Genomic DNA, 288,358 nt, shown 5'->3' with positions numbered 1-288,358 from the left:
GATTTTTTTTTTAATGAACATTATTAAAAGTATAAGAAAAGTGAAGCAATTTTCCTTTCCTCGTTTGGAATTTCTGTTTACTACACTGGAAGCTACCGTCAAGTAGGATAGTTTTAGAGACTGCCCTAACCACTGTTGAATCACTAGTTCTGATGTGATGCACAGAATAAACTATGTTCTCAGTTTACCTTGGGGGTGTAAATTAACCAACCATGAGGTGTGGTATGAAAGGAGTGGAAGGAATCATTGAATGAATCTCTTTAAACAGGGACCTAAGGCTGTCATTGAGGCACTCATGTCCATGTAACAAATAATAATAATATGTCTCCTAAAATAGATTGGAGGAAAAAAATCAGAGCAAATTAACAAAACTTGAGAAACAGAAGAAAGAGGGAAGGGATAAAAGTGTCTGTTTATTCCTATTTCACAGTGGGTATTCACTAGATATTACCTCATTTCCGAGGATGATAGATTAAGAAATATGTTTTAACATTATTATTTGTTATAAAAGGTGCCACTACTAGAATTAAAAACAGAATTATACCTTTTCCCAATTACTCAAAACAACTAAGCATATATAATAAATTAGAGAAACTCTTAGGAGTATGATGCATAATGAAAATATCAAGAAATTGTATGCAATGAATTGCACATTATTTCAATTGCTTAAGATATAAGTAAAAAGTAAAGTCTTCTTTGCCTGTTTAACTTGTCTGATACAAGTTTTCTTTGACAGTTCTCTCCTTGATTTCATATCCTGGGGACCAATTCTGTATTGAAATATTTGGTATTTATTTTTGTCAGTAATGAATTGACAACTTCTGCTGTCCATCAAATCATTTTATACCTAGTGTATTAGTAACAACACAGATTCTAATAAAGTTGTACTTATATGATGCCCAAAGGAGGGATATGGAACAGATAACATTCACCCAGGTGCTAAAATGTGGTAGTAAAATGTTATGGACGAAAGAATTATAATAGAAGAAAATTTGGGCACCCTTAGGTCCAGGGAAGCTGTTTTTGCATATCGTTTTTTGGGGCTGGAAAGCATGTTTCCAATCTTGAAAGCATTGGCATCAGGCTGACTGTTGAACTCAAGATTGAATTTAAGATTTAGTTCTAGGTAGACTGTGGAAAATTTTGCCGTTGGATTGTAGAATAGAAACAAATGTGGTGTTTCCATTCAGGAGGCTTCTAAAGGCTTCCATATGAAGTGGAATACAACTTAGTGATAGACAACATAGGGTTTTGGGTCAAACTAAATGGGATTTGTATGCCAGCATTGCTACTTACAGCAGAATGATTCTGAGGCAATTATTTAATTTTTTGTGTCAGTTTCCTTATAAAAATGGGATAATAATAATTACCTCAGAAAGTTGTTTCAAGGACTAAGTGGGAAAATGCAAGTGCCTGGCTTATAAGTCCTCAATAAATGGTCTATTTAAATATTTACTCAGTGAATTTGATGCTCTATGGATCGGTAGGATATAGGATTTAATTTCTTCTCTCAAAGGTCTTCAAGGATTCCTGGGAGATAAATTAAATATAAATATCAGGAATTCATTTATCAATTCAACAAATTTTTATTGAGCGCCTAATACTTGCCAGGTATTCGCCTAAGCTTTGGAGATATGGCAGTGATCTCCACAGACAAGAACCCTGCCTGCGTGAACCTTATAGTCTATTGGGTTGTGGGGAGACAGACAATATAAAAGTGTAAAGTAAATGTTTACTTTCTGGTAATTATAAATAAAAATTTTTAGAAAAAGGAGACAGAGACTGGTAATTAGGGATAAGGAAGGGAAACACTATTTAAATGTGGTCAAAGAGTGACTCTCTAAAGGACATTTGAGATCTGAACAAAGTGAGAGACCAAACTATATATAGGTCTATGAAGGAAGATAATTCCATTCAGAAAGAATATTTAAGGCAAAGTTCCCCAAATAAGAACAAGCTGGGTATATTGACAGAACAGCAAGAAGCCCATGGACAGCAAGTGCATGCTTTCTAATTATTGAGAAAGAAACTCTAAATTGCATGAAATAATATTTGTGAAATCATAATCTAAAACTTGCTGCACACAACATTTATTAGTTCAACATAAGCTTTTATGAATGATTTCTATGCTGGATCTTGAAATATTTTAAAGATATCTGGCATTGCCTTTGTTTTCATGAAGCCTATAGCCTAGTTTTATGTTTTCCTCGTCATTAGTCTCTACAGTTCATTTGTACTCGATTTAGATCTAACCAAATCTATTAGCATAACATGGAATGAAGCTTCATGGTATCTCATAGGAAAGAAAGCAAGCTGCAGACCGGAGTGCAATGCCCTTCTGAGGTCAAATCATTATACTGAGAGGTCCATCAAGAGGTCTAAGAAATAATCATTTTTTTTCAAGTTTTTAATACAAGTCTCCAAGTCAGTTTTGAATATTTTACAGTAAAGAAAAATATTATCAGGTAAATATGATTTAGTAGGCAATATAAAAATCATGGCTGAACGAGAACTTAAATAAATGATAGTCTTCTCTGGTTGCTATACCTTTATGTTTAGTTTTATAAAGTATTTAAAATATTTTTATGTTCTTTGTGTATAGTTGAGAACTGAATGAAAAAGATTTAGAGAAAAAGAGAAATCAAGATATTTGCAAAGGCATACCCAAAAAGAAAAATTTCGTATTATTGCTAGCATAATTTAATAATAATTATATGATACCCATTTTATATGATAATTTAATACCTTTTCTACTTAAGATAAAGCTGGTGCAACCAAAAATACAGGAGGGTGGTAAACACATACTTAAGGCCAGAAATCTTGGTAGTTATAAAGGCTTAAAGAAACAATCTTGTAGAGAGTGACAGATCTAAAATGGAAGATCCAAGAATCCTTAATAGAGGTGATCATTCATTCAACAAACATTTACTGAGTAAACCAGACAGTAGATGAAAACCTAATATATGTATAGCCCTCTATAGAACACATCTAAATATATCATTTTGCCTAATACTTCTTACAGTCCTGTGAAGTGTGTATTCTTAAGAGGAATACAGAATTCAAAGGGGTTAATGTAAATGAGCTAGCTCATAGTAGAAATGCTGGACTGGAAACCCAGGTTTTTTGATAGCATATTTGTTGATCTTTCCAGTATACCATGGTAACCTTCTTACTCATCTGTACAAGGTTGATATAAGAGCATTCTTCTTCCTATAACTTTAATTTTCTTTAGGAGTTTTTTTTATCACAAAGGAAATGAAAATGCTGAGTATCTTATAAAATGCCATTAGAACCAAGTGAGAAGTTGTATGCATGTGGGGAGGGAGAGAATGAGATTGAAGAGAAAAGAGGAGAGGGAGAACTATCTTGAATGAAGAAGTTGCACAGTAATAGTAAGTAAGAGTGAAAGAGAGGATGAGAAATCTGGTAACAAGGCAGCAAAAGATGAGGGCACACTCCAGGGAAACTTCCTTTGTTGCATATTTTTCAAGTAGCTTTGGTTCTTACTATATTAGTTTCTAAAGAAAAGCAGGATGATCACAAACATTTCTTAATGTATACGTAATATCCATTTCTCCTAAATTTTGTAATGTTATCTTCAATCCATTCTCATAGCTTCAGTTAATACATCTAAGTTGCTAACTCCCTAATTTTTATCTACAGACCCAACTGCTCTCAACAGAATACTATATTTCCAGATGACCACTGAAAAAAATCAACTTGGATGATGCCACAAATACCTTAAATTCAACCTGTCTGGAACCAAATTTATAATCTCTGGGAAAACATCTTATTGTTTTTCTCTCTGCCTCCTTCTATATCCTTCATCTTTCTAAGACTACGAGAGCTATCTTTCTATCCAAGAATAGCAAATTCAGCCTGTGCAACTCATCGTCTCCCTCATCTCTATACCCAGTCATTAATACCTGCCCTTATTCTTCATTCATAGTCCATGAATCTAACCTCATTGCCTTGGTAATTTCATCATTCATTCCTGAATTACCAGAAGAGCTTCCTGCTTTTTCCTTTTGTGTTTTGCCTTTCCATTCCAGTCTGTATACTATCAGTAGAGGCCATTGTCTAAAACACAAATTTAATCATGTAGTTTTCCAGAAAAAAGAATCATATGGGATGCCCCACTACCTGCAAGATCAAGCCCCAAATCTTTAGCATAGCTTTCCTCTCAGTGAATTACATTCAACCTTTCCTGCCATCCTCACTCCCTTACACTCTTAGCCAAACCAAATTTACTTTTTTTGCTCAGTTTTTTTCTTTTCAAAGCATTTATCAAGGCCTGGAATTGTCTTATGTTTATGTTTGTTGGACTCCTCCCCACTAGAAGGTAAACTTTCTAAGGTCAAGAACTCTGTTTACTTTGTTTACTGCAGAGTCTTCCATGCCTAGAACAGTGTCTGATGCATAATAGGTGCCCAGTAGATATCTGTTGATTGATTGACTCACCCAGAAGTTTCCAGACAATTGCCTTTGAAGCCCAAATCCATGTTCTCTATTATATATTAATTACTATGCATAATAAATTGACAATCACTTCCTTACTTTCCATCTCAACTTTCACTCTAAGTAGTAAAGTTTAAAAACGGATATAATGGGGAAATGTACAGGTCTGGGTATCAAGGAGACTCGAGTTTGAATTCTAGCTCTATGCTAACTCATTTACCTTATTTAGAAAGTGAGGATATATTTCCTTCTTTACATAGTTATTTTAGATCACGTGTGATACATGATTTATACTGTAAAAACCCCCTCCCTTTTTTCTTCCCTCCCTCCCACCCTTTCTTCCTTCTACCTCCTCTTATCTTTTTGGTATAGAACCTGTTTTTCAAGATAAACCTCGGGTGTGAAGAAGAGGAAGAAAGGGGGACATTTCCACATCTTATTTTTAAACTATCTCCTTACAGCTGAAAAATCAAATGTCTGGTTTGGAAAGGGATCTTAGGGTTCATCTGGTCTCCTCTAAGATGTCAATTTTCTCTATAATTTCCAAGCCAAATGGCAGTCCAGCCGATGTTTAAACAGCTCTAGCAAGAAAAATTCTACTTTCTGTTACTATCTAGCCACCAAAAACATTATAAAGTACATATCACAACCATATAAAATTGTAGCATCAGCCAATATTAAAGATAGTTTGCATAGTACAATAAGTTAATTAAATCATCTTGGTGAGTCTATTTGAATGGAAACTTCAATATCAAGTTTCCTGAAATTTCTTTATCAAGACCTCTAAAGTTGTACTTTTATTGATATTTTAAAAATAAATTTCTATAACATCAAACCTATAAAAGTTCATCACAGACCAAATACCTCTCTAACCTTTTAAGCTCTCACAGTAAAAACTGTCCTTTTTATTTATCTAAGTTTGAGAAATATACAAATGTAATCATAACCCCCAAGGCAAAATTTTATGGCAGTTTTCAGAACTCTTCACTATAAAAACTACTCAAAGCTACAAACATAAATGTTTCCAATAAAATTTGTTTTAGATACTGGCAATAAAACATTCTTTGCTTGTCTCTTAGCTCCAAATTTTGGAACCACAGCTGTCCAAATGCCAAAGATGTATTCCACATCCCCTAGCCACATATTCCCCAAACTTTTAATCTCCTCCAATTGAAAAACAATAACTATTATTATTTATTAAGTATCATTAATATTTCATATTTAAGGAATGTGTGTTGAGAATTTAAAAAATAGGTCATACTAAAGAAATCACAAAGAGCATTACATAAATTACTAAGGCACCTTAAGTAAATACATTTTACTTTAAAAATAATGTCCTCATGTTTTCACCTAAAAATCTTTCTGATTTTTAACCTGGAATTTGTTTCATAATGAAAATTTAATTAATAAGGGAGAAACATGTGCCTATAAGCACAGAAGTGATTCATATTGGAAAGTCTTCGGAGAGCACGTGTATGTTCTACTAAGGGCATTTGGAAAGCTGATTTCCATTCCACTTCTGGTCCTCCCAGTGCCACAGGGAGATGCTACCAATGGCTTCAGTGCTCAGGAAGCATATGGAAACATTCTACCTCTGGACTCTAACAATTTTACCAAAGTGTTCCTTTCAGGCCTCAGACCTGGAAATGAGTTCATTCCATCCATTGCTCTGATCTCTGTTGCTCTGAGGCACCACACAAAATACAAACCAGGCTCCTTCCTTTGACATAAGCATATTGTTCACTGTGTGGATGGCAGTCAGTGGTCTATTGTCAAGGCCCTGTGCTCAGCCAGTCCCTTACGTGCTCCTTTCTCTGCCTTAGGGAGGGAGTGTAGGTGGAAACATATGCAAAGGCTCAGGCACTAGACCGACCTATGTTTGAACCTCAGCAATGCCACTTTTTATCTCTATTAGCCCGGCAAGTTAAGAAACTTCCTCATCCGTAAAACTGGGCCAAATTTCCCTCCTTTGGCTCCTTCCTGACTCATGGTCCCTGCAAACTCTTTCAATTTTATACTCAGTTTCTCTCAAAGTAAATTCCTCATTCTAATTCAGATCCTGGAGAAATAAACCCTGAGACAAGAATTGTGTACAAGGTACCCACTGTGGTACCGGGAGAGACCTGTCAGAGATTCCGGGAAGCAGGGCAGGGAGAGGGAAGAAGTCAGGAAAGGGTCTCTTTTCTTTTCAGGCATAGATTTGGCCTCACCTCGTCCCTCAGAGGAGCTCTGCAGCTTAAATTACACCTGCAAGTTTGGTCCCCTCGGAGGGTTGACAGATAAAAGATGACACCCAATTAAATTTGAATTTCAAATAAACAACGAATTCTTTTTAGTATGTCTCAAATATTACATGGAACAAACTTATACTAAAAAAAAAATTTTTTTGTTTACCTGAAGTTCAAATTTAATTGGCCATCCTGGATTTTTATTAGTTAATCTGGAAACTCTATGAAGGTCATTTTGCAGGGCTTTCATCCTAAGGGCTGTGGGGATGGCGGCATGGGGATGGGGATGTAGGCAGCGGGTCCCACAGAACCCATAGAAGGGATCAAAGGGGATCTGGGTGGGATCCCAGCACAGTGTCTGCTAGCATCCTGTACTGTCTCATGTTGTTCACACGATGCTCCTTCACTTCCATTATGGAAACTTGGCCCATGGGTAAAGAACCCACACTTACAGGTCTCACAACAGAGCCTGCTTTTTCTCTGTCTACAACAAAACTAGCTTTCTACAGTTCTTCACTGTGGCTTCTAGATCATACATCCATTGCTCTGACACCCCAGGGATAAGTCCCTCTTTGAGCTCTGGCTCTCCTGCTATTGCCTTACCCCCTGCGATTTTGCCTACCTCCAAGTGACTCTTAACAAATTCCCTGATAACCGTGGCATCTCGGTCACAGGTTTCCTCCAGCCCCAAATGCTACTGCTATTTTGGTCATTGCTTTTTCAATCAAGTAGTCTCAAAGTTCTGTTATCCCTTCTCTATTTTCACAGTACATTTTCTTGATGCTTCCTGGCCTAATCGTTACTGGGATTTCCTTCACCTCTGAAAACTTAATTATCCCACTTTGAAAATACTCTCATTCATCCAGTTTTCAGTCCATTACTCCTATTTCATTAGGCCTTAGACTTAATGAAGACAACTTTCCTCATTCATTAACCCCACCTGAATTTACTTTCTTCTCTCATCAGCTACACACTTCAGCCTTTTATCAGTATTTATAAACATTCTCGACAGCCTCATCCTCTTTTTATTCTGCTGTACTCACTCTAAGATCCCTCAACCCATATCACTGCATAAACCTCCCTTCTCCATTCTTCTGAAATTTTATTAAAAAGATTACCATGATGTCATATATATTGGGATAGCAAAACTTTCACTTATAATTATAAGAGCAAAGTTAAATCATACTGAAATTAGCTACATTATATATTGCTGCATTCCCAGTGGAGAGTGTTGTTAAGTGCAAAAACTCTCTGGTACATTGCAGTTTTCCTTTAAGGATCATTAGGTATTTAATATGAAGAATATTAGCTTGAGTAGGATAGATGCTTGAATCTATGTATTTAGTAATTTCTCACACTACCGTATAAATTGGAAGCACTATTCTTTTAAGTGCTGAATCCATGTTAATATTTATACATTGAAAATAGACACAAGGAAAAGACATCATTAATTATTTTCCTTTAAAAGGTTTAAGATTAATGCTTATTTCCAATAATCTTTTATTAAGGTTACTTATTTTGTAATCAAAAAGAACAAAAGAGGCTGAAAGAAGATGAAACAAAATAGCAATTATCATATGCACAGACATATACTTAACATAAACACAAAAGTGAAGATGAAACAAAGAACAATTATCATACACACATATACATAAAAACAGAAAAGAAATATTTGCAAAGTTGAGGGCTTTTTCTTGGAATGAAATAAAAGTAACTTCAGGAACAATTTAAAAACCCTAAACCATTTTTTATACAAGCAGCTCATGCAGCTCAATAACAAAAAAACAAACAACCCAATCCAAAAATGGGCAGAAGACCTAAATAGACATTTCTCCACAGAAGACATAGAGATGACCAACAAACACATGAAAAGATGCTCAATATCATTAATTATCAGAGAAGTGCAAATCAAAACTCCAACGAGGTATCACCTCACACTGGTCAGAATGGCCATCATCAAAAAATCTAGAAACAATAAATGCTGGAGAGGGTGTGGAGAAAAGGGAACCCACACACACTGTTGGTGGGAGTGTAAATTGATACAGCCACTATGGAGAACAGTATGGAGGTTCCTTAAAAAGCTAAAAATAGAACTACCATAAGGTCTAACAATCCCACTACTGGGCACATACCCTGAGAAAATCATAATTCAAAAAGAGTCATGCACCACAATGTTCATTGCAGCTCTATTTACAATAGCCAGGACATGGAAGCAACCTAAATGTCCATCAACAGAGGAATGGATAAAGAAGGTGTGGTACATATATACAATGGAATATTACTCAAGAATGAAAGTGGTACATATATACAATGGAATATTACTCAAGAATGAAATTGGGTCATTTGTAGAGACGTGGATGGACCTAGAGAGTGTCATACAGAGTGAAGTAAGTCAGAAAAAGAAAAACACAAATGTATATTAACGCATATATGTGGAATCTAGAAAAATGGCATAGATGATCTTACATGCAAAGCAGAAAGAGAGACACAAACGTAGAGAACAAATGTATGGATACCAAGGTGGAAAGGGGGGATGGGAGGAAATGGGAGATGGGGATTGACGTATGTACACTATTGATGCTATGCATAAAATAGACAACTAAGAGAACATACTGTCATAGCACAGGGAACTCTACTTAATGCACTGTGGTGACCTAAATGGGAAGGGAATCCAAAAAAGAGGAGATATATGTATATGTATGGCTGATTCATTTTGCTGTACCATAGAAACTAACACAAAAATGTAAAGCCACAATGCTCCAATAAAAATAATTTTTAAAAGAAAACAGTAATCAGATCTGATGATTAGTAAAAGATTGCCATATAATAGCTTTCTAAAACATTTTGTTAATACAAAAATTATAAATATAACTATCAAAAAAACCCCAAACCATTTTCAAGTTCAACAACGTACAATTAAATATGAGTGGATGCTCATTTCAAAACAAGTTGTTTACAGCAGCTTCTTAATTCATTGTGCTGTCACCATCTTTCAAAGCCAACACAACTAAAAGCTGGAACCTACACCAAGAATTCCTCTTCCACCAAAGAATGAAATAGAAGCAATTGTGAATGATATTTTACACCTTTCTTTCCTTCCTTGTCTTATTTCACCATCTAAGCCATTTAGTATTCATGAAGGTGTGTGAACATTAATTTTCATTTTTATATACTTGTTTCAGACATACTTAAACTGAAAGAGCTTGATTACTACACAAAGTATAAGGTGATAAATCATAATGCTTCTCCATTTAGCAGAACTGGATTTTACCAATCTCTTGCCTTAAATTTTATTTGCTGGACTAAATTATCCTCAAATAGTTTCCACATACAGCGAGATTCTTTCAGCATGGGTCCCTAGACCTAGTGTAAGTTGTTGTGCGCAGGGAAATACTCTGATATGATTAGGAAGTTTATTATTTCAAAGAGCTGGAAGAAGAGGGCCTAAGGAATGAGTTCTAAATGAATAATAACTAGTTGGATTCTCTTCCGATTTAAAACTGAAACTAAAATTCCAGGTGGATGTGGAGGACCTTCAAGATGATGGAGGAGTAAGACATGGAGATCACCTTCCTCCCCGCAAATACATCAAAAATACATCTACAGGGCTTCCCTGGTGGTGCAGTGGTTGAAAGTCCGCCTGCTGATGCAGAGAGCGCGGGTTCGTGCCCCGGTCTGGGAAGATCCCACATGCCACAGTGTGGCTGGGCCCGTGAGCCATGGCCGCTGAGCCTGTGTGTCCGGAGCCTGTGCTCCGCAGCGGGAGAGGCCACAACAGTGAGAGACCTGTGTACCGCAAAGAAAACCCAAAAACAAACAAACAAACAAAATCTACATGTGGAACAACTCCTACAGAACACCTACTAAACGCTGGCAGGAGACCTCAGACTTCCCAAAAGGCAAGAAACTCCCCACGTACCTGTGTAGGGGAAAAGAAAAAAGAACAAAAAGAGCCAAAAGAATAGGGACAGGACCTGCACCAGTGGGACGGAGCTGTGAAGGAGGAAAGGTTTCCACACACTAGGAAGCCCCTTCACTGGTGGAGACTGCGGGTGGCAGAGGGGGGAAGCTTCAGAGCCACGGAGGAGAGTGCAGCAACAGGGGTGCAGAGGGCAAAGCGGAGAGATTCCCACACAGAGCATCGGTGCCGACCAGCACTCACCAGCCTGAGACGCTTGTCTGCTCACCTGCTGGGATGGGTGGGGGCTGAGAGCTGAGGCTCTGGCTTCGGAGGTCGGGTCCCAGGGAGAGGACTGGGGTTGGCTGCATGAACACAGCCTGAAGGGGGATAGTGCATCATAGCTAGCCGATAGGGAGTCTGGGAAAAAGTCTGGAGCTGCTGAAGAGGCAAGAGACCATTGTTTCGGGGTGTGCGAGGAGAGGGAATTCGGAGCACCACCTAAACAAATCCACAGGGAGGCGAGAGCCGCGGCTATCAGCGCAGACCCCAGAGACAGGCATGAGATGCTAAGACTGCTGCTGCAGCCACCAAGAAGCCTGTGTGCAAGCACAGGTCACTATCCACACCTCCCCTCCCGGGGGCCGGTGCAACCAGCCACTGCCAGGGTCCCAGGATCCAGGGACAACTTCCCCGGGAGAACGCACGACGCACCTCAGGCTGGTGCAATGTCACGCCGGCTTCTGCCACCGCAAGCTCGCCCCGCAACCGTACCCCTCCCTCTCCCCAGCCTCAGTGAGCCAGAGCCCCCGAATCAGCCTCTCCTTTAACCCTCTCCTGTCTGGGGGAAGAACAGACACCAGAGGGCAACCTACACACAGAGGTGGGGCCAAATCCAAAGCTGAACCCCGGGAGCTGTGCGAACAAAGAAAAGAAAGGGAAATCTCTCCCAGCAGCCTCAAGAGCAGCAGATTAAATCTCCACAATCAACTTGATGTATCCTGCATCTGTGGAATACCTGAATAGACAACAAATTATCCCAAAATTGAGGCGGTGGACTTTGGGAGCAACAGTAGACTTGGGGTTTGCTTTCTGCATCTAATTTGTTCCTGGTTTTATGTTTATCTTAGTTTAGTATTTAGTACTTATTATCATTGGTAGATTTGTTTATTTGGTTGATCTCTTCTTTTTTTCTTAATATATATATATTTTTTTTCCTTTTTCTCTTTTTGTGAGTGTATATGTGTATGCTTTTTTGTGGGATTTTGTCTGTATAGCTTTGCTTTTACCATTTGTACTAGGGTTCTGTCTGCCCTTTTTTTTAAGTATAGTTTTAACACTTATTATCATTGGTGGATTTGTTTAATAGTTTGGTTGCTTTCTTCTTTTTTATTACTTTTTAATTTTTATATTAATAACTTTTTAATTTTTATTTTAATAACTTTTTAATTTAATTTAATTTTTTTCTTTCTTTTTTTTCTGCCTTTTCTTCTGAGCTGTGTGGCTGACAGGGTCTTGGTGCTCAGTCTGAGTGGCAGGCCTGAGCTTCTGAGGTGGGAGAGCCGAATTCAGGACATTGGTCTACAACAGAGCTCCCAGACCCACGTAAAATCAAATGGTGAGAGCTCTCCCAGAGATCTCTGTCTCAATACTAAGACCCAGTTACACTCAACAACCGGCAAGTTCCAGTGCTGGACACCCCATGCCAAACAACTAGGAAGACAAAGACACAACCCCACCCACTAGCAGAGAAGCTGCCTAAAATCATACTAAGTTCAAAGACAGCCCAAAGCACACCTCCAGATGTGGCCCTGCCTACCAAAAAGACAAAATCCAGCCTCATCCAGCAGAACACAGTCACCTCCAGCAGGAAGCCTACACAACCCACTGAACCAAACTTACCCACTGGGAGCAGGCGCAAAAAAAAACGGGAACTACAAACCTGTAGCCTGCAAAAAAGGAGACCTCAAACACAGTAAGTTAAGCAAAATGAGAAGATAGAGAAGTACACAGAAGATGAAGGAGCAAGGTAAAAACTCAACAGACCAAACAACTAAAGAGGAAATAGGTAGTGTACCTGAAAAGAATTCAGAGTAATGATAGTAAAGATGATCCCAAATCTTGGAAATAGAATGGAGAAAATACAAGAAACGTTTAACAAGGACATAGAAGAACTAAAGAGCAAACAAACAAAGATGAACAACACAATAAATGAAATTAAAAATTCTTTAGAAGGAATCAATAGCAGAATAACTGAGGCAGAAGAATGGATAAGTGACCTGGAAGATAAAAGATTGGAAATAACTACCACAGAGCAGAATAAAGAAAAAAGAATGAAAAGAATTGAGGACAGTCCCAGAGACCTCTGTGACAACATTAAAAACACCAACAATCGAATTATAGGGGTCCCAGAAAAAGAAGAGAAAAAGAAAGGGTTTGAGAAAATATTTGAAGAGATTATAGTTGAAAACTTCCCTAACATGGGAAAGGAAATAGTCAATCAAGTCCAGGAGGTGCAGAGAGTCCCATACAGGGTAGATCCAAGGAGAAACACGCCAAGACACATATTAATCAAACTTTCAAAAATTAAATACAAAGAAAAAATATTAAAAGCAGCAAGGGAAAAACAAAAATAACATACAAGGGAACCCCTATAAGGTTAACATCTGATCTTTCAGTAGAAACTCTGCAAGCCAGAAGGGTGTGGCAGGACATATTTAAAGTGACGAAAGGGAAATACCTACAACCAAGATTACTCTACCAAGCAAGGATCTCATTCAGATTTGACGGAGAAATTAAAACCTTTACAGAAAAGCAAAAGCTTAGAGAATTCAGCACCACTAAACCAGCTTTACAACAAATGCTAAAGGAACTTCTCTAGGCAGGATACACAAGAGAAGGAAAAGATCTACAATAACAAACTCAAAACAATTAAGAAAATGGTAATAGGAACATACATATCGATAATTACCTTAAATGTAAATGGATTAACTGCTCCAACCAAAAGACATAGACTGGCTGAATGGATACAAAAATAAGACCTATATATATGCAATCTACAAGAGACCCACTTCAAACCTAGGGACACATATAGACTGAAAGTGAGGGAATGGAAAAAGATATTCCATGCAAATGGAAATCAAAAGAAACCTGGAGTAGAAATTTTCATATCAGACAAAATAGACTTTAAAACATAGACTATTACAAGAGACAAAGAAGAACACTACATAACGATCAAGGGATCAATCCAAGAAGAAGATATAACAATTGTAAATATTTATGCACCCAACATAGGAGCACCACAATACATAAGGCAAATACTAACAGCCATAAAAGGGGAAATTGACAGGAACACAATCATAGTAGGGGACTTTAACACCCCATTTTCACCAATGGACATATCATCCAAAATGAAAATAAGTAAGGAAACACAAGCTTTAAATGATACATTAAACAAGATAGACTTCATTGATATTTATAGGACATTCCATCTTATAACAGAATAAAACAACAGAATACACTTTTTTCTCAAGTGTTCATAGAACATTCACCAGGATAGATCATATCTTGGGTCACAAGTCAAGCTTTGGTAAATTTAAGAAAATTGTAATCGTATCAAGTAACTTTTTTGACCACAACACTATGAGACTAGATATCAATTACAGGACAAAAACTGTAAAAAATACACATGGAGGCTAAACAATACACTACCATATAACCAAGAGATCACTGAAGAAATCAAAGAGGAAATCAAAAAATACCTAGAAACAAATGACAATGAAAACACAATGACTCAAATCCTATGGGATGCAGCAAAAGCAGTTCTAAGTGGGAAGTTATAGCAATACAATCCTACCTTAAGAAACAAGAAAAATCTCAAATAAACAACCTATTCTTACACCTAAAGCAATTAGAGAAAGAATAACAAAAAAGACCCCCAAAGTTAGCAGAAGGAAAAAAATCATAAAGATCAGATCAGAAATAAATGAAAAAGAAATGAAGGAAATGATAACTAAGATCAGTAAAACTAAAAGCTGCTTCTTTTAGAAGATAAACAAAATTGATAAACCATTAGCCAGACTCATCAGGAAAACAAGGGAGAAGACACAAATAAATAGAATTAGAAATGAAAAAGGAGAAGTAACAACTGACACTGCAGAAATACAAAGGATCATGAGAGATTACTACAAGCAACTATGTGCCAATAAAATGAACAACCTGGAAGAAATGGACAAATTCTTAGAAAAACATAACCTTCTGAGACTGAACCAGGAAGAAATAGAAAATATAAATAGACCAACCACAAGCACTGAAATTGAAACTGTGATTAAATATCTTCCAACAAACAAAAGCTCAGGACCAGATGGCTTCACAGGTGAATTCTATCAAACATTTTGAGAAGGGCTAAGATCTATCCTTCTCAAACTCTTCCAAAATATAGCAGAAGAAGGAACATTCCCAAACTCATTCTACAATGCCACCCTTGTGGCCTTGGCATTACCATGATACCAAAACCAGACAAAGATGTCACAAAAATAGAAAACTACAGGCCAATATCACTGATGAACATAGATGCAAAAATCCTCAACAAAATACTAGCAAAGAGAATCCAACAGCACATGGAAAGAATCATACACCATGATCAAGTGGGGTTTATCCCAGGGATGCAAGGAATCTTCAATATACGCAAATCAATCAATCTGATAACAAACTGAAGGATAAAAACCATATGATCATCTCAATAGATGCAGAAAAAGCTTTCAACAAAATTCAACACCCATTTATGATAAAACCCCCCCAGAAAGTAGGCATAGAGGGAACCTATCTCAACATAATAAAGGTCATATATGACAAACCCACAGCCAACATCATTCTCAATGGTGGAAAACTGAAAGCATTTCCACTAAGATCAGGAACAAGACAAGGTTGCCCACTCTCACCACTCTTATTCAACATAGTTTTGGAAGTTTTAGCCACAGCAATCAGAGAAGAAAAAGAAATAAAAGGAATCCAAATCGGAAAAGAAGAAATAAAACTGTCACTGTTTGCAGATGGCATGCTACCATACATAGAGAATGCTGAAGATTCTACCAGAAAGCTACTAGAGCTAATCAATGAATTTGGTAAAGTAGCAGAATAGAAAATTAATGCACAGAGATCTCTTGCATTCCTATACAATAATGATGAAAATTCTGAAAGGGAAATTAAGAAACACTCCCATTTACCATTGCAATAAAAAAAATGAAATACCTAGGAATAAACCTACCTAAGGAGATAAAAGAACTGTATGCAGGAAACTATAAGACACTGATGAAAGAAATTAATGATGATACAAACAGATGGAGAGCTATACCATGTTCTTGGATTGGAAGAATCAACATTGTGAAAATAACTCTACTACCCAAAGCAATCTGCAGATTCAATGCAATCCCTATCAAAATACCACTGGCATTTTTCACAGAACTAGGACAAAAAATTTCACAATTTGTATGGAAACAAAAGAACCGGAATAGCCAAAGCAATTTGCGAAAGAGAAATGGAGCTGGAGGAATCAGCCTCCCTGATTTCAGACTATCCTACAAAGCTACAGTCATCAAGACATTATGGTACTGGCATAAAAACAGAAATATAGATCAATGGAACAGGATAGCAAGCCCAGAGATAAACCCACACACATATGGTCACCTTATCTTTGACAAAGGAAGCAAGAATATACAATAGAGAAAAGACAGCCTTTCAATAAATGGTGCTGGGAAAACTGGACAGCTACAAGTAAAAGAATGAAATTAGAACACTCCCTAATACCATACACAAAAATAAACTCAAAATGGATTAAAGACCTCAATGTAAGGCCAGACACTATAAAACTCTTCAAGGAAAACATAGGCAGAACACTCTATGACATAAATCTCAGCAAGATCCTTTTTGACCCACCTCTTAGAGAAATGGAAATAAAACCAAAAATAAACAAATGGGACTTAATGAAACTTAAAAGCTTTTGCCCAGCAAAGGAAACCATAAAGAAGATGAAAGAACAACCCACAGAATGGGAGAAAATATTTGCAAATGAAGCAACTGACAAGGAATTAATCTCCAAAATATACAAGCAGCTCATGCAGCTCAATATCAAACAAACAAACAACCCAGTCCAAAAATGGGCAGAAGATCTAAATAGACATTTCTCCAAAGAAGACATACAGATTGTCAACAAACACACAAAAAGATACTCAACATCACTAATCATTAGAGAAATGCAAATCTAGAATACAAACTATGATGAGGTATCACCTCACACAGGTCAGAATGGCCATCATCAAACCATCTACAAACAATAAATGCTGGAGAGGGTGTGGAGAAAAAGGAACTCTCTTGCACTCTTGGTGGGAATGTAAATTGATACAGCCACTATGGAGAACAGTATGGAGGTTCCTTAAAAAACTAAAAATAGAACTACCATATGACCCAGCAATCCCACTACTGGGCATATACCCTGAGAAAACCATAATTCAAAAAGGGTCATGTACCAGAATGTTCATTGCAGCACTATTTACAATAGCCAGGGCATGGAAGCAACCTAAGTGTCCATCGACAGAAGAATGGATAAAGAAGATGTGGCACATATATACAATGGAATATTACTCAGCCATAAAAGAAACGAAATTGAGTTACTTGTAGTGAGGTGGATGGACCTAGAGTCTGTCATACAGAGTGAAGGAAGTCAGAAAGAGAAAAACAAATAATGTATGCTAAGAGATATATATGGAATCTTAAAAAGAAATTTCGGAAGAACATAGGTGCAGGACAGAAATAAAGACACAGATGTAGAGCGTGGACATGAGGATGCGGCGTGGGAGGGGTGGGCTGGGAGGAGATGAAAGAGTGGCATGGACATATATACACTACCACATGTAGAATGGATGGCTGGTGGGAAGCAGCCACATAGCAAAGATAGATCAGCTTGGTGTTTGTGATCACCTAGAGGGGTGGGTTGGACGGGGTGGGAGGGAGACGCAAGAGGGAGGGGATATGTGGTTATATGTATAGGTATGGCTGATTCACTTTATTATACAGCAGAAGCTAACACACCATTGTAGAAAATAATACTCCAATAAAGATGCTGAAAAACCAAAAAAAAATTTCAGGTGATCCAAGAAGTCACTGAGAACTGGCACTTACAATGACTCAGAGAAAGATTATCTTCCACAAATGATCTTTTAGGAATTTAAGTAGTGTCTTAATGCCAGAGGCTATAGAGAGATCTAACTGCCCTCTCTGCTTTATGTATATCAGGCCTAATAAGCATAAAGTTCTGCTGATTAAAAAGTGTTTTTAAATGTATCTTTTCAGTTAATACTAATAAAATATCTAAAAATCTCTACTTGGTTTAGGGTGTTGCTGGGACAGTTGAACCTTTACCATTTAAGTGTTTCATTCATCCACTTGTTCATTCATTTCATTTAACAAATAGAGATTGGATATCTACCATGTGCCAGGCACTCTACTGAGTACTAAAAAGAATGGAACTAAAAAGAATGGAACAAACTCTCATATGATGAGTATGATGATCTAGCCAACATGTACTCTATATAAGCGGGGATCTTTTTATATCTAAGAGTCAGGGAAGACTTCTTTGACCAAGTGAACTTTGACCCAGTTTGTGTGTTCAGGAGGGAGTGAGGAAGGGCAGAGGGAATACGAAAGACAGGGCAGCACCTTTTTCTTGAAAGGATTAGCTCTGTATTTATCTTTCATTTTTACCATTTCAAATAACTACTTTCATAATGGTTCAAAATAAACTGAGATATTTTTAAAAATCACGAGGGCAAGGTAAGATTTGGCATTCTCTATGCTCTTTTTTGCTATTCGAAAGTCTCCTTCATAGGGGCTTGACTTGGATACAGATGGCGTGTAGTAGTGACTTAATGAGATAAATGCTCCTCTCCATTAGGATCTGTGATTGTGTCTTTCTAATAGTAAAGTATCTACCAAATAAAATCAATTCCTTATCTATTAGTGTTCCTTAAGCTAACAACACTTTATATTCCTGATATCCAATGTTAGAATTTATGATCTGGGATATGGTAATGCTCTCAGTCTAGTCGGTACTTTTACTTTTTATGGTTTATCTTAAAGAGGACTACTGTATAATTACTTTTGTGCTTTCCCATTTGTTTTCTCTTGTAAAAGAAAAAAGACTGAGAATATTAACAAGCCAGCTGTTACCACTTCTTTGATATTTCCCTGTGGTCTGCTCCATTAGAGGGGGCTAAGTTCTTAATATCAGTTGGATTTGTTAATCATTGACAAACAGTGCTCTATGAGTATTAGATAATGGGTTCATTTTGTGTATTTATTTTACCATGGCAATTTGGATGTTCTCTTGTCATAAATAAGTTTATTTAAAAAATACCTAAAAGCATAATCCAGATTTCCAAGCCTTCCACCAAATTAAACAAAGCAATACTTTATTTACATGACTAAAGCAAATATGATTTCCAGTTTTTATTCAAGAATTTCTTTCAGATGGTCTTAGATTCATTCTCTATACCTAACACCATGTGGAAAAGAATAAAAAAGGCCACTGCATCCATGACATGAACTAACACTTTATTCAATTATTCATTTACTCAGGGTCTACTTTATACCAGGTTTTGTGTTAGGCTTTGTGGAAATGAAAACAATGATATCGATGGGGAAAATTTCACCCTAGAGACTCCTAAATAGTTGATCCTTTCAAATAAAGTTCAAGGCTATTTGGTATGGCATTTGCTATTTTATAGGAGACAAAGACAAGCTCTAGCAAATTATGCCATAGACAGCCAACAAATGCCTAATTCCAGTCTCCTTAGTGGTAGCCCAACTCTGGGATAGATCAATTTACGTCTTTACACCCCCATCACAAGAGATATACACGGGGAAACCAAGAGACATAGATGTAGATGTTTAGCCCTAAGGCAGAGACATGATTAGAATAATTTACTTGGCCAAGAGTATTTTAAAAAGAAAAAAGATCTCTGCTCTGTGAACTCATCTAGAGATTATTTCTCAGATGAACCCTCTACTGTCAGGTGTGATGACACCTGTTGTGTGGGCTTAAGATCAAACATTTAGGGGAGCGCCCCCTCTCACATGAGGCAATCTTCATGAAGTATGTGACAGCTGGACACACAGACAGAGCTAAAGATACTGAGGGAATTTAAGCCTAGTGCACTTTAATCTACCTAATTTATCTGGGACAGGGTCGAATTTTATTCATACTTCTCACTGAGGCAGAAGCATAAATGACATGTGAACTGCTTCACAATTTGCTTAGCTGATGATTGTTTCCCAGAACTGACTCCTAAAAGCCCAGTCAGTCCCAAGAACATCCTAAAGAAGTTGACCACTTCCTTGATTGGAAGATTTACAAGGCAGTAGATTTCCCTCCATCTCCCTATACATATAGGTCCATGGAATACAACAAACTGAAATGATCCTCCTTCCCTGGAACCAATATAGAGGCAACGTGAAGTACAGGTAAATCCCTTGAGTCCTAAATGGCCTTCAACAGACATGTCCTAATGAAGCAAAGTTTAAAATCAGTAATAAATTAATGAGAATGTGCCTCTTAGTGGCAATCATCCATCCATTCCCTCTTAGAGCACCTTTTAATTATTTTTACTAATGACAGAGTTTGGGGGTCACTGATTTCAGAAAAGAAGAAAACTTTTCTGCTTTCAAGGCAGTAATGTGCGGTCTCTATGTTCTGCATATTTGGAATAATCACTATTTATTACTTGTGGTTGTTTCTCTTTTAAATGCTGGGTGATGACATTGCTTCAGTGGGCTGAAAAGACACTTTCTAAATTTGTCTTTTTTCCTTCAGACAGAGACTGTCATTTGGGGCTGTTCATCACTTATAGATAGTAATGACTAGAGTAATATGCCCTGCACACCTTCTCGGTCTTCACAGGGCACCTCAGTAATCTCTAAGGAATCATAGAAGTATGGAAAAAAAATGCCTGCTTTCCCCACTCCCCATCTTTCTGTTCATTGGGCTTATGCCCAGTTTATGCAGAGGATCATTCAGTCTCACTGGTGATCTTCACAGCTGCTGGCTAATGCAGGCACCTTAAACATCTCTCCGAACCTCTAAAATTTGCTTAGGAATTTGTCAGAGTGACACCTGTTGGTAGCAATTTCATTTCTCGAAGAATCATGGAGTGAATGCACTACCCACTTTTCCTCCCTCCCTTTCCTTCCTTCCCATGGTACATTCCAAATAGGGTGACTTTCTGGGGTTACCTCTCATAGAATATAACTTACAAGTTGGGAAAGTATACTTTAAAATGTGTCTCAAAACAAATGAAGGACAATCAACATGAGTCAATTATTAGTCATCATTTTTATAGCAACCAAGCTGTAATTGGGAAATAGAGGGTGTGGTCATCCCGCTGGACAGCCACAGAGCATAGAGCAGAAGCAACTGGTCCAGAGGTCTCGGTGTGGCCACCCATGGCAAGCGCGTGTCTGCTGCTGTCCTGTGCCTTCACATCAGCCACCAAATCCATCTGATCTCTCTGCTGGCCTCAAACTTCCAGATTCAGAAACAGTGGAGAGTGCAGGAAAGCAATCAAAGAAAAATAGGTGTGTGTGTTTATTTATCTATTTATTTCTTTTTGGCTGCGTTGGGTTTTCGTTGCTGCACGTGGGCTTTCTCTTGTTGCGGCGAGCGGAAGCTACTCTTCATTGCGGTGTGCGGGCTTCTCATTGCAGGGGCTTCTCTTATTATGGAGCACGGGCTCTAGGCACGCAAGCTTCAGTAGTTGTGGCACACGGGCTCAGTAGTTGTGGCTCACGGGCTCTAGAGCACGGGCTCAGTAGTTGTGGTACATGGGCTTAGTTGCTCCACGGATTGTGGGATCTTGCTGGACCAGGGTTTGAACCCGTGTCCCCTGCATTGGCAGGTGGATTCTTAACCACTGTACCACCAGGGAAGTCTCAATAGGTGTATTTTGATAGCAACTTATGAGAAACGTTGGCTTCATCACTTTGCTAATTACTGTTCTAACTGGCATGCTCCCTCCTGCTTAATAAAGTAAGAAGACATCACAGGCAATGCTAGAAAATTTAGGATTAGTGAAATAAGAATAACAATAGATTTATGTTTTTAAGGATTTTGTTGAGCTTTACATTTTCAAAACTTCTCCCAATAGCGCTTTTTCCCCCCGTTCAAGACTGCTGATATCGATCTATCACTCAAGAGAAAATAATATTGTCAGGGTTTGTAAAAACAATCTTGAGTGAAGGAGACTGTAGGATTAATATTTTTAAATGAATTACAGTGGTTTGTATGCACCACTTTCTTTAACGATTATTCTTGGCAGAGTGAAATATCAAACCCAGTCCAATGTGAAAATTCCGCAACAGAATGGAAGTTAGAATTCAATACAAGCAGCAAACTTGTGACAGTACGTTATTTGTTCAGAGATTTTCATAACTAAAATGCATCAGTTGTCAGCAGATTTAGTGAACACTTCTTAGTCCTTATTATTATAAGACTAGCAAGGCTCAGCCCCATCTTCTTATTTCACGAATTCTCTTCTTCAGTCTAAAACTGAAAACCTAACCATCTGAGTTCCCCAGAGGGCTTTGCAAGAAACGAACTCTTACTTGAATTAGCATCACTTTTGCAATGTTTCTAAATAAGCTAATGCAGCCCCCTTTGAGGAGAAACCCTTCTAGGGGTAAAAGAGAATGCAGTCAAGCACATCCAATCTCACCGGTGTCACTGACTGTGAAGGAAGTTCAGCAAAATTTCTTTCAACTGGTTAAACTCTGAAAGGTCATCCACACAGACAGCAAGACCAAGTTCCTCTCCCCCAGGGCTAGAACATCTTATTGACACAAGTTACCAGGCTCTGAGACCATGCGGCTGGTGAAAGATGCCTTCATTTATTTATGTATCCATATGTTTTAAAGAAGACTTTTTTCCCATTAAAAAAAAATATTATTTAATTTTCCAGAAACCCTAGAGGTCTTGAGAAGAAAGACACAAATTTAAGGCTCTGTGGTTTGGATGTTAAATTGGTAACAACCATTAGAAGGGCTGCCTGAGTTAATGATGTAGGAGTTACCTGCCCTGTAGATTTGTGAGTTAGATTTTGTTGCCGTTTCATCATTTTTTGTGTTACTCAGAGAAACAAATAACTCCCCCATTTTTACTTTATGTTTTGTTTTAATGCAACGTTTATCTCTTGGCATAGGTAGAAAATAATACTTTTATTGGTGTGACCCACAATGAAGGGGCAAAAAGATGAGAAGATATAGCTCATACATGACTTTGCTGATTCAAGTTTCTGTGATTAAGGTATAGTTGAGAACATACTTTCATCCCATTCCTTGTATGATGTCTCTATGCCCTCAGAAGAGAACTGGCATTGCTTCCCCTAATTTAAATCCCACTGATCTATTGCTCTTTTATATTAACCGTCATTGCTAATCTGCCTCTTCCAGCACAAGCAGCTTCAGCTCCAAATCTCAAGGTCTAAAGACCATAGTCATTTATCTATTGAGCCCCAGGAGGACTTAGGGTAGCTCAGCCCATTAAGCAAGCTAAGTCTTAAGCAAGGGCTGCTGAAAGTTGACCTGAGACTGCCAAAATCCTCTTTGTGGTGTTTTGTTATGAGTCATAAAACTCACTTCTTCCATGGCAAATCCAACAGTATTTGTTAATTGTGTCTCTGCTCCGTGCCATAAGCTTTACCTCATCAGAGCATCTGCTTGGGCTTCATCCCATTGCTAATGATCATTTTCTACTTTCCAGTCACTAATTTTTAAGAAGCACCAGTGTGATATAGTGAAAAAATGCCCTTAAAAAGGTATCATGAGACTTGATTTCTATTCCCATTTCTGTCAATAACTATCCAAGTAATATTGAGAAAGTCCTTTGACCTCTCTGAACTTCAGTTTCCTCATCTGCAAAACAGAATTGGGGGTTCTGGGTGGGGAGGATGTACTAAATGACACGAAGGTCCCCCTGGCTGTAAAATCCCAGTTACATTTACATATAAAGAAAGGACTTTATTTCTACTATTTTAATATAACTTTTGGTGAAATGACAATTTTGCACGACTTTTAAAAAAATTATTATATATTCAGTTACCAAATCTTGGGATGACTCTTTAAAATTGGAGGAAACATAAAACAATGTAAACAAAACAAAACAAAAAAACCTCTGAGTTTCACAGCATACTTTATGATTCACAGCATACTCATCATACTCTATGATTCTCTAAGGGTGCAAAAAATAATTTAAATCTTTATTAGTTACTTTTTTTTTTTTTTTTTCAGTACACAGGCCTCTCACTGTTGTGGCCTCTCCCGTCGCGGAGCACAGGCTCTGGACGCGCAGGCTCAGCGGCCATGGCTCACGGGCCCAGCCACTCCGCGGCATGTGGGATCTTCCCAGACCGGGGCACAAACCCGTGTCCCCTGCATCGGCAGGCAGACCCCTAACCACTGCGCCACCAGGGAAGCCCCTATTAGTTACTTTTGAAAAATCTGGATTTCTTAGAACTTAGTGTTTAGTTTTGTGTGGTTTCATTTTGTTTGTTTTGCAACACCATACTTGAAAAATGGTCTTTATTTTCTAAATATGGAAATTAAAACACAAGTTTGGAACCTGTGGTCTCTTCTCAGTCATCTTTCTTGTGATCTCTTTGCAGGATTTGACATTGTCCACTTCCCTCTTAAACTCACTCTTCTCATTGTGCTTCTATGACCCTGTATTTCTGGGTTTTCTCTCCCTCTATGACTCTTCCTTGACTTTTCACTGGATCCTCTTCCTCTGCTCAACTTATACAGGAGAGTTTTCCCCAGGTTCCATTCTCAGTCCTCCCACTTTAATCTCTCTGTATGTGTTCCATTAGTAATCTCCTTTACTACAACATGCACATAATTTTCAAGGTTATTTCTCTGTTAAAAAATCTTAAGTGACTCTCCATTACATGTATCGTTCAAGTTCACATTACTTAACAAGGCACAGGTGGCCCCAGCCTACCTTGGCAGAATCAGTTCCAACTTTCTCTGCCACAAACACCTTCTTCTCTAGGCTTGCTTGACTAAGCACCATGCCATGAGCCCTGAGGGACATTCACATTTCTCTTCCTTTGGCTACATTATTTACCCCTCTTGGGATGTCTTTATCTTCCTCCCCCCTTTTGTATCTTAGAATGTTCTATTCATTTTTAAAGGCCCAGCTCAAAGCCACTTTTCCTTCTGTAGCCTTACTGACCCAACAGGCAACATGAATTGTTCCAAGCTCTCCCCTCCCACCACTTCTGTGTATTCCTATAGGTCATTTCCATGCTTTTCTTTGGTAGGTATTGCATTATTTTAATTGTATATCTGGTTAATTCAATAATCTGTATTTTGCAGAGAAAAACAGAGAGCAACTTTATCACTATCCATTTAAGCTGATTTTGTTTAATAGTTCTTCCTTGACTCTGGATCAAATCTTAGGTGGATCTTATTATTTTTCTCATATTTTTTCATGTGTGGAAAAGCTTGAAGTTATTTAATTAAAAAAAAAACTTTAATCTGTTATCCAATTTAAAGATTCTCTTTTCCTCTAGTTTAGGCATGACTCAGACTCAGAAAATCCCCTTGAAGTAGCAGGGGATTTTGGTCAGATTCTTCCTCTTCCATGTACTGTCTCCTCCCCAACTCACTAGGTGCCATTTCAAGCCCAGCCAGATCAAGCAAAGGAGGTAGGATTACATGAAAAGAGTAAAATCTTAGCTGCCTTTCAAGCTTTAGGATGGCATTATCTCTTTGAGTCTGGCAAATGATAAATAATGTGTTCTTTCACTTATAGAAAATTTTTATCTTTAAATGAAAACCATTTAACTGTGGTTGCCATAACAAAATTTCATAGTTTGCTGGCAAAGAACTGAAATTTGTTTTCTCACATTTACAGAGGTTAGAATTCTAAGACCAAGGTGCCAGCATGGTTGGTTTCTGGTGAGAGCTTGTTTCCTAGCTTGTAAGTGGTTTCCTTCTTTTTGTGTCTTCACATTGCAGAGAGATAGAGAGAGAGAGAGACCACTTTCTAGTGTCTCTCTTATAATGTCTCTATTATAAGGGCACTAATCTTGTCATGAGGGCCCCACCTTCAGGACCCCATCTGAACCTACCTCATCTACCAAAGCCTCACCTCCAGGTAGAGTTAGAGCTGCAATAGATGAATTTTAGGGGGACACAATTCAGTCCATAGCACTACTGTTGCTGTTAACCTTTCACTAAGGATTTCCTGGTATGGGAAATGTTCTTTCCAGCTGAATGCTCATGATAGCCCTTCAACCCCTGGCTTTCAGCAGTCCATTCCACACAGACAGTCTGTTGAGGATACCTTGCCCCTCCAGACAGGGTTCAATTTCAAATCCTATCCTTCAAGGGCTGACTAACCCCACTGGGAAATTCACACTATCCTTCCATCAGTGGAAGCCCAACTTCCTTTTTCTGTAATATTCTCTACTCCACTCTCAGGTTATTAGCCTTCAGACATCTTCATATGAAAGTCAGGCAGCAGCTTCTGTATTCTTCATCCCCTCCCACCCCACACCGAGTACTCTGAGGAGGTTTCTGAAACTACTTGACTTGGAGGCTGGGGAAGGAACCCCCGTTTCAAGAGTACCTTGGTGACTTTGTTTTTTTTTAACTCCCAATCTTTAGTAACATAGTCTTGAGGCAAAGCACCAAGGTAAAGCATGCTTGGCTTTTTCAAGCAACTGAAACCAAAATTTTGTGGTTGGAACATAATTAGTAGAGCGGGAAGTGGCAGACAATGAAATCAGACATGTAAGCGAGACTGAGATCCTATAGATTATGGGAGCTGATAGTGAAGAGCTCGTTTTTATTCTAAGTGCAATGGATAACCATTGGAGGTCTTTAAGCAGGGAAGTGACATGAGCAACATACTGAGATTTACATTTTAAAGATGTACCTCTAGCTGGTATATAGAGAATTTATTATAAGGGGGAAAGAGTGGAAGCTAGGACATCAAATATCAGGCTCCCAAGTAATCCAGGTGAGAGATGTAAGTGATTTGGCTTAGAATGATAGCAGAAAGAAGAAATAAAGACAATAGAAAGGAAATATGGTTTGGAAGAATAATTGAGAGCATGTGCTAAAGGTCTGAATGTGGAAGATGAGGGGACAGAGATTAAGAATGACTTCTAATTTGGGGGATGGATAAGGGTGATATTAACTGACATGGAAAATATTGAACTAAGAATAAGTTTTGGTTTTGCTTTTGTTCTCTGATTTGTGTTTAAGAACAGAAGGGATTACAGAATTCTATTTAGGTTATATTAAATCTAAGATATTTATTAATTCAAGTGGAGATGTCAAATGGCACATCAACAAATATTTAAATTTGGAACTCAGTGGTCATGGCTAGAGATAGAAGTTTAGTTGCCATGGACATATACATGGATTTAAAGCCCAGTGACTGAATGGAAACACCTAGTGAGAGAATGTAGGAGAAGAGGGACTCAGGACCTAGCTCTGGGTAATTGACATTGAGAGGAGGAAGAGTCAGCAAAGAGACCCAGAAGAATCAGAATATATCTTATTCAATAATTTCTCAATATTTAAATATATGAGTAGTGAAATAGAACCCTGTTCTTCAATCATTTCTCACCTCAGCACTAGTGAGAATCTAAAGCAGCAAGACCTAAGAGGATATTGTCTAATTTGTAGTTCAATAGGTAATTATTTGAAAATCTCGTTAAAAGTTTGGAGGAATTTCTCATAATGCTGATATTATGGAATTGGACTCATATGTATACTTAACCACAGTAGGTCATTATTATATATAGACGTTCGTATGCAGAGGTTAGGAGCATAGGCTTTTAGCATGGACCTTCACTTTTTTTTTTTTTTTTGAGTAGGTTGCTTCTGTGAGCCCCAATGTTTTCATCTGTGAAATGGAGATAATAATAATAGGACCTATCTCACAGGACTAATCTAAGGGTTAAATTATTTAGTAGATGTAAATACTTAGAAAAAAGCCTAGACCGTAATAGCACTGAAATAAATATCAACTATGAGCATCACACGTAGTTGTTATCTTCTGGGAGCTTGAGCTGTCTATAGTATCTCCAGATTAACATAAAAATGAGTGAGAGTTTTCTAGATTCAGGAACGAATTAAGAGTTAATTTTTTTATGTTCTGGAGAGAACTAGTTGTGAACCAGGTAGAAAACAGGTTTGTCCTACAATTCTGGCACTTACCAGAATTATAGTTTTGGAAAAGTCATTTAAATCATGGGGCCCCAGTTGTCCAATTTAGAGAGTGGAGAAATGGAAGGACTGAAAATTCTTAATGATTTTCTCTAAATTTTATAAATTTTAAGATTTCTTTCTCATTTCACATGATTTTCCTTCTTTTGAGTATACACATGGATGGAATTCACTGTAAAATGGGTTAAAATCTTCCCTTAAAGTCTGTGCATAATTAGTTTTTAAGGAGCTTGAGATCATAGGGAATAACAGTGGGGTTTTTGGGGTTTTTTTTTTTTTTTTGGTTATTTTTGTAGATTACAGATACCAAAGCTCCAACATAGCTGTGACTGTAAATCTGTCCAAATGTCATGCTGAGAAGCTAATGCAAGCTATTTAGGAAAATTCTTACTTCTGTTGAGTCTGAGATAATTTATTTTGTCTATCACTCATTTGTAACGTGTCTTTTAAGAAAATATATAGTGATTTCAATACATTTAGTTTAAAATTGATAAGTTTAAAACTATCTATTTGAAACTGCACATTCAGGGAGTATTTTTTTTTTGGATCTTAAGTTTGAATATAAATTTTTATTAGGTTGAAGACATACACAAAGTGTAATTTAATGTGCAAATATCATGAGAACAGAACATTGTAACTATTACTACTCTTTTTTCCTTTTCAAATATGTCAAAGATAAACTTCATATAGGAAAATAGATTTGGGAGATTTGACAATGCTGCTTGGTTATGATCAGATATTGGGCACTCAGTCACCCAGCCTTCTGAAGACCTTGCTTCTGACTAACTACTGGCGGCAAAACTGTCTCCCTCTTTCTTATTAGCGATGGGATCTTCTACCTAGAGATTTCAGAACAAAAGGTAAGAAAGACAGTTAATTATAGCCCAGGCCTCACATGAAGAGTTAATGTATTTTAATGCACATCAATTAATAATTAATTGGGTTTTTACCTGACTATAGCTAGAAGTATTGGGTGATGAGAAGAAAAGAGGCCCCGTTTTAATTGAAATACAACAGTCATTCTGCTATGGCTTTGTGTCCCTGGTTCTCCTTGTCTTTAAGTCAAAATCAGAAATAAAAAATCTGAAGCTTCTAAAGAGGTACACGTGACCTTTCACATAACGCAAATACAAAATCCTTTATAACTCTATATGGAGCAATGCTGTTTCAAAGCATTTTTACATGATGTGTAGGCAAGGTAGATATTATATTTTAGTATGTAAAATAAAAAGGAAAAAAGAAAGTCAATAAAGAAAAGAGGGTGGGAGAGAAGGTAGAAGAGCTCAGAAGATTTAAAAGTCTTGGTTTCATTTCACGGCTAATGAAATTGAAACAGACACAAGACTCTGAGTCTTATGAATCTAACTCCAGTTCCCTCTCACCACAATATAAAACACCATCCAACTTCAGTACACCCTCAAAGAAGAACAATCAAGCTAGAGTAATCACACTTGTATGGTATCAGCTTAAGGATAGACAAGTATATTAATGGTAAGAATATGGAATACAGCAATAGGCACGCATATATGTGGCCAACTGTTTCTCAACAAAGGTATCAACATAATTCAAGAGAAAAGGAACACTTTTCAACCAATGCTTTTAGAAACAAGTACATAAATATTTAGGGAAAAGAAAATTGAACCTTCACTCCTACATTGTACCACACACAAAAATTAATTTGAAATGGATCATAGACTTAAACATCTAAAATCATGAAGCTCCTACAAGAAAATAATAAGAGAATGTTTTTGTTATTGGAATAGGCTATATTTTTTTCAAAAGGACACAAGAAACAAGAACCATAAAAACTGATAAATTGAATTTCATATAAATGAAAATCTTCTCTTCGTCAATAATTAAAAAATAAAAAGGCAAGCCATAGCCAGGGAGAAAATATTTGCAATACATCTATATGACAAAGGCTTGTATCCAAAATATGTAATGAGCACTTATAAATCAATAATAGACCAAAAAACCAATTAACCAATTAAGTTTTAAACCAAGTAAAAAAACTTGCACATAAAGTTCTTTCAACTACACTACAGATATACAGATGGCTGATAACCATATAAAAAGCTGCTCAATATCATTAGCCATCAAAAATTCAACTAAAATACACAATGAGATACCACTTCACCCCCATTAAAATAGATATACTAAAAACATAGATAAACTTCATTTCATCTCAGAGATATAGAGAGCAGTAAAGAACATTGATCTCACCATTACCAAAAAAAAAAAAAAAAAATCTCAAACTTCAAATTAATGACTTTTTCTTGAATCTATCAGAAAGCTTTAACTTCAGGGCAGAAATTTCATGGATAAAAAAGAGCCCAGAATTTGTATAGTTGAGTCAAATGCCACCAGATGCCATATAAGGCTGTAAAAAGAGTCAGTTAATATGTTTAAATGAACTACTAAAGGCCAAATATCTATTGATAGGAAAGTATAAAGTCATTTGTGGCTGCAATTATAGGGTAGTCTGTGCCCTCTAACGTAATTTTTTCTCCATGAACCACACCAGATGCTCAGAGAAAATTGTGTAGATTCCTGAGAATAGTTACCTCATGACACTTGTCGGTGGGGGGGGGGGGGGGGCGGGGAATTGCAGCCACTGTCAAAACTCCACCCAAACCCATCTCCCCTACCTCCCCTAGAGGGAGATGGTCTGCAGGGAGAATAGTCACAAAACTCTTGCTTAGGGCACTGTTGGGAACCCATTAAAGCTAGAGAAAAGAAACAGAGAAAAAGTTAAGTTCTACCTCTGTGGAAGGGGCAGGAATGTGTGCTAAGCAAAATTATATGTACTCTAACTGGAGCAAGAGCAAAAAACACTTGTGAAAGCTACCCCACACTGAGATGCAGGTTCACCCTGCCTAAGAATGAGGCTTAATCAGAACAGCAGAGAGCATTTCCCCCTCCTCCACCTTCCATCACCTTGCCAGCAAGCATTGGTAATTTTAACAAAGGGATGTAGCTAGAGAGCTGTTTTCTCTCTGGGGAGAATGTACTGAGTAAAAATGTTCTGGAAAGCTCATCCACACCCTATAACTAGGGGATTTGAAGCCTGTGCAACAAACTGCAAACCCAGCCCAAATCCTGAGTATATTAACACAATCCTCCACACTAAAAGCCTAGCATAAGACTAGGCACACACATATCCAAGTATAAAAGAGTATTTATCTCATTATCTACTCTTATATACAATATGTCCAGCTTCTAACAAAAATTTACAAAGCATGTGGAAAGGCAAAAAAAAAAGAAAAGAAAAAAGTTTGAAAAGACTTTTTTCATCAGAACCAGGGTCAAATATGACATTAATGTTGGAAATATCAGACAAAGAATTTAAAATAACTATAATTAACATGTTAATGGCTCTTAATGAAAAGGTATACCACATGTAAGATCAGATAGATATTTTCATGGGAGAAATAAAAACTACAAAAATCAAATGGAAATGCTAGAAATATAAAACAAAAACAGAGATGAAGACTGCCTTCAATGGACTCATCAGTACACTTTATTCAAACAAGGAAAAGATCAGTGAACTCACAGATAAGTCAATAAAAATTACCCAATCTGAAACACAAAGAGAAAAAAGTGAAAACCGAGGGAGTGTCCATGAGTTGTGGGACTATATCAAACAGTCTAACATACATGTATAATTAGAATTCTAGAAGAAGAGAGCAAACAGTGTCAAAGTATTACTTGAAAAAATAGTGGCTGAGAATTCTCCAAAGTTAGTGACAAGACACTAAACCACAGATTTAAGAATCTCAGAAAAGCATTTGGTTTAGGAGGGGGAAGGGAACACCTATACATATCATATTCAAATTGCTAAAAATCAAAGATGAAAAGAAAATCTTGCAGAGAAAGAAGACATATTACCTACAGAGAAATAATGTTAAGAATTACAGTAGACTCCTCATCAGAAATCATGCAAGAAAAGATACAATAGAGTGACATCTTTCAAGTACTGGAAGAAACAGAAAGACTATCAATTTAGAATTCCATACCAGTAAAATATAATCCAAAAATTAAGGAGAAATAAATATTTTCTCAAACAAGCAAAAAGTTAGTGAATTTTTAAAAATTAGTGAATTTATTGCCAACAGGCCATCTTGAAAATAAATACTCAAGAAAGTTATTCAGGCAGAAATAATGTAAGAAATTTAGATTTACACAAAATATGAAGAGCATTGAAACAGGAATAAATTAAGTAAATTAAATTTATGTTTTTCTTAACTTTTACTGCTCTAGAGATAACTGGAGCAAAAGATAACAGTGCTGTTCATAGCACATGTAAAAGCTAAAATATATGACACAGTACAACAAAGGATGAGGGGAAGGAATTAGGAATACACTGTTATAAGGTCCTTATTACATGTGAGGGGGTATAATATTGTTGGAACATAAACTCAGTCTTCATCAAGATAGGCAATACTCTGTGTTATTAAACAAACTTTACCATATGTAAAAGAAAATAATTCACACAAAACATGTTCTAAGACCATAACGGATTTCAACTAGAAGTCAGTAACTGGAAGATATCTAGAAAATTCTCCAATATTTGAAAAGTAAGCAACACACTTCTGAAAAGACTGAAAACACAAAATATTGACAAGGTTGTGGAGCAAATGAATCCCTTTTATATAATGATGGTGAGTGTATAAACTGACCCAAACTTGGAGAACCATTTGTCAGTTTGTTAAACATATGCTTTTCATATGACCTGGCCTTTCAACTCCTAATATTTACCTAAAGGAAATCAAAACATAGGTCCACATAAAACTTGTAAAAGTATTTTTATTGCAGCTTCATTAATAATTGTTCCAAACTGGAATCAACCCAAAAGTGTGCCAGAAGGAAGGAAGATAAATAAATTGCTGCATATAATGCAATGTAGTACTATTAGGTAATAAAAAAAGAATGACCTACTGATACATGCAACTAGAGAGATAAATCTCAAAAATCTCTCAAAAAAATAGCATAAGTAAACACATACTGGGTAGTTCCATTTATCTGAAGTTCAAGAACGTACTAAACTCTTGTTGATAGAAACAAAAGAGTGTCTGTGGGTGAGAGAGATTGATGCAATGGAGGATGAGGAAACTTTCTGGGTTATAGCAGTGTTCTTTGATTGGGGTGTTAGTTATATATTTGTGTGAATTTGTCAAACTCATTAAAGTACTGGCTGTGAATCTAACTCTATGTAAACTTTACCTAAAATAATAAAAGAATGTTTAAAATTTCTTTAGCAGATAGTATTACAGTATTAGTCAAATTTTAAAAACAAGAGACAATAAATTAATAATATGTACAAAAACACCTTAAAAGAAACTAAAATTAATCATCAGCTTATTTTACCCTTAAATAAATAAAATTTCCAAAGCAATAGAATTTAAAGTTTCCTAATACTCTAATTAGTTTAAAATCATAATGGAGACCTGGTAAAAGTTTAGATTTTAGAATGTTTAAACAATGGACAAAAATATAAGTTAGCATCTTGTATATTTCAATTATCCATCTTCTTCCTTCAATGCTATAATTACCATCTTTTAACATAATTAATCAAGATTTACTTAAGTGTAAATAACAGATACCCAAAAGTATGGCTTACACAAACTTACTTTTCAATTTCTATTAATTTTCAAAGAATATTCTTGGAGGAAGATATATATATCTTCAGAATCTGTTAAAAAATCGAATGTTTATTTATGGCTGACAAAATTTATTCTTATAGCAGATTTTGTCCCTTCATAGCATTGTTTTTTAATGGGGCACTGTGTGATGGATATTAATTGTCATTTAAAAATTTGTTTTACTTTTGGTTTTTCATTTGATTACAAGAAATTTGTTAACTTTCTTTTTGTGATACTTGATAGGGCACTGTCTCGTGTATTAAAAATGGATGACTTCCCAAAGTGCAGTATGTCTTTACTTCTTGGCTAGCTTCCCATGTGGAAAAATAAGTGTTCATAATTATCTGAAGAAGAGTGTTTGCATATTACTCCTTAAGCATATAATTATCTCATATTTTGGGAAGCATTTTATGTGTAGGCCTACAGCATACTGTATGTTTTCTTTAAAAGGCAAAGTAGCTAAAAATGAACGTGTGGAAAATGTGACAGTCATACCATGCTAGCTGTATTTGTTACTGTGCCACTATATGATTTAAAAGCCACTAATGCAAAAGGAAAGTGCATGGTACTTGCTGTGTGTTTCTAATTGGCACAATTTGCTAATACAGTCCTTGACGCCAGAATTCTGTTGTTCACATATCTGATTTAATATAATTAAATGGCAGGCACTTTTTCCTTGCAATTTTGGAACATCAGAACAAACAGAAAGAAAGGCCATGCACGTGAATACTAATTAATACCAGTTCTTGCTAAATATAAATTGCCTTCCTCAAAGGCAACTATGATAAAGACACTTACAAACAAATGCACGAAAAATCTATTTTCTAGAATAGAATTTTATCAAGATTTTCTCTGATTCTCTCCTTCAGCCTCCAAATATACAGCAGCTTGAGCTTTGGAACTGTGATTAAGTAAAACCTTTTCTCATCCCTCACCTAATTCCACTCACAAGAATCAATATCCATGCTGGCTTTTAATGAATGGGAAGCTACTAGAAAGTAGGTGAAATTTGAGCTCTAAGCTGAGATAAGCCCACCCCTCTCCATACACAGTGCTGTCTTTCCCCCTCTTTTCCTTCTCCCCACCCAACTGCCTGGCCCCAAACCCTTGACGACAAGGATTTTTCTTGATGACAAGACTCCTCAGTGCAACCCTAAATTCACTCATTCATCCATTCCTCCATCCACCAAAGATTTATTGAGCATCTACTAGGTGTCAAAGACATGTTAAGTACTAGGAATAAAATATTAACCAAGATATTCCATACCTTCAGGAAGTTTATAGTTTAGTGAGGAGAAGTGAATCAACTATAACAATATAGAATGAAAAGTACCATACTGGGGTGCTATGAGATAGCTTCAGGATGTCTAGAGAAACATTCCTTTAAGAGATGAAGTTTGTGATGAGCCTTAAAGGGTGAGAAGTTACTGAAATGTAGTGGGAAAGGAGAGCATTTCAGGCAGAGAACTAACTACAAATGAGAAAGGTGCTGCTCACCCCAATGTATAGAACATTGTTATATAATACATTAGTAAATGGATGTAAAAAATTAGCTGGATATAAAAAATTAACAGTCATGGGAAGCAATAATATTCTCTCCTTCTCCTGAAACAGCTAGGAAATTTCTATTTAAATACTTGCATAAGTCCATCTATAACCTGTGCCTTGAGAATTGGCCTCTTCCTTGCAGAATTATTTACCACATTGTTTGCATCTTTCTTGTCAGAAGATTTGGTATGTTTTCTTTTGTCATACATTGAGAAATATACTCTTATTTGACTTGGCAATCTGCAAGCCCAGAGCTATATTTAAATATAAATCATTGGGCCTGTTGTAATTTTTTTCGTCAACCACATTTTGTTGAAGAATATGTTTTTTGACCTCTCTAACTTTATTTCCAACCATCCTGTTATGCTGTGTGTCACCACAGATCATTTTTTTACAAGTATATATACATTGAAAATACTTATTTCTATAGTAAATTCTTACAAGATAGTCTCACTTGGGCCTTGATACAATGTTGCTGAGAATTAAATTACTTAATGTGCTTGAAATAGAATGCACATTCTCCTAATCACTCATTCTTCATTTTCAAAAATCACAGAGATGGCTTGTAAGAAACAATGTAACATTCATAAAACACATAAAGTCATTGTTCTTTACTTATCAAAAAAGCCAGCAATACTTTCACTGATAGCCTTTATTTTAAAATCAGCATTACTGCATTCATGACAAAGCTTGCATAAGGAAAGGTTTAAAAAACATAGTTTGCTAAAAAATACTCTGTATTTCTACAACAAAATTTGTTTCCATCCACATATTTATATTAATAATGCATGTCATGAATGAGTTGTCTATAAGTGTTAGGCTACATTCCATGATATATTTGCATTTCCAAAATAAAAAGAAATATTCAATATGAATTTTAAAATGTGTCCCAGTCCTGATAATTCTTTTCTCCCCCACTTTTTATTATTCAAAATATAATTTTAACTAGTTTAAAACCTGGAGAAGTTAAAGAAGCATCCTTAAAATGAAGAATCAGTCTGTGCCATATCTTTTTGAGAATAAAATGTTCTAGGAGATCATAATGGAACAAAATGCTCACTGGAAGACAGCAATTATAGGACAAACAGTACATTCATCAGAGTGCTTGCTGCCACAAATAAATTGAAGGTCCAAATGGCATACATAATCCAAAATTAAAGTTTTTTTCAAAATCATAGTCTAAGAGAAGGAAGAATGATATTTATCTTGAAAGAATAGATGTGATATTTCATTATAAAACTGAGAAAAAATACAGCTAGAATTGTGTTAAATAAGCAGCATAGGACTTAAAGCCCTTTTATATTTGATTCAGTTCTCATCACATACCACTCGTCATTCACCTTCCTCCTTCTTCCCTTCTTCATTTTTTCCATCCTTTTCTTTCTTTTCTTTCTTTCTTCCTGCCCTTATTCCTATATATGTTGGACTTACAAATGCATAGATAATACAAGAATAATAATTCAATAGTCAAAGTCATTATGACTTCATATTTTGTACTGATTCTCAGTGTGCCTGCTTTCTATTTTTTCCTCATTAGATAAGGGTCAGACCCTTTCAGGTTTCATAAATTTCTAACCACCAGAACCTTTTAAGTTCTAAGACTTAAAAGGCAGATGCAAATCAATTCTACTTGATACCAGAAATAAATACAGACATAAGACTTTCAAAAAAGAAGTTAGAACAGTGTAATTTCTTCCTTATTCATTTTATTCTCATTAATTCTAACAAGAAGACATTATTTGCAATGATTTGCAAATATTTTATCAGATCCTCATTAGTAGTGAAGTGAGAAATATTTAACTTTATTCCATAGCATTTGTCTTATTTACATATTTTCTGATTAATTTTCAAAGTTGCAGTTTGAAATAGATTTATTTTATTTTGTTATGTTGATATGTAATTTTCTTTATCCCGATATCATAAAAAAAAACACTGGAAAATATGTTCAGTTGAAATAGGTGCCTATGATCTTTCCAGTGGTTGAAGAAAAAACTTATATGCAGACTTTCCTGTGCAACCTCTAAAATATATTTATCAGCAGTTTTACTGATCAACAGCCAAAGGTTTATAAACACACATGTTATTAGTTTTTAAGCACCAGAGGATAGAACAGTGATAATATGAAAAAGAAAGAACTCATTAGTTTTTAATAGAGCATTGGACGGCACAGATTTTGCATCCAACTATTTACCCAGGGTTTCTCACCATGCTCTACGAAACTGCTGCTCAATAAATAATAAAAGATTAGGGCTTCCCTGGTGGCGCAGTGGTTGAGAGTCCGCCTGCCGATGCAGGGGACATGGGTTCGTGCCCCGGTCCGGGAAGATCCCACATGCCACGGAGCGGCTGGGCCCGTGAGCCATGGCCGCTGGGCCTGCGCGTCTGCAGCCTGTAAAAAAACGTTAAAACCTTAAACCTGGAAAACTTAGAAAAAAATATTAGAAAAATTTTTTTGAGATTATAAAAATCCTCAAATGATTTACTTGAAGAGACACCTTCATTGCTTCCATGTGCAAGGACTAATGATGGCCAGGGGCCTGGGATAGGTGAGGAGCGCTTCTTGGGAAACATAGTCAGAGGTATGTGATAAAGCAGGCCCTCCGCATGACTCTCTCACTGTCACCCGCATATCTTTTTACCATTTGCTACAAGAAAATGATAGTCTATATACGTATTTATCTACTGGGACTGTTACGACCGTGATTTTCTTTTTCCAGGACAGGCCTTTTTGTTCTAAGCAACTCAGCTTCTAGGCAGGGTGACTGCAATGAGTTTTCATGTCTAGAGCGTAGACAAAATAAAAGAAGATTCTAATTAAAGGATCTGCTCTTAGGCTATTGACATCTGCAGAGACAAGATTTCACAGTCACTTTGGCTCTGTCTATACCCGCTCTGGCGTTCTACACAGACTCTTTTAATTAGGATGTCATGTCTTTAATAATCTGACATTCATTTCTTCCCTCTCCTTCTAAAGGTAATGGATCTTTGATAGTTGCTCAGATGCTTATTGAAATGAGATTGGATGTGCCTTTCCTACTGAATCAAACCTGAAGGTATATTTACCTTTGTCCCAACCAGGAGATGAAGATGAGGGCTGAGTTTCAATTTGGTCCCTTTTATCCACTGAAACAGCAAAAAGTAAATACATCTGAAGAATGATTGTCTGGAAAATCTATGAAACCAGCAGGCTGCACGTCTTCTTTATAAAGCCAAGTTGTTCACTAAATATTTCATCCATTTGCATTTGATCTTACAAACAAGTATAAAGAAATGAGAAGCAGTAGGCAGAGAGATGGAAAACCCTCTCTCTCCCAGGACTTGGCACAGTTCCTCACTTATCATTGGACTGCACAGTGGAATGTTATTTCTCAATGCCTTGAATTGTTTGAAACTATTAATGAATATGGTGTCCCCACAAGAGTTAAAAGTCTTGTTTCCAGGACTTATCTCGCAGTGGTACAGTAGGGTGTAAGTACTACTCTAGACTCAGACATCTCTGCCTTTACGAACTGCATCTCTAGCTGTGACTAGCCCTGTAATCTTAATCTCTCTGAGCCTCAGTTTTCTCCTTTGCAAGTAGGGTAATTTCAAGATTTAGCTCATAAACTGTGATAAAAATTAAAAAAATAAAGCCCTTAATGCCTGGCACACAGTGAGCATGCAAAAATTTCTATAAGATTTTCACTGGTTATTGATCTTATAAAATTTATTCTCTAATCACCAATAATGTTAATCACATATCTGTTATGGCAAAGATACCGAAGAATGTAATACAGTAGGAAATAAAAACTAGTAAATAAGTTTTTAGGATATTCCTAAGGACAGCAAAAGATAGCAGCAGTAGAAAATTAGGGAAAAGAAAACAAATTTCTATCAACTGCTATTGGGAAGAAAAGATAAAATTAGGGAGGGGAGAGAAGAAGGAGTTAGGGAGAGAAGAAATAAGCATTTATCAACAGAAATTATTTTCAAAATAATGTTTTTCTAAAGTAGAAAAAATTTGTACATCTTTCAATTCAATATTTTGAGAGGAATGATTGGGTTAGAAGGTTAGTGTTGTGTAAAAATATTTATTCTTTTTAACAACAAGGTCATTGACATATTCAAACTCTTAAAATGATACATGGTTTACTGCCTGTGGGGAATTCATAGAAATATTTTGACAAAAAATATGGAAGAAAGTTAAATTCTAATTTTTGGTGCTATTAAAATTGTCTATGATGAGTGTTCACCGCTCAGGCTTTTCCATCCATAGATCTGGCTAATAACAGCCATGTGCTCCAGAGGTTTAGTTACTTCATTAGAGAGAATCTGAAAACCTTCCCTTTTCCCTGTGGTTTATGTTGTATTTCAAGGGGAACTGTGTCACCATCTTTTTGCCTTCATCTTTGGAGAGCTATACAATGTATTGCCCACTTTAGAGAATTTTTCCAAAACTCTCAAATCTGTTCTTCGGGCAATATGATGCAATGTTTTTGTTGTTGTTCTTTATTTATTTTACTTTTTTGAACATTCACTCTGCTTCTTCTCAAGATTAAATATTCTACGTTTATCTGCATTGATTTCTGGCGTTTGCCGTCTTTTAGCCCAGGTACATAAGTGATCCAACTTCTGCTTCTGACTGCATAGTTCTTTTTTACTGTTCTTCTGACTTTATTGCAATATCAGGTATCACTGCTGTGGCATTTTTCCTTTGGGCCACAGTATAAAGTCAATCCAATGTATATAGCACAAATCTCTCTGGGTTTGGGTCTTCTCTGATAATTGCTGCATGTTTTTAAAAGATAAGCTTGAGTACTTTATGTTGAGTATTTACATCTCTGAAGATAAGGAATAACCTCTTTAGAAGATAATTATCCCCGAATTTTAATTCTAATATTAAAAGTAGCCCTTTCCAGAATCTTGTAAAACCAATCAGTAGAAGCCTTCTGTCTCCTCAAACTATAAAACAGGATCAAACAGTTGTGTCTTTTACTTGTGCAAATGCAGATCCCTTAAAAGGCATAAGCCTTCTTTTACCTTAGTGTGTATTTTGAAAAATCAATACCTAGCTGATATTAGTAGCTCTAATCAACTGGGGATTTTAATCAGAAGGTCTAGAAATTTTGGAGAAGAAAGAATTTTAGGGAAGAGCCAATTTTATAGAGTACTGAATTCTCTGGTCATAGGGTAAGAGGAGAACGTAAAGGAAAATTGTGAGGAATAGAGGTGGCAGAATTCTGACTAATTTTTGACAGAGGTTCTAATTGTGTCTTAATGAATAAGAGATATTGTTGCAGAGATAACATTCCATATAGATTTTGATGTGCCTATTTATTTCCTTTATACATTTTACAATTGAGCTGCTTGATTTATTTCTTATTAATTAGTAAAATCTCTTTGTGTACTAGGAGTAGCCCATTATCGTATGTGTTGGAGACATTTTAAATTATATTATCTATCTTTTGATTCTGCTGCTGATGTATTTTCTCTAAAAACATTGAAAATATTCTCTGTAATCAAACCTCTCAGTCTTTTCCAATACATCTGTGTTACCTTGTGTTCTTCCCTGCTCCATATCTATGCATAGATATAAATATATTAGATAAGTAGATATAGATAGATAGATAGATAGATAGATAGATAGATGGAGATAGACATGGATAGATAGTTAAGAAGAGAGAGGGAGAGTTCTGGTCCTGGTAGGATAAAGAGATAGAGATATGAGTGGGGTAGGAATAGGAGTAATGATAGCATTAGGGTTAGGAGTAGATATAGAAATAGAGATAGGTAGAGGTAAGTAGTCCTTAGGAAATTTATTCATGTAATTTTAGTTTATGGCCAGAACCATTCATTTATCCACTTATTCCTGCTCCACTGTCATATTGCTCTGTTTGCAGCTTTATAATGTCTTATTAACTGATAGGGGAAGTTCTTCCCTTATATTCTTTTACAAAATTTCTTGGCAATTCTTACACTCTTATTGTTCCATATATATTTCGTAATAATGTTTTTAAATTTCATTCTTTTTTTATCTTTATTGGAGTATAACTGCTTTACAATGTTGCATTAGTTTCTGCTGTACAGAAAAGTAAATCAGCTATATGTATACATATATCCCCATATGCCCTCCCTCTTGAGCCTCCCTCCCACTCTCCCTATCCCACCCCTCTAGGTAATCAGAAAGCATCGAGCTGATCTCCCTGTGCTATGCAACAGCTTCCCACTAGCCATCCATTTTACATTTGGCATTGTATATATATCAATGCTACTCTCTCACTTTGTTTTATTTTGCAGCACTATTTGCAATAGCCAGGACATGTAAGCAACCTACATGTCCATCAACAGATAAATGGATGAAGAAGATGTGGCACATATATACAAAGGAATATTACTCAGCCATAAAAAGGAAAAAAATGAGTTATTTGTAATGAGGTGACTGGACCTAGGTTTTGTCATACAGAGTGAAATAAGTCAGAAAGAGAAAAACAAATACCGTATGCTAATGCACATATATGGAATCTAAAAAAAGGTACTGATAGGTGGTAGGGCAGGAATAAAGACACAGACATAGAGAACAGACTTGAAATTATTTTGATCAGCTAAAATGAGCTGCTTTGGAATTCTGATGCAGTTTTATTGTGTGTATATAGATTGGGATTGTTTTACATCCTTGTAATATTGTCTTTCCAACCAGAAACATGGTATGTCTTTCTGAATTTTAAACATTCTTAGTTTCAAATTCCATCTCTTACTTGTTATTTAATATTAGGCTTGTTAGTTTTGTTCCCTTAACATCAATTTTTTCAGCTAAATTTGGCCTAAAAATAACTTCTTACAGGATTATTAAGAACTCTACAAAGAAAACATCTGATTTCATTTTAGAAGATAAATTTAACGCTTAGCACAACAGGCCTGTACATTCCATTCAATCTTAGCCCCACTTCTAGCAAAAGAAGGGAAGTGAAGGAATGGATATAGAAAGAGCATAATTTTAGATATTTATGAGCCACTTTCTACCCCAATAATAGTATTCATTAATACTCTATTAATATGGTATTCACAAATTTTACTACTTGCATCAACCTTTAAAATATGTCACTATATTTTTTCACTGCTTCTTACAAAGAACCTCTAACCTCTGTAGAAAATGAAGCAGTGACTGTGATGTTGAAAAATGTTCAGTTAGTCTCAATACACAATATAACTTGAAGGAATGGGGCCTCCAAGTTCTTAAAACAAAACATACAAATGACCACAGCAACAAAACCCTCTTCTTGGCCCTTTAATGCAATAGGCTGGATCATGTGTTCGTTCCAGGGTTTGGATTTCCTCTTAACTCATACTTAAAAGTTCTTTACTTCCTTTATCCTCCCCCTTAAGGTGAGCTTGTGGTCTTCAGTTTCTCCTTTGGGTCTGGCCACAGTAACTTACACACTTCAAGCATCCAGCCTATGCCAGCCTGGAGAGCACCTTGTAACCAGACTTGTCCTGTCCTCCAGAGACTAATCTACTGTCTCATCCTGTGAGCTAAACTCCCTCAACCAGAACTCCTCACTACAGTCCCATTGTCAGGAGAGCTTTGTTACGGGGGAAATTGTCATCATCACTATGAGTTAGTAAATAATATCAGCAAAGAAGACTTATTTCATGCTCATTAAATATCCAGCACTGTACCAGATATTACACATATTTAATGAAACATTTAAAGAAAGAGTTTACTAAATTATTCCCATTGAGAGCAAAAAATGTTAAGGTTAAATCTGGCCTAAGCTCATTAAACTAGTTAAGTATTAAACTCAAGAGTGTTAGTTTGTGTTGCTGCATTTCAATTATTAGGAATCTACTCATTAATTTAGGTAAGAATAGTTAATAAGACTTTAGCATACTGTAAACTGAGAGGAGAGGGTGTAATCAAATGTCCACTTCTCGAATTTAGTTTTGTCTCTGCTGTTTCTTTGTGCTATACCTCCTTCTCAAGAAATACCACACATATTAACAAGGTCACTGTCTCCATTATTTGTAAGTTAATTGATAGGCGGGGTAAAGATTTAAAGTTACAAAAATGGATTTGTTTATGATCTTTGAAGAGCATGTATTTTGTGGAGTAGAGTTACTTTATAAAACTTTCACTTGGGATACTTTAATAATTGCTGGAATTTATCTTCATTTGCTATTTAAGCAGCTCACTATTGCATTTTTGCTATGTTTCTCATATATTTAATCTCTAGTTTATACACGTAGATCTGATACTGCCTCTTTAAATATATGGCTACACTTCATTTAGAAGTGTTTATCTGTTTATGGGGGTGTTTATCTGCCAGTGAGTCAGCTAACGTTTATTGAGGACCCATAGAGTATGTGCGTGTTTGTGAAGACAAAGCTTGTAGATTATTTCATTTTGAAAAGTGGCACTTGTAAATCCTGGCCAACTAACTCTACAATGAGGATAATACTGTTTCCCAAGACCTAGTCTGTGTAAACACTATTGTAACCGAGTCTTTTGGCCTGCAATACATTAATCACATGCACTTGGTATGACGCCTGTGAGAGTGACCTAATGCATGGTTTAATTTTTGTTGTTAATACTCCTAATGTTTAGGCTGTAACAGGATCACTCCCCAGGCTAGATTTGGGTTGTGAGCTCATGAATTTCTCGCTGTAGACATTCTTACACTCTGGATATCAGAATGAGAATGAGATCTAGCCTAGAAACATCTATCTGTGATTCTTTATAGCTGTGTCATTGGAATAATTATTTTGCCTCATCAGACTTCAGTCTCCTTCTGACAGAAATGTTAATAGTAATCATTACATTCATATTAACAATGAACAGCAGATATTTGTTAAATATTTACTATGTTCCATTCTTTTTTATTTTTCCTAAATTTTAGCCACACTGTGTGGCATGTGGCATCTTAGTTCCCCAACCAGGGATTGAACCCATTCCCCCTGCAGTGGAAGAACGGTGTCTTAACTACTGGACCACCAGAGAAGTCCCCTGTGTTCCATTCTTTGCTAAGAGTTTTTTTTTTTTTTTTTTTTTTTTGTGGTACGCGGGCCTCTCACTGTTGTGGCCTCTCCCGTTGTGGAGCACAGGCTCCAGACGCACAGGCTCAGCGGCCACGGCTCACGGGCCTAGCTGCTCCGTGGCATGTGGGATCTTCCCGGACCGGGGCATGAACCCACATCCCCTGTATCGGCAGGCGGACTCTCAACCACTGTACCACCAGGGAAGCCCTGCTAAAAGTTTTAGATAAACTATTTTTAAAGATATTTTATAATAAACCTCATTTACACCACCACCATCATCTCCATACTTCATCTTACCCACACTGAACTTAAAACATTTCAGTGGCTTCTCATTGCTTTAGGATAAAAACTAAAATCCTTTACACAGCCTACATGTTTCTATACTTGTCACAGTTTTCCACTCCTGCTTCCTTTCACTCTCTGTGCATCAGCCACAGCAAGCTTGCTTGCTTGATTGTTTGTTTGCTTTTTTCATCAATTTCTTGAGTACACCCATGTTTACCTTCCTCCCATTGAAGATACACTGAGGAATATTTTCAACATATACAACAAAAGCTCCATGTAGGGCTTCCCTGGTGGCGCAGTGGTTGAGAGTCCGCCTGCCGATGCCAGGTTCGTGCCCTGGTCCGGGAAGATCCCACATGCCGCGGAGCGGCTGGGCCTGTGAGCCGTGGCGGCTGAGCCTGCGCATCCGGATCCTGTTTTCCGCGATGGGAGAGGCCACAACAGTGAGAGGCCCGCGTACCGCAAAAAAAAAAAAAAAAAAGCTCCATATAATTAACCAGAGCAGCTCCTTAAATCACTTGGGAAAACAATATTATCTAAGTAGAAAAAAATAGGCAAAAGAGGCAATTCATAAACTAGGAAACACAAATGGAAATAAATATTATTTCTCAGTTTCACTAGTTTTTAAGGAACTGCAAATTGAAACAATGAGATAGTATATTTGCTTTTGGGGTTCCTAGTATTGACAGAGGTAGGCAAGGAAAGAGATTTCTAATATCTTTCTCATCTACTTTTATACATATATACTAAGATCCTAGCAGTGTTTGTGCAGCATTATATATGTATTATGAGGAAGATCTACACCATTCATGTAAGTGTAATCTATATATAAACACAAGAAAGAATCAGTGAATTACAGAATATGGATGTATTGTTTCAAAGTATACTTGACATCACAGAGATACCAATAAAATCAGTACAACTACAGTATTTCACATTTATTATACTGGTGAAATATATAAAACCATATTTGCAATAAAGGTAGAAACCAGCAAGTGTCACAACAGTGTTTGGACCCAAACACTTGAGATATTCTGCCATCTAAAGAAAAGTATCAGATTGAATGTCATGCATTTATCACTTAGCAACAAGAGTCCATGAGGCAGCTGATGAGTTGATATGCCACCTGCAACTTCTTGTCAAAAGTCCAAGTATGTACAGCTTGTAAATAGCATCACTCAAACTAGAATTGTAGAAAACTTTTACCTGTAAACGGTAAGGAAAAGAAACATACAACTATTATACTAAGCCAAGATTAACTCTGACCAATCATTTTTATACTTTTACTTTGAAATAATTATAGATTCACAAGAAGTAAGAAAATTAGTGGAGAGGTCCTGTGTATCATTTACCCAGGTCCCCCCAATGATTACATCTTATGTAACAATAGAAAAATATCAAGACCAGAAAATTGATATTGATACAATGTATCTGTGCCATTTTATTACACATGCCATTTAAAGCATGTGGATTATGTGTATAGATTCTTACAACTACCACCACGTTCATGATACAGAACTATTCCATCACCACAACAATCTCCTTCAGGCTACCCTCTATAGTCACACCCTCTCCCTCTTCTCACTCATATCTAACCCCTCCTAACCTCTAATCTTTTCTCCATCTCTACAACTTTGTCATTTTGATTTATTCAATCACTTTTATCTTCAGTTTCTTGAACATTTGTAAATGTGAATTTTTTTAAGTAATAACACTTTCCAAAATATTTCAGAAATAAGCATCACAGCTCTCAAACCTTGACAAAGTGACAATGTTAGATGAATTTGCATGCAGTTTAACTAATTTTGGTAATTCTAAACCAATGAGCTCACTCAAAATATCAGATGAAAATGCTGACAGTGGCAACTACAGTACTAACTAGATGTACATCTTATTCAGTAAGCAAACCTTTTTATCAACTGATAAAACTTTTATCATGAATGGATTCTATTATACCTCATCTACTCATCTATTTCCTCCAAAGACTAACCATTCGTACAAACAAATAAAACATGAATTTAGCAACTACTATGTACCTAGTGCTGCATTAATACTGCATGAAGAAACATAGAGCCTTGAGGAAGCTGAAACACAGATGAAGGTATTTTTAAATATTCCATTGTTATATCTTATTTTTCTAAACTCATTTACTGAGCACAAAGTGACTACTGCATAATTGTTGTTATATAACTCTTTGTTGTAAATATTACAATGCCATAGTTTTTGAATGACTGATACAATAAAAGGATGCCATGAATACAGCAGAAATCTCCATTTGCCTCTGTTCATTAACTAAAGCTTAGATTATTGGTGTCCTGTTTTGGACCAGAGTTCTATTCCAATTATCATTGGATTTGTAGTTCAATTAAACCTTGATAGGCTGATCCAAGGATTCAATCAATCATCCAGCACAGAGCGCTAAACTCATTTTTGCACATTCAGTACCAGATAATCCAGATTTTCTCCATGTTAATAGATATTTGGGCATGGAGAGAAAACTGCATCAATCTGTGTTGGCTATATTAGTACAAAGTAACCAGAGCCAGGGTTCATTTCCCGTGTAGATTTTGTGTATAAGGAAGTAAATAACTATGAAACAGATAGGCTACTCAGAGTAGAGACAATGTGTTGCTTTTGTAAGTGAAAAATTACACATAATAGTGACCATGACATATATGTGTTTGTTTTATTCTATGAGTACATTTATGAGTTAACATATATTGTAGGGAAGTTATTGGAAATAGAATACTCAGCAAAGAAAATGGTATTATAAGATATTGAGGGGTGTTTTGTTGTTGTTTCTTTTGTATTTATTTCTTTGTTTTTGTTTCTTTTAAGATAATCTCTACAAGATCATGGTTGAAAATATGTTATTTAGTTTGATAGACAAGCATTTGATATCCAGCTCTAATATTTATCATACTTGTGACCTTGAACAAGTATTCCCATTTGTAAAATGTAACACTATTATCTCTGTCTTAGAGTGGTCATAAGAGTTCATTAGATTTTCATTATGAATACTTAGCACAATACTGGGCATAGTGTAAGAGTTCAATAAACGTTGGTGGCTCTTATTTTAATTATTATTATGTTTATCACAAACAAATATTTTGAGGAAAGCTTTAAAATTCATCAGTATGTAATCTCCATTAATATTCACAGTTCTCTCTTTAGAATTTCCATAATATTAATAATATCAAATGACTAACTTAGTTTATCCATAATTAATGATAATGGCCAAATAAAGGCATTTCACACCGCTCTTCTCAAAGCCAACTAAAAACAATAAAGAGAATGAAAAACAGAGGGGAAAACTCCATCTGCAGTAGAATTGGGAAAGCACAGAGAAGCCATGTACTATGATGGAAGGCTGCCAAACCTGGTAGAATTTGTAGCAAACTAACAAAAGTTTCTGAGAGGACATCAACACCTACCAATCTTTTCATTATGCAGTCTCCTTATAATCAATCATCCAGGCCTGAAGTGCTCAAACAATGACTCTGCAATAAGAATGCAAAGAGTGAAAAAATGTGAGAGCTTCATCATAGCCCTTTTCATCCTAGAGAATCGGAGAGAAAAGGTAGAATGAGGAATCAAGGAAACAAGGCAGCCTGAACAGAAGCAGATTGTCAGAGTAGAAGGAGAGGCTAAGGGGCAGCAGCCAGCTTTGACTGCTAAACACTTGAAGATAAATAAATGCAGTTACATATTGAATTCATACCTTGAAGTTCTAATTCCCAACTGACTACATTTGGAGATAGGATCTTTAAGGAGGTAATTAAAGTTAAGTGAGAATATAAGGGTGGGGCCCTAGGACTGGTGTCCTTATAAAAAGAGAGACACAAATGATGTGCCTCACAGACAAAAGGCACATAGTGAGAAGACAAACATCTCTCAGCCTAGGAGAGAGGTCTTGGAGAAATCAAACCTGCCTACACTTTGATGGATTTCCAGCCTCCAGAATTGTGAGATATGTACCACTACCCACTCTGTGGTATTTTGTTACACTCCCAATAGCCAAATTTGGAGCAATATGAACAAAAGATAATGATAGTATTTAACTATAACCTATAGAATAAAATAAATGTACTTGAGTCTATATCGGTATAAATAAGTAATTGAGTAAATAAATAAAGGAAGTAGCAGCTCTTTTTACAGAGGAGTTCCAATTAATAAATGTAGAAAGACAGGGAAATACAGAATTATCATTAGGTAAACACCCTAGTTACAATGGTTGCCAGCAAGATCCACCAGTGGATGAAAAAGGAAGTGGATGAAAGTTTGAGGAGAAATAGAATATTTGCAGAGCCTCAAATAACTCTCCCAAGATATTTATCAATTGCCAAAGGAAAATAGTAAATTTACACTGGAAAAACCTAACAAACACCATGTTAGCCTTGTGATTGAGGTTTACACTACTAGTTATAATGCATAAAAAAATCATTTTCCCCTTGATATAATGCAGTGAAAAGGGCACATCACTTCTGTAGTTTTCTTGCCAAAATGCATAACCTCATTCTAATCATGAGAAAACATCAGATGTTACAAAATAACTGACCATGAGTATGAAAATTATCAAGTATCAAAAGATATGGAAAGACTCGGGAACTGTCACAGCTTGGAGAAGACAAAGGACACAACAACTATATGTAATGTGGGATCTTAACTGGTTTGTGGAACTGAAAAGGGATATAAGGGGGAAACTGAAATTTGAATAAGTCTTTAGTTCAGCTAATAGGAGCATATTAATGTTAATTTCCTGGTTTGACCATTGTACTATGGTTTTGAAAATTATAAACATTATGGGAATCTGAGTGAAGGGTATGTGTGAACTCTCTGTTCTATATATTTGCAACTTTTCTATAAGTTTAAAGTTATTTCAAAATAAAATGGTTTTATTATAGAAGAATAAGTTGATACATTTCTAGACATTTATCTTTGAAGGCCAATAAAGAAAACAGTCACTTCCTTAACAACTAATTTCTCACAATTTTTCTGTAAAAACATGCTATTATTTCCAATGTGTATATATATATATATATATATATATATATATATATATATATATATATATATGCTCTAGGTTTAAAGGTACTAACCAAAAGCAATGTTAAAAATTTCATCTCATTTTTCTAAAAATCAAAGAAGGTTGAATCTCAGGCACAATATACTTATTTCATGCTTTTTCCTATCAAAGAGAAGACTTGCTATGAAAATTGAAAAAAAAAGTAATTGTGTTATGTCACTTTAGAACAAAGTAGTAATTAATTATCTTTAAAAAGAGCAAAATTCTTGCTCAGAAATAAAAGAAAAATTAATCTAACAAAACTTTTTGGAAAATTTATCCTACACGTAGACTCATAAATGCATGTAAACTTATATCAATCAGGATTTTTCCAATGGAATACTCTGTACCTAATGAAAGGAATGAAGTAGGTCTGTACATTTTCATAGGGAAATATGAATCCACTGTACAATAAAAAATAAGGCAGCATAGTGTGTATGTTACATTCCAATCTGTACTTAAAAATATGGATAATTTATATCTGTATAAGTAGGTATATATGTTTTTAGATGAGAATTTTCTCAAAGACTTCCCAAGAAAATTTTGATAGTGGCTACTTCTGGAGACTAAGGCTAGGAGATGGAGTGAGGAAGAGATACTTTTAATTTTATATACTTTTATATTATTTGAGTAAGTCCTTGTTATTTCACAATTGGAATATCAAATGAAAAATTATTTTCGTAAATGGAAATAAAGTTGTTCAGTGTGTACCATGGAGTATAAATGGAACCAATTGAAGTACACCTCAGAAAAATATTTAGCATAAGGGGAAAATTTTCTGTAAACCATCAAAATTGTCCAAAGATAGGATTTACTGTCTCAAGTCATTATGTCAATCCTGTTAAGAGAGGTGTTTAAACACAGACTCACAAGACAATCACTTGGAAGAAATCTTATGCAGAGAATCCAGAAACTGGAAGAGTAGTTGGACTGGATAATTTTGAGATCCCTTACATGCCTCAACTTTTATCAATTAGTATTTCTTAAAGTACACAAAATGGTGCCATGCTCCGATAGTAAAGTACATTTACAAAGTGATGAGACTTCACTATCCTCTCAGGATTGTTATAGATTACTTAATGATAGAAAAACTTATTATTATTACTTGAATATTTAAATGATTAAATATTCTAAATAGGGATATTCAGATGTCATGAACATTTTGTTTCCCACAGGAGGGAGACAGAACTACTTTAAAGTGAACAGCGAGTCACATTTATCTGACCCAGTGATTTCAATTGTCTTTTCCTAACAAATGAGTAAAATTTAGATGCATCCCTCAAATTCAGATACAGGACTTAGTGGAAGGACAAGTAGGAGATTCAGGCTTTTGAAATGAAAGAAACCACCTTCTATTTCCCTGAAAAGCAGAGAGCACATGAAATAAGTGTGGTCACGATGGCTTAATGTGATTAGCTTGAGGTCCTAGTTTAAAACAAAAGGTGTTGGAATCAAATTTCAGTGAAGCTTAGAAGAAAGCTGAAATCTGGTTGGCAAATATTATTCATTCATTCATCTATTCAATAACTATTTATTGAGCACCTACTATATTACAAGCCTTTTCTACACACAGGGAAATAGTGAAAAACACAAATACCTGCTGTCATGTAGTTTACATTCTAGTGGAGGGAGAATGTTTTTGTAGGGAAAAAACAAATAAAATAACTTTATATAGGGCTTCCCTCGTGGGGCAGTGGTTGAGAGTCCGCCTGCCAATGCAGGGGACACGGGTTCGTGCCCTGGTCCGGGAGGATCCCACATTGTTGCGGAGCGGCTGGGCCCGTGAGCCATGGCCGCTGAGCCTGCGCATCCGGAGCCTGTGCTCCACAATGGGAGAGGCCACAACAGTGAGAGGCCCACGTACCGCAAAAAAAAAAAAAAAAAAACTTTATATAATTTTAAGTGCTCTGAAGCAAATAAAACAGGGCATTGGGTTAAACAGTGATGGTCGGGAAAGGCCTCTTGAAGGGGTGACTTTTGAATTGAGAGTCATATTAAAATATGGAGAATGAGTATTCCAAGGAGAGGAATCAGCTAATGATAAAGGTCCTAAAAACTAGTCAAAAGGATCTAACTTAGCATGCTCTAAAAAATAAGAAGCCACTGTAACTAGAATTTAGGTAGAAGAAAGCAAGGTAAGAAAAAGAAGAAATTAAAATCCCTGTGTCCAATTCACATCTGTGACTTGATTTCAATTAGATTTGAATAAAAATATTGTATTGTTACTTAATCTTTCCTATGAATCTTTATGCTCTTTGAAAAGTATAAAGCTGAAGTTACTATGGGTATTCTATTATGCTGTGGGGATTTTTTTTATCTGTTAGTCACTGAGAAAGATGGTTTTGAATAATTGCAACACGTCTCCATTCAGGTATGAAGAAAGCTATATGTATGATTGGAAAGTCATTAAAAAAACCTGTTATAGGATCTGGGAAACTTTGATGGAACTGAGAGATCTATTGGCAAGATGAACTGCCAAGAGAGTAGAGTGGGTTCTGCTTTGACTACAGTTCTCTTCTTGAAGGAGTGTTTTCTTATAAGTTGAAATTTATAAGAAATGTATGTGCCAACAACGCTCTGGATGCATCCATCTGAAAGCTGAATACTTGAAAGATAGCCTAGGAGTAGTATAAATGGGACTGTAGCATTTGCCAACTTAGATCTCACCATTGAATAAACGGAGAGAAAAATTATTGAACGGTATAAATGCCACGTTCACTTTTTAGATACAAGCAAAGAAATGCGTGCCTGCTTGCTTAGAAGAGTTTTGCTGGACAGATGTATGCTCAGATCCAGCCTATTTATTAGAGAACAGTCTCAGCTCTCATTTTCAGTTTTAATCACTGGGTCAATTTTAAAAGGGCAGTTCTCATTATATAAACATTTGGAAGTTATAAAGCTGAAAGGTCAGGGTGTAGACAAGACAAAGATAACATACCACCAGCTGGCATACACTTCCATGAGAAAAACTTTTCTCCCAGTAAGCTCAACTCTCATATACGAATGTCCTAGGACATAGGAATTATTGTTTACCAGTTTTCTGTTTCTCCAGCAAAATGATTTTACTTGTATGTGGAGAGTTACATATATCTCTCTACCCAAGGATTATGAAAGGTGGAATTCTGCAATAAAACTTTATAACAATTTCACAATTTGATTCAATCAGACATCTTTATGTAGAATAATAATCATAATTCCACTGTTTATTTAGCAACAATTATGTAGCAATTGTTCTTTCTGAGTTATCTCATTTAATTCCTACCACATCTCTGTGAGGTGGGTATTTTCATCACCAACATACAGAAAGAGAAATTGGGAGTTACGGAAATTAAGCAATTTTCTCATAACTGTACAACAGGTCTGTGTTAGATCTCACACTTTAACCCAGGCCTGTGTAACTTCAAAACAATATTAACCTCTGTACTACACTATCTCCTTTAGTAAATACTGCTTGAGCTGAGGGTTTTATTCAAGATGCAGTAAAATTTGTACTCCAGGATTCAAGAAATCCTAAAACACCTGTGATGCTCAAAGGAAGCATCTCAAATCTTTGACATCACTTTATCTTTATTACTTTTTTTTTTTTTCACTTTTTTTTTTTTTTTTTTTGCGGTATGCGGGCCTCTCACTGTTGTGGCCTCTCCCGTTGCGGAGCACAGGCTCCGGACACACAGACTCAGCAGCCATGGCTCACGGGCCCAGCCGCTCCACGGCATGTGGGATCTTCCCGGACCGGGGCACGAACCCGTGTCCCCTGCATCGGCAGGCGGACTCTCAACCACTGCGCCACCAGGGAAGCCCCTATCTTTATTACTTTTATCTGAAGGGTGCAATATAAACTGAAAACTTCAAAAAGTACTGGCTGGACTCAGTTAAATATAGCAGAATAAAGCTTTTTTTTAATTTCTTTTTTTTTCTTAAAATTCATGAAAAATAATAAATAGTTAAAATATAGAAAATGTGAAACTCAAAGCACACTTGCAAAATCCTTCAGAATCTGGACCAAAATGCAGAAGAAAAATGAATTTGACCAATTTTTTAAATACTTTTCCTAAATTAAGAAGCATTATCTCAAGTGATCTATACAAATATCTCTTGTTGAGAGAGAAGAGAACTAGGGGCATGTGTGTATCACATGAAAAAATGGATAAGACCCTGTTAGAGATGTTGTGTGTGACCAGGGAATGTGAAGGGAGGTGTAGCAAAAGGAGAAAATGTGCTGATCACGTATTTGTACGAACATCATGGTAGCCCAGGGAGCCACTAGAAGGTAAAATAGGATCAAGGAGAAAAAGTACAAACTGTTTGTCTGGTAGCAACACAGAGAGCTGTGACCCAAAGACTTCCTCAATAAGCCTCTTAAACAATAACAACAACAATAACAGCAAAAGGAAAGTTGTCCCTAGGGCAAGGAAATGACAATTCTATTGAGTATATTTGCGACAGTAATCCTATGAGGAAGCTGACTGGCTTATTTCACTACCTCCATTTCTCCCCACATGATTCTTAAACAGATAATTAGCTTCATTCAAAATAATAATAAAAGAAGCTATCAAGTTTAATTAAGTCCCATTTGTTTGTTTTTGCTTATGTTTCCTTTGCCTAGGAGACAGATCCAAGAACATATTGCTACGATTTATATCGAAGAGTATTCTGCACAGCAAAGGAAATCATCATCAAAATGAAAAGACAACCTACTGGGGCTTCTCTGGTGGCGCAGTGGTTGAGAGTCCACCTGCCGATGCAGGGGACACGGGTTTGTGCCCTGGTCCGGGAAGATCCCACATGCCACGGAGTGGCTGGGCCCGTGAGCCATGGCCGCTGAGCCTGCGCGTCCGGAGCCTGTGCTCCGGACGCGCAGTGGGAGAGGCCGTGATGGTGAGAGGCCCGCGTACAGCAAAAAAAATACATAAATAAAAAATAAAAGACAACCTACTGAAGGGGAAAAATATTTGCAAATGATACGACTGATAAGGGGTTAATAATCAAAGTATATAAATGGCTCATACAACTCAATATCAAAAAAACAAACAACCTGATTTTAAAAATGGGCAGACTGAACAGACATTCTTCCAAAGAAGGCATACAGATGACCAACAGGCACAAGAAAAGTTGCTCATCATTGCTAATCATCAGAGAAATGCAAATCAAATCCACAGTGAGATATCAACCCACACCAGTCAGAATGGCTATCATCAAAAAGTCTACAAATAACAGAAGTTGACAAGAATGTGGAGAAAAGGGAACTCTACTACACCATTGGTGGGAATGTAAATTGGTGCAGGCACTATGGAAAACAGTATGGAGGGTCCTCATAAAACTAAAATTGGAACTACTATGTGATCCAGCAATTCCACTCCTGAAGAAAATGAGAACACTAATTCAAAAAGATAACTGCACCCTGATGTTCATAGCAGCATTATTTACAACAGCCTAGATATGGAAGCAACCTGAGTCCACCAACAGATGAATGGGTAAAGAATACGTGGTGAATATATTAGGTTGACCAAAAGGTTCGTTTTTTTCCATAAGATGGCTCTAGCAGCACTTAGTTGTCTTTAACTTCATTCGAAACAGTTTTGTTAGATTGTGACAGCTGTCATATCAGTGTGCATTTAAAAAAAGACATTAAAATTGGTGAATTTTTGTGTAGCCATTTTAATGTTGAAGATGGAAGAAAAAAGCAACATTTTTAGCATATTATGTTTTATTATTTTAAGAAAGGTAAAAATGCAACTGAAACGCCAAAAAAGGTATGTGCAGTGTATGGAGAAGGTGCTGTGACTGATCAAACTCATCAAAAGTAATTTGCAAAGTTTCATGCTGGAGATTTCTTGCTGGACGATGCTCCATGGTCAGGTAGACCAGTTGAAGTTGATAGCGAACAAATCAAGATATTAATTGAGAACAATCAACATTATACCTTGTGGGAGATAGCCGACATATTCAAAATATCCAAATCAAGTGTTGAAAATCATTTGCACCAGCTTGGTTATGTTAATTGCTTTGATGTTTGGGTTCCACATAAATTAAGTGAAAAAAACCTTCTTGACCATATTTCCTCATTCGATTCTCTAGTTAAACGTAATGAAAATGTTCCGTTTTAAAAAAAGTTGTGATGGGTGATGAAAAGTGGATTCTGTACAATAACATGGAATGGAAGAAAGAGATCATGGGGCAAGCAAAATGAACCACCAACAACCACACCAAAGGCCAGTCTTCATCCAAAGAAGGCGATGTATATATGGTGGGATTGGAAGGGAGTCCTCTATTGTGAGCTCCTTCCGGAAAACGAAACGATTAATTCCAACAAGTATTGCTCCCAATTAGACTGACTGAAAGCAGCACTTGACAAAAAGCATCCAGTATTAGTTGACAGAAAATGCATAATCTTCCATCAGGATAATGCAAGACCTCATGTTTCTTTGATGACCAGGCAAAAACTATTAGAGCTTGGTTGGGAAGTTCTGATTCATCTTCCATATTCACCAGACATTGCATCTTCAGATTTCATTTATTTCTGTCTACAAAATTCTTTTCATGGAAAAAATTTCAATTCCCTGGAAGACTGTAAAAGGCACCTGGAACAGTTCTTTGCTCAAAAAGATAAAAAATTTTGGGAAGATGGAATTATGAAGTTGCCTGAAAAATGGCAGAAGGTAGTGGAACAAAAGGGTGAATATGTTGTTCAATAAAGTTCTTGGTGAAAATGAAAAATGTGTCTTTTATTTTTACTCAAATTTTTTGGCCAACCCAATATATATATACAATGTAATACTACTCAGCCATTAAAAAGAATGAAATTTTGCCATTTGCAGCAACATGGATGGACCTGGAGGGTATTATGCTTAGTGAAATAAGTCAGAGAAAGACAAATACTCTATATTATTACTTACATGTGCAATCTAAAAAATAAAACAAATGAATGAATATAAGAAAACAGAAACAGACTCACACATATAGAGAACAAACTAATGATTACAAGTGGGGAAAGGGAAGGAGGGAAGGGAACCATAAAGGTAGGGGATTAAAAAGTGGGAAATACTATGCATAAAATAAATGGCTACAAAGATATATTTTACAGCACAGGGACTATAGCCAGTATTTTATAATAACTTTAAATGGAGTATAATCTATAAAAATATTGAATCACCGTACTGTACACCTGAAACTAATATAATATTGTAAATCAACTATACATCAATAAAAAATAATAATAGTGATAACAAATGAAATCAGCATGAAACTGTTAGGTAGGGAAGGGGATAAATAAAGAACTGGAACATTGGGTGAATGCAAATGAAAGACACATATCACAAAAGTAAATACCTACGGAAACAGAAAAGAAAATCATAAAAATAGTTCTTCATAGGCATTGTTGTATATGAAAAAAAACCCAACAAATACTACAAAACTTTCAAAGATGAAATTACACAAAATCAAGAGATGAGATTGGACCAGCAAGCTTTTAAAAAAACAAATTGTAAGAGAAAAACAGATACATTTAGAGAAAAAAGCCACACTGAAAGCAACAACAACAAAAAATTACAACCTATGTGATTAAAAACTTTTCAGTTAGAATAGAGAAAATCACATAAAATGACATTCAGAGTAATCATATAGCAAAATGGTAGATATAAATCCAATGAAATGAAATAATTGAACTCTATAAAAAATGATCAAAGATTCCATTTAAAATCAGAGATTGTCAGGGGGAGGGGCAATATAGGGGTAGGGGGAAAAGTGTTATTATGAGATTATATGAAATCATATGTGTAAAAATTTTTGAAATTTGTAAAACACTATAGAATTTAAAGAATCTTGCATTTAATAAAAAAGAAAAAAAATCAGAGATTGTCAGACTATAAAAAAGTAAGATTCAACTAGTATATGCTTTCTATAAATTATTCATTTTAAGACAGAAACTGGAATAAATATGAAAACATATACCATAAAAACCATAAACACAAGAAAATTATGCTATATCACATGCTATTGTCATGACTATATTAACATTAAAAAAATAGATTTTGAAGAGTATTACCAGAGATAAAGGGAACATGTCATGGTAGAAGAAACAAACCATTGAAAAGACATAAAAATCACAATGTACATGCACCTAATAACAGAACTTCAAACTACATGGAGGAAGAACAGATAGAACTAAAGGAAGAAATAGAAAAACACAGCTTCATAGCTGGAAGCTCTAATACCATTCTGTCAGTAATTGATAGACCAAGTAGTCAAAAAAATCAAACAGGTTAGAGAATATTTGAATAATACTATCAACCACCTTACTTTACTTGATGTTAATAAACATTTAACCTAACAAGTGGCACAAATATTGTCTTTTCCAGTACACAAAGGATGTTCATCAGACTAAAACATATGCTGGGCCAAGAAAAAAATTCTCAATAAATATCAAGAAAACAAATATTTCAGAGTAAGTTTTCTTAACACCACAGAATTAAATAGAAATGGCTAAAACTAATATTCCTAGAAAAGCTGCAAATACCTGTAAACAACATACTCCTAAAGAACTCATACATTAAAAAAGAAATAAGAAAATAGATAATTAGAAAAGATTCGAATTAGAAAATATCAGAATTTCTAGGAAATAGCTAAAGTCATGAAAATTTATAACTCTAAATGCTTATATTAGAAAAGAAGAAAAGTGTAAGTCAATGACCTACTATTTCACCTTAAGAAGCTAGGAGAGTAGTAAATCAAACCCAAATGAGGTAGAAGGAAAAATAAAATAAAATTAGAAAGGCAGAAATCAATGAAATAGAGAAAATAACTACAGTAGAGAAATATCAACAAAGCCATGAGTCAGTTCTTAGAAAAAATTAATTAAATTGATAAACTCCTAGAAAGATGTCCTCCCCCAAAAGGGAAAGAACACAAATTGCCAATAATAGTGATGAAAGAATAAACAAGAGTCAGATTCTAGATATAAAAAAAAATTAGGGATAAACTACAATGAAACAACTTTACACCAAAAAATTTGACTCTGTAGTTAAGATAAATTCCTTAGAAAAACAAATTACCAATGTTGACACCAATGTTTAATGATCCTAAATCTATCAAAGAAATTGAAATCACAAAGAAAGCACCAGATCCAGATGGTTTCTCCAGTGAATTTTTCCACAATTTTAAGAAAAATAATTTATCAAAATTATTACAGAAATTATAGAAAAGGAACACTCATGTATGAGTCCAAGGTCATCTTTATACAAAAGCTGTCAAGGATACCGAAGGAAAAATATCACAGACCATTCTTTTTCATAATAATAGATGCAGAAATTCTAAACAAGTTATTAGAAAACTGAATACAACAATATAGGAAAAGGAGCTTACTCCAGAATATAAATTTGGCTTAATAGAAAATAAATGAACAAAAGGAGAACATTCATGGTATAATCTCAATAGATGCAAAAAAGCATTTACAAAATTCAACATTTATATAATAATAAAAAATTCTTTTTATCTTTGAAAGATTATCTACAAAAAAATCTACCAAATATTCTACCTAATAATAAATTACTGAAACTTTTTCTCCTAAGGTTGAGAATGAGATATGGATGCCTGTTATCATCATTTTAGTACTGCTAGACATTGCACTGGTAGCCTTAAGTGTTGATAAAAAGGACAAAAAAAAAAGAAGAGAAATACAAGTTGCAAATATTGGAATGGAAGAAATAAAACTGTAATTATTCAGAGTCAATTTGATTGGCTATATAGAAAGTCTGAAAAAATCTACAGAAAAATTATTTTAACTAATAAATATCTAGAAATAGATATAGTAAAATATGTACAAGACTGACACACCAAAAAAAGAAATCACAATAATAGTAAGAGTAATTAAAGAAGATTTAATATACACAAGTCTATACCATGTTCACAGTTTGGAAGATTTAGTATTGTAAAAATATCAATTGTCATTCAGTTGATCCATAGATTTAATTTATAGAACTGAGTGAAAATTGACAAGTTGATGATAAAATTTATATGGAAATGTAAAGGCCCAAGAATAGCCAAAGCATTCTTGGAGAAGAACAAAGCTGGAAGTTACAATGTTAGATATCAAGATATATTATAAATCTGTAATAATTAGGAAAATAGGGTAATAAGGCAAAGAAGTAGAAATAGACCAATAAAACAAAATTGAGGGTAAAGAAAGCATCATTTCTTTTATGATCTGGATGTCTATTTAATGCATCGCTAAAAAGATGGTTTTTCAATAAATGGTGCTGGGGAAATTGAATATTCATATTAAAAAGTGAATCATGATCACTACCTCACTTAATACACAAAAAATATACTCAAAAGGTAAACGTTAAAACAATAAAGCTTTGGGGCTTCCCTGGTGGCACAGTGGTTGAGGATCCGCCTGCCGATGCAGAGGACACGGGTTCGTGCCCGGTCTGGGAGGATCCCACATGCCGCGGAGTGGCTGGGCCCGTGAGCCATCGCCGCTGAGCCTGTGCGCCCGGAGCCTGCGCTCTGCAATGGGAGAGACCACAACAGTGAGAGGCCCGCATACCGCAAAACAAAGAAACAAACAAACAAAAAACAATAAAGCTTTTTAGAAGAAATCATAGGAGAATATCTTCATGACTCTGGAAAATATCTTCATGACATTATCTCCTACGGTAGGCAAATAAATAAAAAAAAAACATTAACCATAGAGAAAAAATAATAAATTAGACTACATTATAATTAAGAACGTCTTTTCATGAAAAGACATCATTAGAAGAGTAAAAAAGAGTAGAATATATTTGAACTATATATATATTCAACAAATGATTACTATCCAGAATATATATAAATAACAGCTTTGTTCTTCTCCAGAACATCAAAAAATCAATATGAAAAACGCATACAAATGAATACAATAGAAGGAAAAGTGTGCAAAATGCCTGGAGACACTTTACAAAAGAGAACATCCAAATGGCCACTAAACATATAAACTGCATTCATTTTTCAATAAAGCTCAAATTATAACTATAATGTGATATATATTTACACCCACCAGAACGGCTAAAAAAAAAAAAAAATTAATGGAGCAACTGGAGCTATCATACATTGCTGATGGGAGTGTAAATTCATAATAGAACTTTGGAAATTTGTTTGACAAAATTGACTAAAACTGAGCATATACATATAGTATACCTACCTAGCAATTGCACCCCTAGGTATAAACCCAAGCAAAAGGTATGAATCAAATGTTCACCAAAAGACACATAACAACAATGTTTACGGCAACTCTCTATATAATAACCTCAACCTTGAAACAACCTGATGTCCATCTATCATAGGATGGATAACTAAATATTGGTATATTCATACAATAGAAAACTAATGAAAAAGAATGAACAATCTACAACTATAAGAATAAGAAAGATGAATCTCACAAACAAAATATTGAATAAAATAAGCCAGTTACAAACTACTACATAGTGTATGATTCAATTGATACTCTGTTTAATCCAGGAAACTACGTAGGGAGTTAAAAGTGAGGGTAGTGGTTATGCTTGATACGATGGAGGAGAGGATGGAAGGGGACAGGTGTCAGTCTGAGCCCTCCAGGAAGCAGATGCTGAGACGGATTAGGATGGCAATAGGTTTCTGAGAGGTAACACTTGAAAAATATAAGTAGGTGGTAGTGTAGTTGAGAAGTGAAAGTCTCTATACCCTGTGCGGCTCTGACACCTGTGCGAGAAAACAGAATTGAGATAAGCTTCAGAGCATAACGCAGATTTGAGAAAGTCTCAGCCAATGCAATGAGAAGCTCCACAAAAAGACTGCCAAATAGAAGAGTTCTACATTGGCCAGAAATAGTCAGGCTCTAATAACCCCACTATGTTCAGCTATTGGCTGGGGTTGCCCCAGAAGAACTGAGCCTCAGGGGCCACAGATGCTGAAAAAGCTGCAGCTCAGGGCAGTCAACTCTTTGCACTCCAGGCAGCTGAAGCAAGTCTTTTCTTGAAGATAGATGGGGGCAACACCTCCATGGCTGCCACAGGCAGAAGGGTAGCTTCAGAGCTGCTAAAAATGTACCTTTTCTTTACTCCAGTTCAGTTTATTCCTCAAGTGAGTTCACTTCATGAAAATGTTTTGAGCTATGTGCTCATGATTTGTGTATTTTCTTAGTATATTTTGCTTTAATAAAAGAATTTGCCTAAAAATTAATCTTTGAATATTTGTCATAATATTTTATTCTTACTTGGGCCAGTTCTGGCTTATGGCCTGTTTTTGTTCAGCCCTGGATCTAAGAGTGGTTTTTAAATTTGTAAAGTGTTGTAAAATACATGTCCCTTCCCCTAAACACACACAAGGATACGTGAGAGAGAACGTGTGTGGCCCACAGCCTAAAATATTTGCTATCTGGCTCTCTACAGAAAAAGTTTTCCCACTTCTGCTTCAGAGGTTCTTCTAGAACTAACATGTCATGGGGTAAGGAAGTTAATTATCTAAAGTTCAGCATAGCTTTAATTTCTTTTCTTCCAAGTAAAATTCTATTTTGTTTATTTCAAAATGTTATTATAGTATATTAATTTTTGTTCTATCATTTTATCTGCAAATAAATATTCTATGTCTAGAATAAAGCTAATTTTTAAAAACCAGTAAATTTCTATGTATTGGGATTATGAGTAACTTGAAAAATAATCTTCTTAGGATTTTTCTTAGTTACATGATTTATATAAAATATGACCATCACATGCCATAGTTTTAGAAGTCAGAATGATATCACACACTCACACACACACACCCTCTATCTCTCCCTCTCTCTCTCTCTCACACACACACACAGACACACAAACACACACACACACACGCAAAACATTTAATGTAATAAGATATGGATTTTTCTTGGCGATCTTGCTATATGCTGCTTTTCTTAGTCCTGGAGATCCACAGGAAACACAACAACATGTGATGAAATAGTATAATGTGATTTATAAGGAAAATAGTTCATCACATGTTGGGTTTGGTGTGCTGTTTTCTCAGCAAGAAAGGAAGAAATAAGGAGAAATCACATGAACTCTGGGAAGTTGCCACAAACCGCAAATTCATCTCTCACTTTAGAAAGATATTTAAGCTCATCTGACACCATGTGATTCTTTCTTGCCAAACACTTTTGATCATACTCAAATTGAGTTCACAGAGGCTCTTTGTGGTCCTGATTAAAACACACAGAAATGTAAAAGGTCTAGTGGAGCCACAAGTAAGGGATCTTCCCTATGACTTTTTTAAAAAAATAAATAAATTTATTTATTTATTTGGCTGCTTTGGGTCTTTGTGTGGGCTTTCTCTAGTTGCAGCGAGCAGGGGCTACTCTTCGCTGTGGTGCGTGTGCTTCCCATTGTGGTGGCTTCTCTTGTTGAGGAGCGTGGGCTTTAGGTGTGAGGGCTTCAGAAGTTGTGGCACATGGGCTCAGTAGTTGTGGCTCATGGGCTCTAGAGAGCAGGTTCAGTAATTGTGGCGCATGGACTTAGTTGTTCTGCGGCATGTGGGATCTTCCAGAACTAGGACTTGAACCCGTGTCACCTGCATTGGCAGGCGGATTCTTAACCACTGCGCCACAGGGAAGTCCCCCTATGACTTTTTTGTGACCTCTCATCTACAGAGAATTTACCATTGACTTGACAGAACTTTACTTCTCACTTCTTCCAAACCTCTTTTCTTTACAAAGGGCATATTAGAAAAACAAATATTAACCACATAGTCAAAAATCTTTGTGTTAAAATATTTTCTGTTTGTCTCTGAGAAAATTAGGCATTACTACTAGGTCTCCATTCCTCTTTTATAAAATGAAATGAAAGGGCTTAAAGGATCTGTATTCGTTTTCTACTGCTGTGTAACCAGTTACCTACTACAAACTTAGGAACTTAAACACAACATAAAGTTAATATCTCTTCCTTTCTATAGCTCACACATGACTGGGTTCTCCGTTCAGGGTCTCACCCAGTAAAACCCAGGTGTCAGCTATATCTATGGGTTTTCATCTGTGGTTCAGGCTCCTCTTCAAAGCACATGGGCTGTTGGCAGAATTTATGTCCTTGCTGTTGTTGAACTGAGTCTTTTGTTTTCCTATTACTGTAGGTGTAGGACCACACTTAATACCTAGAAGCTGCCACATTCCCTGCCACATGTTCCCTTCATCTGCAAAGCCAGCAACAGAAGAATCTCCCTCACATCAAATCCCTCTCTTGCTTCAAATCCTCTGTGTCTGATCTCTAGACTCATGCTATTTAAGGGGTTCATGTGATTAGGTCTGGCTCACCCAGATAATCTCTCTTTCTTAAAGTCAGTGGTGCTACTTAACATATGTAATTATGTAAGTAAAATCTACAAGATTCACAGTCCCAGAGATAATGTACAAAAATGTACACCGGGGTAGGGATCTCAGAGGCTGTTTTAGAATTCTGCCTACTTGGGTTGTTTTAAGGGTTAAATAAGGTAACATGGAAAAACATTTATCTGAATATCTGGACCTTAATAGGGGCCTAATAAACTGATTTATTCTGAATAAGATATTTTGGGGAGAGGAAAGACAAGTGAACTGCTAACTAGTCATCTACTCAGATACCATAAGAAATCACCACTTGTGTCGATCAGTAATAATAATATATAGACAATTTCACATGGTTCTATTTACCATATCTGCTCAACATCACATTTCACAAAACATTGAAGAAGCACCTCTACACTGATTTTTAGTCAACAATTCATTCATTCTCTTCTTTCATTCATTCATTGGGGCAATTTAGAGCATACAGAAAGGAACAAGATAACCATACCTAATTCTTTTAAAACTTTAGGATCTAGTGGGATTTGAGTCCTCATAGACTTTAGCAGTGCAGTTGATATTAAACAAAGCTGCTTCTGACAGAGCTAAAAGAAGCAACACATATAGCAATTTCATGTGTCTAACCTCACGTTGTTTATAATTCTATGACAAAAACGAATGGAAACGATAAATTTAGAAGCAGCTCTGTTCTACACAGGCTCTGTGACAAATGGGGTTTGCAGTCTTGGCAAGCAGCTCCAGGGGTTTCCAGAGTTAGCTGTCATCTTACTTTGGAAATACCTTTCTTAGTTTCTCAGCAACAGTTAATATATGACAAACGCTCCTAGTGTCTCCTTCCTTGGCTTCAAATAAAATATCATAAGCATATTTAAACATCTATCTTCTTCTGGCTTCAAAAAGTCCTCTTTCACATGAGCACCTAATGCATGGCTCGGTGTCCCTTAAAAGAGTATCCCAAGGAGAGTTTTCCAAACTTCCCTGGAAACCTAAAAGCTTCCTTGGTAACATGATGCAGAATTCTGTCCTTTCCCAGTTTGTTTTCCATGACTTCATTGGTCAGAATGTGGGCAATTTTGGCTGCAGATACGGTCTCCTTTCTGCTTTGCTGATGGCAACTTGAGTTATCCTGTAAAGTAAAGACAGCTCCCAAATCATTATTAACTTCATTGTGTTGCTATCATTACAATAATAAAACATATGATAGAAGATATCTCAGACACAATCTTATGTAACCCCCATCGTACTTTGAATTCTTTTTCATTGTTATAATTAACATACAATATTATATTAGTTTGAAGTGTCAAACTTTGAATTCTTATTACATTATCCTCCAGCAGTTGCTACTCAATCTCTTTTAGAACACTGAGATAGAAAGAGAATTTGCTTGCAAAGGAGTATTGCTCACACTTTTTATTCTTTATGTCCAAGCTGAAAAAAATACTGCATTACAATCATCATTGCTGAACTTACAGTCTTTTGTGTTAGTTGCGGATTAGCAAGAATAGACGCCCCTACCCTCCCCAGATACACACAGATTAAACTCCATACTTAATTATCCAAGAACACAAATAATTAACAGAAGCAAGATGGACCAAACAAGTTAGAAACAGACGTAATTTATCTTGATGTGACTTTTCCTGGGCCTCCAGTTCCCCCAAAAAAGGCAGAAACTGATAACACTTTGAACAGAGTAGAATAATGCCTGATCTGAGAAAACAGTCTGATTTTTCTCACCACAAGCCTTTTTTATACTCGGGTTTAACAACTGTATAGGTGGAATAATGAAGCCCCCCACATCCAGAACCTGAGACTGTGCTAAGTTTCCTGGAAAAATGGGAATGAAGATCACAAATGTAATTAAGTTAGCTAATCAGCTGAAGTTAACATGAGATTATGGTGGGTCATCCAAGTGAGCCCAGCATAATCCCAAGTGTCCTTTAAAGCAGAAGAGGGAGCAGAAGAGGAAGTTGGAGTGACGTGAGAAGAAATCGATTAGCCTTTGCTGGCTTTAAAGATGGAGAGAGGGGGTCATCAGCCAAAGAATATAGGTGGCCTTTCAAACCTGGAAAAGGCAAGGGAACACATTCCCCCCTTAAACCTTGAAAAAGGAATGCAGCCCTGCAACACTTTGGTTTTAGTCCAGGCATTAGTTTTAACAGTGACTTGGCTTTAACTCCTGTTGGACCTCTAACCTACAGAACCATAGGATAATAAATTCGTGTTATCGTAAGCCACCAAATTTGTGGTCATTTATTACAGCAGCAAATGGAAAACGAATACACCTCAGTTAAGTTGGTTTTAGACTCCGAAATGAGGACTTATGTAAAATGTTTTATTAGGAAGTGTTCCCAGGAAAAATTGTTTCCGGGAGTAGGAAAGAGGAATCAGGAAGGAAAGGAGGCCACGCAAGGAAACCATAGCAAGCTAAGTCCCAGGAAAGACTTTGGCTCAATTCTACAAGGGAGCTCTGGAGACAGTGTGGGTCATTTCTCAACATCATCCTAGATCAGATGGCAACAGGACTGAGTTATTAGTTCCTCTCTGACCAGACATTGCTTACACATTGCCCATGGTGGTGAGGCAAGAGGAGTAGCGCCCAGGCATTGGAGATCTCTGTGCAGGTAAGAAAGGGGAATCTGAAGGTCTGAGAGCATCCGTCTACCAAGAGACACAGGTGCTGGCTGTTAGAAATAAAAGCTGACTGCAGCCTTGTGTATATGAAATGGTAGAGAGCCGAGGAGATGTGGGTAGAGTGCTAGCCGTGGCAGCTATAGAGGGTTTTTTAAAAAAAATCAATACATTTCCACTTAAGTGAATGCTGACATAAATTAGACTTTTCCTTGTTTTTGTATCAAATCCAGCATCTGCAAGGCTACATACCACCCAGAGGAAGAAAGCAGAATCAGCGTTCAAATGACCCTGAAACGTATCTTTGCCTCTTCAGAGATCTGCATAATTCTAATAATCTAATCATCATCAGACAGTATGAGTACCTACTGTGTTCCAGGAACAATCTCTGAGAATCTAAGATATATAACACAGTTCTCAGACTTCAGTGGCTATAAAATTTTAAAAATGTCTATGAATTATCATGTTGGATCAGAACAATCCCATTTTATACTCTGCCTGTCATGGCCTTAAAAGCATGGTACTACAAAACTCCAAATTTCTATGAACATACCCTGACCATCCCCACACTGCAATTCTCTTTATTAATTATTTATAAATGATTCTCTCACATCAGGAGAATTAGGTGCATCGCTTTTCTAATGGACATCATCTTTAAGATTATGTGATCAAAACTGATTGTCTCCCTCTAAATTTGATTCTTTTCCCAACATCTCTTTCTTTATTAACGACATCACTATTATTCTGGCCTCCATCTTAAATTTATCAACTTTGACTTCTTCTTAAATCCTGAATCAAGTTTGTCATTGTCTTTTTTTTTTAACATCTTTATTGGTGTATAAGTGCTTTACAATGGTGTGTTAGTTTCTACTGTATAACAAAGTGAATCAGCTATATGTATACATGTATCCCCATATCCCCTCCCTCTTGCGTCTCCCTCCCACCCACCCTATCCCACCCCTCTAGGTGGTCACAAAGCACCGAGCTGATCTCCCTGTGCCATTCAGCTGCTTCCCACTAGCTATCTATTTTACATTTGGTAGTGTATATATGTCAATGCTACCCTCTTACTTCGTCCCAGCTTACACTTCCCCCACCCTGTGTCCTCGAGTCCATTCTCTAAGTCTGTGTCTTAATTCTTGTCCTACCCTTAGGTTCATAAGAACCATTTTTTTTTTTTTTTTAGATTCCATACATATGTGTTAGCATACGGTATTTATTTTTCTCTTTCTGACTTACTTCACTGTGTATGACAGACTCTAGGTCCATCCACCTCACTACAAATAATTCAATTTCGTTTCGTTTTATGGCTGAGAAATATTTCATTGCATATATGTGCCACATCTTCTTTATCCATTCATCTGTCAATAGACACTTAGGTTGCTTCCATGTCCTGGCTATTGGAAATAGTGTTGCAATGGTCCTGGCTATTGGAAATAGTGTTGCAATGAACATTGTGGTACATGTCTCTTTTTGAATTATGGTTTTCTCAGGATATATGCCCAGTAGTGGGATTTCTGGGTCGTATGGTAGCTCTATTTTTAGTTTTTTAAGGAACCTCCATATTGTTCTCCGTAGTGGCTGTATCAACTTACATTCCCACCAACAGTGCAAGAAGGTTCCCTTTTCTCCACACCCTCTCCAGCATTTATTGTTGGTAGATTTTTTGATGATGGCCATTCTGACTGGTGTGAGGTGATACCTCATTGTAGTTTTGATTTGCATTTCTCTAATGATTAGTGATGTTGAGCATCCTCTCATGTGTTTGTTGGCAATCTGTATGTCTGCTTTGGAGAAATGTCTATTTAGATCTTCTGCCAATTTTTGGATTGGGTTGTTTGTTTTTTTGATATTGACCTGCTTGTATATTTTGGAGATTAATCCTTTGTCCATTGCTTTGTTTGCAAATATTTTCTCCCATTCTGAGAGTTGTCTTTTCGTCTTATTAATGTTTTCTGTTGCTGTGCAAAAGGTTTTAAGTTTCATTAGGTCCCATTTGTTTATTTTTGTTTTTATTTCCATTTCTCTAGGAGGTGGGTCAAAAAGGGTCTTGCTGTGATTTATGTCAAAGAGTGTTCTTCCTATGTTTTCCTCTAAGAGTTATAGTGTCTGGTCTTACATTTAGGTCTTTAATCCATTTTGAGTTTATTTTTGTGTATGGTATTAGGAAGTGTTCTAATTTCATTCTTTTACATGTAGCTGTCCAGTTTTCCCAGCACCACTTATTGAAGAGGCTGTCTTTTCTCCATTGTATATTCTTGTCTCCTTTGTCAAAGATAAGGTGACCATATGTGCCTGGGTTTATCTCTGGGCTTTCTATCCTGTTCCATTGATCTATATTTCTGTTTTTGTGCCAGTACCATACTGTCTTGATTATTGTAGCTTTGTAGGATAGTCTGAAGTCAGGGAGCCTGATTCCTCCAACTCCATTTTTCTTTCTCAAGTTTGCTTTGGTTATTTGGGGCCTTTTGTGTTTCCATACAAATTGTGAAATTTTTTGTTCTAATTCTGTGAAAAATTCCATTGGCAGTTTGATAGGGATTGCATTGAATCTTTAGATTACTTTGGGTAGTATAGCACTCTCACTACTATTATTCAACATAGTTTTGGAAGTTTTAGCCACAGCTATCAGAGACAAAAAAGAAATAAAAGGAATCCAAATTGGAAAAGAAGTAAAACTGTCACTGTTTGCAGGTGACGTGGTACTATATGCAGAGGATCCTAAAGATGCTACCAGAAAACTACTAGAGCTAATCAATGAATTTGGTAAAGTAGCAGGATACAAAATTAATGCACAGAAATCTCTTGCATTCCTATACACTTATGATGAAAAATCTGAAAGAGAAATTAAGGAAACACTCCCATTTACCATTGCAACAAAAAGAATAAAATATCTAGGTATAAACCTACCTAAGAAGACAAAAGACCTGTGTCCAGAAAACTTAAGACACTGATGAAAGAAATTAAAGATGATACAAACAGATGGAGAGATATACCATGTTCTTGGATTGGAAGAATCAACATTGTGAAAATGACTATACTACCCAAACTGCTTCTTATTTGTCTAGGAAATGTTAATAATTAATGTTAATGATTAATATTATTTATAAAATAATGAAATGATTATTAATTAACATTATTGATGTAAAAAATACAAACTATCACTCAAGCCAAGTGGCAAAATGTCTAAGATATAAGATGAAAAAAATCACTAATGAAACACTTGAAGCAGAAGCTAGTAGAGAATGTAGTGGGTACTATTTTCCTAAGACCTAGTGTAGTTTGGAGAGCTTTCTATCAAAAGAGCAGATGAGCAAATAAAAGTTAATTTCAAAATAGGTTCCCTTTTTTTTACACAAATTGATTGAACATCCTGATGGGATTCCACAACTATCCTTCTTTAAGTCCTCTTTCCTCACATACTTCTCCTAACTCCCCATCTTCAGCTCCCCTGAGAAATGCGGCGAGGGGCCCCTTGTTGATCCTTGGCTCCTGCCTCTTGATCTTGTCTCTTTTTCCTTTCCCTCTTGCATCGCAAAAGCACACCAGTGCAGCAACTACTTGAGATTTCAGGAAAGGGTAAGAAACAGAGCATGTAAAGTCAGTATCACATTCAGCAAAGAGGAATTATGGGAAACGCCAAGAATATTCATCATTTACCATTTCTGGATGTATTGATTTGTTTCTGTGGATTCAAGTTAGCATCTGGATTCGTTTCCTTAGCCCAGCTAAGCTGTGTTCCCACCTACCTCCTTTGTGCTGTTAATGGAAAGTATATTACTTTTCTATGAGTCATAGGCTCAGCAATCCACTATATACATATTGTTTTGTCTTATATAATTGATTTTTAAATTAGTTAAGAGAAGAAAAGATAAGAAATATACATTTATCTTCTCTTTCACAATTACATAATTTCCTTTACAGTGTTCTTTGTTTTCTTGTGTGGATTTGAAAAAATGAGATCATTTGCTTTTAGCCTGAAAAACTACCTGCAGTATTTTTCAAAGATGGGTCTGTGAATAATACCTTCTTTCACTTTTGGTTTACCTTTTAATGTCTTTTTTCTACTTTCATTTTTGGACAATAGCTTTGCTGCATGTAGGATTCTTGGTTGACAGTTTTGACTTTGAGCACATTGGAAATGTTATCCCACTGCTGTCTGACCTCCATTATTTCTGATGAGAATTTACTGTTTATTTTCTTGGGATTCCCTATAAGCAATGAGTCATTTTCCTCTTTCTGCTTTCAAGATTTACTCCATGCCTTTGGCTTTCACCATTTTTACTATGACTTGTCTATTTGTGGATCTCTTTGCATTTATCCTATGAGTTTGTTGAGCTTCCTTGATGTGTAATGTCTTCCAATATATTTGGCAAGTTATTTCTTCAAACACATTTTTTTGCTCTTGTCTCTGTCTCCTTTCTTGGTATTCATATTGCGTGTGTGTTGGTGTACTTATACTGTCTCATATTTCTCTGAGTGTTTGTTTATTTTTCTTCATTCTTTTTTTCTCTCTGCTCTTCAGATTGTACAATCTCTATCAATCTATTTTAAATTTTGCTAATTATTTTTTCTGCTTGTTCAAGTCTACTGCTGATCCCCTCCAATGAATTTTTCATTTCAGTTATTGAAACTTTCAACTCCAGAATTTCCACTTAGTTCCTTTTATCATTTATACCTCCTTATTGATTCTCTCCACTTGTTGCAACATTGTCATTATACCTTCCACTATGTCTTTAATCATAGTTTCCTTTTAGTTTCTTAAACATATTTATAATGCTACTTTGAAGTATTTATCTATTAAATCTGACATCTGGTCACTTACAGTCTGTTTTTTTCCCAATGTATGGATCCTATGTTCTTGCTGCTTTGCATAATTTTTTTGCTGGAAATGACATTATAGATAATACATTGAAGCAATTCTAGTACTGTTCCCTCCCCTCCAGGGCTTGTTATTGTTATTGACTGTACTATTTTTGTGAAGTATATCACCCATCTCACTGCCACCCACAACTCCATGAAGTCTCTGATGCTGTTCATCAAAACACACAGCCTTGGATAGCCCACATCACCCTCAGATGACAGTGATCTGGCAGGACATTCTTTGTCTCTTTCCCTGCCTACACCTACCTGTTAAACTGCAATAATTTCCAGCTAATTGCTTTATTGTTTTCAACAATGTCCTGGGCATGAATTGTTTAACAGACCAATCCAGTGAAATTTAGGCTGCTTTGAAGGGGCAGCTCCTAAGATCAGTGTTTGAGATTTGCTCTGACCCAAGGAGTACTCTTCCCAACTGTCTCTTTCCCTGGCAAAGAGCTAGCTCTCCCTGGCAAAGAGCTAGCCAACACTTCTGCGTATATTCCCAATGAATCTACCAATCTCTTATCAAATGTTTGTTCCCACAACCCCTGCTGGTTTTGAGCACTCCCCAAGGTTCAAATTTTTCCACACTCTGTTGCAAATGAAGTCATTCTTTTGGGAAAAGATTCAGAGCTTTCTAACATAGAGCCTGATTCTCCTTTCAGGCAAAATATATTAGCCAGGGTTCTGGTGCTAGGTGTGAGGACAATGGTAAGACATACAGCTTTGGAGCACAGTGCTGAGTGCAAACTGTAGCCTCAGGTTTTCTCAGCTTGCCTCTCTCATCGTGGAACCTCCACCTTACATGCAAGGAAAAGGACAGGCTTCTGTATTCTCAGTGGTGCTGTACCTGAGGTAGTCTCTGTCCCATGAGTGGGGGCTGAGTAGAAGAAAGGAGCTCCCACCTGTCAGTCACACTTGCTCAGAACTTAGGTTCAGCAAGAGACAACCAGGAGCAGGGTGGGAAATGCTGTTGTTCTGCCCCTTCTAGGAAAATAACCCTCTGACTTGGAGCTAGAATGAGAGGGAGTCTTGCGTTCTTGGTTATATAAGTCTGGAGTGGAATTTCTATCTTGCTAAGATTCGAGAGAAAAGAAGGGAGTGGATCTTGGTTCAGATACCATTGACTCTTGCTGCTCTTGCCAAGTTTTAGTAGATTTTCTTGAATGAATACTTTTGCATTTACTGTATCCCCTTAGATCCATTTCCAGAGGCTTTAAATGGCTGGGGTTTTTTTTTTTTTTAACATTTTTTATTGGTTTCGCTGGGAAGCAGGTTCGCGGAGCTCTCCACACTGTCATACTGGAGGTAGAGCCCTCCACATTGCCTTATTTTATTTTTGAAAACTTTGAAATACTTTGAAAATAAAACCTCTGTGAATTAAATATTATTGTCCTTATTTTATAGATAAAGAAATTATTCTTATTCCACATCACAGTTCATTGATGAGAGAGGATTTGAATCGAGTCCTTACAAATGCAGACTTCAAAGCTCCTTCTCTTAATATATTACATTAACTAATTTAATAGCAAAGAAGGGATATAGAAGAGAAATGATTACTTCAGGAAAACAGATTTTGAAGTACAGAGACCTATTATATTAAACATCTTAGTGAGCAGTTGCTTTGTGTTATTTTATATTCTGAGTACTGAGGGACTATCTGGTAAAAGAGATTACTTAATAGGTTTGTTGCTGAATTAATACAAAAATGAATTGTGGTGAGGGAAATTTTACTGGCTTTGCCCTTTCCATTTTTAATTTCACTTGATGATCATTTTAAGATAAGATATGACAAGTTTGTAGATTATGAGGAGAAATTTTAGGTAGAAACACTGGAGGTAAATAATCTGAAAGACAAGAGTATACAGGTAAAAAATCAATTCTAGGGCTTCCCTGGTGGTGCAGTGGTTGAGAGTCCGCCTGCCGATGCAGGGGAAACGGGTTCGTGCCCTGGTCCGGGAAGATCCCACATGCCACGGAGCGGCTGCGCCCGTGAGCCATGCCGCTGAGCCTGCGCGTCCGGAGCCCAATTCTAAGAGCAATTAAGTCATTAAGAGCATTCATAGGTTTTATAGCAACCTCTGATATTTCAAAACAATAGTAAGCACGTGAATAAATAAGCAACAAGCTTGCGAGCACTACGTAACTGCTTAAACCTTGACTACCTTTTATTATTTGCAAACTGTCATGAATTAAACAATAAAACAATAATCATTAAACAATGATTATTTTAATTAATGTATAATTATAACTGTTATGTTTTCTAGATAATTATGACATATAATATATATATTATCTATTATCTATTTTATGTAATAAAACATATAATAATATATAATTATGATCAGTATTATAAAGCACACATTCTGTGCTAAGGTTATTGCATACTGTAAATTTTGCTAAAATTGTATTTTAATTAATAATTCAAATAACTATAATAAATATATTTGGTTTTACTTTCAGCATTTATTTATTCTGAGGAATGTTTTTAAAGTATGAAAGGTTTTTTTAAAGATTTTTATTTTTAAGAAACTTTATACCTTTATATGGATGAGGTCTACACGCTTAGTAACTTATAGTAAATGGCATCATGCAATCTGATAGCAGTTACTGAAATTACTGGCATTATAGTTAGACAGTTTATCCAAATATGATACTCAGACAATCTGCAAGAGAAAGTCCTAAAATCCTCCTTACAAATATAAATCTCTAAGCCCCACCCTGCACCCTTCAGATCAGAATCTCTGGCAATATGGCCCAGGAATCTACAGTTTTAATCATGCACTCCCCAGGTGATTCTTACACGTATGAATACTCAAGAACCATGGAGCAAACAAACCAAATCCTAATAAATGTACCCTAAACTTCCAACCTATTCCCCAAATGTTAAATATCATACAGGGATAACGTAAAAAGCCTCAGAAGGAGATAAAAGAGCAATCAGAGAGGTAAAGGGGTAATTACTGATAAAAAGTTTCTTTGCCAGTGTTCAGAGTTAATATGTAAAAGACTACATAAGTGAAGTAGAATATAGAAATGGAAAAGAGCTTTTATTTGGTATAAATACACTACAAACCACATACATAATCAGAACAAATAAAAAATACATTTAATGTGTGAACAAGGATAATTATAGTCCCTCAATCAGTCTTGGCATATGATACGGTAGTTTAAGTTTGATATTTCTGTTTTGACAGTAGATGTATAAAGGAGATGAAAGGCAAAAAAACACAACTGATTTCTCCTTTTTTATGTTAGGTTAAGTGGGTAATGGCATATGGAAGAACCAGAATTTAATCAAAAGTCATTTAAAGGAAAGCGCTGGAATTATTCACTTTTTACAGGTACTAATTATATTTTCACTCATGCTTCTCAGTATTTCAAAATAAAATTGCTCTTCATTTTTATGCCAAAACATCTTTACAAAAATTGTTACAGATTATTTCCAATACCTTTTGCTCAGCCATTTGGCATCATCACTATTCAGGCAACAGTGTTCATATGGTAATAGTTAAATTTGTTTTTCACTAGGGCCCTCTCATCCAAAGTTTTCATTTCCAGCCTGCACATGCTGAACTCTAGAAAGTGTTTTAATTATTTTATTTAAATATGGTTACTTCTAATTCAATCAATATCAGATATGTTGCCTGCTTAAGGAGTGGACCTTACTCTACAAATATAAGATTCTTTAGATCCTATTTTTCAGGTTATAGTTAGCAAGACTTGGGTTTGAGTTTCAACTCTGCCTCTTTTTAGCTGCATGCCATTAGGAGAGTGTTAACCTCTTTGAAACTCACTTTCATCATCTTGGTTTGTGACCCCCGGAGTTTCCCAGATGAAATTTGAAACTGGCCCCCATCCATGGAGGGCAAGGAGAGACTGAAGAAAGAGGCAGACCACTCTATATTGGTAGGTGGTAGGTTTAAGAAGAAAGGGAACTTACATGAAGACTTGTCTTGCACGGCCACAAGAAGAGTAAATTTCCACACCCACCTGCTAGAATCTTAAAAACATATAGAGGTCTTAATAGGGTTCAGTCACATACTGTCCAGATGGTCTTAACAACACATTGATCTCTCAAGGGTCCATCCTTGAAACTGGCTCCTGCTGTGGGAATGATGGGCAGAACATACATTCTGAGGACAGGGGAGGGGTTGGGGAATGTCTGATTGCCCAGGTGCAGCTCGGGGGTCAACCGGCAGTCACATCTTCTCGATGACCACTTTCATCACCTCATCTCTAAAATGAAATAACACTTACACTGCATAAACTATAGAAACAAACATTTCAAAACTATAGAAACAAACATTTCACTTTGCTTCTCATGTTACAGATTTAAATTTGAGGAATGCTTGGCTGGGCCATTCGCCCTAAGGGTCTCTGATAAGGCTGCACTCAGATGTTGGTTGGGACACAGTCAGACGAAAGTCTGAATGGGTAGACTGTCAAAGACGGCTCTCAAATGCTACACTTGGAGTTGATTACAGGCTGGAGGCTTAGCTGTTGACCAGAGTGTCTACTTTTGTAGCATTGTGGTATCAGTATAATCAGACTTACTACATGGTTTCTGACTTCTCTCAGAGTGAGCTTTCCAAGAGAGCCAGGTAGCCAGCTTCATGGTCTTTTCTGACTGGCCCTGAAGTTAGAGAGCTCACATCTACTAAACTCTGTTAATTATAAGAGAGTCACTAAAGCTGGCCCAGGTTCAAAGGGAGGGAACTTTAGACTCCAAATCTTGATGGGGCAAAGTTCAAATAATTGCTCTTAAAATCACCATATAATACTGCAGATCTGAGATATGCATAGGCCATGAAATTTAGGTTAATTTTCTCTCAAGTTTTCCTATTTATATACCAGGAGTATAAAATATTGGAGGTATATATGTATGTATTTATATACTTTACTTATTATATACCTTTATAAATAATTTATACATAAATTCTCCTAATATCTACATCTATTGGTCAGGTATAGATATTAGAAGTATTCACTTACAGGTATCAAGTATTAAAATAGATTATTAAAAGATTGGTATATCTTCCAGAGGATTGATTTTTTAAACATAGGCATTTAATTATAGACAAAGGCACTAACTAGAAGATGTTAAGATCTCTGGATGTTAAGATGCTAAGATCTGTAGTAATCTAAGCGTTCTATGAAACTACATTCTGAGAAGAAAACATTATAAAAAAAGAAACTTCAACTGTGACTTTCAGATATTGCTTTCCAAAAGAGCAAGCTGAAGATACCTTGTAAGGATTCCTACCTTATATCATGTATGTTCTTTTTTGTTCCACCGTATGTTAATTTTCAACTTGATTTGTACCCTAGTGTTCTAACACCCTAATTCTCCATGGAATTGCTAGAGTCATCAATAAACCACAGAGATTGAAAGCGGAGCTACATGTTTCCTTCACGAATGTGATAAATTTCTAGATGGTAATCTAGCTTACTTGTCTCCCATAAATTCAAAATATGAGTATTCAGATCTGGAGCCTTACCTGCGATACCAGATGACTATGGGGCCAGAGCTGCCCATCGTGAGCTGGGTATTATAAAATCAGCCAGGCCATAAAGTCCAGTGGGCACAGCAACAATCCTCTGTATGAAAGGGAACAAAGTTTTATTTGGTTTCAGACTTGAGCAGGTTCAGAAAGAACAAGCAAATTACGTGAAGAGACTCCCCTGAAAACCATCTCTGCTGTACCAATGCCTTTCACTCAGATCATACCTTCTAGATGTTGACTGCTCTGGCGTATGCTGAGATTCATCACCCAGATCTCCCTTCAGGAACAAAGGACTCATTATCCCACACACTGTAATGTCCAGCTCTCAGCTGTCAGCCCTTTTGGGGATTGCCTTAGCTGGACAAAGCTTCCTTTCCTAAGATCACTCCCCTCCTTCAGCAGCCGACATTCAGTGACCACTGGCAGAGGCATATAAATATCTGGTTCTCTTGTCCCAGCTCAGGACAGCTCTCAGGAGTCTCCTGGTCTTCAGTCTTCTCTGCAGGGCTGGCAGAGGCACTCCAGAGATACTGCATCACAACTCCCTTCTCTGCCCAGTTGTGCCTCACCCCTTCTCCTTCCACAGATACTGTCCTCAAGAGCACACTCTAATAACCCCCCTGCATGTTAAATGCCTTTAACAGAGTGTGCATCCTGGGAGACCCAACCTGAAACAATTATGATCAACTGACAGAGGAGGAAAAACTCAGGTCTGGTCCATGGATGGGAAGATGTAATACATCAGGACTAGCAGGAAATGTACTGCTGCCACACTGCAGCCTTCCACAGAGGTGTCCTCAAAAGACTGAGGTGAATGAGATTGTCTGTGTTCAAAATTGTGAGCAGTACAGTTTAGTGTTTACCACGTGTGGTGGGGATAGTGGTTTGAGTTATGAATACACACTGACGCCTGTGCCTGAAGGAAAAACGATCAATGATCAGAAGCAAGGAAGTCTGGCGAAGAAGCAGGTAGACGGAACTCTGGAAGTGGCCATAGAGTATGCAAATACTTATGTCTCGCATGAATGCCCCCTGACATGCATTCATCACAAAAGATGCACTCAACAACCAACTGGACAAGATGATCCATCCTACTGGTGTCAATCACCTTATTTACTCAGCCCAGTGTGGTTGATGCAGTGAGTTGTGAATGATGTGGCCATCGTGTTAGGGACAGAGGCTATACACGGACTACCTAGCATGAGTTTTCTTTCATCAAGAATGGTCTAGCTACTGCCACTACGGAGTGCCCTCCACCAGAAGCAACCACCCCTGAGGAGACTAGCCAACCATCTGATGCCAACGTCCTTACTTTGGGCCTCTTCCACCTTGTACAGTCTTTACCAGACTTGACACCTGGGTTTTCCTTTTATAGCTACAGAGTCTCCTCCAGCATGACTGTTAGAGGATTTACCTAATGCCTGCTTATCGACATGGTATCACATACCGCATTGCCTCACGCTAACAGACTGGTTCTTGTTTTTTACATTTTAAGATGTGCCCTATTACAACTCAGATAGGACAAAACACTGAGCATGTGCCCCTTGGCATCGAGATCTGGTTCTGAGAAGAGAGTGGGTGCAGCGCTGGGAGCGGTCCTTCCTCCTCCCTAGGGCCACTGATGAGGTAGCCCCGTCTTCTGAGGAGTCTCCAGAAGAAAATTCTCTTTGGTCCGGGAGCTGGGTGGCATGTTTTCTCTTCTAGCTCTAATGCCATATTTTCCTCATTTTCACTTTCAGTGATGTCATTGAAACATTCAGATTTCATCATCTCATTCTGCAGGGGAATGTGTCCACACCCTGTAATAAATTGAGTGTAGAAAGTGTCATCTGTAGGGTCCAGGGAGACTCTTTTCACCATGGAGAACTGCTCAAAATCCAAGACACCCTTACAATAAACTCCACGAGGATCGGACAGAAAGGGCGAGCTAATACACCTGCTTTCAGCCTCCTGAAGCTACTGTCTTTAAACACAGGTTCTCACTTTATTCCAGCTACTTCATGGCCCTTGTAGCCCAGTTGGTGCTTTGGATTCTTGGTGAGTAACGACAGTGCTCACTGTCTGAGCTCCAGCGGCAGCACAGACCCACTTCATTTGCCTCCTAGACTTGCTGTGAGGTGCCTGCCCCGAGGCCTCTCTCTCTCTCTGTGTCTTGTGCTCTGTCTAAATTCAAGCAGTCTTTATTCAAAGTTGAAAAATGTACCATACTGCACTATTGCAATTTTTTTCTGGTACAAAACACTTTGAAGCTGGTGAGAAGGCAATAAAAATTTGGTTTTTGAACCCATGACTATAAATTATTCTTGGACTTTGCAAATGCAGAATTTCAAACTGCATTTTCTTTTTCTAAATTACCTAGACTACTTGAGGTTCCTGAAGCTAAGGAACAGCTAAGAACAACTAAGGAAGCTAAGAACAGCTGTTCTACAGGAAGAAGAAAGGGGAGGAATCGGTAGCAAACATCAAGGGATTTCCACATACTTCGGGGCATCAGTCTAGCTCTTTCTGTAACCAAAAAAATAGCTCCTCACCAGTGTGGATGGCTCTCTTACCAAAAATCCCTATCCTGTGATAACTATTAACCATCATAACATTTGCATAGCCGTTTGAATTTACAGAATGATTTGCAAAAGGAATCTTGTTACCCTTGTGGGTTTCATCCCTCCCAAAATCATTATTTAGATTACAAAGAAAGCTGCACGTGCATTTATCATATACTTGCCCTCTTCTGTCTGCTTCATCTTGAAAAGAAGAATTCTTTACAGACCAGTTTTACAGCAAAAGAGACATAAGAATGGGTACCTATTCACAGAATGCACCTCATCACTCAGAAGCACTTTGCCTGAGTAGAATAGATAACGATAGAATAGAATAGGACTGCCTGGCAAAGGCACCAGTCAGATACGGCATCTTGTGAGGATGGCACGTAGACCTCCAAAATATGTTTTTTATTCTGAACCCTGAGGATAAGGATCTAGGGTCACTCCACCGGGCACACAACTAGACTGTCTTGCCACATTTAAGGGAAATTCAGAATGGACCGTGGAGAACAGGAGATACTGATTATGGCTTTAGGATTAGTTACAGCAGTGAGGGCTACAGCTCATTCAACTAACCCTCTTTTCTTAAGTCCTTGCAAGTTTGGCCACTACCTTGAAAGGGACACTGTAAAGGGAATGAAAGAAACCGAGGGGTGGAAGGGATGAAGAGTAGCAGATACCTCTTGGGCTCTACCTCAAATCCTCTCTACATCTTACTCCAGAACTACGGTGGTGACCAGTTCTTCGAAGGCTTCAACCAGCTTCCCACAGGTGCAACCTGACAACACTTGACTCAGGCCTGTGTTAATATCTCTCAATTCCTGTCTGGGTTTTTTGCTTTATGTTTGGTTTTGGGTTTGATGCACCTGCATGGGAAGTCTTTAAATACTTATACATCTTTCAAAACTGCAAGGGAGGATCAGTGAAGTTTCCCTTGACAAATGAGGGGCAGAAGCTAAGGATAGATATTCCTTTTGATACCCAGTTGATCAATTCTGAAACACATACGAGAAAGCTCTTCAGAAGGAACCACAGAACTGAGTGTGGCCAACTCAGTCCCTGCATTGGCTTTTCCTTCTTCCTGTTCAACCCTCCACCATTTCTTCTTGCTTTCTGCAATCACTTGCTTCTCATTTTACATCCATACATGAATTAACTACCTATACAGAAACCTTTGTCTTAGAATCTGCCTTCAGAGAATGTCTAAGAAACATTACTATTAGGGAAGCCAAGGCCATGGTAAGCCAGAATGAAAAGTTTCTGAAACATGAAAGTGTGAACCACTTTGAGGCATTATATTTCTACACAGGGGCCTAGGAAAGTTTATGTCAGGACTTACCCTGATTAAATTAGATTTGAAGCTTTTAGAAAACTATTTCATTCTCATTACATCTGATTCTAAGCCTGGAAACTATTCTCACATCAAGGTCTAAAAAATCCAGAATATGAGGTCTCCAAGTCTGGAAGGATTTCAACCTGACACTCCCATTTATGTCACTGGGATGCGTACATGAAGATCCAAAGACAATACTTGGCTGGCCTTTAAACAAAGGAGGTCTCCTTGCTGTGGCAGATAAGCACTGACACACATCTTCTTTTTCTGATTTCAAAACACTTTCTACTCATCTCTGAACATTTCTCAATAAGGCTTGAGAATCTGCTGCCCTAAAATAGAGCCAACAAGATGGGTTTGAGGTCAAACATTGTTCCCAACTTCCTCTGAGTGGCACATTTTTTAAAGCATTCCACTTTGGTATACAAATGTTTCCATGTTTTCTCTGAATAAACAAATTTTAAAACATCAAAGACTCTATGTTGGTATATTAGATTTAAAGATTAGATTAAATGTTTAATGCAAATATGATTATCAACAAATTTTAATCATTGAGATTTTTAGATTGGTCCCAAATATGAAACATTATCATGCCTGAAAATTAAACCTGGATATTTAAAAAATTTTAAATAATTAAAAAAAGCACCTCTCCCTCTGTACATATGACTCCCTTACCAAGCAAATTTGGAGGCTGCTGAAATTTGTGTACATTTTCAAATTAGACAGTATTGTTAATTGCATTAAGTTAATAATCAGAAGTTATAAGCTATCTTCAAATGTAAAATTTATCATTTTAAAATTAATGTATCCTCTGACTAACCTGAATTTAGATGAATAATGATGGTGATGATAAAGATTATTATTGCCAGCCCTTACGGAGCACTTTCTATGTCCCAACATTTTGCTAAGCACTACATATATTATCCCACTTAATTCTCAAACAACTGTATCAGGTAGATTCTGATGGCATCTCCATCTTGTAGCTGCAATTACACAGGCTCAGAGAGAATTAAAAGTTCCACCGTAATACCCAGCTTGTAAATCATGAAACAGCAATGAAATGTATTCAAATAACCAAATTAGAGGGGGAAAATGGCATCATATCTCTCCAAGATATGCTTGAGTAACAGTGGCTTTCAATTTAGAGCAATGAGATAAGATTAAATGATACCAACTGATACTCAAAATAATTTCAGTTCATGTTATGGATCTACTGAAAACCCACTAAAAAGTCACTTTAGAAACTGAGATTCTTTTTTAAATGAGTCATAATGTGTGCAGTGACATTGAACAATTGAAAGTGTCTTTAAACTGTATATTTCAATTATGAAAATACAGTGGGACTTTTTGTATTTGCTGTGGGACTTTATGCCCTACTGTTGAATCAAGAGCATCTGTTCCTAGGCTTTAGTGAACATGTCTGTGGTCATATTACCAAATGCTAAGAAATATATAAAACTTTTAGCTTCATTACAAATGTCTTTTGCCCTGCACTGTGGTCACACCAATCAACTTGCATTTTGTGTCTCTCCTCACACTGCCATTGTGTTTGATGAAAGTGCCCTCGGGCTCCTTAAGTTCACTTAGTGAAGGGGATTTCTGGACCCTCTGTAGAATCGTAGGGGCTTTTTACAATCATCCTTTCCCAGCTGTTCCCTCTCCACCTGGCCTGGTTCCAAGGAGATGATGCAAGGCTGTGAAACGGGACTGTGCTTGGGATCCAGCTGAGGGGAAATGCTGCCGGAAAGGTCACAGAAACTTTCACATAAACAGAGCTGTGACCTGACTGGCTCTGGGTTAATGGGGTTAGAGGTTGTTCTTCAACTGGGGACAGACAAACAGTGCTCAACACTTTCTGTTCCAGATCTGCTTCCCTGTCACTTATGCAACACTGGGAGGTGCCTTTGACATTTTCTTTCCCTTTCTTATGACTATGATCCAATGTCTCATTATAAATTATTTCACTAAGCGATAGATCTTCTCGTACTGCATTCAGAGCAGGCCCTCAGCATAACTTATGAAGCAAGACAGATGAATCTACTGAAGCCTCCTCCCTTTGACATCTTCAATCACTTTTCTTTTTCTGTTGGATTTTAGACATCCCAAAACTGCCCTCATATGATGTCAGAGTACCACTCTTAAGTCTGGTCTCCCTGAATCTTATCACAGCCAAGATGGACTTGGGTGCTGTCACTTCCTTCTTATTCTATCACCTCAGAACCTGTAGTCTTTAATTGGCATGTAAATGTCAATATGAGTTCATTTGTTAACTGTGTTTAAATTTTGTAAAGACCTTGTAGAAATAATCTATTATGTCAAAAAACAAAGCTAACAGGATTCAAGCCACATTTGGTCATGAGAGAGGACTCTCTGTGTGAATGAATATGTGGACTTTCTCCTGGCCTTTGGCCATCATTGCCCTCTCTGCTTTGTGGTTATGTCATTATAAGTTTTCGCTACCCCTGAAGAAGGCTAAAAACATGTATTAGAAACTTCTTAACGTGTAATTCTCTTTATGATGTTGAGTCATTTTGTCTACTGCTTGGCATTTGTGTTTTGGAGGAATTCCCAGGGCTTTGTAATCCAGGTGTTAGCCCTTCCAAGCCTTCACCAGTCTGTCCTACTTGTTCAGTTCAATCCCAGCTATAAGCCTTCCTCCAGCTTCCTCTTTACCAAAATAAAAACCAGAGTCAGGGTAGGTAAGAGTGAAAGATCACAGAAAACTAGAAATAAGTCCTATTCCCTCCAAAATTCTTGGCCCAAACTAAATTGCTATGTAAAATACTAAATTAAAAGTATGGTTTTCATTAATATCCTGACTTACTCTAGGGAGTATTCTACATTAGCCAGAAATGATCAGTTATCCTGCAATACAAAATTTACTTGGAGCAGTGTCTTAAGCCCGGAGGAAAGAGAATAGAACCTAGGGTCAGAAAAAAAGGGTGTCCTGTTACCAGCTCTGCCATGTTTAGCTGTGTGGGCTTGATCACATTCGTTACCTCTCTGGATCTCAGTTTTCTTAGAGGTGATATAAAATTTACCTAGCGAGATTGCTATGAAGTTTGATTAAATTCTATGTTATAGTATGTATAAAGATCCTTGTTTTGTAGCATAAATTGATACTTTAATTTTTTTAAAAAAGAAAGCAAGCAAAAAAAAATCAAGAAAATCAGCAATAAACGACCAGCCAAAGGCAAACAAATATGTGTCCTTAAGTGTTATGTGATAAACAGTATGTCTCATAGTGTGTGTCCCCCTGAGGGACATACAGTTCTTCAGGAAAAGTGACAAGTCTACCCATACAATATACAAAACCTAGGAATGTGTCAGACCAAACTGCCTTGACTTTCTGGATTCCCCTTCTGTATCATGTCTCATTACTTTTGCATAAACCATTCCTCCCACCTAGAAAATATTATATTTTCCCATCTTAATCTCCTGAAGAAAATAAGGCACTTGCACATGCACACAAACACACACACACACCCCAGCTCACTTCTTCATTTGTGCCCATGCTACATACCTCAAGGACTCTAAAAACGGGGTAAACTCCCATATGGGCTTTCATAAATTACCTTCAGTAAATAAAACATCTGTTGAAATTGTATGTAAAATTATGTTTATATGTGCCTTGGCACATTTTTTTTTTCTAAAAATAGGATTTGTATGTTTGATCACAATCTCATAAGGGTCTATGATCCAAAACAACTTAAGAACAATAGTTGCAGTTCTGGGTGCAAATCGCCACTGTACTGCAATATTGTTGGTGGCAATCAGGGCTTATTAATCTCTGTTTTCCCAGCCTCTACTGTGTACTAAGTGCTCAAAAGGCATTTGATGGGTGATTAATTGCCTTTGCAGTAGAGCATTCTCAGGGTACTGGAAATTATGCTCACAGTACTGTACAAGGAAGAGTGACAGTCATGAAACAGAAAAGTCCATCCTTGCACAGCTGCCATGAGATAAAATTCGGTTGGTGCAGGTTACAATTTGCTAATAATTAGTGATTTTCTACATACAAAATTAATTATAGCATCATAAAGTCCAATAGAATTTCTTCCTAATTCTCCTCTGATCTGCCTTCTGTTGTTTATTCTCATTTGTTCTGATAAGGTCCATTGTCTCTAATGTTGCCTCATAAAGGGTAAGAAATAAATCAATGGTATTTAGCTTTTCTAAACATCTGGTCTGGCAAACATCCCAAAATTAATGTTTAAATCTGGGTGCAGTATGTGTGTTTTGTCTTGTCTTAGGGAACATCTCTGGAGATAGGAAATGAGGGGTAGTGATGGCCCTTTAATATCACTGAGGAATTTGATCTTTGGGTAGATACTGCTCTATAAGTACTGTAGGTTTCCATTACATGTTATGAGGGTCAGTATACAACAAAGGTCAAGGCTGCTCAGTTTGAAAGCTTCCACTTAGGACACTCCTTTGTGTTTCAGATTAGAGGTTAGCAAACTTTTCCTCATAAAGGGCCAGATAGTAACTATTTTAGGCTTTGCAGGCCATGCAGTTTCTGCTGCAATCATTCAACACTGCTGTTGAAGTGCCAAAACAACCATAGACAACATGTAAAGAAATGGATGTGGCTGCGTTCCAATGAAAGTCATTTACGAAAACAGATTACTCTTTAATTCAGATTTCTAAGGTTAGGTCAGAAAGAACCGTGCAACTTCTTCCTGGTTCTCCTGGGATGGAGAATTTAATTAAGCGTAGTATCCTTTAACTCAGATTTCTAGACCCTCCATTTTCTGACACTAGACTGCTGTGTCCCCCTCACCCTGTTCTCTCTGTTCCATGCATCAGCAGCTCCTACACTTGCCTTCTGTGACAGTGACCCTGGTGAGGGTGGGAATGATGTGACAGCTGCTGCTTGTTGATTAGGTATATTTGGAGAGTGAGAGGAAAGAAGACACAACAATGATTCTGGGATTCCAAAGTTGGATGAATAAGAGGTGATACCCTTAGTAGAAAGGCTAAAGTCAGATGAGGGAATTTACTCGAAAGAAAACATGAAGATGCAGTATATAACCATTGCTATTGTGAAATTCCTTCCTTGTGTACACGCTCAGTCCCCTGCTCTCTCTCATTTTACCGTATTAAACTGGCAAAACCCCAATCTTGGTTAAATTCGACTCTGATGACTCTGCTCCTCCCCGCAGCTGAACATGGCTGAGAAAAGCACACAACTTTAAATGCATGTGCCCCACTGTCAAACAGGTCCCTAATGTAGCTCAGCGACAATGTATGTTTCCCTAATCCATTAGCTCTCCCACACTTCCAGAGGACCATTTCAGACCTCCTCTGTCCTCATGCACCCAACACCTCCTCCCAATCATCACTTCATCCGTTGACCTTGCTTCCTGTTTAACAGGGAAATAGCAACCATGAAAAAACAACTCTCAAAAGCTTGAAAGCTTGAATCACCACATCTATCCTCCTCTCAGCATCTGTGCCCATGTATCCTTCCTAGCTTGCTTCCTGTTATCCTGTCATTTTGTACAACCTGTGCTCCTATTAAAGGTCCTTTGTATATGAAGTCACATGGCCTCTTGCTTACTCAAGGCCATAGCTCCACAATTGTTTCTTTTCTTTTGCATCACAAATTTTCCCTGTCTACCAATAGCTTCTACGCGTGCTATTATCTCTCCAAAATTAACCAAAGAATCCTTCTCTTGCCCTCACAGATCCCCTTCAGCCATAATTTCATTCTGGTCTTCCCTTTAGAAGTTGTTTGCTACCTATACCTCAATGTCCACTCCTTCTCTGGTCCTTTGCAGGCTTCTCCTTAGCTCACCAACCTCTACACATTGGAGTGACCCACAGCTCAGTCCACATACCTCTTTTCTCCCTGCACACACTACCTCAGCGATTCATCCAGTTTTGTGACTCTAAATACCATCTAGATGATGATGACTCCCCAATTTACAACTCATTCCAGGCACTCTTCTGAATTCCAGACACATACACATAACAAATTAAGCATACTGCTTAATTTATATTTCCATTCTGATGTCTAATTGGTATCTCAATCTTATTGTATCCAAAACTTAATCCCAAACACAACAACCAAGTCAAAGTCTTCCCAGTTTCAGTTAATAGCAATTTCTTCCTCCTGTATCTCAATTAAAACCTTGAAATTATTTTTCACTCCTCTCCTCAGGTTTCACATCTTCCTGTTATCAAATTCTACAAGTTCTACCTTCTAAATAATCCAGAATCTCACCTCACCTTCCTGCATTTATTGCTCCCAACTTTTGCAACGCTGTTATGATCTCTCTACCAAATGATTGCAATAGTTTCCTAACAGATGTCTCTGCTTCCACACTTGGACCCATGCTCTCCAGTCTAATCTCAACACCAGTCATGACATGTTCGTTCCTCTCTCAAAACCGTCCATTGAGTTCCCATCCCATCAGAGTCCAAGACGTCATCTTTAGAGAGGCCTATGAGGCTCTTGATATCCTGGCACCATCACCTCCTCCCTCAGATCCTGCTTCTCTGCCTCTATGGCTCACTCTGTTCCAGGAATACTGGTTTCCTGGGTTCCTTGTGAACCTTCCAGCCATGCTGCAGCCTCAGAGCTGCTGCACTCTGTTTCCTGTGTCCACAGGGCCCTTGTCCCAGAGTGTCTCACTCTCTCACTCCCTTCAGGTCTTTGTTGTGATATTACCTTCCCAGTGAGGCCTTCACTGACCACCTTACTAAAAATTGCAACCCGCCCCGTGCCATATGCTGACACCCTTTTCTGCTATCGTGTTCTACTTTTCCCCATAGCAGGTGGCACCAGTGGGCATCATTTCTGCCTCATCCTACTCCATGGAGACGCAGATATGGCTGTGAAGCTGAGGCCAAGTCCTGTCCTGTTAGGGCTGCACACCACTGTTTGCTGCAGCAATGGCTGGAGTAAAAAGTGGCCCAAGAAGGTGTGAGGCAGTGCATGTGATGCACCCAATACAGATGCCAAATGGCATAATTATACCCAAAAGTCAGCCTGAATTTTCCAATCTGTCTGTTTAAAACACTGCCTCTCTCTTCTTCTTGAAGTGATTGTGTGGAAACAGATTTGAAACAGATTTCCATTTCTTTATCTGCTTAACGCTTTCGTCCAGCTCATTGATCTTCCATTCCCCATTTTTCTCTTTTTAAAACTTTTTAAAATTTATGCTCACTTTCCTGTTCGTTCAGTACACATGTGAAAAATGTACTTGCCTTTACTGATGTTTCTCTAACTTCCAATGCACCAGTTTGTTATGCCTTGGTAAAGGTGACCTTTGCTGTGAAGGAGCCAGGCCATGCATAATTTTGGTGGTATATTTAGTTATGTCTTTGTTGGGATGTCTTAACAAATGGATTTTTTAACTCCTATTTTGACAACTTGGTATAACTAAGTAAATGTGAAAAATATATCCCTCAATATGTATGTTTGCATATATACATGTTTTCAAAAATAAAGGAAAATATATAATATTTGGGAATAAGACAGGAAAATCATTTTCACAAGTTACAGATGTCCTGATAACTCATCAGTGGTGAAACTATATAAGGTCATCTCTAATGAGTGAAAACATTTTTGATTTCACACTTCCCACATCTTGTACTCTGTTTATAAGAATTGCTTAAGATGTTTGAAGATTTTAAGAGTTTTTAATGGTTATTTAACTATCAAAACTAAATAAATACATCTTTATACAGTTTGGTATTGCTAAGCTTTCATTGGACAAAATGGGACTTTGAAATCCTTTTAAGTTAATAACTTAAAGACATTTCTCATAACTCAGAGCCCTAATTATAAATTCTGTTGTTTTGTTTTCTAATCACTGTAAAGAAATCCACCTTATATCTTTTCTTCATGGCAGATGTTTTGTGTGTGTTTGATGATATAATTAATCTTAGAACAAAAACAAAACTATTTTCAGAAATGTATTCACTTTTTCTTTTTTTTTCCCGCGTTTCGCAGGCCTCTCACTGTTGTGGCCTCTCCCGTTGCGGAGCACAGGCTCCGGATGTGCAGGCTCAGCGGCCATGGCTCACGGGCCCAGCCGCTCCGCGGCATCTGGGATCTTCCCGGACTGGGGCACGAACCCGTGTCCCCTACATCGGCAGGTGGACTCTCAACCACTGCGTCACCAGGGAAGCCCTGTATTCACTTTTTTAGGCTATTTCATGGATGGAGTTCAGTAGAGTAAAATCATAGTAATTAAAAAAAATATTTTTCAGCTTTCAAAATACCAAAAATCACTAGGAATTTCAAGTCCTAAGTTCATGGTGTTCACATTAAACCACACCACCTTGCCTTCCATATCAATATAGAAAGGAGATGGAGAGACCAGGTAAGAATGCAGGTACTGGAACCTGGGTATAAAGTGGGGCATGTGACTCTGGCCTGACCAATCATGATGTCAATCCAGTGGTCATGGTCACCAGTTCAGCTGTATATATGTTGCCCCAGCAACCCTAGAATTTTTGATGCAGAGGCTTACAAGAACTTTTTCATTCCTATAAGGCCCACTGAATTGGGATGTTATGAATTCAAGGCTATGTAAACATGTGACCTGCCATATGGAGAACACCTATCTAGAGTAGGACAGAATGAGACCTACAAAAACAAGTGGAAAACAAGGGGAATCTATAGTTCTCTTCTAGACACTTTGCTTCCCTCTCTATACTATAGCCTGTGCTATAGCTGGAGAAAATGGGACAATAACAGATCAAGTGATAATCTGGAAGAGTGAGAAACCTGAATTCCCTCCAACCCATACAAACTGAATTACAGCCCAAGTTGGACATGCTGGGGATCCAGGGACCAACCTGCACATAGATATGTGACAACCAGAGAGGATCAGGTTCAAGAGGGCAATGTATAAGGATCCTGCACTCACCTCCTTCCATGGACATACCAACTCTACAGCCACCTAAGAGAGAAACCCCAAAACTAGCTAAGCAACTCCCACACATTGGATGAACAAGAAAAACCCACATCAAAATGGGTAGGAGAGGCTGAGACACTATCTCATCATAAACCTCACCCCCAGCACAGCAACCCACACAATCAGGTAGTAACTTACAACCCCAAACTTCTCCTGAGGAGCGAATGGTTTCAACCTCAAATATGGCAGCTACACTTTTAAGACCAGGCACCTGAGAGATGACACCCAAAACATCTAGCTTTGAAAGTCCATGGGGCTTGTGTCCACAAGACCCACAAGGCTATAGTGAACTGAGAACCAGTTCTTAAATGGCTAGTGAGGACTCACCACAGCTACACCCCCGAGCCAAGTGCAGAAGAAGCCGACTGAAACACCCAGTCTTCCTGTGAAAGAGGTCTGTTTGCTTATCTTCACAGCTGCAGCCCAAGGGGCAGGCTTCTGATTAAACACACATCTAAATGCTCACTGTACAGAGACTTTGGAAGGCAGGTGCCATCTTCACGCTCTCCGTCTGTGTGAAGATACATATTTTGGTCTCTGCCTCTTGTTCCTGCTAATATATGGTCTTTGACCTTGGTTCCTCGCACAGAACTCCTAAAACCCCTGTAATTTCCTGAGTCATAAGAGCATCTCTTGTTTTAATGAGGTGACTCTTGGTGGGCTTCTGGTTGCAGGATGGTCACCAGAAAGACCAAGCCATAATTAGAAGTTTGGAAATTTCAGCCCCATCCCCCCATTCTCCAGAGAAGGAGGGGGCTGGAAAATCAGTTAATAATTAATCATGTGTACATGGTAAAACCGCTGTAGAATTTTCTAAAGTATGATTGGTGAACACATCCACGTTCCAGGAGGGCAGTTCATCCCAGCTCCGTGGGGATAGAAGTTTCTGTGCTTGGGGCCCTTCTGGCCCTCACCCTCTGTATCTCTTCATCTGGCTGTTCATCTTTATCCTTTCGATCATATCCTTTATTATATAGTAAGCCTGTAACTGTAAATAAATGACCCTTTGAGTTCTGTGAGTTTTGTAGCAAATTATCCAACCCAAGGAGATGGTTGTGGAAAGGCTGTTTGATAGCTGGTTAGTCAGACAACCTGGGGCTTGTGATTGGCACCTGAAGTGGGGACAGTCTTATGGCACTGAACCCTTAACTTGTGTGATCTGATGCTAATTCCAGGTAAGTAGTGTCAGAACTGAGCTGAATTGTAAGACACCCAGCTGGTGTTGGAGAAGTGATCATTGAGGAAATAAACCTACACATGTGGTGTCAGAAATGTTTTTAGTGTGAGGGTCACGTGAGAGTGAAGAAAAACAGTGCATTTTCCCCCACATGTCAAGAGATCAAGAGAAAGGAAGTCTTGGTTACATTGCAATCTTTTACCTGAATCTTGCTTGTGCAATAATAACAATAATGTTTAGTAATAATCCCTTTGCTTCTAATGGGAGTTGGAGTTATGTTTGTATCACTGTCAACTAAAAGAAACTTGATTAAGAGACAATGTAAGAAGTTCATGAATTAATTTATTAATAAATTTACATGTGATTAAGAAAGAACTCCCCACCACAGGGAATAAGAAAGGGATCTGATTGCTTTTTAGTATGATTCATGATCTTCTAATTAAGCTGTACTTTAATGTTACACAAAAAAAGAAAGTAAGGAGGATTCCCAGGAGAGCATGATCCCTTTCTGACTGCCAAGAAAAGACACTCAGTCAATATGTGTGTGATTCATTTTGAACACATATATTGGTATTGGCTGATTGTAACATTGGATAATGCTGTTGGAACATTGTTCCCTGTATATAGGAAGTGAGATTGCTAGTGAAAGGCAAATGCTTTTACAAAGTTTGCCATTGTGACTGTCACATTCCTGAGGATAGAGTTGTGTCTCTCAGACAAGTATGTGAAGGGTGGTCATGGAGAAAAACAAAATTAAAGTTATTCTGCTGAGCTCTAAAAGGCAGAACTATAAATAATAGCTATAGGGTGTAAGATTCAAATTCAATAAAAAGAATGATTCTCTTGCATTCTTCATCATTAGGAGTGTTCAAATAATATTTTTCAGGGATATTTAGAGAAGACTCTTGAATTGAGTAGAACAAAATGCAGATCATTCCTGCGTTGGTTTGGATGAGTTCTACAGTGCTTCCAACTCTAAACTTTAAGTATCCTACCCTCTAAAATCCACACATGACTGTTCAGTATGCAAATTATTTAATAGTAACACAGATATCTGAATAACTAGCATTTTCCTACTGTTTTATATTTGTATAAAGCACTCTTAGTTGTATGAATAACTAGTATACTTCAAATCAATATACTTTATTGCTTTATCTTTAGAGACACCATGTCAGATGTTTAAAACAAGTGGCTGCTATCAAGAAAACAGATCTCAAAATACAAGAGATAAATCACAATGACCTCCTTATTTGAAGCAAATTTCACTTGCAATAGAAAAGAAAAATGGAAGTGTGGGAAAGTGTCTTTCAGAAAATTAAATTTTCCCAAAGGTCATTTTAAATTTTAATAATTTAATCAACTACCTGATTCTGATTTCAAGTCAAGAGTCATAGAGGTCCATTTTATTACAAATAGAAAAACTTGTAGTCATTCAAACGTTGATGGCAGAGAATAACATCATTAACTGTGCTAGACAGGACACAGGAGCCAAGTAAAGGAGAAAGATGCAATTTATGTCCCTCATCAATTTTAGAGTGTTTTTCCCCCCAGGATCATCCTAAAGCCAAAATTGGGGAAATATTTCGTACTTTTGCACATAACGATCTCTATTTCATCCCTTGCATGCTCTGTGTTTATCTGAAACTTGGTTTCTGTCTAAGTGTCTAAAGAAAGACCTTATTAGGGTGAAATACATTTTTGCAGGCACTGATGTGACCCTTGGGTTTTGAGTTACTAATGACCTAAGGGCAGAGACTATAGGTAATGGACAGAGAAGGAAAGACAGGAGAGCATGGATCTGGCCTACTGTCGTTGCTCTATTCACAGTGAGGACTGAGCCATTCTAATCCCCTTGGATTTTTTTATCTACCAAAGCAGCTTGGGCCCATCAGCAAATTGCAGTGGCATATGGTCCAGGTTTACGAGTAATCTGGCACATGATTAAGGCAAGGGGGATGTTATCCTTCAGCAAATACTGAAAATATTGTAGGAGAGTTTTGTGGGGTTTTAAAACTGATAAAATTATAATTATTAAAGATTTCCAGGAATCAACAATTTGGATTTTGTCAAATTAAAATTTTCTTAAGATATAGGAAGTTACTTCAAAAAAGAAAAATCAGTGACCCAAGCGTTAAGAAGTAGTAGCTCTGTTTATTTGCTGTTGAATCAGTAGCTTGGATACTGTTCGTCAGGATCTAAAGGGGGCTACACACAAGGCCTGGGTTTCCATGAGGACCAGGTTTCCACTTCCCTACAATCAGTTCCCCATTGTAGTTACAGCTGTCCTAAGGTTCCAGGGATGAAGGAAACAATTTCAAAGAGAGGTGTGACGTGGAGACAGGTAGATGGTGTCTAATATAACCTTATCCATGTTTTGCAAACTGGCTAAGTCTTTAGGTAGAGAGGTGGCTCTTGTCCCTGGGTACACACTAGATTCATCTGGGGAGAGTAGAAAAATCTTTCCCAGAGATTCAGATTTAACTAGACTTCAGTGAGGCCCAGGCAATGGCATTTTCAAAAAGGTACCCTAGTGTTTCTACAACAATTGAATTAGAGCAACAAGCATTGAATTGGGCAACACTACAAGGTGCCCAGTGGTACACAAAAGTGTAGGATAAAGACTCAACACATCTTTCTGAAAAATCCATCTTACTCAAAGATTTCACTATTTTTGTTCCTCTTTAAAAGTTATTACGAGATGTTACACTTATAATTCTAAGACAGATATGAATACATAGTAAAATACAAATTCACATGAGGTTTTCAGGTAAAACGGTGCCCCAATACCCTAAGAGGAGTATGCTTTTTCATTCATCTTTTCCTTCATTCATCAGACAGTTTTGAAGAGGTAATATACATAAGATATTATGCTTCCATTGAGCCTACTTCAGTGCCACAAATTTCTCCATTTATTTGCTCATACACAACAACCTAATAACTACATACTAATACTTATCTAATGATCAATTTATGAACATATGTATGTGTGTGTATGAGTTTATCTTTTAATCAGTAAAGCACATTTTTTAAGAATCCTTCAGGCTAGATTGCATCTATCTCCAAATAAGTTTAGCAGTTACAAACACAGTTATATAAGCCTGATTTAGATTCTAATTCCCTCACAGATTATTTTGCACTTACAACTGTCAGGATGCTAAGTAACAAATTGAGCAGCAGAAAGAAAATAAGTAAAATGTTTGTCTCATTCCGCTTAATATTGTAATGCTCTTTAGAGCCACAGCATAGCATGAAAAAATTGTCAGGTCCTCTGGTTGTTCTGGGCATTATATGCTTATTCTATCAAGTTATTTCTCATTGGATTAAAGCTAATTAGTCCTACAGAAATTCATGACCACATAATTCAATCTCTGTATAAAGGGGGTTCAACTTCCCTGAACCTCTGTTCTCAGCACGTATCACAGGAGAAACAAGTCAAGTTAAACTCCAGTCTTCTAGACTTTGACCTTAAAAACAATATCAGCACTTGCTTCAGTAGAGTTCCAGCAACTTCTTTTACCAAAGGCCTTCTGAACTTCTCTCCCATTTTCTCTTCAGGGTTAATTAAGGAAAATATATTTATTGATTCATCTTTACTATAGCCTCCAAGGGAGACAAAAATAGGAGTTTTATTTTACTCTCATCAAAGTTATTTTTGCAAAAACTCCTGCTGGGTAAACCAACCTGTGACCCCTTAGCCAGCTACAGAATCACCATAGCAACAGAGTCACCTCATCATTTCAAGACCCCTGAACTGTCAGGGCTTTTAGGAGGGCTTTGTAGCCAGCAGCACAAACTAGATAGAAGAGCAGACATGAGCGATTCATGGCTTTGGCTCTGTTGAAAAACAAAATCTCAAGTTTCATTTTAAAATATTCATGTCCAATACTTACATTATTTGAAAAACACCACAACCGTAAATCAAGGAAGTGTCACAGGAAGGTTGGACTCCATCCTTAGCATTGGATCAAAATCTTGAGAAGGCTCCTAAGTTCACTGATGGATTGGAGGGGGAATGAGAGATCTAGTGACACCAAAGTGGTTTCAACATTTAAAGGAATCAAATTACCTCCACTATTTGGGAAAATCAGGGTGAATTTTGATGACTTGCATGGAAAGTTGCTTAGATGGGTAAGGGCTATTTTGCAGTCTGTGGATTTTTAAAGCAAGAAAGCAAAAGGATCCCAGCATGAAGAAACGGTAGGCTGCACCAGAATCAGTGTAAAAGGGTTGGAAGTGATCTTCATAGCTTCCCCATGAGTCATGTGCATTCTAAGGTTATTAGAGTGAGTTTTGGAGAAGGAAGGAGTTACTTATCCCCAGCAAAGATGTTTCCAGGGCTGATAGAGAATGAATTAGAGCCAAGTACAGAGTCAAGAAGGCCAAGATGCAACTAAGGTACAAGATCTCAAGGCGAACCCAGGAAAAGAATAAAATGTCATACTTGCTTAAGATAAATGGGTTTGCTGATAGAGATCACAGCCAAATTCTCCACATGCCCATTTGATACAGTATAATATTCCTATGAATTAAATGACTTAAATTATTTTGTGTGAAGATTTCTTATTCATGACTCAGGATTTCTGGGAAAAATGAATACTTTAGACAGTGATTATCACTGGAACACAAGAGTTTACAAAATCAAAGAAAATCCAGGAAAGGCACAGACTAACTAGAAACCACAGTCACACCCTCCTTCAAAGGTAAGTGTAGATTTGAAACAGGAGAAATAACTGCACTATTCACTGAATTAAAAAAGCATCCTTGTCATTCTGCCCAGAGGATCCAAGTTTTACCCAGGAAGTTGGTATCCCCAAAACCACTTGTTCAGAGTAACTGAGTAGAAATTTTGTAGTGGTTATTAAAGCACAAGGAAGGCATTCTCTCTTTCTAACAGTTTAACTAATCTTGAACCTGGCACACCCCTTCTAGGATTTCTTACCAATATTCTGCTTAGAAACCTAATTTTTAATCAGAGCGCTAGCTTCAAACTATTGTCACACTATATTTCTTCCCACCAAATAAAGCAGTTAAAAACAATAGTGGTGGCAATAGTTGCCATTTATTGAGTGCTAACTAGGTGCCAGGTGCTTCTGGAAACTCTGAAGCATAGTTACTAATATAACTTATAATTTATAGATGAGGAAGTTGAAACCTAAAGAAAATAAACAACTTACCCAAGATGGCCCAGCTGGGATCCTAACTCAGGGCTCTCTGATTTGAGAGCTCAGGGTCTTAATTATTCTTTTATATTGTCCACCTCTCAGGAATCATTTATTCCTCTCTCCCACAAATACTTGTGACACACTGACCGTGTGCTATGGAGTGCTTTGGATACAGCAGCAAACAGAATACTACAAGTTCCTGCTTTCTTGGAGCTTAGGTCTCACGTTCTGCACATATATATCAGGTGCTATTAAGTTCACCAGGAATGAAGAAGAGAACATGGTAGAAAGTTAGACAAACTCCTCATCATCTCTGCCCACCTCCCAAAATGCAGACAGACCTCTCAGTTACACTTTTTTCTTCCATATGCTTATGTCCAAGCTGGTCTTCTTTTCTTTTCTCTTAACCAGTCCTCTTACCCTTGTCAACCCTTCCACTCTCCTCATCACAGAATGGTCCCTTGATTTCAATGTCTTTGTGAAAATGTGACTCTGATGATATCATACCTCTTGGAGCCTTCTTGGGAGTTAGGCTGAAAGGCAGCATTTGTAGCTTCAACTCCACTTGGCGACACCAAATCTTTGTTTCTCTAAATACTTGTAAAAATATGTCTGGCTATATCACTCCCATCTTCTCCATATTTTTGTCCACTTCGGTTATCTAATTTTGTATTTGGTTTAAAGTTCTCCTCTTTGCTCTAAGTTTTATCATAATAATTAGGGATTCGCACATGCATGTGGAAACACCAATCAGACAGCACCTCCTCTTTGCTGCAGACACTCACCATAAGCACCAGACCCCACCAGAGCTGATGCACCTCTGAAATCTTGAAGTTCTATGTCCACTCTTGAAGCACAGTTTCCTATTCTTCTAGCTTTCTTATTTGTACTATTAACATCTTCGTTTCTAATCCTTAACTAGACTTGAAATTTATTGACTGTTCCATTCTTGCCCATCTATCAGCCTCCTCCTGTCCCCATTTCCCATGTGGGCCATAATCCAGCATTTGAGGCACTTCTTTGTGTCTCGATTCTTTGCTCCCTTCTGCTGCATCTGCCTGCCATAACCTCAATCTGGTCAAGGCCACAATCCCCACTACTTAAAATGGATTGGGATGTGGGAATAAACCATAAAACTGTGTAGCTCTGTGTCACTGTAAGTTAATGGTGTCCAGTTGGCCCTTAATATTGCCTGAAAATTCTGTAGTATGTTTCTAATCAGCTGGTCTCTCGCTATCCAGGATAACCATTCCAAGCTTACCTACTTTTCACAAGCTCCTTATCCCATAATTTCATCCTTAACTCTCAGCACAAGACCTCCTCTCCAATTTTACAGAGAAAACACAATCAGGTGAAAACTTATCCAACTTCATATTCACCCACCTTCACATATGTTACATTTGTCCTCTATTTTTTTCTCCTGTTTCTCTAGACAAAATATTCTATCCTCTTTTCTGAAGCTAATCCTGCCATCCCCTCCAGCTTCCATACAGAAGTTGTTCAGTCATTTATTCTCTTTTATCGTAAGTCCTCTGACTTCTCTCTCTCCATTGACATTTTCTCTCTTGCATACAAAATTGCTCAAGCCTCTACCATGCAAAACACTCTCCTTTAACCCTGTATCTCCTACTAACTCCCATCTAGTCTCTCCCCTTTAAATACAAGCTATTGCAAAAAAAAAAAAAGTCTGTACACAAGTACTTTAATTCTTATCATTCACCTCACTCCTTAACTCTCGCCATCCACAGGCTTCACTTTTACCACATCATTGAAATAATTCTTCCAAATGTAGGATGACCATGCATCCTGGCTGTCCTGCAAAACATCTATTTTACACTTGTTGTCCTGTCATAATTGTTAATAACAATCTTTGTATTAGTCAGGTTTTCCCAAAAGAACAGAACCAACAGATTATTTAGATAGATGATAGATAGAGAGAGAGAGGTAGAGAGATAGATGATATAATTAGAGATATAGAAAGAGATTTATTATAAGGATTTTGCTCTTATGATTATAGAGGCTGAGAAGAACTCTGTAAGTTGAAAACCCAGGGAAAGTGGTGGTGTAGTTTCAGTCCAAGTCCAAAGGCCTGAGAACCAGCAGAACTGACAGTGTAAATTTCAATCCAAGTCTGAAGGCCTGAGACCCAGGAATGCCAATGGTGTATAAATCCCAGTCTGAGAGCCAGAGAAACCAATGTTGCAGCTCAAGTAGTCAGGCAGAGAAAGAGCAAATTCTCCCTTCCTCTGCATTTTTGTTGTATTCAGGCCTTCAGCTGACTGGATGATGTCCACTCCCACTGGTGAGAGCAATCTCCCTTACTCAGTTTACTGAGTCAAATGCTAATTTCATCTAGAAATACCCTCATGGACATATCCAGGATGTTTAACCAAAACACTGGGCACCAGTCATATAATCAACCATCACAATCCCTTTAATTCTCAATTATATTCTATATTGAATGATAATTTATACCATCACTCTTTCCACTTTGTAACCCTAACTCACGTGATTGTGCTGAAGTAGTTGCCTCTGGAACCCAGGGTTTTTCTTTGAAGCCCTTTGACTCCAGGAGACAACTCTCACATGGTTACACTTGGACTTCATCAGTTATTGCTTTTCAGTCTCTTTTATAATCTCCTCTTTCTCTATCTGCTCCTTAAGAATCAGTATTTCTCTAGGTTTACCCCTTGGCCAATCCTCCTGGATAATATATTCATAATAATGGCATCAACCATTCTTATTATACAATAACTCCCAATATACATCTTTAAGCCCATATCTCCTTCCTGAACTCTAGGCTTTCATAAACAACCACCTATGGGAATTTCCACTTGGATGCCTAAAAAGACACTGTAAACAGAACACAACCCAAACTGAACCCATCAGTTTCCCTCCATATCAGCTTCTTTTCCCAGACTACCCTATCTAGGTGAATGGTCAGACCCATACCCATGGTTCAGATCAGAGACCTGAACATCATCTTTGACCCAACACCTTCTTTTATTCCTTTATCTCATATCAAATTTCTCATGATTTTCAGGTGATTCTACTTTTTAAATTATTCCTTAGATCTTGACATCTGCATATATCAACTGCCGTTACCTTGGTTTAGAACCTTATTAGTTCTCACTCTGTTTACTATAATAGCCTTTTGTCTTTCCACCTTCACTTGTAATCCCTTTAACCTACAAGCCACACTGCCACCAGTTTGATCTTTCTAAATCCTACAATGGCACTTATCTAAGTTTACCTGCCCAGTCCTTGCACCCTGTATACCAGTGTACTCAATTCCAAATGACTGATTTGACCCAAGTCTCTCATGCTTCTGTACCTGCTTCTTCCTCTCCCTAGAAGGACCCTCCTAACCATTCTTCTACGTTAGTCTCACTTGGCTCAATATCAGCTCCCTCTGAGAGTCTTCTAGGCAGGGTTAGGTGGCCCTCCTTACACAGCATCCTTTGCTTCCTTCATCACAGAACTCATCATCCTGTAGTGTAATTGTACAGTTGCTATTCATCTCTACTGCTAGACTATGAACTGTGAGATGTCTTTGCCTCTATTGTGCCTCACATGAGGTCTGGTACAGAATAGGCACTCAGTTAAGGTTTGTTAAGTAAATGACTGAATGAATGAGTATCAGCCAATTAGAAATAATTTCTACCATAATAGACAGAGTACATATGAATAAAACATTTTTTATAAAGACATAATATTTATTTTCTTAAAAGGATTTTAGTTCAATCCAGAGATCTTTAAATCCTGCAGAAGTGCTAAAATTACTTGGTTGAGTTCTGCCCCATGGTTCAGGGTTTCCATTTCATGCTTCACCATGTAACACCTGTAGATTAATTTTTTTTCTTTGCTATTTATTATTTGATCATTAAGTCACACTATTCTGTCTGTTATGGTTATATTAAGGCTGTGCTTGTACAGTATTTCAAGGTTCCAGAAATGCAGACAAGTCATTATAGAGATCCTTTTTTTGTACAGCCACCTGCTTGCTGAGACATATGTTTCTCTCTCTTCTAACACTTGTGTTTCTGAAATACTTTAAAGCTAGACACTATTGTAAAGACATTCAGTATCAGATTATTACTCTTCTTTTACACTCAAAGAATGAGGAATAATTTCTCTTTTTCTTAGCCTGTTTGTGAAATAAACTATATTAAATTTTGTTTAAAACCAAAACAGTAAAAGAGAAATTTAGTAGGGATCTATGATTCAAATGGGAAAAAGAAAAGCTTCCTGATTTAGCTGTGTCACCCCAATTGGAAAGTATGAAATGGTCAGTTACTAAGAATGGTCTGAACAAGCATCAAAGAAAGAGATTTGATAGAACATTGGATAGAACATTTGATAACTAGATATCTATTTTACATTTGGTGGCATATATATGTCCATGCCACTCTCTCACTTTGTCACAGCTTACCCTTCCCCCTCCCCATGCCCTCAAGTCCATTCTCTACGTCTGTGTCTTTATTCCTATCCTGCCCCTAGGTTCTTCAGAACCTTTTTTTTTTTTTTTAGATTCCATATATATGTGTTAGCATATGGTAATTGTTTTTCTCTTTCTGACTTACTTCACTCTGTCTGACAGACTCTAGGTCCATCCACCTCACTACCAATAACTCAATTTTGCTTCATTTTATGGCTAATATTCCATTGTATATGCATGCCACATCTTCTTTATCCATTTATCTGTTGATGGACACTTAGGTTGCTTCCATGTCCTGGCTATTGTAAATAGAGCTCCAATGAATATTGTGGTACATGACTCTTTTTTCATTATGGTTTTCTTAGGGTATATGCCCAGTAGTGGGATTGCTGGGTCATATGGTAGTTCTATTTGTAGTTTTTTAAGGAACTTCCACACTGGCTGTATCAATTTACATTCCCACCAACAGGGCGAGAGGGTTCCCTTTACTCCACACCCTCTCCAGCATTTATTGTTGGTAGATTTTTTGATGATGGCCATTCTGACTGGTGTGAAGTGATACCTCATTGTAGTTTTGATTTGCATTTCTCTAATGATTAGCGATATTGAGCATCCTTTTATGTGTTTGTTGGAAATCTGTATATCTTCTTTGGAGAGATGTCTATTTAGGTCTTCTGCCCATTTTTGGATTGGGTTGTTTGGTTTTTTTTTTGATATTGAGCTTCATGAGCTGCTTGTAAATTTTGGAGGTTAACCCTTTGTCAATTGCTTCATTTGCAAATATTTTCTCCCATTCTGAGGGTTGTCTTTTCGTATTATTTATTTTTTCCTTTGCTGTGCAAAAGGTTTTAAGTTTCATTAGGTCCCATTTGTTTATTTTTGCTTTTATTTCCATTTCTCTAGAAGGGGGGGGTGGTCAAGCTTCAGACTATACTACAAAGCTACAGTAATGAAGACAGTATGGTACTGGAGCAAAACCAGAAATATAGATCAATGGAGCAGGATAGAAAGCCCAGAGATAAACCCATGCACATATGGTCACCTTATTTTTGATAAAGGAGGCAGGAATATACAATGGAGCAAAGACAGCCTCTTCAATAAGTGGTGCTGGGAAAACTGGACAGCTACATGTAAAAGAATGAAATTAGAACACTCCCTAACACCATACACAAAAATAAACTCAAAATGGATTAAAGACCTAAATGTAAGGCCAGACACTGTAAAACTCTTAGAGGAAAACATAGGCAGAACTCTCTATGACATAAATCACAGCACGATCCTTTTTGACCCACCTCCTGCTGGTTCTTAATCTCAGGTTTGACTCCTAAAAAAAATAAAAACAAGTCATTTGTTTATACAGTGACACACTCCATTGCCTTGGTCACTAATTTGACCAGCACAGGCAGTCCTCTTGATGTACATTTTCTGTTTGCAGTTCCAAATATTCACTCTGCCTCCTACCCCTGTTCACTTGAGGCTTCGTTAGCTCAGAGTCACTGAATTAAGCCTAGGTGCTGTAGTCTGCAAACACTGCCTTACACTGGCCAGAGGAAGCACAGGTCTGTAGGAATTTACTCTCATCAGGAGAATCTTTGGAGTTTATCCCCTCACTAATAAGGAGGGCTTCCAGCTAACAAGCTGTAAAATTCATCAGTATACTTTTTAATCCCTTCCAATAGTCATCCAGTTATCATTATCCCCACAGCATTCAACTGTGGTCAAGAAGAATAAAGCCCACAAGTCAAAAACCACTACCACACAAAAATACTGTGATTACAAGATCAGTTTGATAATCCTTTGAAATGATCATGCCATAGTACTCACAAGAAAGTGTGACAAAAATACATTTCACAATATTGCAATGAACTGTGTTTAATTTTATCTAACTCAGTGAGCTCTTGAGAGGGTTTTGCACCTGCAGTAATTTGCCTTTTTGTGAACATGTCTAGATGGCAGTGTGTCTTGGCATCTACTTAGATAATTTAGATAATTTTAGTTGAGACCCAACTAGAACTAAATATGCCCTAAAAAATCTCTCGACGAAGTTTGTTTTCAGGAAGTTTCAAAGTGAATTACAACTGTATAAGCAGCTTTTAAGAACCTCAGTGAAAGCAAGATGAAAACCTTTCCAAATGTGACCCCAAATGTAATTCCAGTAATGGGTCTAGGACCCCAAACTCATTAAGTAACCCTATTAGTCCTTGCAGAGTCAACACATAAGCCATATAGCACATTCTTCTCTAATTACAAACATCAGCTAACCATTCGTGAGGGTATGGTTTATGTCGGCCAACACAGAAGTACAAGGAGGTAAAAGTCACCTTGTTTTCTGAAGTCTGTTACCATCTGGTGAATTTCCAGGATCATTCTGTCTCTACTCAAGGAGGCTAGACCACAGTAACCATTCATAGGGTCTTAAAAAGGAAAGAAAATCTATGTCCAAGCGGGGAAAATGCCAGAACTCAAATAGCCTACTTCTCCCAAGGCAAGCTTTTCTTATGCCTGAGAAGAGGTTCCAAGTTCATTATCTTTTTAAAAGATTCCAACAATTTAGCTCGATATAAAAGTGAATTGAAAAAAAAAAGTGAATTGTTACCCAATTAACTGTCACAAAGGGTTGCTTTCCTTGTCAAAGAAGCTCTCAGTGTTGCTGATATGAATGACATTATAACCACATCGTAGCTAAGAAAACACGCAGACCTGTTGAGAGATGGCTCATCTCATCAACCAGAAAGTGGGTAAAAGGAGACAGCAAAAAGAAAACCAAAGAAGTAGAGTCCAATCAAATTAATCATGTTTTGCAAAGGGATTTTCATATGAATCAGTGACCAGAAGAAAATTCTCAAACTGACTATAACTTTCCACTACCCATGGCCAAAGAAACTGGGAACACAGCTAGCCAAGTTGAAATTTTCCCCACAAGATATCAGAAATAACCATGACTGATCACTTGACTTTTAACCACATTTTTGTAATATTTACACTTTTTGAGTTTAAGACATGGCAAGGTAATTTGCTCAAAATAAATTATTCTCAGAAAATATTACAAAGATGATATCATGTCATGTCACATTTTGATGTTTGAAGCCCCCATGTAACGATGACAAGAAAGGGCCATTTGGTGTCTAATGAATCATGTTATAATGAAGCTGAACTCATGAGTTTCTCTAGTTATTTCTGAATCTTCAGCCTAGTGTCTAGCAATGATTTTTAAATGAATGAGTGAATAGTTAAGTCTATTATGATGTTAATACATTAGCAATGAGTAACAACATCAAGAGTCTCCTGTCTTAATCTCAACATTTTAGCACTAGTTGGTTAGATTTAGGATAAAGTTGGCAGATAACAATCTTAGCAATGCTAGACCAGGGGTAACTCTAAGCATGTTCTTACTTCGCTCACCTCTGAAGAAGAGTGAAACTAAGGTCAAAGGAAACTTGGAGCGATGACTAATTTTCTGAAATCTGTAAGAGATTTCTCATCCTGATTTATAAATCACTGGCACCTGTGGCTAACAGTTTGCTATAAAGCAAAATTCAGCATAAGGCAGGTCCATCTTGAACTCTATCCAAAGGGGCTTAATTACTGAATCACACACACACAAATCTTGTTATAAAATGGATTTACCCAAAAGGCAGCCAGATGGCCTAGTTCCAATGCATTAGTGAGGATAAAAAGAACGACAAACACGTTGTTCCTCCACTCCCAAGATGTTCATCATGTCACTGAGAGGAGTCAAAACCCGAGGTAATAAGAAGTTGACACCTGGGAAAGGAAATGAAATTGGCTTTATGACATCCTCACAGCAACTGACTAGACTCCCTTGACTGGGGTCTCAGCAAGGACTGGGGGAAGATAGTTCCTCCAGACCAAGACCATTGTTTCCAAAAAAATGTGGGTGCTGCTTGCCTCCATAAGCAACTGTATCTTAGGAACAGAAATTTTAATTGACTGAAACCCACTGTGTGAAACTTAGAATGGAAATTGGGTTCTCCACCTCCGCAGCACCTTTATTTTGAGCTATGAAGCTTTGGAAGGACAGCAGGGAGTATAAACTGGCTATTAGTTGTCTCTTGTATTATTCATTTATGTACCAAAAAAAAGCAAAAAAGAAAAAACTTCTGGTTCTGAGGAAGTTGCACAGAAGGTAGGACTGTGGCTAGAATGGCTTGTGCCTGCTGGCTTATGAAGTAAATGGACCTTTTGTATGTTTTTGTGATGAAAAGAAAAGCAGTTGTCTTCTGTCATCTCTGGCAAGTTTGTCACTCGTGAGAATTTCATTAGCCGTCTGTATAGTTTTATCCTATTCTTTGCAGAGATCTCTTTGAGGGCAGGGGCTATGTCTTATTTATCTGTATTGCACCCCAGTCAACACAGTGCCTGGCACTTAGTAGGCTCTCAATAAATTTGGGGAGATGACAAAAAGATGAATATATGAAATAGTGATGAATACATGAAATAGTGATGAATACATGAAATGATAACATATATATTTTAAAAAGTAAAAATATATGAGTACAGCTAATTATAGTATAGAAAAGATAAATGTTTTTTAGGAAAAGATCTTAAAACGCTACAGGTTCAATGTCTTGCCTTTAAAGATAAGGAAAATAAGACCTAGGGAAATTTAACATATCAGTTGACTAGAACAGTACCGAGGTTTCAAGATTCTGAAAAGTACATATACAATTTGTGTGGATGCCACACTATTTCGATTACATTCATACTGCCTGGTTCTCTCTTGACCTCCATCTCACTTCTGGGTTCCTTTCATATATATTTTCCCAAAGAATGCAAACTATTTTAAAATTAGCTTAAGTAAAACCTAATTAGGTAAATCATATACGGAAATGGATTCCAAAGATCCATTAAAAATCCCTTCTCTACAGCACTTGCTGAAGCCTGATCACAACGAGCCACCTTGTTTGAACTGTCCAGGTTAGATGGAAAGAAGAGCCAAATTTAGAAGATTCCAAACGGATGGAGTGGTAATGTTATCCAGTGGCCAAACAAATGTCAAATGACAAGTTTAGATAGCAATCCCTGTATGCCAAGCAGACCTTGACTACCTGGCAGTGCACGTGGGTGAAGACAGAAGTGGCCCACAAGTCTCCATTGCATATGCTCCACACCGCAGCTCAGCACCAGCCTTACAAGAAGGGGAACAAGTGACCTCTAGGAAGTGTCACTTAAGGAGCCTTCATCCTACGCCGTCTTCCCAAATAACTTCCTCAGATGCCTGAATCGTCACAGTTTGTGGACTAGCAATTTATCTAAACACAAATAGGCCTGGGAAGAAATTCTGTTTTTAAAATTTTGTCTCTAAGGTAGAAAGACTCACAAGTCTGGAGGTAGCTAGATACGGGTTCAAATTCAGGTGTCAGCAACACCTTCTAGCCCTGCAAACTTGGGCAAGTTAATCAACCTTTTGAACTTTAATGTTTTGGGTTTTTTTTGTTTTTTTAATCTGTGAAGATTTTAAGTCCTACCTTTCAAAGTCATTTTCAAAGATTAAATTAGATAGTAGATATTAGATATGTAAAGGCACAACGTTATACTTGAGGAAGAGGGAGCAAAGAGCAAGGAAGAGATGACAATAGCTTAGCTGGATGGTTAAGCATCCCTTCTCTATCAGGTTGTCTGAGTTAAAATCTTGACTCTTAGAGGCTGTGTAATTTGGGGCAAGGCACTTACCTTCTCTGTGTCTTTGTCTTTTCATCTGTAAATAAGGACTATTAATAGTACATACATCATAAGTTATTATATAGATTTAATGTTATCATAGAGGTAATATGCTAGTATTGGGGCTCAATAAATTGAGCTTTTAGCAGGAGAAATACAGCAAGTGTATTTCCAGAGGTGGTAGGTGAAGCGGAAAGATGTCAGGGAAACTGGAAGACGTAAAAGGGCCTTTAAAAGGAATGTAAATGGGTATCAAGAAGAAAGTGCTGATTCAAATATTTATCCAGGTCTGTGCAGTTAATCTTTATTTTCCTGCATCTCTCTAGAAAAACCATAAATCTTTTAGTCTGATGTCTTGAACTTGTTAATTTTCACTTGTCTCATTTTGATTTTGGTCTTAAAGCTAGTATTCAACCACTGGCTTTCTGCATGTACTTAAAATTAACAAGTAAGAGCATAAACCATTTACATCCCCACCCTTCCCAGAGAGACTAAAGCTGAAACGCCCTTCCCTTAATAATGAGGCTAAACAGATGAGGCTTGCCCTGTGCCCTGGAAGTTAGCATCCTTCAGGCTGCAACAGAAAAACAACAGAAACAAGCTCCAGAATGGAAGATTCTCCAGCCTTCCAGCAGAGTTCAAACTCAGGATCTGACAAAGCTGATGGATTCTACTAATGGGAGGATTCATATCTCATCATAAATCTCAATCTACCTTCTTCTTTAGGTCAGAATCTCCTGGTAGTTATTAGACTGTTTGTAAACTTATTCTACAGCATAAAAATTTTATTGCTACAATGGTTTTGCTATCATATTGCATTGTATTTGTACAAAATAATATCAGTGCTGGTATTGTTTTTAGTGCTTTGAATTGTATTATCCAACATTCTTCTAAATGTCTTTATTACCTACAGACTCATTTTAATTTTATTGTAAGCAAAATGCAGCTCAGGTACAGATGGTTTAAAAAGAACTTAATAAGCAGTGAACAAATCTTTCAGCAATCTGGTTCTATATTAGATTGTAGCATTAAAAATGGTCTTTATCATACAGATAAAGCTGAGAGAATCCATGGCTTTAAAAGCTGCCAGTTAGTGGCAGAAATGAGATTAAAACTTTAGTCTTTTGTACAAAAAGCTGGGGAAAATTATTACCATTTTATATTTTTTAAAAAGTCAATTCAATTGACCTTCCTATTTCCAGACTCAGTATAATTGGCAAATCAATATTATCAACAGTAATTAAAACTGCCAGCAATATGAAAGAAATCAGTCTGATAAATTGTATACAATTAAACTCTTATTTAAGTGGTTTTCTAAAATTATCACAAATGATGGAACAAAGGACAGGAGCAACATTTTCTTAAAGTGTGACACGTGTTCCACACGGGTAAGAAAAAAAAATGTTGAGAACTCTTCTGTTTCTCCCCAATAAAATGCCATCATATTTGCCTTAAGAATTAAAACTAAGTGTTCCCTACATACTTTGTACTTCATGGAAGATTTTTTTTTTTCCTTTTTTAAGAGACTACTGTAAAGGAAAGAAAGAAATGTTCTATGGACTAGCCAGTAGTGTCAGGGAGAATAGTGTTCAACAAAATGTATCTTACTTTTTAAAATAATTGACTACGTGATTATAAATTACTTTACAAATAAAAGAAATTCAGTCTCCCATAAGAGTTACCTAATAACAGTTACAAGAGGGCAAATGAAAAATCAGTTTGTAAAAGGGCATGTAATGCATTTAGTTTTATTTATTCTTTAGTAAAAAACATAAAGTGACACTTCCTTCTGTTTATCCACTAAAACAATGGGAAGAAATGGTATGATTACAGTATGTGATACCTAAAACAATCTCATTTATTTCATCTCATTCATACTAGCCGAATTTTGGGGGGGTTTTGTTCTCTAATATAATATCGTGTCAAATAACATAATTTCCTGTGTATTAGTCACAGGCCTCCTCTTCTCCACTTAAAATATTGGTGGCCAGATGCATAATCTATTGGAACCATTGTTTGTATCTCTGCCCTGGAACATTTCAGAGACAGATGCGTTGGCTGGTTTCCGGTTAAGTTTAATATTTCCTGAAGGAGAAAATTAAATAAAAATCATTTTTTCTCAGATGCATTTTCAACTTTGACTGACTGTAGACATGGAGGATTAAATTTTTCCATAGGCAAGTGCATCTAGTATCCTTTTAATTGTATCTCCATCTTTAGAAATTGTAGCTTACAAAAGAAATATTTTTCTCATGGGTATATAAGTCTTTGTAAATATTTTGCTCATTTTACATTGCCTAAGAAGCAGGACAAGATAGATTAGAGCTTGGAAACCTATAGAGAGGAGTGAGTACTGAAACCGCTGGGGAGAAAGGGCAACATTAAAGGCTTCTGTTAAGATGTCCTTTCTGATGAAACCGTGAGACAGAACACTCTTGAACTGCTACTTCCTCTTGAGCAAGTGATTAATGTTGTTGGTATAAAGACGTGATCACAACATACAGCTCAGCAACTCAGTCTACTGTACCAGATTTATGAAGCCTGGATCAATATAAATTGTCTTAGGAGAGCTCGCAACCTTGTAATTCACTAGGGAACAATGATCGAAATGAAAACATGGCCTTGAGGTTGTCTTTGCTCACTATTTTCATTGGCAGATGTATAATTGAGTAAAAAACTATCTTGGCGTTTAATGAGCAGGTAAAATATGAAGAATAGCCCTCTTTGAATCCTGTCTTTAATCTTCAGTGTTGGCTCAGGCATTAGAGACAAAGGTGAGTTTTAAAGGGGCAGAATTGACTCGTTACTCCCTTAGAGGACTCAACCAATTTCCCTGGTTAAATTAAGGTATTTATTTTTGTGTTTTTACATTTCAAGTAAAAGAATTCTTTTAAAATAGGCACATGTTGGGAAGATATTTTGCATATGAAATATGCATATGAAAACCATGCCTTTCAAAAGTACATAATTTGACAGCCCAACATAATACAGAAAGTTCTCTGACTTTGAAGTTTATTTTAAAGCCAAATGGAAACAACCATGTACGCTATTGTCTCCGCATGATATATATCCATTCACCTAGATGATTTTTAAAGGACCTTTGGGGCCATTAGACTAAAATAACATAATAACTCATAAGCACAGCATCAAGTTCGTATTATCACCCCATTGTCATCTAAAGGTCTCATTCCTTTTATTACATCTAATTCTTACTTTATCCTCTTTTAAAAAAGGTTTCAGGCTTTAGCATAATTGTTCTCATCAGTAAAAGCCTTGTCTGAATTACATGTTTCTTCGAATGTGGTACTCACTCTTGGTAGTTACTTTATGGAATGAACTCAGAAAGGACAGACATTTATTTGTTTTTCTAAGAGGCACGTAGTGGATCCTGAATGAGATGAACAGTATTCATTTCAATTGCAGTTATTGAGGGGAAAGGAGTAAATGAATGAGTCTTAGATAAAATATCCATCCCTGGTGGCGCAGTGGTTGAGAGTCCGCCTGCTGATGCAGGGGACACGGGTTCGTGCCCCGGTTTGGGAAGATCCCACATGCCGCGGAGCGGCTGGGCCCGTGAGCCATGGCCGCTGAGCCTGCACGTCCGGAGCCTGTGCTCCACAACGGGAGAGGCCACAACAGTGAGAGGCCCGCGTACCGCAAAAAAACAAAAAACAAACTGGAAATCTGGTAGATGATTGTGGTCATATCAACTTAGCTTGATTTACAACATATCCCATGATTTTTCAAGTGCTGCTCTGTTTACCAAATGGTCTCTTGAAATTTGTTTTAACTTTTAATAAGACTGTGTCTGTACAACCTAAAAGTAACGTAAAATAATGCAAAATCAATATTTCCAATAGTTTTATCTATTCGATGAAAAAGCTAGATGTCTGAAAACAGATGACATGGTGAATTTATATTTCACTTGCCATCTGAACTCAGTAGCAAGAGTATGTAAATATGCCATAATTTGAGTAGCATCAAAAGAATCCCTGTTTAATTGTAATTCCAACAGAGGTATTTCTGGAATTCATGCAACCACTTTTTCAGAGGAAAGTATCAACAGTCCTTATTAAGGAAAGAAAGTAATACATTGAGCTACTAATGCCTCACGACAAATTAGTTTATGAGATTAACTAAATAGTAATCTGACAGTAATAATATTAGCTAACACCTATGATAGTTGAGGACATAGGGCATAGAAGATCTGGGGCACAAGGAGGCCATCACAGGGTCAGCAGGGTTACAAGATGGAGTGGCTTATTCCTGTATACACACCCACAAAGATTAAATGCAATGCTTCACAGATTTGCCAAGGGTCTGTTGTATATAGACTGAGATGGAAAAAAATGTGTTTATGCATGTACAAATATATAAATATATGTGTATATATGTAGGGATATGTATATATACATATATATATATGCACACATGCATAATATGGGTTTGTATAAATGATGTGAATACAGCTGAGACATTGATGGCACTATGAACTAAAAGAACAAGAGTGTCGTAAAATCTAAGACATAAATATCTATATCAAATTCATAGGACTCAAGTTCTAAGTACATCTTCCGCAAAAATTACATTTAGTTAGATTTAAACAGTTTTAGTTCATTTATAACATTTTATTCAAGTTTTGCCATTCTTTTCAGTCATTCTGTCATTAATTATTATTTATTGAGTAAATGCATGCTTATTTATTAATGGATTAATTATTACTGAATTAATTATTATTTATTGAGTACTCACAATACGCCAGGGAGGGCTGGCTGAGCATCAAGGGACACTGTCCTGCCCTTGAAGAATTCATCAGGTAAAGAGAAAAGACAAATGCACTTGGCCTTAGCCTTTAAATGAGGTTATTGGTGTTTATGTTACACCAAGAGGATGCTCGTGTGTGTGAATATGCGTGTGCATGTGTGTGTCCAGCCAAAGAATATGTCTGACTTGACTTTTTCACTCGTTCACCAATTCAAAGAGGTTTGACCCTCAGATAGTTGAGATTGAAGTCACGTGTTATGTTGGAAATTAGTATTATTGGCCTTGTATAATTAGGAAAGGGTCCCTGATGGTGCTGGGGTTTTTTCATCATTTAGTATGGCAGTTTTCAAACATACAACAAACAAAGAGGCAATATAACAGACGCCTGCATGTACACCAGTAAGAATAAACATATGTTAACATGTTTTATTATGATATTAGCTAGCACCTATAGTGTTTACTATGTGTCAAGCACAAGGCTTAACTTATTTGCCTCACAGAGCCTCCCATTCCTTCACATTTCATCAGCTACCAGAGGTAACCAAGTTAATTTGCATAATTCCCAGGAATGTTCTCATACTTTTACTCTCTATATTTATCCACAACATAAAATACATTATTGTTCTGTTTTTTAAATTGAAAAATTTTATCGTATCGTAGATAAATTTGGCTGCTTTTTTCTTTCACTCAATGTTAAATTCTTGCAATTGATTTATATCGATACACTTATTTTAACTATATGAATGATCTACAGCTTATTCACCCAGTGGCCTGCAAAAAATCATTCGATGATTTCCAGTCCTTCATAGGTAGTGATCCTCAATAAACATTCACATCCCAAGCTCCATCTCACCATCTGCTTCTGAGAAACCAGCCTGTGTAACTCACGCAGTTACTCCCAGGCACTAGGAACAGTTTGGTGACAAGTCAGTTTCTGATTCCTGAAACAGTTACCAGACTTTCATCACTCTCATCAAGCTATCCATTCTCATCTGTCTCTGTCTCAGTGGCTCCCTCACTTTCCTACTGTGACAGGAACCACTATTTTTACCCACTCACTTTTCTTTTCCCCACCACACACAAAAAAGAGAAAGACCCACGTCCTTTTATGGCAAGGCTCCTGTCTGCATTCTGGATCTTGTTCTGCTCTTTAGGGGTTTTGGTCTGGTGTTACAAGTCTTCCCTCTTTGCTTTTTCCCCTTAGTCTCTACATAAATTTGTTACCTTGCTTTAAAAGGGAGCAGTAACAAAAGTATAATAACTTCTATAATTTTGATCCTGCAAAGATGTATTTCTGACCTTTTGAGCCAACCTCTCTATATTAACTTCTTATCCCACTGGAATCTGGCTTCTACCACCACTAGTTCACTGAAATTATTTTTATCAAGGACCCTATTAACTACATTATTACTAAATCCTATTAACCACTTTATTACTAAATCCAATGGGCATTTTCCAGTGCTTGCCCTTCTTGACCTTCTGCAGGATTTGGCAAAGTTAATCGGTTCTTTTGAATTTTATTAATATAAGTATTTCAAATATACAAGTGTTTCAATTGTAAAAGTACATATAACAATATGAGACATTCATTGCTTACCATTCAAATTAAACAGATGTAGACATTTTGCCATGTTTTCTTGAACTCTGTCTTATTGAAAATATAAATAAAATATAAGAGATAACTAAAAATCACCATCCTTTCCCTGAATCTTCGTCTCCCAGAGTAGCATATAACCTAAAGTGATGTGCATCATAGCCAACCCTTCCTTTTCAAAATACTATCACTCTTTCTTCATTCTCCTCACACAGTTTGACTGTTAGTTTTTAGAATCATTTTTGGGCTCCACTTCCATCAGTATCTTCCTACTGTAGGTATTCCCTACAAAAGATTCTCTAGAAGAGGTTCTGTCTTTGGCCCTCTTCTGTTTATACTCTCCAAACTTTCTTTGAGTTATTTTCATCCATTCCCATGGCTTCAATCAATCTCTCTCCTCAGATATAAAACCATACATCTGAAACTCTACTGAAAATTGTCATGTATATATTTCACAAAGGTAAACTTGTGAGACCAGAACTAAACTCATTGTTTCCCTATTTAGAGCAAAGTTAACTATTATAATAGATAAGCTCATATTTCCCCTTATAGTAGTGTAGGTAGTTTTAAAATATGTCCACAAATTCTTTGACATCCTTCCTTCTAAAGGTGCAGCCAAATACCCTCATATTGAGCATGAGCTGGACTTAGTGGCTCCCTTCTAACAAGTAGGATATGGTGGAAGTGATAGTGTACAACTTCCAAGACTGGGTCATAGAAAGCATTCTCTCTCTCTCTCTCTCTCATTGCTAGGGAGGGTGGGAGGGAGGGAGACGCAAGAGGGAAGAGATATGGGAACATATGTATATGTATAACTCACTTTGTTATAAAGCAGAAACTAACACACCATTGTAAAGCAATTATACTCCAATAAAGATGTTAAAAAAAAAAGAAAAACCTTCTATGCCACGGAGACACTCAAGGAGCTCTAACAAGAGGTTCCTCTGTCAAAGAACTGAGGTCTTCTGCCAACAATGTGAGTTATCTTAGAAATGACTTTTAGCCCAGGTCAAAGCTTCCTACATTAATGAATGACATCACCAGTCTCTTGTGAGCCAACTTTGCCAGAGTCAGAGTATAGGATGTCTTGATTCCCTATCTTCGCATCATACAGGTAATCAATCACCAAATTTTGTTGATTCTAAATCTGCAATATATTTTTTCCAGTACATTTTACTTTCTCTGTCTACTGCCATTACAGGCTAAGATCATGGCAACAATCTCCCAGCTGACATCCCTACAAATTTTGCACCCTCCAATCCATTCTCCGTCTTGCATTTTATAACCTTTTTAACATGCATATCTAATTATATCTCTCTTTTGCTTAAAAATAAACAAATAAAAAGCAAAATAACCTCAATTAGTCCATTACATAATAAATATGTTCTAAGAACCTTAAAATAGAAAAAAAAAAAAAGGTTAGACATGACATTTGGGCCTTTGATTAACTTTCTAATCTCATCTCATGACATTTTCCTTACTTCAGGTTTCATCGACTCTGAACTTCTATAATTTCCCCCCAAATGGACCATACTCTCTTTTACCTCATTAACATTTTACATGCCTCTCTATCTGCTCTTCCTTCCTCTGTATTCGTTACGCATTAAATCTCATTTCAAGCACCACCTTCCTCAAGAAGCCTTTTCTCAGCAACTAGTTGGCATTTGTCCATTCTCTCACAGCACCCGGTGCACATACCTCTATCATTTTCTTTTCTTTGCCATTAGACCCTTTGGGAATTTGAATTTTCACTATGCCTGGGTACACAGGAGGTTTTCCCTAAAAGGTATTTTTAAATGACTAAATGTGTGTATGGATGAGGTGAGTTTATGAAGCCTTCAATCTGTTTTATCCAATACAGTAGACACTAGTCATAGCATGTAGATAAATTAGATTTACATTAAATTAAAATAAATAAAATTGAAAATTTATTTTCTCACTCTTTCTAGCTATCTTTCAAGTGCTCAATAGCCACGCGTGGCTAGTGGCTACCACATTGGACAGTGCAGATTCATAGACGTTTTTCATTATCACAGAGAGTTCTGTTGAACAGTACTGCCTAAGATTTAATTGGCAGGACTAGGAGTAGCAAAGACGAGAAAGGAAAAACTAGTACTAGTAAGAAATAGGAGAATAAGGAGAGGAGGAAATTGATTATGATTTCTAGATGTCATGATTGATTGATGAATTGATGGATGTAGGAAATGCCAAGCTATGTAGGCGTCAAGATGAGAGATTATTAATTGTTTTTGTTGTTGCTGACTGTGAGATGACAGTGGTACATCCTAGTGGATATTTCCTAAGTCACTGCCCACAGTTAATATCAAAAACTCTGTTCCATACCTTGCTTTTATACCAGGAGATATGTCTCCATAAATTTCCCTGTTTCTACAACTATTTAGTTTAGAGAACCACTCCAAATAATGTTGGATTCTTATTTTCTTTATGCTACCCTATATTTAGAATAAATGAGTTTTGTGAAAATCCATTGGTTTCCATTGATTTTTTTTTACCCCGTTCAAAAGTGAGTTTTTCCCACCTGTGGATTAAATTTACCATTAAGAAAAAAATCAGAATGATAGTGATACAGGGAGATGTATAAAAATTTACCAAGGATTTGAATTTTTAAAACATTGCCCATAGGGCTTCCCTGGTGGCGCAGTGGTTGAGAGTCCGCCTGCCGATTCAGCACGGGTTCGTGCCCCGGTCTGGGGAGAGCCCACATGCCTCACAGCGGCTAGGCCCGTGAGCCATGGCTACTGAGCCTGCGCGTCCGGAGCCTCTGCTCCATGGCGGGAGAGGCCACAGCAGTGAGAGGCCCGCGCACCGCAAAAAAAAAAACAAAACATTGCCCATAAAGACTTCAAAGGATTTTAAAATTTCCTCCTAGAATGGTATGACACTGACCTCCACTTTAACAACACTGTTCCTTAAATGTTTCAATACATTCAGGACTACTGCACTTTATCCTGCAAATAGGCATTCAGGGACTTGTACAAATATATATTAAGTATGATGGATTACATTAGAGTTCATATTTTGTCTATAATGCAGTACAGCTGTTAGCACTTGTCCAGTAATTGACTAGTTAGATTATCTGAATATAAAGATGTTCCCTGTTCCATACAACTAATCCTGGCTTTAAAGCTAAAGCCTTGAGCAGGATATTGAAGAAACCTCTGTTTTAAGAGGTCTTTGATATCTCATTCTCTCAAGAGCATTAAATATTATACAGAATTCTGTCCAATTAATTAGAACTGACTTGCATTTTTTCTTTTATATATTAACCTCATATCACAGACTAACCAATAAATATTTCCAAAATATTTAACCATTTAACTTTTCTTCAAGTTTGAGTATTTAAACCAGTCATAGTGCATCACATTATTTTAACTTCAGGTGCTTCCTGGAAATCTACTCTTCTGTTATGACTTGTGATTTCCTTGCAAAACTTTATATATTCTTTGGTAATTTTTATGTTCTTGTGGCATTTATATTGATTGGTGGGTTTTATTTTTGTTATTTTTATTTTCATGCCCAAATTTAAGTAATTGTATTTGGGGGGAGTGACAGTGAATCTTTTGGCTTTTTTTTAAAAAAATGAGTATAAGTTAATAAAATAAAAGTTTCTAAACATTAGTTTTATTGATAATTTATTGTACCTGTGTAACTACCACCCAAAACAAGGTACTGATTCTCAAATTCTGCATATATCCAAAATCTCTGGGAGGGCTTGTTAAAATACAGATTGCTGGGTCCCACCTTCAGAATTTCTATTTCTGTTTCAGGTCAGGAGCGGGACCCAAGAATTTGCATGTTGAACTCAACCTTTTTGTGTACATCTATTTCAATGTCTAAATTTTATATTTCTAAGTTTTTATCTGCATTTATTTCTATTTTGTGATTTTAATTGTTTTTATGATGAAAATCATAGTGTACCTACATTTTATAACCTAGTGTTTTTCAACAAGTATATATATATATATATATATATTTGTTGGCATGTACATTTCCCATTTGATCAAGTATTCTTCAATATATCATATGTACCAGAATTTATTTTACCAATACCCTATTATTGTTATTTAGTCAGGTTCCAATATTTTATTATTATTGGTAGTTCTATGGTATTCAATCATATGGCTATATATTTGTTCATACCTCTGACTGGTTTTTTTTTTTTTAGGAAACATAAAGCAAACCTATTTGAGTCTAGAGAGTGCTCATGTTAAGGATTTTATGTCAGATATCAAAATTGCCTTCTTGAAGAGTCATTTATTCTCAATTGCAGTAGAGCTATATATGATACTGGAAACTTGTGCATAGATATGTGCATATATATATATATATATCCTCCATCAGTGTCCTTTAGACTTGCAATGGGAAAATTGAAAGCTATAATTTAGAACTAGGAATTAGTATGGTAGGTGTGGCCAGTTGACTATAGACAAAGAATCTGAGAATGTTGAGCTTTTCAAAATTTTTAGAAAAGATGGGACTTCCCTGGTGGTTCAGTGGGTAAGACTCCACACTCCCAATGCAGGGGGCCCAGGTTTGATCCTTGGTGGGGGAACTAGATCCCACATGCATGCCACAACTAAGAAGCCCGCATGCCATAACTAAGAGTCCACATGCTGCAGCTAAAGATCCTGCATGCCCCAACTAAACATGCTGCAACTAAGGTCCCACATGCCACAATTAAGACCCAGTGCAGCCAAAATAAATAAATATTCAAAATTGTTAGAAAAGAGATCTCAGTTGGGATGAGGAAAAACAGATTTTTTCCACATGGATTTCAATAAATTGGATTTGTCTGAAATTAAAACTAACAGAAATTTTTAAATGGCATTATGAGAATTAGTGTAATTTTTAATTTAGTTCCATTCTCAAAGCATATGATATGAATTTAAACTGTTAGTCGAAATAAAATTATTTCAAGAAGATATTTTCACAGGCCTAATTCTTAAATTCATTCTCCACATTACGGAGGGAGGCAGAATAATGCTCTCCTCACCCACAGATATCTGGGACCTGTGAATATGGTGCCTTGTCAAAAATTTTTTGCAGATATTATTTAAGGTTTAGGCCCTTGAAATGAGATTATTTTGGATTATCTAGGTGGCCCAGCCTAATCATTCATTGAAAGTGGAAGAGAGGGGCTTCCCTCGTGGCTCAGTGGTTATGAATCCGCCTGCCAATGCAGGGGACACGGGTTTGATCCCTGGTCTGGGAACATCCTACATGCCACGGAGCAACTAAGCCCCTGTGCCACAACTACTGATCCCACGTGCCACAACTAGTGAAGCCCATGCACCTAGAGCCCGTGTTTCGCAGCAAGAGAAGCCACAGCAATGAGAAGCCCGCGCACGGAAACGGGGAGTAGCCCCCCTCCCTCCGCAACTAGAGAAAACACGTGCGCAGTAACGAAGCCCCAACGCAGACAAAAATAAATAATAAATAAATTTTTTTAAAAAGTGGAAGAGAAAGGCAAAAAGTAGGTTAAGAGATGCAAAGTGAGAAAAATCTGACTTGCCGTTGCTAGCTTTGAAGATGGAGGAAAGGAGCCACGAGCCAAGGATGGGCGCCGGTAGTAACTGGGAATGCCAGTCAGCTGACAGCCAGCAATAAACAGACACTTCAGTCCTATAACCTCAAAGAAACAGATTCTCTAGCCTCCATAAAGAATGCAGTCAGACCTCTGACTCCCCAAAACATTAAGAGAATAAATTTGTGTTGCTTTAAGACAAGAGAGTTATGATAATTTGTTACAGCAGCAATAGAAAACTATTAAAATTGGAGATTAGAAGCTTCATGAAAGGTGAGGATCATGTCTCTGCCTTTTTCACTGCTGTGAATAAGTGGCCAACAAAGTGCCTGGTGTGTAGCCAGTAATCAGTAAATATCTATACATTAATTAATTAAGCCGCATACCTTGTTCTCATATATTTTGGCATTACTCAGTAGGGGAAATCGTCTCACTAGATTTTAGGAGAGGAATAAAGTATACTGATTAAATTCTGACTTCTAACTAGCTTAAAAAAATGCAAACAAAACCTTAGGAAAAAAGTAATTTCTTATGTAACTAGCTAAATATAACTGTATGAATGGGGAGTTTGGACCCTTCCAATGTAATGCTTGATCTCATTTTATTTGATTAGGCAAATTATGGAACAACAGCATGAAATGCATTACTATACTAATGTAGCCTCCAAAATGGGAATCTCATTGTAACTGTGGCCTTGAGGACTTTTAATGTTGAACCTGAATGAACAAGTTGAAGTAGTTCAAAAGAATGCTCACGCACACACACCCAAATATGTTAATTATACTTTTTTGCAGAGGAAAGCTTAAAGCTTATGCTACAATCAGAAAAAAAGAAGGAAATGGCACATCAGTCAATTTGTAAAAATGATGAAAGTAGCCAAACCGCTTGAATATTGCAGCAAGTCCAAAAATGCTTAATTGTGTGATTTAGGAGATGGATGGTGGTGATGGCAGCACAACACTATGAATGTATTTAACACCAGTGAATAATACACTTAAAAATGCTTAAGGTGGTAAATTTTATCTTACGTGTATTTTACCACAATAAAAAAGTTGAAAATAGCTGTGGAGCAGAGTACCTGTTACCAGTCCCACAGGAGGACTCTAAACACTTCTTTCTGCCCATTGCATTTTGGTATTGGAGATGCCAAGGAAAATACAATGCAGTCAAGCACTGGATGGAACAACTCTTAGAGAAGAGAGAGAGAAAGATCAACCTCAATTGGGGTGTCAGTTCCCCATGACCGGTGGGTCTCTCCCTGAAGTACCCTCTTTGGGGTAAGGCAATACAGGCAGCCAGGGACTCACCTGCAGGTTTTTCCTCAAGTTCTAAGCAGTCTGCCTTCTCCTTTCCACTTTGCAGAGACTTCCTATGTTTTTTGCCATTTGTTAGGTACAGGGATTTTTAGTTGTAATAAGGAGGACATGGGAGAAATGGGATTACTGTCTTGGAGGAGCTAGAAGTCCGAATAATCATTTTTTTAACTCATTAACAAATAATCACTGAGGGCCTATTATGTGCCAGAAACTCTGCCATTTTATGTTCTACTTATGTTGCTAAGTGATTAGGACTGAAGGAGGAAGGAAGGAAGGAAGGAAGGAAGGAAGGAAGGAAGGGAGGGAGGGAGGGAGGGAGGAAACACTACTCATCCTCCCAGTCTCAGCAAAAACTTCACTGCTTTCCCTAATGATTCAGCCTAGGTTAGTCCCTTCCCATTACAAGCTCTTATAGCACTTTGTGTTTCTCCTTTACACGACTCCTCGTCTCGCATCTTCTTGTTCAGGGTCTGGCTCCACTTGCCAGTAAGATTGCTGAGACCAACTTGTCCTTCCTGCTGCAGTATCCTATTGCCCAGTACAGAGAACGGCACAAGGTAGGCACCTGCCAATCTTCATTAATTAAGCTAATGAATGTGCAATTTCCTTTCTCTGGCTTTGTTCTTACCATTGTTTTTCATCCCTGGTACAACTGCTGCAGGAGTTCTGACTTTCTTGGTCGGTTCTTGGCTCCTTTCTCTTGGCAACAGAACGAACTCTCTAAGCTTAGGCATGGTTTGCACTCATCTGGCAAGGGTTTGGGAGGGGGGAGTCTTTACATTTCTGACTACTGAGCACAACTAACTTCCTCCACCCCCAGGACTCCACCCCAGACATGTCATTTCTGCTGTCCTCCAGGGGCTTTCAGAAAATCTGGGTACTGGGTGTGGTTGAAGGTTTGCGGGGCCTGCCTTTACCCTAAACAGTACCGTTCTTCACCTGCTTTGTGTAGGTCAGTGGGTAAAATGGGGAGGAAACACAGATGTCAAAATAGAATAAACACCTGGAACAGTTTCATTATCACAAAGTAGAAAAGCAAAATATAAACCTAGTCGTTCAGTTGTCCACTGTTAAGGGTCACTTTATCCTTGGAAATTAAAACTAAGACTGAATTAATTATCCTTTCACTATCTTGGGTTTTCTTTCCTTTCTTGTTTAACATTAACTGCCTCTGAAATTATGTTAAAGCAATGATCTCTATCATAATGTCCTTCAGCTGGCCCTGAAAACAATTTCCTACAGAAACCTCCTTTTTTTTTCCTAGGAAACATCTCAATCTTAACCTCATCATTTTTGTTATTTTGTTTTGTTTTGTTTACACTTAGAGGATATTACATTTTTATGTGGCTTAACTTATCTGTGATTAGACTAAAGTAGTGTTTTGCAACAAATAGAATGATTTAAAAGTATTCTGTTCCCTCAAGAAGGCCGTTAAACATACACGGGAAATAGTGTGGTAGCAAAATGAGATACTCTCGGTGGTACAGAGTTTATCTAGGGTTGCCCATATGAAACAGGCCTCATTTAGCATTAAATCTCATTTTATGTGATCAGGGTTTATTTTCCAATGGGCCACTCAGGATTCATGCTGTAAGACTTTTTTTTTACTGAGCATCCTGAGAAGGCCATCTCTTCTGTCTTCCATCCATTCCCTTACACCTCAATTTCACACTTAAATTTGCCTAGGTTTTGGCCAAATTAGAGCTGAATATATAGCATGCAGCCAGTATCTGTTTATTAAATAAAAACAATGAATAACACGTGTTGAAGTACTTTGGAAAATTATAAAATGATATATAAGTGCAAGTTATTAATATTTTCAGGTAATTTGCCTGGTTATCTATAAACATGCTGAGAACTCATTTTCAGATGTCATATTGTGTCACATGAATAATCAAGGATATCTTTAGGATTGTGAAGCACATAAAAGTCCACATTGGTGTCTCGTTCAAGGTTACTACTTGAACAATATTTGAAGTAGATGTTAGTTTTTTTTGTTGTTCTTTTTTTGTTTGTTTTTGTTTTTTTTCGGTACGCAGGCCTCTCACTGTTGTGGCCTCTCCCGTTGAGGAGCACAGGCTCTGGATGTGCAGGCTCAGTGGCCATGGCTCGCAGGCCCAGCCGCTCCGCGGCATGTGGGATCTTCCCGGACCGGGGCACGAACCCATGTGCCCTGCATCGGCAGGCAGACTCTCAACCACTGCGCCACCAGGGAAGCCCTAGATGTTAGTTTTATTGATGTTAAAATCACTCTCTTTTCTTTCAAAATATTTTTTATTCTGTGAAAAAAACAGTGAACAGATGAGGAAAGCTTGCTCTTTAAGATCTATATACTATTACCTCGAATCCATTCATCAGTTTTGGAACAACCAATCTTCAATATCTGCAAATTTTCAGAGGGTTATTTTTTATATTAATTTGAGGGATCATCTTGCTCTTTTTGAATTCAGCCAACTTCCTTAACTCACAGAAAATGTGAGTTAGCAGGCAACTGAAGTTGTGAGATGGAAGGGTGTACATTGCAGGAATGCAATGCCATTTAAAATGGAATAGCAGGCATCTCCATTCTTAAAGACACAGAACTTCCTCTGTCATTTTCTAAATTGATGCTCTTACCTCCTATAATGTTGCTCAGCCCTCCTCTCTCTGGTCTTTTTTCTCCATTTTATTTGCCTTCAATTTCGGGTGGGTGGGGTGAGTGGAGAATCCCTCCAAGATTTGTTTTATGCAGAGAAATTCAGTTTTGTCCAGCCTCTACGGCAAAACTCAGATCTGAGATTCACTTCCCTGGAGGAACTCAGCTGAAGCTTTGAATGTATGACTTGCAAGACCCTTCCTGGTCGAGTTACATTCTTAGACAAAGGCTGTCATGCTCTGTAGTTCACTACAAAGAGTAGGAGTAGAAAGGCAGTTTATTTTTCCAGTTACTCAAGTACCTAAGCAAATAGAGTACAAGCTACTTTTAATTTCCTGGTGTTTCTTTTAATAATCAAGCTAGCTGTGGCTAGGTCTAGGTCTAGTCCCTCCATCATCTGATTCTTCAGCCAAGAGAATTGGTAGCACATTACTCTGAGTCAATCTCCATGTCTCTCTCAATCTCTCCATGTCTCTCTCTTTCTCTTTCTCACACTCTCACACACACACACACACATACACACACACACACACACACACACACACACACACACACACACACACACTTTACCTTAATATAGTTCCTGCAAAGCAATCTGAACAAGCACATTTTAATATAAATTTGCATGGTGTACTTATCAGCATTTTCTTTTGGCAGAAGAGCCCAAAATTAAAGTGCATAAAAGATCCAGCACAGGGATTGCTACATTATGAGAAAGAAAACAAGTTTTTCTTTCTTTTATCAAATTGACTGAATTAGATACAAATAAGTGTAGAAATATACCCAAATTGAAGTGTTCTCAGAAATAAGCCATAGAAATTCACTAAGTGAAATATTAATTTAACTCTGAGACTAGAGTACATGGCTGCACCCACTTCATCACCTGCAGATAGACAACATTCTTCAGCCTCACCTGCTTGTTTCTTCCCTTAAACATACAACAGATGTACCAGAGTTATTTTCTGCTTCTAGAATATATATTTCCTTTCATATTAAAATAATGTATATATTTCTCTCCTGTGCACATATACCCACCGAAATTTTCCAGTAGCAATAAAATACTAATGAACTTCCTAAAGTGTGATACTGTACAAAATCTAGTAACCACAAGGCTTTGTGATAGAAGAGGAAGTTACAATGTTTACAATATTCATAAATGTTACCCGTTTATATTTTGCCCTCTTAAGATTGAAAAACAATATATGTAAGCAGATCAATCAAAAAAATATTTTAGACACCTTCTTGGTCATAATATAGGCTGTTTTAATTTTTAAAATAACCTAATAAATTGCCTCTGAGCAGTAAACAACGGTCAGTGATATTTATATAATAAAGTTAAGTTCACAGAGACACCCAGATCTTGTATCCAGTAAGGATTTATTAGAAAAACAAATACTGAATAACTTATGATTTAAAGTGGTTAGAATAAAATTCAGGAAAAATATAAGCAAATCATTTTTTTCTAACAATTTAAAATGTAGGAGGTTTAAACCTTATATATTTTTGCCAAAAGAGTAATTATCCATGGATGACAGATGCTGCTCCCTACTTAATGGAGGGTCTCAAATTTTACTCTGCATCTCATTGGGAAGGAAATATAAAAATTTAAAATAGAATTAACTTGGGGAAAGGCATCAGTGCTGCAACTCTTAGCACCAAATGTTTTTTCTTGGAGCACCAAATGCTTTAAGGAAAACATTCCAAGTATCAAAGTTTTCAGATAGATAAATATTTATGATCAAATCCATAAAGAACAGACATTGTTATGAAATATATATAGATGCCTTCAAAACTTTCTTTCCAGGCAGAGTAGACACATAAGTTAGGAGTCATTTCCCACTTAATTGTTTTTGCAACCTTATGCAACACAAATGGATTATGGATAAAGACTTAACTAATTTACTCACAGAAAGTAGATCTTGACTGACATTATGTCCAAAAAATTAAACAGGAACTGTTTCTCTATATAAAATATAAAATGTTACTAAACTTATAGAAATGGCTTTATTTTAACCTTTCATTTTCCTGGTTGAAAAGTGTAGGGGTGTTCAATTTAGTCCTTTGGTGAGAATACAGTACTCTTTAAAGCAAATTCTTCTCAATTTGCTAGTTAGCATAATCAGAGAAAATCATAACCTAGATCTTGTTCATATATTTAAGTGCAATAAAATTCCATCTGTCTTTGAACTTTATGAATGATATTTTTTAGTCTCTACATAGACCATTGCCTGTCCCTCTTCACTGAGAGTTCTTCATAGTGGTATTAGAACTGGAAATCCATTTTCATTACAATCTACTGAAAGCTATTTTGCCATTTAAGGGCAACGGTCTACTTACACTGCTCATGTACAAAATAAAAGTATCATACAATTGCCATGATACTAGACAAATTCAAAGGAACTACCAAAGAAGCAGCCTTAGCTTCTGTAGTACCCTTGAGGCTCTTAAATTCGGGGTGTGCACTGGTTAGAAATGAAGTGCCAATTTAAGAAAATCTTAGTAGGCCCTGCCCCAGATGCAAATGTAGAACAATGGCCTACAAGAACTCAATGGGTATATATCTGGTTTCCAAGTCACACTTGCAAACGTGGATAATTAGTACCAACACTACCATTTGTGAACATAATGGACATTTTGGAACTGGATACAATTCTGTCCCTGAAACTAATCAAGACAATTAAATATTCAACCAAACAAGGCTTGAGTTCATGTGGGCTTAAAGAAAAATGGTAGCTGAGGCACAGGCAAAATTTTATTTATGAATATGTAGACACATGACTTTGGATCCAGCCAGCCAGTGACATAAATAAACTTGAGCAAAAGATTCAAGCTAGAGGATATATATGTATACACATATCTATGTATAAAAATTTGTGTGTGTGAGCAAGGCTTATTGGAGCAGTGCAACAAATCTGGACACCAACCATCAGAATCACTCCCATCCTTTGAAATTTCCATTAAGCGCGCAATGGGGGTAATTATACTGGGATGCTCCGAATCACTGTTTCCATCTTGTGCACTCACATGCCCACCAAACATGAAATGTTCGCCTTCTCCCTTCCAATGTGATGGTTGTTGAACTTATTTTTAGTGTCATTTGATAAGCCTTTGTGCTCGCAGAGAGACATCCCACTGACCCAGCCACTGGTCATTGTCTATACCAGTTCACATCAAAGCAGGCGCGCTTTGTCAGGTTTCCAGTCGAATATCCATTTCGCATCTGAAGTACAGTATCGAAAGTGACTAGATCATTTGAGCTTTTTTCATCAGCTGCTGCCTTCTTCCTCCCCCACAGTGCTTCCACTCACGCTAACATAATTTGGCATCGTTGACGTGACACCGTGGTTTTTCTAAAAAAATTATAATACATACATTTTCGATGTTTTGTGGTGGTAGACCCTCCTGAAATTTAATTTATAACTTGATGAGAGGAGGCCTTTTTTTTCTCTCTACTGAATCACAACCAAGGTAGAGTGCCCCTCAAAATCCAAGTAATGCGCATACAGTAATAGGTCATTCAATGTCAAAAGGCATAAAAAGGATGAGCAAAATCTTCACAGGCTGCTGCTTGCTGTTGCCTTTAATTATATTAATTAAATTTTGAAATTTTTATGCAAAGAGAGTTGCTGGCTTGTGACGCTGAAGAGCCCTTGGAGACTTGGAGGAAGAAAATACCCTGAGCGGAAGCTTTGTGGTTACTGCTTCCTTTAAATTAAAAGCAAAACAAACTCCTAGGTATGTTTACAGATATTACTGCTTTATGTACTACTAAGCCCTAAACATAGAAAGAGGGGTAAATCTACCAATCCCAGGGACAAGTTCTCAAATCATGAGTCCATTAAGCTCCACTGAAGATCTCTAGTTAGAGGCCATCTTCCTGTGGAATAATGCTCTATTAATTTTCTTCTTTTCCCAAGTGCATAATGAAAGAAAGGTGCCTTCAAAAACTAAAGGGCAAAATCTTGCTTGCTACTGATACCTTGAGGCATCCTGTCTACATTTTGTCATACGTGTGCACTTTTCAGTGTTAGAATGACAAGATTTTCCAGTCAGAAGCTTCCCGGAAGGCACATCGTGGTAGTGGACTTGGAAGGATTTTGTGATCTGACACAGCTATAAGGCAATAGACTCCTTTATTTGCTTAGCCTGGTGGGAGATTTCATACTCTGCCTTTGGCTAAGAATCTTGCCATGTAAACACACAAGTGCCATGTTTCCATGTAAAATGCTCCTTTCTCCATTAAAGATTCACCAGGGCCAATTGTTTTGTGCTCCCTATTTTGATATCATCTTCATGCTTTTGTTTCTTCCTCTTTTACACATTCAAAACAACTTTCTTGTATAAACCACAGCATGTACATTAAAGATCCTTTTTATTTTTAATGTCCTGAATCATGTGTTACCATTGAGTTTCATCAATTCCCATGTAGATGGCAGAACAAGGGTTTGAAAATGTTTGATGCAAGCAAAGCAGAAGGCAGAGAAAACATTTCCTGACTGAGAGGAATAAAGCTGCTCTTCCAAAAACTTCTGAAATGCACTTTGTTTTCTTTTGGTTGGAAATCTGCATCGTGAAGATGTACCATCTTCATACCTCTTGGTCTTCCTGCTTTCCTTTTACTGAGAGGGAACTCGAGAGAAGTTTATGCACCGACCCTAGGAAAGAAACAAATCCTTATTGAAATACAGAGGTAATTATTTTAAAAAAGCATGAGAACACCTAGTTTTTCTACTATGATATAACAAACGATTACCCAAGGTAAGGTCAATGTTAGGATGAAACATGAAGTCATAATTTTTTTCTTTGGGTCAAAGCATGATGGTTCATTCAGATCTTTTCCACAGCAAGTTCACCTACACGATGGTATGGTAAAATTAGAGTGAAAAAAACACTACGGAAAACAGAACTTTGTTATTGCTATTTAAAGAATAGCATTACTATCCGAGCAATAAAAATATCAAAGCCACAACCCTGTATGTTTCTACAATGTATTAAAATGGAAGTGTCCCATTTATACAATCTGGTGCTTTTAAAACTGATATAAAACTGGTGCTTCTAAAATGTATGCATGAGAAGTGTATTTAAGAAGTCGGAAGAGATTGAGGATAAGAAGTCAGGGAGAAAAGGAAGAGATGCCATCTCTTTGTGATTCCATTTTATAATAGGATTTTGCAAGAGATTTACTAGCAATCTTGTCCACTGTTGATCATTTCTCACAACAGCACACCACCATTATGTGGTCTCTATATATGGTGACTTTATTTGCATTCCACATTTCCAAAGAGAGTTTGCCATTCCAATTCCTTAGCAGTTCAATGAAGCGTGTGGAAACACATTGTTTCATATGTAATTATAAATAATCCAAGAATTAGTTGAAAATAAAGTTTCCAATTAGTAATAAAAGATCCCCTTCTTCCCTCTCCTTGGTGTGACATTGCTGATGTCTTGTACTATATAAATCATGTCTAGATTCCTTAATAAGCCAAAAGGTAGCATATTGCTTTCTAATTTAGGGTCCAGATCATCACCCTATTGAGATTTTCCTATTTCTCATAATATCTGCTCTCTAACTTCATATTTTAGAACTTCTCTTTATTTCCCTCTAAATGTGAACAATACATTTGTTTCAAATATCTGGTACACCCAGTGTACATGGTACATTCAAAAGGAACAACAAATATTGTTGGAGAAGAAAGCCTGGAATGTAAAAACAAGATTTTGGTCTATTTTCCTCTCAAAAGCAACTGTTCAACAAATTTGGAAATTTCAGAAATTAATGAAAAAACAGAAAAGCATAAAAGCAAACTAGTTTACATTTACTCTTGCCTAAAAGGCAAATATTCATCAAATTATCTGTCTTCTAATAATTTTGGAGGTAACATTATTACTATAATTGTCAAATTTATTACTTACTTTGTGCCTAATGTCTACAAATAATATCTGTGCAAAAGGAAGTGGGAGAAAAGCATGGAGAAGACTACCTTAGAATGAGCTAAAAATTCCTTGGTAATGCAATGGTCATAGGTCATGTACTCAGACTGTATTTTTGTATTACCTAGAACCTTCAAAGAAGATTTTTAGAATGAATATTAAGTGAAAAGATGCTCTTCCCCAGATTAGCTACATTTGGCATCATGTGCCAAGGAAACATTAAAAAATGTTATTCTCATGATATATCCCTTTTCTAAACATTTTTTTCAGAGGGGAGGAAAATGACATAATTAATAAATATTTGGGCAAATCAGTCCTTCTAAGCCATGACAGTGTGATAGTACAACTATACATACAATGAGAAATAGATTTTAACTATGAATATTAAAACAGTGATGAATATTAAAAATATTATCTCCTGGCAATTTTCCAGAATCAAACAAATATATGAGGAGTGACATTTTGACAACAAAGATATGCATTAATGACATCTTTTCTTGTGTATTTATTATGGACCAAAAAAGTAAAAGTTTTTTCTCTTCTGCATAATTTTGAAAAGAAGTTACCATGAATTTCTACTTTTATTTGCATTTTATCACTAATTAACTAGATTTAGATATAAGGCTCTTTTTCGGACCATTTCTGTTCCACACACCAGATTAATCTGGTGACTCTGATTCATTTATTTTATGCAATTGGAGGGTTTAAAAAGTGAAATCCATAGTTCACCTGAATTCTCAAAATCATTTCAACACCTAAATTATTCCAGACTTAAATTATTTTCTATTTCATTTGGTGTAGTTTAATTAAAGATCTAGCAACTCAAATGAAGAAAGCCCTATTGATTTTGACCCTGAGGTCCTTACTTCAGCTCTTCCAAAGCTTGGGATTAAGTATTAATCATCAGCTGCCGCATGTCTGTTGATTCAAGTACCCAAAAACCCTGGTACATGCAATATACACCCCCGTGTTTTAGCACACACATTGACAAAAACAACCAAATATCTCCTCACCCTCAATCATGGACTCAGTGTTTTTCATTTTTATCAAGACCTGATAATGTTTTATTTTACAGGAATTTAGAAGTTGGTAACTTAGAGGAGTTCTATTCAAAAGTTACTTCCTCTGTTAAGCCTTTCCCAGCCCTCCCAGTCATGGGGCTCCTTCCCCTAAATTGCATCTCTACCACAGCCAAACTACATTACACCATAATTGCTGGCTTCAAGATCAAAAGGAAAAGTAACAGTAGTTAAATCTGAGAGCTCCAAAGCCTGAATATGTATCCCAGCTCTGTTATCTATTAACTGTGTGACCATGAACAACTTATGGTTTCTTCATCAATAAAATGGGGATTAAGAACTGGACCTATTCATGACTTCCCAGGTGGCGCAGTGGTTAGGAATCTGCCTGCCACTTCAGGGGACATAGGTTGGAGCCCTGGTCCAGGAAGATCCTACATGCCGCAGAGCAACTAAGCCCAAGTTGTAGTTGCACCACAACTACTGAGCCTGCTCTCTAGAGCCTGTGTGCCACAACTACTGAGCCCACGTGCCACAACTACTGAAGCCCGCATGCCTAGAGCCCATGCTCTGCAGCAAGAGAAGCCACCGCAATGAGAAACCCGTGCACCACAACAAAGAGTAGCCCCTGCTCGCCACAACTAGAGAAAGCCCACGTGCAGCAATGAAAACCCAATGCAACCCAAAACAAACAAACAAACAAACAAATAAATAAGAAATAAGTGACTAATCACAATTTAAAAAAATTGGACCTATTCTTAGGACTGTTATTAAGTCTGTTAATATAGATTTATAAAGCACTTAGAACAGTACCTGGCACATAGTAAACTTGCATTTAAAAAGCAAATAGTTATTATCCATCTTCCCTCTACGATGTCATTGCACAGTGTCTAACATAGAGCAGACTTGTTATAAATCCTCACTTACAAACAAGTGGATGGATGGATGATGTATAAAAGAATGAATATGTGATGACTAGACCTCTACTGGGGGAGGAGCCAGACCTTAAAATGGGAAGATAGAAAAAGTATGAATTTGAGAGAGGAAAAAAGAGATTACAAAGGAGAAAAATACAACAGTGGAAAAGGAGAGAAGATAATATGGAGAAAATAGAAAAGAGTAGTTCTAAAGAGAAAAGATAGATAAAGAATAATCAAGAAAAAAAGAAACTATTGGCCAAAGGAAATTTTTATTTAGTATTCCATCAGGTACCTTACTCCCAGGGGATTATTTCATGCTAGCTGCTACCATCCACTTACCAGAATATTCTAAAATCAAGGCACCATACCCTGGTTGCAAGTGGCTGTGATTAGGAGTCTGTGGCCCTTTGAATACTGCTCAATACTATCTTACAAAACCCATCAATATAATGCCAATTATGTTTAAGGTCAAGAATGTTAGGCTGCCATTGATATCATGGCAAGCAGTCTAGGCCAGAACACAGCAGAACAATTTTTATTCATAGGAAATGGGATATGACAGGGTTTACAGGTCTGCCATATCCTCGTGCTTACAATGCCTATACAATAAAGGTATGTTATCAAGGTAACAAGTAAAGCAATGTAAAATAACTTGAGCATACAACTCATCATTGGCTGGTACAGAATGGAAAATATTAGTAGTAATAGTGTTTATTTTTCTGAGACTATTTCACTTGAATTACAAATAATACAAGCTCTGAACATTTTTAAAAATTAATTGAGTAGGTTAATAATAAACCATTCAATGCAACCTAAATGTACAGAAATATACATAGAGACATAATTTTAATACTTTATTCCCTATATAGAGGTTAATACTGGTATCAGGTAACAGGACTATATAGTCTCTAAAATAAACCACTAAACTTGTAATATGCTAAAACAAATGAATACAAGATTTCTGCTAGCAAGAGTTAAAACAAATGTGTAACATTATGTTTGCTTTATATTTTACAAAATAATTCAAAAAACTTGAATTCAGGTGGCATAAGTGTTTAAGGAATAATAAAGCATGTAATATAAAGCATAATTATTAATGTGGAGAAATAACATTAATTTTCTCTATATTTTTGAATTTTTAATTAAATATTTTAAAAAATAATTTTCTTGACTTAAAATCATGCTCTAATCATGCATCTAAATTATGGGTAAAATCAAAGTATACTGTTGTCGTGATGCTTTAGGTAATGCCCATATTATTTATTCAATTAGGCAATCACTTCAACCAACTTGAATTTGGTATCATGCCGCATAAGTCACTAGGTCATAAATTTCAACAATAAGAACATATAGTCAATGTAAAATTGAATTAAATGAGTGTCCTTAGGACTGCATTAGTTTAAAAATGAACTATGTATGTATTCCATTCTTTTGCCTTGGGAATATAGAATTCCTTGGATGCAATGAAATAATTGTAAAATTTATTCATTTTGTATGACATAGAGATTAGGAGTAAAATTCCTTAAATATTAAAAAAGCTAGGTAGAACAAATAGAATTTAAGTACTGACTTTAGATTATAGCCAAGTACATTTAAAGTACATTAATTTAAAAATTGTGATAATTCAGATAATGACTGACCAGGTTATAATTTACCTTCTCAACATATTAAACAACCAGGCAAATTACTATTACTATTACTATTACAAGATTACTCTTGGCATATTTACTTACTTAAATAAGTTGTAGAATATTAGAATTATTTATATATTAATAATTGACATCATTGTATTGTAATCTGGATATGACATTTTATTTGCCTAATAAAAATTATGGTTTAAAAGGAATAAAACTGCCTCCCATTGAATGTAAGCCATCTTATGCAACCTTATATTGAGCAACATTACCTAATTAGTGAGCTTCTGTGGCAAGAAAAGAATTCTCATGCATTGCTAGGGAAAATATAAATTGGCAAAAACTATATATAAGCAACGTATGTAATAATAGTCTTTAAAAGCTTATATTCTTTGACTCAGTAATTTCATGTTGGGAATTCAGCAAAGTATCTGTAAAGTAAAGTATCTAGACAAAGATTTCAAAATGTTTACCATGCGATTTTTATAATGTGAAAAATATAATCAGTACATTTATATTTATTTCTGTCTCACAATCAGAGAAATTAAATTATGATTAATCTAATGGTTATGTAGCCATTAAAATAGAACTTAAAAAAATTTTAAAGATGTAGGGAAATAAGTGAAAAAATGCCAACTTGTATGTATACGTAATTATAATTATGCAATGTATATCGAAAGAGTAAAAGACAAGACTAAGAGACTACACCAAACATGCTATGAGTAGTGGAATTGCATATTATTTCTTACATTCTACTTATATCTTTTCTGTATATTTATATATTTGATAGCTTAAAAATAAGTTTCCAAAGACCAAATTCAATCAGCAAAAATGCAGCCTTTTCTAAACATCTATATTTATGTTTTTAAAAGTCATTACAGGAACCAATTGACTACTCTCAGGAATCACCACCATCTACCAACTATACCAAAGTTCTTCAGCATTCATTGTTCCCATAGGTAAACTCATTTACTTGTCTCTAGGTTGTCTTTTACAATTAATATCCTGATGAACCCACGTGTATGCAGTTCTACTCAAGAGTGTGTGAGTATGGCAGAAGCCACTGATTAATAAATTTTATAATCCACAGTCAGCATTTTCATTTTTATGGTACACAATTCTAAGAGTTTTCAATAAAATGCCTGTTCAAGCATTTGTCCAGGCTGCAATCAGCAATCTTATTTTAAAAAGTGTATGTGTGTGTGCATGCATGCACGCATGTGTGTGTACATGTGCACACATGGCCTACCTCAAGCCCTGTGCATACTGGAGTTGACTATATTTAAATAAAAATATAAGGTAAATCTTTAATTTTCATACAACATCAAACTTTCTAATGACATGCACAGTATCTAGGGTATATATATATATATATATATATATATATATATATACACACACACACACACACACACACACACACACACACACACACATATCTGCACTCAATCAACAACATAGAATATTTATACCTCAGGCACTTATCAATAATAATTTTTGAACCCTTTCTCTCCAGATCAGTTGGCAAAACTATCTTTGAAAGTGAGGTTCTAAGTGAAATGCTAGCCATCGATTTCTCCAGGTCAGTGTTTTTTTTGTTTTTCATATTATAGTCCATGAAGTCCTGGGGGTTCTACAAGGTGCATCGGGGACCACTATGGCTGGAATGGTGCACAAGAATGGAGCAAGCAGGCACATGCAAGCCTCCCCTAATCCAAACCAAGAAGATGCACTCTCATCCACCCTTTAAAATTGCAGTTCAGTATAATATTTTGTTTTTGTTGACCCTAAAAATGTGGTTTGATACCTATTATTCAAGCTATTCATACTTATGTGAAGCCAGATCACCAGTAAACTGTCAATATAACTGGACTTGGTTTCTTTACTTTCCTTTAGAAATACCTTCCTAAATAAATCTATGACAACATTACAGCATTATCCCTTCAACTTTTGGTCATATCTAGAACTCACATGAATTTTGGTTACATACAGAGAATTTTGTATTTTGGAAAATTGCTATTGAGGATGTTGATATTAAGGGATCAATTCTGAGAGTTCAGAGCTAGCTAGGAAAAAGCATGTCACTTCTGGTAAGCTCATGTGCTTCCCTTTTATTATATAATGCCAATTATGTAACTCAGCCTTTCTCTTTGTGCCTTAACTTTCAAAAAACTCAGACTTACATCATGTTCTAAAAGCATTGCTACTCTTAGTGTACATTTTCTGGTATAGCTATCTTAACTTTGGCCCATGATTATTTCTCTATTTTTATCCTTAAGTTTTATTGTATTTTTTTCTCAATATTTCTCTACAGGTAGATTAGGTATAAGTAAATGGAAACTAATATATATTTCTTAATTCTCAACTTTCTTAATCACAAAGACTCCACACTCATCTAAACCTTTAAAACCCTCCAACAAATGTTTTACCTCAACTTCTACCTTATACAAAAGATCATATGTCTAATTCCCTTCTTTGTTGTCTTTTCTTATTCTGGTAGGACTTACTGAGGTACTGTTCAGATAGCTGATGTCAAATGATAATTAATTTGAATTTAATCTTAACTAAGTTAACACAGATAATTAATATGAATTTGAAGCTTATACATGAAAGCAGGCTGAAACTATACTATTCCATAAAATCCCAAAAATTATTCTGCAAGAATAAAACCCCTAGGTCTAAAGACTGAGAGCTTAACCTCATTTTCTTTGACTGCTAGGAAAAATAAGCACAATATGATTCTTTATAAACTATAAATTTATTGTTATCCCAATCCATCTCTTAGAGCAGTGGTCTGTGCAGAGGCTTTACTCCATTACTCACCTTCCATCAGTATAAGAAGGAACAGAATATACCAAGGATATATCACAAACAGAACTCTGGTCATAACAAAGGCTAAACTCACAATTAGAACCTGTCAGTTTTAACTCCACTTAAGTGATTTTCAGGCAACACCAAGTATCTATTAGAGTAAGAAGTTAATTGACGTTTCATTGTTGGAAATACCTTCTCTTAGGTCTCATAATAAGTAGGAGCGGAAAGTTGGTGCCCAAAATAAAAATGTCCAATGCTGTTACTGTTCTTCAGTTAACTAAACCAAGAGATAAAAACTAGACAACAGTAGGAACCAATATATTTGCTGTTGGTTAAGTATATAGACCCCAACTCTGTTGCAATATTTGAAAACTGATTTTGCCAATTCATTTTCACTGTGACCAGAGTAGTATTAGCCAGAGCAAGTGCCACATTTCCCATCTCTTGAGCATTAAAATTCTGCAGGCATTAACATTTGCAAGCTCCTTTACTAGCTATCTGCACAGGATATATTTCACTGCTATAACTGTAATAGTATTATGCTCACCTCATAAATATCCATTGACAAGCTAAAGCATACAACTACACTTTGGTTTAGACTTTTCAAACACAGATAGCTGATTTATTTATATCTCCACTTTAAAAAAGAGTTTACTAAATCTTCATGCTTTGTGCAACAGTGAACAGTGATTCAAATTTAAAATTGTATACAAAGCACAGATACACAAGGAAACAAACACAAGACAATTCAAGAGGTCCAGGAAATCACAAATATCAGGAAAGAATGTTGACTTAACACAATAGGCTCTTTGAGTGAAGATTTCCTGCAGCAACTGGAGGTACAGAGTGAAGAGAAGGCACCTACTATTCTCTCTCTCTCTCTGAATGTCAGAAATTCTTGAAAGGTTTACCTCATTTTTTTAAGTAAAAGGACAAGTTAGTAGTCCTTACGTATTTAATACTAACAGTATAATAGGACTATGTGCAACTATCAGCAATATATATACAAACATATACATATATACATACATATACACACACAAAGAGAAAGATATATATACATATATATATATATATACACATATATAATATATAAAAGAATCTGTGTTATCCTCTGCTTTTAAAAAAAAACTGAAATATTTTGAGCTGAAATATAAGTTCCATATACTTTTTTCTAACGGAAGCTCAACCTATAAATGTTCCACCTTACAGTGGAGACAACACACCATATGGATATTCAGTTAATGTCATGAAGGGAAGTACTGAGTTTGCCTGATAAATTCACCTTCAAATTTTTTTTCCTCTTCATTCTCTTATGGCATCTGCAAAATGTTAGTGACTATATACATACTGTTAATATTTATTTTGCAAATAGTCATGTACCTTTATTTTTTTGAGATTCAGGCATATAGTTGGCATTTAATGAAACATCTAACTCATACTTCATAATAGTAAGATATGAAGGCTAAAATTGCCTTCACTAAGTGCAAGGTAGAACCCTCCCAAAAGTTGGAGACATAGCAGGAAAGCTAAGAGAGACCCCTACATAGAAGAAGTAGTCAACTGAAGGCTAGGGAGAGAAGCAGGAGGGCAGTGAAATAATTACCTTTTCAAAGACACATGGGCCTTCCCTAAGGGAAAGGAAGCAGCTTATTGAAGATTTGGGGAATGGCAAGAGGAATGAGAAAAATAGCCCTGAGAGACACAGGGCCTTCTTGAACCACATGTCAGTAGCCTGTTGAAACCTGGGAGGAAGAGAACTGAGAAAGAGCTCTCCAAGACTCATGGGGCCTTCTGAGAGTGCAAGGAACAGGGCCAGTCAAAGACTATAGGCAGGAAATCAATATGGAAACAGGTCTCTCAAAGTACAGAAAGTGGTGGTTGGTGGGCATAGGGAAGGTATGGTCCTCATAGCTGAATAGCAAAGAGAACTCCCCTGCAACCAAGAAGCTCATAGGTGGGTTGTAAAGGAGAGAGAGACAGAGACAGAGACAGGAAAAGGAAAAGAAAGAGAGCTCTGCTAAAGGAAAATCCCTGATCTTACTCTCAAAATTTTGGAAACCAGTAGTGAACTAAAAATAACTAAGATGGCAACAAACCAAGACCCAGGTCAACCACAGATTAGCAACATGACAGAGGAAGGGTATACATCTTTCTAGAAGTAAATATTATCTAGATTAGTCTCTATTTTTTATGACAGCGTCCAGCATAAAATCACAAATTATGGTATACACAAAGAAGCAGGAGAATATGATCCATAATCAATGGAAAATACAGTTAATATAGGCAAATCTACAATTAATAAACAAGGACTTTAAAATAACTATGATAAAAATGTTAAAAGTTCTAATGAGAAAGGTGGACAGCATGCATAAAAATATAGTGAATTTCCACAGAAATATGGAAACTTTGAATAAGAACAAAATGGAAAAACTAGAGACAAAAATGCAATACCAGATATAAAGAATGTTTTTGATTCATGTAAAAATATACTGAACATAGCAGAAGAAAAACTCACTGAACTTGAAGGTAGGAGAATAGAAATTGTTCAAATTGAAAAACAACAAATAACTAAAGAGAATCTGAGACCAGTGGGATAATATCTAATGGTCTGTCACATGAGTAATTGGTGTCCCAGAAGAGAGAAGAAAGAATAGGGAAGAAAATTTTGAAAAAAATAATGGCTAAGAATTTCCTAGAATTGATGAAAGGCATAAACATACAGATCAAAGAAACGTAATGACCTTAAGCAGAATAAATACACAGAAAACCTTATCAGGGAACATATAATAAAACTTATGAAAGCCAAAGAAAATCCTAAGAGTATACCTCTCTGTCCCTCATCATCCCCCAGCTGAAGATATTCTGTACAGAGAAGACAACAGTAAGCATGACAGCCAACTTTTTATCAGAAACAGTGGAAAACACAAGACAGTGGAACTCTCTCAAATGCTAAATGGGGAGGGAAAAAGTCAACCTAAACTTCCATATCCAGAGAAAATACCACTCAAGAAGGTAAGCAAAATAAAGACATTTTAAGACAAGCAAAACCTGACATAATTTATCTACAACAGGCTTCAACAACCACAAGTGCTAAATGAAGATCTTGAAACTGAAGGAAAAGACAATAGATGGAAGCCTAGATGTGCAGGAAGAAATACAGAGAAACAGAAGTAAATATGTGCATAAACATGAAATACAACTATATAAAAGAAAATTTCCTTATGAAACTATTGATTACAAAAACAATAATATCAAAATTTGGAAAAATATATTATTGAATTTATATCTTATGTAGACTACAACATATGATAATAAGAGCACATAGAAATAGAGGGGTAAATGGAAGTTAGGCCATGGTAATATTTATATATTATTTTAAACTAGTATACTATTGTAGACTGTGAAAAGTTAAAGAAGCATATTGTTATCTCTAGAGCAACCACTGAAAAACAGCACAGAGGTATAGCTTAAAAAGATAATAGAGAGGATGGAATAGATTACAAAAAAAAATACTATATTAATCCAAAAGAGAGCAGAAAAGGAGAAACAGAAGAACAAAGAATGGGTAGGACAGATAGAAATAAAATACAGTAGACAAAAGAACTGGAAATAAATTGAAACAAATGAACTGGATACATAACCACATTGACAAAAGAACTACTTCAAGTGACTTAACACAGTATTGTGTTTGTATACCAACTACAGAATATAATTTAAGGATAAATAGACCAGCAAAAAATGTTTTATTTCATTCATTAGTCTTAATTTTACTAAGACTGTTTTATTATTAATTTGTACCTATATATATTATAGGATAGAGCAAATAAGTATTTTAATATTGGTAAGGACAAGATTTTTCATGTAAGAGAAAAGGGGTACAAGTATAAATTCAAAAACATTCAGCATTAAGATCCTTTAATGCTAAATCAGAATTAAAAGTATACCATAGGGCTTCCCTGGTGGCGCAGTGGTTGAGAGTCTGCCTGCCGATGCAGAGGACATGGGTTCTTGCCCCTGTCCGGGAAGATCCCACATGTCGCGGAGCGGCAAGGCCCATAAGCCATGGCCGCTGAGCCTGCACGTCCAGAGCCTGTGCTCCGCAAGGGGAGAGGCCACAACAGTGCGAGGCCCACGTACCACAAAAAAAAAAAAAAAAAAAAAAAAAAAAGTATACCATAAACTCATGATTTTTTCAAAAGTATTGAATTTCCTAGTTCTACCTGCTGAAAATGCTTAGAAGCAATGAAAACCCAATAACAATTAGCAACCCTAGTATCCAAATGTGTTCTCTAAATTCCATTATCTACTAAAAATATCTAATGCTCCTTGGAGTTGAATGGTTTATTCTACTTTTGAAACAGAAAATGTAAAAGATGAGTCTCAGACATATTATGCCAAAACTAAAGAAATTTATCAAAGACTAATGTGCACCATGTCAAAAATATATAATAATCAATATGATGAATCAGGCTTTTACAATATGGTTTCTCTGATCAAACTTGGCATCACAAATAGTAGAACAATTGGTGTGATGTGTTACCCAGTGCACAGCACCACTTATGAATAATCCATTCCAAAAGAAAAAGGTGATTCTGAATCATAGCAAGGGGGTAGAGTCAGTATATATGATGTCAGTATATATGATCATGTGTGTGGCAGACCAGTGCTGGAGGTGCTGTAATTTTATAAAGATGTTCAGGTGACATAGAGCAGAGATTATAAGGAGGTCAATGAAACTATGACTATCTGGGGAAGAATAATTCTGGTAGAGAAATCAACAAGTGCAAAGGCCCTGGGGTGAAAGCGTCTTTGGCATATCTGTAGACAAGTAATCCAGATAGTGTGGCAGGAGCAGACTGAGCAATGAAGAAAGTGGAAGATAAAGTCACACAGGAAGCAGAGAGCCTATGATGCAAAGCCTTGTAGCAGTAGCTGTTATAAATTCGTTTTTAAAAGCCAAGTTACTAAAAGTAAACATCTGGATCCCTTCTCATCTCTTTCACAGAAGACTGAGATAAGATGTTAAGTGATTTACTCTTCGAAGTTCTTAAGGCCAACACACACACACACACACACACACACACACACACACATACACACACACACACACACACACACACACACACACACACAAACTTTCTCTCAAGCTCTCTCTCCCCCACACACTCAACAGACAATCAGAATAAAAACCCAAACTCCAAATATTATGTCAAATAATGGCTGACTTAGATAATAATTAATCCATATTAATTATTTAGTTATTAATTAATCCACATTTTAATTATGTATTTAGATGAATGTGAGACAAATCCAAATGAAAGGTTTATTATATCACTACTGTTCAATCAGGTGGGACATACATAGAATAAATTAATTGACTCAGTGTGGAAGAATGATGCATGAAAATATTAATTTTCACTTGAGTATTTCTAGACTTAAAATTTTAACCTCAGTTGTTAACATCAGAGAGCAAAACTTTTACATGCAATTCATTTGTCTTTTTCCTAGGAAATTAGGCATTGAGATATTTATTTGTCTTATCAAACTGCTTTAGGCACATTTAAAGAGAAACCCTGAATGCTTATACATCACTATCACTGAAAAACATTTATAGAGACATTTTGCTAATGTATACGATCCTAGGAATGCAATGATTTCTCTATAGCTAAGTTTAGTTTCTAAGAATTAAATCCTCACTTTTGGGACTCTAAAACAGTGTTTGTTGTCCCAGTTAAAAAAATAATTAATACCTAAAAACATGTTGATGAATTCAGCCTGCACATGATTTCATTAGCTATCTCTACTTAAAAGTATTCACAGCTCTTTGGGTCATTTGTCAGAGAGCTAAATTCCCAGCTAATTTGAGACTAAGTCCAATCATTTACAGCCTCTTTCAAAGAAAAACAAATATTAAAAACTTCACTTTAAGTTTTAAAATTAATACTGGATGGATAATACCAATTAAAAATACCTTAAAGAAATGTACAGTTTTTAAAGCTTCATTTTGAAGGATAATTATAGATAACTTTCTAGATTATAAATGAAAAAATTTTATTAAAAATCTACCTAATGCTTTATCTGGAAAATTAGTTACTGTGATGCTGTTTTCTTTCAGCACAGCAAGTATTTAGTGAACTCATTCCAGGCATTCAGTCCTAATGGAAGACGCACGTATGTATTCAACTTTTGCACAACAAATTTATGCTTTAGGTATTTTTATTGCATTTGGTAAAACCAATTTTAAACAATTGCTGAACTCATTTTTATATTTAATAATGACATACAAATCCCCAAAGTCAGGATTTCATTTTGAGTATTTATTACAGACTAATATTTAGATGTATGATATCAGATGATATATGCTTTTCTATAACACATAAGTAATGTGGATTAAAATTCTTCACATTACACTTCTACATTCTAAACTGCTAGAGCAGCAGGCAAATGATTACATTTACTGCTAAATTTATACCAAGGAGAACAAAACTTCAAGTAGCACCTTAAATCGTTTATACTAAAATTAGGCCAATAACAGCATGAAGACTATCCCTGCTTTTATGTGCACATGCAAGTCTGAACGTGCCTTTCACATATAGCCACAGGGATTTATATTGCAAAGATAGATGCCACTGTGACCCAGATGTCACTTCACTTATCAATGAGTATACGATGGCACTTAACGGGAATCCCTTGCTTTTCACACTCTGAAAAGAAACTAAACATGAATTTTGTCCCTTGACCAATACAGACATTCCTAGCCTAAATAACATCTCAACTAACAAGACTGACTCTTAAAATAATTGAGGTAATATTAAGCCATCTCTAGAGAAATAATCTCCCTCAAATGGAAAGAATAAACTTTCAAAGTTTAAACATTTATACACAGATAAGCATATAGATACATTCAAATAAGTAGAGAAACATGATTGTGATAGTGTTTCAGAATACTAATTACTTATTCATGTGTAATAAGTTACCTCTATATACAAATGACAGTTTGCTTCTTTGGCCATAGAACTCAAAAATGCTGAAGACATGTACATTTAAGAGTCAAACAATTAAAAATGATTGGATTTGATTATTTAATTTCCATTTGATTGTCTACATGTAATTATTCAACATAAATCCCAGATCCAGAAACTGGAGTTTAGGTCTATCTACAAGTCAGGTACTGGGTCTTGTGTTAGGGCAAATAGATGATTTACGGTTGGATGGATATGTAGATAGGTAGACAGATATTGATAGACAAATAGATAAATAGATAGGAAGATATATAGATAGACAGATGTAAATATAGAAATAAATTTTCAGTTAGCTCAGAAAAACAAATTTTGATATTCAAAGACAAAATGATTTTCTAAATTAAAAATATAATTAGCCTTATATCCTACTACAAAATATAATTAGATTCAGATGATAGCAAAATTTGTTCAGCAGTATAACAAATCTTTTAATTTTTTTAACAAAAAAAAATCTTAAGTATTTGTTTAAACTTTATCTTCTTTCCCAGACTATTAGTTCCATGATCGTTTTTTTAATTACCATTTTGTAAATGCTTAGGACAGTGTTCACCCTACAGTTTGTGTTTAAACATATTTTCTGAATTAATGATAACTACCGGGTTTGAAATACTAAATTTGATCTATGCAGCTAACATCTCTCTAAAACATGTAATTGATATTGATAATAGATATTCATATGAATATTGAGATTGTTCAATCTAACTACATGATGATTAGTAAGCTATAAAATAAAAGACAGTGGTTCACTTGCCTACACATAGAAACACAAAACTATAAAACCACACTTCAGTTTTTGCTAACTGACTTGTAATTAAGCAATAGTGGCAATTGTTCCAGGGCAAAAGTCTTCCTGGCTTATTTTGTGACATGGATATTCTAGCAGTCCTAGAGGTCTCCTTTCCTATATGTCAGCCCAATGCTAGGCATAATAGGGAAATGGCTGAACTGGAGGATAGAAGTGTTCTAAGCTGGAAAACAAGTAGGCATCAGGGAGGAACTGAACGTGATATCAATTTTAAATAGAGAGCAGATGGTAGGAAGTGAGGTCTGCTTCAGGCTTGAAACCTCCAACAGGCAGAGAAGATAAAAGTATGTATTCTGAGTCCATTATTATTCTTAGATCTAAATACAACATGTTTGACAAGCAAGAAGTGGTCATTACGAGTAACCTAACCACATGTAAACATGTCATGAAGTACTGAAATATTAAATCGTGCCCAATTAATTAATTGATTTTGTGGGTGTTTATTTTCCTTTATGACTCTGTTATTCCCTGTCAAAGAAATCAGTATTTGAAGAAACATGGTGTTTCTTCACACAAGTGGCATACCACTTACTATCTCTACGTATGTCAATAAAAATTCCAGAGACCAAGTTATGTATCAGGAGGAATTATTCTATATTTTCTGATTACTAACATTATTAGATTTGAAAACAATACAGCACAATTCATGCAGATTTCCCAAAACACATATTTTTAAAACCCTCTTAAAATTGATGACACTTGCTGACAAATGTGAAAGATTAATATTTAGTGGATACTGAACTCTTTATCAACAAGTAGAGATTTGGGCTTGAAAAGAATGAAAACATTCTTTAAAAGAATAAAATATGACTTGATAAATCAATTTCAGTTACTACTTATTTAAAATTAATGAGAAAGTCTTTAATCTACAATGCATTATTGGAGTTGTTCTTCTGTTGGTAAGAGATTATTAGAAAAGTATTCATTCTATGGCAGGACGGGTAAACAGAACATTCTTCAGAGTCAGGAACGTGAAAGGAAAAGGCAAGAAACTGCTTTTTGCAACTGCAAAAAATCTAGTGTTCATAAAGCTTGCTTTCTTTAAGTTCAGTCTCTGTCACACTTTTAAAATATGACAATGAAAATTCAATGCCAAAACCTTGCCACTGGAAAATGTCTCTTTAACTGAAACAAAAGAGAGGCGCTGGTAGTCATGCATCCTTACAACAGCACAATGAAAGCTGTGCTGAGCTGTCATACTCTAACCTACCATCCCACCGTCACAGATAGAAAGCCTATGTGAGATGACAATGTAATGTGTGGTTTGAATGGCATCCCTGAGAAAAATCCAACTGCAGCAGCACATTTTTAGATTTAAATGAGGAAGATGGGTCATTCTAAATATATATCATTGTATTTTTTCTTCAAAGTCAACACCTATCTTTAGAACTTAGAGAAGACGGACTGAATGAAATATGCTTGTATTGGCAAACCCCAAACCTGGACAATCATATCAGCATTTTTATTCAGTCTCTACTGACAACATCAATGTACCTTGCAAAAAGAAAGCCAGATGTTCCTCCTATATGGTGCTATTAAAAGTCTGTTTTACAGACTTAAATTATATTCACTGTTTCTCTTTTTTTCTAAATGATGATGGCATTGAAGCCTTTGATAATGAAGAAAACATATTTTTATGTGGGTTTTTGGTACTTCTAGCTTTAAATATACAACTTAACATATGTTTAAGACAGAGCATATGGAAATAAGAAAAAAGCAAATCCGAAATCCAGGCACAAATTTTACTTTATAGTAATTTCAAATCATACCAGTTATTGAGACTCAGAATCAACAAAAATATAATCTCTCTGCTATAATCATACTAACCTTCAAGACTTAGAATTTCCACAGTTGATAGCTCATTGTTCAGGTTCTACAAAATTCATCCCAGATTTTAAAAGGATTAGATCAAGAGAATCCTTCCCTTTGTGTGACTTGGGGTCATTTTCTTATTGAGCAATATTAAAAATAACATCTTTACAAATCAGCCACTGAATAAATTAATTAGCAGCAATCAGTGAGTACTACCAGTGTTAACAACTTCCATCTATCCACTTAACTGCATTATTACGGAGGTGATGTCCATGAACAAGTCAGTACTGAGCAAAGAAAAATTTAACATCCTTTAGCTGTTATCTAGACAAGAAATTTTAAAGCATTTTTCTTTGGTTGCTTTTCACTTTTATGAGAAAAAGACAAATTTTACCTAACAAAATGATCTTACAATTTACCACCAATCAGTGTGTTCTTAAACAATCACTTCAATGTCCTATGTTCTTTACCTTGGGAGAACTGCAGACTTAAAATTGATTCAAAATTATGGTTTTGGAAAACTTTCAAGATGGACAAAGGTCTGCTGAATTAACAATGATTGATATGTGTTGAATAAATCAACCAATATTTTGAAATGAGAATTTGGATACAATTTATTTAAGAATTAATAACTATTTATCATTCATATTTTCTTGTGCATGTTTTTGAGGGGATTTAGTTAACCAGAATATTTGTTACCAAAACATAGCAATCCCAATCATGTCTATTAAAAAAAAGTTTATTAAACCATGCCATCAATGAGCTAGGAGTGTGTCTAACTTGATGTCCGAAGGTTGTAGTTACAACCTTACCATTTTACAAACCACATGTCAACTTCCATCTAGAAGTTTTAGCTTATGTGGCTGCAAAGATGAGTGAGACTGTTGCCATACTAAAGCAAAAAGAGATTTGATTTTAAGCTTAGAAAGGAAAATGAGAATTTTTAAAGATCTGTAAAGACTTGCATGTGAAAGTAACAATTTTATTTTTAAAATATTTCAATTTCAGCAAATGTGGAGACAGCTAAACATAACATGTCTGTAGATATTTTTAAATGAACTAAGAAGTCCAACTGTGTTTCTTATATGGAAAAGCTGCTATGAGGTTACCATAACTTATAAGTCTTTTGTCTTTGTATTCTTATGCTAAGCAAAATGCCTGAGTTGGAAGTACATACCACCTGTTTACAAACAGGAAAAAAATAAGTGGAAAAGTAGAAGCTAAAAAACAAAACTGTCATTATCCCACTTCACACCTCTTAGGATAGCTATTATCAAACAAACAGAAAATAGCAAGTGTTGGCAAGGAGGTAGAGAAATTGGAATCCTCATGCATTGCTGAGGGATATGTAAAATGGTGCACTGTGGAAGATAGTATGGCAGTTCCTTTAAAAATTAAAGATAGAATTATCATATGGATCCACTGCATATATACACAAAAGAATTGATGGTAGAGAGTCAAAGAGATATTTGTACACCCATGTTGACAGCAGCACTATTCACAATAGCCAAAAGGTAGAAACAACCCAAATGTCCATCCACAGACAAATGAATAAACAAATATGGTATATACATACAGTGGAATATTACTCAGGCTGAAAAAGAATGATATTTTGATACAAGCTACAATATGCATGAACCTTAAAAAACACTTTGCTAAGTGAAATAAGACTGACAAAAAAGGACAAGTATTGTATGATTCCACTTTTATGTGGTACCTAAAATAGTCAAATTCATAGAGACAGAAGAAGAAGTAATGGTTACCAGAGGCTAGAGGGAAGGGAGAATGGGGAATTATTGTTTAATAGGTACACAGTTTCAGTTTGGAGTGTTGAATAAGTTCTGGAGATGAAAAGTGGTGATGGCTACACAACAGTGTCAATGTACTTCATGGTACTGAATTTTACACCTAAAAATGGTTAAAACTGTAAATCTTATGTTATACATATTTACCACAATAAATAATTATTATTTACAAGATTTAAAAATCAACTGAATTATTACCATAATTTATAGATTATAGTGATAGATGAATTCAAGATATAAAAAAAATCAAAAAGTTCTCATAGACCAGTAATAATTGTTAGGAATATTATGGAAGATATGTTTAAATAAAAATATTTATTAATTTACTTTAAGATATAACAGACTTTTATTATACATTACTAATATGTGGTTATCTATGTATATATTTATCATAATTATTTTATCTGTCATGATAGTCAATTCATTTTAATGATAGCATGAAAAAAATAATTATTGCTTAGTATTTTTGCAAGACATATAGCCAAGAAAATAGCTGACATTTCAAAAGTTAACTCAGGGCTTCCCTGGTGGCGCAGCGGTTGAGAGTCCGCCTGCCAATGCAGCGGGCACTGGTTCGTGTCCCGGTCCAGGAAGATCCCACATGCCGCGGAGCCATGCCGCTGAGCCTGCGCGTCCAGAGCCTGCGCTCCGCAACGGGAGAGGCCACAACAGTGAGAGGCCCGCGTACCACAAAAAAAAAAAAAAAAGCTAACTCAAATTGAATTTTATATATATTACTATCTGAATCCCTGTAGAATTGCATATAGTCTTGACTATATGCAATAGTTGGGAATAAGTAATTCAGAGTGGAACAATTATCCTGGTAATTGAGACTGGGAGAAAAAGGTGCTGCTGGTTTTCCCCCAGCCTCTGTTCTGTTCCCTCAGCCATTCAAGTTGGCCCTTCTCCCCTATTTGCCTACCATCTGGTGGACATAGGTGACAACCATTGGGCTCACAGACTCAGCCATCAAAGACAAAAATGTAAAGATTCTAACTGTTAATGAAAGAATAAAAGTTTTCGGTAGTTGTCCTTCACGTTGCTGCCACCACTAGTTTCTCCAAATGAAACAGGACCCAGTGCCTAGGACCGGAGCAACTACTATGGTATTTCTTTCTCCTAGTGCTAACTTGGCAATACCACTGTGATTCTGAAGACCTTTCCAAACTGATACATGGTTCAATATACATAAAATAGTAAAGCAGAGAAACCAGTTACAGTCACTTTTAAAAGTATAATTTGAACCATAACCAACTATATTCCACATGAATATAACCAATAGTTTTCTGACAACAACAGCAATGAGAATTATGACCAACCATTATACAATTTAGTCCTTATTTACCAAGTGCTTTTCTAAGGACTTTGTAAGCACTGGGGTTATTTAATCATCTCTCCGATGCGGCAGGTATTAATATCCTGAATTTATAGATGAGGAAACTGATGCTTGGAGAAGGCAAATCCTTTACTTTAAAGTTCATTGCAAGTAAACAGCAGCTCCAGACCCAGGAGAGTCAACCTCTAACACCCATAATCATCACCACTAAAGCACTAATAAAATTCTGTATTTTGTATATATGTATAGATCTTTTAAGATTACATTAGAGATGATGAAATATTACTGGATGGGAATATAGGGAAAATGCCTACATTTATGAAACTTAAATCCAGTGAGAATTCAGAAATTAAATACCTTATAAATTAAATCTGAAGAACGTTATGAAAAGAATTATAAAATTTTCAAAAGGAACTTATATGAGAGAGACCTTACATATTTATGACCATAGAAAATGAACTCAGATCTTTAGCACCTGCACAATACAAACTAGTATGTAAGGATAGGTGTGGATCAACTACATTAAATCCTAAAGCTTTACCTACTTTCCGTTTAGGATGGAACTCTTTTCAATAACATACTCACATTTCTATCTTCCTACACTGAGTTATCTGCCCATGTTCTCATATCCAAGACAAAGCTTCGTAATGATGAATATCGATGATTATACCAGAAGGTAGTCCAGCAATGTCCTTAGGGCATTTTGGGGAATGTGAAGCTGCTTTTTCTTACATTAAACAACTCCGATTGCAGTGTTTGTGTCTTGTGTCCATCAGTTTTCTCATTCTCTTCCTTGCAACTCCTTCCTCTCATTACTGTGATATATCCACCTTTCGCAGCCCCTGCCCCCAATTCTACTGTACTGCTTCTAATTTGCCACAAGTATGGAAACCAGATAACCAAGTCCACTGAAAGTAGGTATAAGGTAAAAACAGATAATAGTGTAAATGAGCTGGGACTCTTCCACATCTATTTTTACTAATCAGAGAATTATTTTTATCTATTTATTTCCATTTACAGCTCTAAAGTGTGTTTTAGGCATGAAAGTTGCTGATCTATTTTGCAGTACCATATAGTTTAAAATGATATACTCTCAGAAAGATTCTACAGAATAAATTCAGTACACTGATTATATGTTCCATACTTTTCCTACATATTACTGTAATATTCTTAAGTCTCGATTTCAACACATTTACCAAAATAGAGTTCAATTCAAGCAGTCTACCAAATCTAATCAACAAAACCAAACTTACATTATGTATATTCTCTGTCATAGAAGAAGTGCTCATATATTCAAATTGTACATAATTTTTCTCAACTTGAAAATTTTGCAAATGTGCTTTTTTGTATTTTCTTATTTAAATACTTGGTTTTAACCTTGTTTGCATATCACAGGCTGAAAGTAAATAGCTTTTATATATATATATATATATATATATATATATATATATATATATATATATATATATATATTTAAGAGAAAGCAAATGAGTAGACTTAACTTTATAAGGGTTGAAGTCAGGGACACCAGCTGCGAATATTTTATCCTTTCCTAAATTGCACTTGTGCCAACAGTGAGTAGAATAAATCCTCTAGGATCTCTCTCATTCTCCCTCTCTTTCTTTCACTTTTACTCGCTCTCTCTCTCTCTCTCTCTCTCTCCACTTTCAGATAAATGCCAGTCATTTGGCCAGGGCTCACTCACAGAAGGTACAGCAGGCGCAGATGGTACTAATGCATAAATGTAATCTAGCAAAAGAATGCCAACGCCAACCCAGAAAAGGTTCCAAATAACTGCAGTGCACTTACAGGAAGTCTGTGATTGGCAAGGTTAAAGCTGCAACTGTAAGAGCTTACTATTTGTTCCCAGATCAACATTAGATATTCTTGAACAAACGAGCATATTTAATTTGTTTTATTTGCCACAAATGTATTAATTTAGATGGTATTTAGATAAGTGATATATCTTTAGAAATAACACTAAATGAGGATAATCTAATTCCTGCAACTGTCTGAATGCATTCACAATTCACGTGCATCTGAGTATCTGTAGCCTCTTTCCAGCCATTCTCTATTTCCTTACATCATTTTGTCTTCTTTATAGCTCTTGCTACCTGAAATTATCGTGTGCCTATTAACATACAAAAATATGCCTCCCCTATTTACTCTCATTCATACCACTCTTCAAAGGACTTCACATTTCATAGTTATTTTAAATATTTGTTTTCTGTCTCCTGAGCTAAACTCCACCAGAAGAGAGACTTGACCTATCTCGTTCACTTGTCTCAGTGCAAAGTAGTAAACTGTTGACCGAATGAATATCAAAGAAGAAAGGAGTGAATAAAGGCACTCATGTGTAACGTGTGGTTACACATTAAATAACAGTATTCCGATATCCATTCAAACTTTTTGTAAACTGCTGGTATAATGTTACTTTGACCATAGTTTATCTCTCTTTTTTTTTTTTAAGACCAAATCATATCACCATACTGTAAATTTAAAATGCTCACAAAATATCCATTATTTGGTAATTAACTAAGGCCTTCAATATTCATACTTGGGTAAATTCTAAATATGAGCAAAACATTAATAAAATTAACTGTGTTTAGTAATCACACCTATGCCTTACCCTAGAGTTAAGTGATTTTTTTGTTTTTGTTTTTGCGGTACGCGGGCCTCTCACTGTTGTGGCCTCTCCCGTGGCGGAGCACAGGCTCCAGACGCGCAGGCTCGGCGGCCATGGCTCACCGGCCCAGCCGTTCCGCAGCATGTGGGATCTTCCCGGACCGGGGCACGAGCCCGTGTCCCCTGCATCGGCAGGCGGACTCTCAACCACTGCGCCACCAGGGAAGCCCCTAGAGTTAAGTTTGTTTCATGAAAAGTGCCACCAAGAAGAGAAGAAGGTCTTCAGCCTAGAGGAAGCAGGAAGATTAGTGAAGGAGGCATTCCAGGAGGGTCGCAACAGCAGTACAGAAAGAATTTCTTCGTATAATTATTTAATGGCTCACAACAATTCTTAATAAAAGAGTGGTGCATTTTCCTTGGCAAAAGATATTCCTTCCTAGTTCTTCATTATAAACCTATTTATTTTCTCCTCAAAAATACCCAGCTTGGAATAAAAGTAATCATTGCTGCATTAGTTATAATGCTACCCTTCCCACCACGAAAAATTATTAAATATCCAAACACAGGGATTCCTACACTGACCACAGTAAAATGCTTAGTAAAATGTTTAGTAAAATGTTATGTGAATGTTAGCATATAAACTATGTAACAATATAAAAAACAATAATGATACAATTTTAAAGCAGGGCAGAAATTAGTATTTATATAGTGTGAGTTCATCTATATTTGAAAAAACAAGTTCAGAAAAATTTGAGGTAATATTGGGTTGGCCAAAAAGTTCGTTTGGGTTTTTTCCACACTATCTTGTGAAAACCCAGATGAACTTTTTGGCCAACCCAATACTTTCTTCAATAGCTTTGGTTTGTGTGATACATATAAGAAGATACTTTTTTCTTCTCTGTCCTGAAACTTTTACAATTTTTGTTTAATAAGTATGTTTGTTTTATAACAAAGAGTTAAAAGAAAACTTTACCGCCTTAGTTATTTACATATTTTATCCCACCGTATTCCACACACACACACACACACACACACACACACACACATCCACAAATTAAAGTTAACTTTTTCTAAATTGTAATCTTACCATTGAATCAAATTACCTAAAGAAACTAAATAGCTGTTAATATTGAGTTTTCTCTCAGATATGAACTGTGGCACATGAAAAGTGTGTTATGAAAAAACAGTAAAACAGAATTTCTGTGACAAATAGTATCAGTAAATGACTGTCAATGCTTTTGAATAAGATGAAAGGAGCATGTAGTCTCTTTCCAACTTTGAAAACCAAATCTACCATTTGAGTCATTTGACTTGGAGCAATGTATCTTTTCCACTTTATTTTCCCATTTATAAATTGTGGACAACGTCACAGCTTCACGGAGTCAGTGGGAGGACCATGAACATGCCCAGGAAGTCCAATGCCTCACACATGATGGACACTAATAAGTGCCATGTGTTCCTACCACTGTTTCTGTCTAACACACATGAACTGGCAAATAGTCTGGTGTATAGGATTGTTTTAAATAAAACTTCAGAGCAGATATTGGAGTCAAAAAAAAAAAAAAAAAGCCTCCATTAGTCAAGTTCCAAACCAAAGAAATATCTATCTATTCAGTGGTTCTTTCATGAAAGAGACATAGTCATCAGAGTGAGATCTTGTGTGCTTTCAGAGGATTGACCCCGGACATTCTATTTAGAAAACAACGAAATAGTGCTGGCCATTGCTAAGAATGACAGGTTTGTAACATGCTCCTAAAATTAAAATGCATGCCCTCCACCAACGTGGAGAGATTAAAAACTGTATGTCCTTTTTTTTTTTAAAAAAAAAAAAAAAGGCACTGCATTTGTCAATCAAAACAAGCACCCTTTCCTCAAGACTCAGCTTGGCAGCACAAAGTGGGCTGGATTTCAGGGACTGCCCCCATTAGTCCCTCGGTTTCCACCTTTATGCAGAACATAATTTACTCAACTAGGAACAGCAGTCCTGAAATTATACATAACCTGTGGTGGCACATCACGGACCACAAATGTAAAAATGAAGTAGTGACAAGGAGTTGGGGGGCACATTGTCTAGGGAGAAATACTGAACACGAAAGGAGAAGCTCAAAGGCCAGCTGGACTGGAAAAAAGGGAACCTAAAACTGGGGGAAATGCCAGAAGGAGCAGCAACTTGGGTGAAAGCTGGGTCAAACACGAATATGAGGAAGCAAAGTAGAAACCAAAGAGCAAGACAGCACATTGACATGTATGCTTAGGTGCCTAAGGTATGTGACATCAAGTGGGAAGAAAGTCTTATTTCTCCTGGCTGCAAAATGTAATGTGATGTGAAGAAAGTTTAAGATGTTTACAATTCAATCAAAGGACAGGAATCTAAGGTGACTTAGAATGAGAATGCTGTGCCCAACTGTGTGTACACTGGCTACTTGTTTTTGGAAGGAGCATTTACTATTTCACATTCACTGCATTAATATGTAGTGCATTTCTATTGCTGTCTAGCTATTGTAGAGCCATGTTGAAGAGTGACATTTGAGTTAATGTACTCTCAGGAGATGACTTAGCTTCCAGTAGGATCTATCTTCTTAAATGATAAATTCCTGTTCTGAGAAATAAGCACCAAAAACTCTGATCCCATTCTAAAGTTGTAAGAAAACAGGATTTATCAGGATTTGACATATGTACAACCTGATTACAGGTCACACATTCTAATATTAAGATGCTATTCATAGTCCTAAATGTAGGGAGTGACCACATCATTGCCAGTATCACTATGATGCTTCTGTTTAAAGGAGTTCAGTTGTCTTTCTTTCTTTCTTTCTTTCTTTCTTTCTTTCTTTCTTTCTTTCTTTCTTTCTTTCTTTCTTCTTTCCTTCCTTCCTTCCTTTTTTTCTTTTTTTCTTTCTTTCTTTCTTTCTTTTTTTGGCTGAGTCCTGCTACATGCGGGATCTTAGTTCCCCAACCAAGGATCGAACCCGTGCCCCCTGCATTGGGAGCATGGAGTCTTAACCACTGGACCGCCAGGGAAGTCCCAGGAGTTCAGTTGTTTCAATCATAGCTCTTAAAAAAGTACTACAGGGCTTCCCTGGTGGCGCAGTGGTTGAGAGTCCGCCTGCCAATGCAGGGGACACGGGTTCGTGCCCTGGTACGGGAAGATCCCATATGCCGCGGAGCGGCTGGGCCCGTGAGCCATGGCCGCTGAGCCTGCGCGTCCGGAGCCTGTGCTCCGCAACGGGAGAGGCCACAACAGTGAGAGGCCCGCGTACCGCAAAAAAAAAAAAAGTACTACAAATGACCTAGTTATTTAGTCGTAGGTGCATTCTTTTTCACTGGATTTTTAATCAATCTCTATTCAGATACATTTTTAAATGACACAATGCTATTTAACTGCTATTTTCAGATCTTCTGTCATCAAACCTTGGCTATTCTCTTTCAAAACTCTTACCATTCTCTTTCCTAAATCAGCACTGTAATTGGAAGCATTGCATTCAACCCTCCCTATCCACAATTCCGTATCTGTGGGTTCTGCATTGGCAAATTCAACCAACCTCAGATTGAAAATACTCGGAAAAAATTCCAGGAAGTTCCAGAAAGCACATTTACATTGTATTAGGTATAATAAGGAATCTAAAGATGATTTAAAATATGCAGGAAGATGTGTGTAGGCTATATGCAAATACTACTACCATTTTACATAAGGGACTTGAGCATCTGCAGATTTTGGTATCTGCAGGCAGGGTGCGGGTGTGTTCTGGAACCAGTCCTCTGTGGATAACAGATACCAAGGGATAAATGTACTTTAAAATCCTGCTTAGAGGATTCCCACACAAGAAGTTTTCCCCTTAATCACACATCTAAAACCTAAACGAACAGCCAAAATGTTCTCACATTTTTTTAATTCTATCAAAGTTTCTTTTCCTTTTAAGATAATTTATTTCCTCATAAAAGTTCAGGCATAATTGCTGATGGAAGGAAATAGTGAAATATTTCAACAGTATTCAAGTTGGTCTCAGGGATTGGAGAATGATGCAAAAGAAATAAAAATCTCTTATTAAACCTAAAAGATATTGAAGGAGAAAAAAACTAACACATGAAACAATCAGAAAGCAATTAATTTAAAAATTATTGCACAATATTTAAAATAATTCACTTTAAGCTCCGGCCATTTATTACACTCTGGATTATAATGACTTTTGCACTTATAATCATTCCTACCTAGTACTACACAAGAATAAGAACTATTTTTATATTTTCTATTTTTCTATTTCTTGCACAACTCTAGACACAAAGTCAGCAAGTAAGGAATAATTTCACTTTGCATTCATTCAGTCACTTGGAGGCATTTCTCATTTTAATCTTTGTTAGAAAGAAGGAAAAATGTATTAGTGATAATTATTTCTGCTTTATTCTTAAGAGATTAATAAATGAATGAGCCCTAATTTTATACAGCTTAAAAACACCCATACATTTAATTAATCTTTTAATTCAGTTATAAAGAATGGGAATCACTCACTATAGCCTCAACAGTAGCATTAAGAAAACTAAGTGCCCATTTCAGTTTCTTAATGAGGCAATCACCAGTAACAGGAAAACCTCAAAAGATTCAGATTTGGCTCAAAAATTCCTTGAAAACCAATCTCATATAACCATCTAAAATAGCACAAAACAAGGCAGAAGGGCCTCCCCGGTGGCGCAGTGGTTGAGAGTCCGCCTGCCGATGCAGGGGACACGGGTTCGTGCCCCGGTCTGGGAGGATCCCACATACTGCGGAGCCGCGGGGCCTGTGAGCCATGGTCGCTGAGCCTGCGCGTCCGGAGCCTGTGCTCCACAACGGGAGGGGCCACAACAGTGAGAGGCCCGCGTACCGCAAAAAAAAAAAAAAAAACAAGGCAGAAGAAGAAATTCTCTGGAAGATTGTTTGCAATATCCATAAAAGTTTAGGCTAGGGCAGCCAGTTTCTGATTATATGCCTTTGGATGTATGTTTATTGAAATTCTTACTATAGTATATTTGCAGAAAATTGTCTATCTGCAAGTGACTTTTCTGCCACTCACTTGGGCCACTGTTTTGCAACTCTAATTTGCAACTAATATCTACCCTGATAGAGATACTGCCTGGATTGTGCCATTCTCAAACAACAGATTTCTGTTTCATTATCTAAACCACAAATAAAGAGATCATCAAATGCTGTGTCACTGACAAAGTACAACTTGAGCAATTAAGTGGAGCAATTAAGCAATTAATATGGAGCCAAATATTTGTACTGAACATCAACCATGCTACCTAGCACTGTGCTGGTGTCTTTAAAGCACCCTAATATTTTTGTTTTTGTTTTTGTTTTTGTTTTTGCGGTACGCGGGCCTCTCACTGTTGTGGCCTCTCCCATGGCGGAGCACAGGCTCTGGACGCGCAGGCTCAGCAGCCTGTCGCTGCTGAGGGCCCAGCCGCTCTACAGCATATGGGATCTTCCCAGACAGGGGCACGAACCCGCGTCCCCTGCATCGGCAGGCGGACTCTCAACCACTGCGCCACCAGGGAAGCCCTGAAGCACCCTAATATTTTTGAATACTTCATTGCTTTTCAATGAAAACAAGAAATGATATTTTGACATCTGGTTACTATTTTATTCTAGTTTTTACTAATAAATGACTACCTTATCCATTCCTTCTTTTTTAGGAATTTGCTATTTCAACTCTTTGCAAAGCTTTCATGAGGTTGGTTATAAACATTACTACCGCCCATTTAGACAGAGATGGTCAGAAGGAAAGAACACTGAACGAAATGGCAAGTTCTCTTGCTAAGTCTGAAGGCAGAGTGTCATTCACTTCTGAGTTTGAATCAAGTTAATTAAAACCTGCTAGAGGCTGGGAAAGCCTAACCTCACCAGTAGTGCTACTCATACAAATTACAGAATATTTTACTCCGGAGGATATCTTTGTGAGCTGCAGAACAGCAACGTAAAAGCAGGAAAGAGAAGAGAGCTCTACGATTCAAGCCCATTAAGTGTATCCAAAATGCTTCTGCAGTTTCATGCCAAGCTCTCTATACGCAATTCAGTCCCTATAGAAAAATTTGAATAATGCTGAAAAAGAAGTGCATTACCTTAAGTATTGCTACTTTGTTATCCATGGTGGTTAATATATTGTATTATATATAGGAATCATTACTACTCTTATACTCATTAAAACCACTAAATCACACGACCATTTTAAACTGCTGCAGTAGGAAAAAAAGGTTCAAATTTTTACAGTATTGTATTCTGGCACCACGCCAAAAAAATGATGTACTGTACTACTTAGGAGGAAAAAAAACGTGAATATGAGTTCTTGTACTTAAGTGTATATTTCTAATTTGTGTGACAAATAAAAGGTATTTCTTTCAGACTTCAGAATTTTAAAAAAGCCCTACGCTATGTCTGTCACAATATAAAAGCTAGCCATTGGCCTAAGCTGTAGCCTGCACGGTTGTTACACATATATTCCTGAGTTTAGTACAACATGCTTTGTGTTGGCAATTTTAATTTCAATAGTCTATTAATCTTTTAAATACATTAAGCATGTCCACCCCTGCTGCCAGAGTCTCCTGCCCCTTTGATTCTCCTTCCTTCTTAGCCGAGTGTTTTCTCCCTAGGGCTTGAGGTTGCGGTAGAGTGATTCCTGCCAATAGGAAGGTAAAGAAGTTTAGTTAAAATTACAGAGTTGTTTTGTAATTGCCTAGTAACACCACTATTTTCTATTCTTAAACTTGGTAAAATCAAGCATAAGTGCTTTTCAAACAGATCATTGTTGTTTTTTCAAACATTACCCGAATTATTTAACTCACGAATCTGGGCTTAGTTTCAAGTGGCTTTGGTGGAGACAGACTTGTCCACACTAGGGCTACTTCAATGATGAGTGTGAGGTTCCCTCAGCCCTCCGCCACATTTCTCCTACAGAGAATCACCCACGGAAGGTAAAGGTGAGAAGGCAAATAGGTGGAGATTGAGAAGACAACTTAGTACATTAAGTAATATGTACAAAAGTCCAATCTGGAAATTCCTTTTTTAGGAATATACCCCAAAGTTTCTTTATATAGTAGTAGTTAACCTCAAGATGGAATAATCATATTCCTCAAAATTTCCATTACAATTCCAGCTTCCAGATTTTTAAATCAATCATCATCCATCTTACATCATTTCTTTGGAATTAATGCACTGATTTCCCATGTACTGTTATTAATGGCTCAAATATTTGTTAACATTTATCGAGCATTTGCTCATGTATTAACTCATACAATCTTCACAAAAATGAAGCAGGGTATTTATATGACATAAAATAATGCCACAGAGGCAATTTTATGTTTTGTCTTAATAAACCTACCCTCCACAGATTTGAGATCCTCAATACAAGTTGAAACCAACATATTCAGTTTTCATTAGATCCATTTGCATTATGGCCATTCAGATGGGCTTTGTGGTGCTCACTTGGCAGATGGGCTTTGTGGTGCTCACTTGGCACTTCTCCAAAAGGTTTAGCCATCATACTTCTGATAGAAGGAGAATGGATGAAGGAGCCCCATGCAGTCATAAAAGATCTGAATTACACAAACTAGAGCCTAATTTAAATTTATTCTCTCCTAGAGCAGAATATATAAAGTGGTAAAATGTAGAGTGAGGAGGAAACTGAGAAGAAAAGATTGCTAACTTTGGAAATATAATAAGTATATGATAGCAAATATTTATTAAAAACTTTCTGGGTTTCAATTACTGGGCTATGTGCTTTACTATCTCATTTAATCTTCAGTTACACTGTGTGGTAAGTGGTATTATAAAATAATTTTCTTTTTTAATATTAAAAAATGGGGGTTTCACTGGTGGCGAAGTGGTTGAGAGTCTGCCTGCCGATGCAGGGGACACGGGTTCGTGCCCCGGTCCTGGAAGATCCCACATGCCGCGGAGCGGCTGGGCCCGTGAGCCATGGCCGCTGAGCCTGCGCGTCCGAAGCCTGTGCTCCGCAACGGGAGAGGCCACAACAGTGAGAGGTCCGCGTACCGCAAAAGAAAAAAAAAAAAGGAAAATGAGTTTTAGAGAGCCTAAGAATGTGCTTAAGGGCACAGAGTAAAGAGTACAATCAGGAATGGAACCCAGGTATCATAAGTCAGTTAGGTCATGTGCCCCTGTGAACAGACTAAGATGAATATTTGTGTGCAAAATGTTTATTGAGGAGTGCTTTCAGAAACAACCCCTATTTCTGTGAAGAGAGTAGGACTGGGCAAAGTGTGAATTTGTTTTGTGTTGCAGTTTCAACAGAGGCCTCAACCAACTCCATGGGGATTTCTGGAGCTTCAAGTTGTCAAGCCCACATTCAGTCAGTCATCGAATGTGGGTTGCCCTATTCTGTTCCCATGGAAACTTCAGAGGAAATACAGCTTTCCTACAGTTCTCACGAACTGTCCAAAATTTAAAAAAGAAGAATGACAATAGGTAGTAAGCACAAAACCCTCCCTGTTTTTGTTTTTTAATTAATTGAAGGCATGTACTTTTTTAGGATGATTAATGCTACCTGAAGATCTATACCAGATAGTTTATGTCCTATCAACTAAAGTCCTATCCTAACACCTTAGGATTTAGATATCATATACAATAAAAAGGGCACAATGCTTTATCTCTTTTCTCAGTAAAGTGAAAATTTATATACTCACATAGATAATATTCCAAATTGCTATGAGCCTCTTCTATATGTAAGATGCCTACTTCTTCTGCCAGAAACAAATGGGAACCAACTATAACAACTGAATTGTAATCCCTACTTCTCAGCCCGATGGGGCTGTCTTAAGACCACTAAGAACAGCTACCCTAGGGTTAAGCAGTTCTTCCAATTAGAATTGTTCTCCTCTCTCCAAATTTCAGGCTAAGTGGATTATTCACATTTGTCTTATTTTTCTTAATTTTATTTTAAAAATTTTATTGAAGTATAGTCCACGTATAATATTATATAAGTTACAGGTGTGCACAATACAGTGATTCACAGTTTTTAAAGGTTATACTCCCTTTACAGTTATTATAAAATGTTGGCTCTATTCCCCATGTTGTACAATATATCCTTGTACCTTATTTATTTTATACATAGTAGTTTGTACCTCTTAATCCCCTACCCCTATATTGCCCCTTCCATCTCCCCACTGTAACCACTAGTTTGTTCTTTATATCTGTGAGTCTGCTTCTTTTTTGTTATATTAGCTAATTTGCTGTATTTTTTAGATTCCACATATAGGTGATATCATACAGGATTTGTCTTTCTCTGTCCGACTTATTTCACTTAGCATAATACCCCTCCAAGTCCATCCATGTTGCTGCAAAGGGCAAAATTTCATTCTTTTTTATGGCTGTGTAGTATTCCATTGTATATATATATACCACATCTTCTTTATTCATTCATCTGTTGATGGACACTTAGGTTGCTTCCACGCCTTGGCAATTGTAAACAATGCTTTTATGAACACAGGGGTGCATGTATCTTTTTTGAATTAGTTTTTGGTTTTTTTCAGATATATACCCAGGAGTGGAATTGCTGGGTCACATGGTAGTTCCATTTTCAGTTTTTTGAGAAACATCCATACTGTTCTTCACAGTGGCTGCACTAATTTACATCCCACCAACAGTGTACAAGGGTTCCCTTTTCTCTACATTCTCACCAACATTTGTTATTTGTGTACTTTTTGATGATAGCCATTCTGACAGGTGTGAAGTGATATCTCATTGTGGTTTTGATTTGCATTTCCCTGATGATTAGCAATGTTGAGTATCTTTTCATGTGCCTGTTGGCCATCTGCATTTCCTCTTTGGAAAAATGTCTATTCAGTTCTTCTGCCCATTTTTAAATTGGAATGTCTGGTTTTTTTTTTTGATGTTGAGTTGTATGAGTTGCTTATATATGTTGGATATTAACCCCTTATTTGTCATATCATTTGCAAATATTTTCTCCCATTCAGTAGGCTTTTTCATTTTGTCGATGGTTCCCTTTGCTGTGCAAAAACTTTTAAATATAATTAGGCCCATTTGTTTATTTTGCTTTTATTTACTTTGCTTTAGGAGACAGATCCAAAAATATACTGCTATGGTTTATGTCAAAGAGTGTTCTATGTTTTCCTCTAGGAGTTCTATAGTTTCTGGTCTTACATTTAGGTCTTTAATCCATTTTGAGTTTATTTTCTTGCACATGGCGTTAGAGAATCTTCTAATTTCCTTCTTTTACATGTGGCTGTCCACATTTGTCTTATTTTAAACTAGCATATGTAAATAGGGAAGAGAGTGCTCATAAGCAAAATATGAAATTGGAAGAAGAAATAATAATTATGTTGCTCTGCATTGCTACCTCTTCTCATAACCAAATCTGCTCTTGCATATTGGTTCAATTAGGTAAATCTGATTATGTGGGTAGCAAGGTCCTATTTACAACAGGGATTTGTTTGGCATGACCATCATTCATGTTTTAAGTGCTACAGGGACTAAATAGCAAGACAAGCTCAAAATACAAACAACAACATAAAAATGTTTATTATTTTGCTCCAGCAGAACATTTTCTAACCTACAGCTTCCAATCACCTTTTACTGTGGGCGATGTCAAAAATACTTATTGCACAAGCAGAGGTCTGTGTTTCCTTTGCCACCGACAATAAATCTTTAGTGTCTTCTCCTGATACGCATCACTCCACTTGCTCTCAAGAGGCACTGTATGTCTCTTGCTCTCCCCCTCACCTAACAAGGTCACTTTTGAGTGATGATACAACTTATGGCAAATATGTATAGGCACACACAATAATTACTATCTACTGTTAAGTATCTTGTCAGTCAACATTACAAAACTCTAAAAAAGTTTGCTTTCCAAACTTAATATAATGTATACATAAACTTAATATCACAAGTATATATGTGAATAAGCCCATCTAAAAACAGATTTCTGTCCTGTCCTCTCTGTTCATTATTGCTATAAAGTTATAATTTATCCAGAAGGTACATAATTGATAAATTAATTTTAGCTTCAGAGAAATCTCCTCTTCATTGAGAGATAATCTGGGAACTAAAGAAAATAAATTGCTAGTTGATGGCATTCACCTCTAGCTTACAAAACCAAAGTTTTTCTCAGTTAATGAGAAAAATAGTGGCAAAAATATGTATAGTGGAATTTTATTAATCCTCATTAGCCTTTCTCAACAGGGGTTCTATGAGTGCCTTAAGACCTTTGGAGGCATCCACTGTATATGATAAGCTAACTTCTCACCCAAGCTTCATGCTAGTTGTGTAGCATCCTTGGGAGAATGAGAAAATAATTCCTTAAATTACCTTTCCTGTTCTCTGGTTCAGATAAAAAGCCTCAGCTGAAAAATCCTGTTTAAAAAAAAGATTCAGAGAGGTTATACAATTTGCTTGAGGCCAATCAGTAAATTCAAAAGCTGATAAGTGAACCTGGTCTTTTGACAATAAAGCTGGGATAAATTACATAATGAATACAAGGCATGTGTTATTCCAAATTTCAGGCATGACATTTTGTTTTCTTGAAGTGTCAAATTAAGATACACAAAAAAATTCAGAAGCACATTTTAGATTAACTCTCCTAAGTAAGATAAACCAAAACAGATGCCTATGAGTTTTAAGCAAAACAAAGATAATACAAGTTTTAAAAAGAAAGTCACAGTCTTCAATCTCTGTAACAAAGGAATTTCTAAACCCATTCAAATAAATATGTAATAATATTATGATGACTTAAAATCATGATGGAGGTCCTTTCCATTTCAGTAATTTAGTGAATCCCCTGTGTCTCTCTTAAACTTAAATGTAAAAACGAAAGGAAGGAGAGAGGGAGAGAGGGAGGGAGGAAGGAAGGAAGAGAGGAAATTGTCCTTGGAAGTAACTCAGATCTTTAAATTAAAAAATGTTTTTAATAAAGGCATTATAATACCTTCTGTATATGATTTATACCCTTTGGATTTGGTCATCCCTTTCTTTGAGTCAGCACTACTATCCTTTTCTCTGATTTCTATTCTAGCTCTCTGGTATTTTTAGCAGGACGAATAGAGACTCTAAATCTGTTGGCCATGCTTTATGTTCAGAAGATATTATCCCTTAATAAATGTCTGGCTAGTATTTAAAAACTAAGGAGATGAATCCTTTCCATATGAGTGACAGAATGAAAATGTTTCAATTTAGATATAAAATATTTTTGAATATCATGAGAAAAAAGGAAAGACAGAGGACACAGGTATCCAGAAACAGGATGAGAACACAGGAGCTAAGAAGGGTTTGGTATATTATCACATGACACTTACATGTCTGAGATGACTAAGAGCTGCCTGTGAAATAGAGGATGACAGGTAGTAATTATTCTAATGCAATACATTGTACACTAAACAAGGATGGCTGGGATAAAGTGTCAAATGCAGGTCATTAATGATGACAAGGGCTGGATTCAGCTGCAGCAGCTGTCACCGTCCCAGGTGGGTGACCATCCTGCCATAATCCCTATCTCTAAGGAGGTCCTTCCTGGGAAAGCACAAGCCAATACTGCAGGTTAAAATATATAAATAATATACACACAAAAACATGCACATAAACTCTCAGTGCCCTCAATGCCCCAAGAATTTACTTCTTGGTAGATTATATCTTTACAAGTCACTAACTCCAGTGTAATGTAAATGAAAACTTTGGTATCATCAAACTGAGTTTAAACTTTACTGCTTGCCAGCTGTTTAACCTTTTTTAACATCCTATGTGCATAATGGAGAATTTACTTTTTATGAGGACTATAGTGAAAAATGAATGCAACATAGCTGATACATTGAAGGTACGGGATAAGTTTTGGTTATTTCCTAAGCCACTGAACGAGTTGGTCGAATCTAAATGCTTTCTGTTAGTGAATGTGTATCATTCCTACAAAGATTTGCTGAAAATACATCAATTTACAAATAGTAAAATTTATGAATTATGGTCTGATATTTAAAAAATAAGGCACATAACTGATGACTATATTCAAAATTTTAGGATTAGGAAAGGACTAGAACAGCTATCATACCACCGCTGTCCTCTTTGAATATGCATGATTCCAACTACTAGAAAACTTCTACTCTTAAAAAGATTACTCAATATTCATTATTTTATTCAGTACCTGTTCACATTCTTCTAAACTAAACAGTCATCCTAAGACTCTGTTGGATCATCAATCTTAGTAACAGCTGTAGAAAATAGCCAAAAATTCCTGTATCATATCTTTACTTATACTCTTTCCCTAGTTTATTTAAGACTTAAGTAGTTACTATTTGAACCATTCCTTTCAAAACATCCAATATCATCATTCACATTATTCTTTAACACTTTATTTCCAGATACAATGGTTCACAAGAGACCACAGACCCTCATCTCTCAGTTATTCCCTGTCGACTTGTGAAAATCCTACTACCTTAGGAGAAAAAAAAAACTACATCTCTTGAGAGAATTAAGCTGATGAAAATAGCTGGAGCAAGTTAATAGCTTCAGAATTTTACAAACCAAAGCTAATATTTCTTCTTCTCCATTTTTTCTCATTCCCTCTGCTGACCCACCCTCCATCGTAGATTATTCCAACAGTCCTTCAGTTTCTGCATATTTCATATTATCAAAAATGACAAAGAATTGGAAAATAAGAATATATGCCAATGAGAGGTTGGGATGCTAATTCTAATTTTAAAATTAGATGTTAATTTTGATCCACAAGAAAAAATACCCAGTACTAAAGTAGGAGAAAACTTATCCTCAGTCTCTTAAACACAGTTTCAATTATCTAAGGAGCCTCTCCAGTCTTCATGTCCAGGTGTGATTTTTTTTTTCCCCAAAACCCAATATTTCTTACTTTCTCCTGAGCATTTCCAACTTTTTCTTCAAGCTCAATTCCAGGGCACCATCCCCAGGTGCTCTCTCTTCTACTTATTCTCCCTGCCACACATCTAGCTCCCCTTAGTAATCAAGTCCGGTTAGAGGCCCTTTTTCAACTGTTTCCCATTCCGATGGAAACTCATTGTTCCTTGCCCTGATTGGTGCCCTCACTCAGTGGTTCCTGCATTAGCTCAGCCTTCTGTTCTTTCCTTCAATCTATCCGTGTATACTGCCTGCCATGAAGCTAATACTCTTTAAAAAAATGTTTTCATGAGGTCCTAATACAGGACTAGAAAACAAAATTCAATAAAATGATTTGTCTGGTAGGGCAAAAGCCTAAAAGCTTGAGAAACAGTACAGTGAAATATTTGCTGGATATTGATTGCTAAATGTGAGTCCAATATACTAGATCCCTCAGAAATGGATATGATGTAGATTTATTCCCCATTATTTTCCCACTTGTAGCTTGGAAGTGATTAAAACAAATAGTTGAGCCACTGTCCTGGAACAAATGTGAACTTTTCTGCCTTCTCTACCTATACAAATCCTTCAAGGTTAATTCAAATCTTTCTTCCTCTGTAAACTGTCATCTTACCCCCTTGTCTGAAGTGCTCTTCCCTGATAACTCAAATAGCAATTAATGTCTAGACTGTTCATTTGGAAGTTAATTAGGCAACACATTTGCTCCATCTCTTGTTACTGCCTTGAGTTGATACTTAAATATTTCATTATTTTATTTTCTATATATGTATTCTGGGTCCTTTGAATAGATTAAAAATTTATGGAAGACTATGTACTAACTATTTTGGGGTCTCAAAGACTGCTTAAAAATACAGGGTTCTCAAGAAAAAAATATTAATTTTATTTTTATGCCTCACCTCATTTTTTCAAACTACCATTTGTTTGAAGTGGAATTATAATTGTGGATATATATATATGTACATATGCAATTATATATATTTATACCATTCTTTGATGTATTCATATATAGTATATATTATCTGTAATACCTTTGTGTATGCATTACTAAGAATTAACATAAAGCAAAAATATTCATTCTTCAAATACGGTATTTATCAAAAGCAGCACTACCTTAGATTTCAAGGCCTTACAATGGTAGGGAATTGGATTAGAAATTAGAATCCATCCAGATTGTACAATTGGCTTTACTTTTTCTTTTTAGCTGAAATTTGCTTGCTCTGCTTTGAATTATAATGTTTGAAGCTTTACTTTATCCTCTGCCCCAAATAGATCATAAATTTCTAGAAGGTTAGGGACTATCTAGTCATCATTAAATTTTTTAAAATGTTTCTCTTAATTCAGATAAAAAGAGACTATTAACAAGATTATATTTCATTTTCCTTTCAGTCTAATTTTACTAAAAACATTTCAACCAAAAATTCAGAAAAGACAAAAGTCAGAAATGTGTTTAAATGCATGTTTTCCAACACACCAAAAAGAAAAATTCTAGCATTAATAATTTTTAAATTCAAAGAGATATTCACCTGCAATCTTATAGGCCATATATTACAATTTCATTAATGCCATTCATTATTCCAGTGTTTTCCCCATTTCCTATTCCTAAAAAGATTTCAAAAACAAATCAGTAAATGTTTGTAAAGAATTAGAAGAACTGTTTACTAAAAATATAGTAACTTAAGCTTTGAAACATAGTTTATGTGGATATTATTCTTATGCCTTCAGTTACATAAATTTGTCTTATCATTACTATTAATTTTGATATTAGTATTTTTATATGAGAGGGAGTACAGAGAATGATACCTTGGAAATAAGAGAAATATTATTTCTTGCAATTTGGTAAAAAGGTATTTTCTCGGCAAAATAACAACAGCAACAGTAATAATGACAATGTCAGCATGTCATGACAATGAAAGTCTTTCAGGATGCCTGATCAAAGCAGCTTTATGATAAGGAAACCCTGGCCTCCCCATGTGAAGTGAAAGGAACATAAGGACCACTTACACTGTGGGCCATCAACCTACAGAAGTTCAACCTTCAGTTCCCTCTACTTACACGCTAGTGATTTGTCTTAAAAGTAACGGCTGGAAGCCTGTTTGCTTCAATTTTCACTAATGTACCTGAGAAGACACTTTAAAAACCATTTCAGTGGGCTTTTTTGGGATGATTTGGGGCACGCTATTTGCAGCTAGATCAAGGGCTAAATTTGACAAGTGGAATCAGTTGCTTCGTAGATCAAAACGAGAGCTTGAGCAAGAGAGAATGATCGAGGAAATAAACAGTAAATTCAATATAAATTTAATTGAAGTCGCAAATGATGATGAAATAGTCTGAAAACTAGATATTAAGAGGAATTCTAAACAATAAATTATTTGACTGTGCCAACAGTATCCTAATCTAAAAATTATGACCTTTCTATAGTGAATATGAGTTTTGATATGAAGCACATTTGGAAAACATAACTTGGAATTGTGTCATAATCTTAGCCTCTGGATGGAACTTTTCTTTTTAGTTTGATTTTATAGATTAGAAATAAAAATCAAATTTTTAAAGTTTTATATTAAGAATAACCTGTCAATATATTTTCTACCACTAATTATATTTTATTCCTTTTTTTAAAAGAAACTATATGTTTTATAATTGTTCCTAAACCTTGGCCCCTGCATAATGTCTGTAGGTGCCCCCAAATAAATCTACAGATAATTTTCTGACCCCAATATTTACAAAAACGTGAGTAAAATACTTAACATTTATGTTCTGGATATTTTGTATTTAAATAGTCATTAATGATTCCTATGTTATTTAAATAGTTGACTATTAATTCCTATTTCTATGTTTGACTTTGCAATTTAATTTCATTCTTATAACTTTCTCAGTTCAGTGCAAGGGTCTATAAACTACAACTAAAGCACAATTCTGAACTGCGGTGCATTATCTGTATAATTGGCAAATTAGTTTTAAGACATAAAGCATAATTAAATAGTGCACTAATTTTCCTATAACCTATTTAAAGTTCAAAGTTAATAACACTCACTCACCACCTCTCTGTGTGATGCTGGCAACTTACTTGTCCTTTCTGATCCTCAGTTTCCTTATCTATAAAATGGAGATAAGGAAAGTGAGTTGTTTTGAGAATTACAGTAACACATGTAAGGTCATTAGTACAGTGCCTGGCACATAGCTGCTGCTTTAGTGATTATGCTGGTTTTTCATTACTGATGATGATATTATCAATGACGACAGTGTACACTGACTTCCATGGAACTATATTTTTAATTTTTAAGTTAAGTATATTCTTCAAGTTTTGACTTTCTACACTGGTCATCACAGTTCTGGATCCTGACACTGTCACATGAATGCAGTTATCTAAGGTATATGTTACACTGGGGTCTTTCCTGATTTTTATCTTTTCTAGTTGTAAAAATGAAGTTAAAGATAACTGTGTTTCCATGTCTTGCTAGATTCTTGTATTTCCCAATAACATATTGCTATTTCTATTTACATTGTATTCGTAATGAAATATTTCTGATATAGATTTGAAATATTAAAGGTCTAACAATTTATTGTTTAAATAATATTAATACAGAATTTTTCTATTTATAAATAATATCTAAAAATACTTTTATCTAACTAATCAAGAGTAAGATAATTCTAATATAAGAATAAAACTATGGGGCTTCCCTGGTGCAGTGGTTGAGAGTCCGCTGGCCAATGCAGGGAACATAGGTTCAAGCCCTGGTCCGGGAGGATCCCACATGCCGTGGAGCAACTAAGCCCGTGTGCCACAACTATTGAGCCTGTGCTCTAGAGCCCGAGAGCCACAACTACTGAGCCCACATGCCACAACTACTGAAGCCCGCACGCCTAGAGCCCGTGCTCCGCAACAAGAGAAACCACAGCAATGAGAAGCCTGCGTACCACAAGAGTAGCCCCTGCTCACCGCAACTAGAGAAAGCCTGCATGCAGCAGCGAAAATCCAACGCAGCCAAAAATAAATAAATAAAAATAAATTTATTTTTAAAAAAGAATAAAACTATATACAATCAAACCATTGTCCTTAGAGGTTTAAGTTAAAAGCATTCAAAGGCTAGAGGTTACCACAAATGTAATTTGTCATCTAGTTAGCTGTAGGGAAAAAGATCACTTAATAAAAGGAGTATATTTAGTTGATTTAAATCAAAGTGATTGATTTTCATTTAACATTTGTCCACTATTGTTAGCCCAAGTTAGAAAATCAATTTCCGAATGACCCACGGGGAGAGCAGTTCCATGTAGCTATATATATTTAATGACAAGAACACATTAGTACTTCAATGCTTATAATAGTATTAAATAAAAGAAACTTTGTGTTTAAATTATTTTGCAGTTGTGACACAAGGCAGCATATCAAACAAGGCAACATATCAAAATGACAATGGAGCTAATCCAAAATCACATATTAATATCTTCTCTTTTCTGAAAGAAGCAGCAAGAAATAGACAAGTCTTATATATAGACAGAAAACTGGCATAAAATTTAATTATGCTACTCTCTTAAATACGTATCCCCTTTACTTTCTTCCAAATGCAGTTATTTTCAATTTATTTAAAGCATAATAGTAGTAATATATCCATTATGGATCTAGAATCATAGTGTTGTTATAGTTATTCAAGCGTATTTCAGAATATTGAGGGATATATGCCATTTTTAATTCTTACAGTAACTTGTAAAATGTTTATATGTATTTATTAATTATTGATGGCCTCATGAAATGTCTAATTACTAAAAAAGTATGAATTAATTTAAACAGATTTGTAAACAATGGACCAAAACATTCAACCTACATAAAATTGTTTCATTCCTCAAAGATTATTATAGCCTACTGTCTGAGAGCCAGTGCACAAGGTCCTGGGGTTATCCTAGTGAGCATGACAGGAAAAGTCCCATCTTCATGGAGCTGCCTTGATTGGAATTACATAAAAAGACAAGAATTCAAAGGTATCTTTGTGATCACTTATTTCTCTAAATACAAATGAGAAAACTGAGGACCAGAGAGATGAGGAAATTTGTGCCAGGTTTCAAGCTAATCAATGACAGTATAGAGATCACACATCTGACTCTTAATGTAGTGATCTTTCTAATATGCCAGCAAGGGCTTTAGGAACTGCTGTAATTCTGCCTTCATCCCATAACTTACCTCCTAGAAAACTACTTGCAATTCATGGAACATACAAACTATTTCATCCATCTGTGCCTTTGACCATGCTCTTCCTTTCGGAGCCCAGAATTGAGGTGGCGGTGTAAGTTGCAGTATAAGAAGGCATTACATTACATAACTTCTGAGGTCCTTTATGATGCAGAAGTTCCTTATTCCACACAGCTCATGAATTTTCTGTGGAATTTACTGCCACTTCTAAATATTATCTTTTATTTATAGATGCATACGAAGTTAAATTATTTTTAAAAGTATGTGTATATATATATATATAAATAATAGGGTAATATGCATGCATTCTGAATACAGTTGTCCCTCTGCCCTCAGTATCCACAGGGGATTGGTTCCAAGATCCATGAGGACACCACAATCCACTGATGTTCAAGTCCTTTATATGAAATGGCAAAGCAGTTGGTCCTCCCTACCCACGATTTCTATATCTGCAGATTCAACCAGCTGTGGAATGAATTTCAACTGTACATGCTAAAACAATTTATGGATACAGACAGAGATAAAAATTGATCATTTGGGCCCCAAGAGAATCAGATTCAAAGCTGGAAATTTAGAAAGCACTTCTCTACTTGTATAAAAGCCCTAATGCACTCAGTTACTGACTGAACAGGGAGAAGAATAAAGTGCCGCACTGGACAATGATGACATAGCACGATGGGGCACTCACTGGACTGGAAATAAATAAAACCTGGGTTTGAATCTAGGCTCTGTTATTTTTCAGCAGTGTAACCTTGGCAAATGCACTAAATTTCTCTGAGTCTCGTATTCTTCACCTATAAAATGGGAATAAAATGACACCTAACTCTTAGCACTAAGAGTTGACCACACCTAACTGAACATACCTAAGACATAGTAGGTGCTCAATGACTGTTAGCTGGATTTGAGTCCTAAGTCTTTCCCATGAGGAGAAAGTGTCCCCTCTTTCCTGAAATTATGAGTGCTCTCAACAAGCACAATGCCGTGCTTTCACCCCATCAGACACATAAACAACCCTGACACATGCATGCACATGTGAATAAATACATGCATTCACGTACCTCTGTACTGCCAGTCTGAGCTTCAGTTACCTATCTAAATGTTCCTAAGAAGCAAGGAAGATCCTTAGGCCCCTGACAAATCAGGAAAAAAACATGAAGCCATGAATCTCTATTTTTTTTAGCTAATAAACCTAAGTTGGTGTTCAAAAAAAATGGGATTTCTAATAGCAAAATGTGTTATTTTATCCAAGAAACCACTTAACCACTTGACAATCCATCAGGCTTACTATATCATCATTTTCATATGATTCTTTTTGCAACTCATGATGAAAGACTAGATATAAATATAAAAGCATTGATACCAGGTAAAATTGTACAGAAAAACACATATTATCTCCATTCCTATCCCAAATTTCATTTGGTCATGTTACTACCCAGCTCCAAAACTTTACTGGTTCTCCACTGCCTATAAATGAAAATTTAAACTCTTGATACATGCAGATTTTTGCATTGTCTCTCCAATAATTCCAGTGTGCAAAAATAAATAGGTGGATAAAGAAATGCTATTTCATTTTCATGTTTTATCTTATTTATATTTAAAGCTAATCATAAAAGGAAGAAAGCACTGCTGTAAAGAGTAAACATAGTCCCGGAGGTGGCAAGAAGAAGCCCCTGAAGCAGCCCAAGAAGCAAGCCAAGGAGATGGACGAGATAAGGCATTCAAGCAGAAACAGAAGGAGGAGCAAAAGAAACTCGAGCTGTTCCTTGTGCCTGAGGCAATGATAATCCTTAGTTCCATTCCTGTTTAAACATCTGGATTAAACATCTGGATTCCCTGCCATAACATCTGTTGCCACCTATAGCTAGAATGAAGTGTTGTCTTGGAACCTATTGTACATTTAAGAATAAACTTTTGTAAAAAAAAAAAAAAGAGTAAACATAATATATCTCAAAACCAAATTTGTGATTTTAAATTTGTAGACAATAATATTTAAGTCACTGGCTATAACTTGCTACTGAAATTTAGTTCACAGTCATCAGAAGTAAGATATACTTGTAAAAATTAATTTAGTGTGTTGTATAGTTTCATTACAGATATTTTCATTTTGCCCAAATACATGGAGAATTTGAAATATAATTCCGAAATCATAATTCTGAAGCTTTAAGCCTTATCTGCTTTTGGAAGATTTCCCCTGGAAGAACTGCAAGCCATTTTTTCACAGCCTCCCTAGCCAAAATACTCACAATTAATACAGTTAGTTGTAGTTTCACACTGAAAAGTATCACGGAATAATAACATAGATTTAATAGTAAAGGGAGATAAACCTGACAAACATGAGTGGAATAGCCACAGTGGGGAGAAAATAAGAATTTTAAGGAAAGGCTGCTTAGTCATTTCAAGGTTCAATCTGTTTAATTCCCAATGATTAGGTTTGCAACAGTGGAATATGGAACCATACAAACATACAATTTGTAGTTTATTACTTAAATAAACATTTAATTCTCCTATTGCCTGCAAGTTTTTCAGAAGAATAATGTCTTCCCCATTCTTTTTTTTTTTTTTTTTTTTTTTGTGGTACACGGGCCTCTCACTGTTGTGGCCTCTCCCATTGCAGAGCACAGGCTCTGGACATGCAGGCTCAGTGACCATGGCTCACGGGCCCAGCCGCTCCCCAGCATGTGGGATCTTCCTGGACCGGGGCACGAACCCATGTCCCCTGCATCGCCAGGCGGATTCTCAACCACTGAGCCACCAGGGAAGCCCTCTTCCCCATTCTTCATTCCTTTTTCCTTTTTTATTTGCTTCTTTTCCCCTTTCTGCTCCTAATCTTCCCTTCTTCTATTTCATAATCTGACATTTCCTCTTCAGTGAAGTATTTTGTATGCTGGTAAACATGAAAGTAACATTATTCACATTTACGGCTGTTGCTATGCCTAGGAATTTTATTTGGATTTATTGTTACTTGTCTATAATTCCTAACTGCCCTATAGTAACTGTCAAAAGGTGAAGGCCTGAATATTAACCCAGGGAAATCTTTGAAAGATGTAAATGAAAATATTTATGTAAGATACACACACACACACACGCACACACACACACACACACACACACACACACACACACACTCCTCTCTCTCTCCTAAACCTCTCATCTTATAAAAGAGCATCTGATGCCAAAGCATGAACAGTGTATTAAGGGCTTAACTTCAGTATTAATAACTCAGATTTAAAACTCATGGCAATTAATTAAGATTAATGACAGAAGTCAGCCCCTTTTCCCCAATGTAACACTTCCTCCCATCTCTTCAATTCCCCACTCCACTGACCCTTCCATGCTTATTTCAGCATGAAAACCTGAGGTCCTGAAACTTTGATCCTGTTATCTGCTGCCTATTGTATCTGAGATTAACGAAGTAGACATTAGCAAATTTACACACAACAACTCAGCTGCCCTACTTTAAGCAGTTAATGGAAAAGAAACTAATCTAGTTAAGAGCATAGGACTAGTTCATAAATCTGGATTCAGAGGACAAATAAAGCCATCACACTTCTTCTGGAGAGTAGGGACTGAGTTCAGTCACCAGCCTTCTTGTCACTGTTGAGAAGCCAGTGTTTCTATAAACTGGACTAATGAGACGCTCAGAGCTGGCATAAGCCACATGTAGGCCTGGACAGAAGATGATAATGCGAGAGACTGACATTGCAATGTACGGTTTCACCTGGATAAATATATATCTTACAAGAATTTCAATCACTGAAAACTTCTCTTGGACCAAATATGAAACAAAGATTAAATCTGTTTTTAAAAAAATGAGAAAAAGGCAACTGCAAGCAAGAAAATAATAACATATCCTGATAAAGAGAACTAATAAAAATTATAAGCCTTCATCTATTCAGAATTCAACCTAAGAGAAAATAATTGTGTCATGCTCTTATAACTCAGAAAATGTTCAATAGATTTAATTATAAATTAAAAATTAATCATCATCCCAAAGTGATAAATCTTAGCTCCACAGAAATTGCATTTTTATGTATCAGCATCCTCAGCCATATCTTTATAAGAGATAATTTAAGTTTGTCTAATTTAAGAATTGCTCTGATGTCTTAGCTTAGTTTCAGGGTGGAGTCATGAAGATACAATAATAAGTCCTGATAACAAAAAACATTTATGTTCTACAAAGTCAAAATGATGTATCGCTTAAGAATCAGTAGAGTTTACGCATAAATTCATTCATAGCTCATTTTTACTTTTAATCAATTATAATAAAACTAAAAGGGACATTAGTACACACAATTCTGTTCACTGAATCAACATCTTGTGCACATTATAGGGAAATACTGAGAATTTTTGGCATAGGACATCATACCCAGATTTAGAAGGTTAAGGTCTTAACGCTGCTCACTGCATTGTGGAAACCATGGGGTCTGCAGGCCTCAGCTTAGATGCATGAGGTGAAGGGTAATTAGAATAACTGGCAGTAAAGTTAAAATGTGAAAGCCATACATAAGGAATACAGTAATCCAGTTAAACACAGAGAATATGGTGACAATAAGACATCCAAGATGAAAATTCATATAAGCTTTCAAAGACATGCAAGTAGAATGGAGGAGGGAGGATAGAATTGTCTAAAAATGGTGTGTATAGTGATGATAGCAAAGCAGTGAAACTCTATATGGTCTCTAGAGAAAGTAGGATGAGAGAAAACATAAGGTCAAGGGTTAAACTGTAGGAATCAACTGATGTTAGAAGATAGAAGAAAGGAGAGAAATGAAAGTGTTAAAGATAATTGGAGAGTAATTGCTCTTTATTCTCGACCTCTTATCTGTATGCTATGTATATAAATGTGCTATTTTAATTTTTTATTGAAGTATGTTTTACAGATTTACTGACTCTGTCAGTTAAGATAGGATATGATATAATATGATATGTGTGTGATTGCAAACCAAAATGTGCTTGATACTGGACAGGATTATGAAAAAATATTCAATATATAATATGTATTATTTTCAGTACACTAACCTGCTTTTGAAGAAGAATCATGGGACTCTGAAGTTTAGGAAATTAGAACCATCTTTTTTTCACATATTTTCTAAGTGAAAAGAGCTCTCTAGAGTGAGTGATATGAGGTATAATCAGTGAATAAAATTATTTTGAAATGGGAGTTTGTCAAACTATCCCAATTTCATTAACTGAAAAAAAAAAGCATTAGGAGAAAAAAAAAGAAATTTCTTATAACCCTTTGAAATAAAAAAACAGTTAATTTTTAATCCAAAGTCAGATAAATAAAATGGTAAACAAGTGAATGTCCACTGCACTCAAACATAATTTGTTGCAAAGTTTGAACAGTAAATCATTTTTTTATACCTCAAAGTTTACAACAGTTTCAAATTTCTCAAATGTTAGAGGCTGTGATTTGATTTAGAGCAGAATTAGTGGAGAATATATGTTTATGTGAAGCAATTTTAAAGATGATTTACTTAGATTTTAAGTGTATATTATAAAAATTATAGTATTTTATTTGGAAAAAGAAAAGGAAATGAAAGCTATTTAGCCAAAATGTCATTTATTTCTCCTTAAAAGTATATATTTATGTAATGTATTAATATAAATTCATTTTTAAAAGGGGGCAATAAAAGCTTTCTACTCAGGCCGATTTTCTTAACTGCATTATGCAGGTTGCCTTAAACTAAACTTATAAATGGGGGTCTGGTAGACATAAAGACACCATCATTATTCACTCTGTTAAAGTAATAAACTGTCTACAAAATAATGTACTTTTCCCCCTCCTTGGACTAGATCCTTTGAGCTCTAAATTTAAAACTGAATATTTAAAATATACAAAATAATATAGATTTTTGTAAATTATTAGAAATTTTAAAATGATTTATTTAAATAATTACAAATCTAATCTTCTGTAATTAAAATTAAATAAAGGCTACACAAAAAGTACTCAGTCACAGGAAAAGAAAGGTTAAAAATTCTATCTTGGGCTTCCCTGGTGGCGCAGTGGTTGAGAGTCCGCCTGCCAATGCAGGGGACGCGGGTTCGTGCCCCGGTCCGGGAAGATCCCACATGCCGTGGAGTGGCTGGGCCCTTGAGCCATTGGCCGCTGAGCCTGCGTGTCCGGAGCCTGTGCTCCGCGACGGGAGAGGCCACACAGTGAGAGGCCTGCTTACCGCAAAAAAAAAAAAAAAAATTCTATCTTTGCTGACATTTCTGCTCCCAACTGGATGATTTAACTGATGTCCTCAAGGGGCTCAACATCAAAGCTGTATATTGACCCTAAGAAAATAATATACTTAGCCCTGGACAACCAATGCTAACTCTTGATATTTTCAAAGTATTCTTTTAGTGTGCTCACTGTTGACAAAAAAGGTTTATTTCTAAACTCAGTGCATTAATTTGAGGATATTTAAACTAATTTAATAATTTTTGTCTCGATTATCAAAGCGTTGTTGATCAATATTAACCAAGAAATATCTCTACCTAAACTTATAAGTTAATACATAACATGTATATGATGCCACTAAATACAAGTTATTTTGGATCAGAGGGGTAAAAAGCCAATTAAATATCTAAGTTCTATTTATACTTTCTCTGAAAAAAATAAAGCTTTTTTGGTAATTTAAATGATTAAAATTTGCATATTCTGTATTTCACTTTAGGGAACCAAACTGAGTCAACACTTTTGCCAGCTTATATGCATAATTAAGAGATGATTTTGGTTAAATTATGAAATGGCATCAAAAAGCACTCTATTTCATGAATTTGTTATTTTCCACCGAAACAGACATTAGTTGATGACATACACACTGAGAAAATATGTTCTATAGGAATATATATACACATATATTTATATTAAACATTTTACACACACATACAAATATACACACATACACACACACTCATAAATCAGACAGTGGAATTGTAACAATGGCGTGTTCATGACGTGAGTTATTCTAGTAAAAATTTGCCTTTCAAATATGTATAAACTAAAGTTAATTCCTTCTACTAATTTAAACGGGATAGTTAAGGTATTTTAAGGATGCCCTGAAATATAATGACAAGAGAAAATAAGAATGAAAGATACTGGTAGTAACATAAGGGATAGAAAAGTCTAGCGGTACTTTTTCCCAGTGATGTTGCGACGTAATTGGCCTACAGGACCATACAAAATTTCAGAACTTATAGAAATAAAATGTAAGCAATCACTTTACAATTTTTTAAATTTTTGATATTTTTCTTTCATTTAAGTATAAAAAAGGAAAAGTATGAAAGCACTGTGGCATTTTGTGTTCAATAGGACGGAGTCAATAAGGCTAAAATAAAGGGCTATCTTACAGCGCCTAAAATCTATTACAAAGTTTGGCTATAGGACACAAAATATTTTCATAGAATCGAAAAACTAAGTTTAAGAATTCAGTCATTATTGATACGATGTATAAAATAGACAACTACGGGGCTTCCCTGGTGGCGCAGTGGTTGAGAGTCCGCCTGCCGATGCAGGGGACATGGGTTCGTGCCCTGGTCCGGGAAGATCCTACATGCCGCAGAGCGGCTGGGCCCGTGAACTATGGCCGCTGAACCTGCGCGCCTTGCAACAGGAGAGGCCACAACAGTGAGAGGCCTGCATACCGTGAAAAAAAAAAAAAAAAAAAAAAAAAGACAACTATGAGAACCTACTGGGAACTCTACTCAATGCTCTGTGTTGCCTAAATGGGAAGGAAATCCAAAAAAGAAGGGATATATGTATACGCATAGCTGATTCACTTTGCTGTACAGTAGAAACTAACACAACATTGTAAAGCAACTATACTCGAATAAAAATTTAAAAAAAAGAATGCAGTCATTAGCATCATAATTCCAAGCACTGAAAACATCTGACATATCAAATCATCTGAGTGAAGGTTTCAAACTGCTCAGAAACACACACAACTGGTTTACGTTTTGCAAATGTGATGGGGAACTTAAAGGCAGTGTGGCACAAAATCTCTGCCTTCCAGATGCTTCTTCAATCTGAAGATGAAGTGGTTTGATAGCACAGAGCACTGGGTGATTTGTAAGCATGACAGAGTTCAGAGTGATCCTTGGGAGGGTAAGAATCCTTGACGAAGCCGCCATTGAAGAGGGTGAGGCCATTTGTTTTGAGCATGAGAATTCAGAAGCAGGACTGACAGAGGAGTGAACATAAATCTAGAACTGGAAAGGTAAGCCAGAGGTCCAGCCTGAATCATCTGCCACTGCGGTTATCAGGCTTCTGTGGTGCCTTTTAAATGAACCTGTGCTACCTATGGTCTCAGGTTGGGTTTTTGTGGTTTTTTTTTTTTTTTTTTTTTTCCTGCAGATTGTTTAAAAATCAGAGGACTGGCATTGAGTTCTGTTATAATGAACATTTTTCTTTATAAAAGCAGCTACCATCAACCATTTAAAAAAATGAAAATATCTGCACAATTAACATAAGTCCTCTCCACGTAATAAATTTAGGTTAACTGGAAACTCACTATGCATTTATGTTGCTTATTTCACCACTGACTGATGAAAACTTTGCCACATGCCCGCGTTTCTCCCCAGGCCATGGCTCCCCAGCTGCACCCACTCCAAAGGCTACCTTCAAGTCAGCACCTTTCCTTTATCTCAGTGGTGGCACAGCTATTTCCTCAGGTGAGGCAGCCTAAATATTATTAATGATAAAAGTTTACATGACCATGGAATCTTTATTACCTTACCATACCCTGGAGCTTTACTTGCCAGACTAATATTTTAACCAAATCTGTTATGCCATAGATGTGTGTGTGCACAATTATGAGTTTTTGCAATATTCCCAGCAAAAATTATACAAATCCTTAAATTTTTTCCAGCTGGATCTAGGTGGTAGAGGGGGAACTTCCTCAAAAGAGAAAAATGCTTCTGTTAACGTGTGATTCTTACTTTTGAGTTTTAATATCCAACTATCAGTACGAAACCTTTATAAATGGGGAAAAAGTCAATGCAATTTTCTAAATTCTGTCTTACTAAAAAATGAAATACATTGGAAAAAATCGAATTCTATTTCATCTCCATGTAATAAAAAGCCCTAAGTTTAAAAACAGACATAGTGGGCGTACTTCACAGATGTTACTATCACTAGGATTCTTTTATTGCCGTATTTAAATTTGTCTGCTTACTGGTGAACGAGGGACTGCGGTCTGAAGGTTAACATAACCTCGATTACAGACAGGAAGCTCCTTGGAGATTTAATTGGTTTGTGGAACAACTCCCAAACTAGTGCTGCGCTTTCTTCTTTCTTCGCTTTGCTGCTTCTCTGGCTCTCTCTTTTCAGATAAAAAAGGAGAACGCATGGTAATGCATCATTTATAAATTACCTTGTTATTGCAAAAACAAAACACCGCTTTGAAAACCAAACAAAACTCCTGCTGCGGACTCCAGCATGTTTGATGGAGGCCCTTCAAAAGAGTCCACGGCTTAATGGAGGTTATGTGGAGACTTCGATCTGTACCTGCTGTCCCCCGTCACTCCCTGGAAACTTGGCGGCAGATGTTGCAGCGTTAAGTTGTCTCTGAAGTGGCTTTCTGTCCTCGTCTCCCCGCCGCCACGGAGTCAAACTGCATTAGATCTCTTTATTTGTGCCTAAGGCAAGTTAGGGAGCGCAGCTGTGTCCACCCCCGCTCCTACCTTTGGTGTTTCAAGCCTCCAGGCAGCGAGCGTGAGACCAAAACGTTCCTGCCGCTCTCAACTACCTCCGCTGACAATCCGGCCGCTCGCTGCGGGCCGGGGCGGCCGCTGCCGCCGCTGCAAACAGATGTCGGTGACAACCTGCTCGCTCACACCTGGAAGCGCGCGGCGCGCTGCAACATTCATGACTGCGAGGAATTGCAGCCACAATCAAAGCCCAGGCCCGGCTGCCGGACCCCGCCACCTCGGCAGGGGCTGGCGGCGTCCATAGGTAGCGGGAGTGAGGGGCAGAGCGAAAGATCTCTCGCGCCACTTGGATTCTTGATGCCTGAACTTCAATTACTTGATCAAGGACTTCAATTCAGCGGTGAATCTTGCAAATGAGCCCGGTGCGGCCTCTGAGCCATAAAAGGAGAGTATTTGGCTTGAAATTCAGCGTGACGGGACTTGCACAGTAAGTGTGCGTAACTCCCGGTTTAGTCCTACGGACGCTGATTTGTTTATTAAACTAAACTCTCAAGAGGCAGAATCTGCAGTAAACAATTTATAAATAAATGACAAGATTGGTTTCCAAGGTAGAAAACACGCCGTTGACTAGGCAGAGGTTGTGTTATTTTGGAACCATCAGCCACAACCTGAAAACAATTGTGTTTTACTGTCTTTCCAGCAGTGTAGTTTGTTGTGTCTTTTTTTTTTTTTCAAGAAAAGCGTGACTATATCTTTAAAATTCAGAAATGAGAAAGCATTCTCATTTGTTTCTTGATATATGAAGCAAACTGCATCCATGTCTAATGATATGAAAATGTTTCCAAAAGTCCTCCTAATCTCTACAATGTACAAATTGCTTTAAACACACACACACACACCACACCCCTCCTATACCATACACACATTTCATAAGAAGCATAATCAAAAGTAAACATACACAAGCCTTTACAAGCACAGGAAAATAACAAAATTATTTGCAAAATTTTTTCACCAATTGATATGTTGATAAGAAAGTTTCTCTTAAAAAGAACTGGACTTGAATAGCTAATAACATTTGTTCCAATGAACTATTTGATATGCAGAGACAAACCTTTTTAGTGGAATCAATATCAATACATATATATACCTACATATACCGTATATATAGTACACATACCGTATATATAGTATTTATGAAATCTTTCATGAGTAGTCTGAGTAATTTGAGATCAATATTTTAACTTAGTTTAATCAAGTACTGATTGCTTTCAGGGGAGTAACTTTGAAGACAGAATTTTACCCTTCCTTATGTTGATGGAACCTAATCATAGGGAAGTCTAGTTATCTAAAGCTATCAGAAAAAACTCCAAGACACTTTCTCATTCAACGATTATGCCCTGGCTTGCCCAGAAAATCCAAAGCAAAGAATGGCCAGAAAACTAGAGGACACTGCTACTTGGACATCTTAGTCACCTAAATTTAAATTTTTCTCTACCCCATGTAATCCTATGAGACAAACCATGTCTATATAAACTAAATTGATAAAAACCATAGAGTTCAGGCAGTTTAATTTTTGAGAGCTTAACTAACTAGCCACGGTGACTTCTACCACCAACAGAAGGTAACAGTGAGCCATGGTCTTTTTCTCATGCATAGATAAAACAAATCACCCCAGCTTTATATCATACATCAAAATTAGCTGGGCCAAATATCCTCTAAATCCCTTATTCTCTTTCTGCCTCTGGTCCTCAATTTCTTACTAGGTAAATAAAGTTTCTCAAATGAAAGCTACTTTAAAGCAAAAAAAGTACTAGAATTTTAAAAATATTATATGTCCTTTTTTTAAAATAAAATTTGTGGGATGCTGGAGTGTCTACTATAATACAGATTATGCCATGCACCATGCAAACATGATTTTATTTAGACAAATAATTAAATATTACTTTTTGGATAATAATATTTGATTATTCCAGTTATTATAAAGTCTTTTAAATAAAACCCACCAAATATTTACTATGAGTAAGTGTCCTATGATTGGTTCAGATTCTTTGGGGCACAAGTACACAGAGTCACATGGGTTGGCCTTACCAATAACAATACTTACTGTGTTCATAAGGAAAAGAATAGAGCAATTGAAATACTTCATTCAGAAGAAGAAGCCAAAAAGAAAATCAGCACAGTGTATAAGAAATGCATAAACTGGTATAAGAAATTAGCAACTGTGTTAAGTGAAAGCATAGTGAAGATAAATGTGTTTGAGAAGAAACAGATTAGATGGATGAATGAAAGGAAGGGAGGGAGGGAGGGAGGGAAAGCAGGGAGGGAGGGAGGGTGGGAGGTAAGGAGGGAGGGAGGAAGGAAGGAAGGAGTGGGGGAAGGAAAGCATTCTAGAGATCATACAACCGAAACAGTGTGCTGACTTCCTAAAACATAATGTAAATATATAACAAATGTAGGGACTCTTCAGTTGTACAAATAAAATACAGAACACTAATTCTGCCACAGTATTAGAATGATTCTTGCTGTGTAATTCTATAATTTAGTCTCTGAAAAAATACAGGTTATAGTCATGTATGTATGGGGGATGGGAATTTTACATTGGCATTAATTCCATCAAATAAAGAGGATCTGACAGATGATGTGGAGTTGAAAGAAACTCAGATATTCTTAATAATCTTTGTGAAACATGAAAAATGGGGAGATGAGAAAAAGAAAGGGGATGGCAAAGATCTCTCAGGTTGTCTAAAGGAAAAAAGTTATATGCTGGTAACTATAGAGTTGACATCAAACCCCAGTTTAAAAAAATAATAAATATTATAAAGGATCATAGCAAGAATCAGAAGCAAAAGAGCTAATCACGTCACACTTACCTAATTTCCATGATCAAATAATTTTGGATCACTGGTTTGGTTGGATGGGGGAATACATAAATATACGTTCAGCAAACTATTAAACAAATTAAATTCAGCAAACTATTTAACAAAATTTATTAAATATCCTTGGAGTAAGATGGTAAACTGAGTTTATAGTATTGGTGGGCTCCTAGCTTTACCGTATTCATGTCAATTAACTGTGTAGAGTGTCAACCTAGACAACCAAGGCTCTCATGGAGTACTCCACTGAGGTCTGAACAGTGGCTTGAACTAAGTGACAAAAATTCTGGAAGCAGCAAAGCCATCAAGAATAGGTACTATGATAAATGATTAAGTAAGACTGTGTCAGGCACATATAGAATCATATATTTGATGGAAAAGCAAATCAATTGATTGCACTAACAATTGATATTTACTAAGCTTAAAGTCCTGCATTTAAATAAAAACAAACTAAAAAACCATAAATCATGTCTATAGGTGAAGAGTGAAAATATTGGAATTTTAGTTAATAACACAATAAAAGTTTACTATCTTTTGTCTATATTTTTGAAATACAAAATCTTTGACAACTGAAAGTTTTATGTTAAGTTTGTCACCAAAACCTGACCTGAACTAACTTGAGAGTATTTATGGTCTTTATTTATCCACTTGTAACAATTAATATTTCTGTAGCAGAATGTCTCAGTAATGAGCTGAGGAGATGATGCTTTACATGAAATATGATATATGGACTGTATCAGATTCCTAAAATCTGAAAAATTCTGAATTTTGAAACAATTTAACCCCAAGAGTTAGAATAAAGGCTTTAGGATTATATAAGACAGAAGTGTGACCAAATTACTAAAAAACAAAGGAAACTTTGGTCAAAATAAAGGAAGCAACATTCTTCAATTATGGAAAAATGAATGATGACTTAACCTGCTGGGGCAACATGTAAAATATTCTAGCACTATAATCTAAGAAGAATGTTAGATTTACTTGGTATCTAACAAAGTGCTTGGTACACGTTCGACACTAGATAAATATTTGTTGAATGAATGAAAGAATGAGTACAATGCATCATTCAAAAGCACAAATATATCAATTTACCCAAACTCAAAAGACTTCTTATCGTCTATTCCCAACCTTCCATTCTGGTTTTAATCCCCAACTTCCAGACTATCTTTTTTTTTTTTTTTCCTTTAAAAAGAACCTTTAATAAATGGTCCTGGGATATAGACTCATCCACCAGAGGGCAGACAGCAGAAGCAAGGAAAACTACAATCCTGCACCCTGTGGAACAAAAAACACATTCACAGAAAGATAGACAAGATGGAAAGGCAGAGGGCTATGTGCCAGATGAAGGAACAAGATAAAACCCCAGAAAAACAACTAAATGAAATGGAGATAGGCAACCTTCCATGAAAGAGAATTCAGAATAATGATAGTGAAGATGATCCAGGACCTCGGAAAAATAATGGAGGCAAAGAACGAGAAGATGCAAGAAATGTTTAACAAAGATCTGGAAGACTTAAAGAACAAACAAACAGAGATGAACAATACAATAACTGAAATGAAAAATACACTAGAAGGAATCGATAGCAGAATAACTGAGGCAGAAGAACGTATAAGTGACCTGGAAGACAGAATGGTGGAATTCACTGCTGTGAAACAGAATAAAGAAAAAAGAATGAAAAGAAATGAAGACAGCCTAAGAGCCCTCTGGGACAACATTAAATGCAACAATATTCACATTATAGGGGTCCCAGAAGGAGAAGAGAGAGAAAGGACCTGAGAAAATATTTGAACAGATTATAGTCAAAAACTTCCCTAACATGGGAAAGGAAATAGCCACCCAAGTCCAGGAAGTGCAGAGAGTCCCATACAGGATAAACCCAAGGAGAAATACACCAAGACACATAGTAATCAAATTGGCAAAAATTAAAGACAAAGAAAAATTATTGAAAGCAGCAAGGGAAAAATGACAAATAACATACAAAGGAACTCCCATAAGGTTAACAGCTGATTTCTCAGCAGAAACTCTACAAGCCAGAAGGGAGTGGCATGATATATTTAAAGTGATGAAAGGGAAGAACCTACAACCAAGATTACTCTACCCAGCAAGGATCTCATTCAGATTCGAAGGAGAAATCAAAAGCTTTACAGACAAGCAAAAGCTAAGAGAATTCAGCACCACCAAACCAGCTCTACAACAAATGCTAAAGGAACATCTCTAAGTGGGAAACACAAGAGACAAAAGGACCTACAAAAGCAAACTCCAATGTGAATGGATTAAATGTTCCAACCAAAAGGCACAGGCTTGCTGAATGGATCAAAAACAAGACCCACATATATGCTGTCTACAAGAGACCCACTTCAGACCTAGGGACACATACAGACTGAAAGTGAGGGGATGGAAAAAGATATTCCATGCAAATGGAAATCAAAAGAAAGCTGGAGTAGCAATATTCATATCAGATAAAATAGACTTTAAAATAGAGTGTTACAAAAGACAAGGAAGGACACTACGTAATGATAAAGGGATCAATCCAAGAAGAAGATATAACAATTATAAATATATATGCACCCAACGTAGGAGCACCTCAATACAGAAGGCAACTGGTAACAGCTCTAAAAGAGGAAATCGACAGTAACACAATAATAGTGGGGGACTTTAACACCTCACTTACACCAATGGACAGATCATCCAAACAGAAAATTAATAAGGAAACACAGCTTTAAATAGAGACAATACATAATAGACCAGATCGATTTAATTGATATTTATAGGACATTCCATCCAAAAACAGCAGATTACACTTTCTTCTCAAGTGTGCATGGAACATTCTTCAGGATAGATCACATCTTGGGTCACAAATCAAGCCTCAGTAAATTTAAGAAAATTGAAATCATATCAAGAATCTTTTCTGACCACAACACTATGAGATTAGAAATCAATTACAGGGAAAACAAAAACGTAAAAAACACAAACACATGGAAAAATAAATAAATAAAAATAATAAATGGTCCTGGGACAGCTTACTTTTAACACACACAAGAAAATAATAAAATTAGTTCCTTGCTTTACCTTATTTACAGACATAAATTCCAGATGGACTAAAGGTAAAATTTTTTAAAACTTTCTGAAGACAATACAAAAGAACATCTTTATGACATCAGAGTAGGGAAAGATTAATTAAATAGGACACAAAGTATAAACCACAACATCAAGATTGATCAAATGGACACCAAAAGACACTTATCACAGAGTATTGTCAAAAATTTCTCTTCCCCTGGACTTTGAAGGTCATATTTGCCCCAGACTATCCACAAACCACTATTCTTGGCTGCCTCAGAGATTTTATTCATGATGCTTCATCTGTGGAAATACCCATTCCACCTAACTTCACCTGATGAATCCCTACTCATTTTCAAAAATAGAAGGCCTGTATTTTTGAAGAAGCATTCCCAAATTCCTCTAGGAAGAGTTAATCTCTCTTCCTCTATACACTCAAGAGTACTTGACACCTACCTATAAATGGCCCAGAGCACATTCTGGAATAAATTTTATTTTTGTATGTATCTTGTTTCCCAAACAAATTTTAGTTTCTTAAGGGCAAAGGTTATAGTTTGTACCCACTCCCCAGTATCACCTAATGCCATTACTTGTGCATATTTATAATTCAGAAATTATTGAATTAAGTCAAAATTAGTACAAGTGAAAAAAGGCCAAAAAACTAAATTTTAATCATGAGAGTTAAAAGAATACAGAAAGTACTGACAAGAGTGCTGGAACCACTCTCTGTTTTTGCTAATACATCTTTAGTGCTAGCACAATACCCAACACTCAAAAAGATGAAAATTATTGAACAAATGAACTAATGTCTAACTTGGGGGACAGAAAACTAAGATAATACATGAAAACAATTTAAAAACCTGTAAAGTAAAAGTCTAGAATATTGAAGAATAGTATTGTTATATGTTGTTCCAGAAGCAGAACTCCAGATCATGCATTAATTTAAACAGAGGCACAAATTTCATTAAATATAGAATTTTCTATTAACCACAGTGGTTTGGTAATGAAAGAGGCTGCTTCATAAACCACCTGGTTCTCTCTACTTATGGTCCAAGCAAAGGGTAAATGATCTGTTGGGAATATTCCAGGAATATTTTCTTAAATTGCTTCTCCAAATGGCTGAACTCAGATGTTTATAAAACTACCTCCATCTCATAGAAGTGAGATCTAAAAATTTAGATGTTTTGCTATTTTAAACACCTAGCTAGAATCATATAACACTAAATATAGCTTGGCACTGAAAAATAAATATTAATCTCATCAGTTATTTCATCCTTAAAAAAAAAAAGCCCATCAGACCTGAATAACCTAATGTCCTCTGAAGCTGAAATCAATGAAGTTCATGCACTTGTTAAAACAGAATGATGATCACGTTGACACACAATGAAAAGATTCTGTTATTATTACTAACAGTATTGTGTCTCTGAACCAAACCTGCTCATTGTTGCATATGAAAAGGTTTTAAACTATTTTTCTTATATCGATACAACAGGAAATAGTGCTTATATATTAAAGAAATTATAAAGCTGGAGTAATTCTAGCCAAATTTCCAATAATAAAAAAGCCTCAAAAAGGCTTCCTTGGGACATCCCTGGTAGCACAGTGGTTAAGACTCTGTGCTCTCAGTACAGGTGTCCCAGGTTCAACCCTGGTCAGGGAACTAGATCCCACATGCATGCTGCAACTATGAGTTCACATACCACAACTAAGGAGCCCATGTGCCTCAACTAAGGAGCCTGCGAGCCGCCCCCAAGACCTGGCACAACTAACTAAATAAACATTTTTTTAAAAAAGGCTTCCTTGATAGGGAAAATGCATACACATATATGTGTGTATGTATTTATGTATGTATTTTTATACATAAGTGTGTGTGTGTATCTCACCATTGCAGATGTCCATAACGCTTTATAACTTTCAAAGCACTTTCACATTTTCAAGAAATTAGATTAAATCAACTTTGAAGGCAGGAAAATACTTATTTATACCTAAAGCAACAGAGGATCTGAGGCATGTACCCCAGGCCTCAATGCTAGTAAATGTTAGCAAGACTTACTAATCCCCACTCTGTCCTCCCCGCTGGGTAAAAAACCTCAGAACAGAATGTGACGCCGTCCAAGTCAAAGGCTGAAGCACTGAGTGTGCTTATTAAAGTATGTGTACAGTGGACCTTAATTTTTATGTTACTTGAAAAGGGCCTCGTGTTAAACTGTGGCTTGAAGACATATTCTAACAATAGATAATCATTTATTAAGCACCCTACGTAATAGGAATTTGCGTGAGACAATAATAATTCCTTCTTCAGCTGTAATGAGGACTTTAGGTTCTTTTTGATTATTATTTCCCTCCCTTCCTTATACACACCTGAGCGGTCACTATTTTCCTAACACATCCCCACATACAAACCTCATCTCCTTCCTGAGGTCGCATCAAGGACACCCGGTCATACTGCCTCCGCAACAAAGCCCAGAGCGCATCCAGCCGACCCTAAAGGGAAACGTGATCTGTAAATACCTGGGGAATGTACTCGGCCTCTGCTTGTTAAATAAATGAGCTAAAATGAAGAAGGTAAAGCCTTATTTTCTCCTCTCATTTCTTTCATAAATTTAACGAATAAATAAATAACAAAAATGGAGTTTCTTGTTACTGAGAAATATTCAGTTGTTATAAGGTAAATTGAATGTCTGTTATTTGATATACCTTGGTCCTCCTGCAGATGGTTGCGGGGGCAGGCAGGGAGACTAAAAGGATTACACTTTCTCTAGGAAGTTGCCGTTAAATCCCACAAAGTTTGAACAGTCACCTTAATTGGTGTGTACCACTTTGTCTGAGGAGGCTGGAGTGTAGGTTTGGGTCGAGGTGGTCTGGGCCTAAGGGGCTCCTCTGGTTCTTCAGGAATGGTCACCACAGCATTTTTGGCTTTCTCTAGCCTTGCACCTTCCTCCGTAGATCCTTTATCGCCCCAACGAACCTTTAAAACAAAGAGAAATACTGATATCAGACATATAGTGGCCTAGAGGCACAGGCTCTTGTTTAGTTGGTTCTTTGATTCACCACCTCAGAGTCCAAAGATGAGTAGGTATCCTAGCTCCAAATTCCTACTCTTCTGAGATTTAATAGGTTTCTCATGTATTTAATATTAAGATTCTAGAAATAAAGATCCTTTATAAAAATCTGGCATCTATTAAATTTGATGCAGCCATTTCTCCATTGTTTCAAATAAGGAGTTAATTTGTGTTTTACATACGAAATGCATGACAGTGTGTAATTCTATTCTCTAATTAGGTATGTTCTCCTTCTAGCTAAAGACATACCTGTATATACTGATGGCACTGGGTGAAATAGATGATAATGATGATGATAATTAGCATTTATTGAATGATTATTATGTGCCAAGCTGCATTTAATCCATACAAAAATGCAATGAGATAGATACTATGTTTTTGCTTCCAGATGAGGAAACCGAGACACAGAGAGGTTAAGTGATGAGCCCAAAGCCACACAGCTAGTAAGCAGCAGGACAGGGATTTGAACATATGTAGTCTGAAGGGTGCAGTAAGTTTCAAATAGGTTTGAATTTTACAAATATATTTTATACAAAGGAGTTAATTTTTCCTTCCAAACTTTCCATCAAGTTTGACTAAGGCAAAAAGTATGATTTAAATTTTAGCCTTTGGAAATAAAATAATTATATATATTTTTCTCAACTTCTTGTAAAGTAGCTCTCAGTCTTTATTTCTTCTATTCATATGGGTATGGTTATTTGACATATCAGTTTTTCATTGAGGAAGACAAATCTGAAAAGACTCTGCTTTGAAGAGAAAAATTCAGGGACACCAGGGAGTTCCACAAATTTGGGAGGATTCCTTTCTCTGAAAAACCTAGACATTGAAAACAAAAAGGTCAAATGATGTTTTCTTTACTTTTCAATGAAAATTGGCTACATTTTAGCCAAATTTTTTCATGTGTGGGCATGTGAAGAAGTTGTGGCCCCTGGAGAAAGGCTTTGTCCAACGAGGAACAGTAGAGAAGTCTAAAAACCAAGAATGTTACCAAAGAAGACAAAGATAAGTGAAGCTCTAAAAAGAATCAGGAAGGCCTGTCCAGGGCACACAGTGGCTCACCAGAGTTGAATAATTTCTACAAAGAAAAAATGATTAAATGCTTTTTAAAAGCATTTTAATGACCTGAATTAGTGGGTAGGAATACAGATGATTACTGTTCATAGAAAGATCTATTCATAGCTTTTTGATAAGGCTTACTTAGATGTTTTTACCTTTTTTTTTACTACAATTTTAGAGTAGGTTTTCAATTTCAAGTGGACTCTGTTGAGTCATTAAAATGTATCTGTATATTTCAGTGTTATCAGTGGTACTAGAATGTTCTTTATAAGGTCGTTAAAATTGTTTTAAATATCATTAAACCTTTAGAACTAGATAGTTGGCTTTTTTTCCAGAGAAATGACCTTCTCTTTCAAATCACAGTGTCTTCACCTAGATAAGGTAAAACTTTAAAAATCTTTAGATATATCTAAATTGAACTAAGAAACTCTAGAACCAGGACACATCTCCTGCAGTTGTAAAGTCTCAATTTTAAGGGAAAAAATAAAAAACAAATGAAGATACATAGTCAAATAAACATATGAGTATCGTAACAGAGAGAAGTAATTCAGAGTAGAAACATAAGTAGGTAAAATTTAGATCCATTCAGAAATGATGGATTTTTAACTTAGATTTTAACTAACCCAGCCTTCACAGTTGATATTCTAGAGGTAATGGTACTCATATTCTTCCTCCAAGTATCATTGTACCATTCTCAGATAAAGAACACGAAGACAGTTGAACTAGAGTTCTGACCCAACATTGCATTTCTAAACATATGATACATAGTTGCTGAGGTATAAAGGAAATGCATTAAATAAATCCATTGTGTTAGTTCATGAAGTAGCTGTTTTATCATTATTATCACCATCACCACAGATAATACAACAATCAATTCTCACTCGATCTCACTCAAACTAGGAAACACTTTATATAGAGTTTTCCTAAAACTCTTAAAAGCAAATAAATATATATATACACTTATATGTATAAATTTTAATATTTTAGTTTGACCACATTGAGATAGTCAAAAAGGATAAAGAATAACAAGAATGGATTGCTAAAGGCAGCCTTAACAGAATTAATATATCTGACTTTTTACTATTTAAAAAAAAGTGCAAGCTTGATAGCTAAATTCTTCCTATTCTACTTGGCTTTCATGATAAACAATGAAATTCCATAATTTCCACAGCATATTTGGAGGTTGTATCATAAAGGAGCAATTTCAGAATTGAGAAAAGAAACAAAAACAGTTTCACGCGGAACTGGCAGAAACACACATTTGAAGCCATTAGGTATTGTGGATCAGTTGTGCTAACAGCTGTTATTAACATCAGCTCAGTTCCAGCTTTCTGCAAACTGCGATTATAATAGTGTTTAAATATTTAGGAGGAAGAAAAAATTTCTAGGTAAAATCCCTATACTGGCTTAAAATAACATTGAGTTATGAAGATTTATTCTTTAATTCAGATGTGCTCATAATTTCTATAATTCCTTTCATTTTCCCCAGTTTAAACTGGGGAATTTTTTTAAGGAAAATACTTTTCAGGTTTGAATAGGCATTGTTTTAAAACAAGTTATGTTTTCTATTTTTCCTTTCCAAGTTTAAATTAGTTTAATTTATGTTTAATTTATGTTTAATTAAACATCAGTTTAATTGATGTTTGAAAAAGTCTAAAGGCACTAAATTCTTAGTTTATTTTTTCTTTGTTGTTTTTGGCCTCACTGTGTGGCATATGGGATCCTAGTTCCCCAACCAGGGATTGAACCTGTGCCCCTTGTGGTGGAAACATGAAGTCTTAATCACTGTACTGCCAGGGAAGTCCCTCAGTTTATTTTTTATTGTGTATGTTTACATACTGTGTTTCCCCTTTGTGAAGCCCACATTTACTTCCTCATTTTTTTCTTCATTCTCATTTCCATTTCGTTGATGGAGTACTACATAAAACATAGCCAAAATTATCCATGGCTAAAATGAACTCTGATTTATTAAAAGTGAGTGAGTCCTTCTCATAAATTTTCTTCAGCTAAAAAGCTAGGGCAATATAACTTCACATTAATTAACAGTCAATAAGTAAAACACAAATAAATAAATTTCAATTAAATTTGAATTAAATTAAATTAAATTTTACATTTTAAGTAAAAGAGTCAATAACTCTTAAAACATGAAATGTGAGTTACTCAAGAATGTCCATGGGCCCTTGGCTTTCTTGACCATATTCCAATAATATGCCTTTTAACTCAGAACCCATTCAGTAGCTCATGCATAAACTTTTCTTTTCTGTAGAAAGAGATCTTAATCTTTGGAACATGGAATATTAGAGTAACAAAAACCTGCCACAATTCCTCGTGTTTTTAGCAAGAACTAATATATCTGAATCTCATTGTCATGTGGTATTTTATATGTGTGGATTTCAAAATGGAATTAAGTTTATTATTCTGAATATAAATTAGTACATGCTCACTGTCAAATAAGTTGGGAACAAACAGGGAAATATATAACACAAATTGAAAATCACTCCATTCAGAGAAAGCTACTAACATGTTGTGCTATTTCCTGTCAAACCCTTTTCCCCCTGCATACATCTTTTTATACACACATTTTGGAACGAGACTAAATAAACTAAAAATAAGCTATGACAGATCATATTTGGATATTCATATGTAATGATTTTATTTACAATTGTATTTTTTAATACGTAGGGACATCCAGTCCACACTCTCCCCAACCTCTCCAATCCTAGAATGACACAACAAAGGCAAATGAAAGGAAAATGACCTTCCTTCCATGTCAAGAGCTAGCCTCACCATGTTCTCTTGTACTGCTTGATATTCCCAATTACCCACCTGCAAACACAGAAGCAATATTTTCTCCAAAAGACAAATGTAGTAAGTTCTAGCACCTGCCTTTTTCATGGCTTATTGGCAATGAGGTACCTGTCTCAGAAGATATCAGCAATAAAGTGGCAAGCTCTTAGGAAAATGTGCATTATTTTAAGATCTAATGTGGTCAAGAAAATGAGAATCACTATCAGATAACCACTTTAGTAATGACAGTCATTTAAGTAAGTCTGGGCTTCTTTTGAAGAGTACTGAAATTTATGTTGAAAATGGGAAATTCTCCTTGGGAATCTGAATTTTATTTAAATGTATAAAAAGAGAAAATTGTGGGACTTCCCTGGTGGTCCAGAGGTTAAGACTCCACGCTTCCACTGCAGGGGGCACGGGTTTGATCCCTGGCCGGGGAACTAAGATCCTGCATGCCACGTGGCACAACAAAAAAATTAAAAAAAAAAAAAAGAAAGAAAAGAAAATTGCAACAGTTGTGAGGTTGTTAATTAGCTTATTGATTTTTGCTGGCAGTAATGGGACAAAGCAGATATGACAGTAGGAGACGTGCAATGATTGCAAAACACTTAAAAGTTCTTTCTTATTGAGAAATAAAATTAAAGAATAACTAATAAGAAAGAAATGCCAGGATCTGTGTTTAATAATAATGTCACCATATCAATGAGAAAATTCTTCCAATTTCTCCTTCGGGTGGGATGTTGGCCTATCTATACTGTTGTTAAGGGCTCAGTGCTGACAGTGCCTGCTTATTATTAATTAATCCATCACTTTGAAAAATACTTCTGTGGTGATAAGAAGACCTCATTTCATCTTCAAGATATAATATTTAAGTTCAATTTTAGTCCACATGTTTTGCCAGTCTAAAAATTTAATAGTCTATAAATGATATTTAATATTAATTATGATTATTCATAAGTGGTAACTAAAACCTGTAAAAAAAAAAAGCCTTAAATGTACTTCCTCTGCATTTGTGATAGGGTCTTATCCATGATATTGAATATTTTAATATTTTTCTCCTCAAATAGTACTTAACTATTGGATCTTTTCAAAGACAAGCATTGTTGCAACTTTAAGTATCTGGCTTCTTCAAAGTTCATGTTCTCCGTAGGAATTTTTTCCAAAATAGTAAAAAAAAAAACCCTAATTTTGTTTTGCCCTTTAGAATTCAGAAATCTTATCAATGTAGTTCTTTGACTAATGAAGTCAGTTCTTCTTGAATAGTTTTGAAATGGCTAGGATTATTCCATAGAAAAAAAATTTGTCCAAAAAAGACCTAGTGTTAAGTAAAAATGGATGATATTAGGATACTGAGTTGTGAAAAGTACAGTTTCCACAGCTTGATAGTTCTAAAACTACATATTCCACATTAGCAGCTTCTAATTTTTTTTCAAGATACCAACCTCCATTCTTTTAATTCCTCCAACCCCTCGACCACCATAATAAGAAGCATCCACGGTTGGCCATTTCTTGGTAGGCAGAGGTTCTTCTTCCTCCTATGTGGATACAAGTTTTTAAAACTGAGTTTAATTAATTTCTTAAAATATTGCTTAGTCAGAACCAACTCACATTTAAATATTTTTCTGAATAATGACACTGATGTGGACAAAATATAGTAAAAATTACATATAGCACATGTGGATGTACTTATGCTTATGTGCATAAATTTCAAGTGAGGCTCTACAGAATATGAGGACTCCTTCCATTCCACAATTTGAGGAATCTACCTTATTTCACTAGGCTACCAGAAGTTGCTCCTTAACTATGAGCATCATTTGGTTTTTCCAGATTTATTCATCACTTCATAGTTAAGAAGATAAAACATTAAAATTAGGACCGCATTTCAATGATAATTTAAAGCCTCAATGTATGTGTAAATTTAAACTCTGCGAAATTTGTACTGAAAAGATAGGTAGTTAAGAAGCTTTGAAAATGCACACTATATTTTCTGTTGCTAACACAATTTTGGCTAACAGAGTAATGTAAAAGTAATAATCATTTTGAAGAAAGTAATACTATCTTTAAGCTGCCAGCTTGGATCTTCCAACTTTTTGTAAATAAGACAAGTGACAGCAGAACTATTGATATATTGCTATAAAAAGTAAATTAAATCTCTATGTACTATTTATCCTGATGGCTAGTCTACGTTTATCAATGTGTGAAAGCCCCGTTCCTCTAGCACATGAAAGAAATCATGAGAAGACAAAATATAATTGATTTTCATAATTTCAAAGGTCAATACATAGGTATCACAGTTATCTAATAACAATGTAATTGATCAAATTAGGGATAATATCTAAATACACCCACATCACTTATTAGGCACTCATTTACCTCTTTTGGTGCAGAGGGTGGTGGTGGAGGAGGATCCTTGATAACCTGTACCAAAAAAAATAAAACCAAAAAAAACAATCAAATGCAGAAACTTCAGTGGCACAAGGAGGAGACAGAAAGGATGTATAAAAATAATTAGATTAGTAAAATACTGTGGTGGCACCAAAGATGTCCCAGATGAAGCTAGCCTCCCAAAACATATGCCTCCCTTTTGAACCTGGGCTTGTTTGTAACTAGCTTTGGACTAACTAGCAACTACTAGGTTTTCTTTGACTAACTAGCTAGCTAACTAGCACATTCATTCATTTTATCTTTATGATACAGATATAGCTTCAGTTTTCAGGTAAATAACAAGAGCAAAAATTGTCAAATACCTTGCACTAAGTGGCTCTTCTAATGCAAACATTTTTCACTAGATTACAGTATGTCCACTCAAATGGAGTAGGAATTTACAGTCTTCCTGCTATGATTCACTGACTTTTTCACAAATTGACAATACAAAGTTAGCTTGCTTTGGATGAGATAATAGAGAAATTAACATACTCTCTTTCCCCACCTTTTAACCTAGAAACAAATCAACCTCTTAGCCAAGAGTCCTTTCCTGTGAATCGTTACTCAATATATTATTTCATGAAATTTGATGTGGTTAATTCTTTATGTGAGAGGAATACAGACTGAGATCAAATTTAAATGACCTTTACTGGTACTGGGGTATCTGGACTTTCATACCATCATGATAGAAAATTACTGACCAAGGGCCAGTAGTGTCTGATAATTCGAGTACACATCCAAGTCTCTATACTAAGAAGAAAAACTGTTTGAAAATATAACTGCCTCACTTCATCTAAAGTCAAATGTTTCAATTATCTCATTAAAGTTTTAAAATTTTAAAACAATAGTAGCTCTGAAAATGAATATCATCAAAGAATTATTACTACTGTTCAGGTATATTCCTATTATCATGAATATGTTTTTTAAAGACTGCATATATTTTAAAGATATATACTGAAACATTTCCAGATTAAATGATATAATTCTGATATTTTCATCAAAATAATTTGGGGTGGGGAAGCAAAGAGGTTATATATGAAATAAATTTAGCCATAAATTGAGAATCATTGAAACTAAGTAGACATGGGAGATTCATTATTTCACTCTTTCTTTTTTTATATGTTTGAAATTTTTCATAATGAAAGTTTTTTGTTGTTGTTACTGATAATGTTTAGTGAATTGACTCATAATTTTCTTCATATATATTACTTTCATCCTCAAATTTTAGTTTAGATCTAAATCTCAGGAAAAAATGCAAACAGTAACTACAATTACATAGATATAACTGGACAGTAATTTAATCTGAATGAATCTTGAACTAGCTCATTGTAGCATTCAAACTTTTGAATGCTACAAGAAATGCTGTTATTTCTATTTAACCCTTCTGTTTAATTCAATTTTGTCTTATCAATAAACATAAAATCCCAGTTCTTTTTACTAATATTGAAGGATAGAAATCTGTGAAGTTTTACATTTAGCCCAGAAACAAATGCCAGGAGAGGATAAAGATTTAAAATAATACTGTGGGAAAATAAAATAAAGGTTATCAAGCTACAGGTGCATTTCCTTTATAAAAAGGAAGCACTCATATTATCAACCTGCACGTCCAATATCAATCAATGAAAACCAGATCTATCAATATTTCACAGTCAACAGGGTCAAAACCAACCTAATAAGCTTCATTTAAGAGCCAACTCTTCTTCCTATTTTCCTTGTTTCTTTCAAGTAAATCACTCTTTCCTTAAAGTTGCAGCCTTAAAATTTTCTCATAATCTATAATTTATTCTCACTTCTAAATGACTTCACCAAATCATTTACCATGTTCAAAAGATTCTTTGAAATATTCTTCTCTCTCTCTCCCTCTTCCTGTTCTATCTTTTCCTCTTTTCTTCCTCCCCACCACGAATTCCCCCAATCCTCCCAAAGCAGATCAGGTTACCTTAATATGTACAGATGCCTATTTGTTCTCCCCTAGCACTGGTCACAATTGATAATTTTCTCTAACTCCAAAACACTGTAACTTCTAAGAGGGTGGATTTTATGTCTGCTTTGTTCCTCACTGTATTCCCAGTACTTAGTAGAGTGTCTAGCACAAAGGAAGTTAGGAAGAGAGAAAAGGGAAGAAAGTGGAAAAGAGAAAAAAAAGGTAGAGGAACGGTTAAAGGGAAAGGAGGAGGAAGGAAGGAAGATCACGGGAAGAAGGAAGGATTCTTTGCATTCCATTCCTACTATCACTACCTAAAATCATGAACTCAAGATCTCTGGACCTTAAAAATATCTAGTACAATATTTTTCAACTTCTCCAATACACATCCAACCAAAACTTCATTTTTCTGAAAAATTCCCACCTAGCTGTAGTCCAACTATGTTTGAATTCCTGCAATAAAGAGAAATTCACAACTTCACAAAGCAATTTATTCCATTGGCAAGGAACTCACATCTTTTGAAAAATTTTCCCCCCAAAGAAGCCAAAGTCTCCTTCTCCGTAGTTTCCACACTTTAGTCCTGATCCTAGAGTGTGGAAACACATGCATACACACAACTATTTTTAATTCCAGAAAAGAGCAGTTCCTATTTTTGAATACTTGGATAATAACCATATATCTATTGAACTTACACATCTGGAAGCGAAACATCACAACCGTTTTTTGCGTAACGGTCTGAGTTATTGGGTCATTTTGGTCAGTTTCTTTAGTATATATTCACTTGAACAATATCTCAAAATGTGGTTTCCAGAACCGATAAATAACATTTTAAGTGTGGCCGATCCATTATAATTAAATGCATGGTGCTCAGGCAAAACAGATGCACCCGAGCAATCCTCACTTTGATTCTATGCATTTTAACTAATAACATATTGATAACATTGATTGATAGTCTATAATTGCCATAGCTTTATTTTGACATCAATGTCTACATGCTTTATTTGTAGCTAAATTAGACCTCTAGCTTGTTCCTCTATCTCTAACTCATCCTTCATTCTAACCTATGTAGCCAGGTCACTATTTTTCTAATAGAAGCTCAATTGGTGGTTTCTCTAGTCAAAATGGATCAAAGGTTCCAGTGGCCACAACTGAACTTGAGGAATTACTGAATTTTGGGAAGAAGCTTACCACTCAGTTTTACAAACTAACATAAAGTGCTCTCCAGAGTTCTCTCACTAGAAAAAGCCCAAGGTACATCCTTCATTCCACTAAGTCTGAGTATAATGTACTCGAACTCATTTTGATTTCCTTGTGAGAATTTCAAATTTACTCTACTTATTACGTGTACATCTTGTACTGATATATAAATTTCTGAGGACTTAAATAGTATTCCTAACCCTGTTATATGTTATATCTCCTAAGAATTACAGAAATCCCCCTCCATAACACTTCCTTTTTCATGTCATATTTATCATGCTGATTATCCTGCACAGCATCAATTTTTAGCATTAATATGGGTAAACTGAGTCTCAATTTAAAATCCTCATATGACCACTGGTGACAAACTCACAGCAGGATGATGAGAGGCATCTTTGCCTTCTTTATCAGAGACTCTTTATCTGTTATCATAAGCCACAACCTGGAAAATGCAAACTCCTTTTTCAGTACATCGACATGAGCCACCTCTTGAATTGTCATTGGTCAAATGCCTCAGCACGGTATAGTTCGACCCTAACACCCTATGTACAAACATCCCTGCATGTGTACCTCTAACTCCAGGCTGACTGAAGATCCCTTTGCTACCCCCCAAAAAATGACCATTTCCATATTAAGTCCCATCCAGCCATTACAGAGTAGTCTATCAACTTTCTATCGCTTTATCTAGAAGCTTTAAAACTTCAAACAAGACACATGCTGCACAGTTGAACAATTCATGCTTCATCAGTTTGGGTTTGTATGTTTATTTTGGAATTTTTCAATTACCCCTCAAAATTGTAGATTTCTTAGGGGCAATATCATTTCTCCCTCTTTGAAAATATCACAGCACCTAATAAAGTGCTCTGCAAACAACAGATACTAAAAATATGATTGAAAGTGAGCTGAAGAAACTAGCTGAGAATGTTCGCAAAGGCTCATAGCCAACCTCTAAATTTATAAGAAAAATACAGAGGGAAAAAAAAGATATAAATGATAACCAATAGAGAAAGATTTCCATGAAACTAAAATATTGCTAGTTCCAAAGAAAATGAAGTATCAAATTTCTCTTTCAACCAGTAAAGTCAGAGAGCTAATGAACTCAAAGACAGATGGGAAAATGTAAGACCATGCTAAGTTTCTTCATCTGGGAAATAAATTTGATTCACTGTAGGTCCTTTCCAAAATGAAAACTCTAATAGAATGATAAAACAAAATACATATCACAATATTTCCACCAAGTCTTTTTTTCTATGCCTTTACATAATTAAGTAGGCCATATGTCTACATACATTTGTATTCACCTTATTCCAGAAAAGAACTTTAGGGTTTGTTTTTCCAATAATGTGTAATTAATCTTATGTATGACTAAATGCATTGCTTATTATAAATTTAAATTGATTTTGAAATCCTGGCAAGTATATTTTCTACATTGTTAACAATGAAAACAAAACCCTTAATACTCTACATAAATCAAATTTTGACCTAGTAAATTAAGAGATACCACCACCACCACAACAAATAATAGCACTTTCAGAAACTGAAGCAGAGCAAAGGCTCATCTGTGTGCCGTTAATACTATCAACAATAACGACATTTATTAGTGCTGCCATATGCCACGCACTCTATATTTCTCTCATTTTCATAATAATCCTATGCAGTTACTATGCTTATTTTAAATACAAGGAGAGGGAGGCCTGAATTCAGTAACTTGTCCAAGGATACACAGAGGGAAAACATTAGAATTAGTATTTAAACTGGTCCATCTTCCTCGAAACTCTGGGTTCAACTTCCTCTGCCACATGACATCCTTTTAAAATAAGGTTTGGATTGCAAAGGGAAAGGGTGCAGGAGAAAAGGCTTAAGATGTGTTGAGAGTTTATTACTTGCTGGGATGCATGCATGGATGGTTGGTTAAATAGATGGATGGATAGACAGATAGATAGATGGATAGATGGATACAGATAGACAGATATAGATCAATATTTATGGTAACTGTGTGAGATAGATGTTATCATCTCCATTTTATAGGAACATAACATATTCATTCATATGCCCACCATCATTGCCCTAGAAATGTTGGAAAAGGAAATAAGTTTTGTGTGTGTGTGTGATGTTTCAAAATGCTCCCTCTCTCCATTCTACCACACAGCTTCATAAGTAACAAAGGAGAGTGAAAATAATTTGAAACAATTCAGCCCCAAAGCCAAAAATGGCAAAAGTCTGTGTCCACTGATATTTCTACATTTCAGTAAAATTAGTGCAGGAGAAAAGGAAACCTGACTGTTGGTCCAAATACATTAAAAATAACAGTCATGAGAATCCCATTCTTGTATTAAATAGTGCAAGAACACATTCATCTTTGAAAAGGATGTATTCATAAGCACCATATTTTATGAGAATTTGCAGATTTTAAAAGGCATAATATTGCCTAGTTGCCAGGATTTTTTCCACTTAGCATCCTTCAGCTCGGTATTGAAGATTCTGGAAAACACTTTCACCACTTTGTGAACCATATGCAGACTTTGATTCTTCTCCAAGTTTTTTTTTCGTTTGTTATTATCATCATCAGGGAGGATTACATCTCATCTACTTAGCTGTTAGAATGAAGATTTCAGTTTGGAGGAGAGCCGATTTCTTAAATAAAAAAAAAAGTTAGCTGCTTCAGGCAACAGTCCTTTTGATCTGCTCATTAACACTTTTCAAATGTTCGAGTGATGTGGGCATTCTTTGAGCTAGAAAATGTCAGTACAGGAGCCTGCAGCCAGCTTGATGCAATCATATGTTCCAATATTCAGAAAAGAGTGAAAAGAACTGTCAACAGTGAACTGCCTTGGATTAAAAAAAAAAAAAGATACTGTATAACGACTGTAGATCAAGTAGTATTTCAGAACCAGTTCTTGCCAGTGACAGAAACAAATGCCCAATTTATCAGCAATGTCATCTAAGCGCCTAAGAGCCCACAGACTTAGACAAATCATTCTTAGTGTTTACAAAAACTTGTTTAAAATATATGTAGGATTTCCTTTCATCCTTCCCTTTCTTTTTGATAAAATCAGAGAGCAAGTGTAGTGCTTTTCCTCTCATGAATACAAAATTCTCTGACATAAATATTTGGGAAGCCCTTTTCTGAATCCCACAAAGTTAGGTGCTTTCAACATCCAGACCAAGATATAGTCGAGGTTATCTCACCTCCCTTTCCTTTCCTCCTTGACAGACTCATCAATGTTCAAAGAGTCTGCTTTGAACAAATAAATAGCTACTTGGAAGTCTGGACAATAAATATAATTTTAAAGGTCAAATGAGGACTAGGGAGAACAGTGTGAGTTAAGTAAAGTGCTGCTGTCAAAGCAAATAAACTAAGACCAGCAAGGGTTTGATACCTTGTTTTGTAAATGATGCTCTGTTGGAAAACATCACCATGGAAGCAATAAGTACTAACAACACACTCTATTTCAAGGAGGCAACCAAACATAAATCATTTTAATTAATGGTGTAAGGAAGGCATATTAAAAATTTAAATTACTTCTGTTTTATTGTGCATTCTAAAAAAAAATCAGGCTGCTCTCAAAGTAACTCAATAAAGGCACCAACAGCCCTCCTCAACAATAAAAAACAAGTGCAATGTAGAAGCATTATTACTATTTGGAAGGAACAGCACAGCTGTTGCTGGCTAAGAAAATGATTCCATAGAGCTCCAGTCAGATATATCCTCATCACGAAAGCTCAACTTACTTATAAGAAAACTGGGCTTTAAAAAGATAACTTTTTAAATGTTTTTTTAAAATTAAGATTTATGAGATCTTTCTGTAATGTCTTAAATGCACTAAGGAAAAATGAGCTTGCAATTTTCCCTTGCAGATGGAGAACTTTGGCCAAGGACACTAGCTCAAAGTGAACATTTATCATTTCCAGCATATTTAGACATTTATTTGCAGCTGGATAACATACTCTAATTGACAACACTCCAGAAAGCCTTTGTTTCCCACGTCATTAACCTTACATCTGTAATTCTGGAGAATGTCTGGTTACTCCAAATGATGCAACTATAGGACTGTCAGTTCTGCCATCCTGATAGTAAAACAGATCTGCCATAAACTCAACATACATTCTAAGCTAACAATGATGAAAAGAGCTGTATTTTCTGATATCTCACTCATGATTCAGTACATGATTTTTTTAACCGTTCTTACCCCCTTTTTTAATTTAAGAGAAAAGGAAGGATGCTGCTGATGTTTGTTATAGAGAAGCGGTTAAAGGATGGATGTGAGGATACTCAATGAGCAGGATACAGACTCGTAAACAGACGGTGAGAAATAACTTCACACAAAAATGAAAACTTTCCCCCTTATGGAATAGTTTGCAAACTCAACATACTCTGTAATTCACTAATGGTAGCACCTAAAATTCCAGCTTTGCATAAGGGTTCTATTATTATTATCATCAGATAAAGTTCTCCAAATATCACTGGTTTAGATCCTATTTGTCATGGAAAACCTAGGTACACAGAGGACACAATTCTGCAACATTTAAAATGATATCATCTCTCTCCTTTATCCTTGAAATTACTCATTAAAATGAACTGAAAGATTGAAAAATTTAAAATAGTCTCATATTAAAAGCATCATTGGTGGCCAGATATTCTATTGCAGGGGGGTTTCTCTAACCTTTTTTATTCTATGTCCCTCTTTGGCAATCTGGTGAACCTATGAACCCCTTCCCAGAATAAATAAGCTAAATTAAAATACACAGGATTAAAAGGAATCCAACTGTATTGAAATATAACTGTAAAAATCTATTTTTAAAAGCAAGAAACCAAATCTGTGATACAGAAATACTATGTGCTTCTTTATTAATTCATTAAATTATGAAATATAATAGTAGGTCTAGGAACTATCATAATTTTTTGAAGTATAATTGACTTAAAATAGTATATTAGTTTCAGGTGTACAGCACAGTGATTCAATATTTTTATACCATACACACTTATAACAATATTATAGACTATTTTATCTGTGCTGTATATTACATCCCCATGACTAATTTATTTTATAACTTGTAGTTTGAACCTCTTAATCCCCTTCTCCTATTTCACCCATCACCCCTGCTCTCTCCTCTGGCAACCACTAGTTTGTTCTCTGTATCTGTGTCCGTTTCTGTTTTGCTATATTTGTTCCTTTGTTTTTAGGTTGCACATATAAGTGAAAACATATGGTATTTGTCTTCGTCTGTCATAATCTTGAAGTAGTGATATGTATCTGAATATGAATGGGATTGTTCTGGCCTCTTACATCAAATAACAAGCACCCTGAGAAAGCTGACCATGGAGCTTTGCTGTCAATAGGTTCTAATAACATATATAAGTTGGATACTTCTGAAAATTAGAAACCTGTTTCTTCGACAAATCCCTGGTCACTCTGAAACAGTGAGTAAATTCTACTCAGTATGTAAAGCATTGCATATTTACTTTACAGTTACTGAAAACAAAACAGAATGGTAATTCTAATTTTAAACAATGCATATTGGTTTTAATTGTCGTGGAAACATCTACCATCTTAAAACCTCTTGTACTTCATAAACAGTTTTTGTAATGAGTTGAACTAGAAACATATTACATGTGAATTCCCCAAATCAAGAGCCCTGAGCAGTGATTCTCAACTCTGGCAATTATCAGAATCATTTAGGAAATCTATTAGTTTCTTAAAGCAGCTACAACAAATTACCACCAACTTTGTGGTTTAAAACAACAGAAATTTATTTTCTTACAGTTCTGGATGCCAGGAGTCCAAACAGAGTCTTACAAAGCTAAAATCAGGTGTTAGAAGAGCTGATTGTTTCTTCAAGAGCCAGGGGAGTATCTGCTCCTTGCCCCTCCCAGCTTCTGGTGACTTTCAGCATTCCCTGCCTAGAAGCTGCATCACTTGAATCTCTGCCTCCATGGTCACACTGCCTGTTCCCCTTCTGTGGTCTTATCTCCTCTGCCTCCCTCTTATAACGGCACTTGTGATGGCATTTAGAGCCATCTAGGTCATCCTAGATAATCTCCCTATTTCAAGATCCTTAATTTAATCATAACTGCAAAGTCCCTTTTGCCATGTAAGATAACATTCACGGTTTCCAGGAATTAAGACCTGGATATATTTAGGGATCATTATTGAGCCTAATGGAGGGGCTTTCCTAAACCATACTGATCCCTGGAGATGTCTCACCCAACCACCCTTTCCCCTCAGAGAGAGGCACTACCAATGGAAATCTGACAGCTCCTACTCTGAGAGCCTTCCAGTTATTAGGAACAGAAAAACACCTGAGAACCACTGCTTAAGCTATAAGTAACACTGTCATCTCTGAGTCGTTAATTAAATATCTGTGAACTTTTAATCGCTGAACAATGAATGGTTAAATTATTTCATAAGATATTTTTTAAAAATATGAAATGATTGAATGAAGAATGTGTGACAGATATTGGTGCCTCCGTTCAGGGTTTTTTTTTCCAGTATTTCTATCTTGATAAGAGCTCCTGAGCATATGATTCCCAAAGAGGTGATTGCTGACATAATCTAAATGTACCTGAAAACAGACATTATAAGCTGTTTAATCATGTTTTAGTTGAAAGGTTAAATATTTGGCCCTAGTACTTAAAAGACAATCAAACCAAAGAAATTTGTAAAACACCAAGCTGAAATAAATACATTTCATTTCCCATGAAAAAGTAATATGACTGATAATGATAAAGTGCAAAATGATCCCTAATAATTTAATGCTGCTTAAAGATTGTTAAGCTACAGAAATATAGATCAATGGAACAGGATAGAAAGCCCAGAGATAAACCCAAGCACCTATGGTCAACTAATCTATGACAAAGGAGGAAAGAATATACAATGAAGAAAAGACAGTCTCTTCAATAAGTGGTGCTGGGAAAACTGGACAGCTACATGTAAAAGAATATAATTAGAACACTCCCTAACACCATACACAAAAATAAACTCAAAATGGATTAAAGACCTAAATGTAAGGCCAGACACTATAAAACTCTTAGAGGAAAACATAGGAAGAACACTCTTGGGCAAAAATCACAGCAAGATCTTTTTTGACCCACATCCTAGAGTAATGGAAATAAAAACAAAAATAAACAAATGGGACCTAATGAAAAAAGCTTCTGCACAGCAAAGGAAACTGTACACAAGATGAAAGACAACCCTCAACACTTTCTCCTCAAAATGGGAGAAAATAATGGCAAATGACTCAATTTACAAAGGATTAATCTCCGAAATATAGAAACAGCTCATACAGCTCAATATTAAAAAAAGCAAACAACCCAGTCCAAAAATGGGTGGAAGACCTAAATAGACATTTCTCCAAAGAAGACATACAGATGGCCAAGTAGCACATGAAAAGCTGCTTGACATCACTATTGTTAGAGAAATGCAAATCAAAACTACAATGAGGTATCACCTCACATTGGTCAGTATGGCCATCATAAAAAAATCTACCAAAAAAAAGAAAAAAAAAAAAAGAAATGAAAGAGGAGACATCAATACAGATTCCACAGATATTAACATTATAATAAAAGAATATTATAAACAATTTTATGCCTACAAATTTGATAACAGATTAAATGGATCAATTCTTTGACAGATGCAATGTGCCAAAACTCACACAGGAAGAAGTAGGTGATCTGAATAGGCTGATATGAAAAAAAAAAAAAATCTACAACAACAAATGCTGGAGCGGGTGTGGAGAAAAGGGAACCCTCTTGCACTGCTGGTGGGAATGTAAATTGATACAGCCGCTATGGAGAACAGTATGGAGGTTCCTTAGAAAACTAAAAATAGAATTACCATATGACCCAGCAATCCCACTATTGGGCATATATCCAGAGAAAACCATAATTCAAAAAGACACATGCACCCCAATGTTCATTGCAGCACTATTTACAATAGTCAGGTCACGGAAGCAATCTGGATGTCCATAGACAGACGAATGGATGAAGAAGATGTGGTACATATATACAATGGAATATTACTCAAGCATAAAAAGGAACAAAACTGGGTTGTTTGTAAAGACGTGGATGGACTTAGAGACTGTCATACAGAGTGAAGTAAGTCAGAAAGAGAAAAACAAATATCATATATTAATGTGTTTACGTGAAATCTAGAAAAATGGTACAGATGAACCTGTTTGCAAGGCATAAATAGAGACACAGACATAGAGAACAAACATATGGACACCAAAGTGGGAAAGGTGGGGTGGGATGAATTGGGAGATTGGGATTAACAGATATACACTAACTAATATGTATAAAATAGATAACTAATGAGAACCTGCTGTATAGCACAGGGACCTCCACTTTGCTGTACAGTAGAAACTAACACAACATTGTAAAACAACTATACCCCAACTAAAAACAAAATTTTTTAACTAACCACATGCTAATACCGACACTGCAGAAATATATTCTCTAACATAATCAGATAAATAACCTGCAACTGTACCATAACACCTTCTGGTACACTCAAGAGATTTGTTTTCACAAGGTTATAGTCTCCTTTTCCCCTTCTTTTCACATCACCTCCTCATTTTTCTCTAGTTCACTTAGCTTCCTTTTTATACTCCAACATTCTACATTTTGTTAGAGATACTTGCTCAGGCCATATTTCTTTTTTCATACAAATTTTAAAGGCTACACTCCATTTAAAGTTATTACAAAATAATGGTTATAATCCTTGTGTTGTATAATACATCCTTGTATCCTATCTTACACCCAGTAGTTTGTACCTGCCTCTCCCCAGCCCCTATATTGCTCCTCTCCCCTCCCGACTGCCATATCTAAGGTGCACTACCTGTAACGGGCTTTGCATTTCAATTGCTGATGGAACTCAGATGGATAAGACTTTATCCCCACCAGGACCAGACCTCAGCAACACATACAGGAAGCAAAGCTTCTTTCAGGGGATTACAGTGATCAAATCTTTCCAGTGGTTTCTCCTCATCCCTAGGGTGAGTTCAAATTCCCTCAAAGACATAGGAGGCCCTCCTTAATGGCATTCACGCCTGGATCCTAAACCATCTTTCACCACTCCCTTTCCCTGGCTCACTTGGCCTCAGCCTAGGACTTCCCAAAGCATGCCGAAATAACTTGTAATTCCACACACACTTCATGGGAAAAGTCCCTCATCAACTGCCAACATCTTATTCATTATTTAAAACTCAGTTTGGAGTCAGTAGCTCCATCCAGTTTCCGTGAAACAATCCCTCAACTCTGGCAAATCCCTCCTCCTTTGTGTTCTTTACACATGTTGCTATTGGGGTGCCCATAACCCTCCATTCACACTTTGCCCACTCTTCTGTGTTTCATATTAAAATGTGAGTTTCCATATCATATGATAGTCATTTCTGGACCCCAGTTCCAAGCCAGTACTGGCACATACTAGATTGCAAAGGGCTGAATGCAGAATTTACCTCTACCTTCTCCTTGCTTTCTTTTTTTTGAATTTTATTTTAATTATTTTTTATACCGCAGGTTCTTATTAGTTATGTATCTTATAAATATTAGTGTATATATGTCAGTCTCAATCTCCCAATTCATCACACCACCACCACCGCACCTCTCCCCACCTTTCCACCCTTGGTGTCCATACGTTTGTTCTCTACATCTGTGTCTCTATTTCCGCTTGCAAACTGGTTCATCTGTACTATTGTTCTAGATTCCACACATATGCATTAATATACAATATCTGTTTTCCTCTTTCTGACTTACTTCACTCTGTATGACAGTCTCTACAAATGACCCAATTTTGTTCCTTTTTATGGCGGAGTAATATTCCATTGTATATATGTACCACATCTTCTTCCTATCCATTTATCTGTTGATGGGCATTTAGGCTGCTTCCATGACCTGGCTATTGTAAATAGTGCTGCAATGAACATTGGGGTGCATGTGTCTTTTTGAATTATGGTTTTCTCTGGGTATATGCCCAGTAATGGGACTGCTGGATCATATGGTAATTCTATTTTTTGTTTTTTAAGGAACATCCATACTGTTCTCCATAGTGGCTGTATCAATTTACATTCCCACCAACAGTGCAAGAGGGTTGCCTTTTCTCCACACCCTCTCCAGCATTTGTTGTTTGTAGACTTTCTGATGATGACAATTCTAACTGGTGTGAGGTGATACCTCATTGTAGTTTTGATTTTCACTTCTCTAATAATTAGTGATGTTCAGCAGCTTTTCATGTGCCTCTTGGTCATCTGTATGTATTCTTTGGAGAAATGTCTATTTAGGTCTTCTACCCATTTTTTTATTGGTTTGTTTGGTTTTTTTAATATTGAGCTGTATGAGCTGTTTGTATATTTCAGAGATTAATCCTTTGTAAATTGAGTCATTTGCAAATATTTCCTCCCCTTCTGAGGGTTCATCCTGGTTATAGTTTACTTTGCTGTGCTGAAGATTTTAAGTTTCATTAGGCCCCATTTGTTTATTTTTGATTTTATTTCCATTTCTCTAGGAGGTGGGTCAAAAAAGATCTTGCTGTGATTTATGTTAAAGAGTGTTCTTCCTGTGTTTTTCTCTAAGAGTTTTATAGTATCTGGTCTTACATTTAGGTCTTTAATCCATTTTGAGTTTATTTTTGTGTACAGTGATAAGGAGTGTTTTAATTTCATTCTTTTACATGAGGCTTTCCAGTTTTCCCAGCACAACTTATTGAAGAGACTGTCTTTTCTCCAATGTATATCCTTACCTCCCTTGTCATAGATTAGCTGACCATAGATGCATGGGTTTATCTCTGGGCTTTCTATCCTGTTCCATTGATCTATATTTCTGTTTTTGTGCCAGTACCATACTGTCTTGATTACTGTATCTTTGTAATATATTCTGAAGTCAGGGCGTCAGATTCCACCAGCTCCATTTTTTTCCCGCAAGACTGCTTGGCTATTCGGGGTCTTTTGTGTCTCCATAAAAATTTTAAGATTTTTTGCTCTAGTTCTGCAAAAAAATGCTATTGGTAATTTGATAGGGATTGCATTGAATCTGTAGATTGCTTTGGGTAGTATAGCCATTTTCACAATATTGATTCTTCCAATCCAAGAACATGGTATATCTCTCCATCTGTTGGTATCATCTTCAATTTCTTTTATCAGTGTCTTATAGTTTTCTGCATACAGGTCTTTTGTCTCCCTAGGTAGGTTTATTCCTAGGTATTTTATTCTTTTTGTTGCAACGGTGACTGGGATTGTTTCCTTAATTTCTCTTTCTGATCTTTCATTGTTAATGTATAGGAATGCAAGAGATTTCTGTGCATTAATTTTGTCTCCTGCAACTTTACCAAATTCACTGATTAGCTCTAGTAGCTTTCTTGTGGCATTTTTAGGATTATCTATGTATAGTATTATGTCATCTGCAAACAGTGACAGTTTTACTTCTTTTCCAATTTGTATTCCTTTTATTTCTTTTTCTTCTCTGATTGCCATCACCAGGACTTCCAAAACTATGTTGAATAATAGTGGTGAGAGTGGACACCCTTATCTTCATCCTGATCTTAGAGGAAACACTTTCAGTAATCTTAGAGGAAATGCTCTCAAACCATTGAGAATGAAGTTTGCTCTGGGTTTGTCATATATGGCCTTTATTATGTTGAGCTAGGTTCCCTCTATGCCCACTTTCTGGAGAGTTTTTATCATAAATCGGTTCTGAATTTTGTCAAAAGCTTTTTCTGCATCTACTGAGATGATCATATGTTTTTCATTCTTCAATTTGTTAATATGGTATATCACATTGATTGATTTGTGTATATTGAAGAATCCTTGCATCCCTAGGATAAATCCCACTTGATCATGGTGTATGACCCTTTTAATGTGCTGTTGGATTCTGTTTGCTAGTAGTTTGTTGAGGATTTTTGCATCTATATTCATCAGTGATATTGTTCTGTAATTTTCTTTTTTTGTAGTGTCTTTGTCTGGTTTTGGTACCAGGGTGATGGTGGCCTTGTAGAATGAGTTTGGGAGTGTTCCTTCCTCTGCAATTTTTTGGAAGAGTTTGAGAAGGATGGGTATTATCTCTTCTGTAAATGTTTGATAGAATTCACCTGTGAAGCCATCTGGTCCTGGACTTCTGTTTGTTGGAAGATTTTTAATCACAGTTTCAATTTCATAACTTTTGATTGGTCTGTTCATATTTTCTATTTCTTCCTGGTTCAGTTTTGGAAGGTTACACCTTTCTAAGAATTTGTCCATTTCTTCCAGGTTGTCCATTTTATTGGCATAGAGTTGCTTGTAGTAGTCTCTTAGGATGCTTTGTATGTCTGCGGTGTCTGTTGTAACTTCTCCTTTTTCCTTTCTAATTTTATTGATTCGCGTCCTCTCCCTCTTTTTCTTGATGAGTCTGCCTAAAGGTTTATCAATTTTATTTAACTTCTCAAAGAACCAGCTTTTAGTTTTATTGATCTTTTCTATTGTTTTCTTTGTTTCTATTTCATTTATTTCTGCTCTGATCTTTATGATTTCTTTCCTTCTACTAACTTTGGGTTTCGTTTGTTCTTCTTTCTCTAGTTCCTTTTGGTGGAAGGTTATATTTTTTTTGAGATGTTTCTTGTTTCTTGAGGTAGGATTGTATTGCTATAAACTTCCCTCATAGAACTGCTTTTGCTGCATCCCATAGGTTTTGGATCATTGTGTTTTTGTTGTCATTTGTTTCTAGGTATTTTTTGATTTCCTCTTTGATTTCTTCGGTGATCTCTTGGTTATTTAGTAATGTATTGTTTAGCCTCCATGTGTTTGTGTTTCCTGTAGTTGATTTCTCATCTCATAGCATTGTGGTCAAAAAAGATGCTTGATATGATTTTAATTTTCTTAAATTTACCGAGGCTTGATTTGTGACTCAAGATTTGATCTATCCTGGAGAATGTTCCATGAGCACTTGAGAAGAAAGTGTAATTTGCTGTTTTCAGATGGAATGTCCTATAAATATCAATTAAATCTATCTGTTCTATTGTGTCATTTAAAGCTTGTGTTTCCGTATTAATTTTCAATCTGTATTATCTGTCTATCAGTGTAAGTGAGGTGATAAAGTCCCCCACTATTACTGTGTTACTGTCGATTTCCTCTTTTATATGTGTTAGCATTTGCCTTATGTATTGAGGTGCTCCTATGTTGGGTGCATATAGATTTATAATTGTTATATCTTCTTCTTGGATTGATCCATTGATCATTATGTATTAACCTTCCTTGTCTCTTACTTTTTTTTAGTCTATTTTTTCTGATATGAGTATTGCTACTCCAGCTTTCTTTGGATTTCTATTCACATGGAATATCTTTTTCCATCCCCTCACTTTCAGGCTGTATGTGCCCCTAGGTCTGAAGTTGCTCTCTAGTAGACAGCATATATATGGGTCTTGTTCTTGTTTCCATTCAGTGAGCCTGTGTCCTTTGGTTGGAACATTTAATCCATTCACATTTAAGGAAATTATTGATATGTATGTTCCTTTCAACATTTTCTTAATTGTTTTGGGTTTGTTTTTGTAGGTCCTTTTCTTCTCTTGTGTTTCCCACTTAGAGATGTTCCTTTAGCATTTGTTGTAGAGCTGGTTTGGTGGTGCTGAATTCTCTTAGCTTTTGCTTGTCTTTAAAGCTTTTGATTTCCCCTTTGAATCTGAATGAGATCCTTGCTGGGTAGAGCAATCTTGGTTGTAAGTTCTTCCCTTTCATCACTTTAAATATATCATGCCACTCCCTTCTGGCTTGTAGAGTTTCTGCTGAGAAATCAGCTGTTAACCTTATGGGAGTTCCCTTGTATGTTATTTGTTGTTTTTTCCTTGTTGCTTTTAATAATTTTTCTTTGTCTTTAATTTTTGTCAACTTGATTACTATGTGTCTCAGCATGTTTCTCCTTGGGTTTATCCTGCCTGGGACTCTTTGCGCTTCCTGGACTTGGGTGGCTATTTCCTTTCCCATGTTAGGGAAGTTTTCGACTATAATCTATTCAAATATGTTCTCGGGTGCTTTCTTTCTCTCTTTTCCTTCTGGGATCCCTGTAATGTGAATGTTGGTGTGTTTAATGTTGTCCCAGAAGTATTTTAGGCTGTCTTCATTTCTTTTCATTATTTTTTCTTCATTCTGTTCCACAGCAGTGAATTCCACCCTTCTGTCTTCCAGGTCACTTACCCGTTTTTCTGCCTCAGTTATTCTGCTATTGGTTCCTTCTAGTGTATTTTTCATTTCAGTTATTGTATTATTCATCTCTGTTTGTTTGTTCTTTAATTCTTCTAGGTCTTTGTTAAACATTTCTTGCATCTTCTCGATCTTTGCCTCCATTATTTTTCCGAGGTCCTGGATCATCTTCACTATCATTATTCTGAATTCTTTTTCTGGAAGGTTGCCTATCTCCACTTCATTTAGTTGTTTTTCTGGGGTTTTATCTTGTTCCTTCATCTGGTACATAGTCCTCTGCCTTTTCATCTTGTCTATCTTTCTGTGAATGTGGTTTTCATTCCACAGGTTGCAGGATTGTAGTTCTTGCTTCTGCTGTCTGCCCTCTGGTGGATGAGGCTATCCAAGAGGCTTGTGCAAGCTTCCTGATGGGAAGGACTGGTGGTGGGTAGAGCTGGGTATTGTTCTGGTGGGCAGAGCTCAGTAAAACTTCAATCCACTTGTCTGCTGATGGGTGGGGCTGAGTTCCCTCCCTGTTGGTTGTTTGGCCTTAGTTGAGCCAGCAGTGGAGCCTACAGGCCCTTTGGTGGGGCTAATGGTGGACTCTGGGAGGGCTCACACCAAGAATTATTTCTCAGAACTTCTGTTGCCAGTGTCCTTGTACCCGTTGTGAGACACAGCCATCCCCGTCTCTGCAGGAGCCCTCCAATACTAGTAGATAGGTCTGGTTCAGTCTCCTATGGGGTCACTGCTCCTCCCCCTGGGTCCTGACGCACACACTACTTTGTGTGTGCCCTCTAAGAGTACAGTCTCTGTTTCCCCCAGTCCTGTCGAAGTCCTGCAATCAAATCTTGCTAGTCTTCAAAGTCTGATTCCCTAGGAACTCCTCCTCCCATTGCCTGACCCCCAGGTTGGGAAGCCTGACATGGGGCTCAGAACCTTCACTCCAGTGGGTGGACTTCTGTGGTATAAGTGTTCTCCAGTTTGTCAGTCACCCACCCAGCGGTTATAGGATTTGATTTTATTGTGATTGTGCCTCTCCTACTGTCTCATTGTGGCTTCTCCTTTGTCTTTGGATGTGGGTATCTTTTTTGGTGAGTTCCAGTATCTTCCTGTTAATGACTGTTCAGCAGTTAGCTGTGATCCCAGTGGTCTCGCAAGAGGGAGTGAGCGCATGTCCTTCTACTCCACCATCTTGAACCAATCTCTCTCTCTCCCTGCTTTTAAACCTAGTTTAAACCTAGTTTAAGTTTTATGCTCTGATTCATTTATTCCTAGGTCTAAATGCAAGCTCATGTTCAGGGCTAGCTGCTCTACAGTCTGTATTTCTAAATGTAAAATAAAGATGTTTCTCTCTATTAAGTAAGTTGCAGAAATTAGTAAGCATTCATGATGCTTCTGAGAATAGGAAGCCCTCCTGACATTGTAAAAACATGCCTTAATGGTGTCCCTCTGTGCCTTGCATAAAGAAATATACTGCATGATTCCCAGTCTGCAGAGACCCAGGGATGGAATGGATCTATTCTCACCACCTGATGATTGAATCTTCTCTATCATACCCCATTTGATGGTGGAGACTTCATTTGAGTACATCTAGCAACCTCCCAAAGAAGCCCATTTCAGTCTTCACAAGCGTCCTTTTAAAATACCACTTTGGGGCTTCCCTGATGGCACAGTGGTTGAGAGTCCACCTGCCGATGCAGAGGACACGGGTTCGTGCCCTGGTCCGGGAAGATCCCACATGCCGCGGAGCGGCTGGGCCCGTGAGCCATGGCCGCTGAGCCTGCGCGTCCGGAGCCTGTGCTCCGCAACGGGAGAGGCCACAGCAGTGAGAGGCCCGCATACTGCAAAAAAAAATAATAATAATAATATAAAATAAAATACCACTTTGACACTTTTGAGCCCTCTGGTCAGTATTATATGAAATTGCAAAGTAATGAAATAAGGAAATCCACCATTGTGAAGTTTAAATTAGAAAAACAAGGAGCACACATCACATTAAGGCACCTTTTTGCTTTTTAATTTGAGACTCAAGAGTGCTAGCTAGCCTAAAATCACCATATCTAAGACAATCAAGATTACTACAGGAAACCGTCTGAGCATAAATTGCTATAGCAGGAAACTGATTAGTTCAGCAAAGAGACAGGATGTTTCTTGTCTCTACTGTTGTCTAAGTTAATTCTGTGCCTCCTCCATGGGCCAACTGCTCTGAGATAAAGGATTGTAAAGTTGTCTCATGAAAGCAGACTGAAGTACAATGAATAATAAACGCAGGAGTAATACAAAGCACTGCCTGAAGTTGCAAGGAAGCGGAAATCAGTCAGCAGCAGGGAGGGAGAAAAAGGCAGTCTAGTAATATTATGTAAAACACTACTCTGACCTACAGAATATAAAGTTCTGTATAAAGTGCTGATAAGGAAAGGAATATTATCAAAATAGGTAGTAGCATGCTTTGAAGGAGCGCTTCTTCAGAATAACCTTTTCTACGAAGCCTGAACAGTCCAAGTTGTATTGCTTGAAACGTGCTGATGTTTTTTACTCAACGTTCCGCCCTGTGGCAGGAAAAATAATGGCTCTATAAAGATGTCCCCATCCTAATTCCCTGGAATTGTGAATAAATTGCCTTCCAGGGCCAAAGAGACTTTGCAGATGTGATTAAGGTTAAGGACCTTGAGATAGGAGATCATCCTGGATTATCCAGGTGGGTCAAACCTAATCACATGGTTCCTTAACACTGGAGGTCCTTTCCCAGCTGGGCTCAGAGTCAGAGGAACATAGGACTACAGAATAATGGTGACAAAGATGCAACGTGGCTGGCTCTAAAGGTGGAGGAAGGGGCTCACAAGGCAAGGAATGGAGGTGACTTCTAGAGGCTGGAAAACGCAAGGGAACAGATTCTGTTCTAGAGCATTAAGAGAGGAATGTATCACTGCGGATACCTTTTAACCCAGTTTAGCTCAGTGAGACCCATGTTGGATCTGTGATTACATAACTTAGATAATAAATTTGATACCAAATGTGTGGCAATTTGTTACAGTAGCGCTAGAAAGCTTATTACCCATATTCTTTCAGCAGTTTGACTCAAACATGAAAGATGACACAACCTGAAATCAGCTGTTGTAACTTCAAAAGTGACTGTTTAACAGATACCCTAACATTTGCACATGACTTATTTCTAAAATGTTTTTCTAAGAGGCAAACAGAGAAGGTCCTGAAATAGTAGATCTTTCAAAGAAGTAATGAAACATTCAATAAGCACTGAAAAAAAACCAAACAAACTGACAGATTATCAACCTCTCTCAATGAATCCAGCAGAACATATCATTCAATTTTCTTGAAATTCTTTTGTACTTGCATGGAAAACCCTTTATTCCTACAACCTGTCCTATCTTCTTTTCCCCTTCTTCCCCCAAATCTGATTTTGAAGCCTTTTTTTGATGAAGTTTTATAATAAACATTTATTGGCATGCATGAATACAATTTATTATAATGACAAAAACTATTAAAATTCAATTTGCTAATTGAAACTTTGCTGTTGTTGAATATTGATTCATATTTCAGCCTTACTTTACACCTTGATGTTTAAAAAAAAAAAAGAGTAGGATTTCAAATGCTCACTCACCACTTTGCAGCAAAGGGGCCAAAACCACCACATCAAACCGATGCCCAAGAGTAGCAGTAACACCAAAATAGCAATGATGGCTGCAATCCCACTAGACTAGAGGAAGCACAAAACAAAAACAAGGATGTCAGCAAAGTTTAGGGTCAAATCCCAAACACATATTTTTTAAGGAAACATCAGGAAAAGTTACAGAAAACATCATAATCTTAAACCAGATTTCTCTCATATTCCTTTAAATTCTATAAATTACCTTATACCCTATTTATATTATATTTTACTTTATTACATTTATATAATATATTAAGTATATTATAATCTATTTGTATTAAATTTCCTTATATTATATTTCATGTATATTAAGATAGGCAGTAATTAGTATAAACATCTTCCAAACTGTTTGAAATTATGCCTTAAAAAAAAAAAGGAAAAATCACAATTTGGGTTTGTGCGAATGGTCTGTATGGTCCCTACCTTTTGTCTCTGGGAAAGGATTATTCTGGTTACAAGCATGATTACCTCTAGGCAGAATTTATGCAGAATTTTCCCAGACTTTTTGATAATGGAAAATTATTTACTTTATATATTTAAATGGTAGGACAAGATGATTATCAAAAATCACCAATCAGGTGGCAAACCAACAACAATCGTTCTTGTATGCATCAGAAAAGAATGCAACCTCATGCGTTCATATATCAGAAGACGCCTCAGGGCAGCTCAAGCACTACCCACACAAGAACCACACTGGTGCTTTTTCACTTTCTAATGACGATCTCCTCCAGGTCTAACACCCCTGCTCTGGGCTCTGCCTCTGACCCCCTTCTTCTACCAAATACCTCCACATCCTATAAGGCTTAGCTTAAGCCACTTCCTCAGGAAGACTTCCTTGTACCTTCTGGCTAGAAAATGCCCCTCCTTACTGTACAAGGCATAGTTCTCTGTACTTTAATCTTAGCATTTATCACAATATATTTACTGATTTATTTGCTTATTTATTTATGATGAACTACAATTTTTTATTTAATTTGTCTTTTCTATATTCACTGTGAGCTCTAGGAAGGCAGCACCTATGCCCAACCTACTTAATAATGTGTACTCCATGTCTGGCACTTAAAACTATTTACTAAGAGAATGAACTCCAAATAAATAAGACTGAAAAAGCCACAAAAACAAAGAAGAGTGTTTGCTGAATTTTTAGTGCAGAGATAAAGTTTCCAAGAGAACGAGCTGTCTCTTCCAAACCACTGCTCTCCAGGATCCCCAGTAATCATGTTTGGTTTGTGGGGGGTTTTTTTTTGCGGGGGGAGGGGAAGATTTCAAGGAAGAAAAAAAAAAAACTGTAAATAAATCAATACACTGTCTGGGTGGAAATTTGGGCCTTTATAAGGCAGCTTTTCAGGGATACATTTCCTATCATTCCAAACAAATAAGTAGTACAAGCCCAGAAGTCAAGGCAACAGCCACATTTAGCCCAAGAGCTGACAGAGAGAAAGGCTGAGTGGGAAGAACCTATCAGTTTCCATCTTAGAATAGCATTGTCTTAAAAATATTAGTCTGGAGGTCTAATTTTAAGCAAGTTGTTTAATTTCTCAGGGACTCCATTTTCTAATCTACAAAATAAGAAAGTCAGTTGTTCCCAAAGCATAAACTCTTTGTGGCAAAGCTATAACGAGGCTATCTCTCTTATAAAAGCACTGCACACATTAGCATATTTTTAAAGCCCTGAATGGCTCTGTAGTAAAAAAGAACAGTCCAACTTATATCAACACAGGTCAATTTTTTTTTTCTCATAACATTATCAATATCCTATAGAACTCGGATTTCCTAGAATCCATTTTGGGAAATGTTAGGATTGATCAAAGCTAAGAGACTTTCAGATGTTGAAGCAACAATGGTGGTAGCATTTAATTAGAACATTTTATAATGGAATTTGAATTGTAATACATAATAACCTATGCATAAAGAGATAATGATTTTTATGTAAACAGTTATTTGTAAATAACTGAAAAGAGAAGAGAAGGTACTTTTCAAAAGTATTACTTTAGGGAGTGCTAGCAAAATATACTTGGTAGAGCTAATCACAAAAATCTTGAAATGTGTGTCACAGTTTCCCTATATCATTTGTTAGTATCACAATGGAAAAAAAAGAAAAAGCGATTACCATATATTGACTTGGAAACTATCTCCAAACAGATCAATTTTCAAAGATGTTGATTACTAACAGCACTTCCGTTTTAGTAAATCCATTAAAAAAATAACTTTAAAAATAATTCTCAAAGCAGCATAGACCATAAATAAAACATGTATTAATTTCAGAAATTATTTTTAGAAAAAGATTAAGAATCAAGTATACATGAACAATTAAAGCTATCCTTTGATTTCTAATTTTGCATCTGGATGCAAGAGGGAATAACCATACAAGCTATTTATGTAACTAATGTTAGGTTGCAAATGAACCAAAACAGACACCACCAAAATATCACCTAGAATCCTTGAGTATGTCATTTAATTTATTTTTCAGAAGACAACAAAAATAACTACAGAAACTTCACACACAGACACATACACATACAATCTTCATGAAGCTCTAATATTTACTATTAGACCATTCTTAAGGCACGTCAAGATGTTACCACATATTTACCATAAAAAATTAATTTAAGGGCTTCCCTGGTGGCGCAGTGGTTGAGAGTCCGCCTGCCAATGCAGGGGACACAGGTTCGTGTCCCAGTCCGGGAAGATCCCATATGCCGTGGAGCGGCTGGGCCCGTGAGCCATGGCTGCTGAGCCTGCGCGTCCGGAGCCTGTGCTCCGCAACGGGACAGGCCACAACAGTGAGAGGCCCACGTACCGCAAAAAAAAAAAAAAAATTAATTTAAAATTTAAGAAATGAGAAGACATGCAGTCATCTTGCAACTTCTTGATGTACAATTTAGTAGAATGAAAGTGTAAGCTCAACATGTGATCACTGATGTAACCTAAACATCTAAATCAGTGTCTTGCACACAGAAAGTTCTGTGTGTGTGTGTGTGTGTGCGCGCACGCATGTGTGTGTGTGTGTGCATGTGTGTGTGTGTGTGTGTCAGAGAGAGAGAGAGAGAGAGGAGATAAATACTTTATAGGAAATTTCCTGGCAAATATCTAAGTTCTCTGGCCTCAAAACCAAAGAAAGTAATTCAGAGCACACATCAGGATACTTATGAAAACACTCTAAGTGCAACTTTCTACACAGAATTCTAAACGTTCACGAACAAATCATACAATTCTCCATAGGCTTGATTATACTAAGCTCTGAAATCTAGACAAGAATATAATGGGAAAAGAATGTCAAAGAAATACATAGAAAACTATGATATCCTATGGGAGAAGTGTTGTCAAATGTATAAATTCATGATTCCACCTTCAAATATGAAGTCTTACATAAGATAACCCCGACCTGTGACCATTCATGTATGGAATGAATGCAGCCTTCCCCACCAGACCTTTCCCACATGAGGATTGAGCCATGACATCCATGGAAATGCTCACCATGTGGCTGTGCACACCACTTCCAAAAGGGTTGTATGAACATTTGTTTTTCCCTTTTCTTAGAATTCAAATCCTATGTTCAGAAATAAGGACGTGAAACTGGAGGGTGTGAATATGCTAAAAGTTTAGTGGTTAGTTTTTTCTTTTTACAAATGTGTCATGAGCAGGAAATTCGGAAAATCATACTGACAGAATATAAAGTAGATGGGCTGGCCATGATAGGCAGTCAAAATTCTTGGATTTTCTTTCAAAAATGCCCCAGTTAGGAACACTGACAAAACATTATGCACATCCAGATGCAAACATACATTTAGTATAATAATATTATTATCTCAACTGATTCTGAAAATTAGTCTACAAGAAAACTGACTATGAAAATACACACTTTCTGAAGACCTACAGACTTAATCTTTATCACATTTAAGAGAAGCATGATGGAAAACAGGTCACAGTAAGCAAAGAATTTAATGCAACCCGAAATTGCCATAAACACAGCCCTGGATGCCCCGGTCCCAGACATTAGCTCAGTTCACTGTATACAAATCTAGGCTTTCCCAGTTCCTTTGTTTTGATTTGCCAGAGCCGTTATCAGAGCATGAAAGACTTCAGCCATGAAAGGGAAATAATTTCATTGCTCACATAACTTTATAAACAAATTAAGAAAAGGTCAAACACACAGATTTCAGTCCTATGAGCAGATACTATGCTGCAGAGTCAGATGAAACTAGATCTGGTTACGCAGAGTTATGTATCATAGGTGGAAACTAAAAGCCTCTCACCTCTGTTTAGGTGTGCTGCTCTTTAAACACTAGGCAGTTAAAAAGCTGCCAAAGCTATAATGTTGCACAAGTCTTCATGAAGCCCACAGGTTAGTTGGTGGGACAACCCTTGAACACACAATCATAAATGTGAGAAGTATGGAAGGAGAGTACAACAGAAACAGGGCAAAGCAGGAACTAGCCTGGTCTGGGGTTCTGAAAGGACCTCCTGAGAAAGTATAAGAAAGCCCAGGAAGGGAGAGGAGGTCGAATGAGTGGCTCATTGCAAGAACAAGAAAAGACAACTTTGTCTGAAAAATAGAATTTGAGAGGGCTTGGTAGCACCTGAAGCAGCTGAAGAAAACAATGAAACACAAATTTCTGGAAAGCAGTAATCCTCTTTATAACAGAGAGAATTGGCCAATTGTTGGGTTAATATCCATTTGTTAGATGACCTTCCAATCAGCCATTTGTTGGATCAATTCTTCCTAGCTATAGTTCTGAACAAGTAGCATTTTCAGATGTCTACAAAGACAGTTAGCTGAGGAGTCCAGTTGGAGATTTAGTACCCAGATGTTGGCCAAGGCTTTGAAGCCAAAACTCTTTTAAGTGTTAAGTTGGGGACATACCAGAACCTTGAGCTTGATTTTAGGGTAAAAGGAATATATTTTCTAGTCATCCTGGACACATTCAGTCTTTGAACTTCATCTGCATCTAATTTCCTTTTCTTCATTAAAAGGAAGTTATAATGTACAACGAAAAACTTCACTCCGCCAAATAGAACTGAAATTCTAGCTAACAGAATAACAGATGTATGGAAACAAATCAGAGTCACTACTGTACTTGCAAAACAACTATGGGAAAAGAGGAATCACTCAAAAATTTCAAACGTGTGTGAATAGCCTGTTGCAATCTATCTAGAAAATAATTAATCACAGCAACCACATTAGAATAAAACAGACACAGAAATGGGGAACTAAACCTCCACAATTTTGCTTCCATGAATTTAGAGCTAGGGGAAGAAAAAATAGTCATAAAATAGATGATGATTTCATTTACTAGATTCTTTTGAAATATTCCATAACAGGAACTAGCAAACTATGGCCGAAAGGCCAGATCAGATCATCTGTTTCATAAGATGCCTGGCAAGCTAAAACAAATTTTTTACATTGTTACATAGCTGAAAAAAATTTAAAGAAAAATATATTATCAACACATGAAATTCAAATTCTAGTGTATATTGTATGTTGAACACAGCCATGCCCGTTTGTTTATATGTCTATGGCCGCCTTTGGGTTACAATGGCAGAGTTGAGTAGTGTAACTGTATAACCCCTAAAGCCTAAAATAATTACTATCTGACCCTTTACAGAAAAAAATTGCCAACCTCTGTCTTATATAAATCAAATTAGGACCTGGTAACGAATGGAAGATTGTGCAAGTATTCAGGCCAGGGGAAGACAAACTTGGGTTCAATTCCCAATTCTAGCATTTACTCGACTATGAAACTGAGCAAGCAATTTAACCCCAGGGCCTCCAGGCTCCAAGTCTCCCCTTTCTCGGGGGCAGCAAAAGCTGAAATCAGCCAATATTCTGCTCATCAAGCTGTGTAGCATGCTGAGGGTTGGATCCACCTACTAGCAGAAGCATCTTCTAATGTGTTTGCATCAATGTGCACTAAAGATTGGAGGTGGCTCTCTGTTCCTCAATTTTCTCATCTGTAAAATTCAGGTAATAGTAATAGCCTCCTCTTGAGTGGTGAGAATTAAATGAAATCATGAAGTGCTGAGCACATGTGTAGGGCTTAGCACAGTGTCTGGCACTTAATTAGTGCTTATAAAATTTGTTCTTAGTATTATTATTCTAAAAGAATCAGAAGAGCAGTGGCTCCAAGGGGGGAAAAAAGACATCTTTCACTGAATGTTTTAAAGCGGAGACACATTTAGATCTTCTGAGACAGACGAAAAGAATGGACGGCCTAAGTCTAAACCCTCCTCAGATTCTAGTTAGTCTTAAATCTTTTAAGTCCAAACCTTAGTTTCCCTACTTTTAAACTGAATATGCCGGTACTGTCATTCATTCCTTTAACAAATAATTTTGGAGCACCTGCCTCGTGTAAGGACCAGGCACTGAGAGGGAGGCGATGAGCAAGGCACAGACTGCAGAGAGAGGCCGAGAAGTAAACAGGAAATGACAACCCAGTGACATAAGTGCCTTAGTAAGAACGAGCCCGGATGCTCTTGGAGAACAGAGGAGGTTCCTTATTTGTGAGATTTCCACAAGGATTAATCAATTGCTAAATAATGGTGTTTCATTTTGTTTGGCTTTTCAAATGCCTGTGAAGAGCCAAAAGTATCATCCAAGAATGAATAAGATTACTAACTTCATCTCTCCTAATTATCACATCCAAATATGCCTGAAAGGCTAGGTATCACATAAATACAAGGGCGGTATTTATCATAATATTATCCACTGTCTTCTTCTATTCTGAATAGAGGTGTAATGCACACATCTGCAGGTACTTTCTCATCAGCTCCATTCTCACTTTCTACTTCTATAAAACGGTGATATTACTACCACACACCAGACATATTTGCATTTAAATCAATATAATGGCTAAATCCAATTAGAAAAAAAGAATTATCCCGTGGTTATGTAAGTCAAATAATTATACTGTACACCTTAAACTTATACAGTGCTGTATGTCAATTATATCTCAATAAAACTGGAAGGAAAAATAAAACTCTAGCCCTTTGTCTCAGCAGAGTTGAGTTCAGTCTCTCATGAAAGTGGAAGATTTTCTTCCCTTCATTCATTTTAACACTGTGTACTGAAGTTTAGGAACCACAGACCTGTAGGATGAACTCTAAGCTCTTTTTTTTTTTTTTTTTTTTTTTTTGGCCATGGATAATCTGATCTAAATTTTCTCTTTCCAAGCTTTCCTTCCACTATTTTTACCCCAACCAAATATATCTACTTTCAATTTTTTTAATTCAGTTTTTATTAAAGTATAATTGCTTTACAATATTCTGTTCAAGTGTACACTATAGTGATTCAGTATTTTTGCAGATTATATTCCTTTAAAGGTTTTATAAGATAATGGGTATAGCTCCCTGTGCTATACAGTAAATACTTGTTGCTTATCTATTCAGTATACAGTGGTTTATATCTGTTAATCCTGTATCCCTAATTTGTCCCTCCTCCCTTCAATTTCTGTTTGCTATTTATCTGTAAAATGGTCCCCCCTCCTCTCTCTTTGCCCAAGACCTGCTCTCATTTCAAGACCCAGTTTATCTCGGTTCCTCCATAAATACAAAACATTTCTCTAGCTTTCCTTCCCTTCTTGCTCTACCTACTAAAAGCTCTTTTTTTTTTTCATTAAAAATCCTGTGGAATTTGGTTGACTTTTTCATTCCATATAACAGCTCCCAAATGTGCACCTCCAATCCAGACCTCTTTCTAGAACTTCAGACTTGTGTATTCAACAGCCTTTCTGACACTCCCACTGAGATGAAAAATGGACATCTTTCACTCAACATTTCCAAAACAGACCTCCTCATCTTTTTCAAAAAAGGTCTCTACCTGATGACAACTCATCTTTCTAGTTGCTCAGGTGAAAAAGCCTGGAACTGTCCTTATTGTCTTTCTCTCACACCCGTATCTAATCTGTCTAGGTATCCGGTAGACTCCACCTTTAAAATATATTCAAATCTAACCACTTCCCACCATCTCCCTTGCTATCTGCCCAGTGGAGCCACCATCCCCTCTCCTAGGTTACTGAACTAGCCACAGAATTGGTCTCCAGGTCTCCACTTTGGCCCCTACCTGCAAAGTCTATTTTTGCACAGCAGTCAGAATGATCCTTTTAAAACACAGTCACACCGTGTCACCTTCAGTGGCTCCTGTTTCACTTAGAAAAACACTCAGAATCTTACAATGACTTACAAAACTCTCCATGATCTCTCCCCTCCCTCCACGCTCTCCTACTCATCTCAGGCCTCCTCCCCCAGCTACCTCCACTCTGCACACTGGCTGCCTTGCTCCTCTTTAAACCAGCCACATACACTCCCATCTTAGGCTCTGTTCGAGCTGCTCCCTCCGCAAGAACACTCTTCCCTTGCATGGTCTTCAGGGCTCACTCCCTCACCTTCCTCAAGGCTTTGCTTAAATCTCTTCTCAAGGGAAAATATTCAGATGCCTTATTTAATATAACAACGTGCCGCCAAACTTTCTCTCCATCTCTGACACAACTGATGTTCCTTTTTCTGAAATCACCTTACTCTTAAAACCACCTCGAGTCACGTTACGCTCCCCTTAGAACTAGCAAGACCTAGAAAGACTTCCTCTTTCCAGGAAGCAAACAACCTGTACATTCCAAATGAGTCATTAAGCTTCAGCATCCCTGCACACAGAAACTGTGCATGGTTATAGGATGCAGACAAAGAATTGTTTTCTGCTTCTGTGAAAGAGAGGTGAAAAAAGACAGCTGGAGGTACAGAATAGGAAGGGGGATGGAGAAAGAACGCTATTTCAGTGAGCAAAACACTGAGATACCGTATACCACAAATGTCTGTAATCTCAACCACATCCTGAAGGACCAGGAAACCTACACATTACAACATCCACAAAACCTACAAATTGCAACATGAATTGAAGATAAAAAGGGGGAAAAAAACAACTAGCTATTTTCAAAATAAGAACAGGCATTGTTAAAGAGTTATCCAGGGAATTCAATAGTGACCCAAGAGTCCATATCGATGCGTGTTTTCCCTGCAATGTTTTCTTACAACAAGAAACAAACTATCTCTCTACGGATAATATTGAGTTGCCTTGTTTTGTTTGCTGGAGGAAGGATGTCTCTCAAATTAAAATATAAAACCATAAAATCATGAGATGGAGGTGGAGCCTTCAAGATGGCGGAAGAGTAAGACGCGGAGATCACCTTCCTCCCCACAAATACATTAGAAATACATCTACATGTGGAACAACTCCTACAGAACACCTACTGAATGCTGGCAGAAGACCTCAGATTCCCCAAAAGGCATGAAAATCCCCATGTACCTGGGTAGGGCAAAAGAAAAAAGAATAAACAGAGACAAAAAAATAGGGACGGGACCCGTAACTCTGGGAGGGAGCTGTGAAGGAGTAAACGTTTCCACACACTAGGAAACCCCTTCACTGGCAGAGACGGGGGGTGGCAAGGGGGAAGCTTCAGAGCCACGGAGGAGAGCGCAGCAAAAGGGGTGCAGAGGGCAAAGCAGAGAGATTCCTGCACAGAGGATAGGTGCTGACCAGCACTCACCAGCCCGAGAGGCTTGTCTGCTCAGCCGCCGGGATGGGTGGGGGCTGGGAGCTGAGGCTTCGGCTTCAGAGGTCAGATCCCAGGGAGAGGACTGGGGTTGGCTGCGTGAACACTGCCTGAAGGGGGCTAGTGCACCACAGCTAGACAGGACGGAGTCCAGAAAAAAATCTGGGCCTGCCTAAGAGGCAAGAGACCATTGTTTTCGGGTGCGCGAGGAGAGGGGCTTCAGAGCACCAGCTAAACGAGCTCCAGAGAAGAGCACGAGCCACAGCTATCAGCGTGGATGCCAGAGATGGGCATGAAACGCTAAGACTGCTGCTGCAGCCACCAAGAAGCCTGTGTGCAAGCACAGGTCACTATCCACACCTCCCCTCCCAGGAGCCTGTGCAGCCCGCCACTGCCAGGGTCCCGGGATCCAGGGACAACTTCCCCGGGAGAACGCACGACGAGCCTCAGGCTGGTGCAACGTCACGCCGGCTTCTGCCACCGAAAGCTCGCCCTGCAACCGAACCCCTCCCTCTCCCCAGCCTCAGTGAGCCAGAGCCCCAGAATCAGTTGCTACTTTAACCCCGTCCTGTCTGAGCGAAGAACAGATGACCTCAGGTGACCTACACGCAGAGGCGGGTCCAAATCCCGAGCTGAACCCCAGGAGCTGTGAGAACAAAGAAGAGAAAGGGAAATCTCTCCCAGCAGCCTCAGGAGCAGCGGATTAAATCTCCACAATCAACGAGATGTAGCCTGCATCTGTGGAATACCTGAATAGACAACGAATCATCCCAAATTGAGAAGGTGGACTTTGGGAGCAACTGTAGACTTGGGGTTTGCTTTCTGCATCTAATTTGTTTCTGGTGTTATCTTTATCTTAGTTTTTTATTTAGACATTATTATCACTGGAAGATTTGTTTATTGCTCTCTTTTTTTAAATATCTATATATATTTTTTCCTTTTTATATTTTTGTGAGTATGTGTATGTATGCTTCTTTGTCTGTATAGATTTGCTTTTGTCATTTATCTTAGGGTTCTGTCTGTCCGTTTTTTGAGGGGTTTTTTTGTTTACTTTTTAGAATAGCTTTTAGTGCTTGTTATCATTGGTGGAATTGTTTTTTCGTTTAGTTGCTCTCTTCTTTCTTTTTTTAATTATTTTTTATTTTTACTTTTAATAATTTTTTATTTCAATAACTTTATTTTATATTTTTTCTTTCTTTTTTTTCTTTTTTTTTCTTTTTTTTTTTTGCAGTACATGGGCCTCTCACTGCTGTGACCTCTCCCGCTGCGGAAAACAGGCTCCGGACGCACAGGCTCAGTGGCCATGGCTCACGGGGCCAGCCACTCCACGGCATGTGGGATCTTCCTGGACCGGGGCACAAACCCATGTCCCCTGCGTCGGCAGGCGGACTCCCAACCACTGTGCCACCAGGGAAGCCCTCTTTCTTTGTTTTTCTACCTTTTCTTCTGAACCGTGTGGCTAACAGGATCTTGGTGCTCTGGCCAGGTGACAGGCCTGAGCCTCTGAGGTGACAGAGCCAAGTTCAGAACATTGGTCCACTAGAGACCTCCTGGCCCCACATAATACCAAACAGCGAAAGCTCTCCCAGAGATCTCCATGTCCATGCTAAGACCCAGCTCCACTCAACAACCAGCAAGCTACAATGCTGGACACCGCATGACAAACAGTTAGAAAGACAGGAACACAACCACACCCATTAGCAGAGAGGCTGCTTAAAATCATACTAAGGTCACAGACACCCCAAAACACACCACTGGACGTGGTCCTGCCCACCAGAAAGACAAGATCCAGCCTCATCCACCAGAACACAGGCACCAGTCCCCTCCACCAGGAAGCCTACACAACCCACTGAACCAGCCATAGCCACGGGAAGCAGACAACATAAACAACAGGAACTACGAACCTGCAGCCTGCAAAAAGGAGACCCCAAACACAGTAAGTTAAGCAAAATGAGAAGACATATAAATACACAGCAAATGAAGAAGCAGGTAAAAACCCACCAGACCAAACAAATGAAGAGGAAATAGGCTGTCTACCTGAAAAAGAATTCAGAGCAATGATAGTAAAGATGATCCAAAATCTTGGAAATAGAATGGAGAAAATACAAGAAACATTTCCCAAGGAACTAGAAGAACTAAAGAGCAAACAAACAAGGATGAACAACACAAAAAATGAAATTTAAAATTCTCTAGAAGGAACCATTAGCAGAATAACTGAGGCAGAAGAACAGATAAGTGACCTGGAAGATAAAATAGTGAAAATAATTACAGTAGAGCAAAATAAAGAAAAAGAATGAAAAGAATTGAGGACAGTCTCAGAGACCTCTGGGACAACATTTAACTCACCAGCATTCAAATTACAGGGGTCCCAGAAGAAGAAGAGAAAAAAGAGGGACTGAGAAAATAGTTGAAGATTATAGTTGAAAACTTCCCTAAGATGGGAAAGGAAATATTCAATCAAGTCCAGGAAGTGCAGAGAGTCCCATACAGGATAAATCCAAGGAGAAACACACCAAGACACGTATTAATAAAACTATTAGACATTAAATACAAAGAAAAAATATTAAAAGCAGCAAGGGAAAAGCAACAAATAACATATAAGGGAATCCCCATAATGTTAACAGCTGATCTTTCAGCAGAAACTCTTCAAGCCAGAAGGGAGTGGCAGGACATATTTGAAGTGATGAAAGGGAAAACCTACAATCAAGATTACTCTACCCAGCAAGGATCTCATTCAGATTTGATGGAGAAATTAAAAGCTTTACAGACAAGCAAAAGCTAAGAGAATTCAGCACCACCAAACCAGCTTTACAACAAATGCTAAAGGAACTTCTCTAGGCAGGAAACACAAGAGAAGGAAAAGACCTGCAAAAACAAACCCAAAACAGTTAAGAAAATGATAATAGGAACATACATATCAATAACTACCTTAAATGTAAATGGATTAACTGCTCCAATCAAAAGACAAAGACTGGCTGAATGGATACAAAAACAAGACCCATATATATGCTGTTTAAAAGAGACCCATTTCAGACCTAGGGACACATACAGACTGAAAGTGAGGGGATGGAAAAAGATATTCCATGCAAATCGAAATCAAAAGAAAGTTGGAGTAGCAATTCTCATATCAGAAAGAATAGACTTTAAAATAAAGAGACAAAGAAGGACACTACATAATGATCAAGGGATCAATCCAAGAAGAAGATATAACAATTATAAATCTATATGCACCCAACATAGGAGCACCTCAATACATAAGGGAAATGCTAACACATATAAAAGAGGAAATCAACAGTAACACAGTAATAGTGGGGGACTTTATCACCTCACTTACACTGATGGACAGATCATCCATACTGAAAATTAATACAAAAACACAAGCTTTAAATGACACAGTAGAACAGATAGATTTAATTGATATTTATACGACATTTCATTTGAAAATAGCAAATTACACTTTCTTCTCAAGTGCTCATGGAATATTCTCCAGTATAGATCATATCTTGGGTCACAAATCAAGCCTTTGTAAATTTAAGAAAGTTGAAATCATATCAAGTATGTTTTCCGACCACAACACTATGAGACAAGATATCAATTACAGGTAAAAAACTATAAAAAATACAAACACATGGAGCCTAAACAATACACTACCAAATATCCAAGAGATCACTGAAGAAGTCAAAGAGGGGATCAAAAAATACCTAGAAACAAAAGACAATGAAAACAAGATGACCCAAAACCTATGGGATGCAGCAAAAGCAGTTCTAAAGGGTAAGTTTATACCAATACAATCTTACCTCAAGAAACAACTCAAATAAACAAACTAACCTTACACCTAAAGCAATTAGAGAAAGAAGAACAAAAAAGCCCCAACTATAGCAGAAGGAAAGACATCATAAAGATCAGAGCAGAAATAAATGAAAATGAAATGACAGAAAAGATAGTAAAGATCAATAAAACTAAAAGCTGTTTTTTTAAGAAGATAAACAAAATTGATAAACCATTAGCCAGACTCATCAAGAAAAAAACGGAGAAGACTCAAATCAATAGAATTAGAAATGAAGGAGAAGTAACAACTGATACTGCAGAAATACAAAGGATCATAAGAGATTACTACAACCAACTACATGCCAATAACATGGACAAACTGGAAGAAATGGACAAATTCTTAGAAAAGCACAACCTTCCAAGACTGAACCAGGAAGAAATAGAAAATATAAACAGACCAATCACAAGCACTGAAATTGAGACTGTTATTGAAAATCTTCCAACAAACAAAAGCCCAGGACCAGATGAGTTCACAGCGAATTCTATTAAACATTTAGAGAAGAGCTAACACCTATCCTTCTCAAACTCTTCCAAAATATAGCAGACAGCAGAACACTCCCAAACTCATTCTACGAGGCCACCATCACCCTGATACCAAAACCAAAGTTGACACAAAGAAAGAAAACTACAGACCAGTATCACTGATGAACACAGATGCAAAACTCCTCAACAAAATACTAGCAAACAGAATCCAACAGCACATTAAAAGGATCATACACCATGATCAAGTGGGGTTTATCCCAGGAATGCAAGGATTCTTCAATATATGCAAATCAATCAATGTGATACACCATATTAACAAATTGAAGGATAAAAAACATATGATCATCTCAAGAGATTCACAAAAAGCTTTCAACAAAATTCAACATCCATTTATGATTTAAAACCCTCCAGAAAGTAGACATAGAGGGAACTTACCTCAACATAATAAAGGTCATATATGACAAGCCCACAGACAACATCATTCTCAATGGTTAAAAACTGAAACCTTTTCCACTAAGACCAGGAAGTAGAGAAGGTTGCCCACTCTCACAACTATTATTCAACATAGTTTTGGAAGCTTTAGCCACAGCAATCAGAGAAGAAAAGAAATAAAAGGAATCCAAATCATAAAAGAAGAAGTAAAACTGTCATTGTTTGCAGATGACATGACACTATACATAGAGAATCCTAAAGATGCTACCAGAAAACTACTAGAGCTAATCAATGAATTTGGTAAAGAAGCAGGATACAAAATTGATGCACAGAAATCTCCTGCATTCCTATACACTAATGATGAAAAATCTGAAAGAGAAATTAAAGAAACACTCCCATTTACCACTGCAACAAAAAGAATAAAATACCTAGGAATATATCTACCTAAGAAGACAAACGACCTGTATGCAGAAAACTATAAGACACTGATGAAAGAAATTAAAGATGATACAAACAGATGGAGTGATATACCATGTTCTTGGATTGGAAGAATCAACATTGTGAAAATGACTCTACTACCCAAAGCAATCTACAGATTCAATGCAATCCCTATCAAACTACCACTGGCGTTTTTCATAGGACTACAATAAAAATTTTCACAATTTGTATGGAAACATAAAAGACCCCAAATAGCCAAAGCATTCTTGAGAACGAAAAATGGAACTGGAGGATTCAGGCTCCCTGACTTCAGACTATACTATAAAGCTACAATCATCAAGACAGTACGGTACTGGCACAAAAACAGAAATATAGATCAATGGAACAGGATAGAAAGCCCAGAGATAAACCCATGCACATATGGTCACCTTATCTTTGACAAAGGAGACAAGAATATACAATGGAGAGAAGACAGCCTCTTCAATAAGTGGTGCTGGGAAAACTGGACAGCTACATGTAAAAGAATGAAATTAGAACACTCTCTAACACCATACACAAAAATAAACTCCAAACCAATTAAAGACCTAAATGTAAGGCCAGGCACTATAAAACTCTTAGAGGGAAACCTAGGCAGAACATTCTATGAGATAAATCACAGCAAGGTCCTTTATGACCCACCTCCTAGAGAAACGGAAATAAAAACAAAAATAAACAAATGGGAACTAATGAAACTTAAAATCTTTAGCACAGCAAAGGAAACCATAAACAAGACGAAAAGACAACCTTCAGAATGGGAGAAAATATTTGCAAATGAAGCAACTGACAAAGGATTAATCTCCAAAATATACAAGCAGCTCATGCAGCTCAATATCAAAAAAAGCAAACAACCCAATCCAACAATGGGTGGAAGATCTAAATCAACATTTCTCCAAAGATTGTCAACAAACCCATGAAATGGTGCTCAACATCACTAATCATTAGAGAAATGCAAATCAAATCTACAATGAGGTTTTACCTCACACTGGTCAGAATGGCCAACATCAAAAACTATACAAACAATAAATGCTGGAGAGGGTGTGGAGAAATGGGAACCCGCTTGCATTGTTGGTGGGAATGTAAATTGATACAGTCATTATGGAGAACAATATGGAGGTTCCTTAAAAAACTAAAAATAGAACTACCATATGATCCAGCAATCCCACTACTGGGCATATATCCTGAGGAAACCATAATTCAAAAAGAGTCATGTACCACAATGTTCATTGCAGCACTATTTATAATAGCCAGGACATGGAAGCAACCTAAGTGTCCATTGACAGATGAATGGATAAAGAAGATATGGCACATATATACAATGGAATATTACTCACCCATAAAAAGAAACGAATTTGAGTTATTTGTAGTGAGGTGGATGGATTTAGAGACTGTCATACAGAGTGAAGTAAGTCAGAAAGAGAAAAATAAGTACTGTATGCTAACACATATATATGGGATCTAAAAAAAAAAAATAGTTCTGACAAACCTAGGGGCAGGACAGGAATAAAGACTCAGAGGTAGAGAATGTACTTGAGGACACGGGGTGGGAAAGGGTAAGCTGGGATGAAGTGAGAGAGTGGCATGGTCATATATACACTAACAAATGTAAAATAGATAGCTAGAGGGTAGCAGCTGCATAGCACAGGGAGATCAGCTCTGTACTTTGTGTCCACCTAGAGAGGTGGGATATGGAGGGTGGGAGGGAGATGCAAGAGGGAGGAGATATGGGGATATATGTATATGTATAGCTGGTTCACTTTGTTATATAGCAGAAACTAACATACCATTGTAAAGCCTTTATACCCCAATAAATATGTTAAAAAAAATCATGAGATGTGAGAAAATGTTTAGGTTTGGGATTTTGGTCTTTTGAAGGGGAGGTTTTTTTTTTTTGCATTGATTTATATATTTTTAACACAGAAAATGCACTCATAAGAATATCAGCCATGTGATCAGTTCCTTTTAGTGCTTTGTGTTTTCATGTTCAACAATCTAATGTCAAGATAAACCAAAAAAATTAACTATAAGGAAAATACTCTCTTATTAATGGAATTTATATATCCAAATATTGCATCTTAGGTAATGCAAATCAACCATATTAACTAAATTATAGTTTCAGTGTAGTTTCAAACCAAGATATTATAAAGTTCTCAGAATCAAGTTCCTTACTCTTGAGAAAGCACCAACATTAAAAGGGACAAAATAATAAGCTCACTCATTAAGATGCACTAATAATTTAAAAAACATGATAAATGTCTTAGATACTATAATGCAACCTTCATTAACAGAAAGACATTATTTCCTTTACATAGTTAATGTTTTAAGAAAAAATGTTTCATTTGGAAATCATTTTCCTACCTTATTCTAATATTTAAATATGACTTCAATTTTATAAATATCAAAATATAATGTATACTCTTTAAAATCCCTTTAAAGGAGACTAAAGGAAAAAACAAAACAACCTACAATAACTTCTATACAACCATTTTCTTGTAATGGTCTCCAGTGTTACTATTTGTACTTTCTTTACTGTAGGAAGCAACAATATTGAAGGTCCATAAATTATTTCTGGAGAGAGTTATTTTTAAAAAAGTAACTTTATGTGAACAGTGACTTACACATTCTGTGGCTGTGACTATTAGTGAGCCTGAGATGACAGAATTTCCTCCATTAAAGCTCACTGAAACATCAAGAGTTCTGAAAGAAAATGCAGAAACAATAATTAAGAGTAATTAAAAACTGGAGTTTTGTGGAAAATTTTTTTCCCTTAAATAATTCAGAATTAGCCAGAGAGTCTACTTTAAAAGTCAAAGCATTTGATCGGTTATCTTAGCGTTTTTCTTTCTTAGTTCTAGTAGCCAGAGACAAATTCCTTAAGTGATCTAATTGTTCCTAAAAGAAGCATTAATGTCAATAGAAACATGAAGAAATTCCTGTTGTTGTCATTGTTCTAGTTTAAAGTAATACATTTTTAGGAAAAGAATTAAATTAAAAAATTCCTTAATCCAGAAAAATGCTGAGATTGTTTCAGGTTCACAAAAACCTAAAATGGGGAAAATACTTCCATCCGACTCAGCTTTTCCCTGTCTCTAGACATTACCATGATCACAAGATCATTGTTTAAGAATATAAAAATGGAAATAGACAGAAACTGGTCATAGAGGGAAGTTACCTCAACATAATAAAAGGCATATATGACAAACCCACAGCCAACATCATTCTCAATGGTGAAAAACTGAAAGCATTTCCTCTAAGATCAGGAACAAGACAAGGGTGCCCACTCTTACCAGTATCATTCAACATAGTTTTGGAAGTTTTAGCCATGGCAATCAGAGAAGAAAAAGAAATAAAAGGAATACAAATTGGAAAAGGATTAAAACAGTCACTGTTTGCAGATGACATGATACTATACATAGAGAATCCTAAAGAGGCCACCAGAAAGCTACTAGAACTAATAAATGAATTTGGTAAAGTAGGAGAATACAAAGTTAATGCACAGAAATCTCTTGGATTCCTATACACTAATGATGAAAAATCAGAAAGACAAATTAAGGAAACAGATTTGCCACTGCAACAAAAAGGATAAAATACCTAGGAATAAATCTACCTAAGAAGGCAAATGACCTGTATACAGAAAATTATAAGACACTGATGAAAGAAATCAAAGATGATACAAACAGATGGACAGATATACCATGTTCTTGGATGAGAAGAATTAACATTGTGAAAATGACTATACTACCCAAAGCAATCTACAGATTCAGTGCAATTCCTATCAAATTACCAATGGCATTTTTCACAGAACTAGAGCAAAAAATTTTCCAATGTGTATGGAAACACAAGATACCCTGAATAGCCAAAGCAACCTTGAGAAAGAAAAACGGAGCTGGAGGAATCAGGTTCCCAGACTTCAGACTATACTACAAAGCTCCAGACTTCAGAATATACTACAAAGCTACGGTAATCAAGACAGTATGGTACTGGCACAAAAAGGGAAATACAGATCAATGGAACAGGATAGAAAACCCAGAGATAAACCCATGCACATATGGTCACCTTATCTTTGACAAAGGAGGCAAGAATATACATTGGAGAAAAGACAGCCTCTTCAATAAGTGGTGCTGGGAAAACTGGACAGCTACATATAAAAGAATGAAATTAGAACACTCCCTAACACCATACACAAAAATAAGCTCAAAATGGAATTAAAGACCTAAATGTAAGGCCAGAAACTATAAAACTCTTAGAGGAAAACATAGGCAGAACACTCTATGAGACAAATCAAAGCAGGATCCTTTTTGATCCACCTCTTAGAGAAATGGAAATAAAATCAAAAATAAACAAATGGGAAATAATGAAACTTAAAATCTTTAGCACAGCAAAGGAAACCATAAACAAGATGAAAGGACAACTTTCAGAATGGGGGAAAATATTTGCAAATGAAGCAACTGACAAAGAATATCCAAAATATACAAGCAGCTCATGCAGATCAATACCAAAAAAACAAACAACCCAATCCAAAAATGGGCAGAAGACCTAAATAGAGATTTCTCCAAAGAAGATATACAGATTGCCCACAAACATATGAAAGGATGCTCAACATCACTAATCATTAGAGAAAGGAAAATCAAAACCACAATGAGGTATCACCTCACACCAGTCAGAATGGCCATCATCAAAAAATCTACAAACAATGAATGCTGGAGAAGGCATGGAGAAAAGGGAAGCTCTTGCACTGTTGGTGGGAATGTAAATTGATACAGCCACTATGGAGAACAGTATGGAGGTTCCTTAAAAAACTAAAAATAGGACTACCATACGACCCAGCATCCCACTACTAGGCATATACCCTGAGAAAACCATAACTCAAAAAGAGTCAGGTACCACAATGTTCATTGCAGCTTTATTTACAATAGCCAGGACATGGAAGCAACCTAAGTGTCCATTAACAGATGAATGGAGAAAGAAGATGTGGCACATATGTACAATGGAATATTACTCAGCCATAAAAAGAAACAAAATTGAGTTATTTGTAGTGAGGTGGATGGACCTAGGGTCTGTCATACAGAGTGAAGTAAGTCAGAAAGAGAAAAACAAATATAGTATGCTAACACATATATATGGAATCTAAAAAAAACGGTACTGATGAACCTGGTGGCAGGGCAGGAATAAAAACACAGATGTAGAGAAAGGAGTTGAGGATACAGAGAGGGGAAGGGGAAGCTGGGACAAAGCGAGAGAGTAGCATTGACATATATACACTACCAAATGTAAAATGCATGGTTAGTGGGAAGGTGCTACACAGCACAGGGAGATCATCTCAATGCTTTGTGATGACCTAAAGGGGTGGGATAGGGAGGGTGGGAGGGAGGCTCAAGAGGGAGGGGGTATGGGGATATGTGTATACATATAGCTGATTCACTCTGTTGTACAGCAGAAACTAACACAACATTGTAAAGCAATTATACTCCAATAAAGATATTAAAAAAATAGTTATTACAAGATGCAAACTATTATATATAAAATGGATAAACAATAAGGTCTTAATGTATAGCACAGGGAACTATATTCAATATCCTGTGATAAACCATAATGGAAAAGAATATGGAAAATAATGTATATATGTATAACTGAATCACTTTTCTATACACCAGAAACTAATACAATATTGTAAATCAACTATACTTCAATAAAATAAATTTTTTTTAAAAATGGAAATAACAAACCATTGAAAGATAAAATATAGAGAAAGTGATCATGAAAGACAGAGTAAACTAAACGAAAAAAAAAAAGGAACACAATTTACATATTTGTAGGCATTTGTTGTAAATGTTCAGGATTTTAAAATATCCTGACAAAGGTAGAACAAAAGGAGAATAATTTTTGTCCATTACTAAGAAATATAGCTCTCATTCTGAAAATATGATTTCAACTAATAATACAATTAAAAATAATTACAATTTCATTGATTCAGATTCTAATAATTTATCATTTGGGATCAGTAGGTAATTTTTTTTTCATAGCTCTAAGAAGATATCAAAGAGAAAAAGATGACAAGGAGTTTTTAAAGTATTGAGGAAATAGCTGTTTTCCAAAAGAGTTTATGAAGTATATTACCACAGAATAATCAGTATACCAACAAAACAAAGCTATCCATTTATTAATGTGGAAGCAGTAGGCAGCATTTTGTTAATCTAGCTTCTATAGAACACCATGCTCCAATGCTCACAAAATATTCTAAATTCCAAGAATTAAAAGCCAGAAACTTTGCCTTAATTACTCTAAATTTAGACGATTTCTTCTCTATGCCTTGAGTTGTGTGCCAAATACTATTAGCTATTGAGAGTTAGGATAAAACGGAAGCAATCTCAAGCCACTGGTTAAGATTTTCAGTAATGATGCTAGGGAGAGGAGATGAGAAATATTATTCAGTCCCTACCATGGGCCAGATGCTATCCTGGACACTTTATGGATATTATCTCATCTAATTCTTAAAAGAACTCTTAAAGTAAGTAGTTTCACAGTTTTACAGCTGGGGTACATAGGCCCCAAAATGTTAATTACCTTGCCCAAAGTGATAAAGCTAGGATTCTCACAAATTCTGAATTCTTTCCATCATACCACACAGGCTTGAAGAAATGAAAGTTCTTAATGTGTATTGTTCCCTCAGTGTGATATTTAGTTTGGATTCTTACAGGGCTAGAACCCCCAGGAAAGACAGGACTAGCAAACTTCTAGCGAACTCTTCTTCAAAATTCAGGATTACTCCTATTAAAAATATTCCTTGTAAAATATTCCCTTTAAAACATTTTGTTAAAAAAAAAAAAGTTTAGCTAAATCCAGAAAAGAACAAGAACTTGGGGTACTTATATCAAATTAACTAAACTTCTGAACTATTCCAACACAGAATGCCAAGTGGCTTATTTAAGAAAGAAAACTTAAACCTACTTGCTTTTTCTGCAGAACTCAGTGCCTTGTTTTGCTTTGTTTTTTTGGAAGATTAAGCATAGTTCAATCCAAAAATAATGTTTCCTAGATCCTAATTCCTCCACTTTAAAGCATGTACCAGAAAGCATATGACACAGAAAGCATGGTTTTGGTTTGTGGGGGAAGTTTACTGGATTCATAATAATGTATGATTGTTGCAGGTAATCTTATTGATTCAACTTTAAAGGGATCAGTAGACATTGACCAAAGTTGTTTATAATCTGGCACGTAGAACTCACCAGAAATGAACCAGTTCTCTAATTAATGGAAACATTTAATGCTTATCCAAATGGAATAAGAACAGAAGATGTATTTTATAACAAAATTCACTCTTTTCTATAGTTTCCCATAGCATGCTGATGAGGTCTTGTAGGCAACCAAACCAATTTGCACATTATTCTTAAAATCTCAGTCTAGTATAATGTAGCTGGTGTCTGATCAAACTGAGTTAGTCTCCACAGACATGGAAAGCCACCGGATGATTCTTCTGACACATGGATTCAGCTGAAACAATATAATATTCACCTTCCTAAGAGCAGTAGCAGCACGATCAAACCACTACCAGAAACAACAGTACTCATAATAACAGTGTTTATCGATTCCTTACTATGTTTTGTTTTTGTTTTTTTTTGCGGTACGCGGGCCTCTCACTGCTGTGGCCTCTCCCACAGCGGAGTTACAGGCTCCGGACGCGCAGGCCCAGCGGCCATGGCTCACGGGCCCAGCCGCTCCGCGGCATGTGGGATCCTCCCGGACCGGGGCACGAACCCGTGTTCCTTGCATCGGCAGGCGGATTCCCAACCACTGTGCCACCAGGGAAGCCCCGATTCCTTACTATGAGCTAAACACATTAACACATCTTCTCACTTAATTCTCACAACAACCCACTGAGGGAGGCTATAGCATTATCTCCATTTTCCAAATAAAGGACCTGAAGCTTAAAAAGGTAACTTACCCAAATATTGGACTTCTCTGGCTCTGTAGTCAAAGTGCTTTCACTTCTACTGCATACCACCTTAATCCTCAGTAAGTGCTTTAGGGTCTTACACCTAAATTTCACTCACTGGCGAGAGCTTTATCTCATTTCTCCAGTGTCACTCTTCCAATTTCTTACTATATTCACATATTTCTCATAGTTATAATGGCATTTACTATATGATATTTATTTGTGAACATATGTGTATATTTTTATGTGTATATATATTTGCTGGGAAATTTTTTCAGAAGTGTTGCAAACATGAAAACACACTCTAAAAGTTATTTCTGCTTTTAAATTTTGTTGTTTCTTTAGAAAAAATTTTGAAATTATTGGTATGCTACTGGCACTGCTATGAGCTGATACTTTTGTCCAAAGCTCTGCTACTCCACTGCTGGCAAACAGATTGATAAAACCATCTCACCCTCTAACCCAGACTCAATACCTTGACCTTTCTTTGCCCCAAGACTCCAATATACGTATATCATGTTTTGTCATATTTTATGTAACTTGCGCTAGTATCTATGGATTTCTCATTCTGATTGCTATATAACTTTTATTGCTGGTTAGTATATTTAGGACAGTAGAACTCATACTCTCAGTTACAGAAACTTTATTATGGGCAAAAATGTATTAAAGCCATATTGTTTTCACATAATTCCATAAAGGAGAGGTGAGTAAAGAGTTTATCTTTATCTGTCCCAAGAATAAAATAAAATTGAAAAAGGGGATTATAGATTCAGCCCACATGTTGGGGAATCAGGAGTTATAGGTTTGAACCCTAGTCACTACCCTCTCAATCTTGCATTCTTCAATGTGTAAAAGGGGGATAACTGTACCTATTTCAGAGTTGCTTTGGGGAGGAGAGCTCGATAAAATAATGTACATAAAATGTCCAACACAGTGCCTGGAACACAGTGGGTACTCTATAAATTACTGTAACATCTGACTATTTGTCTAAAAAATTGTTCAGTTATCAAGGTACTTTTATATAAACATTTTAGATCCAAGTTAAAAAACAGCACAGATAATATAGAAGAATGTATTGCAGCAAAGAAATAATTGCCTAATACTTTTTTGTTTACTTTGAAGAATTTCTCTTCTACTTACTTCCATATAAAAATAGAGAGAGCTAAATTGTTCCAAACATGCCTAGTATAACATATAATGCATGCAAGTTCATGTAAAGAAAATTCTCAAAGCTATTTCCTTCCTGTTACAAAATGTTATCTTGATAAAACCCAGCACTGCAACTATGCTGAGCTGTGTGCTTGAACCTAACACTTAAAACTGTGCTCCAAATTGGTTTCTGAATGTTGGCCAGTAAGTTCAATCAATCACTCAGTCTATTACTCCAATATTTATAAATTGCCTACAATAGGCCAACCTAGGCTGTGCTTGGTAATAGGGCTGCAATAACAAATGAAACACAGCATTACAATGTAATTGAAAGGAAGCCACATGAACAATTACAATAAAATGTGATATTAACTAAAATAGGTGTAAGCACAAAGGTACTAGAGGATCATGTGGGAGTTACAACCGACTGAGCCTTGCACGGGGGCATCAACAAAGATTTCCTGCAGGAAGTCACCTCTATGATGAATCCTAAAGGATGATCAAGAATTAGTTAGGAAAAGAGATTAAAAAGGGACCCAAGAAGATGGAGCACTATTTGACAAGCTGGAAGATAAGAAAGGCACAGAACAGTCAAGGAATAAAAGCCATTCAATATAGCATCAACACAGAATGTGAGTGAGAATATATGGCTTGAGGCTGAAAAGGAGAGTAGGAGAAGGATAATGAAGAACCCAGGATGCCATATTTAGATATTTAGAATTAGTCTTATGAGTTTTTAAGCCAGGCAGAAATATGGTCAGAATTGTGTTTTACAAATATCACTTGTTGCATCGTAGAGCATGGATTGGAAGAGTAAATTTCTACAGTAGCGGACCAGTTAACAATGTCATAGTGTATTTCACTGTTGGTAGGAATGGAAATTGGTGCACCTACTATGAAAAACAGGATGGAGGTTCCCCCAAAAATTAAGAATGGAACTACCATATGATCCAGTTATTCCACTTCTGGGTAGTTATCTGAAGAATACAAAAACACCAATTCAAAAAGATATATGCACCCTGATGTTCACTGCAGCATTATTTACAATTGCCAAGATATAGAAGCAGCAACGTAAGTGCCCACTGATGGATGAACGGCTAAAGAAGACGTAGTATCTATGTACAATGGAATACTACTCAACCATAAAAAAATGGAATCTTGACATTTGTGACAACATGGATGGACCTTGAGGGTACTAAGTGAAATAAGTCAGATGGAGAAAGACAAATATGTACGATTTCATTCATATGTGGAATATAAAAACAAAGAAGCAAAACAAAACAAAAACAAGCGCCTAGATACAGAGAACAAATTGATGGCTACCAGAGGGGAAGAGCCGGAGGGCAAAATGGGTAAAGGGGGTTAACTGTATGCTGACAGATGGAAACTAGACTTTTGGTGGTGAGCATACTGTAGTGTATACAGAAGTCAAAACTTAATATTTGTATACATGAAACTTATATAATGTTATAAACCAATGTTACCTCAATTAAAAAAAATTTTTTTTAAAGAATTTCTCAGTGAATTTCAAATAAGGACCAAAGTAGAACTGAACCAAATAGTGTCAATGAGGGTAATCTGAAATGAAAATTGAGAGGTATTAAGCAGTTAGATTAAAAAGGACTTGGACATTTATAGGATGTAAGAGGTGAGGAAGAAAGAGTAGTTAAAGATGGCTTCAAAGTTTGTGTTTTGCACAGGAAGGTGGGTAATCTTGCACAGGAAACATGAAAGGAACAGGTTTGAACAGAAGTACATGAGTTTAATTTGGGAACTTCAGGTTTAATTTGCCTAAGGGAAATCCAAGTTAATGAGCTGACATTTGGATAGTGGACACTTGGTTGGTTTCAAGCTAAGGGAAAGATCTTGTCTGGAGATTTGGAACTCATAGCAAGAAAACGAAGGCTTAGAGAAGGTGAGTTTATGGGTCAGGAATCCAGCCATGGTGAAAACTGACTAGGAACTGCAAGAAGAGGAGCCGGAGGTAACACTGGAGAAGAAACAGTCCCGGAGGTGAGACTATGAAGTCGTGAAAGACAAGGAAAGACCTTCTTCTGAGACAAGATTGGCCCACAGTACAGATAATTCTGGGTGGTCAGGGAAGGCGAGGCTCAGAACTGAGGACTCCTTCAACTTCCTTTTCTATAAGTTGGTTCTACATTGTTTAGAATTGCTTACAAATATGTTCAACGGCTCTTTGCTCCATCCTCAGACCATTTAAGTAGAAGGATAGAAGAAACCTGAACAACTTAACAAAAAGACTGCTTGAAGTGCATTTTTATGTCAATTGGTCTTCAATTAATAGTGATAAAACTAGGGCTTCCCTGGTGGCGCAGTGGTTGAGAGTCCACCTGTCGATGCAGGGGACACGGGTTCATGCCCCGGTCCGGGAAGATCCCACATGCCGCGGAGTGGCTGGGCCCGTGAGCCATGGCCGCTGAGCCTGCGCGTCCAGAGCCTGTTGCTCCGCAACGGGAGAGGCCACAACAGTGAGAGGCCCGCGTACGGCAAAAAAAAAAAAAAAAAAAAAAAAATAGTGATAAAACTAAATTCAAGGGTACTAAATTCATTCCACATGAGAAATTATTAAATAGTATTCTGATATATAAGTAAATAAAATTCAAAGTCCTAACGGTCACAGTGCTTTAATTTAATGTTTAAAGATGTAAGACAATTCCAGAACAGGAGAACAGCTCATTGCCATATGTTAGGGCTACTCTGATCTGAGGAAATTTCATATTGCATAAAATATGGTTGACATTTCAATCATAGCAACCTATTTGCAAAGTATTTATTTGCTGCTGACTTTATGGATGTCCAATAAAAGACTGCCATTTTATGATCCATTTAAAAAGATGAAAAAATTAAATAAAATTGTGAAAGACATTTGCTGGAAGTAATAAATAATTTACCTCCAATTTGCACATACTGAAAATTAAACTGGCAACTACTCAAAAAGCTATTAAAATTATGGTGACTTAAGATATTTTGAAATCAAGTGCTACTATTTAATACTCTGCAGAGCTTTTTAAAAGTTAGCTTTATGCATAATAAATTATGAGGTGAAAATAAGGTTTCATATTTGTGAATAAAGACTCTACTTCTAGTTATGAATATATATATAAAAATTAATGTTTTGTTTAAGGATATTTTCTTCAAAGGGGTAAAAGGATAAAATAATTGAATAAAATAATTTCTTTTTGAGATACTCAATATATGTATATAACTAAAACAAGCACTGCAGTCAGGAAGATTGCTAGATTTCAGAAGAAAAAAAAGCTATATCAGAATTGTACTGGACATCACACCTACACCTTTATTGTAAATATTTTCAGTATTATACTGAAAATAACCCCATTTTAACTGCATTGTGTATCTTTTTAAATACTAAAAAGATGCTTCAAAATGATCACTCAATTTTTAATGCCTTTCATCCAAAAAAGTCAACTATTTTAGTAATAGTAAAAACTTTAATAATATAAAATTTAAAAGCAGATATATAATAGGATTTAAATACATATTTAAGGAATATCTTCCATATCATCACATAGCTGTCCCTCTTTGAACACCTTTAGTTACCAAAACACTCACTAAATGATTCCAATTTTTACAAAAATCTTTCTTATGTTGAGCTGAAATGTGCCTCCTTTTACCTTCCACTCTTTCTTTCTCTTGTTCTTGGAGCAATAAAGAATAAGTCAAATCTATCTTTTCACATGACAGACCTGACATTTGGAGAGCCGATGTGTCACACCTGAATCGTGTCTTTTTCAGTATTTTAATTCAGTATTTTCACACTTGGCAAGATTTTGTTGGCAACCCTAGACGTACTCGAATTAACTATTGTTCCTCTTAAGAGACAATTTCTAGAACTGAATATAATATTTAGGATGGAGATGCAATGCAGATTAGGTGAACTTATCACATTTATAGGTATAATCAGAAAGCAATACACTGTGTGAATGAATACATAAATGTTCCACCATTGGGGGAGGGGTACAGAGAAATATAAAAACTGAGAGGCTCCTCAGCCTTAACCAATCTCACCAAGATTCTAATGTTTATATTCAAAATAAAGATATAACAAACGTCCTGGTATCCATGATTTAAAAAATAAATCAATCCAGTCTCATTCCTCATAAGGAAGAGAAGAAAGAATAAAGTTATGGTTGCATTACCTGCTACTAAGATAATGGAATTGGGGATTGTGTAGGTGTACAGATGGACAATATTTGGTCATCATGTGGCCTAGTGCTCCTGGAATGGGTGGCTGGGTTCCCCTGAAGACATTCACCCAGTGTCAAGGGGCTATCAAGGCTGTAGCTTGGTGTCCCTGACAGACCAAGGTCCTGGCAACTAGAAGGAGACCCAGTGATTGACACATTCACATCTAGAATGTCTACTATGGGGCCTGAGTGCTGTGGATGCTTCCAAGTGTGCTCCATCCTCTGGTCCCCTCACTACAAGAAGCTCATCTCAGGCCATGGCTTTGCCCAGAACCAGCTTGTTATTTGTAAGTACCGAACCAAGGTGGCTGAGCTCAAAGGTCACACAGTTCAGGTCCTCAGTCCAACCATGAGCCCAGATGGGGGCCCTGCAGCTATGGCGCTGCTTTGACATGGACCCTGAACAAGGGAGGAAGTGGGAGATCAGTGCAGCCAAAGCAGCCTCATCCACCAAGTCATCTGCTGACGACCAATTCATCACCTCAGTTTTCTGGTTTTTTAAAGAATTTTTCTAATAAAAAAAAATTTTGTCATGTCTCCCTCTCAAAAAAAACAAATTGATAAAATAAATTCACATAACCATACATATATAGGTATATATATATATATATATGTATATTTCTTTTAACTGTTCATGTGAGAAGCTGTGCTAAAGGCAGAATTTGTCAAACCAAGAAAGGGAAATGGAATTAATTTATTCCAGGCAAGATGAATTATATTTTAAAAAATCACAACATTGAGGAAAATAAGATTCCATTACCAAGTCAGGCTCTAACCCCAAGTCTGCCACACATGCATCTCAGTGATCCTTCAGTATCAGATGCTTAAAAATTTCCACATACACTGATGTCCCACCACTTCTTACTTAAACCCTCTGTCAACTGTCTTTCCACACTGCCTTTTAAGGGAACTAATACTATCAGTTTCATCTGATTTAGATATTTATTTCATATTTGCCAGAAGATTCTGGCCAATGTTTTTGAAAGCACATTTAACTATACCATATGCCTCCTTAAATCTATCAAACAAGCTGTAGGATCAGGCTCTGGTTCATTCTGTTCTGTTTTTCTTTCTTCACAATGTGTTTATGTATATTTACCCAATTTGCTCTGTTCTTCTTGCCAAATTACAGGTCTGAGATCTCAACTATTGCAGAGCAGCTGTGCTATTGTTGATGTCTTCCTAAACAAGGGTCAGAGAATAAGCCCATTTTGCAAGAACGGGTGACACCTGCACATTACACCAGGAGGCCACTGCCCTCAAAAGGGTAGGATCTGCAGAGCTTCACAGAGTCCTTCCTACTCAAACTTAAGACATTTTGGATCAAATGAACCACTGGCAGAAATTAACTCCCAAACAATCTACAGATTTTTCTAGGTAAGACAATTTGTTTAACCATATGACATTTTTAAATTAAATTGTGTCCAATGAAAAAAAATAGGAAAGAACAATCTCAGAAAGAACAATCTCACCTTTACATTCTTTCTGTTTAAAAACTAAAAATATGTTCATTTTAGTCTAAAATTCTATACCAGATAAAGAAATTTAATACATAGAGATGTCTCTCAAAGAAAGGACTCCAAAGACCCATTCCAACAATGCTAAGCAATGATAAACCTGGATAAGATTTGCCCAGGTAGCTTTAACTTTTGTTTACTCCACGACATCAATTTCCAAATGCAAACCTATGTCCTAGCTACTCTGCTACATTCTTAGTTCCCATCTCCAAGTAAAACATCTTCATGTTAAGCCTCTTTCAAACCAAAATTCACGAGCCCTGGATTTTTAAAGGAATAATCCTCAAAGAAAATGTAATTCAGGAAGTAACATAAAGATGAGAAAGGAACTGATAGAGCACACTAATGAGACGAGACACATGTCCATGGCTCCAGCTCTGAGACTGTGCATCTGGCTTTGAGGCTGTCTGTCTAGGGTTACTTCACCAGAATGCTGTTAATTATTTAAGTGAGAGGACAGGGGGAACCATCACCACATCTGTCACCCTCACACAGGAAAAACTTTCATTCATTGTTGGGCAAGATGTGTTTATTTGAAACATAGGCTAACTAGCTACTTAATGGTTTTGAATCCTTAGCCAAAAGCTAATTAGACAAACATATTAAGCACAGTCACCTTACCAGGCTAAACTGTTTCAGTTGTGTTGATTTTAATCCAATCTCATAAGAGAGCTCATCGCCTACAAAAGTATCTGAAGGAAATTCAAGGCAAAGGAAAGGTCCAAATTACTTGCAACATACTTAGTAGAACAAATAATGATGTCGCCAAATGTCCGATACATTAATAAATAAAATCTTCACATATTTTGCCTCAGTGGTGTCATGTACTTGATAGACAAAAAAGAAGCAAAAGTAATTATTTTAGACAGATCGCTTTCCAAAACATTCTCAGCTTGCTTGGAGGTGAAATATTAATGTCAAAAAGCAAACAAATGATTTTTTCTCGTGCTTGATATTTATTATGTCTTATACGATTTTTAGAAATCACATCTTCTGAGTATTTAGCCAATCTACAAATCACTAAAGATTACCAGCAGTATCTATGGCAGTCTCTTAAAAAGGAGACTGTGCCCCAAGGCAAATTCTAGAGAAAACAAATTCAGTGTTGGATAGAACAGGTATATTGCATTTTATAACTACTTTGGAGAAGAAAGTAAGCTGTCTTCCTTAACTAGTCATTACTATGAAAAGGTCAAGATAATTTCCTGCTCTCTTAAATGGTATGATCCCCCAAACAGAATTCTGATCATCTTTCTCCTACCTGATATACCCAGTAATCAAATGCACTCTTTTAGCTCTTTATATAAATAGTAAATCAAAACGTTTGAGAAAAATGTATTCATTCTTTCATGCAACAAACATTTAGTGAATCTACTATCTGTCAGGCATTGTGTCAGTGCTAGAGATATAGAAAGAAACAAAATAAACCAAATTCATCCCAGCAGGAGGGAGACACAATAACAAACAACTAAATGCTTTGGAGAAAAAGTGAACCGTGAAAAGAGAATAGAGACTGTTAAACTCATGGGAGGGGGAAGATTGTATGATTAAATAGGGTGACTGGCAAGGGCTTACTGAGAAGGTGATATATTGAACAAAACTTGAAGTTGAGAGAGTGAGACAAGAAGGAAGGAGCCTTTCAAGCCACTGGAATAAGCTCAGGTGGTTAAAGAACAACAAAGAGGCCAGTGTGACCATAACAGAAGGGGCAAAAAGAGGATGAAGTTGGAGATGCAGTGAGGGCCAGATCTTGTAGAACCTTATAGAACATTGCAGTGATTAGACTTGCACTCTGAATGTAATGAGGAACACATATCAAGGATTTTAAGTGGAGGGCTGACATAAACTGATCTGTTTTAACAGGATCACTTTTGCCAAGAACAGAAGAAGAAAGATGGGTTGAGAGGCTAATAACCTAAGCAAGAAATGACAGTAGCTTGGTCTAGGGTGGTATCAGTGGAGGTGGTGGGGAAGGACTGGATTCTGAACATGTTTTGAAATCAGAGCTGAGATTTGCTTATGGGCTGCATAAAAGAGATCAATAATGAGTCAAAGGTTTTTTACCTGAACAACAAAAAGGATGCAGCTGCCAGTGACTAAGAGAGAGGAGACAGCTCTGAAAGCAGACTGGGGAGAACAATCAGGAGAATCAATATGGACTTATAGATTCAATAAAATAAGACCAAACTTCTAAGTCAACAGATCTGTCTTTGCTAATACAAGACTATTACTCAGAAAGCCATCGAGTCCCACTGTGCCCTTGTGGTACAGATGGCTCCACACAAAATGGATGGGCCTTAAATTCCAAGGCCAGTCTAATTTGGCCATAAGCATGTTACCAATACCAGATTATTATATGACTCAGAAAATGAATACTTTTTTATAGAAAGAAAATAGATTCTGATAGTCTTGCTTTTATAAGTTATATCATGCAGCTCTTTTCAATCAATTTCAAATAGAAAACTGATACTGCCCCAATTTACTTGGATGACCAGAAGTGATGTCCAACAGATATCTTGAATACTTAAGCATCCACAAAAGTTAAGTGCTCAAGTGAACTTCAAACTACTAAAATGATTTTCTTAGGTTCCACAAAGGAAAATATAATCTTCACTCTCTGAACACTTATCCAGACTTTGGATTGGGGCCTTATGTATTTTAGTTTCCTCTGATCCAGAGGAAGGTTTGAGATCAGTATATAGTGATTCTTGAAAACTGTATCCTATCCATTATCCTAAGCACATTGCATCTACTACTGTTGGACAAGAGAACAGTTGAACTATTTGCAATCATTTCCTGCATAATAGAGAGGGCAGGGGGAAAAAATCACACATGGAAATATTAAGTTGATGGTGAAGTTATCTGTATATAGGTGATTAAAATAAAAGCCCTTCTTCCAAACTAAATATCCCTTATTTTATCCAGCTATCATGGTTTATTGCCACACCAAAGAACATGAAAATATACTCCTTAACAGGACTGGGACACAAATTAATGCACAAATATTTCCTAGTCTAAGTTGTGCCTTATTGAGCCATGTTCCTTTTGCTCTTCAATCTTAATATTTAAACACTACAGTCATTAGTCAAAATCCCACTTTGAAACTCTTGTGTGTATGTGTGTGTGTGTAAATTCAATACTCTAAAGTTTAAAATAATGGCTATGGCTTTATTATTTAAAGGCTCTAACAATATTTCTCAAATCTATCCAGATAAATATTTATAGAGCCTTTTAATCAATATTTAAGAAACAAAATAAAACAGACTTTACCCTTTTCAACCTACTAAGAATATGTATAGTTAAAGTACTAACCAGAGTGATTTGTCTAGGATTTATTATTTCATGTTTAATCTGTATATCAAGAAAAGATAAAATAAAACAACCAATGTATATTTTGTGACCATTTCCTTATAATTTGTAGCTAAAAAGTTTTTAAATGTTTTTCATAAAGTACTTACTGTCCAACTTCGTTCAGGGTAGGTGCAGGACAAAGCATAGAATTACTTTCCACACTCACTGGCATTACACCTATAAAATAAAATGTCATTTAATCAATAAAGGGTTTTATGTATCTCACACAGTTTTATTAAAAATATGAAGAGACGCAGCAATCAGAGTTCAAGTGTGGGACATTAGATACATTAGCATGAAAAAAACAAAAAGATACTCATCTAAAGAAAGAGGAGAAGGAACACAGAATGAAAAACAGGAAGAGATTATATGCCTCATTGACATATAGTACTGGTAAATCATAAATTATGTTTTTTTGATATAGATAAAGTTCACATACAGCTTGTAGATACTATAAAATTATCACCTTTTCTCCCTCAATTTTGCCAATATATTAGATTTTCAAGGAAAAATTATATATATTTTAAAAGCAGAATTTAAAAATGATAGAGAAGACAAACGTCCAAAGGCTAATACATTTCTTTCAAGAGTTTAATGAAGTAATTGGTTTTTGGGGGGGTTTTTTGCGGTATGTGGGCCTCTCACAGTTGTGGCCTCTCCCGTTGCGGAGCCCAGGCTCCGGACGCGCAGGCTTAGCGGCCATGGCCCACGGGCCCAGCCGCTCCGCGGCATGTGGGATCTTCCCGGGCCGGGGCACGAGCCCGTGTCCCCTGCATCGGCAGGCGGGCTCTCAACCACTGCGCCACCAGGGAAGCCCAAAATAATTGGGTTTATAATATATAAACACATTTTATAGAATGCTTAAATTGCCTTGCAATTTTAATAGCATATGAGAAAAATGATCTAGACTATAAATACTCAGAAAAGTTACATAATTAGATGGATAATATTAGAATACAAATGATGAAAATACAATCTGACTCAATTTATTTGAAATTTACTTTAATAAATTCAATCCTATGTAGTTATGTGTAAAATATGTTTATATTATAATCAACTCAAATATGTAATCAAAAGGAGTAAGGTAAAGCTAATGCTTAGATACAGATGACTACTGAATAAAAACGGTAAAATTATTTTGTCCTCTTCAGTTGTAGAACCTACTAGGAAGAAAGTTTTTAACTAATATTATTGTCTTTCCTTACCAAAATGATGATCTTAATAAGAAAGAGAGGAATTACTGATGGCATTTACCATGCTGAGATCCTCACCACTTTAATTCAACAAAGTATGGAGCAGTGACTGTGTATGTAGCCAAAGCTGTGCTAATTGGAGGGTTTAGAACCATCAGATAGACAACAAAATTGTAGATGAACCTCTCAAAAAATAGTTCCACCAGAGTTCACAGAGTTGCAGCATCTGTCTTACTGTATAAAATTTTAGAAGACAATATAATCATCAATGAGGAGAAAATGTCTTAATAGAGACCCAAAACGCTCAGCATACTAAGATTTATTTAAAGAGCAGAAGTTTTTCTCAAAATGAAGATAAAAATGTTAGACTCATCTTCTCCTTTTTTGAAAGCCAAATGAGGGAAAATAAAACCTAATTCCCTAAATATGATAATTATCAACAAACACTGTGCCAGGTGGGCATTGGAGATATATCTATAAGGCAAAAAGCCCGTCTTCAGGAAACTGGCTGACAAATTATTGGGAAATTAGATAAAGATAACAAGTGGCAATAAAATAAGGCAATAAGTAGTAGAGTAGTCCAAGACAGTTAGATTTTCAGGCAAGAGTGACAAGAAACAAATCTGGAGAAAGAGGCAATTAAATCAGGCGGTGGATAAAGTCCGTACGGAGTACAGTCAGGAAAACTGGGTTCGACTCTCAGCTCTGCCCATTATTACTTGTGTCACCACAGGCAAGTTATTTGACTCTTTCAGCCACAAGGGCATCATTTGTATAATGAGGCTACTTAGGATGGGGTCCAGCATTTATTAACTTATGAACAAATGTTGCCATTATTAAATAACTATTAAGTAATTATTATTACTACTTGTATTATCATTGGACTTCCTTTCTTTCCCCTCTGATAAAAAAAATATAGCATAGTTGGTTTCAGTTGGGGAAAAGAGGAAAAAACTTGATGCTGATATACTATGGAGATATTAAAGCAATATTGAAATTATGGAGACCTACTCTTTGTGTATGTTTCATTAACAGTGTAAGTACAGAGAACACGGCCATCCCGACTGCCCAAGTTGAATCCTCTTCCATTCAAAACTATTTGAAATTCCTCTAGAAGTAAAAGGAAAAATAAAAAATTTAATCATTACTTTACAAAAAACAACAACAAAAAGCGTAACTTGAAACAAAAGTATCAAGATACAAAGAATGAATTTTTTAGTACTATTCAGCCAAGTAATAACAACAAAGACATGGTCCTACTTGCTTTCTTAGACCCTACAGGTATGTACAGTGAAGATACTCTTCGCTGCCATGTAGAGATGCGTTATTTTATTTTTTGAACAAAGTGTTTTCCAATAGTGACCAAGATTTTAGAACTGAAGCATGACAGTCATCCCAGACAAATACGATACAAACTTGCCCAAATTCTATCCTGAAGAAAATATCCACAGGAAAGAAAATTTTGTTTTCCTCTTGTCTAGGAACTGAGGTATGAGAATGTAAAGAAGTTAATGCCTCCTATTATCTGATTCTTAGAACAGTCATGCATTATATTTTCTTTAATCTATGACACTGTACATAGTTCTTCTTTAACAGCTTCTTCACATCCTTAATTCCAGTTTTATTTTCTGTTGCATACAAACTTATAACTCATCAAGGGTCATGCATTTTGGACTAATAAAAGTCTATGGCAAATAGGTAAAAGAGGTTGATTGAACTCATATTCTGTGTAAGAGGAACAGTCACTAAATGTTAGAAAGTGAAATAATATGCTAGAAGAAAACTTTAGCTGCCAATCAATGTTTTGATTGGCAACTAAATGTTTGCTGCTTAGTTGCAAGGTGGTATGTCAACTATTTTAAAAGTGATCAACTTTCAATCCTCTCGGAGACCTCCTATCTGAAATAATCTAACACATATAGAATAATTAACTGTGGAAGAAAATACTGCCATGCCACTCTCCATTCAGTGTATTATGAAAGGAATTTTCTTATAAGTTAAAATAAAGTGCAAGTGAAACTTAAAATGTGACTCAGAAAAAGAACATGAGCTTTAGGAGTGAGACAGACAAGAGTCTAACAGGATATTTACTAATAGCAAGTACTGAACATGTCTCTGTCTCAGTTTCCCCATCCGTGAACGCGGGATTCTAAAACTGTCGAATAGTGTTGTTATGAGGATTAGGTAAAATTCTAAATGCATAGAACGCCATCCTGCTCTGGAATGTTCAAATGCACTGTTCCTCTTGAATGTCTCAGTAATCATTAATGGAGGAGTCTAAAAGATGTAGAACTTCATCCCATGTCCAGCAGTTGGGAGGTTCTGCAGTAAATTGCACAGCACATTTCCTTCCCCACCAGACCCAATGTTTTTCCTTTTGAAAGAAAAGTCAGGTTAAAATGAACTCCAGGTAAGACCTGAAGTAGAAATAGTATAGGCCAGAGAGAACCGCACTCTTTTTGGGGTGGATGGCTTGAAAGTGCTAAAATCCTAGTCTGTTCTTAGAACAGCTGATGAAGCCACCTGCTTATTTCTTGCCCTCCACCCATAAATCACTTCTTTAGGGGCCCTGAGCTGGCATGTACTGTACTTTGGCCAGGTCATCAAGGCACGGAGCTCAAAGTCTACAGATACCTGACTGTATAATCAGATAAAAGAGAAAATTTTCTATTTTACTTGTCATAGGAAAGGTCTCAAACATGAACTAAATATACAGAAGATTTTAAAAGCCTGTCGCACAATATGTTCATTATTTAAAATAACACTCCAATCTTAAAAATTTGAATTTAAAATAGAAATATTTCAAGGAATTATTTAAAAATTCTTACAGAAAAAGATGCCAAAAAATTAATTTTGCTATTCTCTTTCCAACATGAGTTTCAAATTGTATATTTTAACTAGGAAAAAAGTACAACTTCTTACAAGGTATTTTTAAATTCTAACCACTTACCCCCCACACAGACGCTTGAGGGCCGTAATTCCAGGATTTCAGTGCACGACTGAGCTAGTATCTAAAAAGGAAAAAAAGAAGACCAAGGTATAGCACTAAATCATAACATGTAAAGTGAATTATAAGGTTACTAATAATCTGTGGTCCTCCCTTTAACTTCAATAGATGGCAGAGAAAATTTTATTAACCATCTTGTATATAGCTACCAAGCTCTTAGGAAATTTCTGTCGTCTTTCAGCATATATTCTAAGATTGTATTCTGTAGGAACCCTTATTTGATTAGAATAAATACAGATAAGCACAGATAAAGTGGGTTGTTGCCTCAAAGTCTGGGAACCTTAGACATGAAAAGATAACTAAAATTTCCTGATAGCCATAAAATCAATGCTGAATTTCCCATCAGGCAAAAACAAGATAGCAAAATCAGACCTCCTATTTAATTATGCTAATTTAATGTTTTCTATTAAAAGGGTCAACATAATATCAATAAATAAACACTTCTTTATTTGACTCTGGCATTTCTATTCAATTTCTCTGCCTCAATTCCCATGGACGCTAATCCTCCTTACATGCATCAAACATTACACTTGCAGAACACAGGCCCCTTGTATGAGCCAAATATTATTCTCAAAAAGACAGACTCTCTACTCCAGCATTCCCAGAGCACAGGAACAGAATGGCTCTTCTTAGCTTGTTCTGAGAAACAGAAACCACCATACAAGGCACAAGGCTACAAGCGAAAAACAACAATGATGAAATAAGCTGCTCCTAATGGACTCAACAATCCTGCCTTTATTTTTAGAACTGCTCTGCACTACATTAGCAAAGGCAGACAAGTTCCAGATGATCTTTGAACGACATTTTTTTCTTGACAGACATTAAAGACAGATGATGTACAGTAGTTTCTAGCATCTCCTGTTCATAACTAAAACAGGAAGGAAGGACTGTAGCAGGATATAGAAATGCTTTCTGTGCTTTCTTTAATAACAATGGAAATATAAATTGTCAGACTCTAAAATACAGCTGGGTCAAATCACGGAATTTTTGTTGCTGAATATGCCTCTCTGAAAGAGGAAACATTTGCACTTTTTAAGGTCATTTCCCAGGGAATCCACTTTTCACTGAGTGATTGAGGCTTTAGTAATTAGGAAACAAATAGAATAAAATATTATATCTGAGAAATTCCAAGTGAGGTCTATTTAAACTCATAAATAACCAAAGAGATTCCAGAGTCACCCAAAGACTGTCAGGGCCCAAACACCTTGTGGTCTGCTATTTTATCTTCGATAATCAACACTCCTTTGACGAGTGAGTACCTTTTTTCATTTAAGAATTGAGGACCATTGTCAAAGGTTAATGTATCCTCTTGGAAGGGAAGTATCTCAGATCACTATCATCTTTAAATATTTTGACATAATTCAGATAACAAGACTCTGAAAGGAACAGAATACAAAAGATTTGCCAAAGGAATATGAAGCTAAAAAGGTTTTGCCAAAGGAATATGAAGCTAATAATACCCTAACTAGCAAAATTGGGGTATCATTGCTTTAGTTTTGACCAATTTGAAATAAAAATGAGAACTGAGCCTCGAAAATGGACGGTCAAAAGAAAACATAAAGCCCCCCAAATCTATTTTATCTGGTGACAATTCTTGAAAGAATTTATTTTAAAATAAATCCTGTTAAGGAAACGGACTGATCTTACAGCTTACAATCTTTTTACTAGTTATTTTAGGCACACCTCTATCAGCATTACAGAAAAATGTTTTGAACATCAGGAAAATTATGAGAGAGGCTTAAAGATTGCATCTATTGGAATTAGAAATCATTTTTTTAAAAAATTCCTTAGAATAAGGTAAATCAAGAAATTATAAAGAGATTTTCCAAAAGCTGTGTCAAAGACTATGCAACCCAGAATGACCTGTGTGAATTTCTGAAATTATGTTGGTTTTCTTTCTCCTAAAAATATTGGCCATAATTAAATCAGATCTCAAACTGTTAAGAAAATGTTTGTGTTGTCTTCCTCTTTCGATTTGATGTATTTCATCATAACATTTCTAAAATGGTAGTTCTAATAGCAAGATCAAATGATCAGTTCTAATGGATCTCTCCTTAAGGCTGGAGAATAAACACCTTCAAGGTCCATTGATGGTCTACTGTTCTGAAGTCAGACCCTGTTTATCCCCTGTAAAGTATTTTGATTTTCAAGAATAAGTTCAGGATAATTTAGAAATTTATGTTCTATTCAAGTCTGAGATTAATTAAATTAAATTACATTAAGCAGAGATTAAGAATAACTAAAGGTTGGTTACATCTTGCAGTAACTTGTATAATATACATTTATATATAAGAATACACTTACATTAGTTTAATATCCATACTTAATCATTTTAACAAAATGAGTTCTATAGAAATGATATTATTGAATGAAAAAGTGATTCAGGTAACATATTCATTGAAAGACAAGCAGTTTAGACCATGAGTCATTAAACTGGCATCACCATCTGACAAAATCTAGATGAATCCCCCTCAGAACACTACTACCTTTCTCTAAAGTTTATTTTGATTTTTTTTATTGAGTGTTGAATCACCTCCTCTACTAGAAGACAAACTCTGAGCATAGAAATGGGATCATATTATACTGTGCTAACCTTCCAAGACTAGCACATTGCTTTGTACACACAGTACAACAACAAAAATGCTTAGAGAATACAGATTGAATGCACGAATTAATGAGAATATTAAATATGTCTATCTAGAAAGCAAATCAACAATCATAAAAAGACCAAGATAAAGCAAAATAAAGTTAATTTATGTGAAAATCATCTAGCCTTTCAAAAAATTGTAAAGGTTGGAAATCCAAAGACCCGTAATTTGAAACTAAGTTCACCAAAACCATCTTCACATGATAAATAGAGAGCAAGAAAATGTGGTGGGGAAAGAAATGAAAGAAGAAATTGTATGCATTTTAGAAAATAACATTTGCTCTAAATTTGGTTTTTCTATCTAGAGTTTACCATGTTGCTATTTTAAGAAAAGAACAACTAGAAGTTGCTGTGATTTAATATTCATATGCAAATAGTTTACATTAAATTTTTAAACAAGCACTTCCATAAATACAAAGCACTTCATAATCTAGTCTCGCCAAGTAATTGCACAAGTTCAAATGCTCAAGAGCTCAAACTGGACCTATTACATTAAAATTGTCATCACTAAATGACAACTGACAGATGGGACAACTATTTTTAAACACTAGTTAATTTTTACCAACTTAAATACTGTTATTGATAGGTTGAACATTAGATCAGGTGTCCCATCTATGATAATTGATGCATTATTTTTCATACTCTGCACTTTCATCACCTGTACAACAGAGGACCTTGTAAGGATGTTTCTTCAAATATGTGTTGCCATCTGCCTTCATTAAGTCTCAAGAGAAACAGAAAATAGTTTCCAATAAAGTTCGGCCTTAGTTGACATCAAGAGAGCTAATAGCACCATAGAACGAATTTAAAGGCAAACCAAATGCTATTAATAAAACCAGGGTTCTCTAAGTCATCAACATACTAGATGCAAAATTGCATCATTTGAGACTTTGGAGTCCATTTATATATTATATATATAAATTGGCAAAGAACTTGATGATCACCATGAAAAAAGTATACTACTGAAGCATCTGTTCACTTAAAAAATAATATTAGTATTAAGGAATATTTATAAATGAAAAAAATATGTACATTATTACCTAATTCCTACTTTTAAATCCTCAAATGTTAATACGGATGAAAAAAGTCAAACTTTGTAAATTCAGTACAACTAGCAGCAGTCAAAAATTCAAAAGAATTTCTAACAATAATAATAATTACCATTTATTGGGTGCATATTATGTTCTAGGAACTGTGCTAAGCACTTTATATAAATTTCTTCAATTAATCCTTCCAAGTCTTAAGAATGCATACTATTTTTATCCCCATTTTACAGATGAGAAAATTGGAACTTAAGAGAGATTTTTAAAAATTGTCCTAGAACAATTAGCTTTTAAATAGCAGAGCCAAATCTCCCCAGGTTTGATTGAGTCCAAAGCCCATTCCTCTAACCAGTGCCCTCTGCCACCCTCCAGACTTGTGATAAATGGTCTACCCATTACAAAACCTAATATCCAACAAACTAGTGAAATTCACCTGCTTGTTTTGCCTGGACACCTTTTATACTATCAAAAACAATCTAAAATCGGACTTATTTCTTATCTTCAAAATTATGTCACTAAGCTTTCACCTTTATTTATGGGGGTTTTACAGGTTTGTTTTAAAGTTCCCAACACCACTGACTGTGAATAAATTCAAATTGTAGATCATCCTATGAGTTAGTAATATATGGGATGCCCAAATGGTTAGGGGCCTCTCTGTTTTTATGTATTTATTTTTCTCTATTGTCTTACTTTATTACTGCTTTCTTTCTCAAATTTGGTTTTGTACAGATAAAACACTTGTACTTTTTACTTCTCAGCATCATCCAGAAGCTAAAAGACAAGCCAGGCTACCAGAACAACAAGCTATACCAGAGGTCCTAATACTGGTATAAGAACACAACAAGCACTTGGAAACTAAAATCAAACAGTGCTTAGAAAAATTAATTTGTTATTTGATCTTAGGACAGATTTTTCCCTAAGTTTTCTTTTAGACATTTCTGATTTTAGCTCTTATATACAAATCTGTATAATCCGTTTGAAATTACTTTTTATATGTGTCATCTCACTGTCGTGGCCTCTCCCGTTGCGGAGCACAGGCTCCGGAAGCGCAGGCTCAGCGGCCATGGCTCACAGGCCCAGCCGGTCCGCGGCATGTGGGATCCTCCCTGACCGGGGCGCGTACCCGTGTCCCCTGCATCGGCAGGCGGACTCTCAACCACTGCGCCACCAGGAAAGCCCAGGACAGATTTTTTTTTCCATAAAAGTAATGATGTCAGTGGTATTTAGGTTTTATAGTTCTAAAACTCTAGAATTTGCCTGAGTCCTGGAAACAGAAAGGCACATTCAGAGCCAGAAGGCAGAAGTTTGGTGATTTTGTTTGGTTTGGTTTGGTTTTTCTCTATTTTTTCTTGATGTGGAGCAGCAAATTTTTGATACAGACTAAATGAGTCTTTGTCCCTCCCCTCTCATTGTCTCACCCAGGTTGCTAGACACACAGAGGCACTCTTTTTCTAATCACAATCATTATCCACGTTTGCCCTATCTCCCCAAATATTCTACTTCAACATAGCTGTTCTCATGTCATGAACGCATTCATACTAATATATGAATGTCAACATGTGAATGCATGACCCTTCGAACAACCTGCACAGGATTATAGCCTCAGGAGGATATTTTGTTAAGCCATGAAAATCCCTATACATGGAAATGCAGGCAACATAAACATTAGAAAAGCAAGAAACGCAAGCAGCATGAGGGAAAACATTTTCTAAAATGGGATGCCAACATTGGAAAACAAGGTCTGCCTACATGTCTGTCCCTCTGTTACTCTTTTTCTTAGTCTCTTTCCCTCCAGTATTTGTGAACCACAGGGTCTTTAAACGTTTTCAGCCTACAGTTACACCCACAGGGCACAGGTTGGGTAGGAGATAAAAGTGTGAACTTCCAGGAGGGAGAGGTCTAGGCAGAGCAGCTGATGGTATACACAAGACCATCTGCAAGACCTGTGTTCATAAACCAATAAAAATCTATAATAGAAAAGAGGCTGAAATATATAGAATTCTAAATTCTGTTACTTTGTGTAAAATGTCTACATTCCAGCTTGTTGTCCCAAACTGTGAATTAAATGCCTAAAGATGGTTTTATATATTTAATCCCTATAACAGTCACTGTCGTTTCTCATTATCAAAACTTTCTATCCTATTTAAAATGTATTTGTCTTGAATACATGTCATAAGAAAGTGAAAATCCAAGTATTTCCCCTCTTCTGAGTTGTTTGGGATAAAACTGCAGGCAGAACAATAGCATTCATCCTTACAAATTATAGCTATTTATTTTCTGTTGTTTCTAACTTGTATACAATTTCGAAACGTTCTCTGTATAATTTAGATCATCAGAATACTCTCAATAGTTTGGTGAACTCCGTAAACATGAATTTCTCTACTTGTCAAGGGAGTGGGGTAGGATAAGATAAGGTTGGTAATGGCCTCCTCCGGGTTAATTTTGGTTAGTGGAAAGACTAGATGCAGCCTTAGGAGTCAGCTCTGCCTGCTGGCCTCTCTGAGATACAGATGTTTGGCAGGAGATGAAAGTAGATTCCATTGTGCTGTCCCTTTCCAGAAGTTCGACTTGGAGTATCAGAACGGTGTTTCACCCTGGATATTCCAGGCATATTCCAAATTAATTTGGATTGAGTCTGCGTCTAGTGCATGTGGTCAGGCTGCAGGATTTCACTAAAGGCCCAATTTGCATACAGAGCAACAAGGGGCAGATATGCACTTTGGAGCCAGATCTGGCAAGATTTGTGGCCGTGTGAGAACCGCTGCTAAGTCAGAGACACAACTCTTCCAAGAATCCCAGTGGCCACGAAGCAATTTCTTATCCTGCTTGACTATAGGGTTAGGATCAGATCTTTATAAGGACTGAATAATAACCAGGTGAAGTGACAGTGTTAATCACAGAAACATCTATAGCAGAAACAACCATATAGCATCAGACTTGATTTCTTCTTTCTTAGATATTTTAAGATACATATGAAACAACGATATTTTGAGTATCTTGTAAGATACATATGAAACCATATTGAGATCTTGTAAGTTCCTGAACATGTTTACATAAGGGACATGCTATAATGACAAATATGGAACATGTAGGGAGTAGTAAAAGCCATATCATGGCCCTAAAAAATGCATACAATGAATATAGCTGTGGCCTTTTTCTTCTGGCATTGAAGATAAAATGGGATTAATTAGTGGAGAATTATAGTTGGGCTATATCCAAGATAAAATTTAGCATGGAATTAGTTAAGATGGGGGGGGATGAAGTAAAATATTACTTAGGACCTACAGTGTCTTGGAAGTTCATGTTGAATTTGGGAGCAATATCTAGGTCTTATGATTTGAAGATCAAGCATCCAGTTTAAATGAAACAAACAAACAAAAACCCACTTCCTACAACTAGTATAAACAAAGACAGATTTTAAAAATCTATATTTTTTGCAATTTCTAAATGGTGATGGTAAAGATACTGTATTTGGAAAATAGAGCCCATTCCAGAAGAAACTATGTAAAAACTTTTATAATGAATAATAATACTTCATATTTAAAACCAATCTAATATAAAAGGTATATAACACAATGTTATAAACAGCAGCTTCTCAATTAATATTTATTGAATTAATAGAAGAGTAAATGCAAAACTTTCTAATAAAAAGCACAAGCATTTTGGCTATAAGACAAATAAATGGGGTATGTAACAATGAACAGTTAAGTATATTTAAAATTACAGAGCTTAATGAGGGGCTACTTGAGTCAATCAAATCACATCTTTGGTCACACACAATGAAAGGAAAACTTATTTGTATAGTTCAAATTTTGGCGCTCATAAGGCATTGAGCCAAATGCAAAAATAAATTTTTTTTAACAAACAGAAAAAGAAACAATAAAAACAACATGAAAAGAAACAAATTTAAGATATGCATCTTCTTTTAAAAAGAGGGCTGATTCTGGATAGTATATGTGAAAGAGCAAAAGGATATTAAGTCCCATTGAATGAATGTGACCTTCTTTTTTAAGGTCAATTCTAAATAAAAAAAATTTTCCCCAAAAAACAGATTATTTCTTCACACTTAAATTCAATATGCTACCCAAACATCTCCAACATTTTTAACCTTATTCAAAATTCAAAATATTCATTCTGGCAATAATTTTCTAACACTGACTTTGAGTATACAACATAATGTACAACAGAACGTTACAGATAATTTACAAATACCTTCAGTGTATCCTAACAAATAGAAACTGCTAATTTCCATGACATACAGCATGTCAGAAAATATCAGTAATAATAATAATAAGTTCTAAAAACACAAGCTACTTTTTTTCTGACTCACTGAGAAGCTTAAGCACTACAGGAGTTCATCCCAAATATGAAGCATTCCAAGTTTAAATCTCATAAGGAAAATCACTGCACAGCATTAGTTCCCCAAAAAAGATCTCCCTAAAATGAAGCTTTAGTAATTAGCCACACATGTGCATAAAATAAGCAGCTAAAACAACTGGAAAGATGTTTCTCACAATCTTTTCTTGTTTGCTTTTTTACCTTTCAACATTCAGATATGATTTTATTTTCTCTCTAGGTGTGAAACATTCCTACCAAATAACAAGCATAAAAAAAAAAAAAAGCTTTATCAAAAACAATTGCAATTTGTAGTTATGTGTTTTGGTTGTGTTTGTTTTTTTTAAATGCTTGGAGCTCCAAAATGCCAGTTGCTCAATACAGCATGTTCTGCACTGACCCATTTCTAAATATGGATTTTCTCTCCCTTTGCAAGTAAGTGAGTAGTATAAGCACAAGTGACAAATTCTAAACAAACTTTTACTCTAATAAATCTAGGGAAGAATGTAAGTTATAATCATTGCCTTTTACTCCTCTCTGTTCCAAACATAACAGATGAGTAGTTCTGATTATACTGTTGGTGAAATTACGCCCATATCACAAATTGTGAAAGAAAATAGCGAAACAACATTTAAGTTCTTAAGTTGCATTTTCATAACAAATCATAATAGCAGGTCTTCCTTTCTCACTATACCATAGAAATACGCCCCAAAGTGGATTGTGATATGAAACAAAAGTTTATATGTCTCTGATTTTTTTCCTTTCTTTTGTTCAGCACAAACTCAGAATAATCATTTAATGCTTTCCTAAAGGATAAATAGACTTTCCATAAAAAGTGCACTGAAATTATGGGGTAAAGTAATAATAAATGTACTATTTGTTCAGAATCTAAAGAAATTGAGTCCCAACATGTTTTTCATTTTGATGCATATATTATTTCATATTAGTCCTCTTTACCCACTCCCTTGTTTCATTAAATAAAACATGAAATAGACCTGACAAGCATGATAAATCTATACTTGTTCTATTTGATTTTTCAGAAATCCAGAGTGGCAAATAAACTATTTCCCTATGCAACAAGCATAGAAAAAAAAAAAAAAGCTTTATCAGTTCTATTGACTTTACAAACACATATCCCTAAAACTTGTAAGCTCAGAAAAGTCAAGGGTACCACATCCATCTCTGTAACCCAACATCAGAAAAGTGTCTTGAACACAGTAAGTTCAAAAATATGCTTCCAAATAAATTAGGAATTATTATTTCAGGAGGGAAAATGAGATATAACTGAGAAATTACGCATTTACGCATCATAATTTACACTGATGGTACATTTAATCATAAATCTTAACCATTTTATCCCCCTTTTTAATGTCCTTCGACTCAACTGAATTTGCTTTCAAAAACAAGTGAGGCTCTAAAGGTCATCTTCTTTTGTAGCCCAACAGATTAATGTTAAGAAGCAAACATTTGGCACTTAATTTTCGCTATGTAACCTAATGTCACCACTTTAGTTTTCTCACAAAATATCACAAAAAACTGTAATTATTTTTCCAAAATGGATTTGACTTCCTTATACTACAATCCCAACTAAAGAAAGAAGGAAAGAATAATGTTATTATTAAGTAAAATTATCATGCAAATGCAAATAGACCATTGGACAAAGGATGTCAAAATTATAAAATTTCAGTAAATTAAATGACTATTTTAAAGCAAATTTTCTATTTGTATTTTTTAGTTAATTGGAATTTAGAAGGAATGGAGTGCCTTATTAGAATATGTCAAAAATATTTTAAATGTATTTTAATACAGTGGACTGTAATACTATTGATTTTTCTTCCCTACCCAGAACATTTTTTCATCCTTACACATCTATGAAATGTTCCCTTTCTATTGGGAAAACTGGTCTCTACTCCATGTGGTCCTGGTGAGGCTGTCAATCATTAGCCCTCTCCACCTTGCTCCCAATCTTTCATCACAGGGGTGGGCATGTTACTCAGGCTGGTCCAAATATGTTTGTTGACTATGTAATTGTTACAGGAATAAGCACTTGACTCAACTGAGTCAATCAGAGTCCTTAACTGGGACAGAATATACTGATGCCCAGAGACAACAGCTCTCTCTTTCCAATGGGCTTGCTAATTGAGGCCCATGTAAGCTGAAACACTTGGCAATTACTTTCAACAGCCACTCATGGGAACAAGGAGAGAATGAGGCAAATAGAATCACAGGCAAAACTTACAAAGGGAGACCTTAAGAACATGGATTGGTTCCCTGGATCTAACTGTACCTGAGGCAATTTCCTCCTCTGGACCACCCAGTTAGTTAGATAAGCCCATACCTCTCTCTTTTTTTTTTTTTTTTTCCCTTAAGCTAGTATGAACTTGCTTTTTGTCACTTGTAACCAGAAGTCTTAATACAGTGGAATATAAATAAGAGGATAAAGTCAAAATAATATGGAATCAGAAGTCAATTCAAAATAAAGTATTTTCTGGCAGAAAAAAGGAGTTGATTTTTTTAATGCTTAAACACACCATAATTATATTTTAAAAATATAAAAATATTTTCAAGAAGCATGGATTTTATTTATTCATTCATTGATAAACATGAATTAGGCAATAACTACTAACCCAACACTGTATTAGGCAAAAAAAGGAGGAGGTGGGAAATATGGTCCCAACCTTCCTAACCATTAATGTGAAAGATGTTATAAGGAGACACCTTATCTATATTCAGTACTAAAGATCCTTGGATAAATGGAAGCCCGGAAGAATCTGATGCACAGTGAGCCTCATGCTACAGCCAGTCCTTTTTAAAAGGAGTCCTAGAAACTGATTTCCAATTTTGAGTAAGTTGTACCAGTTTGACTTTTTTTTTCCTGTGAATATATCTTTATAGTTAGCTCAGACTTTAGGTTTTCCATTAAACCATAATTTTATAAATAGACATTTCCACAACTAAGCAGTCGACATTCATAGCAGAACCTGCTAAAAGCATTTAAGCTAAAGTCTTGTCAGAATGTTTATTAGGTACCCTCTTCTATGAAAATGATTTTCCTGTAGAGAAAATGATTTTGCAATGTCTTCTCATTCCATTAAAACATAGACACCTTTCTTAGATACTTTTTAAAAATAATAATAACGACAATAGGTATTACTGAGAAAAACAACTTGGCTCCAAAGATCAAATGAAGCTTATATTTCCAGCACTATGAATGAAGTTACTTTTTTAAATGTATATTTTACTTTTTTCAGTAAAAAAGTAAACAATCTATTACAGTTTTATTTAAATTTCCTACACGTGTGAGTCATTCCTTTCCTATTTAGGCTCCTTTACTTCCCCATTAGGCACTTAGGAACTTTGCTGCCATCCCCTAGGATGCAGTGTTCTTAATTCTTTTGGATCAGGGTTACTTATAAAAACAGCTTCACAACTGATTTATCTCTTATGCTTAATATTTTTGAGGTGTGCTATCAAAAACAAATTATGGAAATAATTGGAAAGAGTAAAACATCTCATGGTCTTGTTTTTAGAAAAAAAGGAGGGGCTTTTCCACATCACTTTGATTTTTATTCTTTCCCTGTTACTCACTAATCGTGGTTTTGTTTTATTTTTAATGTTCTCTTACACAGCACTGCCTTATGAAACACTGCACTACAAACCACATGGTACTCACAGGTTAGTCTGACCTATCTAGTTTGAATACAATTTTATTTTCTAATAAAAGTTCTACAATCACCTTTCCAAGAAACCAAATATAATTGTTTAACAATTCTAAGATCTGTGGAAAACAGAATTATATCCTTGTGTTGGTGGGCAAGGGAGAGGAGAAAGAACAAGAGGAGGAAGAATGACTCAATTCTGCAGTTTTTGAACATTTGAACATTTCCCTGGATCTCCACTTCCCTCAGTGACATCCCCCACCGGGATTTCTTCCCAGGCCCAATTCACCTTCTCTCCCTGCCCTCCTGCCCAATTCCACTTTGTCCTCTAACACTCTGACCCCTCTGTGAAAACAGCGTTCACTTTCAATGCTTCTAGATACTCATATTATCAGGGTTGGAAGGCCCAGGTTACACTTGACTGCCCTCTCTGTCCTTTTCATCCTATATCCAGTGAGCTCCCAGGTTCTATTAATTTTTTAAAGCTTCCCACATTTACCTTTTTATTTCCAGTTTTCACAGCCATCACAATTTTAACAACAACAACTAGCATTTGCCAGCTAATATTTGCCAGACGCTTCAGAGCCTGGCTCAGAAAGATCAAACAGTTTCATACCTAGAGGTTCAGCCCCACCCTGTTCCTGACATAATTCTGACCAGAGCAGAGAATTTATTAATTGCTTCCCTTGCAGTCCTTGACCTAGTTTTATTGTGAAAGACCCAGAATCCCAGTGCCTGAAATTAGCCCTAAGGAACTATAGTCCATTGGGCCTGTGGTTTCCCCTTAACAAAGTAACATTTCTACTTTGAATCACTAATTAGCACCACAAGTTCCCCCACAAGAATTGTGGCTCTTTTTTCTGAATGGAGGATTCTGAAATTCTACATAGCTTTTGCCATGGGAATTCTGAATCTTCTTTTCCAGTTGTTGGCTGGGTCCTAGACCTATGCCCTGAGAATTCGGAACTAGGGCACAGCCAGATACTTGACTTTGCGCAGCTACACCATCTAGAAATCCTTGTTGTTACGACCCATTTGCTAGATCTGATCCTTGCACATATCAATACCACCCCTCTTTAGATCTAAGTCATTGATCATGTAGAATGTTGGCCATCTCTCTCAGTGGACTACCCTACAGAAGGATCAATAATCCCATCCTACATGGTCCTAGCTTCCAGCCATTCCTAGTTTCCTACCACATGTTTTAAAGTCAGCCCCTCTGAGTTAGATCATTCTTAATCATTATCTTATTTAATTCACAAAACGATTCACTGATATAGATATCATTATCCTCATTTGACTGATGAGAATTGTAAAACTCAGAGAGATTACACTATAGGAGGTACACAAGGTCACATGGCTAGGCAGTGGCAGAGTTGGGACCCACACTCAGGTCTTCGTATTTTCCCATCTCATATCGTCTTCACTATGTTAGGTTTCCTTTCACCATGTTTCACAAGCACTATTGAAAGAGACATAACACAGCTTTTCATCTTTCAAATCATCCCATACATTACCATAAGCATATTCCACCTAAACTTTCACTGTTATAAATTTCATGCTCTAAATTAATCTTCCATGGTTCCTCGACTACTTATGCAAAAAGAGCCATTTCACCACTCAAACATTTGAGGGTCTCCATAATCTGGATCCAACCTACCTACCAATGTTTATCCCCCACATCATTCCACCATCCAAGCCAAACCCTCCTGTGCCTTAGCCATTCAGCCCAGGCTGTTTCTGAAGTTCTGTGTTCCTTGTTTCTAATTAAATCTACTCCAATTGTCAGAGCACAGTTCAGATCCCACCACAAAAAGCCTCCCATGACTTCATATAACCAAACTCATTCCACCTCTCTGCCAACGTTACTCTAGCCATATTGGTATTTTAACACAAACTGCATGACAGGATTCCTTTTTATCACATAGGGTGACTCACTGAAATTTCCCTTTTCCAAATTCCCACACTTTGTAATTCTCGCAGGGCGCCACCATATTCCAAACCTCGAATCGTCATTTTCCAGCCTCTTTAGAATAAAGAATTTGTCTTATATAAGTTTGTGTCCCCTCTCCCAAGCTTAATACCATGCCCTAACATAGTAAGAGCTCAATAAATGAGGAAATGAAAGAATACATTATACAACAGGAAAAGGAGGGTAAAAAAGAGGAAAAGGTTTTCACCAGTACCTCCTTGAGATAATGAATTCTAAACCCTCATATATGCTAATTAAGAGTAGAGGTTAAACCAACAGTACAAAAAATGTTATGTACGTATCATGTTTGCTGGGATAGAAATCTAAAAATTTTGAAATGATACATTTCCCTCCAAATTAAAATAGAGCATTAAAATGATTTTCCGAATCAAATAAATTTTAGAAAAGGTATTAAGTTGTTAATATGTTCATAACAAAGGCCTTTTACAGTCCCTTGTTTTGAAGTTATAAAAGTTAGAACTACTATAGTGTTTCTTCTTTTTCCAAAAAACTATAATGAAGAAAGGCTCCAAAATTAAACTCTTATCCTTGCTGATTAAAAAGTTGATTCTAAACAAACTATGCCTTAACAAAATATGATGTCTTTTACAATAAGGGGACCAGACCATCTAGGTCACTGGATTTTAGTGGGCAGGGGAAGGGAGGACAAAGAAAACAAGAAAACCATTTATCACTTTTTCTCAATTAAAGATTAACTTCAGGGAAATTAATGCACTGACAATAAGGCCAGATGTATTTAAATAACTTCTAGCAAGAAAAATAAATTATCAATCAATTTAGCAAATATTTTGCCTTCAGAGTACCAAACATCTGAAAGATTTAAATTTTCTGATTTCTTCCATTTGCTTAGCTTTGTGTAAATACATTCCACAGTACCATGTTACCCATTAGTTTGGTAAACCATAAAGAACAGAGAGAGATTCTCTTCTCTCAGCTCTTACCCTGAAATACACTATATGTGTTTAAATACCATATATAATTTTTAAAGATATGATGGTACTTTGTAAATATAAAGGGTAATTCAAATTTGAGGCAGAAGTACAGCTTTTGTCTATTACCAGAGGTGGTACAATCTCTGCCTTGAAGAGAGATAAAGTGCTTGATTTAGTGCCTTAAATTTCTACAAAGTGGGCAGAAATCCCAAGCTATTATCATGTTGATAGAAATCTCAACCATTAGTGAGATCAACTTTGATTGTAATGCTCCATTTGTCTACCTGCCTACTCTCCCAAGTTACTGCTAGGGTTTCCCCAGAGTCTGGCTTCGCTCAGGATCACTTACAACTCCTTTTGTGACAAAATAGCTGCAGTTTAACTATAATGAGATGATAGCTATACCCATCAGCCCCCTCAAGATGAAATTCAAGAGGCTTTGTTCATAATGTGTAGCTAAAATAACGCAAATTTGTCTAAGTTCATGCTAAATCTTTCGACATAACATACTTGAGCTAAAGTCCATCAAGAACTTCAGGCGAGAAACACTGTAGTTCGAAATTCCATTCTAAATTTTTCTTATACAAATTTAAAAAGTGAAATTGAACAAATAAATATAATAAAACAATAACAACTTTATCTCCTCCAGTAGTCAACTACTAATTCTTTGAAGGAGATATTTGTAGTCATAACCCACAAAAAGAGAGTTTTCAAAAGCCAGTTAGTCACCTGGAGAATTTTGAATTAATCCTTTTATATAGAGAAAAAAAAATTGCAAAGGGGAAAACCTACAGAGGTCTTTTCTCCTTCCCAGTATAAATATAAAAATAATTACAAATTCCCAAGTACAATAAAATTCTATTTAAAATACAATACACTGATTTGTTTTTTACAGGGTCAAATTATCCTCCCTTTTGCATTGTCAATACATTTTCCTATATTGTAAAACAAATCACAGTTGTAGAGTATGTACCTTGAATCCACCTACAAAAGTATTTATTACTTTTTTACATTGAATTTTTTTCCTGAAACTAAACACATACGTAAACTCCTAAAATAATTGAATCTCTGTTCCATTCTGCACTTATATTTGGCCTGTCCACTAGTCGTACTGATATGTTTTAGAATCAAATTGTATATTTTTCCTGAAAAGATCCATTTATTAAGAGGAAAAAAGCCTACATACTACCAAAAGCAAATTCAATAAATCTCAGTTTCTGAAAAACATGATTTTTAAAAACAAATTTTAAATTCCAGAACCAAATATCAGAAAAAACCTGAGATTTTTTTTCCTTCAAGAAATACCCAAAGATTAAAGAAAAAGCTTTGGCTTAGAGAATATATTCTAATTCTAGGTTTTTAATTCTAATAATTCTAATACTTCTATTTTAGGATGTTGTTTACCAAAATATCATAAATATTTAATAGCAACTGCTCCTGGTGCTTCTAGCAAAAGGCAGTAAAACGAAACATAAACCTCAGCTGTGAAAGCCCAAGAGTTTTGCTTTGCATTTCATCACTCCACTTCCCCATACCCTGTTTAGGATGGCCCGGATTCTAATGATCACCAGAGGCAGCTCAACTGAATTCCAAACAGAAATATTATGAGCTCCAGTGAAACTATTAATCATTAAAATGGAAAGAACAACAATCGCAGTCAAATACTCTGCCACCCGTTCGAGTTGCCTGACTGATAGCTAAGAAATACCATATTTGGAGGAGGAAGCAATCACACATTCCAATCCAAATTTTTATTTTACTCTTCTATAAAGCCCATAAAACTTTCAAGATATCAAGACAGTGAGGAACTCCATGCTCAAAGCGTGCTCTGAGACTGCTTATGAAAATCTTAAACTTGAAATCACAAACCCAGGCTCACAGAGCTCAATTTGCAAGAATTAATACCAAATCTCACTTAACAAACAAAATCCAGATCTTTTACAATTTCCCTGCATTTGCAATACCCAACAAACTTCCTTCTTAACTTCTTTCTTCAAGATAATGACCCACTGAACTGTATATCAAGATTACTTCCTATAGTTTAAAATATATCTAAAATTACGAGCCTTTCCTGACCCCAGAGAAATACTCACAGAATTAATTATTCCTTTAAGAGCTTGAAATCCACCTTTGACAGGGAAAACTTGTTCCTTAGAATCAGCAATTCTTTCGAGCTTTAGAAAAAGGAGGACATTTTAATTGAGAGGTGGTTGAGACATACAACATTTTATACACTTCATTACATGTCAATTACATTCACCTGAAAAATTACACCAGAGGATTAATTCACTGTCAGGAACTGAAGGTGATGGGACTAGTGTTACTCTAAATGCATCACAAAAAAATAAACTGAGATCAGGCACAGCCCCTTTACACTGGCATCAAGTTTCAATTTCCAAACAGCTCAGAGTTCTACTAGCTGTAAATGTCATGAGACACAGGAGCCTCAGTCACACTCAACCAAATATTTAAATGTAAAATCATTTTGTGAGTGGGAAATAAATTTAATCATAAACCCTCAAAGATTCATGAAAAAAAATTGGTTCTTTAGGGAAAATTATTAAAGATTTCTCCTACACAGACTTCCCAAATCCCTGAACTCCTGAGTTGAGTTTTCAAACTAAAACATTTGAACAAGACTTGTCATGATAATCTTGTCAGTTGAGTTAAAGAAGAGGAGTATGCATATTGTTTTAACCCGACAGCTTTTCCAATATTAGTTCCTTCAAATGGAATAAATGTTCAAGAAAATTAGAGCTTTGTCTTCAGCTTGCTTAGGTAATGAAGCCTGTCAAATTCAGACATTATTAACCCAGAGCTCAAGACATGGGGCCATTTTTATAGAAAATCTTTAATGACTGATTTGAGTCATAATAAGTCATCAGTGAGAAAAATCTGATAAACTCTCCTTAAGACAGTTATGTGATTTCGATTAAAGGCTGCAGATCTGCTGGACTTACTTGAGCTTGTTCAAAGTCAAGGACACCAACACAATAAACTCTAGCCCCAAGGGACCTGGATATTTTTGCCTGTTGATAGAATGAGAGAGGGACAGAGAGAGGAAGACAGAGAGGTGAATTATTCAAATGTCAGGCTAATACATGCAGAGACATACAGCAAAGTACACTGGGGTGTAAAGAACAGTTTCAGTTCAATACTCACCTCTTTCTCTGCATATGATGGCACCAGACCATCCAACTTCCCATCTGTCAGAGCAATTATGATACTGGAGGTTTTTAAGCCTCCTGCTTTCTCAATTTGTTCATTTGCCTGAAAATGAAGAATAATTGTCCAACTCATAAGTTAATCTTAACTTTTAACCAGCATGTTCCATCAAGCTGAATTTTAAGTCTGACAAAATCAAAATATTATGAACTGGCTTTTAAAACAGGGTATTTTGTGTTAACTATTTTAATTTGAAATATACATATATTCACATTATAGAGTAGTTAGTATAGGGTTTAAATGATAAAGATTTTAGCCTTGGCTGACTATAACCACAAAGAAAATGTGGTTCTCTGAATATAGCCATAGAGAAAATGGAAAATTCCATAAAAGGCAAAATGCCAACCAAACTTTTCTTATCACCATGGTAAATGTTTTCCATCTGTCTTATCCCTAGAACAACTAAAAGCATTTTTTTTTAAATTTTAAGATAAACATGTAATAGGGTCTTTGAATTTTACTAGAGAGTTATAATTTATTTCATTACAGAGTAAGAAAACATTCTCTCCCATACTCATAAATGTAAAAGAACTTACTAGCTTTAGTCCTTCATGGATGTATGTCTCTCCTACGGGACTAACACGTTTTAAATTGTCCAAGCCTTCACTGATTTTGCCTCTGAAAATAATATAATATCAAATTAAGCAAAAGAAAAATGAAGAAAGACCATCATAAGCACCTCTCAAAAAGCACGGCAGTTTTGCAACTAAAGTTTCTTTAGTAAGAAGGAAAGGAAAGAACATGGGCTTTGAGGGCAGATAGCTCCTCATACTTTTTGTCATTTTAATGAGTATTTAACAATATCTGTATTGTAACCATAAAAAATAAAAGTACTAACAATGGGAAATGTCTTGAAAAAGCCAGGCATATTCTAGGCATTTTGAGCTGAGAACAGATATCTTCTATCACATTTGTTTTACTAAATGCTGAGGAATACACATTTTCCTGCATTCAAAAAAAACAAGGATGGAGTAGGTCAACTTAAGTGAAAAAGTATTTCTGCAGCACTCACCCCACCCCCCTACAAGTCAGAAATCTTCTTGTGTTATCTGCAAATTCCTAAGGCACGTTACTTAACCCTTACTTATGGAAATTAACATTTCCTATATTTGTCTCCCAAAGTCTCATGATCTAGTCACTTCTGTGGCTTCTTCTCACCCATCCAGACACCAGCTCATTCTCTTGAATATTGTAGGTACTTAATACATATTCGATGAACAAATGAAAGAATAAATGATTGGATGGATGAATGGATGGATGATAATGGTTCTTGACAGAGACAATATAAATGAAAAAGAGGAAAAATCATAGAATAATCTTTCTCATCATGACTAATTAGCTGTCTCAATGGAGTATGTATAAACAAAGTATGACTACAATATTAACAGCTGTTTTGTGTGTATAAGTAAAAGACTCATTTTTCAGGTTTTTTAAATATAGATTCCAGACACCCCTTTGAAAATAAATCACAAGAATCTTAAGACACAAATACAAGTGTTGCAAAAACAATCCAAAACAAAGTCAAATTTTCTTTTTAAAATTAAAAGATCTGGAGAGATCTGAAAGATATTATTTTCAGAATTTTAGCCTTTAAATAGAAGCAAAAAAAATATCTTTCTAAATAAAAAAGTCATGATATGGTAAACTGAAGTATAATGCTTTAAATAAAACATGAAGAGCATCCACACTCCTGAGGATGATAGATTAAAAAATTAACTGTAAAAAGTATATTATCTGAACATCAAGGAACTTACTGGGGTCACATACAAAATTTTATATACATATATATATTTGTGTGTGTATATACATACATAAGTATATCATACACATATGTGTATGATATGTATACATCATACACTATTAAAACAAATGTCAAAAATAGTAAAAAAAAAATTATTCTGTCATCTGCAATGTTGTGTTTCCAATACTTGAAATAAATGAGTCATTCACCAGAGCCACATTCACATTTTTAAAGTAACTTATTGATTCTATTTTAATATTGTAATGAAAATTATTATCAGACAAGTTCTCCATCTCAAGAAGTTTCCAGATAACACAAGACAACTTTCAAAGTATAATCCTAATCTTCCTCCTTCCTAATTCAGTCGTCTCTACCAACCCATGTTGATTGTCTCTTAATCCTTGGTTTAAAATCTACCTACTCTGAACCTATCTCTAACTTCAATGTACTCTTTTTTCTAAGGTGCCGCAAACATATTCATGTTCAACTTTTACTACATTGAATAATTCTGTTTCTTAAAAACATTCTACTTAAAAATAATTTAATGAATTTAATTTAATTTTTTTACTTCTTAACTAGACTGGAAGTTTACAGTGGACTATCACCATGTCTATTATTTTTAATGTATCCCCTAACTCTGCGCTAACCACTTATTATGATGCCTTTTACAAAGTAAGTGTTCAATAAATTTTTCAATCTACCATAGGAAAAAAATTCATAATTCCACAGATGATGGAGTAAATTACATAATTTATAAACTTGTTTTATCTAAATATTTATGTTTTAATATCTACAGAAACAACTTGAAACTGATTCTGTCTGAATGCAGATAAAAACCAAATATTTGGTACTTCACAAAACTGAGTGGCAGCATGTCCTCAAGCATTAACGTTTGCTGCCAAAAGAGAAATGAAAAAGACAACTGAAATCCAAGTTTAAGCAAACAAATTTTGCATGGTGAAAATCACCTTCTCCATTCAGTTCAGATTCAGCTCATCATTACTTCTGAGGACCAGACAACACCAGCAGAAGACTCTAAGCTGAAAGAACTTGACAAATGTGGGATTCAGAGTGTTTGGGAAGGTAGGTCTCTGCTGGCTCATTTCACCGGAGGAAGCAGAGCACCTCTTGCTTTTCTATGTGTACCCATACCTGCCACCATAATATTCTAAGCTGCTCTGAATTGCATCATTACTTTTACAGCTGCAGAGTCATAAGAGGAAAATTGTTCCTTGCCCATAGCCAATAACATCAACATACATTGAGTCCTGGTCTGTCACTTTCCAGAGTAACTACATAATCTGTCAGCCTCTCCTCCATCAACAAGTGTCACCAAATGGGAAATGGAAACCAAAACAAGATAGGGTCTTTGAAGGATCCCAAGAAACTAAAAATAAGTTCTAAATTTCTCTATTAGTAAATGGTAAACTAAGGGGGAAACAAAATTATGTAGCAGGTGAAAAACACAACTCATCCATCTATACTGTGACTTAAAGAAAACTCTAAGGGAAAGCAAGGGAGAAAATGATAAAAAATAAAAGAAGAAAAAAAATGGGTATGTTAAGGAGATCAGCTCCAATCCAACATCATCTTAGAAGATCAGCTTCACTGAGTCTTATGGCTTCAGGGTTATGTCTTCAGCTACGAGGAAGAGCAATATCGAAACTACTTTGGTGTTTGTTGTGAAGCTGTCGTTAAGGGTGCTGCTCAAGACACACAAAGTGCCCTATGAGGTCACACAGCAGAAGTTTCTTTGCCACCCCTGAGTGATCACTATATACTTCCTCCTTTCTGCTAACTACAGCTATGTAAACTGTTTCTTGCCCTATCAGGAACCCCATGATAAATTTCTTACTCATTCAGAAAATTCTGCTAAGTTCATATGGTTATCATATTGCTACACCCTCTTTTCCAAGATCTTAAATTTTCTTTTTATATGTTATTAATTTTCTGCAATGTTATTATATTCTGTGTAGCTTCAAATACTTTTTGGAAAGAGGCAGAATTTAAACAAATAAAATAGGATATGAAACTACTGTTTTCCAGTTGTTGTTTGTTGTTGCTGAACATCAGGGGACTAATGAACTCTCTTCTTGACTTTATAACTATGTTGATTGAAAAGAGAGAATGAGGCAGGGGGTGGGAGGTGGAGACAAAAACACAGTGACTCATTTTTTTAATCTATAAAATTAACACTTTCAGCTCTGTTAGTGTTTCTCAAGTTTCTCTGCTGAGTAGGGAAAAGAAGAGATAAAAGGGAAGAGGCAGGACAAGTAGACAAGAGAAGGGAAGGGAAGGAAACCACAACTGCCATGCACTGTGCCACATCAAGGGCTTTTCTCCATCCATAGAACACTTGGGACTGCGGAAGGTGTGCATGATGTCATAACTAAAATAAAGATGTATTTTATAAATAGTGGCATAATAAAATGGTTGGCAGAAAATTCTGACTTGCCCAACTAGCACAATTAAGGCATAATTTTAAGTACCTTCTACTTGTGACTAAAGATATACATTTATAAATATATCTGTATATTTAACCTGAACTTTTCAATGAGCATCATCTTAACTTTCCAGATTTTAAAGCTCTTTCCAGGTTTCAGTCAATCAGTCTACACACATTTGCTGAGCACCTACCACATGTGAATGCTGTGATCCTACACGGTGATATGAGAATGACTCATGCTTAGTCCACAGCTACCTTTACACCCATCTCTACAGATGTAGTGTCGTTCTCCCTCGAGCTGGATGCTGGGATCATCTGAAGGGCTTTTAAAAAAAATCTCTTCTGGACTCTAATGGAAGAAATTCTAATCCACTTGGTGTGTGCTGGGGTCAGGGTATTTTTTGGAAATTCCCCATAGTATTCTAATGTGCAGCCAGAATTAGGAACCTCTGATCTAATCTAATTTTAAAACCTTTCCATTTTGTTGGAATGCTCTTTTCCTTCCCTATTTTTCCAGTCAGTTCTTCAATCAAAGGAGTTTTGGGGTAACTAGGATAATCTTTCAAACTGTAAAATACAGTTTCTGGAATGATATGGTTTATAGCCAAAGAGAACATGGATTATTTCCAAGCCTAATCTCATTTCCTCATCTATAAGATAAGGATGAAAATACCCACGCCATGGGGTCATTGTGATGATTAAACAGCACATAATAAGTACTGAGTTAGCTGCAGCTACTATGGTGGTTATCGTTGATATTCATCACTCCCCTGTTAGTAGGATTTTGTTCACTCAGTTTACTTTCTTCTTGATTCCAAGGCGAGCAAGCTCAGTAAACTGAGGGTTGAAAATATTTGATATAGATCCAGAAAGGAGGAGGGGAAAGGAAAAGAGAAAAGAGGGAAGAAAGTGTTATACTGAAGTTTTAATAAGGAGAAGGTCTTAGAAAGGAATTACATGGAAAGCTACAGAATGAGATGGGAAGACTCAGGGATTGGAGTAAATCAGAGATGAACTGAAACTTTGGTTCTGCAACAAACAAACCATGTAACCATCTGCACTTATTTAACTTCCTGGAGTTCACTTTCCATAGCCATAAAATGTAAATAAGAATGGCTGTCCCAATGGAGTTTTCATTCACTCATTCCATAGAGATTTATTAGATGCCTACTATCATGTTTATAATATAATGTTATTTGGCAGCTTTGAGCATTCAGAAGGTAGTGGGCACCTGTACAGAAGGGCTGTTAGAGGAGATAGACAGGAGAAAGGAAGTGAATAGTACCCAAAACAAACCCTCTTCATTACAGTTTGTCCTCTGCACTGCTATGTTGCTCTTCTAGAAAACCTATAAATGGTGGCAGGCTGGATTTGAGGTAACAGATGGCACAATAGATAAGACTCCAGGCTCTGGAGCCAGAGAGCTCCAGCCAATTATCTAACCTTTGCATCCTTCAGTTGTTTCATGTTAAGCAAAGGTAACACCAACACTAACTCCACAGGGCTACTGTGAAAATCAAAGGAGTAAATGCATATAAAGTGTCTGGTACAAAGTGAGTGTCACATAGATATTAGTTATTGTTCTTTTAACACATAACGTGTCAGGGACTGAGCAAGGTCATCTGCCAGCTCACCCTCAGTTCTTTCATTACATATCAAACCATGAACACAACCCACAGGTCAAGCATGGGGCCTTGGCCACCTTAATTCCCAGCTCTAACACTTACTAGCCTTAGTAACTTTGTGACTTTGGTAAGTTAAGTACCTTCTCTGGGCGTGCATTTCTCCCATCTGAAAATGGGGATATTGATAGTACTTATGTAGTGGAGTTGTTATAAAAATTAAAGAGACTATTACATGTAAATAGTTGGTACACTGAATGGCACCTAGGTGTTCAATAATCAATACTAACTGTCTATATCAATTCACGGTACCCCTGTCTCTTACCCATAGAAGGGAATGTAAGTAGGAATTATCGGCTTTGCTTGTCACAGTTGGGAGCCTCATTTGAGAACTTCCCTTCACTAGTCCCTCATAAAACACATAGAATTTTTACTTCACATTAAGTTATACAAACTCCAAATCATATGCATAAGTATTCAGTATTGCTCTTGAACAGTTGAGTACCAACAATCCTAAAATGTATTCCTTTTATAGCATAATTTTAAAATATTTTAGGAAAATTGTCATTTCTAATGAATAAAACTTCAATTCTCACATTTTTACATATTAATTCTTAAGACTTTGAGAGTTTGAATTTAATAATACTATTCAAAATCACAAAGGTAAAAGGAAATGTGCCCATCTATTCTAAACTAACTCAAGAAGGAAATAATGTTAATATTAAAATAATAAAAACAAAAGAGAAAGTATTAATGTTACTAATAAACAGTTTTAATTTATATAAAAGAATAAGAGAAATGAGAGTGAGAGGCTAATAATAAATAATAAAAGTAAATAAAATCTGTCAGTCAAAATTTGCTGACATAGGTTATGGGTTACACCAAAATCTAAAGACCAGTGCCAAAATTACCAATCTACTTTGTTATTTTGGTTACACACAAGGTTTATTTTATTTTTCTCCAAGCTGGCTTGTTTATTTCTGAAAGAGATTCATCTTTGGAATTTCATTATTACTTTCCTGATAAACTATGGTAGATAATCTCCAACTATGACCTCCATCAATTCCTTCCCATTCTATATGTGCCCACTCTCCCATCAAGAGATGGAATTTATATCCCATCCCTTTGAATCTGGCCCAGCCCTGTTACTGCTTGGCAATAGAACAATGATATTCTTAGACAGCTGAGTCCAACCCTTAAGAGAACTAGAGACTTTGCTTCCTTCATCTTATAATACTTGCTCTTGGAATGCTCTTTCAGAATCCAGTTATCATGCTGTGAGAAGTCCATGCCACATGCAGAGGTCACATGGAGGAGAACCAAGTTATTCCAGCTCTAGGTGTGCTTCAGAATCAACAACCACCCTCTATGACTATAGCACACCAGATAACATCATATGGGACAGAGAAACCTTCCATTTGAGCCATCAACTCACAGAATTGTGAGAGAGAACAAAATTGTTGTTTAAGCCACTAAGTTTTGGGGTGCTTTTCTATGATTACTGTGCCAACTCCAGGCCTAAGCCTTAATAAGGCATGGGAGTTTCCTTTTTGTACCCTTGGTAGTTAGCTGCCATATAAAAACTTTAACTATCCTGAGACCACCATGCAGAGGAGGAAACCCAACCTAGCCATGTGCAGAAGCCACATGGAGGAGAATGAAGACTCCAGTCCACAGTCCTAGCTGAGCTCCTAGACAACAGCCAGCACCAGCACCAACTTGCGAGCCACCTGGGTGAGGTCATTTCAACTCTTCTAGCCATTCCAGCTTCCCAGCTGACAACATGTGAAGCATGAGAACTGCGCATTCAATGCACAATATCATGAGAAACAATAAATTGTATTTATACCACTAATTTTAGGGTAGTTTATTATGCAGTAATAGATAACCAAAATAGAAATTGTGACTAAGGTAAAAGATAAATGATCTTGAGAAGACTGACAGTAAAGACTGGAAGAGCAGTGAGCAAATTGTTATTGGAGGCTCAGTTTCATGTTCATGTCTGCTGCATTCCATTGGTTAAATTTAGTAAGCCATAGGCCCAACCCAGATTTTTTAAATTAAATATTTAAATAAAAAATACTTACATACACATATATTATATATATTATACATATTACATATATAATCATGTATACACATGTATGCATATATGTTGTATGTATTCTGTGTTTCATTGGAGGTCACAGAAGAGCAATCTATCACAAAAGCTAAAAGCTTCATGCGGCTACGCTATCAAATGCCAATTTAGATAACTGCATAATCATAAATGCTATAGGTATTTATATCATAGGTCAATTCTGTTCTTTATCCTCAAGAGAATATTAGCCAGAGATATTAGTCCTTGAAATGAACAAAACTGCAAACAAAATGTAGGCATACACAAGAATTTTATAATTAGTCAGTTACATAACATAATTAAATTTCTCTTGGAAGGCAAAACTTAGTTGATTGAGTAAAATATGAAACATAACAATGTTCTCAAGATGTTATTCATGTCTATAGAAATGATTTAGAATCTGCTTAGCATTGTACTTTACCTGAGCTATTATGTATAAAGCATTTAGCAAAATGTCTGATACATAGTAAGTGCTCAATGAAATTTATCTACTACTTTTGTCTCCTTCCATTAATAAACCACAATATTAATCAGTCTGACAAAATTAGAAAAATTACATGTGGGAAAATTTGTTCATTCATTCAAATACTATACCCATCCTAGCTATCTATTTAACTGCGTCATTATATACTGCTATACAACGTATGTAGGAAGGACAAATTGCCAAAAAAAAAAAAAAAATTATTCCCTACTAGCTCCTCAACTTAAAAATTTTTTAAAGTTTTCAAAAGAGTAAAAGATGATTTTTCCAGACACAAACATTTCTAATACATCCCAAGTTACATCTTAGTAACTTGTACTTTATATAAAAACTTGCTTATTCTTTATTTAACATGTCACTCTAAAGCCAATATATGCCAAGATCTCTGTGGTCCAGATTCCAGACCGATGAATCCAAGGTAAAGTCCTAGATTCAAAAATATCTGCTTAAAAAATGCCCCACACAATCTGGGTTCGTGAAAATTTTTTCTCCAATTTAGTCTACGCTTACCAAAGTGTGGTACACAGATCACATCTAAAGTTCACATCTGCTGTATCTTGAATGCTTACACTCCATGTCCCCATTCAATGCCTTGCTGGGCCATGAGAAACCAACCTCTGCATTTTACCACCTCAGTGTGCCAGGTCTGTCTTCCAGGCACAAGCAACAATGTATTTAATTTTCTAGAACACACTCATTAAGCAGATATGGGACTTCACTGAAAGTAACTGTTCACATACGCACAACCAGAATCCAAGATGCTGCCATGCCCAGACCTCTCAGGATTACCAAACGTGTGGCCCAAACTGACTTTTCTAAACAGGAATAATTAGTTCCCCAATAGAATCAAAACAAAAACAATAGAGTCACTTCCTCTCACTGAGTCACTGGTTTGTAAGAGAACAGAATACACTTAGAGGATGAATATGTCTTTGAATTATGACAATTCTGACTAATTGTGAAAACTGGAGAAGGGGGAAACAGAGAGAGTCTGAGGCAGTGCAGTGGTTAGGTAGTCACGCTCACGAGCCACACCCAGGTGTGAATTCTGGCTCTGACTCCCTAGCTGTGTCACTTTGAGCAAAGTCACTTGACTTCTCCAAACTTCTGCCAGAATCCTGGCACATGATGGTGATGGTGCGGTACGATGATAACCTCCAAATCCCATTTCAACCTCAGTCTCCTTTCCAACCAGTCATCAATTAGGCCTTCTCATGCATTGCATGCATTTTATCACCCCAACATTTCTATATGGTAGGAATGATTAGCTCCTTTTAGCAGACAAGCGAATTGGGCAGCAAGAGGTGAAATAACTTGTCCAAAGTCACACAGCTAGTATACAGCTCCTATGTCTTTCTGACCCAAAGTCCAATGCTGGTGTTTTCATTTTAACAAGGAGCCTTCAGGATCCTCCAAGTTAACAGCTGAATATGCTCTATTCCTAATGCTTACTCTTTCCAACCCTTGAGTTCCATTTTGATTCCAAAATAGCTGTCTCTGGCTACAGAAGTCAATAACATTTCTTTTTAATTTAAATATTTGTTTAATAATAGTATTACATTGTCATTGAAATAAAATTGAATAACCTAGATGTATGGAAATTAAAAACATGAAGGCTCTCCCCACCCTGAATCTCACTGCTAAGACAATATTGTTGTTAGCAACTTGTTGCTCAACTTCCAGACTTTTTTCCATGCATTCATTATTATACACACACACACACACCATAAAAACAGGTAAATTTTTGGGTTGTTTTGATTTATCATCTTTAACAGAGTATTCTGCACCTTGCTTTTCTCAATTAGTATATCTTAGATATATTTTCATGGTGATATATATGGATTTTCCAATTCTTTGAATGACTGTATCGTATCCCATTCTATGTCTAAATTTATTATAGTATCATCAATTGACGAGCATTTAGATTTACTACAATTTTCACTATAATGAACAATGCTGCAGTATTTAATTTTGCACATACCTATCTTTGCACACTGGTGTTAGTATTTCAGTAGGGTATAGTCCTAAAAAGTAGAATTGCTGATAACAGACTTCTAAACTTTTACAGATACTGACAAATTTCACTGCAAAATGAATGAACCAATTTATAAATTACCAACTCTTATAAAAGACTATTTTATCACAAGTAAATTTTTAATTCAGATTTAAAGGAATTAGAAGAAATCCTTTCAAATAATAGAAATGTGTATATTATTTAAATTTTCATATAAATTTAATCAAACGACTTCTCTTTAATTTCCCACAAGTTTGCCTAAGGAATATTTTTTCCTAAGTAATTGATTATTATTCTCAGGTCAAACAATTATATGACTTTTTCAATTTGGGGACAATTATATCAAAAAGAGAGTTGGAAATGTTTGTAACTGATCTATAACAAAAATGAGAAAATTAGCAAATATAAGTCATCATTTATCACCTCTCAAGGAGAGAAAATATATGATAGCAGCTAATAACTCAGGTTCTAGAGTCAGACCAACTCAATCATTCATTCAACAAATACTTACAAGCATCTACTATGGGCCAAGCCCTGTTCTAGGTGTTAGATATATGGGTGAAGGTAAACAAGACAAAGAGGACCCCTCTGCTCTCATGCAGTTTACATTAGGGTTATGGAGATAAAATAATTTGATTAACAGAACAATTTCAAAAAGTGATAACTAAATAGAGTATTGTGAGACGTTACCAGGGAGGTGAGGCAGGATTTCTTTACACCTGATGGTGAGGCAAGGCTTCTCAAAGGAGGTGATGCGTGGGATGAGGCCTCAATAACAAGCATGAGCTGGTCAGGGGATGATCTGGGGCAGACAAAGAGCAAAGCTGCTAGTGCAGAGAGAAGGTTGGTCTGTTCAGGGAATGGAAAGAGGGCCAGTATACAAAGCTATGGCATACAATGTTGTAGGAGAGGTTTGGGTGAGCAAAGCAGGTAGGGCTTTTAGGCCATTGGGAAATGTGTGCTTTCTATTCTAAGCCGTTAGATTGTCTTAAGCACAAGAGGGGCATGATCTACTTTACGCTTTAAGGGACCATTCTGGCTAATATACTGCCCACCACTGATTAATTGTGTGTTTTGGACAAGTTACATTACCTTTCTCAGCTTCAGTTTCCTCATTTATAAAGTTGAGATAACAGTATCTGTTACATGGAGTTGATATAAGGGTTAATGGAAAGCATTTTGCACAATATCTAGCACATAATAATTGTTCACTAAATGTTTTTGATTAACTCACTTTTACATCATTAAGATTACATTAAGCAGAACTAAGCATAATTCACTACCCCCAACACAATAGCTAAGAATATCCTTTAAAATTAGTCCTGATTCAAATTCTCTAATATTGAGAGGTTGGATATTTCCATATTGAATCAACAGTCAGCACTTTCCTCTTACCTGATCCTATAATACAGCCCTGAGCTATATGTGTTTGTGTATGTGTTTGTGTACACAAACAGCCCCCTACTGTCACATAGATTATTCATCCTTGTGTTACCTCCAGAGTCTACAATGCTCAATACATCATATGCAGATAGGGCAGGCAAAGCAGGTAGGTAGGTAGGTAGGTGGATGGACTAACAGATATATGGAAGATAAAAATCATGGGGGCAAAAGAAAAAAAGAGAGTGCTTCAAATTGAATTATTCAAAATAATAATATTTTTAAATCATGAGTATATAAAATGCATAACTGATCATTTCCTGCCATGTGTATTATTCTATTCATGCTTTTACATAGTACCGAATTCATGCTGAAACCCTAACAGAAGACACAGCCCTACTGTAAGGACTTACTGTCTTCCAATCTTGCTTCATCTCTACTGAAAATATTTAGCAACACTCTGAGAAACATGAAAGAGGTACTTCTCATATTTACCAAGGTACTGACAAATTATAAGTAATAGAACCAAAATTGTGAAACCTGCTATATTTGACCTTTGCATTTTCCATGCACTCAGATCTCTTAGTGTGACATCGAGAAAGTTTATACATAGAATTCCTCTTTCTAGGCTCTTGAAACAAGGATCCCCAATAGTTGTGGAAACATCTGTTCAGTGATCTTGCATCTAAATATGTGAATGGTTTCTACACACTTAAAATTGTATAATGGACGAAAAGTGACATTATATCCAAATATAGAGGACCATAGAAATTTGAAAAGTCATTGATTTAATTAAATAAAATTAGTAAAAGAAAAACTAGGTTTAGAAAATAATCCTTTAGGGCAGACTGTTCTGTGGTATACAAAAAACTTTTCTATGCATTGTCTTATTTTTGATCCTCACAAATCTCTTAAGAAAACATGGTAGATTATGTCTGCAGTTTATAAACATAAAAACTGACACATTGAGTAGATGATTTACCCCAAGTCTCTAATCAGTAAGTAGCAAAACTGGAGCTCTAACCCAGGCCTTCTCAGTGTACATTCTGCCACCCCAAAGTAATGCAACGTGCCAAATCGTGCAATTTGTTAAAACTGAACTTATTTCTATTTAAAAAGAACCAGAGGAGCCAACTATATCGGGGAAAAAAAAAAGTGCAAGTAGCATTATTAAAATTCCTCCTGGAATTTTATTATAAATCCTTTCAAGCAGGATAATAATCCCTTTATATAAGCATAATTCCTCCTGATCATTAAAATACTACATACTCCCTAGTTGCAGATAATAATAATAGCAACATAAGAGCCCTCATCTCTTGAATACACATATGCCAGACTCTCTCCTACATTCTCCACATTCATTGACTTCAATTCTTACAGCAATCTTATGAAGTAGGTATTATTATTATCACCACCACCATCATCATCATTATATAAATGGAAAAAACTGAGGCATAAAGAGGTTAAGTAACTTGTCCATGACCATTTGGCAAGTAAATGGGTTCAGCAAATTTTAGGTGCAACATTACGCTGCCTTTTGAAATAGAAGCTTCTTTATCCCATTCTAACCTCTCCCCTATCAGATTCAACCAATGATAAGGGAAGAATCTCTAGTTGAGATGAACATGATTTAAGCCCTTTCCATGCATGTTTATGCAATACCAATCTTGCCGACCTGTGACTGTACTTTATCAAAGTGCTGAAGGATTCACATGTAAAGCACCTAACAGAGAACCTGGCACAATGTATGCAGCTGACAATTACTGAGAGTCTACTGTGTGTCTGGCATTATTCTAAATCCTTTTCTCTATACATACTCCATAAATGTTAACTTGGTTCTTTTTTTGTCCTAATGGATAGGCTGAATCAAAAGTTGTTTCTTTGGAAATTAAGCTGGGCAATAGAGAAAACTTCTTTTCATGAAGGCAAGGACTGTTATATCAATGGTATAAAAAGCTGTTGTATATGGGTTGTTAGGGACTACTGTTGCTCTGGCCCTTGATGAGACCCAGATGCACATAAAAATGTATGAGAGGAAATATAAATGAGGAGACTGAGGTCATAAGATGGACTCCCCACCTACAGAGAGATTTCCTGTCCAGGAAAAGTAAAACTTAAAGCACAAAGAAATTAGAAGTTTGATTGATTTTCCAAATCAATTATGTGAATTTTAAATGTTATCTCCCTGAGTTCCTTTAAATATTATGCTTTCTCGACACCTTTTTTTTTGCGGTATGCAGGCCTCTCACTGTTGTGGCCTCTCCCGTTGCAGAGCACAGGCTCCGGACGCGCAGGCTCAGCGGCCATGGCTCACGGGCCCAGCCGCTCCGCGGCATGTGGGATCTTCCCGGACCGGGTCACGAACCCGTGTCCCCTGCATCGGTAGGCAGACTCTCAACCACTGCACCACCAGGGAAGCCCTCTTGACATTTTTAAAGGAAAAAAAAAAAAAAAAAAACTTTAAAGACAAAACTTTTCAGAAATCCACATATGTGAAAAAAGATACAACAGCCTCCCTTGCTAAAACTACAGTTTGGAGAAATTTGATTTCAAAATAACACTAACCCATTCATTTATTCAACAAGAATTGAGCAAGAACTATCTTGCATACTTTGTGTTAAATGAAGTAGACATAAAAATGAAGTAGAAAATCTCCCTTCCCACTATGGAAAGAACCACTCTTTAAAATATGTCAAAGACTATTTCTAACTTGCCACAGTGATGGGTCCAAATGAGACAGAAATGGTCATATAAAATACTATGATATTGGTTTGGGAAAAAAAAATACATACACACACACACACACACACACAAAAATGAAAGCAAGTTCCTTTATAAAGGTAAACATATTCAGCATCAGTGGACCTCAGAGTAAGACTGGAGATTCAGGACGTCTGCTCAATCTAGTAGATTATCCAAATGGATCCATATCTTTCTCCTCTCTAAAATTCTTCCAATTCCTGGTTGATTAATATATTACATCTAAACATGAAAGATGTAGAACAGAGAGGGGAACAGAGAGGGGGAAAGTGGGAGGTAGTAAATACACAACTAAGGCAGAGATATGGGTTTCATTGTACATTCCACAGCCAATATGAATGATATCGATTTTCAGATTACCTGCTCTTTTATATTATTCATACTTCCTTTTCCCTCTATTAGTGAAGAGAACGAAATTGTCTGTGCACTTGCTTGATTTCACTGAGAGGCCTGAATCACCACTTGGAAATATCAATCATTCCTTTAAGATTAGTCTCTACTAAAAGCCTGCAGTGAAACGATAATGCACTAACCTGTCTCCAGTTAATGGCAAAATAATGGTTGCTTGAGAAGAAAACACAATGAAAGATAATCTCATTTGAGGGCTGCAAAATAAGAAAAGAGGCAGTTAAAACATTTTTAAAAGAAATATTGATATAATACAGATGTATAGCTAGGGAGTCTCATTTAAAATCAGTCTCACTGAATGGTTCAGGCTTCTTTTAAATGGAACTCCCTAAGCAGATACACTTAACTCTGCTCAACATTACTGCATAGGTCATTTTGGATTTAGTCAGTGCTTCTCAGCACTCAAGCACTCCTCCCTGACCCATAGGACTGTTTAGGTAGAGGCTAACTAGAAAGATGAATTGTAGGCCAATGGAAAATTTTTTGGTAGAAAGTGCTTCTTCCTTTGATGTTCTATCTCATCTCCTTCTAGGAGGCCAATCCCTTCAGAGTGATTATCATTAGCAATTTTAGGGCTGGAGAGCAGTCCGTTTGATTTAATTACCACAGCTATGAAAAGGAGTTCATACAGAAGTTATCCTGAAGTAAGATTACTTAAAGAGTGTCATGGGCAATGTGGAACAGAAGAACAAATCACATTTTCAATTTTCCAAGTCTCAAATATCACACTCCAGTTGGCAACAACTGCCCTGGCTAGCTACACCTTCTAAGCTTTAAGCCTTGAGCTCACAGAATGGTTCTAGTTTCGAAGACACTCTGTGCAACTCTTACTAAGATCTGAAACTGAAGATGTGAAAGTAAGACCTACAAACTGAAGAGCAGAATGGTATCAAAAGGTTATACATATTTGAAAAGTCATTCTCTTCAGCAGTCACCCTTTATTTACTTTCTACAATGCACTGTTGGTTAGTAACTGAGCAACTAAACTTGAACCAGAGAACTGTGTATTATAGAATTCCAATTTGTAAACCAGACCAAATAAGAGCCCCACTTCTTGGAAATATACTGAAATGACCCACTGCTTTTGATCAAAATTTATGGGACTCTGCACACTCTTGGATTAAATCAGAAAATTTATAAACAACTCTTTCTTCTGCCTTTGACATTTAAGGATATAGGGCCTTGTTTATTTTTCTCTCCTAGACAAGTTTACCTCAGACCTTGTCCAGAAATGAGTGTTATACTTGGCTTCTTAAGCAGGAGACTGATGATTAAACATGGACAAGCATACATTTTTATAGGGATAAACTTACTGCTGCCAATAACTAAAAGCAAGGATTGCCTAGGCCTCTACAGATTGTTTGAAGTTACTTGCAACATGACTTTCAAAATGTTTTGATCATCCAAGCCTGTTTTACAGAAAACATTTGGGCTAACAAGACTGAAAGAAGCAATATTTAATGATACAGCTCCTTTTCATGTCCTTTCCATTATCTTGATAAACTTGCATTTGCTCATTGCATTTTTTCTTCTGAAAAAAAAAAAAAGGAGAAAAAAAAAAAGCCTCAAAAGACTAGTGTCCTAAGGTTATTTTTAAATAGGGATGCCACTAATTCCTGGTTACCTCTAAATAAGAGAGTAAGCTGGATTTCATAGCAGTTATGCTTTTTATAGGAGAGAAACCAATCTTTCCTAGTAAGGCTTATTGCATATATAGAACAGTTAAATTTTAAACCAGCCACACGCCCACATATTGCGTAAACACAAGTCGTTTCTTTAAACACACACAAGTGTCTTTCCTGGTAGTGGGTTATTAACATGTGTTCATTTGAAGTTTACCAACACTTATTATTTTTTTAATGAGGACCTCAACAATGCTAAGAATTGTATGGAAAGGAAACTATGTTATGGATACTATTAGCATAAAATTTTTAATGTGGTAAATTATGAGAAAGCATAACTGAAATTCAGAACAGATGAAAATTCAGAAAGGAAAAGACATTTGTAATTGTATCTGAAGATACTTCCCCAGAGCCTGAGCCAAGTTTCTGGGATCCAGATGAAAAAAGCCCTCAACAACTGAAGGGCTGTCCTAATAACAGCATGTGTGTGATAAGACCTTGAGGCACTTAAAAATCAACATTTCAGTAAAGGCTTTCCCTGCAAATGGTTTCCAACTTCCCTCCACATTAAACTCCCCTGCTTAGAAATGGAAAGTGGGAGAAATACCTCACAAATCTCTCTGTGAGTTGCTGGACAAAATTGTAAATTTCAATCCAGTTATTTGCCACACTCCCAGACCTGAAAAAGGAAATTGAACTGATCATAAAAGCAACACATTTACTGGGGCCTAATCTGATCTCTTCTTCAAGCAAAGTAACAGCGTCAGCATCTGAAACTTAGGTGCTACGAGAATCTAGGAAGTCAACCCATCTTCAGGGACCACCTGCCTGCTAATTGTTTGGAGTAGGATCCCAGCTCTTCAAAATAAACACAGCTTTCCTTAGAAGGAAACGTAAACCACACTGGGTATGTTAACCTTAGACTTTGCCTAGCTACAATGAAAGAGCTGCGATCAGGATAAAACCAGGCAAACTCTAGCCAGCGTGAGGCGCTGAGGACAGAGGGGCCGAGAAAGAGTCTTGTCTGGGTTACAGGGTCGCAGAAGGCTATCCCAAGTGGCCGCACTCCCATTTCCCAAGAAACTCCACAACTGGCCAGCAGTGACTACCCATCTCCCAGCGAGCCTAGCAGCTCAGGGATCCTCCTATCACCCCGCAGCCCGCAAAGATCCGAAAGCGCTAGCTTTTCGGACAGAGATAGCAACAGGGCACCCATCACCGGGTTACCCACACCCCTCCCCAGGTCGCACATACATCTCAGCCTCCCCAGCCACAGCTCACTACCCAGTGCCACTCTCACCAGAAGACCCTGCATCTCCCTCCCGCACTCACTTGTCCAGGACGAAGTAGAGATCAAAGGCTCCACGGCAGGAGGGCTGCTCCTGGGCGCTCACCAGCCCCCCAGGACCGCTGAGAGCTAACAGCCACAGCCCGGGGACCAGCCAGCTCCCGGGACTGCGCGCCGGGGAGAGCCCCGCCACCATCCTGCGGCCAGGGGTCTGCGACTCCCTCCTGCTCACAGGCCCCTCTGCTCGACTCGGTGGCGACGCTAGGGTGGTAGGAGTTACCAGGGACGCACCCTGGGGTGGGGGGTTGCGAGCAGCTAGGGCGCCGGCGCCTGGGTCAGCAGGACCTACTAACTGACAGAAGGAGGGAGACCGGGAAGGAGGGAGGTCCTAGGAGGACAAAGGGAGACTCCGCAACCGCCGCAGCTGCCGCCGGAACTCTTGACGAATCCCAGTGGAAGAGCGATCCAGTCCTCCCCCTCCCGATTCCGGAGAGTTCCTGCAGACAATAAGGGCCCTCGGCGACAGCTTGCAAGAGAAGTTCCTCCCCGGCCTCTGGTCGAGCCTCTAGCGCCCGTCTGGAACCCGGACCGAGAGTTCCAGTCCGCCGGGAGGGCTCGATTCCGGCTGCTGCAGCGCGAAGCGGGACAGGCACCCCCGGGACGCGGCCGCCGCCGCGCAAACTTGGACTGGAAACCCCTCTTCTGGTTCCCTTCCTCCGGCGGCCCAACTCCGCTCTGCACTCCAAACTTTCTTCCTCGTACTCCACTCCGGCACAGCGCAGCCGGGCGGTCCCCTTTAGGGGAGGAGGCTGAACTGGCCCCGGGACTGGTGGCTCCGGAGAAGCCACTCACAGCAGGCCAAAAGCGCGATCTGGCCGGGTGCCCGCAGTGTCAGTGTGCGCCCGAGGGCGGGGCCTGATCCGAAGGCCGCCGAGCCACACACACGCACGCTTGTGGGTTCGTGCCGAGCTGAAGATGACTAACGCTTGTCAGTTTTTGGAAAGGGGATAAGTAGTTTAGAAAAACAGATGTCCTCTAGAAACTAAACATCTCCATGTA

The 288,358-nt window shown here is 36.4% G+C and overlaps 1 protein-coding gene across 2 annotated transcripts; it reads right to left on the bottom strand.

Moving 5' to 3' along the window:
- Positions 1-122,456: 122,456 nt before the first annotated feature.
- Positions 122,457-288,134, bottom strand: ANTXR2 (ANTXR cell adhesion molecule 2). 2 transcript variants are annotated; one of them, XM_060012291.1, is made up of 17 exons: positions 287,344-288,132; positions 286,619-286,690; positions 284,515-284,586; positions 269,955-270,036; positions 269,356-269,463; positions 269,154-269,222; positions 268,287-268,367; positions 251,528-251,588; positions 249,589-249,687; positions 247,492-247,561; positions 231,827-231,905; positions 214,402-214,497; positions 193,468-193,512; positions 192,537-192,629; positions 186,990-187,157; positions 186,593-186,673; positions 122,457-126,511 (listed from the first exon to the last, which is right to left on the bottom strand). In XM_060012291.1, exons 1-17 carry the CDS (start codon positions 287,493-287,495, stop codon positions 126,473-126,475), a joined length of 1,467 nt encoding a protein of 488 aa, XP_059868274.1. In that variant the 5' UTR covers positions 287,496-288,132; the 3' UTR covers positions 122,457-126,472. The 2 variants fall into 2 exon arrangements, with proteins under 2 accessions (XP_059868274.1, XP_059868276.1); XM_060012293.1 differs by lacking the exon at positions 122,457-126,511 and adding an exon at positions 164,522-166,533 and having other exon boundaries at positions 287,344-288,134.
- Positions 288,135-288,358: the final 224 nt, after the last annotated feature.

This window comes from Delphinus delphis, chromosome 5 (assembly GCF_949987515.2).
Source record: "Delphinus delphis chromosome 5, mDelDel1.2, whole genome shotgun sequence".
NCBI classification, from domain to species: domain Eukaryota; kingdom Metazoa; phylum Chordata; class Mammalia; order Artiodactyla; family Delphinidae; genus Delphinus; species Delphinus delphis.
Note: the sequence above shows the minus strand (reverse complement) of the source record. Positions and strands in the feature narration are given on the sequence as shown.

What these genes read in the sequence shown, in the direction of transcription:
- ANTXR2 (XM_060012291.1), bottom strand. Translation starts at nt 287,495, where the DNA reads ATGGTGGCGGGGCTCTCCCCGGCGCGCAGTCCCGGGAGCTGGCTGGTC. An exon ending in CTCACAGAGAGATTTGTGAG is followed by an intron (nt 284,587 to 286,618) that starts GTATTTCTCCCA and finishes CTTATTTTGCAG; the next exon opens with CCCTCAAATGAGATTATCTT. An exon ending in GAGGAATTAAAAGAATGGAG is followed by an intron (nt 187,158 to 192,536) that starts GTTGGTATCTTG and finishes TTTGTTTTAAAG; the next exon opens with GTTCGTTGGGGCGATAAAGG.